This window comes from Plectropomus leopardus, chromosome 16 (assembly GCF_026936395.1).
Source record: "Plectropomus leopardus strain MGB_pleo_1.0 chromosome 16, ASM2693639v1, whole genome shotgun sequence".
Lineage (NCBI taxonomy): Eukaryota > Metazoa > Chordata > Actinopteri > Perciformes > Serranidae > Plectropomus > Plectropomus leopardus.
Genome location: NC_142191.1, coordinates 25,509,508 through 25,797,865, shown reverse-complemented (window position 1 = coordinate 25,797,865; position 288,358 = coordinate 25,509,508). Strand labels below are relative to the sequence as shown.

Sequence of the window (288,358 nt, the reverse complement as noted above, 5' to 3'; positions counted from 1 at the left end):
CATTATTTGTCGATTTTAAGGCTTCTATGTTTGTATTTATTATTACCCTGATAAAAAGGGTGCAATTAACAATAAAACATGCAGCATTATTGCTCATGTTTTTGCATTTTCCCCTTCAGCCCCATCACTCTCAGGCCATCCTTTTATTACAAATCCATCCATCCATCCATCCATCGAGCCAGCCAGCCAGTCATCCAACCTTCGATTTGGTAATTCATGCATCCAACAAGTAACCAACAAACTAACCATCCATCAGTCCATCCAACAAGCTGTCAATCTATTAATGCATGCATCCAACCAAATTACCATCTATCCATCCATCCATCCATCCATCCATCCAATCTTAGTCAGTGTCCTGGTAAGTTTTTGGGAAGACTGGACTGAGTCTCTGTAAAAGACTATATAAGTTGCCTATGTGAGTAAGTCTTTCTTTGTTTTCTCTTGGTTAGTCTATTATATAGATTTTTTTTGTGTTAGGGTTTTAGTTTTTTGTCTTCTTCCCCTCCTGTGTCCCTGCAGCCTTTCCCTCATTTGGCCATCTACACAGCTGTCCTGCATCAGCCTCGTTAGTCCTTCTCTGCGCCGTTCCTCTGCCTAATCACCTTTTTCCCTTCACCTGAGCCTCTCTGCCCTTTTTCTCCACCTGAACGCCATCCCCTCGTCAGACTGGTTCGTATATTAGTCCTGTTTTTCAGGTCAGTCTTCGTTGGCTCTTTGATTTGGTTGATTTGTCAAGTTGCTGTTTCCCTGCTCAACCCGAGTTTTTGAGTTCCTGTTGAATGCTTACTCCTGAATCTGGGTCCACCTGCTCCACACATCTACACATTCATCCTTTTCACTGTCCCATCATCCATGAATGTATTCATCCATCATCACAATTAGTCACTCGGTTGACCCATGAGTCCGTCGATCCATCACCAATTTATTCATCGTCAATCAGTCCACAAATCTGTGAGTCCATTCATCTATCAAGCTAACTGACAATCCAATTATCCACAACTCCAAACAAATAACCAACATACTAACCATCCATCCATCATCCATCCATTTCCTCTGCAAATCCAACAGGTGCACCGTTAAAAATGTGCGAATACCTAAAAAGAGACAAATGGTTTCAAATTGAAATTAGACATGGAGATAAGACCACTTTCCGAATTGAGCATTTTCCTTTTAAGACATGTGGGTTTTGCCCGTATTATTCTGGTTTTAGGAGCAAAGAAGCAAAATTACAAGCAGCTCCAGCTGTTTTACTTTTCCATACTACGACATTTAAGGGCAGATTAATTGCAGTATGCACGGCTGCATGTAAACACGAGTGTTAGTGGAGTATTCCTTTTCATTAGACATGTAAACAGCTTATTAGAAAAATAGGTCTTTTTGGAATAAGGACAAATATCGTGCATGTAAACATACTCAATGTAAACTTTGTCATTTTGGGATGATAAAATTGTCTTAAAGTCAGAATATTTAAACATTCAAACATCCTTTAAATACTTTAATTGTTTTCTACATCAGGAAAAAAAAAGATTTTATGCAACATCAAAAATGTCAAAATTCTTTTTTTTTGTGTCAGTTTTTGTTGAGAGAATATAAAATCCTGATGAGTAGGTGGTGAATTGCATCACAGCAGCTCCCTTCTCACATCACCTAGTATCTTTTCACCTCCTCCTCTGCTCTGCCCTCCATCATGGCCGCCCTCTCTCTCTCTCAGCTGCTGCTGCCCTGCACGCGTCTGCTCTTATCTCCAACACACTCCAACAAAAGAGACAAAAAAAAAAGAAAGAAAGAAACAGGCATGAGCAGACAGAGTAAACACCAGCTTCACTGCCTTGCCGCCTCTCTGCGTAGGCCGAGGCAAGTCAAACAAACCTCGGGGGCATTTTCCAGGCCGGCAGGTGTTGGTGTCAGAGGCAGGCGAGCATGCCGTCGAGAGTCAACAAGTGGAACAAGCAAACACAAACACGGGAACAGTGTGTTTTAAGTGCAGATTAAGCTTTGGCTGGTACTTCTTGTAGAGTGTTTGTGACTTTTGTTCTCTCAACATGTGGGTGCTGATGTTAAAGTGGTAAATCCTCATGTTTGTTAAATACGCTGGAGTGTTTCTGCACTGCGTGTCCAACAAGCCCCCTGTCAATCACAGCAGAGCGGGCCAGACCTTTTCCTTTCATTTTTGCTATGTGGTCGCCTCGGTAATGAAAGTCTTTGTTCTCGGGTTCTTTCCAACAAGGCCACTAAAAAAAAACATACAAGTACGGAGTGGAGAATTACATGCACATCAGAATAAAAGGGACTAATTGTCAGTGTGCAAAAGACAAGAGGAGTGTGAGGAGCAGCTGCCAGTTTAGTTAAATTTGTGCCGTTTAACAGCTATTCTCTACGTTAAGATTCAGTCGATTCCCTCAGTTTGTGTCTGTCCAAGACACAAGAGATTAATATAGGTGTTTTTTAAACATTCGCAGAGTAATGTTTTTTTGCTGGAGGGTGTTGCACAGTATGAATGTGTGTACATAACTTTGCTCATGCACAAGCTTACACAGGAGCTACAGGAAAAATGCTCAGATGCACTTACATCAGTGGCTCCATCAGCCGTTAGTACAAAGACACTCCATTGCCTCACATTCAATTTCTCTCTGGCAAAAAGTAATTCTTCATATTGAGTGGTGTCAGACATCCAGTGGTCTCCTCACCAAAGCCACTCATGCCCCCCTGGGTAAATCGTGTGATCCATCATTAGCTGCAGTAAAACTCTATTCCAATGGCTTTGCCCCCACAGTGAAAGTCCCTTGTGTCTGGGATAATTTATGGACCTAAAAAGCAGCTCCAAACCTGTCCTGGCAACTTTCTGGTCTTTGTCTGTTTAACTTGTCTACGCCATTGATAAGCTCCCACAAATTTCTCCCAAAATGTAGCTTTTCCCGGCCCGTGCACTTTGACGTAATATAATGACAGTGTCCCATCAGACATGGGGAATTAGATAGATAAGATAATCCTTTATTAGTCCCACAGTGGGGAAATTCACAATGTTACGGCAGCTATTAGGTACAAAGAAATATAAGCAGCAAAAGAACAATACAATAGTAAAAAAATAATTACAAATAAAAATATTAAAATGTTGGATAATATATATGTGTGTGTGTGTGTGTGTGTGTAAGAAAATATGTACACCAATTGCACATGGAGATAATTGTAGATAATTAATTTAATTTGCACATTTTAAACTTTTTTCATGTATTTTCTGACAGGCACCTTATCAAAATGTAAAACAAATGTTCAGATAGTTATGGTAAAATAGCTGACTATTTACGGACTGTGTTTTTCCAACTCATGTCAAAAGGGCATGCTGCAGCACCCTTAGCAACTACCTTAATTAGCCCATAATTGTTAGTTACTGTTTGCAATTAATACAGTAATGTTTAAGTCAGCCAGCTGTTTACACAGCATTTCACCAGTTTGACATTGTTTAGTCCTGCTATAGTATAGAGATAGTTGACCTAAGTTGCTTAACATTGTTATTGTTTGCTTCCCCTTCATTAGAAAAACAGCTACTCACAATTTTATATGAGGACTTATTTATACTTCCTTTACATATAGCAATATATATATCAAACATTGTAACTGTCACTGCCCAAATGTTTCAATGCATCCTTTATGCTAGCAAAGACACATCCATAAATGGCGCTAAAGGCCAGTCATAAGATTCTGATAACAGCAAATACGGCATTGGTGGAGATCGTTACTATTTAATGAAGGAAGCATTGTAGATGGTGGTGGTCTGTAAGGCTATTTAATACATCACAGCATGTGTATAGAGAATTATTTTAATATATTACCGTTTTGTTTTATTCTGCTGTTGCCTTTGTCGTCTCCGATGGTCGTGTCTGGCTTTAGATTTAAAGCAAGAAGTTCTCAGTTTGAGTAACTGTACTACTTTTCTCACACTGTTTACAGACGATGCATTGTTGTGCGCTTGTAAAGATATATAAAAAAAATATATATACAATGCATTTTTAAAACAGTCCTTCTACATGTTCTACTTTTCTTCGTCTTTTTCCATTAGCTTTTGAGTGCATCAATCACAGATTCACAAGTTATTTTATATATATGGTCTATAATATGTTCTCCCATTCCAATGAAATAATACATCTATGAGTTTCAACATCCTCAGCCAAGTGCAGATGTCCTTCTTGTGACACTGATCATAAAGGTTAAACTAAGTGCTGCTTATTTTCCAAAAATAATGGACCAGTGACATTTCTGTAGAGTGATTTCATAATAGGTAAGGACAAAGTTAGAGGCAGAGGTCATTGGCATATAGAGTAAAAATACACTATAGTCTGTTTTTCTGTGATGGAAACATTGCACTTAAAGCACTTTCCCCGCCTAATAGCTCCTGTTCTTCCCATAAAAAGCTCAAGAATTCATCCCTAGAGTTGAATAAAACGTGTCATGTAAATCCAGCCTGTTTGGACCTGTGGCATCATGTCGAAGGTCAGTGTCTGCAGCTGATCAGCTTTACAGAGCAGGATACAGCTGGCTGTGATACCCATCTCCCCTCTGATTAGCAGAGCTCAAGTAAAACCTTAATCGCCTTGTTGACTTGAAAGGATCTCAGAGTGAGAACGTTAATTAACTCTACCAGCAGCACAGAGACAGAGGAGGTCCAGTAATGGAGTTGTTGTCGTTAAAATGTAATCTACTTGGTTTCATCTTCAAAATCTCTGCAAGAAATATACTTTGCTGTGCTTTTTGTTGTTTGGGTGCACAAAACATGGACATTTTGATTTATTCTAATGCCTTTCTTCGAATAGATCGGGCACATGTCCATGCTGCATATACCTGGTATATCTGTCTTTGTGATCTGCGGACAGGACACACACAGGTGCAACTGTTTATCTGATTGACATTGCCACAGCACGGTTTAGTTTGGTTCTAACATGCAATGAACCAAAGAGAAGCTACCATCTTGAACTTTTTGTACTAAAATGACATGTTTACAAAGACTTCAGCACTCCTGCAGCACTGTGATTTTTGTGTAAAACCAGCAGCTGTTTAAAGCATGCACGCTGCCAGAAGCTAAACGTGTTCTGTAGATGTAGGCTAGTAACTGTATTGGAAGCCAATGGCGACTCCTTAAATAATAAATAAGGCTTTTCAGGTTTTCATCTTTCATCTTACATGAAAGATGAAAACCAGTGGACAGTAACAGGAACAAATGCAATCATAATCCAATATAATAAATCACTGCCTTTAAATGAAATATATTTATAAAGGGTGTCATGTCCAGCTTTGAACCAAATCTCTGTGCATGTTTAAATTAACCAATATGAGTTTTTAGGGGTGCCTATGCACCTCGCCAGTCAGAAACTGTAGCTCTCTCTGCCATTGTTCTGCCTATTCTGTTCTTGATGCAAAGTCAGCATTTATACTTTAACAATGAGTATAGTGAGTTGCAGAAAAAAGGCCCAAGACATTTCCAGTTGCCTCTCTGTCAGCTCCACTAAATTTTGCTTAATTTAGGCTAAATATAGACTCCTGACTCTATTTACCTTGGTGCTTTTTGTTGTTGGACGGTGGTGGCGTGTGGCTGCGAGTCAATCAGCGGGACGAGGGAATCAACTCACAAGTCTGTAAACTCTCCTTCTGCTGACTTCTGGCTCGCTAGCTCAAATGAAAACATCAGTAAATATCAAGGAAAGACAGAGAAGAACAGGCACCAGCTCCATCAGCAGCCGCAGTCCATTCTTTGTCAATTTGCCCCTCATTTCATTACACTCTGCACTCTCATCATCAAATTCTCTGAAACATTTTGGGCATCTTGTGGTCACCATTGCCTGTGCAAACCTCAAATATTTTACTCCATACTAGAGTTAATGTGTATAGTCACTAATCACTGGGTGTATGCTGGGTCTGTACTGAAAGGTATCAGATACTGGGGATGTCGTGCCAGCTTTTTGCATCTGCTGCAGTTGAAAGCACACGTCTGTTCTGTAATTCCTAAAATCCTGCAAAACATCAGTGTGTTCTGTAAGCTTTTGTTCAGTGTGTTGAGGTAATGGGTGGGGCATGCGGTGGGGGTGTACGTGTGTGTGTGTATGTGTGTTTGGAGGGGGGTATGCAGCTGATTTGAGGGCCCTGGCAAACACAAAGGGGCCAGGACCTCCTCCACACATGCCCCACACAATGCCCCGGCCCTAATGCTTGTAAATCTATTCACACATCCAGAGGCCAAAGATAATAACAAGCTGTTCAGAATGAATTTCTAATGAGCAAACTGAGGCCTGTCTCTCTCTGTCTGTCTGCAGAAATCCTGCTTCACAGTCGGCCATGAAACAAGCGCCTGTTTAGCATCGATGCAGAGATGTGTACGCACGAACCGATAGTGCTGGATTAACAACAGACAGACGAACAACCTGCCTATGAAGGAATCTTATAAAATAAAACACAGATTTAATTTAATTTTAAAAATTGTCTTGATTGTCTACACAAAGGCTAATTTTGTGAATGCAAAATATTCATAAGACTTTTTTAAAAATATATATTTTGGATTTTTAATTCCTAAATTGTTGTAAATGTAGACTGCACGCAAAACTCATACGACACTTGGGTTCGAACAACAATTTCAAATCTTGACATTGCAGATTTAGATCCTGGTTTCTGTGACAACAGCAAGTGTTGGTTAAATACTGCAGCAAACACTTGTTGGGCTGCTACTTTGTGAGAAATACAACAGAAAAAGAACAGTTGTGTGAGTTTACAGTGCAGCCAAACATTGTTCTGATAAAGAAGGCAGTCAGTGACACATTCTGTACTGTGCGTTTCCTGTGGCTTCTTCAGAATAAAAGCCACTCTCTGTTTTGTCAGCTTTTAATGTGAAGCAGCAGCAGCAAAATTATGTGTTAGCATTAGCAGTAGCTAAACACAGCTCTGATACAGCTGTAAACATTTGGTTGATATTAATGAGATTACAAATGATACAAAACATGAATAATACAAAACATAATTATTCACAAAGATTGTAACTGTAAGCGTTGGTGTTTTAATCCTCAAAACTGTAATGGAATCACATTCATTTTTGATACAATAGGCATTCAGTGTAGTCCGTTATAACTTCATCATATATAGTAGCTTTCACTGTTAGTGGCGGGGCCCTCAATCCCCTCTAGGGATTCAAATTGCCACCTACGCACGAGAGATTCACAGGAAACGAAGCAGCATGTTATTCTGTCTTGCTGCGTTGGAGACCATGATGGGGGTTCTGGTTCAGGTTTTGGCTGTGAAGGTGTTTGAGTCCTGCAGCAGCTGAAGAAAGGTCATCAGAGGTCGAGCAGCTTGTCTCCTCACTGCTGCAGGGAGCGGGAGCATAATTATGTAAATGAATTATTATAATATAATGTCGTTATGGCTTTTATTGCAGATTTTATCTGATCGGCACAAGTGCTTCATGTTCCAGCCTTAATGTAATATTACTTTAGTTAGCAGTTTAGCTGTAAAAGGTTGACCCATTGTGTGTGTGTGTGTGTGTGCGTGTGTGTGTGTGTGTGTGTGTGTGTGCGTGTGTGTGTTCAAACCCCTCCACTTGTGTCATTCAGTCTTAACCTCCTGATGACTGCAGCTAATGAAAAGCCTGCAGAGAGGAAGGAGGTGTGTAGGGGGGTTGCTGCCTATTCTTGTCCCTGGATGAGGCGGGGCAGGGGACTGGTTGCCAGGGCCGACAGTGACTCTCGGGCCCCTGGCTGACAGCGGCAGGCTGTTGGGTTGAGCAGGCCGTCTGGCGAGCAGGCGCGGCCCTCCTGAGTGAGCTGGCACGCGCCGGCGCAGCAGCAGCAGCCCAACCGAGGGCATGACGAATCACTGAAAGAAACCTTCGCAAGGCCGCGCAGAGCAACACCTGAGCCACCGGGCTGAGGGAGCGGTCGGGGTTGGAGGGAGGAGTGGTCTTGTCGCACAAAACAGATAATGGCCCAAATATTCTCCTTCAGTCATCACTGTTAATTTTGATTTATCACCATTAGGGGCTTATTTTCCTTGTTTTTCAACATTTTTTTTCAGATGATGGGAGATCAAACTGAAAGTGAGCACGGCTGATAGATCTGTAATCATGCCTTATTGCCCAAGAAACACAAATACATTAAATATAGTAGGTCAAAGTTCAACCAAAAGTAAACCATGATGTTCACATGGATGTTTAAAACAGACAGCTTGGGTCAGAATTTTACTGTTTGCCTCTATTTTGCTCTTCCAAAGTAAGCTGGACATTGGTGTCTGTCTCCCCAGATCTCAGCTACCTGTAAGTCTGCCCGTCTAACCTTGTCCTAGATGTTATGAATCTTCTGGTGACTGCATCCATGGCTCGTGGTGACAGCAGGTTAAGCAAGGTAACCCAGAAGTCTTTCTCCCCAGCCACATCTTCCAGCTTTTCTTGGGGAGTCCTGAGGCGTTCTCAGGCCAGATGGGATTTGTAATCCCTCCCATGTGTTCTGGTGGCTCCTACCAGTTAAATGTGGCTGGAATACCTCCACAAAGAGGTGTCCAGGACGCTAGCTTCATTAATTCCTGCACTTTTTTAGAGTCATATTATCATAGTGAATGCACTTATTTTGAGTCAGTTTGGATGAAAGTGCCAGCAAAATACATGTGATGTAAATGTCCTGTTGACATGAGTGTTGGCAGCTTTATGGGTGCATCGGGGTGAACTGGGGGTCATGCTAGTTCAGTTGCTATAGCAACAAAAGCCTCATCACAAAACCACACTTCTAACAATTCACAGTATCACAACATTTTATGACAATTACATAAAAGGCCTAACTGATTACTTTACACTTCACACTTACTGCCATTTTCAGAAAATTGACTCCCACTCAGAACAAAATGATTGCTGGCATTAAACGGAAACACATCATGGGTTTGCTTTTTATGTCATGAATCATCCCAAAAGCTATTTGACCAAAAAAAAAAGGCTAAATTTTCAGTATTTAACCATCTGTACTTTAAATGTAATGACAGATAAACTTCAGTTAGCTAAATGTTGTTCTCTATCTGCCTGCATATTACTGCAGTAATTGATTTAAAATAAATCCGTGTCTTTGATCTCTATAGGAACGAAGCTTTTCACAGAGAGGAGCCACTGATGGATGAGTACCCGTTGAGTAACGTGGACTCAGGAGGCGCAAAGAGACCTGAGTATTGATCTGAGACAGACCACATGTGTTTGGGGTTCTCAATTTTCAATGAGCAGTTGAAGAAACAACCTTGCGAGAATTTGTTTATACTTAACAGACGAATCTGAGGCTATATTAAACATTCCACTCTGTCCCTGCTGTAGTGTCCTTGAGCAAGACACTGGACCTCCATCTACTTGGAAGGCTGTCAATGACCCCTGACCCCTCTGAGTGAAGTGCAGAAATGAGTGAATGAGTGTTTGTCTCACGGCTTCCATTGCAGTCAGTCACGTGTGTTTTTACAGAAGCACAGAACAGACAAACTAAATAGTGGCTCTAGATATCCATTCATATTTTTCCATCAGCCACTGAGACACAGGGGTTTTAAAAACTCTTTTTTTTAATGAAACTATTTTATTAAGTGTTTTGAACAATTTAAATTAGTTAGTTCATTTGTTTTGGGGAGGAAAAGACCTCTGCAGATGATGCGGCTCCTGATAAAAACCTCCTGAACAATGAAAACTGAAAGGAATTTGAACCAGGAGAAGTTTCAGCTGATTGCAATTTGCAATCGAGTCATTTTCACCACATTCTCTGATTTTCTCTGTTTTATAGTGACCCAAAAAAGCAACAAATTAGTAAAATGTTACAGAGAAAATTACCTTAAAATTAGCAGAAGAAAGGAAAGAAAAAAAAACAAAAACAAACACAGAAATGACCTGAAAAAAAAGCTAAAAAAAAAAAAAAAAAAGAAAAGAAAGAAATTCTACATATTCTGTAACATATTTGAATATATAATTCTAATAACCATTAATATAGTTTCTGGACATTTTTCCCTTTTTTGAATTTTCTGAAATATTGTCTATCTCTCTCTCTCTCTGTCTCCTTTTTTATAAACAATAATTTTCAGGTTGTTTTCATGTCAGCTTTCACCATTTTTTTTTAAATTTGCTTATTGCCATTTTCCCATGTTTTTAAAGAGAGTTAAACCTTAAAACCTGATCATTTCAAATGTTTATAATAAAGCATCTGAATGCAGCACAATATGATTCAGTATTAATAGCAAAAATATCGATGACAAAAGTATAATGAGAGCTCAGGTAATATTTCTAAAATGTCTAATTGTGAAGCCAGACTGTTCAAATGTCGTCTCCTGTCACGGCCAAACAAAGACAGGCATCAGTAATTGAAACATTACGGCACCCCAGTGTTGTAGCTGGAGGGCCTGAGCTCTTTTGAGACAGTTTGTGTGTGTGTGTGTGTGTGTGTGTGTGTGTGTGTGTGTGTGTGTGTGCGGGTGGGGAGTTGAAGGGGACGCGGTACAGACCTGAATCAATAAGGGTCAGGGAGAAAAGGGTCGTCTGAAGTCCCCATAAACTGACAGAGGTTTCAAAAGGTTCGGACGGTGGCAGCTGAGGCTAGATTAACCCCCTCCAGCCCCACAGTTGGACAACTTGTTTCATTGCCTAATGGAGCTGCAGGCGAGGGGATTATTGCGATGGCAGACCATGACGAGAAGTCTCTCATCTCAAAGATCATGTAAAGACACCAAATCTTCTGGCCTTTGACAGGTCCTTATCTTCCACCAGTGTGTTTGCTGGAGGGAGCTTCTATTCTCTCTAACCTTGAATCATGCAACACTCTTTCAACTGTAAACATGAATAAAAAAGAAGCGATCCCAAACATGGAGAAGATTCCACCAGGGGGCATTTTTGAAGTGTTTGCGAAGCAGGTCAAGCACGCTCGAGGAAACCATCTCGGCTTCGAGAAGCAGATATGTCCTTGAATTCAAGAAACAAGACATTCCTCTGATGGGTAAAGTACCGGGTGAGTCACTCGACTGCCTCTCGAGCGACGGTTGCTTAATTAGCCCCCGTCAATGACACTGACCTTCCTGTAACATGCTCAAGAGGCCCGCGGTCACGCCGACCTTCCCTCAGAGAGATAATTGGCCGGTAAATATGAAGTCGTTTGCGGGGGGCTCAGTGTGGTGCAGCTATAGAGACACACACAGTTTCCTGCCTGAGTCAATACAGCTGAATGTCAATGATCACTTGCATGGAGAAATAAAGAGTCACTGAGCTTTAGTTTGGGAAATATTTTCTGAGAGTTAGATGCGATCAATATCAATCTCATACCAGGACTGAAGTCAGAATCTGCAGTGCCGCTGCTGAAACAAAAAACCATCGGGGCACAAGGCTTGTAGCAGGGGGGAGCCAAACGACTGCCCAGTGGCAATGTGCATCAGTAGAGTGGCACCATTTGGTGGTACATTCACGAAGGAAATGTGAGGACAAACATTTTACATTGTCCAAAATGTTTGACTCATGGCAAGGTAGCATAAGGTCACTGCAAGTTAGCAACACAAAGTATCCAAATAACCTCACTGTGTTCATATTTGTTGACTGAATATTAAAAAGAACACTCTCCCAAGGGCACAGATTTTCCAGCAGTATTTCTCTCCACAGATTTTGAGTTAAGATCTAATGACGAGGAAAACATTGGCATGTCAGCCTGTTCGCATTCCAAACTCGTATATTAGCACCACTTTGTCAGTGCTTTTAGCGTAAGAGTGGAACGCCAAAAAGCATAATTCGCGTGTGCAGGAAGTGCTGCTGGTAGTTGTCTGGTGAGAGCGCGGCCGGACAGAAGCGGTCGTGGTGTTATGATATGCCGGCAGATGGCCAGACGACACCTGCCACGTCCACTTGATATACACATGTGCGGCATCGTTCATCATCATTCATTAAAAACGCAGCTAAATAAAACCTGTTGTGTGCACATTGAACACAGTAGGATGTCGTCAGGTTGAAACCCAGACTTTGCTGCTGGAGTCTGGTGTTTAACTTCCTGTTTGAATGTGATGTTTTATTCTACAACCACCTATTTTCCTCCTTTCCCTCAATCTAACCATCCGTGACTGTTGTCTAAACCTAACCATCCAGTGCCAGCTTTGTTGACATGCTGGTGTTGGTTGCCATGTGCTATTGTTGCCTAGACATAACCACGTGCATCCCACCATGTGCTTGTGTTGACTTGTGTGGTATGTTGTGTAGTAAAATGTAGTATTTAGACGCTGAAATCTGTTGCAAAGCTGCAACATGTGACGACTTGGGATGAGAACGTGCTGGACATTTTGTTAGACAAGTAATTGCCCCCTAGTGCCCTGCTATGGAACTGACTCGTGGGACGAAGTAAAATATGAAAAGCAGTCATTGTGCAGTAAAATGTTCCCTGACAGTGTTTTACCACTATATAGTATGTTTTTGGATTAATGTAACTGCTGCATTAATGTATATGTTGCATTTTACTGCTGTAGAACGTATCCTCATACAATGGTCATTGTGATTTCTGACAAACAAGATCTGGGTCTCTGATAGAAAATCGAAGGTACAAACCCTTTGACACCCATTGGTAAGGTAAGGCAAAAGCTACAAATTATAATGTGTAATCATAAATTAAAGTGAATTGAATCAAAATGACCGTTTTGTGTGACTATCAGGCAATAAAGAGTTACAGTAGGTTTCCTTCCAGTTCATATATCAGGTGATTTAAACCTGCTTCCAACCAACTTCCTTGTACTTTCTGCGTCTCCTGGGTTCAGAAGAGAAAAATCGAGGTGCTGAAAGTTCTGAGCATCCGTCACGTCCCAGATGGCTCAGCGCTGAGATACGCCATAATCTAATTTCCATTCCCATTAAACCAAATAAGTGAGCAGATTAAATTTTCATCTGCATCTAGGGTTTAGGAAATTAAGATGGTGCTGTAACAGAGATGAGGCTTGATTGCTGCTAAATGTGATTGTTTCTCATTTATAATATTGAGTCCTGGAGAAAATTGGCTTCTTTTTTTGTGTTTGTATTCTTTGTATTTGTATAAACATATAAGATGAGGCGATCTTTTAAAGATGTAAATAAGAAAATAAGATACATTTTTTAGGTTTTTAGCAACTTTTAACTCTTCAGACAAAATGTTTTTTTTTTATGCATGATTAAATAAGCATGATATAGTTGGAGGTCATTTTTAGCTACTTTATTAATTATATAGTAGTTTCCCTTGTAACAATGTAATAATGTACAAACAAGACTATAAAGTCCAACATTTACCTCTAAAATATGAGTATAAAGTTTCATAAAATAGAAATACTGAAGTAAAGTACAAGTGCCTCAAAATGGCACCATGAAGTACTCGAGTAATGTACTTTTTTGCGTATTTTCCATCACTGGTGTGAAGGGATGTTTTTGTATTCTTGGTCCCAATATAAATATGTGCAGTTCTTTATGCATAAATATAATTGAAGTCCTTGTTAAACTTAGTTCTAGTTCAATAAGTCTTCAGGTGTTTTCCCGCATGTCAGCAAAACGTTAACAACCTCATGTCATTTTTGATGCATTATTCCATAATGGTGACAATGTAAATTGGCAATTAGTGACATCTTGGGATGAGAATGTGTTGAATAATTACTGATGATAAGCTGGATTTGTCATGTTGCATACATATTGCAGCACATTCAAAAATACAGCATATTTTTTAAATAATTGGATGAATCAGCTGAATTAGAGTTAGTATGGGATTTTATGTACTCTTGTAATGGTATGTTTGCAGCCATTTTTGTCACTTGTTTGTTGATACACCCACTATAGTTGGGATATACCATATCAGACATTTTCAAAATGACAGCCTTGTTTTGCATTACTCTAAAACGTTTACCATCAACAATTGTATATATAGCAAAAAACTATATCTAGTAAACTGTACAACAAATGCAAGAGGAAGACTTCTTTGTGACAGTTTGAGCACTCATGAGTTGTATATGTCAGTCAACATTACAATTTACTTTTTTTTTTTTTAATCCGGTTATTCTTATTTTTTCCCTAAAGTTTGTAATTTTTTGTCTTGTCCCTCTTGTTGTCGGATTTAAAAACAAACAAACAAACAAAAAAACCAATACGGACGTCCAATTAAGTTCACTGAGACAACACAAATGTTCCTCACTTTACTTGCAGCAGAATCAAATGTGAGTATAGGTATGACTGGACTGAACGCTGGTGTATCCAGTTATAGATCTGACACTCAGAAGCTGGAGTCTGTGTGACCCTCTCCCCCCTGCTGAGCTCTGATCAGCCTCCACCCTGTCTGGGCATGCCTACACCCTGGCGTCTAGTTAACCGTTCTGGTGGGAACTGCAGGCACAGTGCGTTCCAAGGCGGCATGAAGACTCAAGAGGTAGCTGACGAACACCCTCCCAGCCGTATTAACAAACCACATAACAGCACACAGCAGCGCCTCCGAGTTCTGAGAAAGCTCTTCTTGTGATCATTAGAGAGCAGAGAGGAGAGAGAGGCATCTCCCCGAGGTTCGACACAATACAACAACCTCCACCACCGGGTCTGTGGAAGGAGTGTCTGCCCCAGCAGGCAGCTAATGAAGGCTGAGAGGACCTGTGGCGGCTCGGTAATTGAACCTCGGGGACATTCTCTCACTCTTCATCAGCATTCTCTCCTGAAGTTACAGGCAGCATCACACTGCTGCTGCTGCAGTTTAATGTGCAGGGACAAAGGCAGTGTGGTGTGTTTGGGACAGGATTGTCTCGATTGTTGACCGAAAAATGAGAAAATTTCAGCTGGGTCATGAGCATAATGACACAAATGGTGGTCAACTTTGATGTCTTTGATGAAAATGAAGGAACAGGAAATGTTGTTACTTATCTTGTAATGCAATATCCGCTTATAGTGACAACAGAATAATTATACGTTTTATAAATAAGTTCAAAAGTAGTTTGGTTAAGGGTTTGTGGTCCAGTTTAAAACAGGAAAAATCTTGAGTGACTTGAAGCACAAGACAAACTGAAGTCAGGTCTTTAGTCTCTGGGGTCAAAGTCTGGTGCTTTACACACTGATTAAACACCCTGTGACTCAGGTGCACTTTGCCCCAAAAACCGTTACCTAACAAAATAATCCAGGTAGATAATTACGTTTGTCACCACAACGTAAACAGGGAAACAATTTGCTTAATGTAGTTTTATCAAAGAGCAACAACTACCAAAAAAAAAAAAAAAAAAGACAACACGATATACAACAGCTTGGTCAGTGCCCCCAAACTATGATCATCAAGGTAACCCTCTAGTGCCAGTTTTGGACCTTCAGGGACAACATGTCAATTATCACACATTACCTGCATTGTATCTTTTGAAATTAAACTCCTATAAATAAACCTACTTTAGGTTTAGGTGACAAAACTACTTGGTTAGGTTAAAAAAAAGATTACGGTTCGTGTAAAAACATATACATTTCTTTCATATCTCCTGGTCTCCTGGGTGAAAGTCCTGTGTTTTTTTGACTGATCCACCCTCCCTACCTCCTTCCCTCATTTCCTACTCTGACTTTCTCTTTATACTACATCATTGCCGCAGATGGTTTTACATTGGAGTTAGTTGAAAGCCTGGTGTTTCTCATAAAGACACAATAAGACACTCATAAAGGGTGCCCTGTGCATCAGAATCAGATGCCAATTGTTGCTTACAAGCTGCTGTATATGACACCATGGGAAGGAGAACCTAAGAGAGATTCACTTCCTTGACTAGTTTTAAAATGCTCACAATTTTTCCTAATTCTAACCCAAACCTAAAAAAATTATTTTATTTCAATCTCACTTCAAGGATACTAAACCTCTCTGTGTGCACAGGTGAAAAATACACAAAAAAGGGATTAGAAACAAACCTGAAAGACAACAGGTTTACCTGATGAGGATCCCTCTGAGGAGCTGATGAAGATCTTCACCAGGTATCATGTAAAAAAAAAAAAAAAGTTAGAAATGATGTTGAGAGATAAATGAAAAGGTGTAAGCAAACTTGTGTTATGTGAGCTTTAAAATCTTGTATTGAGGTCCTTTTTTTACGTGACTTTAGGTATTACTCCGTAATGAAACTTTAAATATACTAAAGTGCAAGTAAAATTCCTGATTTTTAAAAATGCATTTAAAAACTTACACAAAAAAGGTGATATTGTTAAAGCACAGGAGTAAATGTACTTTGTCACTTTCACCCTAGCTTGTAAGAACAGTGTGACTAAACATGAATCTGCTGGAGATGAAAATCAACCTCAGTGTCATCACTAGTTGGCACCATTTGAGAGAAACAAGCTGGGAGACGTCTACCATGTCTGTCCCACAGATGGCCCGGCCCCGCTCTCCCTCTGTCCGTTGGTTGGACTGGTGCTCTGCTGGACGCCACACTGGTGCCAAATCACCCCCACACCCCCACCCCACAAAAAAAAACAGCTCCCTGGCACTGAGGCAAAGCTCGCTTATCTCATGTGACTGCTTCTGTAAATAAATAACAACAACAAAACAGAAACAAGAGGGAAACACCCGGCAGAACCCGGCCGGCCACATGGGGCCTCCTGGTTGTCAGTGTTTGGCTAGGTGCAGGGGTCACATCCCCCTGCACTTCCCGGCTGCTGCGCTTTTAGGTCGATCACTAAAATCGGCCTTTATTCCAACAAATTTTTTGATTGTTGATACCGGCTCAGATGGGTAAAACACAATCGCAAATAATTAACCAAAGGGGGCTGAATTAAAGGAGGACTTAATATGAGACGGGCGGTGGATGACTCACTTTGCATTAGGCTTTGAAGACGATTCCCTCGTGGCCGACGTCGGCATTAAAAGCCTGTGCGTCTTGGCACCTTCCTCAATAGAAAAGCAGGCGGCTGATTTGTGCTGCATTAGCGCTGAGCCTTTGTTCTCCCAAAGGGCTGTCAAATGGAGAGACGGCTCCCTGAGACATTTTATAGATACATTCCCCTCAAAGGCAGCTGAGCACCGGCAGGATAAAGCCGGCTCAGAGTAACGACTCCATTCATCCATTTGTAAACATGGACGAGTATGACTGACGGACAACTCAGAGGTTGTATGAGAGGATTTAAAGTTCAATTTCTTTCTTGTTATTCTCCTTTGTTTGTTATTACCTCTCCTCTCTTGGGTCTCTCCTGCACTCTGATTAAATGCTTTCATGTGTGTCGCACAAGCATACAGCAGGCGAGGAAATGAATTCCTTATTACACTTTGCACAACATGACAGAAGTGCTTCGGAAAGCACTTAAAATTTCTGCAGATTGGAGATTTAGCTCTGCAAACGTTTCATAGAGAAGAAGAGAGACGCTCTGAAAGGAGCTACAGTAAAATGTCAAAGTATATTTCAAACAGAGTGAACTTCGCTTTTTACTATTCTGCTCTTACAAAGTTCACCAGACACGTGTTATTCACCAGTCTTTCACTTCAAATTTGGATTTACAGGTGTGCAGAGTGTAATAAGGCAATGGGGAAATCTTGATTAACCAAAGTATTCCTCAGGTAAAACTACTTCATGTGCTGTGCACATTTGGGGAGTATTTTGGGGATTGAGTGTCAGGAGCTTGGCTGCAATCAAAAAAAGCTGCAATCTTTTTACATGTAGGCACTGCAACAACAACTGGGGAGGAAAGAAAACAGAAAAAAAAAATCAGCTTTACTGTCAATACAGCATGCACTTGATTGCATTTACCATCAACACTGATTGGATATCCACTTAAAACAAGGCAGATTTCTCCTGTGATTTTTTCTTTGATTATTGTTTGATTTATCCATTTTGAAAAATTTATTCAGGAGCCTTGTTACTTATTTTTGAACAATTTATTTAGTATTGAACACTATTGAGTGCTGAAGTGTTTAGCTGATTAAGCAGGAGAAGTTTTTTTTTTAAGTATGCAGACAGTGTATGTGACAGTGTATCTACTCTTTTCTTTCACAACAAAAATGTTATCATGCATCTGAAACATTCACCATGTTGCTCTGTTGTCTGTAAGTAGAATAATCCTGCTGCTGCTGCATCGGTCCCTACCCGGGCCCCTCCCCGGCTCCCAAGGTCCCGCAGGAGATCAGGTCAGTCAGGCCCTGTGGATGGTTACCTGGCAGCCGGTGCAGCAGGGGGACTGAAGGTCCCTGAACGGAGCAGCACTCAGCACTCCTCCCACTGATCCTCCTCGTTGCATCAGCTCCATCTGTGGCCACAATCTCAGGAAGATTATGTCACACCAACAGTCTGTCTGAGCACTCACACTATAAAGAAGATACACACACATCACTTCTGTTTATATCATAAAATAACATGCATAAAAGTAGTTTTTCATTCAAATCACCACCCTCACCGCTCTCATAGTGTCGTTCTCAGAGAGGAAGCTGTAAAAAGCCATTTTACACCACCTGCTCAGCAGCAGACAGGAACACTTAGAGACTAGCAGGTGAACATAGTGGAGCATTTAGGAGCAAAATAAACACATTTCTCTCAGAAGTTGGTGGAGACCAAAAACGGAGCTAAAGAGAGAGAATACTGGACTTGCGTTCATCAGGTGATTATACACACCACTCCAGATACAAATGTTTTGTCTTAAACTATTGTCTAACAGTCATTTGACCACTTTGTTCTCATAAAAATATGGATTAGTGAAGCTTTAAAGGGAAATTTTAAAGCTGCGGGTAGTGATGTATCTGCTCACACATGATCTCTGTGAAGAATGGGAGATGGCCCAAAATCCCTTGGTTATGCTGCCTTTGCATTTTTACACAGAACCAAACATGACGCTCCAGTGTGTGATTTTAGACAGCATGCTGGCATCACAGAAACAAAGTGGTGTGACAACAGCATCTGCCTGTAGTGTGACATTTAACAAATGTGTCAGGAGCGCTTTCTAAGCAACAAAAAGGAATAACACGGCGATAACAATCATTTACCCTGTCAGTTATATGGCAGCTGATCTCATTCTGTGCTGAGGGCAGGGAGCTCCTGAATATCACTGTTATTCCAATTTAAAGATATTTTTGACCCCTTTTCTTATTTGACTTAGCCATGATCTGCTACTAGCTGCTTTTCCAATCTCCTGTTGTGGGTTGCACACACAACTCTGTGAAAACAACACATCCATCTCGCCCATGATCCCATCTCGTCGGCTATCTCTTTTACACAGACACGGTTTCGACGCTGTTACTACTTCAACTGCCAGCTCAAAGTCAAGACAACTTTGCCCCCCCCCCTTTCACCATCATAACTTTATTACAGAATGAGGCAAAGCAGCATAACGGTACAATATTTCCATCATGAACAGGCAGTGTAAAAGGGGCTTTTGGGAAGCCACATCGCGGTTTATCCAGGGACCACATCCAGTCCCAGCTCAGTTGCCAGAAGAAAATGGCAGCATTGTACGTTTTTGCAAACCACAAATTTATTACATTTGCACGATTCATGCGTATTGTGTCAGCATTTCTAAACAGATGTAGTATATGAGCTGAGATTGTCACAGGGTGGTGTAGGGGATGATGGATGTGTCAGTGTCTCCTAGACTAATTTTTGAGATCTCTTTCTAGCTGAATACTTCTTTATGCACTTTCTTTACTGGCTGAGATTTGGCCCTCAGTGGCTCCCAGAGTTCAGGAGTCAAATTTGCCAAAGGCAGATACTCGGCTCCATCCAGCCGCTTTCATAAGTCTTCGGTCACCCAGCAGCAGATAGAGACGCATCCAAACCTCAGATTCAGTGACTGTTCGCCTCAGATATCCTCCTTAAGCCACGTAAGCAAATAAAAACAGCACCCCTGGCCTCCCTTCATCCCCTCCTTCCCGAGTCCCTTCCCTTTTTCTTTCATTATGACTGAAGGAGTGTCTATCTGTGTGTGTTGCAGTGAGGGGGTTAAAAGGGAGGGTGGGGGGGCTGTAGTGAAAGAAAATGGACTTCTGTGTGCTAGCTAGCAGCAACAGCTTTTTTTAATCCTAGCCCCAAGCCATACTGTGCACTGAAGCAAGCTATTACATGGCAACAATTAAGAGGCTGGAGCGCAGCACCTGGTCCTCCCCATTCGCCGGCCTTCAGTGGCAGCTGACTATACAGTTCCCCCCGCCAGGTGGTTCCACTTCAATCACATTAGCTAGTCACTGTAGGGTTAATAAAGACCCCTCCCTCCGCCGTCTCTGCTCCTTTTCTGCAGTGAATCTGAAGACGGAGCTTTTTAAAACTCGTTAAAATAAAGATCCCTCCGCCGGCGCTGGATAATTAAAGCAGAAGCAGCCCGAGCTCCTTGGAATCTAATGTTTCAGGGAGGGAGGGGTGTCAATGAGGAGGGGGGCAGTGGTGGTGGTGGTGGGGGTCCCTATCCGCTTAGTAGTCCATTTGTACAAAGAGCAGAGGATCATAATAGACCTTTTCATGGATAGACAAAACAGATGGAGGCCAATTGAAATGAGACAGGCAGGGAGACTGTACATATCTGCCCGGATACTGGCGATGTGGAGGGATTCACAAAAACAAGTGGCGAGCCAGAAGCAGCAGCAGCGAGCAACGGCGGCGGGGACAAACAAAAGCGTTATCACACTAAAAACAGCTTGAAAACCCAAACCTGTAAATAAAAGGAGTTTGGGCCGAATGTGTCAGGCTCACAATCGATAGTCATTTGTAAGAAAGCAGATGTATGCAGTGACATTTAATGCAGCTCGGCCTCCTTTCAGCAGGATGTTAATGGTGCGTCTCTCAACTTACCTCCTGTTGCTTTGTTGCTGTTGTCGATTTTCTTATTTTTTGGGGAAAAAAAGTTTTATCCTTTTAACCTTTATTCTTTTCAAGTAAGATGCCTTTTGTTTGCTTACAAAAAATAGATTTTTGAGGGTCTAGAAAACATTTTTAAAATGTTGTTTGAGCTACTAATATCTGCTTAATTTGAAAACCACACAAATATGATTCATGTAGAACTTTGTCAAAGGAAAATTTATTATGAGGGATCCAAAAAATGTCTTTAGGGTTTGTTTTTTTACCCTTTTACACATGGTTTTCCCTTTTAACTGCCCTTTAAGTAGCTACATAGTTGTTTATTCATCTTATTCCATGCTGTCTGAAAGTATCAAAAATGATCTGTCTGTAAGATGTAATAATATTATATTATATTATCAACATCTTCCGCATCATTTTATACACACTTCCCCTAAAATTCAGTCTAACATATTTGTTATCTTCTGGATCCCAAATACATCTTGAAATGCTTTAAACAGTCTCCTTTGTTTAATAAACTGAAACATAAATTAATTCCACTAACAATTAGATTTACCTTTTGTTTGAGTGTTTTGTAATGCAAGATGTCAAAACAAGCGTAAGAAATAAGTCGGTAATAATTTCTGTCTTTTCTGTTATTTCCATTTGGTGGTATTATATGTTTTGTAATAGGTGACTGCAGGGAGTCTCCAGGTTAAAGGAAGACTTCACTCACAAAATGATAATTTGTATATCAATAATTCAATCTGTGTCAGCTTGAATTAAGGAGGAAAATTTTGTTTTTCTTGCACTCCTACATGGTGAACGCAGAATCCAAAAACAGACAGAATTCGTAATAAATAGGAGTAATAGGGGTCCACGTTTAACAACAGCAAAACTTATCAGAACACTTGTTTAAAAACTCTAACACAACTTGTGCAAAAAATCCCAGTCTCACTCATCCAGTGGTACGCTCAGTACTTCATAAACACATGCATTATCATTTTCCCATTTTTGGATTCTTTGTTCACCATGGAGGCATAAAGTCAATGCAACACGGGATGAGTAACTGATATACAAAGGATTATTTTGTGGTTGAAGTATTCCGTTAAAATTAATATTCAAGAGGTTAAATTCAAATATAAGAAATTATTTGTAAAATAATGATGTAGTTCTACATGAGATTTTTGTTTGTTGCTTTTTCATCAACAAAACAAACCCTGATTCTACACATCGAGTTCTTTTTCTCTGGATGCAACTGTATTTCATGTCTGCCCTCCTCAGATGCATCATGAGCAACATCAAAGCCCCAAGGCCGAGCTGGAGATGGAGGGAGGAGGAGGAGAGGAGGAGGAGAGGGGAGGGAGTGAACGCAGGATGCCCGCACTTTAATCTTCTTTATCCGCTGATGTGAGGACAGACCGTCCCAAATTCCATTTATAAGAGAAATACTGATGCAAAAAGGCTGAGCGTGTCTTTATACCAGAGTGAACAAATTGGGATGCAAATGCGTCGCCTTTGAACTGTGTAAAGTGGCATAATGGGATGATCCATAAATTATTAATCAGTGTTGGTTTAGAGCTGAACCCAGAGGATGGCTGACATCACCGCTGCACAAGAAACACAACGAAGAGATAAGGTTGTTTTTTTTTGGCTCTTCTGGTGTAGAGCTGAGCAACACAATATTTTTTAAAACTGACTGTAAAAATGGGCAGATTTATTTATATCTTTTTCAGGATCCTCGTAAAACAGTCCATATAATATCTTACAAAAATGCACACACAACAGTTTGTATGTATGATGTATGATATGCTATCAATAAGCCCAGCTCTTTCATCCTTAACATTAATTTACAGTTTAGGCAGTAAAGTTAACTGTGGTTAGGTTTAGGGCGTATCTTAAAATGAGTCACAGTTCGCACAGCTCCGAACAAGCGTCTTTGTCAGAAAGTCCCAGGGGAAAGTTTGCAGCTCTGTAAAACCATCCGCTGCCCCACCCTGCCTCCTATAGGACCGCTCCTTTGTTACCTCCCATCAGCGCATTGTTCATGTGATCACATCCTTCCAAAATATGTGGGTTATGCAAAAATTACTGGCTCATTATTAGGTGGGACATGCACAAATTTGTGTGTATTACTTTTCATAGAAAAAACATACAAACAGTTTATGGGAAGTTTATTGTTTTTGTTATTTAGTTTTAACAAAAAACTCCAGAAGTGGAAAAGTCATATTTTTCAGGTGTCTGACAGCTCCAACAAGGTCCACCAATCAGATAGTGTGGAACTATGAACTAGATGAGTGCATGAATTTTTATTTTTTAATCAACTCCTTTCTCTCCACCGAACATCTGTACTGTTGGAGGACAATGTTTAAATACAGCTTTGTGAGATAATTAAACTAAAACTATTCAAGTTTGAGGCCAAAACATGGATTGTGAAAAGTGGAAAACACTTTGTGATTTATCTTTTTTTCAGACTTTGTCAACTGTCTCTTACATGACGAAAAAAAACCAAAACATTGTAAATAAATTTTGGGCAAAAAACAATGCTACAGTATGATGGAAAGTACATTTCGAAAGTGTAAGTTGTATAAATGTGTGTATAGAAATAAACAAGAGCCCATAAAAAGACCAAAAAGAAAGATAAAACCACAGTCACCTCATCAGACTGTCAGTTCCTCTCACTAGTCTAGTGAAATTAAAATGAGATGTTAAAATTGACTTTTCAGGCCGTTTGGCACGCTGAGCACAAAGAAACATCTCCAGGTTGCACTAATCTCCTTCTACCTGCCTTTGGACCCCGCGGGGGCCTCTCACATTGTTTGGGAAGCTGGATTAGCGACGGTCTGAGTGACTCGGCATTATTGTGTTGCGTTGTGGAACTTCCCAACGCTGCCATTTCCACGGGGATCCACGCCACATGCTGTCCAGGCTAGCGTGCTAGCTAGCAGGCAGGAGAAGCCAGTGTTGTGGCTGATAGGCTGGCAGGCTGCAGGGCCTCCAGGCCAAAGCACACTGCAAGAAATGACCCTCTGAAAAGTCTCAGGATCTGGCTTTTATTACAAGCCGTGAACAAATAAAAAGCTGGAGACTACTTACTTTGAAATGTGAATGGATTTTCAACACAGATACATTACATTCAATGGTATGAAAAAGGAATTGTCTCTATTTTCAATAATTTATTGCCATCTTTTATTTTTAACCCATATTTGGATGCAACCCTGTCCCCCTGCAGAACATTTGGATCATGCACACTGGCATTGTTTGGGTGGGTTGCATCTTGCAGAGTTACCGCAGATATTTAAGGGGTCTTAAAAGGCACTGAATTTATTAATCTACAAATAAGGACATAATTGGTCTTAAATTATCAAATTCAGCTTTCATAAGTCTTAAAAATGACCAGACATGGGGAAATTTTATACATTTTTTGCTGTAAATGTTTCTAGTTCTTATTAATGGTTACCTGCACCTGTATGATGCATAAGCTAACAAACAATTAACGACAGGGAACCAAACTCAAAAAACCAAAAACATGATCATTTTGTGAAAATCACAAACTTGTTTTGATTACATGAAAAGGATATGGGACAACATGCATTTCTATCTCTCTCTGTTAAATCATCTGCTGTTATTTGAACTTTAAGTCAACATTATTTTTTGCTCACTTGCTCAGACTGACATTTTTTGCAGTGTGCGTGTGGTGGCCAGACTCGGAGCAGCTGGTCAGTTAGCAGGCCACATCAGCGTCAGGCCGCCTCACTGATAATGGGATTAGCTTAAGCCAGGCAGCAGGGAAAGCAGAGAGGGGAGGAGGAGGTGTAGGGTGGAGTGGGCAGAGGGAGGGAGAGGGGCAATCGCCACCATACACACAACACTAAACCCCAAAACACTAAAACCCATAACTGTACACTGCAGAGCCCTGATACTGCAGGTATGTAAGTCAGGTTTCTTCATATTTGTGTTCAGGAGATGAATAAAAGAAAACTGGTCACGCTGAGATAAACGCTTCTTCCATCAGAGCCAAGATTAGTTTCTCTTCTATTTCAAACAGCCTGTTTGTGCTGCTTAAAAATCCGTGTTCAAACGTTTATATGTCACAGAATCAAATGGTCCAAAACTGGAAAAAAAATATGTATTTTGGCAATGTAAAAAATATTCCACTTTCTCCAAAAACAGGCCAAAAAATGTGGCAATGTGGGTGTGTTGGGTTTTTTTTTAAAGAAAGCTACCAATGTGTCCATTAATAAAGCATATTTTGACTCCTTAAGTGTTGGACAAAATAACAAAAGTTTTAATTTAAACTGCCTTGGCATATCAGTATCAGAGTAATGGTGCAGTCAGACCGGATTTGGCTCCTCGATACATTTCGATTCATTCTTTAACTCTTAACTCTCATATTATTGACATTGTAAAGGCGAGACCTGTATCATCCAGTTTTACACTGACTTGCCTTCACACTAACTGACACTTGGGAGTGGTTTTGTATGTGTGTTTGTGTGTGTGTGTGTGTGTGTGTGTGTGTGTGTGTGTGTGTGTGTGTAGGGTTTTCACGATTGTTGTGAGCCATGGCTGTGATTGCAGGCAGGTGTGTCTGGGTGTCCCTCCTCACTCTGTTGGTTATTTAAGCATGTGCTGCAGTCGTGGAGGGTTAATGTGTTGCCAGCCTTGTCCAGTGGTGTTGTCTCAAAGAGGACTGTAATCAAGTTTGTGAGGTTGTGGACTCAAGAAGCAAGAGACCTGCGGCACTACTGACCCTTGGCCTGCCCCCCCTGATAAGTATTATCGACTTTTTATAAGAGAGAACCTAATGAAATACTTGAGCATAGATGAACCTTTCACTTTTTGGTTTAACACATTTTATACAGAAAAGAAAGCTTGGAACTTCGTATGTGTTGTGGTCTTTTGGCCATTAGTGAGACTTGTGTGTCAGACTGACAACCTGTAAGCGTACCGACACTCCTGAATTACTTGGGAATCTCCCTATTTTTAACTTTTGTCCTGCTCTGCTCCCGATTGGTTATTTCTCCCACTGTTCTCCCAATTTCATAGTAATATGACTCAAATGGGCGTTTCACAGTTTCTGTGACATGTCCAGACTGTTGGATATGTCATGATACCTAGCAGCCCAACCCAAACCTCTGTAGCCTCTCCACTCACAGTGGTAAAAAAGGAATTCATTGTACTAAAAATACCTTAAAAACAACAACATTACATTATCTCTGGAGCATATGTAAACTGTCAGGGTGGATATTTTTTGCAGTGCACGCTCTCCGCCCCTCAGCTCACCTGCAGTGGAGGCGGTTGAACCACACTGGGCTCTAATAGGCTCACAGCAGCTCTATTATCATAGCCAATCTCACTTGCTAGCAGCCTCATCTTATGCTGCGCCGACCGCAGGCTTTAATGGCTGAAGTCTTTGCCGAGGGGAGCGCTAATAGTGGCATCAATACGAACAGCAATTTTGGTGTGATGAGAAAGCCCTAAAGTCGACATATTACTTCCTCTAAACCACCAGCAGCAGCAGAAGCACTACCACATAATTTCACCCTAAAAGCCCCCGGCACTCCTGCTGAGGGCTGGAGAGGATTGTAGGGGGATTGATCTGTGAGAGTAGATGGATGTGTGAAAGCCTACAGAGCCGCCTATTGATTTCAGACGGCGTGGAGGATGAATCCATGATAACAAAAGGTCACCGCTCCTTAATCCTGGTCTTTAATCAGAAGAGAGATCCATCCAGCAGCCTCTGGCACCTCTTCAATTTTGAAGCCACCTGAAATTTCAAAATAAGGGAAGTTTCAGAGCTGTGAGAGCAATAAATTCTCCAAGATCTGTCCCAGGGGTGTTGGAGAAATAGCTGCACTCTCAGAAAGACAAAAAAGGGTGTTGATGTGAATTGGCAGAAAGGAAAGAAAACTGCTCCCAAACATGCAAAGTTACATTTTCAAGCTTTTAGACCAACAGTGATGTCTCAGTGTGGATAAAGCTTGGAGGGGGGAAATTGTCTAAGAACTGCTTTTTTAAGATAAAGATGTCCTCCCCAAAATGCCTTCACTTTCCAAAAAAAGTCCTCACTAAATATCCTCTCTCTCCAATAAAGCCTCCATTTTCATCACTTTTTTAAAAATGCCCCCAATTTCCAAAGGTGAAGGACATGCACAGGTACTTACTGAAGTTGCAGCCCATTTGTCCTCTTTAGCAGAGCTGCACCTCTGGATTAAAATCATAATAACTGCTTTGTTTTTTGCTGCTGTAGTTGCATATGAGTATGAGTAGCGCATTATTGTTAAAGTTAAACCAAATTGTAAACAAAACAAAACAAAAAACAGGATTGACACAAAGCAATGCCAACCCTGTCATTAACACTGTTGTTGCACTGCTGAGGTCTCCGGTGGGGTGAGTTTTTTACATTTTGGATAATGATTAATGGCAAATGATAAAACCAATTGGATGCCCCTGTGAATAAAGATCTTGGCATATTTTTTCCAAGCAATGTGCAGCTATATTGTCTTATGTTATCACATGAACCAGCTAGCTAATGTATAGGCAGCAGGCTACATGCAAGAGGTAACAGAGAGCTGAGGGGGGCAATTTTCACAGTATATAAATTGTTTTATGTATTTATTTGGAAAAAGACCACATTTAAATATGCTTCTACAATGTTTTCAAGGAGTACTTTTGAATGTGCAGTTACTCAAGTGTGCCACAAGGGGGGAGATCCCCCCTAGTAGAGCGCCAATTGTAGTCTGACTGCAAGAGGCTTCTGTTCCTCAGACAGACAGAGCCAAACTATTATCTCCTGTCTCTGCCTCTCCTGTGTAAAACAGGCTAGTAATGTGTTTTTTTTTGATAGTTCATAGAGGTCATGCATTGTTGTTTACGTGCTATATGTTGCAATGATATTTTCGAAATTTAGAGTAACCAACCTCAAATGTGTAACGTGAAAGCAGAGAAAGCTGAAGTAGGCTCAATAACAGTGTTGAAGCTGCTGGTTAGATATTTTACGGCTATGTAACTGTATGTGAGTCATAATGCACTTTCAAATGAGATAGTGAGAGAGAAGAGAAGATCATCTTTTTATAACTCCTTAATGGGGAAATTTGCATTGTTACAGCTCAGGTTAAATACAGTTGAACAAGGGAGGTAAAGTCTGAAAATGTGTTCATGAAATCCTGGACACATGCATGCAGAAATGTATACACACACTGCCGCACACTAGTCTGAATGACTTCACACACACACACACACACACACACACACACACACATATGCACACACACGCATACAGGCACACACACACACACACACACACACACATTTCCCATGAGGCACCTGACACATGCAGCTGCCTGTGGCTCTGACATGTTCATACATGTCATTCCAACATGCTGCTGAGTGGCATCTCGGACAAAACGCCCAAACAACACACACACACACACACACACACACACACACACACACACACACACACACTGCATGTGGAAACATCTCAGCTCACTTACCTTCAACAGGACAGACTAAATCCTCGGGTATGTTGTCTGTTGTTGTTTTTTACTACTTATAGTGCCTCTACTTTCATATATCAGATGGTGACCTTTCATTTGATCATGTGACCTTGAAATGAATGAATTGTTTCTTTTATTTAGATGATTTAGATTTAACACCACACCACCATCGTCATAAAAAGTTAACGAGTGAGGACGAACTGTGCCAGTACGAGTTGAATTAACAAGAAGCAGCAGGGGGACGAATTCTGGCCGAAAGCACTAATGAGCTTGTTGAATAAACTCCAACCTAATTAAGGACTTTGTGTGTGTGTGTGTGTGTGTGTGTGTGTGTGTGTGTGTGTGTGTGTGTGATCGGCATGCAGCGTATTTGTTTGTTTTGGAGAGGAAACAATGACCTTTCAGGCTTGACACATGTTCAGATTCCTTACTTTAAATCATTTCCATATGACATGAATCATAGTAATCTTTAGTGTTACATAAGGAGTAGTAGTATAGTAGAAGTATATTAGCTAGAGTTAGTATATTGTAGTATGGCACTAAATGGGTAAAATCTGATAACATTGTAGAGCTGTGTGCAGTATATTGATACACTCAGCACTTTCTTGCGTCTCTCTCTCTCTCTCTCTTTTTCTCTCTCTGTGTTTATCATGACACCACTGCTGCAGGAGTGTGAGCTCTGTGCCTGGTTACATTCCACCACTGAGTAGCAGTAGGCCTATCAGTATTTTTAATATTATTCGTAGTATTGACAGAAGTACAGTAGTTGAGGTTGAGTTAATTCTTGAGATTGAAATTTGTAGTTTGAAAGAAAAGATATGCTGCAGAATCAAAGTTATCATCTTTTTATTGCAGACATTCTTCCTCCTGGTCAAAACCTGACGCCTACATCACCCACAATGCAACCCAACCGCCCACAGTTAAGACAGGCAAACTGCAGTAACTGTTTCTTGTAGCCTCTAACCTGCAGCCGAGATGAGCAGCAAGTTACAGAGGTCCAGTGAACTCATTTCTTTCTAACTTCAAACCTTAAGATGTTTTTCACTTTTCTTTAGGCCCAACAAATGTTGACTCTAGTGACATCACTTGAAGACATTGTAGGCTATCAGATTTCACACGGCTCCCTGTGAGGACACTAAGGCTTTATACTAATTTTAACAATGTGCATTAATTCTCACCAGCCCCTGGAGCCACACTGAGGAGTAAATTAGCAGAGAATCAGGTGATATCTGGTGGGATGTATGAAGGTGTAATATATCACAGGCTTGTTATGTAGATGAAGTTATAATGAACAGAGTCGTCCCTCCATTAGCAGGCTGGACTGAAGGAGCTGCAGCAGGGGCTGCTGGGAGTTTGACAGCTCTGGAGTGGCTGTGGTCATGGCTGAGGCAGCAGGGGCTGCTGGGAGCTGCTGGTGCCGTGGAACGATGCCTGAGCCGCCAGCAGCGCTCCTCCACTTCTTCTTCTTCCCCTGAATCGGACACAAGCTGACCCCCCCCCCCCGCAACACACCAACACATACACACACACGCTCGGCCAGCCGTGCCTTTGTCTGGCGTGTCCACATGCATCTGTCATGCATGGCAGCGTTGGCACTGACAGTCTGCTATTGTTGCCCTTCACACAAACCCTGTTTACCCCCCCTTCAGCAGGAGACGCAGCCACAGTTTGGGGTAATTTCTGGTCCTAATTAGTTCATACACACACACACACACACACACACACACACACACACACACACACATACACACACAAATGCCAAAAACACTGATTAAATGTCCAAATCCTATTAAAGGGAAGCTTCCCTAAAACAATGTAATGTGTACTTTCTAAAGCTTCATTGTGTATATCTGAATTGATGCAGGGGGAAGGATTGTCTCTTAATTCTGTATTTAACAGTACACTTATGTTGATGAGTGGTTGGACACACTTAACCTCCTGTTTTGTTTTGGGTTTTTTTTTATTTTTTTTATTTTTTTTTATTCTTGATAGGAAATTTACGCAGGAATTATTCTGGAAAAAAATATGAAAATGTAAACCCTGGTTATTGCAGGAGGAGGAGGAATTTACATCGATTAGAAAATCAGAAAATCTGAGGTGAAATGACCAGTTTGATTTTGTAGCGTTAACCCTTTATAATCTGGGCAAATTGGCTTGATTTCTTTAAAAAAAAAATGCAGCTTTAGTTTTTTGTTTTTTAAATGTTAAAATCCTGTCCTTGAGTCCAGTTAATTTCATACCAGTAAAGTCTCCTCCTGACACAAACACCCAGCCTGCCATACATCACAGCCTCCCCCACAACCCAGTTTTGGCCATCAAGATAAATGATGCCCATACATAAACATACTTTCTGATCTTTTTAATCTTCAGTTTGATATTTTTCTGAACTGGTGGGGAACTGAATGCCATTAAAATCAAAGTTTTAAAGAATCACTGAACTCAAAAGGCTTAAAAGAAACATTTCACATCCTCTCTGTGCTCTGTGACCACACCCACCAGCTGAGGTGGGGGACTCCAGTCACATGACTTGACTCGAGTCATATTCAGTTCTCAAATTTTAAGACTTGATACTTGCTTGACTGCCACTGATAAAAACCTCGACTTGACTTTGACTTGGTATTCATGACTTGAGACTTGACTAAGACTTGAGACAGATGGCTTGAGAAAACTTGACTTTCTTAATAAATATTTGCATTTTTCTAGAAATTAAGAAGTTATGTATTGTCTTAGAAACATGGTTTGGTGATTTATAATGCAACGCACGCAAACCTGACAACCGACTGGGACACGGCAGACAAGACATCCATCAAGGAGGGGACTAGTCCAAAAATATTAAATTTGGATTCAAGGATTATGTTTTAGATAAAGGTTTTAAGAAGAGAACAGCGGTATGAAAGGTTTGTATGCAAACTGCATCTAAAGATGGACTCGTCTTCATAACCTTTCAGGTGATGTAGCATAATGGCTCATTTGTTTTCTGAAAGCCAAATGTTGAAAAACGTGCAACGCAACAATTTAATTGCTGCTTGATACAAATGGGAAGCTCGCACGGTTTTCATTTTTCATTGACTAATACTGGCCAAGTCTTCCCCTTTAAGACAGGTTATATGTGACGTAGTGTGGCGGCGTGTATTTATGGGAAGCAAGACTCTCCTATCTGTGTGTATAAAACTACTGTAACTGTGCCGAAGATGATGTGCCCGCTGTTTCAAAATTGAAATTTTATCATGACTTCTTGACAAGTAATGGAAACGTTTTGAAATTTTGTCTTTAAAAATGTGTGGGATCCTGTAAAGGTCAAAAGGCCAGCAAAGAAAAACATAAATACTGGAATTGCTATGGAATAATGTTTTTCTCCTGCATGCACTGAGGGTTCCCACTTATTCTACAAGAAGACTGCAAGCAAGTAAACATGGATGTAAATAATGCAATTTACTGAGCTGAGCTTAGCTGGTGTTTCTGCTCAGTAAAGTCCTGTTGCTTTAAGCTGCAGGCTGTTGTCATGGACGCTGTAACCGGATAGTAATCAGGGCTTCACAGGGGGAATTCATGCGAGCTTCTCTACTCGAAATAATCGCCGGAGTGTGGCCTCGTTGGCTCCCAGGAGCCCCGACACACCGCCACAGCCCTGATTTAATCTGCTCATTATTACACGGAAAAATACAGAGTAAATACATCAGCAGGTCTGGGATTCATCTGTGTGGCGGTGTGATCTGCATTCTTCCCTCTGGAAAATACACGGTCCAACTGGTTCATTTAAAAAATCACGACAATTTTGGTGTTTGAATGGAAGCGAGAGACGTATTTTTTTGGCAAAGGCGTTTGCATCGCTGTTTTACAAAATCTGCATTGTTTCTGTCTTCTTACTTCAAAATCTGTCTTTGTTCATCTTCAGTTCTTTTTGTGGCATTTCTCAGATACAACTCTGCAAACATTTGGGATTACAAATTGACCTCTGACCTCCTGTAGTGTGTCCTTGATTATTTGCAAAGTGAAGCTTTTTCTTGTTGTTTCTCACATTTAAAGTTGAGCTTTAGAAACGACTAAAATCCAACAGCTTTTTTTGACCAATTGTTTTTATTTATTTTCGACACAACTTGCAGGTTTACATCAAACAATAACTGATGTCAATATCCTAAGCCATAAATATCAGGGCAATCAAAAACAGGTTACATAAAAAAAACTAAAAAAAAAAACATGGAACATAATAACAAATGAAATACATATTTAACATTCTCTTAACAAATCAAATAAATAATAAATGTATGCATCATATGATACAACCCTACTATTATGACAGCGACAATAACAGATACAGAGAAGTAACAAAACAGTAAATACACCTGCATTTTTTTAATATGTCTTAAACCTAACCTGCCCCTTCCCCATCTGTCTTTCTCCAACTTCCATTAAACATGTAAAAAGTTTATCATATGTACTTATAGAATAAATAAATAAATGAATAAAAATCAAACAGCTTGGACCATTTTCTCTATTACATTTTTTTCTTTTGGTCCAAGGCTGTTTTTTATTGTTTTGTTTTTGTTTTTTTGTTTTTTTTTTCAGGCTTTGGGCTGAAGATAAATCTTAATGCTACAACTTTTGTTCAGTGCTGCTAATACCCCTTTTTTATCAGCATGAGTTCCCACACCTAATTTTTAAGCATTCAGGAGCATTTCAACCAAAAATATATTGGTTCTGAACCTCGAAAGTTTGTTCTCAGGTGGAACCAAAAACTAGCAGGTTGTTCTTGACATGTAGCGTGAGCTGAGCCAACTTAAGTACATGTGTCATATTCTACATGTTGGAAAAAGAAGATTGTCAAGAAGTCAAGTGAGAAATCGTCGTAAAATAGCGTGCAGTGGTCTCATTAATAGTTAATCCATGCTGGGGTGTTTTGGATAAAAAACTGTAAAAGCAGAACAAAAACTTGCAGGTAATCAGTGTGATCTGCCATGTTTCTACTACTGTTTACTTCCATTGTTCATTGTGCAATCCCACATCCTTGATCATAATGGTTCCACTCCAAACTGGGAAAAATGTGGGCTGGTTGGTGAAAAAAGGACATGAGTGAAGTGTCTCAATGAGTATGTTAGTGATAATGAGCGATTTCAGCTAAATAGTTTATTTTATTCAATTAGTTGTAATGTATTTCAAGTTCAGGGTCTAAAAAGTTTCTTTAATGGCTCCATTAAAAAAGTATAATTTACAGCATGTAAAACTTTAAGACATAAAACATTTAGTTTACAAATCAGGCCGTCCTACCAAACTTCAGTTTCACTAGTTTTTGAATTTGTGGTCTCTTGTAACAAAGTAACGGATCCATTTCAGATCTTTAACTGTATTTAGGTTAAGGTGACTTGATAACTGTGTGCAGCAATGTTGGAAGTGTTAAGGTTTTCAGTCCATTTGCAAGTGGATCCGTTTTCCAACCCACAGCGCCATCTAGGGTTAAAAACAGAGAAGTCTGTGGAACCTCTAAAGTTGTATGCAATGAGACAGAGAGGAGAAACAGAGAGAGATCATATTTCTGAACCACACTTACTTTGCCAAACATTTAAATGAACAGTTAGACAATAAAACAGTTAAATACAATAATAATAACAATAGTAATAATAATAATAATAATAATAATAACCCAGTCTCTCGCCCAATCACAGCTGGGATGTCATTATTCAAATGACTAGAAATACATTTTAATCATTAAAATTAATACCACTACTGCTACTATAACTACCACTACTACTACTGCTACCACTAATTATAATAATAACAGTAATAATAATAATAAACAATTGATAGTTTTATTATTATTATCATTAGTATTATTATTATTAGTATTAGTATTAGTATTATCATTATTATTATTTTTATTAAATAGAATCATTAGTATTAGTATTATTATAATTTATCTTTTCTTGTGGTCCATGGTAAAAAAAAAAAAAAAAAAAGATTAAAACCTTATCCTATTACAGACAATGATTAAGAATCTCTGACTCCAACTATAAAAAATGTTTAAAAAAAAGATTAGATGAAATACCCCTCTATGCAATATACCACATCTAACATATACCGTAGTCATAATACAACAATTAATTAAAATGTGTGTTGTCAAATATTTCAATATTTAACACGGGATAAACTTTGTGTCCAGACTTGTATTCCACTTGCTTGTCTCATAAAGTACCAGCAAGGGGCAGTAAAAGACCAGAAATACATTTTAAAAAAAACTACAGCACAAACTGCAGGAAGTCTTTGCGGTTTACGGAGCATGCTCAGTTTCTCCCAAACTGTGAGGCTCCTGCGTGAGTGACAGTAAATGAATAACTCGAGTGTTTGTGCTCAGAGTTTAGTCTTTCAGGAGCCTCAGACTCGTGCAGAATGGTGAGTTTACACTTCATTACTTTGACACTTCTCTAACATTTGAACCTTGCTGAATCCAAAGCAGAGTAACAGAGAAAACGTGTCAGATTTCCACCTATTTGTATGCACTCATACAGGTTTGTTACCTGTGACATCCAGACTTAAGGAAGCTTAACACTGCAAGTGTTTACTTCACAGAAAGCTCTCATCTTTACACCACAATTATGAGAACTCACACTTTTAGCGATGAAGACAAATCCAGAGTTTGCATTTAAGCAAATTGCAGAAGAGGAATTAAGAATTAAACATAATCTATCACTGTATTTTTGACTAGTTTAAATCTCCTTTCAGACTCAGCTGTAGATGATCCTCAACACTGGAAAAAAAAGGAAACTTGAACCAAATTACTCCAGTGTCTCATTAGCCATCATATCCAGCTGCACTGCTGGATAGAGCCATGAATTAATAAATTAAACCTTATTCAGTTATTATTTCCCGCAGGCCATTAATATCATGAGAGTGTAATTGAGGTCATCTTCATCTTGAGTTTCAGAGGTTTTTACTCAAAGTGCAGCCTCCTGAAAGTTCTTACGTCACTTAAAACTGAATATCTTATTATGTTGTGATAATTTATTTTCTAGCAGATTTCAGTGGAAAATGTATTTTTAATTAACATAAAAACAGAATTGAAATAGGACCTTTTTAAATGATTATACATACTTGTAATTAAAGCTGAAGAGGACCATTGGTTCACAAACTGATGCGTCAACATGTTGGAGTAAATAAATGTAAAGTAAAGTGATGTAAGCTTCACCTCTGCGCCTCTTCTCTATGAGCACTTTGTAAACCTGCAGATCAATGAGCTCCATTAATGTCTGGTCACATGACTCCCTCCTCCTGAGAGGTCAGAGGTGACGCTGGTGTTTGGTTAAACACTGATCCTGTTAGAGATCTGAATGGACCTCACACACACACAGACACAGACACACACACACACACAAACAAGGGATTTTGGTCTTATTTCAGATTACACACATTTTTGTTACTTTTCAACTGTAGTGGAAGAAGTATTCAGATTCTTTTCTTAAGTAAAAGTACTAATACCACACTGTGAAAATACTTCACTGCAAGTAAAAGTTACTTAAGTAAAAGTCTGTAAGCACTATCAGAGAAATGTACTTAAAATACAAAAAGTGAAAGTGTTTCTTGTGGAATAAAATGTTCCTCGTCAGTCTTATACTATCATGTATGATGTTTTTGGATTACTTTTACTGCTGTAGGTGTTTTAACTTCTATAACTACTTTTTAATGTTTAATGTGCCGTAATGCATGTTACAAAATCTTATCTTTGTGTCCTGTGAGAACCATGTTTCTAAAAGACAAGTTTTCCTGAGCTCAGAGAAGAAAACAAATGGTTCATTTGAGGGACAGACATACACATACAGACAGAGACTCCCTCCATTTTAGTAAGATAGTACCACACAGTCATGATTCGGACATTGTATGCAAGATTCACTTATTGTAAAAGAAAAAAAATATTCAGAATCGCGTAAATCTTCAAAGCACCCACCTTACTATCTGAAAGTTACTTTATACAGCCATTAAAAAGGAACAAATAAGGCATTTTTCAGTTAGGAAATGTCATCTTTGTCAAAAAGATAAAATTTCCCAGGAAGTTCCTCTAGAATCAACATCAGAGTATATATTTTTTTTAATGAACTGAAAATAGCCTGATAATTATGAGTATGTCTATATAGCTGTGAACTTCAAGTTTAAGGGATTTTTTCTTAATGTTCAGCTGAAGTTTTTTTTTTGTATTATTTTTATGTATGTGTGTCCTAACCCTAACCTTTCCAAAATGAGCCTAGTAATGATGTAATTTTACACTTGGAACAGAAAACCAAAACATGTTTTTATTATTATTATTATTATTATTATTATTATTATTATTATTATTATTATTATTATTATTATTATTATTATTATTATTATCATTATTATCATCATCATCATCATTATTATTATTATTATTATTATTATTATTATTATTATTATGGAAAATTTGAAATAAAAATGGTAAATAGTTACAAAAAAAAAGAAAGTAAGAGAAAAGAAACCTGCACACATTTTAACAAATGAAATCTTTTTTTTTCTCCCAGAATTCATCAGGAGGAGGATCGTCCCTGCAGGTCCATGTGGTCCGGTTCGGTCCAGGTCAGGAGCTGTTGGGATCTCTGCAGGCGTTTGTGGAGGAGAGGCGACTCAGAGCGCCGTTCATCATCACCTGTGTGGGCAGTGTCACCAAGGCAACGCTCCGGCTGGCCAATGCCACGGCAACAAATACGAATGAGGTACCTGACAGCAGCAAGAGGGCCTGAGGATCATCCTGTGAACTCCAGATTCATTTTGGTTAATTTTTTAATACACTTACTACACTTTCATTTTTGTCTATATCAACAAACCATTTCCATATTTTATGACTGCACAAAAAAAGGGGCAAAGGCTGTTATCCTGAACAAGAGTAGCAAAGAAAACGTCTACAAATCTGATTAAAATACCAGAAAAAAAGACACAAAATGTTCAATTTTTGTGTGAAAATCCCTAAAAATATTACTATAGAACAGTTAAAGGTTAAGACAGTATTGTTTCACTAATTATACACACAAAAACAGTAGAAAAAAATATCAGCCATAAAATCATAACATATTGTTTCCTCATTCTCGCACCTTGTTCATTTAAAGTCAATGTATGTCTTTCTAAATAACTGAAAATAAGAATAATTCAAAGTTTGTTCACTTCTTTTAAGTTTAAAATAAAAAAAGTATGATCTAGAAACAGCAGTGATTTTTTAAAAAAGTTTATTTCATTTGCATAGGTCTGAGTTTTCCTAATATCTCTTGTCCTTTGAATTATTCATTATTAAATTAGGAAATAACACTGAGTTAGGTTTATAAATAATATCAACATCTGTACACAGTGGTGGAAAAAGTATTTACATCTTTTATTTAAATAAAATCAAATTGTAAAATTTTCACAAGTCATTATTTTAGTTATTTGTGTATAAAGTAGTAAGTAAAGTATAAATATTTCAGCAATAAAAAGTATCAAAAGTAAAAGTATTCATTCTGCAGCAGAATGGCCCTTTTGATTGTTGTGCTACCGCATGAAATACTTTATCATCTGATGATAAATAATACTTTAATATTACTATTGCTGTTGCCTCTGGTGAAAGTGGAAATAATTTGATCTACCATACCTTTTATGCATTACTCAACTGTAGTTCAACCCTTAAGAATATATAATTTTTGAAAATCCTATAATGAGTTTTCTGTGTAATTTTTTAATTTAAAAAAGTAACTGAGGCTGTCAGATAAATATATTGGAGCATACATAAAAAGTAGATTAAAACAGAAATACTCAAGTGACGTAAAAGAACATCAAAATTTTACTTATGTACTGCACTTGAGTGGCGTAAATGTCCTCAAACTACTTTCCACTTCTCTTTACAAACAGTTCTAACTGTAAATAAAACAGAGTTTAAAGTGTCATCCTTTGTGTTTTATGATGTTCATTTTTTGGTCTTTCCCGTCAGGTGATCCACCTCAGCGGACGCTTCGAGATCGTCTCCCTGGTCGGCACACTGAACCAAGACGCCCACGTTCACATCTGCCTGTCAGATGGGGAGGGCAAAACGGTCGGGGGTCACGTGCTGGGAGACCTGGAGGTGTTCACAACAGCCGAAGTGGTCGTCGGCGAGGCGGTCGACCTGCAGTTCACCAGGGAGATGGACGAGCAGACGGGGTTCCCTGAGCTCATGGTTCAACCCCGAAAATCTTACAGTTGAAGGAGCAAAAGAAGGCATCTTTTTTAAGAAAAAGGTGAAATTTTCATCATTTATATCCACCATAATTTCATGATACCTGTATTTTAGGTTTAAAAACGAATAGACATTTTCTGCCTTATTTAGCTATTGGTAATGTGAGGTTTGTACGATAAATGTGAACACTCAGTTATCCAAGAGCAGTATTTACATGCATGTGGGCTTATTGAAAGACAGATTTTGGTGATTCCTGCTAGATATAAACATCATTCTGATGTTTCTCTGTTTAAAATATTTCAGAATTTAGTCAGTGGTTTACAGACTGAGCAGCACTTTGACATGATTTCCCCACACAGTGATTTTCAAAAGATCTTATAATCTACAGAGAGCTTGTTTTAATATTATGTCATATTTTACTTCATAGTAGGACAGCATAAAGTAATGCTGCCTATCTCTTGTCAGTACTGTTGAACATTGCATCAAATTGCCAATCGATGAAACCGATACATGTAGATGTTGCATGTTTAGTTGTACAGAAATACAGATTAAAATATGTAATGAGAACTGACACAAGCTCAGGGGATGCAGTTTACACACACTCACTAACACACACACACACACTTATACAGCAGCATGTAGGAGCGGCTCAGCAGGGGTGGCAGCTTTCTGCTAATAGATGTTAAACTGAGCTGCGGCCTCTCAGAGCCTCTGACCCCCCTGGTTGTGACAACACAAAGCGAGAACCCCCCTCTAAGGATTAGTCATGACCTTAGCTCGGTCATGGCCGCCGCCGCGAAGAAAGGAAGGGCTCCGTTTGCCGTGGGGCGGGCGGGCCGGAAGGAGGGGAGAGGGGAGTGGTAACAGCCTTTTGATGGAATTTAATTGGACCTCAGGCTGACTGATTCCAGCCTGGGTGACCTGTTCCTTCATTACCATGAACACCGACACTAGTTTGTTTTGGCTCAATCCCACAAACAATGTCCTGCTGCCACAAATATTCACAGGGCAAATGTGGATTAAAATAGTCCCCAACAAATTTCCTCCTGTTTGTTTGATCAAATTTATAACTGATTTACAGAGACTTTAACAAATGCAACCTGAAATTTGTGAGCTGTTTTTAAAGGTTTGCATTTTTGTCAGGAGTACCAACAATGACCAACATTTTTTGCTTCCTGCACAGCTGTTGTTGAGATTGATAGTCTTCCTTGAAAAAGAGATTTTTGATCTCAAGGCATTCACTCTTGGTAAATAAAGCCTGCACAATGAATGTTTGCAAGAACTTGTAAGTCTTTTTCTAAAGCGAAAGTCTCACGTTTTTCTTTCAGTATAGCGCATAGTGTTTCTCAGAGTGGTGCAGAACTTACCACACCATACTTCACTGCCAGTATAAATGAAGTATCAAAAGATACTCAATATTAAATGACTCAGATCTGATGTAAAAAAAAAAACTTGATATCAGTAGTCAATACCCCACTCATGAAGTATGAAATTTTTGTGTCCAAAGAATGGTGATTGCTAACAGGTGGCTAAATGAGACTACCAGATTTGTCATGCTGAACAAGGCTTTACAGCCTCATTGTGGTAGGGATGTTGTCACTTGACTGTTGTGCAGTTTGTTTATAGTTGTTAGCTTTTTACTTCTACATTGCATTTTCCTTTCATCCTAAAAGTGATGCTCATTTGTGAATATTATCTTGCAGAACAAAACGTATAACTATGATAAACAGTTGTTTGTCACTAAGTTTATTTTCTGCAATAATCCAAAATCCAATGAAAAAATCCCTTCTGATTTTTAAAGAGGGAAACAGTGAAGCTAACTTCTGCATTGGCCTACAGAAAAACTTCGCTGGGGCACTGTCCCTGGTGAAGCAGAGGGTAAGGCTCTGCCCCTGGGTGAAACACCACAATTTCAGAGAGTCCCTAAGGGCTGCATCCTGTTTCTTATGAATGACTCAACAAACAGGGCTAACAATGGCAACAGTGCTGACAGAGCTAACAGTGTGAACTGTGAGAGAAACGAGGGTGAGCGCTACGCTTCCACAATGACATCGTCCCTATATTAGCAGTAACGGCTGTGTGAGTGCAGAGTGGCAGAGATTAATGAGCCAGTGGGATACACACCCAGGCACCCACATGCACTAACTGTTCACTTTTTTGTTTTTTAGCCCTTGGTCACCTGGGTCACCACTTATGGTTTTGTTTTTGTTTCCTGGTTTTTTGCTCAAATTTATACCGCCTGGTAGGAAATAAATCAATTTCAAACTAAAAGGATGGTTTGTGAAATACCCAGTAGGAGTTGACATAATGTTTGATTTGTTATAAAAAGTTGTAAAAATAAACAAAAAAAACCCACCAGGATGGTCCCAGTCAGGATGGAAAAATCTGACAGTTTCTCCCCAAGCACAGCAATACTTTGCAGATCTTTGCAACATTTGTGTTGCCTTCAGGAGGATGAGGCTGCAGGTCAGCGGGGCAGCCGGCGTGCCGCCACATTAAAGCCGAGCTACAAAGCGTCCCCGCTGCAGCTTTGTGCTTTTGTTTTGCTTGTGTCGAAGCAGCATGCTGGCTGAAAAGCGTTGGTGGTCTGCCCCATTGCCCCCTGGGAGGCAGAATCATGCCTCCATTTAAAGCGGCTCAGTTCTCGTTTCTGACAAATTGGAAGGCAAAGAAGCGGCGCAAAGCGGATGTTCTGGATTTGAAATATAGCTTTTCATCTATTGATCATTCTCACTTATTTTTCTTCTTCTTTAAATGGCATCTTCATGTTGCATGATTAAACATTCACAGTGTTGTTTTCCCTGTGCTTACATACACTTGTTACATTTCCATGGAAGAGAATATGAGTCATCTTTGTTTGAAATGTCTGGGAATAACAAGTTCGAGGTAATGTTTGTTGTTTATTAATGCTTCACAGCAACGCTTGCAGTTGGCGTCCTGCTGTGAGGCACCAATTACATTTTACTGTGAGGCTCTTGCTTAACAGAGACTTGATTCCAGTCTCTGCACTGTACAGCTCGATGTGTCCCTGTATGTTTATTTCTGTCATTAACGTTATATAATTGTCTCAAAAAATCTCAAAAAGCTGAATGCTATCAATTTAGGTAATTAATATTCAAACATAAATCTACGGGTTGTTACACAATTTTATCTCCTTTACATTTATATTATTGTAGAGATCTTTTGTCAAGATTTATATCTTGATCAGTTCATACTGTAACTCAAATATTCTTTTGCCTAATACACAATGTGATGGGAGGGTCCCAGTTATATTTCTTAATTAAATTTTAATTATTGATTGAATACACGCTGCAATATGATCTCATCTCTACTTGTCATATTTTGTGCTAAGGCAGAATCGCCTGGCATCATTGTAATTACATCAGAGGCAGCCTTCTGTGTTGCATCTTCTCGCGGGAGACATAGGCAGTCAGTCATTTGGGTTGATTGTTCAAAGACGCAGGTTGAGAGGCTCACAAATGCGTTTCAGACGCTCCCCAGATGTCTAGAACGTAAAATATTTGGGTCTGTCAAGGACTTTGTCATGAGCTATAACCAGTGAGAGCAAGAGACATAGGACAAGAAACGACAGAGACAAGCAGTGATGCAACACTTTTCAAGGTCTGTGAGTGTTTGAGTGATGAGAGAGAATGACAGAGAGAGAAGGTGGAAGTTGGACTATTGCATGTAATGTTTCTATGAGTTATGAGCCTGATAACTGAATCACAATGCTGTAAACGCCTGCCTAACCCAGGGTTGTGTGTCACACATGGCATGCTTATCTGGAATTCCTTTTTTGTGTGTGTGACCCCCCATCACTGGTCAGTCATGTTGTTTGAAAACCATGACAGCTTCAAAACTCTCCAATAAAAGACAGACGACTTTGAATAATGTATAGTGTGAACGTGGTTGACAATTCACCACTTAAGACTTTTATCTGCGTCATGTGCAGTTTTAAGATATTGAGCTTCAAAGTTTTGCATTCCAAATAGGAAAATAGTATTAACCTTTTGGTTTTCTAAATAAAAAGTCCAAAAATGCATATAACTCAAAAAAAACCTTTTGTTTTTATAGAATAAGAATATATGAATAGCTCATTCTTGACAGAAATGTCAGAACTTTTTAATTTTAAGACTTACATGACAAAGTATCCTAATAATGTTTACTTTTAGTTCCACATAGGACATGAAGACATGGTCTGTGGGGTCAGAGTCCTGCTTGTTGGACCTATCCATAACTAGTACCACCATAAGCAGGCTTTTGTGCTCTTATTAATTATAAAGTGTTTTATTAGAAGTGCTGGTCAAATAGCTTTGGAAACCTCCCCGAGAGACTGTGTGCAACCACATCTGTATATTTTTAGTGTTGGACAGTTTGACAATCACACTCACTTCACGCTTTCATTGGTTGGCTGTGTGAGAAACAAAGCAGGGATCGAAGTTGTCTCTCAGCGCTCTCCTCTCAATCTTTATACAACTATTTCTGTCAATATTTCAGTTAACAAGCGAGTGCAACACTATGAATGTCTTTAAAAGTACATGAACTAAATCAGATACCTCATTAGCCAGCTTTTCATTGCACCCTCAAGTGTGGCAAAGCTGTACATTTTGGAGGTGCAATTTATTCTCAGTATTACGCAGCATTTACAGGTCCGGCAGGTGTCTTCCTGCTCCCAGGTGAATCTCCTCTCAGTGTCCCTCAGTGACAGACGAGGAGCAGAAAAGCTGGTGAGGAGGCTCGTAATTTCCTCGTTTAGTATCTGCTCTTTTCCTCATTAGTGACTTCTCCTCCCTGCCGCCTTTTGTCCGTATGATCTGTGTGAGTAATGAGCCATGTGAGAGGCGCGGGGACTCTGCTGTTGGTAAGCCGCCCCCTCTCTGCCTCACTTCAAACGAGGCCAACCCAGGTCATTTGAAAGTCGGCTGTTAAACAGCCTCCTGTTTGGAGGAAACAAGAGAAGCCGTAGCGGCGGTCGCAGGCCTATGCACGTCCTCTGGCGCAGGGATGTAAGCAGCCGCCCCCCCGGGGAGCTGCCGCTGCTGGTCAGCCGGCTTTTATGTGGCAGCCAAAGATCTCCCAGGCTAATGACACGCAGCAATGTTTGAATGTCGCAGCATGAGGCGGAGGGCTGGACGAATAACACAGATCAAAACATCCAAGCTGCCGCTGTCACTGCAGATGGAAGATGTCACAAGTTTAGTGAGTTTTTACACCAGCGTTTTGCTGGTTTTAACATTTTTAGACCCACATAGAGATGCAGAGCCAAAGACTGAGTTGTAATGGCTGGAAGCACAAATAGTCTTCACACAGTTCTGTTTCCAACAACAACAGTCATGCATCCAATAGAGAAAGTTTCTCTTCAGAGGTGAAGGAATATGAACCTTAACCAAAGTAAAAGCCGCAATAAAAAAAATACTAATTTACAAGTCCTACTGTCAGAAATACTCAAAGAGAACGGTTCTCACTCCACTGTTGGATAAGATTTTCATGTTTTCAGACCAGAAGTCGAAAAAAAAAGATGAAATGTCAGAAAGGAGAAAGGAAAAAAACAGAAAACTTAAAGAGAGATAAATTTAGATAAGAAGGAGGAAAAGGGAAGAAAGAAAACAAGGTAGAAATTAAATGGACTTGTAAGTTGAGGAAATATTCTTACAGTCTCAAGAAAATGTGTAAAAGCCATCATGTCTTCGAACTGAAACAAGGCTGCTTCTGAAAAACTCCATTGAATGGCAATGTTGAAGGATAAAGGCACACATATGACAAATGCCATCTGTATATCTATTTGTCTGTCTGTCTGTCTGTCTGTCAAACTTATCTATCTATCTATCTATCTATCTATCTATCTATCTATCTATCTATCTATCTTTTCCATTTCGTCCAACGGGTCAACAGTTTCATATCTTTCTGCCATTTAATGGTCTCTTTTCTAATTAAAAAAGAAAAAGGTTAATTAATTTATGTATTTATAGATTTATTTATTAGAAAATGTACCTACAACATATCAGTGGTTTACCAGTTTGTCCACATTGGGAAATAAGTTATCCCTGGTCTTTTGTGGATCGAAGGCAAATCATAAAGTTGACTGTGAACATAAAATCAGTTTCTACCTGTTTTACTACTGCTTTAGGTACATTTTTAGCCTGCACTGAACATTTTCAAATTTCAATAAAAAGCTCTCAGTTTCTCTGCTGATGGGAAATTTGGCATGCTAGAAAATAAAATAAAACGTGCACCAGATTTTAAAAGGGAGCTAAACTGCAGACACAGAATTATGGTATTTTTTGTTGTTGTTTTTTTTTTTTTTTTTACATTTCTCTTGCTTTTAAATCAGATTTTTTACTGCCTTTTTTTACTCTAAAGTATGAAAGAATGTAGTGTTTAAAGACAGTGAGAAAAAAGGCGAACTGCAGTTTGACTTAAAAGTGTGGCAGGTACAGCTTCTGCAAGTCTCATTTAAGCTTCTCCTCAAATGGACTCACTTCCAGTCCACTGATGAATGAAACAAACCAACTCAACATCACCGAATCCTTCTTATTGAGATGTAGGTTTTCACTTGGTGAAGCAAGAGTCCTCAGATGCCCTGATGGCTGCAGGTGCTGCTGCGACTGTTCACCATCAGGTGGCAGCATGAGGCAAGAAGTCCTTGAGAGAAACATGCGGGCTGGAGGAGGATTTAACATGTAGTTTGTGTGTTCTGTAGATGTTAATATGTGTTTTTGATAACTGTAATGTCAATTTTAAGAGCTACTTTTAAAAAGAACAGAGAAGTTGGAGAAAATAAACTCAATAACACTCTAATCACTTTACATCAAGGAGGACAGACCTTGTATGTGCAGGTGTCATCTTTGCAGGAGAGGTATGAACTAGAAAGTTCTTACTGTAGGAGACATCTTTGCAACTTTTAACTACCAGACCACAGGAAAGGTCATGCAGGCAACTGAATTCAAAGGGCTTATCCTGTGTACGGTGGAAACTATGTAATTTTATAGAACGGTGGAAAATTATTTTTGTGTCTCCAAATGTCTTTAAGTCTATCAGATTTTCAAATGAATCACTGTTTACATTCAGATAAGGTCTATAGCAAACTATTCATTCTTGCATGTTTGGCCTGAAACAGCCATAAACTGTACTTTGTTACCTTTAGTGGTGCTTTAGCTTAACTGCTAACTGCATCATCATAATGTTATGCTAAAAACAATGATTTGACAGTGACAGTTATTCCACTCTATGGTGACCCCGCAAGGATGTTTATCTCTTATAAAACTATAAAGCTACAGACCAAAAGATAAACATCAGTTGGCTAATACCCAAATTTCAACACTGAAAAAAAGTGAATTCGTCGAAACAACACATTTTATAGCTTCATTAGATGGCTCTATAAGGATTATATAACCACATTCTTTTTAATGCTTCTGTATGTGACATTCAGAGTATTAATATAGCAGCAAACCACTCAGGGTTCTTAGGGATCCATATAATGTCTTAAAAGGCATTGAATTAATTAATCTAAAAATATAGCCTTAATTGGCATTTCATGTCTTAAATTGATCTTTCAAAAGTCTTAAAAATGCTTAGACATAAGAGGTTGGATTTTTAGGATTTTTTTTCTGACGTTACATTGCAAGAGCTCAAAATTCTGGTTAAACTTTCTTTAAAAAAATTACAGAATCCCTCTTGAATTAACAAGAGGCATCCAACACATTTTTCAACTTATCAAATACTAATGCTTGGTTACACGTCAGGGACCACATTTCAATTTCCACATTTTACATGCATTGTATTTTCAAAATAAACTTCGATTTTCACTGAAAATGTGTTGTTTCCACTCGTTAAATGCATACAGTTGCTCTTCAAAATGAATGTAGAACGCAAGTTTAGGTGCAACTTGATTGATTGATGCCTTTATTTATTGTGAAATCTCAGAAATCGAGAAATTCACCTCGGCTCGAAAAAACATTAGATCGCTTTTTGCCGTGTCATTTTTGTGTTTGTAACAGTTTGAAAAAAATATATTGATGTAGAATTAATTGCATGAAATTGGTGTGTAATGGCATTCAATGCAAGGTTTCAGATGTGCAAAGACCTTAAGTCATCAGGATTCATCCTCTGGGTACCATGAATATCAGCAAGAAATGCCGGTGATGCCAATGTAAATGCTGAAATGATCAACTGTATACCAAAGTGATGGACCGACTCATCTCAGCCACATTATCTTTTATGGAAGCTTGCACCTAAACATTATCGCATGATAGCTTAAATTCAGACATGCGAACAGAAAATAAATAAGGAATACGAGTCAATAAACATGTATGTATCTCCCTTTCATATCTAACTTCACTCAGTTTCAAACGCATTCTGGTCTGTTTTAAGACTATATATATTTGCTTTTTAAGATCTGTTTCCAAACATCTGGAGAAGACAAACCGCGGTGTTAGATAAACAGGCACAAAAGTAGAGTCCAAACAAACGCAGGTAAACAAAAAAAAAAACAAACCATCTGATGCATTTCATGAGAGCTCTTACCGCAAGTGTCCTTTTCTGTCCCCAGTTTAATTGTATTATGTATTCCAAGGCCAGAGCTGCTCTGTTGTTTGGGTAAAATATGATGATCAGTGATGTCGGTTGAATCGATGCCAGCTTTAAATCACTGATAATTTTCAACCCATATTCAGTTTCTTGTGAGTAATACCAACTGGGGGGGGGGGCATCAAAGATTTCTGACTTGTCTCAAGAGCAAAGAAGTCAGATTTGCTTTAATCATATGAGCCCTCTAGAACCCTCAGGTCTTCTGGCGGTGGCCTTTAAAAAGTCCCAAAACTGAGGACAAGGCCGCAGATGAGGGTGATATTTTTTAAAAGCAAGCTCAAGACCTACCTGTTTAGTTTGGCTTTTAGTTGAAATGTATTTATCTATTGACTATTTTTTTTTTTTTTTCAGTTTTAGTACTTCCTATAACTTTATTATGGGTAACATTTTCATCACATTTTAACTTTGTGTTGTTATCCTTTCTTTTACCTCGCATATGCAGTAGAGTATTTTACTTAAATATCTTTTATTATAACTTTTTTATTTTTTGTTTGTTTGTTCACTTATTTATATAAGTTTATCTTTCTATTGATAGATTTTGTGGTGTTTCTGAATCTGTAAAGCAACTAAAGCAACAAATATGGAATATTCCTTATGAACTGTAGTGGAATTGAAATATAAAGAAGTAAAAAAAAAAAGGAAATTACCAGTTACGGTCCACCACAGGTAATCGCTGGTTGTTGAAGTTGTTTGTGTACTTGAGTGTGAGAAAATAAGTAGTCTGAGAGGACATACAGGTGACAACAGTGGAACATGTTTGTTTGGGTTTATTGAGGTTTAACTTAACAGTAAGACTGTATCTGCATTTGTGTAACACCTCAGTGTACAGATCGGCCCATCTGCAGCAGACGAGAGCTCCCATTTGAAAATGTGTGGTGAACTTCCATTAACAATAATTGAGTCCCACTCCAGTGAGATGCTAACAGGGAGGAGGAGGAGGAGGGAGGGTGTGTGTTGTTATTAAAATGCCTTCTGCTCTAATGTGCAGGTAAGCACCCCTCGTCGCTGCATCTAACCCCTCGTCGCTGCCAGGACTGACTCTCTCTTTTAAGTGAGCGCCTTCATTGAGACAAATTTAGCTCAATTAAAGCGCTTTACCTCTGCCAAGAGTGTTTCACATCATCAGAGCTGCAGAGCGGTGCTGCCATTTCAATTAGCATGTTCACCACTGATCCTATTACTGTTTAGGTTTTTGATTGAGGCGGGGAAAACCTGCTGCTACTGCTCTGTCAACATGACCTCCATCATCCATAATGGAGATCAAGGATGTTTTTACCCATGTGTACCCAAGTAAACAAACAGACAATCAATAAATGAGCAACAAAGGAAATGAACCTGAAAATTAAAAAATAGTGAAGTTGGTGTTTGATTGACAGGTGTTTAGGACTGACTGAAAAATAACTACTGGAGGGATTGTCATTAAATTGTGTGTGGATATTCAAGGTCCCCAGAGGATGAAATGCTCTGTTGATCCCTTGAGCTTCTGTAGCTACACCCTGAGGCTGATGTTTTTGTTTAAGTAGTAAAATATCTAGTGAAATATGTGTACTGAACAGATTGCCATGATGTTTGGTATACACTCATTCTCCCCTGAGGATGAATTACATTGAAAAATCACTTTTTCATTTTCTTGTAAAATTTCAACTTTATGCGTTTAATATCAGATCTTTTTCTTGTGAAATTACAACTTAATTCTTGTGATATCATGACTTTTTCTTCAGTTTAACTCCTTTCTCATTAAATTCTTTTTTAAATTCTAGCAATTTTATGTTGTTTTTTATCCTCAAAATTGCAGCTTTATTCACATAATATTTTGGTTTTATTCTCTGAGTCTTATTTTTTTCATAGTGTTGTGCTAATATATAATATTTGACAGTTCTCCCTGTAAAATTGATAATATTCCCCTCAGCCTCAGCTGTACTTTGCATGCAAGCATAACTTAGATGGCAATTATGGTGAGTCTACTTAAAACATATACAGATCTGTGACATTGGATGTAAATTGTGAGGTGCTGAATCAGCGCTGTAATTGCTGTAATTCCAACAATATTGGGGCCTTCCACGTGCAGTCTATCAGCCTGACCTTCACCATGCTTTGTAAAGAAGGTACTACCTCTGCACTGACATACAATGAATCATCAGAGTTGCCATGGTGATATCTATGATCTATATTCACCAGTAAAGCTGATGAAAAAATGAGAAAAAAGTCAGAACTTAACAAGAAGTATGTTGTAATTTTATGTGAAAGGGGATATTATATTACAGAAATAAAAATATTGCCAGCAGCCTACAAAACAGGCAAGAGCACAGGCCGCCTGTTTTGTAGGCAACCTTGGCAACCAGTCCCTGGTTGTCAAGGAGGCTGCCTGTGCGCTAGTGTAGTTGGTGATAATTCACTGTGGGTTTTTCACTACGAGCGACACATTTCACATCACACAGTGATACCCCCTTTCTACCAAAATAAGTGCGTGGACAAGGGTTTTTGAAACACAGGTAGACCTGCTCAAATAGGCTATAGAGTCCTTTCCCATTGCCATTAGAGCAGATCTTTGTACACGGCTCTGCAGCAGACGAGAATGTGTGGGTTGTTTTGGTGTGTCGATTTGATGTCACAGACAGGCTGGTAAATAATTAAACAGTCGACAGCAGCACAGATAGAGAGCTGTGAAAACTTTACGGTGGTTACTTCTTATGATATATCTCTGATTCAGTCTCTCTTTTAAACTTAGTGCAGACTAATTTGGGTCTATGCTTTACTACTGTTGATGAGGAGACGGGCAGTAATTAAAAGTGGTGCGTCATTGCATCACGAAGGTTAAGGAGCTGAAATTAGCTTATTTACCCAAGTGTTGTGTTTTTGTCAATTTTGATCAGAGTTGGAGGCATTTAATACCTGTGGCTACTGAAGAGTCATTTCCACCCAGGTGGGACTGACGGTGTACACATCGGGAAAGAGGCTAAGTTTGATCCGTTGGTAATATTGAAAAGATAGATTATAGCAGCTTTAAGCTTGTTTTAGAGCAGTGTTTTTTTCACTGCAGAACTCAGCTCATTCAGTCATTCGGATTCAAAGTTTTTCCACTCAAACAAACAAACAACTTTATCACACTGTCACTTACGCGACACCTGGAAGCATTCCCACAAAGACACATCGCAGTGTTTTATAGAGCTCAGCTGAAAGGAGGGAGAAATGAGAAGTAAAATGCATGTGTGTGTGCATTTCATAGGAGGGATAAATAAACTGAACCCTGGCAGGTCTTTATTCCCGCAGCACAATGGGCAGAAACCGATTCAAAGAGGCTCAGATGTGAAGACATTCAGCAAACCACCGAGGACACATCACAACCTTGGAGACACAAATTGCTGTATTATACCATGTGAATTCCTGCTGAGCTTTTCATGTGCAGGCTAAAGGGATCAGCTAATCAAAAGGCGTGGGGAGGAAGACGTGCTAATGCGTTTAGCCAGCAGCTTTGTTTGCATGAAACTGCAGTACAGTTTGAATTGGACTGATATGGAAAAAGAGATCCTTTTCCCTCAACGGGCTCTTTTATTAAGCTTCTTATTAATCAAACCGATTCATATCTGGTGTGTAAATTGCTGAGGATCCTGGTGGCTGAGAAGTAAAACAAATTAAAAACTTAAATTATTGTTGTTTGAATACTTAACACACGTCTTTGTGTTAGAATTCATCCTCAGAAACTTTTTCTCTTTTGCGTGTGCGTGTGTTTAATTCCTCACTGTGTGTTTGTGTGTGTGAGAGAGAGAAAAAGAAGAAGGATTATCTCCACTATCTGCTTCATGTGCTGCAAATCAATGTTCTGCTCTGTTAGATTTGTACAGATGTCATCATCATCACTCCTCACTAGAGTAATTATAATAAAATCACTGTACATTTTATTGACATAACTCTAGAGATTATACTTTAATCCTAAACTATGACCTGTTCAATCCAAGAAATTGCAGTTATATCTATTTAATGATTATCTATATCCCATCCAACCAGCATTTCTAGAGCGATATGAACATGAGGTGAGAGCTAACTCCTGAAATTTGGGGAGTTTTTGACATTAAAACAAAGCTGAATTGGTCCTAATGCATTCATTTCTTATGGGATAATGGCAGCTAAAATAACATAATCTCAGTCCAAATTTGTGCCAACAGAGAGAAAGTGACTTGCAGATGTGAACACCTGGAAAGAATCTATGTGAACCTATGTTTTGTCAGAAAAACTTTAAGTTTTTGATGAATACATGATGTGTGTGTGTGTGTGTGTGTGTGTGTGTGTGTGTGTGTGTGTGTGTGTGTGTGTGTGTGCGCGCACATGCATGCATGTCTGACATGTCTAAGTTATAATGTTGACAGTATATCTATGAGAAAAAAATGATGAAAATAACGTATCATTCAATTCTTTCAACATAAAATAAGCAGCAATAATAAATAATCATTAAGGCTAAGGCTCTTCAACATTTTTCAAGCCAGTGACCCCTTAGCTGAAAGAGAGACAGAGCAGGGACCCGCACTGTAAATACTGAATAAAAGTGCACTGCATATTAAACAGGGTGGATGGAGGTTGTCAGACAGAACGCTATCAGCCTCAGTCTGCAGTCTTGACCTGTATTTGCATTTCAGGAAATTCTACTCTCACAAAGATAACTTGATGCAAGAGGCAAAGTATGTTGAATTAATTTTAATGTGTGTATTCAGAACTATCAAACAACTAACCAAACAATAATTTGGTTGCACCGACAGTAACTCCGAGGGCTGTTGCCAGTTATTCTCTGGTTTCTGCTGTTGCTTTTCTTCATCATATGTCATAATAAAAATAATATCTTTAGTCTTGAAGTGCAAAACTAGCAATCACATTCCTCCATCTTGGGTGTTAAAAATATTTAAAGTATTTGTGACAGACTTTTTAAAAATAATTGAGACCAAGTGGAGGTGATTTTTATTACTTTACTCTTAGATAGTTTTATAAATAATACTACACTGTCATTTATTAATTGATTTATATTTTTAATTAATACTATAAATTTGCTAAGTAAACAAAGTTATCAAATAAATGTAGGGGAGTCACAGTACTAGCCTCTGCGATGTGGTGTAGAAGTATAAAGTGGCATAAAATGGAAATAGAACAAGCACTACATTTGTACTGTTGTGTAGTGAAAAGTTACTGAAACTGATTGCAGAAGACACAGATTTTGACATTTTATTCATCCTTTCCTCAAGACATTTTTATTGTTTTATATCTGTTTTCATGTCCTAAACTGATGAAAAACACATTCAAATATGTGTATAGTTTATGTTAGTAGCTTTGCTTATCAAACAGCTGAAACAAGGCAGATTAAAAATGACAAATTTAAAAAAAAAATTGTGCGTGTGCACACAAATACACACACACACGCTCTCACACATTCACACACACAGAGAAAGGCTGAGGCTGAGAGCTGCTGAGCAGCTTCACGGTGGTTATAATGGTGATGGCCCACCAGATGATGGCGCTCTCCATCTTTAGTCATCTGCATGTTGGAGAAAATTAATTCAGCAAATAGTGCTGAAAAATCAGCTCACATACAACAACAAAAAAACTCAGAGAAAATGACTCAATCTGCATACTTTTTGTGGATTTCATCCTGTTTGAAAAAGACAGCTGTTTACCGCATCCAGTTCTGACCCCTGGAATCCTAAAACTGAGGGTGAATTTATTTTGGAAAATTCAGTTTCCACCTGTTAATAACAATCCCTTAATAGAAACTAGTCTACAGCAAGCCAGAGCCCAGGATCAGCTTGTACTTTTACATGAGTTTAGTGAATGCATCAAAATGTGTTTCCATGTCACATTCCTGAGCTGCAACACCTCTGTCTGAGAGAGGTTTCTGTCCCATCTGGGATTTGCATCAGATTTCCCCTCATCTCCTCTGTTTCCCTCCACAAACACTGAAATGATGGCTTCATCCTATTACCTGCAACTCTAGCGTAAATGTTTATGGAAATGGCCCGTCGGAACAGGCCAAGTGTTTTCCATCAGCAGCTCTTTGCAGTAATAATACTGCAGTGTTGATGTCAGACCCGCCCTGCCTGAAGAGGGGAGGCTAATGGCCCTCCCCCCTCCCACCCTGCCCCCCCTGCATGAGCCAGAGAGATGAGGAGAAGAAAAAAAATCTAATTCACCTTAAATGTGGTGCTGCTGGGTTGGGAAGCGAGAGGGCATCTGTTCAGAAAGTCCCCATTAAAGGAACATTATGTAACATCAGTCTGTGGATGATGGAGATTCAACCACAATACAATTACAGGGAATGTGAACACGAGTCTGCAAGGCTCACACACTTGGTGACATTTGGTGGGTTGGTGCATTTAAATATACTGAAATGGAGAGATGGCTACTTGTATTTCAAATGTGATAATATTATCTACACTACGCTGAATCGCTTTGTTATTTTGTGTTTTCCTTCATTTCATTTGCATTTGTTTGAGTTTTCTATGTAAAATTCTTATTTTTTTTTTTTTTAACTTTTGAAGGAAGGTCTACTCTATAACCTGTGGTTACTTGACCACTCCTGATGCACCTGCTTAGCTTCTTTTATATGTTTTGCTGCTTTTAAGTACAAGATGCATCGCTATAATTTCTCTTTAATTTATGAATATATTGTGCCTTACTCCTGAAATTGCACTTAGGTCTTACACTGCTCTGTTTGGATTTTGATTTCAAGCACTTTCAAATTTTTTCTCCGTGTTATATTTTTTTATTTTGATTGTTTTCTTGTCTGTTGTTCTTTTATTTTTCTTTTGAGTTGTGTTTCCTGTGTGCGTCTTTTGTGATTTCAAGTGTAAAGAACATTACGCTTGTTTTAGTAAGTGCTATATAAAAAACTTTATTCTTATTAAAATATATTTAAAAAATAATATTACGCTATGCTAATTGTGTGCTTTATTAAGTTGCTTATAATGAAGATATAGTATGTTTATTTACTGTATGGCTATACTGTTTATGTGTTCATAATTTTAACAATGTCAGTGTGTAGTTATTAATGTTTTGGTTTAGACTGTTCACTGGAAAAAATAATGTTCCAAAGGTGTCATTTTGGGGTAATTGTGACGACATTTTCCCCACTATTTTCAGAGTGTTTACAAAGCAAAAACAATCTGTCAATTAATGAAGAAAAAACTGCAGATCAATTCATAATGATATAATCAGTTAATAGTTCAAAATGAGCTCCACGTCAACCAAATACAACAGAAAAATCCATTACATTAATACAGCAATAATAATCTAATGATATAATATGTAATTGGATAACAGTTACAGGGAAATATTTTCTTATACTTATATTGGTTATTTTTTACACAAGTAACAACATCAGTGAATGTCTTTTATTTGTATTAGAGTATATACACTGTGAGGTATAAGAAGGGGAGTTAGAGGCTACACTACCATATTTCTGAGGCACAATTTATGTTTGAATATTCCAATCAGAACAAGTAAATGAAAGGTAAAGGTCTCAGCTGTGACATTTTTATGTACACACGTTTCCCAAAATTAGGTGACTTTTGATTAAAGTCACGCTGTGCATTTGTGCACCAGCCCAGTCAGGAGCTCAAATGGCACACATTGGCACAATGTTACAATGCTGTGGTAACAAAAAATGAAGCAACCTATAGAAACTACTTGAACATTTAATTCAAACAATAACCAAAAAAACATTTGGTTGAATCTCTGCCCATGTAAAAAAAAAACCAAAAAAACATTTTTAAAGTAATTTATCAATAGGAATGTTGAACTACTTTTGCTATATAGCACTGAAAATCATATTGAATTATTATTATTATTTTTAAATTTTTTAAAATACAGTGAGTTACAACTGATCATTTTCCAATTTCCAAATTGGTGTGTCAACCAACCCTGCTCACATTTGACTCGACTTTGTGATGAAAGTATTCTAGCCAGAAACTATCACTCATCTAGTTACCAGAAGTGTCACATTTCCAACACCTCTATCAGTTTCATAATGTCTTTAGTCCAAAGATATCTTATTTTATTTTATTTCAATTCCAGGCTATAAAACTGAAACGTCATCTTCATCAAAAAGTAAGTGACTTTCAGATATTGGTTTGAACATAGCAGATGAGTTCAGGTGAAGAAAGCAAACATTCTTACATTGCATTTGTGGTGTATTATGCTCCGTTTCTTAAGGTTCTTATTTCGGTTAGGCAAGGAGGCCGCGAGGTCAAAGGTCTAGGGATGGTTAGGCCTGGAAGCCACGTGTACAGAATACTGGCACCAAGCTAAAGGTAACATGGAATGAGGCTCCTTTCATAAAAGGACATATTTGTGGGGTCTTGTGATTGATCACAGCAGGTGAGAAGTTGCTTTACTGACAAATGTATTGATGCCTGTACCTAAAGAGAGATTCACATTGGTCCTGAATCCTCTCCCAGGCAGACCATGGTGCCTGGTGGATGCTGAACTTTGTTGTAATAAACTGATTATTATGCAACCAAGTCAGTGTCCGCGGAGGTTTCTTCATCTTCCACACATCATTGCTACTTAAGAAACAACGACACATTTTTTTTTTTACTGTTACCTTCATAAGACTAGAAAATAGCTGTGTGCCAACCCTTGTAGCCAGCACATTCCCGCTTCCCTCTTGTGATCTGAGAACTTACTCCAGCCGTCAAAAACACCTTCAAAAACTGATGAAGCAGACTGCTGCCTCCTGCAGTACTGTTTACGGTCACTGGGGTCGCTGTGGGCCCACGTGGCTGTCGGGAATGCTCCGGAAGTAGCCGACATGAACAGGAAACAGTACATAACAGCCATGGCTAACAGCATGTAGCAGAAGTGTTGGAATAGTTTGCAACAAGTCTCGTGTTTTAATTCAGCTATTTTAACTGTTTCCCTACGAGTTCACATTTTTTACAAGCTGACAGATAATCGATTGATTTCCGGAGATGGGAGTCCCGGCGTTTTTCCGTTGGCTTAGCCGAAAATATGCGTCAATCATTGTGCATTGTGTTGAGGAGAAGGTAAGTGGCTAATAGCATGTTAGCTAGCAACCGGGGCCGTTTACATGTCACGTTAACGTTAGCGGGAAGATTTAACGTGTGTTGTGTTTCCAAATGTAACTTATTTTAAACGTTTTCAGTCGGTTTTTAGCGTTCTCGTACATTTATGCCGTGTCGTAGGTGCATGTTTTTCTTGTTTTGAAGGTTTAGGTTCGTCACCAACAAGACGGAAAATAACCGAACGTTGTGTACTACTCACTGAGAATGTAAACAAAACGGCTCTGTTGCGATAATAATATTTTTGACTTCAATCCAATAGTTAAAAGACGTTAAAATAAGACAGTTTTAAATGTGGCGCCATATGAAAGCATATTTACTCCAAGGACGACGTCAGTGTAGTGTACCGGTAAAGAAGTTATTTAACCGATAACGTCACTCACGACTGTAACTTTAAGTATACATACTAAGTAACGGTACTGTTACTTTACTTACAGCTTTATACTCTAGGGGAATATTGTACTTTATACTAAACTGCTTTGTCTGACAGCTTTAGCTACTTTACAAATTACAGTTTTTCATCCCCTTACCTTCCAGGGAAAACCACGTATCTCCAAAATGTGTCGATTTTGAGTGCTTGTGAAAAAGTGAAGGATTTGCGTGTTGACAAAATCCTCCTTCTTCTTCAGCTAAATAAACCCTTTAAAATCCCTCTCCGATCAGCAGGCAAATGCGTCGCCTCAAAGCTGTAAACAGGACTATTTTTCTGATATGTGGTTCTCTCACAAATTCTCGCGAGTCAAAATGAGCAACACCTGAAAGATCTACAGCCCTTCAATGAAACATTAGTACTTCAGTTTTTCATACAAACTCATACAATGTTCATTTTGTTGAAAATACCCACAGAAGTAAGATTATGAAAGCAGAACTTTAACTTTTGGTGGAGGATTTTCACAGTGTAGTATTCATACTTAAATAAAAGTCATGAATTCTTCTTCCACTACTGAAAGATGTTAAAACATCCACATTGTTAGAAAATATTGACCAAAATATTGCCTGTAATGACCTGAAATGAAATATGATATATTTGTAGGCTTTCCCACACCTAAAACCACTACATCCAACACCGAAAAAAATAACATAATATTGCAAAATTGAAACTCTGAGGGAATTCAATGTTTTGGTCTATAATGAGTGTGTCAGTCATTTAGGTCTTTGCCAAATTGTTTTCTAGGGAAACCTGTGATGCCTATAAACAAGGTAACTCGATTTGTCTTTTTTTTTTTTTTTTTAAATCTTCACAGGGAAAAGAATGTAATGGAGTCCGTGTTCCTGTTGATACAACCAAGCCAAATCCCAACGAGGTGGAATTTGACAATTTGTACCTGGACATGAACGGGATCATTCACCCATGCACACATCCAGAAGACAAGTAGGAACCCTTCTCTCTGCAGTTTGGACATTTAACACTTATTTAACCCATTACATTTTCTGTTTGCAATTTATTTTATGGATTACATTTATGTTTATGAAATTAAGGTTTGGTTGCCTTTGGATATAAAATGTGCTATATCAATAATTTTGCCTACCCTTGCCTTGGTTTGACCTGTAGTTCTCTCTGGTATGACAAAAAAAGCCAGTTTTTTTTTCGTAAATTAAGCACATCATTAAACAGCCAAGCGGGGTGTTGTTTAAAAAAATGACCTTGAAAGGTCACGATGATGTGCTCTTTTGTTAGATTCATGTTAGCTTTTCTCATGTTGCAATTTACTGCTTTTGTCTCCTTTTGATATTTTTGTAAATATTTAAGTGGTAAAATTTGTTAAGTATTTTCTGACCCTTAATCCAAAAATAATAGACTAATTCATTGATTTTGAAAAAAATCAGTAGTTGCAGCCCTAGTTTGCATTGATATTGACGCGGGGACTTTGGTGAACATAAATCGAGCATTTTGTTTCTATAATCAAAGTTGGGTGTTTTTCATGTAGCATCAAAAGGTTGAAAAGTTGCAAATTTGAGTGTTGGTTTGTGGGATTGTGTCCCATTTTTTAAATGTTTTAAGTGTACTCTACAAAAAAAGCGAGTTTCTCTATTCGACAGGGGAACTTTTTAAAATTAAGTTTGGTATGACGCATCCCCACTTAAATTACTAAAATAAGGGCTGAAACATGAAACCATAGTAAACCCACACACCCTCTGCATACTTCATGTTCTGACCTCTGCTGTCCATAGACCCGCTCCCAAAAATGAAGATGAGATGATGGTCGCCATTTTCGAGTACATCGACCGCCTGTTCAACATCGTGCGGCCCAGGAGAGTTCTCTACATGGCCATCGATGGAGTGGTAAGTAACTTTCAACAATGAAAACCTGCAGCCAGAGCAAAGTTTGGATGAGAGCATAGTTGTCACACCAAAAACTGAAACCTAGCTATTTAAACATCTGCAAGAGAATCAAATATTTATTAGACTTTATCTGCTACGTCAGATATTTTTTGTAAAATCAAATGTTGGTTTTCATATAGTTAAACATGATGTGAAGGTAGTAGATAAGTGGCATTAAACTAGTTGTTCACCCCCTTCTCTGAGTATTTATCTATCCAAAATAAAGATAACAATAACCTGAAATCAGCTGCTGTATAGTAGAAATAACGTCTTGTTTTACTCCATCAGGCTCCACGGGCCAAGATGAACCAGCAGCGATCTCGGCGGTTTCGTGCCTCCAAAGAAGGAGCAGAGTTGGTGGAAGAGAAGCACCGCATCAGGGAGGAGATCATCCAGAGAGGTGTGTGGCCTTTTTTTCAAAAAACCTTCACATATAGAGAATATACTTAAACCTTAGATGGTACAGAACATTACATGACAGTATTTCCTTTATTATTGTATACGCATTTCTGGCCGCTTGGCCAACAGGACCATCCGGCAGGCCCCCCAATTTTTTTTAAATGCCATAAATAATGTTGCCAAATACCCATTCCAGTGTTTCCCTTACATCCATTCTGCAGCAGCACAACACTGTGAGTCCATGAATGTGGCAAGAGTCTGTGGTTCTGTTATAACAGGAGGACAGTTGACTGTTTAAACTGCTAAAGCCAGTTGAACAGGGGAAGTAAGGTTAAGTTTGTTTTTTAAAATGGGCTACACCAGAGAATATTTGGTTAAACAGATCGGTGATGCTGTTTTGTCCTTATTGCTCTCTGTGAAGTTTGCTGAAAGTGAAGTTTAAGTGAAAGTTTAAAAATAGCCTTTTAAATTCTACAGTGCTTGTCAGCAACTGCGCATATGGTAACTTAGGAGGCAGTTCGGTCTAGTGTGCTCTAATTATATTGGCATGCAGTTGACACATTAGTCCTAAGTTATTTGAATGAAAAGTCAATTCCTGGCATCGGCTCCTGTTCTTCGTTAATTTTTTGGGAAGATAGGAAGCACAGGAGTAACAGACAAACCAGCTTTGAAACTGACATTTTTTCTTTCTTAAATAAGTGCTGTGTAGTAATCTAATTTATACTGATGTGACAACTGGTTCACGGGCCTGCCAGGCCAAAGCATTTAACCCAAGGGAATCACTGCATGACATTTTTCTCCTGACAGGACAATATTGTCTCTGAACTCCAGGACAGAAAATCATGACTGTGAGAACGGCAAATGAGAACAAAAGAGCTGATGTTTGGTTATATTTTGGTTCTTCAAAAGCAGATCCAGGATTCAAAAACACACCTGGTGCACTACTTTTATCTTTGGACGTTACCATCTCAAAAAGGAGCCCCATTGCACGTTCCTTTATCTCTGTGCAGAGATATTAGTGCGCAGTTTTGTATCATGTAAAGTATTGTTTACACTTGTCTGAGGGAGAAAATGTGCCCTTAACTCAAGCTAGCAACAGTTGTACAAAATTTAACGTCCTGAACTACTGTCAGTCTCAAGAGGTGATGATGATCTATTAATTTACAGTTGAAGTGGTGTAGTCCTGATACATAATCACACACATCCAGAGTTTAATGTCTGTCTTTTGATGTGAACCCTTCATGCTCCATGTAACCTCACTCTGCATCTTTCTCTGCAGGAGGTTATCTTCCACCTGAGGAGATTAAAGAGAGGTTTGACAGCAACTGCATCACTCCAGTAAGTTGGATAAGAACTGAGTCCTTTTCCAGTATTTTATGCTTAATACCAGATAGTCTGGTGTCTTTAGTGCTGTGTTTATAATGTTTATTGCTGCTTTTTGGTTTGTCTGTTTAATTTGTATTTTGCTTTTTGTTTTTTTATGATGTAAGCTTGGCACACTTGTGAAAGAGATCACATGTTCCTCGATGTGTGTGTGTCTTTTTGTTGTTATTTTTTTTCAAGTGTAAATTAAGTGACATATATTTGACTTATATCAGAGAGTAACAAGATTTAACTATTTTGTCTTCAGGGAACAGAGTTTATGGACAACCTGGCACAGTGTCTTCGATACTATGTTGCAGACAGACTCAGCAATGATCCAGGATGGAAGAACGTCACGGTGCGTGTAACTTTGGTGCTCAGGCTTTTAATTTTTGACGGAAGTTTCTTACAGATTATGACTTTTTAAAAAAATAAAACAGTAGATACATTAATCAAGAAATATCAATGGTAAAATTGCCAAAAACTGCCATTTATTGCTTTATGTTTTAGTTTTCCACTTTTTGGCAGCTGACATGTTGCACCTTGGTCGTATGTTGATATGGACAGTGTTGATAGTTGGTAACCTTTTGGTCCTTTTTTTTGTTCCAGGTCTTCCTGTCTGATGCCAGTGTTCCCGGTGAAGGTGAACACAAAATAATGGACTTCATCAGGAGACAAAGAGGTACAGCTAACTAACTTTAATAAATGACACAAATTACTACATTAATATACATATTGTTGCAGGTAACATCATAAACAACCAAAAAGTAAAAAAAATGAACAAATACAAAACCACCGGTAATAACTTAACAACAGGACTAAACAATCAAAAGACCACAAAATGCAACCTTACTAGCAAATACAAAATGCATCTAACATGTGCAAAAACACAAAGCACACAAGATGAGACAAGTCAATATCACACATTCACAGCAGACTGATAAACACAGAAAGATGAATATTTTGTTGAATATCAAAGTCAGTATCAAACACTGGTGACTGTAGACACGTCTGTTCTTCACTTTGACAGCTCAACCCAACCACGACCCCAACACACACCACTGCCTGTGTGGAGCTGATGGTGAGACTTAAAATCCAAGTTAAATAATAAATTAATGTTTTCAGCCAGTAGTGCGCTTGTTTATTTGTTTGCGACTACTTAGGAAGTTAAATAACACCTTTTTCTTCTGTGTGGTGACTGATGATCAGCTGACCTGATCATGCTGGGCCTGGCCACCCACGAGCCAAACTTCACCATCATCAGAGAGGAGTTCAAACCCAACAAGCCTCGTCCCTGCGCTCTCTGTGGACAGCTGGGTCATGAAATCAAAGATTGTGAGGGGACGGCCAGGGAGAAACAAGGACAGGTGAGCTCCGCTTGGACTTCTGGAGTTTTCTGTCAAAATTTAGAATATATATAGAAAATGTGTTGAAAATATGTCTGATGAGTTTTGGAATTACTGTTAAAGGAAATGTTTTATGATGATAGAATTTTTTGTTAAATACCAGAACTAAGGATAGAAATTTGCCTTAGCTAAAGAGACAAACTACAAAGCAAATGTGGAGAAAAAGAAACACCACAAAGATGCTTTATGATATATTTTCATTTTCTGTAAATTTGACAGATTATGTAGTCCATTTTCCATACGAGTGTGAAACAGCAGAAGTCAGCATGTTCTGTGCGGTAATATGGAAATTTTAGTGATCACAGCAACATTAATGGAAAATTAAGAAATTTGTGTCAGTTTATCTTTTTAATCTTAATCTGAAGTGAATTTTGCTCTTGTTAATGTGATGATGATGATATTCTTGTCACGTATGATTTGTTAATGCTTTAACATATTTCTGTGTGTGTGTATCCAGAAATGTTCCTTAAAAAAGACTTGGGTTCTCTGTGTTCTTCCTCTCTTTCAGCACGATGAGTTTGCAGACACGATGCCAGCAGCTGAACAGGAGTTCATATTTATCAGACTCTGTGTGCTGCGGGAGGTAAGATTTTCCCTATAGCGTCTGATCTCCATTAAACCCTAATGAATGACGCATGTCATTGCCTTATAAGGACATTATTTATTTCACACATGTGTTAGCAGATTTGTTTAAATGTCTCAGTGTCATGCACAATGTTTTCTATACATGTTGCTCATTGTATTCATTGTCACTTAGGGGAACATGATCTTCAACAGTGTTAAATTTGTACCTTAAGCAGTACAAAAATATTTGTTTAACTGTTAATTATTATTGTTGCTCTTCAGTTTGCTTGACTTCAGTGCAGAACGTTTTTTGTTTTTTTTTTTTCTTATAACTCGTCAGTGACTGGGACCATATAAAACACTGATTCTGCTCTGGCTAAGAACCTGATTATGTCCCATTTGAGAGGGGTTTTTTTTTTTATGTCATTGATTTTGACAGCTGTAGAATATATGCCAATCATTCAAATACATCATTGTACTAATTTTGCAGTTTCTCTATATCATGCCCCTCAAAAATAAAAACATTTAGACAGATATTATGATTAATAACACCTAGTTTTCTCTGATATAATTATGGATTTGTTTGAACTACGATGGTTAAAAGAATTTTGGACATAAAAAATTAAAGCACCTACCAGATAACCTTAATTAATTCTGCTTTCCCTTCATATTTTCAGTACTTGGCCCGAGAGCTGACCATGGCCAGCCTGCCATTTACCTTTGACTTTGAGAGAAGTGTTGACGACTGGGTCTTCATGTGCTTCTTTGTTGGTAACGACTTTCTGCCGCACCTGCCGTCCCTAGAGATCAGGTAAGCTTCAGGACAACTTTCTAATGATGAAAGAATTAGACACTGGTGGTAGCGGTTGTATCTGTTTATCCTTTAAAAACTCAGAAACAGTTGTCTAAATTCAAGTCCTTAAGTGGAACAAAGTTGTAGTTAATATACATATGCAGGTGTATGATTTTTTCTTTTTTTTTTTTTACTCTGCCTGCCAACTCATTTATTCCAGGTTTCTTTCAGACTTCTGCTTTCTTTAAGCTTAACCAAATCTGGGGTAATTGTTGGACAGTTGTGCTGCTTTAGACGGTGCAGGTGTTTTCTTTACTGTCAGCAGCCTCATTACTCACTTTCACAGTAATTGTAATGTGCCATCACTTCACTTTAACCTCCAACACTGATGAGACTGAAAACTGGTGGCGAAGCTTAGGCTCCTATTGTTCTGTTTCACTACTTTTCTGTAGTCTTATTTAAATGTTTGTTGGTTTCCTGCCAGAGTGGCTGAGAGGGCAGCCAAATATCCTGCTTCGGTTTGACATAAATCAGCATTTGGTGTCAGTTTAGTGTCCAATCCCGGCTCTCATTTAAATTTACATCAATGACTCCTCTTTAAGTATTTGCCGGTGTTGCTTTTGTTTCTTACAGAGAGGGAGCAATAGATCGGCTGGTCAACATCTACAAAGACGTTGTGCACAAAACTGGAGTGAGTATCATCACGAGTTTGTATCATTCAGTGTTTCCAGTTGTGTATTATTTTTTTCTTTAAAGCAGCCCTGGTACTACGACAATAACCAGGCCTGTGTTTGTCTGTAGGGCTACCTGACACAGAACGGCTATGTCAACCTGGAGCGAGTCGAGATGATCATGCAGGCGGTGGGCGTGGCTGAAGACAACATCTTCAAGAAGCGCAAAGAGGACGATGTAAGAATTTTTAAAACTTCACTCAGTGATTGTTCAGCAAATGGAGAGTATTAATTTGGATCAAAAAGATCATTTCTACAGCATAGGGTGATGGGAACCAAATATTTGTGTTCAATTATTTGGTATTTATTCTCTAATAGTTCCTGAAATACTTAAGATTATTTAAAGATTTTGTAGTGTGTATTGCATTCAGACAACAGTTAACATTCAAGAACTTAATTAATATTTTACAAAATAAGGTTATGGAAAACAGTAATGAGGTTTAAATGTCCTAAGAGACAAAAACTACAGTCAGAATACTTTACCACAGTAATACATATTTCTATTCTAACATTAATTACTTTCTGTGATTGACATCTTCACATATTCTTTCTTTTAGGAAAGCTTTAAGAGAAGAATGAAAGAGAAACGAAAGAGGATGAAGGTGAGTAAAACAGATGGCTGATGTTAATGATGATACCGATATCTATGTTTTTTTAAATTTTTGTTTTCATTTGTTTTGTTTTTTACTAGCTGGCAAACTACCTTATGAAACTTGACAGGACTAGATAGTTGTGCATGTAGAAGACAAACTGCAATACTGATGCAAACTAGAGCTTATTCGAGTTTTTACATTCTCAATTTCTGCTCAATCAGCTGATGTTAGCATATGTTTCTGATCATTAGTAGTAGGTGATGATTTCTCAGTATGAATGCAGGCCTGAACCCCACCCTTCTACTGCCACAGGGTTAAGTTTCCGGTCCATCATCTCAGTAATAGTCCAAACACTAACACTGATCTTGATGTTTACTAAAAAAGCAAAAGCTTAAGTCTGAGTTTTATATGTTTTAGCAAAGACGGTGTGTATGGACTGTCATTGTTCGTATACTGAATTTTTCATGTAATGACATTTTGAGTTTTCCTCTGGTATCGCAGGCAGAGCAGCGGGGCCCCGCTTACCTGACCACGGGCCAGTTTGCCCCTCAGGCTCTGGGGAGAAGAGATCGACCTGAGGCCGTCCAGAACGCCCGGCACCAGGCCTTTGACATGAGGATGCAGCACAACAGGGTACGACAGGGTGTTTGTTTAAGACACCTTAAAACCTGGGAAACTATTCTGACAAATTCCAGGTCTTAAAATTAGTTTGACAATTCAAACAAAACTTTATAGGATTTTATATTGTTATAGTAATTTACTATTTAACTTATGTGATTATAGAGTTTAGTCACAGTTTGTAGTGTTGACAAAACTGATATCTCGTATCCTTACACTGAGGAGAATAATCTATAAGAAATATGATTAAACAATCCTAAAGTATATTGACTAGAATTTTGATAATAAAACATAACCAAGATGATACACTGGTATTTTGTATATGTGTGCATCCTTTCAGGAAAAGGGGATGTTTTGTAATACAACATGGTGCTGAAATTTTATCTTAGGAGTGCAGCCATGATGATGACGTGCTGTTTGGTTTTTTTCCTCCAGGATGCTGCTCAATCCCTGAAGGCGTCGATAAGGAACGGTAGCAATGTAAGTGTTAAATAAAATTGTAAAATGGAAAGTGGACATGTGCACATAACAACATAAACAGCATTGCTTTGGTTTTATTGTAATATATTTATAAAATACAACAAAACAAACTTTGTCAGGGAGAGAAGAGTCTGGACGAATGTATGATGATTAAAACCTTAAAACACTTGAATAGGCAGGTAGACTCAAATAGTGTAAGTAATTCAGTCCTCGTTGTAACTGTTATTTCAAAGGTATTGATAGTGAGTTGGTTCACAAGATCCTCAAATATTTCTCTAATTTCTCTGGACAGAGATTTACAATCAATCAAAGCATGACGTAGTGCTGAGCAACAGACAAATGTGAACGGACTACAGCATGCAGAGATGAGCTGTCACCATGTTGCATCAATGTATCTGTAAACGAGTGTTTATCAACATTTGAAAAAATATTTAAACAGAAAGCTCCATATCAGCTGCAGCCATCTTGGTTGTCTCAGAAATTTCCTCACCAGCGCTCATCCTCACTAAGTGAGGTTCATGCCATTCACTGTGTTCTCTTGGTTTGTGCAAAGGTGCACGCGCCAATAATGACGTCATTACAGTTGTCTGTCACTGTATCCAGTCCACCCCAATCATGGTTGTGATTGCCCCAAAGAAAACAAGGTCGGCTGGAAATCTGTCTAAACAGGAGAGAGAACAGACAGATCTGCTAGAGCAAATAAAACATTAGCTCACAGATTCGTCAGGTTCCCAGGCTACCTCACGTTTATTCCTCCTTTCAATGGGAGATCCTTAAAAAGAAATATTGATAATAATTATTGCAAGACTAGAATTATTGTCTGGCTCTGTTCCTCTGAGGATACCAGTGGGGATCATTTTGACAACATTATCCATCAGGTAAAGTTAGTGATATATTAAGTCTTGTCTTCAATCTTCTTGGTCTTTGCGATATTTTTAAGCTTATTTGACATTTTAATATTTTTTTACTTCTCAGTCACTACATAAGCCATTATCATCAATACTTAACACTCTTCTGACCTTCTCTTCTAAAAGTCTTTGATGAACACCATATGTCCAAAATCAGAGGATCATACTTCCTGTAGCAAACTATGAAAATTTAGTCGTTTAAAAAAAAAAAACACATCTATGCATCTATGCAGGTTAAACTCGCACTCAAGTCATTTTTAAACCGTATCACCTTTTCTTTGTGGACAGTTGAAGTTGTATTGTGGCTGTTGGCACTGAGCAGCAGTCTGTTTGAATGTGGATGCTGTCTTGTTCTTCAGTTCATGGTCACGTCTCTATTTAACACATCTGTCAAGCTGTTAAATTTCCTGCCCGTGTGCAGCTTTAAATATATCGACCAACAATAGGCGGCCATACATTAGCACATGAATGAAATGAGCACAAAAGCTTCAGAAAAAAAGGAAGGCTACGTAGCTGTTGTAATGATTTTTTTTCTTTCTATCGGTTTCCTTCAAACATAAAAACACACACACACACACACAGACAGCAGTGCTGAGAGGTCATGTTTGTCTTGTTAGCAGTAAAAAGATCTTTCAAACATTTGGTAGTTTTTATGATGTTGCAACAAACAAACATCTCTCTCTAATACAAGTCATAATCTTGAAAAGTAATTTCTAATTGATGCTATAATATCTTTTTTTATTTATAATGTATAAATATGGATTTAAATTTAAGATATTATCAATGAGCATGTTCATCTTTCCAGCATGGAATATTTTTGTTAGGATTTTAGTTTGGAAAATCACAATAGAAAATGTTTAGAGTTGTAATGAGTAGTTGATAAATCAATTTAGCAATCAACAATTAATTGTTGGAGTCACTTTTGGAGCAAAAATACCAAACATTTAGGTATTCACAATAATATCAGCACCTCATTAGCATCGGCAGATATTGGCTTTAAAATTAAATGTTGGAATCATCCAACATGCTGATTTCTGCTGATATGACAAACTGATTTTTTTTTCAATTAAAAAGTGAACATGTACAAAACATCAGCCATAAGTGGAGCAGAGCTGTGTGACATGCTGGCAAAAAAAGTAAAACAAAAGCAGAACGGACAGAGGTCTGTGAAAACTTCTCTTTATATATATTGCTTACTTTTTCAGCCTCTCTTTCAAACTTGGTGCCGACTCAATTGGATCAACGTTTTAGCGCTGCTCCGGTGGAGACGGACATTGTTTTGTAGTGGCACATCATTGCATGTCGTTTATAGGGCTAAAATATTTACTGTTTTAATCAGACATGGATGTAAAGAAAAGACCAGTGAATTCAAAGAATCAACAACCAAAATTACAACTGAATCATTTTAACCTCAAACAAAAGAGACTTTCATTAACAAAAAAAAAAGAAATTATACTGCTTGAACAGTAGTTGGTAATTGGTTTTTAGCTTTTGAGTGAGAACGGGACATAAATAATAACAAAATCAACATATAAACCACAAAATAGGATGGAAAATCAGACTCTTATTCAGCACATCAGAATCCTATAAATTGTATTCTCGGGTTTCTCCTAAACAAATCTCTCCTTCAGTTCAGTTTACAGTCTTTTTTCTATCATTTGGTATTCTGTAATATCCTCCTAATACTTAATTCACCAGTATAATGTTCATTACGTTATTCAGTTGTCAGTGTTATGTTTACGATACATTGAAAAGTAAATGTTAAAAATGTTGTTTTTTTTGTTGAGTGATTCTGATGATGTTTGATTTCACAGACTCAAGGCCTCTCCAGGCTTTTGTCAGTTAAAACACTTAAACACTGCTGCTGAATGAGAAGCAAGTCATGTGCGTTCAAGATTCAAGCATTCAAGATATCTTCAACTTGTAAATTGTAGATGGTAGATTTAGATTTATTAGTCATTACCCACTCTAAATCCAATGAGCTGCCTCGCATACTGGAGGAAAATGAACTTTGATGGAGATATGACGTTTGCTATCATGTTTGTTGAGACTGTTGTACTGATTAAAAAATGATATATGAGTTGTTTCTTTTTAATTTTCTGCTTTGGTTTCTGATTTGTGTATTTTCTGTTTTGGTTTTTGCCTAGTCTGCAGGGCCCAGCGGCAGCGCAGACAACAGGGGGATGAAGAGAAAGGCTGAGGACAGTGACAGCGAGCCGGAGCCTGAAGACAACGTCAGGTAAACCTGCACAAGCTGGGCGGAGATCACAGTCGGCTGTTTATTCTTCCGTCCATTCATCCCATTCTTGTAAACATGATATCTAAAGAGTGCCTTGAGGAAATTTAATCAAATTTGGCACTATTGTCCACTTTGACTCAACAATGGCCTGATTGTCAAAGGTCACTGTGACTTCATCCCTCTCATCCTCATAAACACGATATCCCAAGTTTTGGCAAGAACACCTTGAGGGAACCTTTTCTCAAATTTAGCACAAAAGTCTACTTGGAACGAAGAGTTGACTTAATGGAATTTGTAGGTTGAAGGTCAAAGGTCAAGGTCAATGTGAACTCAAAATATGTTTTGTTTTTCACGGAGGTTTCTTACTGTATTTAAGAACTTGCACATTGTTTTTTCAAAATTTCACACAAGTGTCTAGTAGGATAAAATTACCAAATGAGGGTATGTTCAAAAGGTTAACTTCACTGTGACTTCATCATGTTATCCGTTTCTCAGATATGATGTTGGCAATATTTCAACATCATATCTGAGAAACGGAAAGGGAGACATTTGGTCAGATACTGAACTGGTGACACTTATCTTGGGTGTCCATCTTGAAACGGCTGGTTGTATAGAACTCCTGTGCTGCCGGGGGGAAGTTGTGTGTGAAGCATCCATGTTTTCACAGACATGGAAGTAAAATGTAACTATAAAATGACCAATTTGTGAAGGCATACAACTGTGAGGCAGTAATCCTAGTTATACTTTTCAAACTTGCAGTCTTCAGACCTGACCAGCGCTGACTCAAGTGTCTTCATTTAAGGACATTTAACAGACTTCACACAGCTCCCTCTGGGGACGCTGAAGGCTTTGTACTACTTTTAAAACGTGTAGGATGACTCCTCAACACCTGTATCACACTCTGATGTTTATCACTGGAGGAGGTCCCCTGTAAAATGAACAACTGCAGTCTTACATTTCTGTACCGCCTCATACGCAGCTTCAGTGAATCAAACCCAGCTTTGAAGGCTTCAGTTGCACAACAGCTTTATCTGCTCTAAAACTTTCTTTTCTGACCACCATGTTCTATCTCTGGACATAAACCAATCAAATGGGCTCTACATATGCTAACTATTCAACCGTCATGATGTGGTGAGCAGCTTTCTGAAGCATTTTGATCCCGAGATTCTGCTATGGAGTGAGGCTCTTGACTTTCATGCTACTCTTTGTGCCGTTGCCTGCATGTCCGCAGCTGCTTGTACCAGAGGAAAAGAGACACTGCTCTTCCTTTGGTAGCACTGTTCACTTGTTTACTACATTACATGAGTGCTGCAGTCACGCTGAATGTCCCGCTAAGCCCCATATAAACTTTACACTTTTTATGTAAAAAAAAACAACTCAAAGATACTAAAAATCTTTTGTTGCTTTAATGTTTTAATGTTTCACATTTGTAGATTATAGAGACAGAATGTTGCACTGTGTAATTAGTATTTGAAATTGGTTGACTGATAAAATTAATTTGTTTCAAATTGTAACTTTTTAAATTTACCAGCCTCACTACTTTAGCCAAAAATAAACTCTTTTGATGCTGACAGAGTCCCTGCTGGTAAAGCAGTATGCATTAACTAGAAGTGTCCACCAAATAGTGTGCATGTAGTCAGTAAATCCCTTTTAAAATAAATCTTAACAGACTAGCTCTGTCAGCGAAGATTGTGTTAACAAACACAACCAGAGAGATTCACTCATTAATGCCTCAGTGCTGCAGCACAAGCTGTTTGACTCTCCCTACACACACACACACACACACACACACACACCCTCAGCCCTCTGCTGAACAGCTCCCACTTCCCTCTGCACGTGATTAATATGGAAAGCAGGAATATTCCAGTAAATTCCTCTGTGACGCACTCATCAAAGCTGCTAAATCCATCGGGCTAAATTGGTATTCATGGAGGCTTTCCTCTCAGGAGTCGGCGCTCCCCGCGGGCCGCTCCAAGGATCCACCACACAGATGCTGGACGGCCTTGATTATGTGTGCAGAGCAGCATCGCCACCTCAATTCTACCAAGAAGTCAAAGCCATTAAACTATTCCAGCAGCAGGGAGGAAGTTAAAACAGTTTTTTTCAGCCTATAGATGAACAGAGCAGCACTTTAATAAGCAAATGTATCGTTTAGGTACATTTACTCTACAAACATCTGATCGTCTCATTCAAGAGTCACTTCCACTCATGTTCAGCAGTGGAATACATTTCCATTTCAAGGTCACAAACAATAGAAAATGTGATGTAAAACAGTAATGATAAAACCAATGCATTAAAATAGTTGATTGCCGCGAGAAATCAAATTTATGATAGATGAGACATAAAAATGCACTATATGAGGAAACTGTGATAATGTTGAATATTGTGAAAACAATTTTATTCACAATAAACACATATAAAAGTGCACACAGCTCTGCCTTTCTGCTGCTTTCAGTGCTTTCAGTCACTGCTAAAATACAACACATTGCTTTTTGAATTAAAAGTGAAAAGTAATTTTAACTAACTCAAAATCTATGACTGTAATATCTCAGTCTTTTGTGATGCGTTTATCATGCAAATTACCAGTGCAAATACGAGAAATCAACAAACTCTTCATCCCCTATTAGAAACTGAGGTATACTATGTGTCTGGGAACAAACAATGCTGTGGGCATTAAGCTGAGCAGACACTATACAGAAGCTTAAAGCACTAATGGTGGATCGCAAATGCATAACCACATTTTTTGCCGACACTAAATATCAAGAGACTGTATCCTCCTACCTTACTGTGAGCTGTAAATTCACCACTTCTTCCCCCCACGGTGCGGTCTCTCTCTCCGTCTGTGCTGCAGCGTGGAAGTCAAGAGCACTCACTCCTCAGCAAAATCTGGGGACCAAAACGTCCCCAGAAGCACACTGCTTCAAGTCGGGCAGTTGTTCTTTTTCTGTGCAATCTCAGTCAACTGAGGCTCAGACTTCCTCTCAGACTTAAAAAAAGACTTCCTCTCAGTCCTAAAATTGTAGAGGTCATGACCGGTGATGGAATGTAAGTTCATTTACACAAGTACATTTCTTTAGGGATACTTTGCCTTTTTTCAACTAGCTTTGTACCATGACAATGTGGGTAGTATGTGTAAATGAACTGTGGTAAACTTCTCTCCATTTTAGCACCATCAAGTTCACCCTGCCCTTCTCTGCAGATCGTTTCACCTCATTCAGGGGATTTTAGCTGGCTGTAGGGCTGTTGCTGGAGCTGCAGTTAGTAATTCCTCCTTTATGAATGCATGTCAACTGCACGCAACTCTGTGTCCACACTCTACATTTTGACATTTTTGCAAGTCTGTGAATGCAGCACAGGTGGAACATGTCATGAGCTCTTTTTTTCAAAGCAGCAATTTGAGGCGTTTGAGTCACAGGGTGGATAATTGATCAGTCGATCTGGTCCGAGCTAATCAGATCAGATCGATTAAGTTAATGATTAGCTTCCTCTTTCACTGGGCCTGGTGTTCTGCTGCTCAGTCTGTGTCCAGAGTTCACTGTGCGCTCCAAGAGTGTGGTGAAATTCACAACAGATATACTGTATATATTCCAATAGTGCTCCTAATGAACGGTTCAGCTCCAAAAATGTAAAAGCAGTTTGTGGCTGCAGATGTTTTGATTGTGGTGAGCCGTCACAAATAAATGAATGTGTGCGAAACCTGAAGTACATAAATTATTCTGACACTTTTTTCCTTTTTTTACTCATTTTATATAATGAGTACTTTTACTTTTTTGATGTTAATACTTGCATACTTTTACTTAAGCAAGATTTTGAATGCCATACATTTGCTTGTGATAGAGTACTTCTTCACTGTGGTAGTACTACTTTTAGAGTAAAAGATGATGTCTGATCCAGCCATGTCAGAATTTTGGATCAGCTGTTTTGCAGTAGAGCAGATTTCCCTCATGGCTTTTGTCACAAATCTGTTGAAAAATTTAGTTGGGTTGGGGTTTTTTTAAAATTTTTTTTTGGCATTTTTGCCTTTATTAGATAGGACAGATTGGTAGTGTGAAAGGGGGATAGAGAGGATGACTTGCAGCATAGGGCCGTGAGCTGGACTTGAACCCACGACTGCTGCGGCACAGACAGTGCATTTATTCATGGGGCACCTGCTTAATCCACTAAGCCACCATCGCCCCTAGTTGGGTTGTTTTTAATATTGGTTCTGTTTTGGGAGTAGTACATGACATGATGTGGCTCGCGTAAATTATAGTGGGTGCATTGAACTGCACTTTGTGAGCGTACGTCGTGATTTTGTCAAAAGGTTGATTGATAGCTGAACGCTGTATAATTTGGCTCAGTAAAGTGTTGTATTTAATGCAAACTGAATTATGTGCATGTGTACTGCAGGTTGTGGGAGGACGGCTGGAAGCAGAGATATTACAAGACCAAGTTTGACGTGGACGTGACAGATGAGGATTTCAGAAAGAAGGTGGTTCGGTCGTACGTGGAGGGTCTCTGCTGGGTGCTGCGCTACTACTACCAGGTAACACTGAAATCACTGTATGTGATGTGTGCATACACTAAAATAGTGCCACATCCTGAACTGTCTTTATGGCAGTGTTTAATTTGGAATGTTTCTAATCTGTTAAGAAACTACATATTTCTTTACTAAGCGTGGCCTAAAACAGTGTCCTTTGAACTATTCTTGTGATTCAGTTGACCCCTCACTTTCATTTCGCTTCACAAGACCAACATTTCTACCTCCACTTCAAACTAATTCAACTGCATGTGGCCCTACTTGATAAAAAAAAGTACCACGTGTTTGATGAACTTTTCCAATCCTGTTTCTCAGTAACAGTTTCAAACTCTGTCAAGATCCCAAATAATTCTGGTAAAATTGATCCAAATGAACTTTAAAAACTATTTTATAGGGAAGGAAGGTCTAAATGCAAACTCATTTTTTTTTCTGACTGATGAATGATGCAGCTGCCTTCAAATTTTCAACACTCTGCATGTCTGTTAAACTGTCGAAAGATCTGTGTTCTTTCTTCTCATAAAATTGTTAATTGGACAGTTGTTTGATTATTTTGATGAGGTACTCTAACATAAAATAACTCTGTAGTCAGATCCAAAATCATGTTGCAAAGGGTTTAGAGTCATTCCGTTTAACAAGTGATCATTTGACAGGAAGCAAAGACACCTATTAGGCATCCAGCGATTTCAACAGAGCGACAGGTTTTTCATTGAAAGTCAAGAAGTGCTTACTGTCGAGTGTCTCAACAAATAAACCTGCACACAGCAGAGATATCAGTGTCTCCACTTTATTGTTTGCTGTGTGATTATACACTAAATCATTTTATTGTTGTGAAATATTGATCTTTATCTTGAAATGAAATGATCAGCTGTGGGCCCTCTCCAGGAGAGCCGGGGCATCTTTGGGCTGAGCCGCGGGGATTTGTCCGGGCTGATTGTGAGCTGTCTATATGCACGCTCTGTGTTGACTCCACATGTTCGCCAATCCAAAGCCCCTCTCAGGGGGCCGTTCTGGATGAATTCATTAGCGGGCCCTCGGCGGATGGGGACGTGTCTGCTCTCTGCTGCCACACATTCACGGTTCTGTCCGCCGTCGGCGCAGAGTTCCAGTCACGCACACCTCGCCAAATGATAAGGGAAGGCAGAGCTGGTTTTACCCAAAAGATTTTAAAGATTTGTTCTGTATCTCAGACTTTAGGTCTGAAACCCTGATGGAGGCAGTGTTTTGTATGTTTTTATATTGCTTTCATTTTTTTTGTCATTTATTAATTTCTTTTCAAAAAATTTAAAGAGTTTTTTAACTAACTGAATAAATCCATTTTTCAGAATAATGGACATTTTCAGTGAAATTATGCAATATTTATTTGTACAATCCTAATATCAGCCTTAATGCTTGTACCTTTTACCTGTGACTATTCATGTGTTGGCTGTGGTTCGTCATTTGAAAGAGTGCAGTTTTAATTTCCTTGACTGCCTTTTTGATCCAAAACTTTCATTATGTGTTAACAGTTGGCAGTTTATTATTAGGCCCAAATGTTGTCCAATAGGTTAAAATGTTTGTTTTTCATTTTCATTTCATATTTGTTGTTAATGCAACTTAATGGTCATTTTGGAGGCTGTTTCCACTGATGTTGAATTCTATTAGATTACACTAAAAAGTGTTTCTGATTTTTTTCAGTCTGGACAAAATATTGTAATATATTACATGCATATATTATAAATAATAATATAGGCATGTTTTTAGATTCAGTGAAAACAGTGTTGCTTACTTGTGGAGCAAAAATAAATGTAGGTTTCATCACACAAAGTGAAAGGCACTTTTATAAGATATTGATATTAGTTTGATCTAAATAGATCTTGATGAATTTAACTGATACAAATCAAATAATGACTTTTTCCATCATGCCAAGTCTTGAATGTTATGTTGTCTTTAATCGCCAGCCCAAATCTGCTTAATAATTATAAAATATCTAATGTGTGTACATACATACATAAAGATAAGTAAAATCAGACAGAAAAAAATAGGCAAAGCGTAATAACTTGTGTTATATTTTTTTGGCATTATATCAGACAAAACTTGATGTGTAAAACTTTCAGTAACTCATTTCATTCGTTTTTTTTCCAAATCAGTCGGTCTAAGCGCACTTTGCTTGATTTTCTTTTTAACTACAGGGTGATTTGCTTCATCAATTGTAACTAGTGCTGAAACGGTTAGTTAATTAGTCGATAGATTGAGAATTAATTGCCAACTATTTAATAATTAGTCGTTCTTCATAAATTTCTTGTAGAACATTTGTGATGATTTGCTGTTTTTCCTGGTTTATATATCATGGAAATTGACATAAAAAAATAACTTTTGGGTTTTGGACATTTGAGCTGACCATCACCCTCTAATTTTATAGACTAACCATTAATCAGAAAAAAAATTAATAGATTAGTTAATAATAAAAGTATTGGTTATTGGTTGGTAAAACTGGGCAACAAAGTGTTTTTAATATGATTGAATCAAGATGAAGAGACGAGAGTGTGGTGAAGCTTCTCATTATGCTACTTTAATTACTTGGATAATACAGTGAGCTTTTTCCTTGTGTCCCTTGTTACGAAACAGTAAATGTAATTTTTTTTTTTTTTTATTATTGTGGTGGTTTGTGGTCTTTGACCCAACCGGCCAAGGTCACAAATGAATTTCTCCTCGAGACAAAACATTTGTTCACATTAACATAAATGATCTGTGCGATTATTTGAATGCTGAGGTTCGAGCCTCCTCAAGCTTTTATTATGGTAAACTCCCATATTATCATTTGAATGACCATCTTTAATAATAGAGCGGTGAGATTGGCTGAGATGTGAGGATTGGTGGATTTATCAGAGGGCCTTGTTTTCTCAGAGGTGGATTGTGGGAAGTGAAGGTCGTTCTTTGGTGCGAGATGGTAAGTGGTCCAAATGCTGGATCTGCAGGGTTACTTCTTTCTATTGCTCTTCTTCCTCGTCTTTGCTCCCACGTAAACATTTGAAAACACAGAGGTGTGTATGAGGTGTGAGAGTATTTCAGCAAGTGTTGAAGAATAGTTTGTGCCTAGATGCTGCAGTGTTCACAGGAAGGCTAGATGATTTATTTATTTATTTTTTAATGTGATTCAGTATGCATTTTTTTTAAAGTTCCTTCTCTGCTGTATTACTCTTTACACAAGCAATGAATCATTCTATAGTATGACAAGCACAACATTGGATATAATCAACATGCAAACAGCTTTTTCATGAGGGCCAGGCCTGTGTGTTATGATGAAAAGGGATGAATTGATATGAATAATATTTTTATTTAGCTATTGTATTGTAAAAACCTTCAATCACAGTACAATATTATGAGTTCAAGACTTGTTCTGCCTCATTGTGAACATGTTATTAACATTTCCTGCTGTTGGTTCCAGACCATGGTCGAGAAGCACACACACTCTGCTCCAATCGCCAACGGCTGTCTGCTTGTAGCACATTGTGTAACTCTCTCTCTTGCTTGAACACACACTTGCCACAGCAAAGCATGTTATATGTAAACATGTGGATTGCACATAGATCTGGCCTTGGCCATTTTCATACGATAGTAGTGCACGATCAAAGCTTGTGTGGCATTTTACACGTTGTCTTCACCTACTTTCATTTCCATGTGTGCACATGGAGCCCACAGGTCCAGGTGTGTCCAACCTGCTTTTTGTTGTTGCTTCTGTTTTTTTTATTTATTTATTTATTTATTTTTTTATCGCAGCTTTTGCGTTTTGAAAATTGTGTTCCAATTCATCAGGATGTCAGCTTGAATGCGGTTGATTGCTTAGCCCTAATTCACAGCACAGAGGATCTATTCCTAAGAGCAACAACAGTCAGCCCTCACACACCACTGACTTCCAAGTCTGAAGGCAGTTTCATACATATAGTTTAAAACATTCTCTGTCTGATCAGGATTCAGGCATGTGAAGGCTTCTAAATGTCAGCATAGCCACGTTGGTGTGATCAGATTGGATTTTAAGCTTTGTGCTGCAGTGGATCTTTTGTTGGAAAAAGGGCAAAGAAAAGCTTTTTTCTTTTGATTTTCTCATCATCTTTATGTGCTTTTTTTTCTCATTTTGTCCTCATCAGTTCAGAAAGTCCTGCAAGTCTAATAATTAAAATGTTCTGTAGCACAAAGGGAAGAGCATCAAATCAAAACCAGCCATCAAAGTTAACTGTTGGTTCTAAGAGATAATAAATTGAACAGATAATTTGCTGACAAGTAATTAATCATCACTTATTAAACAAAAAGTCTTAAACAAAAACGCCAAGCAGCTTCTCAAATGTAAGAATGTAGTTTTTAGTTTTTAGTTTATATCATAATAAATTTAATATCTTCGGACTGTTGGAAAAAAAAAGTTTGAAGACATCATTTTTTCTATTTTCTGAAATTTATGCAATAGACTAAAGAGTAAATCACTTTTAAATAACCTACAAATCATTAATTTATAAAGACAATTGTAGGTTTTGGCCTCAATTAAAGCTAAATACACAGGTTCTGTGGTTGGTTTATATAGCCTATTTGGGAGTTCATCTGACATGTAAACTCATACTAAAGTATCTGATTGATTCTGTTTCAATCTGCAGGGCTGTGCCTCCTGGAAGTGGTACTTCCCGTTCCACTATGCTCCATTTGCCTCCGACTTCAAAGATATCAAAGGGATGTTCACTGAGTTTGAGAAGGACACTAAACCGGTAAGAATGGATTAAAAACTTCTTTCTCTTCTTCTTGTTGTCTCTGTTTTGTCCGTTATCGCACTCCAACAAAAAGATGTTGACTGTTGCTTTAATCAAATGCCAGTAAAGTCACTGCGACTGTAGGTCACTTTTTTATGTCATCTACACCATGTGGAGGTGTTATTATAGAAATTCACTAAAACACCACAGCAGATTTCGATTTCTAAAGGCCTTTACACACCGGGGGCGTGTTCTTTTATACGATTAATTCGTATGTCATTATATCACTCAAACATTTGTTATTGTCATGAGTACTTTTACTTCAGTTTATTTTCAAATCTTGAGCATTACATATGGAAAACGTTTTTTTATTTCCTTACTTACCTTATTTACTTTTTGGAACAAGGCCAGTTTTTCTGAGCTTTCACACCATGAATGATGTACTCAACCAATCACTTTGTGCCTATACCATCAAAACTACAATATGATGGCTCTGTAGTCTGAACCAAGACAGCAAACTTTATTACTTCTTTCAACTTTGACAGGCAATACACACCAGATCCACTCCTTCTGTTCTTACCTTTCACAATAAAAGCCCTTGACATGTACGCTGCTTGCTTCGTAACAACTTGGGCGACTATCTCGCATTTCCATATCATTCATTTGTCATGCTCTTTCTGTGTAAAGGCCATTACAATAAAAGTTATGAATAAAGTTTTTAAATATTGATACTGACCATTAGGATTAAGATTTTAATTAAAAAAGCATAACTCCTGAAACACATCTTTGAATATTATCCAATAAATCTAGGCACCCCTCTCCCATCACTGGACATGAATGACCCTCAATGGAGTTCAGTTAAAGAAAATGAAAGACAAGACTTGCTGGATTTAAATAAGAGTGTACATAACTTCTGTGTATTTGTCATGTGCAGTTTAAGCCACTGGAGCAGCTGATGGGAGTGTTTCCTGCCGCCAGCGGCAACTTCCTGCCTTCAACATGGCGGAACCTCATGAGCAGTCCGGTAAGAGCTGAGTCCAGAGGGAGGTGCAAAGAGAGTTTAGGAGGTTTTGTGTCAATTCAGAAGGCTATAAAAATGTCAAAGTCAAGATAGGTTTGCTTAAAATAATTCTGCAAAAACACAACAGCTCTATAGGAAATAAAGACACAGAATGAAATTTTTGAAATGCAGACTGTTTCAGAGCACAATAGTTTTCACTTGACCCTTGACTGAATAAGCTGCCGCATCTTTATACAAGTTGCAGTCTTTCAAGTCTCTTTGCTTTATTTTAAACACTTCTTTTGACACAGGATTCCTCCATCATCGACTTCTACCCGGACGACTTTGCCATTGATCTCAACGGCAAGAAATACGCCTGGCAGGGTGAGTCACTTTCAGCTTTTAAAGGTGTGGTGGAGATAGTTTCATCAGTCTTGGTCCTGCAGATTTATATCATTATTGGGAATAAACACCTGTTCCCTCTCTTCGAGGGACACAGTTAAGGTAATCAGTGCCCTCACAGAATGTGGTTTTTTGTAAGTTCTGGCAAGGCACACTTTGCTCTTTTTAACTTGTAATTTTGTTACTTTTATTTAGTACTTTTTTTTTTTTTTTTTTACTCTTTTTTGTGTACTGGCATGTTTACACTGGGGGTCTGAGAGAAATGGCATTTAAATCTTGTCTATGTCCTGTATATATGGCAGAATTGACTACTGAGTTGACTTTGAATTTAAAAATTACATTTTTGCACACCTTAATGCAGCCTGTATGCATACATGTGCTTAAGGGGCTTACTTTTTACTTTTACATTCCAACTTTTGACATTTGTTTGTACAGTCCTTCTTACTGCATGGTTCCGTCATGTACTGCTGCTATGACTTGAAATTTCTCCCTGGGGATAAATCAATTATCTTACATATTTTTCTCAAGGCTTATGTTTACTTTACAAATTTAGGGATACAATTTCCTGAAGTCAAGAAGAATGCCTTTTTTTTTTACTACTCTCTTTTTTTGTTTCTCACTAAACTTGTCAGTTTCACTGATGTAAAAAGCCAAAAAAAATTGTTTAAAATCCAATGAAAAATATTAGATTACCAGCGCCTGTTTTCTTCTTGCCCTTATGCATATTTATTTCAGTCTGTGGGTGGCACACTGTTGTTACTAGACGATAAATTCCCTTTGTATGTGCTTTGTTTTGAAGGGGTGGCCTTGTTGCCTTTTGTGGATGAACGACGGCTGAGGGCGGCTCTGGCTGATGTCTACCCTGACCTCACAACCGAGGAAGGTGAGTCAAACCACCCAGAGTGTGAACACTTTGCATTTCTTGTTGTGAAACTAATCTTCTGTTTCTCGATTTTGTGAGTCATAAGGCTTGACATATAAAACACACAGTACGTTCACAAATGTGTTAGTCTGACTGAAACTGGACTTTTAAAGTATATTTTAAAAAAAGCACAGAGGACAGGAGAATAACTGATGTCTGTGTTCTTGATTCTGTCTAAATCTTCACTCAGTATTGTGATGTCAGGAACATTATTTATTTCATAGACATTTTTGATTTGTTTCCAGTAGGATCATGATTTTATACAGTGACATTGCTGTTTTAATGTTACCGTTGCTGCTCTAGAAGCAACATTTAGTTACAAAATATTTAATTCTCATCCTGTTCTGTATTTATTCTTTATTTAAGTAATTCCCTGTGCAATTTACAGTATTAGTTTTCTGAGAATCTCTTTTTCCAAGCCAAATTAGTATTATAACCGAAATATCCCAAATCAAATCGATATTGAGTTGAATCGAATGAAAGCAAATTGGGAATTAAATCACAACTTTGAAAATTCAAATTGAATTGATTCAGGAAATCAGAGCCAATACCCAGTGGTAGTACCAGCTGTTGTGACAACAGTTAAGAGAACAATTTTATTTCATTTCATTGTAAAGTTCTTCTTTTATTCAACAAAAGACAGTTTAATCTCTGTTTTTTAATTAACTCATAGTCCTTTATCCAGTATCTTCTTTCATTCTGTCATCAAAGCCTGTTGTATTGTTTTGTCATTACTGTCTCCATCCCATTATCTCTCTATTCATCTCCTCCACCATCCAGTCCTGTGCACTTTTAGAGCTCCAGTCTGCCCAGTACTCACTGGTTTTCCCTCCCTGATCACAGCTTCAATCTGTTCTCTGTTGCAGTGAAAAGAAACAGTCTGGGAAGCGACTTGTTGTTTCTCGGGAAATCTCACCCACTCTTTGACTTCATCCATGAACTCTACCGGACAGAATCTCACGAGGTAACAAAACCCACAGCTGGATAAGTCACAAGAAGTTCAGACTAAATTAAATCAAACTGAAAACTTGACATCTGTATGTCTTTAAAAATAATTTAAGTTTTGCTCAAAGCTTCAAGTGGTTGATGCCACTTTCACTTTAGTAAAAGATCTGCATACTTCTTCCACCACTGATGGGGAGCACAACAACAACATGCAGCATCTGAAGTGCTTCACAGTAAAATGATGATATAGAAACTTGGTTCTTGTAGTTATGTTGTTAAATTGCTTCTTTAGATGAATATTGATTATCTTTGCTGTGGTGTAGTTCATCATGCAGCTGACAGTCAGCTGCTCTGTAATAATAATAATAGTCTTCTTCTGTGGTTTTGTGGATCAAACTTTCTGCACTACTTGCTGTGTCATTGTGCTGCAGATGTGTTTGTGTGGCTCTGCAGGTGTTGTCTGGGTTGGATTTAGTCTTGTTGATTATGCATTTGTAAACCAAAGCAATTGTTGTTCAGACGCATATTTAACTCACTGGGAGAAATATTCTTCATGAGCACTCCTAAACAGTGAAGCAAAAGAATACATAAGCACGCAAAACTGCAAACATTGTCTATGACATACATATAAAGCCAACTAATCAAATGTTAAAAGAATTAATGACGATAATAATAAACTTTATTTATATAACATTCTTCAAAACAGCAGTTACAAAGTGCCTCACAGTCAATAATAGTGCATAGACATGCACAGCATAAAACCGAAAGTAAAAATACAATGATCCAAAAACATATTGATGATCCATCTGTTTGATAGACTTACTAATAGAGCAAAATATCTCAAGTTTGTCCTGATGATGGCATTAGAGAACATGTCATAGATTTGCTAAAATGATCAAGGTTTTACCTTTTCAATCCATGCATAAAAACACATAAAATCAAAAATATCACAGACAAGTTTTCTGAGGTGGAAAAGATTGTGTAGTGATGAAAGCAAAATGTGAGAATGCAGTGGAAACAGACTTTGGGAATTGAGTGCAGGCGAAAACATCATATCTGCGTGTGGTGATAAAAGAGACTGTAACCTTGACAGTAAGAAGGTTAAGCATCTCCGTCAACTGAAGGGTCTCAGACTGATAATTTGAATCTAGAAAATAGACGTAGGTCATAAAAATAAAATTCAGGTCACTGTTACACACCTATAGGGCCAGTGAAGAGGACTGAAACACCTCCTCTGTAGGCATGTTGCGAGATTATAGATATCTTATATGCCGTGCTGACAGATTATCAAAAATCCAAAATGGGAGGAGTTCATCCTCTGGGGAACATAAATGTAATCAAGGAGTTTCATGGCAAAAGTGTAAGAATTCTGTTGTTGGTGGCAGGACAAAAATGCCTTTAGGTTTACTTCCAGAATCTCATAATACAGAGTTTAGTAACTTATATGCCTGGGTCAGTAAATGCTGTTTCTTTATCACCATTTATCACTTGATACAAACTCCACCTTTACCTCCTTTAGGGCACTGAGATCCCCGCAGAGCTGTGCCACGGAATCCAAGGTACATTAAATCTTGATGACGACCCAATTCTACCAGATAAGTAAGAAAACACCGCTTTATTATCACTTTAATGTAAATGTTGTCTGAACGTTTTAATGTTTGAAAACAGTGTTCTGAAGGAAGAGCTGTCCAAGAATGACAACTCTGACCTGCTTATTTATTTACTTGTCTTTATGATATTTATGCTTCAGGTCAGTGATGTCACCCATCCCAATGCTGCGTGATATTTCACAGAACACTGCGATCGGGTAAGGAACCGTCCGTCATCAACATTAACTGTCTGCTAACAAAAGGAATAAACACAGAGAGCATAAAAATGGGTCATATTTGGAGTATTTTTGTTCCAGGTTGAGGTATTTGACATTAGAATGCACTTCATAAACATTGTAAATTGATATGAATGTAAAAAAAAAAAAAGAGGGGTGGGCTGTGTTGGATTTTGGTACGTGCTCAGATACTAGAGCAGCTTCACAGGCCCGCTCCTCTGTATTTATACATAAATTATATTGAAAGTCATGCTGCTATTTTTCCAAATGCTTGTACTTGAACTCTGGCTCTGCATATATTTGTATGACTGGAATAAAGAGCGATTGGAGTGTAAATGTTCAGATGATGGATAATGCAACAAAGACAGAGCTGAAGTCAAATATGAGAGGATGTGAACACAATAAGAGGAACACCTGTAAATGTAATCGTCAGATGCAGTAGCCAAACAGCAAAATTCTAACTGAAACTTCTATCTGTTCATCATTATTTTTCAATTAATTATATAACCCTTTGGGGTCAAGATGATTTCTTCAAATATCTTGTTATGTTAGACCAGCAGTCTGAATCTCAAATATTTTCAGATTAACATGTTAATAAAAGGGAGAAAAATCACAGAACTGGAGAAGGTGGAACCAGAGAGTTAGGCATTTTTGCTTGAGAAATGCCTGAAATCATCATCAAAGTTTCCCCTTGATCAACTCATTGATGAATTGACTGATTGTTTAAGTACTGCTTGAAACACTCGGTTTTGCTTTAACTGCATTATTGTTGGTTGAATTCTGTAGTGATTTCTTAGCTGTAGTTTGCAGTGGAGGTGTTGTATTAAAGGACCAGTGTGCAGGATTTAGTGGGATTAACTGGCAGAAATGGAATTTAGTATCATAAGTATACGTATATCTTTAGTGTATAACTCCTGAAAATAAGAATGGACTTCATTTCATCACATTTTAGTGAGCTTTTTTTAAAAAAATCTACATTCGGAGTGGGTCCTCTCCCACAGAGCCCGCCATGCCACCATAGTTAACAACCCCTCTTCGATAAGGGCGTCATAAGAACACGTCATGGGGTTTTTATCTTTATTCACCTGTTCTGTTTGTTGTGGAGAGGAAGCCCCCTCTGTGCATAATTTGGCTCTCAGTTAAACTCAGTTAAAACCCCATGAATGTCTGGCTTTTCCTTTTGGCTTTCTTCCTTCATTAGGTAGGATAGTTTTAATGTGAAAAGGGGAGAGAGAAGGGATGACATGGACCAAACGGCCGCAGGTTGGAATCAAACCCACAGCCAATGTGGCAAAGGCACAGCCTCAGTATATGGGGTGCCCGCTCTACCAGATGAGCTAATAGGCACAGAACATCTGGATCTTAAGTTATCAGAGGAAAAAAAAAGTGGGCATACATTACCAGTTGATGGACTAGCGCCCCGTCTGCGACCAACCAAACAGCATGAGAGAAACACTGATTGTTTCATTAAAACTGCTTTATTTAGTGTTTTTACTAGTTTAAATCACCTGGTCCATTTGTTTTGGAGAGGACTGACCTCAGCAGATAATTCAGCTCCTGGTAAAAACCTCCTGAACAGTGAACAGTAAAGAATCTCTAATCGGGAGTTCACACTTGGCACATGGGAAAAGTTTCAACCACCTGCACTCTGCAGTCTCACCGCTAGATGCTAATAAATCCTAAACACTGCTCCTTTAAACTGTAATACATGTTAAGGTGTTCCCATTATTTTGTCCACCCCTTCTGTGTGAAGAAAAGCTGCAATCTGAAACAAAGTGAAAAGTTAGAAATAAACACACCAAACCTTTGTATGTAGTTTAAAATCACAGTGCAGGAGTCACAACTGACAGTTAGCAGTACTTAGTATTCTGTGTACATATACACATACATATACTTTATGTAAACAAACCATCTCAGGCAGATATCTTCATGTTTTCCCCCTGTCTTGTATATTTTGTCACTGTGATTCGCTTCCATCCAGATATTTGCAGCGCAGCTCCAAAGCAGATTATTTTTAGAGCCATCACAGTGTTGAGCTGTGTACCTAAACACCCACCTTCATTAGAATAATACAAGTGTGCAGCCTTTTTCTGAGAGAGAAAAGACGTCCAGGAACATGTAGAAAATGACAGGGTGAAGTAGCCGTGGCAGGTTGGAAATGACAATACTCCATCACAAGTATAAGCTTTGAACATCAAACATCACAACCTCAGGATCTCAGTGTTGAAGGGGAGGTTTCTGCTCTTAAAAATGTCCCTTTTTAGTAAAAATGTGAGCTAATGGAACTCTGTTTGTCCTCAATTGAAAGTGATTTTTCTTCTCCTTTCCAGAGTGAAGTTCAAGGATCCCCAATATGCAGATGGCTTTGTGTTTAAGGCGATCCTCCTTTCCGGAGCCAAGTGAGGCTTTTTGCTTTACTAAACTTTAACTCAGGAATACCTTACAAAATATTAAAGCTTATGTCTTTTCTGGATAGAGTTTTTAATTTTGCACTTCTCATTTTTAAAGGCTAGTTATATTTTATGGTTTTCCTATTGTTAAAACCAAGTTCAACAAAAAATAACAACAAATATATAGTTAGATTTTTAAAAGACCCGAAACAGTTAGTCACTGTAGATTTTATCAAAGAAACAAGACAAAATAGTACATTTGATTGGGAGTATTTTCAGCGGCAGAATAATCCACATTTGTTGCTCTTGTGAGTATTGGAGGCCACAGGGTGGAGTTTGTAGGACTGAGTCAAAATAAACTACAGTGTGTGTTCATGGTAATGAAGGAACATGTTTCCCAGTGTAACAGCGAGGCTCATTGACTGTTTTTATAGTTTTTGGACAACAATGGAGCTCTATGGCAAAATACATCAGGCCTAGATACACAAGCAATACTTGTCATTAAATACATTCACTGTTGTTTTTTTCATGGGATTTGTCGACCATGAATATAAAATATCACCAGACAATCACAAAAATTCACTGTTGTCAGTGGTGAGTCCAGTTTTGCTCAGTGGCTTTTGCTTTGAAATGCAGTTCAGACTCTTACTGTAAAGGACTTTTTTTACATCACTTCCTTTGGACAATGTCAGCAGAGGATTTTTTTCCCTATGTCATACAAGAGGGACTGCTGCTATACCGAAATTCAGGCCAAATCCAAGGTTTGTTATGACGACTGTTAATGTAAGCTAATAAACCATTAAATATAATTGACGTTAAGTGGTTTAGAACATCTGTAAAGGCCCTGACACACCAAGCCAGCGGTCGGCTGTTGGTAAATGTTGGGCTGTCGGTGAGCATCTGTCGCCCTAGTTGCTGCTGTGTGTCCTGCATTACTGGCCCTCATCAGAATTACTGGGCTTTCTTTCTGCCAATTTAACATAATGAATCAGCGACAGTGAAATCACTCTGACACTTCAGCCCAGCACACAAAAAGAGAAACAGAAGTAAGGAAAGTATACAAAGTCAGGAGAGAGTGAGGTGGAAACAACCGTGTTATATAAGGTAAGACTGTTTTTCTTTAGTCACTGAGCTTTTCAGCTGAAAGCGTCAAGACACTAGTTGGCCAGTTACAAACTGCCACTGTCTGCTGGTATTCAGGGGTATTTACTTTGACGCAATTGCAGGACGTATGTGCTTGCTGGCTCTTGACTGTAATTTAAGCGGTGTGTTCATATGCAACTTTTTAGAAAAGACAGGTGATGTTAGTTGATGCCGTCGGGGTTTTCATGCTGCTAGTTCTCTGATGTCTGTTATATAATGTGCATAGTTGAGGGTCCCAGTGATGTTACACTCTGTAGCAGCACTTGTGGAATGTCACATGTCCAGTCAAATTACTTGGTTGAAACTAACTGGTCTTTAAAATGCTCATTTGGGTTAAGGTTTCTCCAAAATACACTAAGTCTTCTGTTAAAAATGATTGAATTAACAATAGTGCAAAAACACTTCGTAAGTAAGAACAGAAGGAGTGGATCTGGTACGTGTGGGGCAATGATCTGAATATTTTCATTATCTTTTATAATCAGAGTACTTATTATGTATCTGTTCATTTATGGCTATTTTCTCTCTGTATTTTCTCACTAAAACCTTTTTTTTGTCAGGATCCCCAATAAGGTCCTGAAGCCAGGGGACTGGGAGAAAGGCAACAGGGAACCATGGAGACCCCAGCTGGGCTTCAACCCAAACAGACAGCAGGCTCACCTGGACCAGTCCGGCTTCCGGGCTCTGAGGTAAGATTCTCTGTTACTATTCATTAAATTGGTTAAATTATAGAATAAGTCACGTCTCCCTCAACAGGGTCTGATGAAATTCTGAAATCATTATTGATAGAAAGATTCCTGTTTTTATATTTGCTTTCTGACCAGTGAAAGAGAAATTTGGATTAAAGTTTCTCTTTTTTAAAGGTGAAGAACATGAAAATAACACAAAAACAATACATTTGCTCTCAGTAAATTTTCATATAATTCATATGCAGACAGGCAGTTAGATTTTAAGGCCTGTGCAATTTCTATATGTCAAAAGGAAATATCCACCAAAAGCAGATTTAAAAGTTATTCGTTTGTCCATTTACATTTCAGTGTAAAACATCATATTACTCTTATGAAATACTCACAGACAAACAATAGTAGATTCTAAATCCCTTGTTATTTTTCCATTTTCCACAGCTTAATAAATGGCCAGAAACACACACCTGCTTGTAAACCATCCCTGCAGGGTGTGATGATATAATTTTATAGTAACGACTGATAAAAAATGAATGCTGATTCTGCCGTGACTCAGTATTCAGATTTGGGAGAAGAGTACAGTATTTTAAAATGGAAAATGTGTTTAAATGTTTGTATCCCCCCCTAACACTCCCCATTAACCAGCCATCCTTGATTATGATCTAAGCTCTCTCCTCCACACATTGATATTATCATTAAGGAAATGTGAATAATTGAACATCTGGCTGGGTCCGACTGTGGCGTGTTTGGGAATTAATTATGCACGGATTTGAAGAAACAGAATGTATTCCAATTTTTTTCTTCTTTTTGCTGCTAAACCAAGTCGTTAATTCAGTAATTCAGGCTGTTATGTGCCTTGATGGGGCCACACAGGCAGGTGCTCGGAGGATGGTTAGCAGAAAAACCTGGAGACAATTGTAGAAAAGGATCTTCATTAGCTTTGATTTTAGAGTCATTGACTGAGGGGTTTGTGTTCAGTCCAGTCTGAGGCATGAAGCCAGTAGTGGACTGTTGTACATCTTTGATACAATGGAGGTTCATGTTTGAAAACAGCTACAGTAGAAAAAATTGATACATATTTTTGAAGGTATTATAATCTACATGGGCTGCAGTTATATCCATTCACACATACACACCATTGACTGGGGATCAAACTGCCAACCTATCAGTTAATGGATGACCCACTCTACCTGCAGACCCACAGCCTTCCTTCAAGTCATATAAATCTGCAGGACTGTGTCCTTAAATCAATAAAAAATATCAGTAACCTAAAACACGTTTTATAGTTGTTTTAAGTTCCAGAAGAAGGTTTACAATTGTGTATTACTTGAAAGATCTTCTCTAACGTATTTATTCCAGGTTGTCAGCGTCCATGAAAAATCTAAAAATATCTTTAATATCATTTTTTCAACAGTATCTTAAATAGCAGTATCCCTAGATAAAAATCATTCTCACTATTTAGGCCATAAAATAATTGTATTTATAGATTAGTAGTAGTAGTAGTAGTAGTAGTAGTAGTAGTAGTAGTAGTAGTAGTAGTAGTAGTAATAATAAACTATTTGTACATTTTTCAAAACGAAGTTGCGAAGTGCTTTACATGGTTTAACCGAAACAAAACCATTTAAGGACTGCAATGAAATCAAAATCTGACAATTCCAGCAATACAAAAATAAAATGGAAACTGAATATGCAAAAAAATAATAGCAAAACTAAAAAGCAATCACATCAAATAAGCACCTGTTTAATAAGTTTGTTAAAACGCTGCTACATTTTCAAGATGTGACTTAAAACATATTAAGAGGCTTTTGCACTCTGACGAGAATTCTGGTGTAGATAAGGATAAAAACAAGATCAAGGTAATAAGATAAAAATGTGACAAATCTTTAGCTGTTAATGAGATTCTTACAGCATGTCGTCTTCTCTTTCTTCCCTCAGTCATAGTCTGAACAGAAACCAACATGGCGGAGGACAGTACAGCAACACCCCACCGCCGGGCAGCTACCAACAAGGAAACTACCGTCCTCCACACCACCAGCCTTTCCAACGTAAGAACTCGTTTCATCTCTATTTCCGTCACGAACACTAACTTACACTGCTTTTCACACTCACGTGCACGTGCTGCGTTAGAATACCTGGCTGAGGCCAGGCAGTCCTGCACCTGTCGTGCTGCTGTTGGTTGCTGCAACGAAGCTACCAAATGTTACAGAAGAAAGCAACTCAAATCATGGGCTGTGACCAAAGCCACCCCCAGCAGAAAACAAAGCTGCTTCTGTGGTTGAATAACGTAAAATAGACTGTCTTGGTGTTGTTGAGGTAAATAAGTCAATTCTCCTATTCTGTAAGACATACAGGTCTTACCCACCCAGACAGCCTCGGACAGCACAAGCTCATCACAACTTTGGTAAAGAAAACTAACAGATGAAATAAGCTAATCGTCGCCTAACAAGCAAGAGTAAGTGTTAGCAAGCAAACCATAATCTTACAGCTGACCTGTGGGTCTAGTCAACTTGTGGCTGGATGGAATGATCAGTGTGGTGATCAGCGTCTTTACTGAAATTAATGTACCAGGTGAGGTAAGCTTTAAGTCCCAAATTTAGATCATATTTTCCCAGTCTGCTAACTAATGATGCGGTGATGATGAATTGTCGAGTCTATAATTTCATTTTACCCATTCTCAAAATGTCCGCAGAGCTCAATTTGGAAATAGATAAAGCATGTTATTTCCAGAACTGCATCAATAAAGAAGGAATATAAGACTAATTTTGGCTCTTTTGACAGTATTTGTAGTGACTAGTCTAATAATAAGTCTAATAGTGAGAGAAAAAGTTTCCCCCTGAATGTTTTTATGCATTTGTGTCAGTGACAGCTGTGGCTGGAGGCATGTTTTCAGCTTGTCAGTCCGTCCATCTGTCCTATTAGGAAAACCTTGAGGGAATTTCTTCAGAAGTGGTGTAAATGTTAACTTGCACACATGGTTGAACTCATTTCCCAGCACGAGGCAACTAGTGGCTGCCACAAAATACTCTCCATCTCCATTCAAGCAGCACTCAAATATTGTTAGAATTAATCGACGTTGAGTTTGAAAGAGAAACTGAATAAATAAGAGATATGAAATAGATATAACCACTTAAACATTTTCACTGGCCTCCATGCTGCATTCTACTGTTTACTAACCTGTTGTCCAGCCCATCTGTGACATTGAACATGACACACCAGAAAAAGAAAAAACACAGAAGGCATACTCCTCTGCTCTAATGGCAATGGGTTAGGACTCTGTTGCCTATTTGTTAGAGGATTTTCCCATGTTTTTTTCCTAAATTTGATTAATGGTTTTCCACATAACCACAAAGCTCCATTTACAGTCATTCATTCAATCAACAATTATTATTGTTTATGAACTCCCCACCGGCAGTACATATCCCACAAAAGAAGCACAGAGTTGAAATTGAAAAGTGTAAAGTCGTTAAACGAATCTTAATAGTAATAAAGATGAGTAAAAAATAAAACAAAAAAATAATAATAAATAGAAAAAAGAAAATAAATAGGGAAGAGGGAAAAAAGCTAGAAAGCAAGACCATTATGTTCAGTCCAAAATATTTTGGCAGGCTAGGATTTCCCCATGTTGATTTTAGATGCCTGCCTTTAAACTGGCGATTGAGTCGATCTTCTGTGCTGCTCATCTTAAGATGTATGTGAAGCAAAAATACACTTAATAGCTTTTATTCAATTCCTTCAAACCTCACTACATATATATCATAAGTGTGGACAGACATGGATGTAAACTCCAACTCCATGGTTGGAGGAGGCAGTTTTAACCTTTACTTTTTTGAGATCATAATGCCTCATTCTTGTATAAATCGCCTGTTGAGTTTTACTGGAGACAGAGGGAAGACAGATACAGTGAGGGACGGACAATGACTGTTGCTGTCTGTAGAGGATATTTTACACAAGAAGAATTTGATAAATTGAGAAAATTTATTAGTGGATGTGTTGTCAGATAAAGATGTCCACTTAACTCAGGACAGTTGGATCAGTTCCCTGCACTGCAGCATTTAAGACCAGGAAAACACACTTATTCTCGATCATAATTAAAAGACCCGAAATCTTTAAAATGTTCAGCTACAGTGGAGTGAAAAATGTAAACAATGTCAGTACTTACAAATAATCACTCAGCACTCTGCCATTTCATTAAAAAAAACTTTTTTTCTGGTACCAAAGAGAACTTAACTAAAAAGATATTTAAAATTTTGTTTAAAAATCAAGTGGACCTTGTCAAACTGCTCCTTCCAAGGTCATGGGTGATCTTTGAAACTGTATAAATTGCTGGATTTGCAGCTTCAGCCTTGTACTGAACAGTGCAGTTTTATTTTCTTCATTGTTATTATTACAACCCTCTTTATTATGTCAGTCCTACTAAATTCAGCTAAAACATCTCTTTGAAGAATATCTTCCTTTTGAAAATGTTCTTCCACCTGTCCTTCAAGGGACTTCACCGTGAAGCTTGTGAAAGTATTTTTTTCCTTTTTGAATCACACATTGAGAAATGTTACAATGTTATACATTTTGCATGTTTGTGGTTTCTGTGCATTCCCTTTGTTCCTTTTCAATATTTCACAATCTTTTTTCCTGAACTTTACCATGTTTTGTCATGTCAGCCTGCTGGCATTACAGCGCGACACTCTGGACTCGAGGCGTCGATGTAATCGAAGTAGTCTTCATGCAACGTGCGTCAACGCGTTGCACCATTTCACACAGCGCCCATCATGACAGCGTGAGCAGCGCTGATCATGTTGTTTTTGTTTTCACCGCTTGTGTATCAAGTCAGAGCCTGCACACTGCTCGCCTGAGCAGCGCTTGTCAGGCGCATCTGAGCTGCGTGTCAGCTGAAGCACAACTAGAGAAATGGTGGTTTTCCGTTTTTTTTACGCATGACGCTCACGTTAGTTGACTCTGTTCCACTTTATACTGTGGTTTAAAGTCTCTCTCTGTCACAGAGATTCTCACAAAGATGTTTGTTTTACCTCCACTTCCTTGCTTCCCTTTCAAAACAAAAGCTATCTGACTGTGTCTCTGTGGACAGAATGCCATCAGTTTCTGATACAATGCATTTTATTTTGAAACATTTCAGGACGAGTTTGTCAGCTGTGCAGGAGCTTGCATAATTTCATAAATGAGAGGAATATGTGCTTATAAATATGAAAATACAGCACTCATATCAGCAGTCAGCCGTATGCCTTAAGGCCCAGTTAAGGCTGGACTATTCTGATGCAGAGAGAATCTACTAGTTGTAATTATTTCTGTTAGAGAAAAGTTATAGTGTTATTCAAATTGCATTAATTTTACTGTAAGATGTTTTGTTGTTTTGTTTTGTTGGACTGCTAGATTTGAGGTTTGTTACTTTAACAAAGAATAACTGTTTTCTTACTTCTCCTAAAAGTGAATTTTATATTGATTTATTCATTTTGCTGTTTGATTGCTAAATGTAGATTGCACTACATTCATTTTACTTGAGTAGAACAAGCTCTTGCATTAATTTTATTTTGGAGAGACTTTATATCAGACTGTAAAACACAGATTACCAGTTAAGACTGGGCTATTTTTTCAGGGGGGAATAATGCCCTGCGGCGTTTTAAAATGTTATTTTCAGTAAATTAATCGATTAATAAAAAAATAATAGTTAGATCAATAAAAAAATAATCGATAGATTAATCGATAAGAAAATAATCATTAGGTGCAGCCCTAGTATATATATATATATATATATATGTGTGTGTGTGTATATGTATGTATGTGTATATGTATATGTATGTATATGTTTGGACCCAATATTAACCATCAAAATCAACTGATTGGGCTGTTAAGATAGGACAAAGTGTGTCCCTAATGCTATGTTTTTGACCACAAAGCTCATGCGCAATGCACCCTGGTACATGAAGCCACAGCCAGTATGGCTTTGTGATCAGGAGAACTCAGCTTTCTCTGTCGTTGTAGCATGTGTTGAGGAAGTTACTGCTACAATTGACTGCATTTATAGACCTCTCGGGCTAAAAAATGAAGCCAACATGGAAGTGCCCAAAATTGCAGATCCTTGAATGGCCACTTAATGCATCTCCATATAAGTGTTGGTCATACGCTTGTTACCATAGTTACGTCGTCACGGGCTTGTGTGTGCCTGCTGCTTGCCACAAAGCATCTTGACTGAACGTCAGCTAAATTTGTATTTTGTCGGAAAAATATGCTTATGATCAGTGTCGGAGCCCCATTTCAACACCAAATGTATCGCTCCGTGTCACCGCTGTGTACGCCGAGAGCCACAGACAGCCAGCATCGTGTCAGCTAACTAAGCGAGATAACACAGTGCCACAGCTAAAAACAAAGCATATCATTGTTGAAGCCAGCTCAACTTTTATTTGTACGCAGTGCGTCACGCCCGTCCGCAGCGACAAGTGTCAGGCGTCAGTTTTACACTATATGTTACTGACTTCCAATGAAAATGTTTTGTAGCCTGCTGGTGTGTCGCTCATACTGTGAACGAAACAAGGCTGGCTCCGAGTCAATAAAGGGTGAATTTTTCATCCTTTTATATGTTTTCAAGACTTAAAGTTACATATACCTTAGAGCGTTGCCAGACTGAGTGACGGGGGGGTGCTGTCTGTTGACAAATCGCTACTACGGCAACAACCTTCGTCAGGTAATGTAAATATCTAACTAACTAAGGAGTTGGGTGTTCTGTTTTTTGGTGTTTTTTTGGTAAATACATTTTGTTTTGATATTTTTAAGCCTGTTTTTTGCATTTCATTATTACAGTTAACTTAAGCACTGTGGTAGCCAAGCTAGCAACTGGTGTTATGGTTAGCTCCACCCTCTCGTCTAAATATGGTCACTTCCGGCTCCAAAAATGCAAGATGGTGACAGCCACGATGCCGAACTAGAGGCTTCAAAATTGGAGTCCACAAAGTCACGGTGGCTACGTCCGTTATTTTTATACAGTCTATGATTTATACTCAACTCTGCTCCTACAACCACATAAAAGATGGTTAATTTTGGCTTTAAGATGCAAATAAACTTGGTGTATATGATTAAATTCCTGCTCTCCGTTTATCATGTGAGGGACAGTTGAACGTCATTACATGTGGAAGCAAAATCTCTTTCTCCTAATCACGGCATGTGCTCGGCCTCGGCCCCGTGGTCCTCTGCCAGCTCTTCTCCAGTTTGACTTTGATGTGCCAATTTGCAAGTAGATGAATAATCTCATCTGCCCACTGATGGCGTGCGGGGGAGTCACAGCTATTCTGGTGGCACTTGATGCAAATGGGGGGTTTTGGCTCCTCCGGATTGCGGTAGCACCTCCCCTGGCCTCTGCCGCTCGTTCTTAATGTTAAACTTGCTAATTAGCGGTCCAGGATATTCGTCTTTTTTTTTTTTTTTTAATCTCTATATTTTTTCCATCATCGTTGGGAAAATTATTACTTTAATAAATAGGAATCTTTGTAAATGTTCAGAGTGGCTCGTCTGTGATTCACAGCCTGATTCAGGTGATTTTTATCATATCAGGTTTATGATAACTACTAGGTGCCTCAATGACATTGCCAACTGATATTAGATTTGGTATCTGCATCATTTCAGATGTTTAAAGTTGTAAATCTTTTCCCTCGAACAATGACCATCATATGCTCAACTTTGATCTAAAAATAAGACTTTAACTATCAGAAGCTGGAATTATTCAACTTGTTTTAATATTTTTATTATTAGTTTCTGTTTAACATTAATGGGAAAATCTGGATTTAACCTTCCATAATACTGGCATCCCTAAGAATGTTATTATCCAGGCAAGTGGTCTAATTCTGCAGCAGGAGGCCGGAGACTTGCTTTTGTCCAGATTACACTTTCTCAGAGCCAATCCTCTGCTGGGCCAGTAATCACTGCAGGCTTTGCTGCTCCGGGCTTTTGTGATTTTTTCTTTTTTTTTTTGTGGGAGAAGGGGGAGGTTGCTGATTAGCGTTGTGGGGCCCTGGGCTGGTAATGAGACTGTCGAGTGTCTCGGCTGGACACAGTGGCCCCTCTGATAAAAGCATCCGGGAGGATCCCGTTTGATTTGGTGTGTGATGCGCTCTGAAGAGGGTTGAAACCAAAGTTAACTTCCCCCTTTGACGGCGCTGCTACCTCCTGCAGTGATGTGTCAACACGCTGCCTCTGCAACATGCTGCAGGGCTTTGTGCGCCGCGGCCGGACCAGCTGGTGTTTAATAACCAGCCAGGGAGTCTCTGCTGGTGGCCATTATTGTCTTTGACACACAGTGACACCAAATTTTAACCAGGGCAGCAAAGTAACGGATTGATCCAGCGGCCGCAGTGGCTGATAAGCCTCCAGACTCCCCAACCACTTGAGAATAACAATCGCACATAAATGGCTTCTCACTCTGGCTGATGGACCAACTTCAGTAACTAGAACTCGCATACACGTGACCTTGGTGATGACAGGAGTCTTGTTCTCTGCATTTTCACAAAACTTTGCTCTGTTGTCAGGAAGAAAGTCTCAGATATGTTTTATAAAGCATTATCTTAACATTTTTAAACTTTGAAACAGTCCATGTTATGTTCGTCATTTCTTTTCTTATTCTTTTACTGAAGCCTCAGAAACAAGCTCTGCAGTAGGGTTGTAGCAATATACTGGTACCTTTATTAAAATTATTTTCAGACTTCTTATGCATACTTTAATTTAAAAAAAAATAGTTTTAAGTCTTGATTATAGTGATAAAACATTTGTTCAGCCAAAACTAACCCTTCTGTTTTCATTCCTTTAAGGGTCATTTTGACAGATAATAATAATAATTCTGTATTATTGTGAAACCACAATATTTTGTAAGACACTTATCATACAATGAAAATCTCATACCATTTCAGCCCTACTCTGCAACCTCAGAGATTCAGCTTAAAAATGGCGCATCAGGACTTAAACTCAAACATTAACTGAAGGAGGTTAGGACTTATTACAGGAATTGACAACAAATCAAGTTTTATTGACTCCAAGGATGTGATCAGAAATGAAAAAAATAGGTGATAGAAGTTTGAAGCTTACAAACTTAACATGTATGAATAGTTTCGTTGTATATAAATTGTGAGTCAAACAATGTTAAATGCCTTGTACATCATCTTTTGTTGTTGTTTATTGTGATGTATAAGGCTTTATACATCAAGGTTTTTTGAGTTCTGAACAAAATGAGTCCATAGTGTTGAATTCTAGGTCTTTGGGGTTTATTATTTGACTTAGCAGTTCCTGATTTAAATCAGCATTTTGCTTATTTCAGACAGAACTCATGTACAGCTTCAACACAGTTAAGAAGTGTAGCTTGTTAGAATTTTGACCGATTTTTTAATTTAAACAGGAGGTTGGGTATCATATGGTCCAAATGATTATTGGTATATGTTGATACAAGAGAATTCCTCTGATTTTGCCATAGCTCCCTCAGCTGTCTTTCATTCAGAGGTTTTAATCTTTTCTAAAACGTATATTGGGTTTGTGAAGCAACAGTGGCAGACGAAGTTTTGTGAATCCGTCTGTCTGCAGAAAAGTTACTGTTCTGCTTCTGTTGTTGGACCTGAACCAGCTGTGTGGGAGCTGAGTCAAATAGTCGTTCAACTAATTGAAAAGAGGTGGAGAGAGACGTTTAGTTGTTTAGCGCGGTTGTAATCCCCACGTTAATACAGTGGACACAGCGTGTTTTAAGGATTTAAAGCGTAATCCTTTGTTGGCTTTTGTCCGGCACAGACTGGAGGTCTATACACTTTCAGATCATTGTTAATTAAGAAGATTGACAGGTGTCCACTTGTAATTCTCTCTTTTGAGTCATCGCTGGCGATGACGAAAAGAAGACCAGAGTGTTGTGGAGTTATAATTGGAGTCCAACTGGGTGGTCCACTTAAAGTTTGTTGGTGGAAGAGATCATCAAACATGAAAACTGAATGACAAAAACAAAATGATAATGTGCTGACAGCAGTCTGCCTGCTGGTTGGTAATTGTGTGTTTGCTACTTTTTTGTTATAGAGGACGGCTGGAATATTTCCTGCTTCACTTTCCTTTTATCAGTTATCAGGTCATAAAACAGATTAATTGAATATTTTCTTCCATTTTAATTACTTTCATTAATTGCTTCCACAATACTTAAGTCTCCCTTGAGTGACTAAGACTCTTCTGATATTTTACATTTTATAAGAATCAAATATTCAATGTGATCCAGGTTCCTTTCACATAGGACATTTTACTTTACGTTTATCTTTTTAATTCAATTTCTGAGTTATTTGTAATGGTTTTAGATAATAGGATAATAATGTAGCCCAGAGTTTTTTTCTTTTGGGTTCAGATATTGAAATGGAAATAAAACCTAGTCTTAAAACAAGTTTCAGTGGCACATTTTTGTGTCCCATGATGGTCTACAGTAGATGTTCAAACTTTCATTTATTGAAAACAAATTAGGTTGGAAACGTGTTGCTTTGGGTTCAGCATTTGCAGTTTTTGAATGTCAGTACGCATGTCAAAATGAGCTGTTTTAGCTTTATAAGATTGACTTCAAACAGGAAAAGTGTTGACCAAAGCTGGACAATACGAAAAAAACAAGTCTAAGGGTTTTTAGCCATGCTAGCAACTCTTAGAGGTTACACTTTGAGACGACAGTGCTTTGTGCTAATAAGTTTTGCATTATAATCTTTGCCATATTCACCATCTTAGTGTAGCAAACCAACATTAGCTAATTAGCACCTCACACAAAGTACAGCTAAGGCTGATAGGGGTGTCATTCAGTGTTCCCACGGTCATGGAAAACCTGAAAAAGTCATGGAATTTTACAATCACAATATCCAGGCCTGGAAAAGTCATGGAGCAATAAAAAATCATTAAAAGTTTTGGAAAAATCCTAGAAATGTGTCACATGTAATAAATGAAATTATATTAATGTAAAAAAAAATGACCTTCAGTTCAATCACATCACAAAGAATCAATCAAGCAGATTCAGTTTTGGTTCCCAGCTGGATGAAAAACCTGAAAATAGTCAGGACAGTCATGATTTTCTCTCCTGTAAGCATGTTCAGAGGAATTTTTCTCCGGTGCGTTGGTCCAGTTTTTTCAAATGATCAGCTCTGTTGTGCATGACAACAAATTGAGTCTCTTTGAGTTATTTACTGTTGGTTGAACAAAAGATGTTTTATGCACAGAACAAATGAATTGAAAAAGAACAACAGATTTAGGTTTTCAACTGATCAATTTTATTATCGGTTAATATGCCAGTTATCTTCTAGATTAATCAGTTAATTGTTTGGTCTATCAAATGTTCCCAGAGTCCAGTGTGACATTTTCACATCTTCTTTACCCAAAAGTCCAAAACCATAAGATGTTTAGCTGACTGTTGTTAAATGTGTTTCCATCCACCTGTTTGAGAAACCAAGTGAAAAAGACAGAAATTCAAAGAAAACACTCAAACACTTAGCTGAGGTGGGAAAGTTTGTGTATTTCTGTTGAAAACAAAATGGAAACAGACCTGGTGAATAAACGATGATGCATTGGAAGCATGCCCTTCAACCGTCACAGAATAGCTCAGATCTGTGTGGAGCGATGAGGAGACTGACCTTCTTCACAGTAATACATGAAAGCGATGAAAAAGTCCTATTTTCTTCATGTTTCCATTGTTGTTTTTCATAGTTAGAGCTTTGGCGTTTGGAGTTCATAATTGACCTCATCTTGCTGGGTCCTCTTCTCCTGCAGTGATTCAATGGCCCCGATAGAGGAATTAGCTCCCCCAACTATTTATGTCAATACACTCAACTCCTAATATTCTCATAAGTGAATGGAAATGAGCATTAATTAGCATTTTAGTTTGCAGATTTTCTTTAAAATTAGTGCTGCTTTTATATTGAAACCTGACTGCAGAAGAACCAGAAGCAAGCTGAGAACAGAATATTTACTCTAAGGGGAACGATTATGCTCCTTTTCAGGGTCATACTTGTATTTTGGCTTTCTAGTAGAACATGTTTACATGCTTCAAAATTCAGAAAACACATTATTTTCTACATACTGTGTTTGCTCGAACACCTGTCGTTGCCATCAGTCTGAGACACTCCATTTAAGCGCCTGTCTCTGTAAGTCCCCCTCCCGAAAAAGCCCAGTCAGCTCTCATTGGTCAGTGTTTCCCGGTCTATTTGGATTAATAATTCAAGATCCCTGGAGGACAACATACATCTGATTTTTGCGATATTTCGTAACTGAAGGAAACAGGAATACACAAGCTTAGTGACATGATGGTCAAAACTCGTTTACTGATCAAAGATGATACCAAGATGCCGAACCACAGGTTTGATTTTAGAGTGTAGTGGACCAATGAACCGATCAGCTGCTGAGGTAAACATATCAGGACCAATAGAAAGTATTTCGTTTTTCTCAGGGTTTAAGTGGAGGAAATTATAAAACATCCAGTCTTTGGTTTTCGGGTTTGGCGGAGAAATAGATCTGAGTTTTATCGGCAAAACAGTGATGTGACACGTCTCAGAAGTGGCTGAACAAATGACCCAGAGGAAGCAGGTACACTGAAAAGAGGGTTGGTCCAAGGAGCGACCCCTGAGGAACTCCACACAGCAGGGCAGCTGAGGAGGATACAAGACTGTTAATAAAAACATAAAAAATGCTTATTAGAGAAAAAACTTATGAAACCGAGTATTCAGAATGGTTTACATTATTATTTGAAACTTTGGCCACATTTAATACGAACATCCATCACTGTAATATTATGTGTATATGTCAGGAACTAAGGGAAAGCAAACCATTTACTTTCTGTCTACGACTTATCGACTAATCTAATTTTTTCAGCTCTAAACAAATAATTCAATCAAGAAAACAATAAGTCACATCCCTAGTTGTACATACGTGAAATTATTGTTAAATTAATTTTTGGTCATACCACCCAGCCTGATAATATCTACACTCAGTATCGGCTTCTGTTAACTCCGATCGGCTAAATCCTAATTTTTACACCGGCTTCTTCCTAGGTTTGTAACTCTGAGCCTCGGGTTCCTTTTCATGGCACCCTTCACCCACCCTGAGCTGAGCCACTCAGCAGGCCTGCCCCTATAAACAAACAAGTCCGCGGCTCGCAGCTGGTCATCGCCTTGGCAACAGTGAATCTGGAAGAAGCTGTTAGCTCCTTTTTTTTTTTCTTTTTTTCTTTTTTTTTTTTTCTTTTTTTTAAGTGTGTCTTTGTGAAGGGCTTGCAGCGATGGAACCAGGGTACTTGAGGTGTCCACAATGCTGCCGGCTGAATGCTTATTTCATTTTCTGAACAAAAAATGCAAATGTGGCGCTCCCGCTTTCCCTCGTCTCCCACCCTCCACCTCCACCCTCCAGAGCCGCCGCAATTCGATGTTTGAAAGAGCTTAATTTTATCATGACAACTGATTCGTTCTGAATCCATGACAGAAATGAAATAGTTTGTATTTTTCTTTTTCTTTTCTTTTTTTAATCTCCAAGGTTAAAGCTGGCCTGAATTGGGTTAATTAGTATCCATGTTTAATGTCAAATCCTTCAAGTTCTGGCTTCTAAACAGTGAAACTGTAGGATTTTCTCAGGTTTCATCACAGTTTAACTCTAAAAAGTTGACTCTGATGATGTGAATGTGAAGTGTTTCTCCTTTTCTTATGATCCTGTTGAGTGTTTAAAGTGAATCTCATGTTAAAGTTTGAGGAGAAATACAAAAGAAGAACAACCTTCTGGTACTGCTGGTTTAATAGTGTATTAAAAGGTCAAATTGTGGAAAAATTTTCATCCATGGTCAGTCTTTTTCCTCACTGCTGCTTCCTAAACTTCAAACTTCGCTCAGCAGAACCACTTCTGAACATGTCGTCTTTTGTTCTCCGCAGATTCCAGACAAAACAGTTTGCTGGGAGGGCCTCCCTCCTTCCACCAGCCACAGTACCCAAGGTGAGTAGGCTGCCTTATCTGCTTAATTTTCTGATTATTGCTGGAAGTTCATGGTTAGCATTCTGGCATTTCTACATTGGATATAAACACAGTTTTTAATAAAGGGGGAAATATACTATTTTTTATCTTTTAACTCTGAAATATGAGTAAGTCTTTATAATGTTGTCAACCAAGGACTTTATCAACCCCTCCATTGAATGTTGGTTTGATATTGTGCCTTTTTTAAATGTAACTTTGCAGGACATTTCCACATCCTTTCCCTCAAACTTCACTCTGTGTCTTTCCTTTTTCCAGTCACAGTGTATTTAAGATGTCAAGGTTTGTGGTTATTGTAGATTTCACTCTGCTTTCCTCCATTGAGTGGCTACGCTGCCGCCACTGCTGCTGCTGCTGCTGAATTAAGATTTCTCCCTGTCGCTCTAAAACAAATTTCTCTCGAGGAGGTTTGTGCAACTTAATGAGGCATCACTAATGCTGTTGGAGGCTGCGTCGTTCCCTGCGCCGCAACAGTCCGGCTATTGATTCTGGCTCCAGACCCCTCTCGAAAGTCCTAATCAGGTTCTCTAGTTCAACTTTTTCAGGCCCATTGTGGCTCGGTGTCACCTCAGGTCAGTAGTTATTAGCGGGGACTGAAAACAGTTTCTTTAACTACTCAGGACCGGACCGAATGAAACGCAGGAGGAACTTGGAGGAGAGGGGATTATCGGTTAAGTCTGGCGCTGGCCAGAGTGTGACATGGTTCAGTAATGAGGGATGGGAGCTGCTGCTCTTAGTTGTTTCTCTCTTCATTGTTACTAAGAGGAGACTTTTAATATCACTGTTGCATTGACACATTGTCCGGCGGTGGGTTTGGAGGGCCGTGGCGTGCCGAGTCTGCGCTCGGTCCCACGGACGCAATGCGGCCAGCCTCATTTTCAGGGATGAGGGCGATCCGAGCCATATGTGAATATGGTTCATTTCATACTCTGTTCTTTCATGTGCATCTTTGCAAAGTCATCTGAGAAGAGAGGCTGTTTTATCTCTTCGAGAGCTCGATCCCTCAGTAAACGCCTGTCGATGGGGATTTTAGGGAGGTCACTTCAAAGCTGAGTTTAACACCACCTCGCTGTTTGGATCACAAGGTCCAGCGTTTTATCAGTTGGTGGGAAATTCCCCCTAAAATGACCATCTAAACTTCACAAGTGTTGAAATCAGACTTGTTTTTGTTTTGTGTGTCTGTGTGTGTGTGTGTGTGTGTGTGTGTGTGTGTGTATATGTGTGAGAGTGTGTGATTAAGAGCGTTAAGGATGGGAAATGTTAAAGACGATTCAAGTAGGGAAAGTTGATACCGCTTTACTTTGTGCTTTCCTGATTTAAATGATAACTTTGCTCAGTTTGAGCGATATTTTGTTTAGTTTTTTTAAATCCAATCGTTGTTTGTTATTTAGGAGTGAGGAGGGGTTGGAGCACAATGGGAGAGGCATGTCAAAAAATGTAAGCACTGGGGAGGTTTTTATTTTGGTATAAGCCAAAAAAATGTCCTTTCTGATTCGTCCACTCTTGGTTCTATTAATCCATGTTGGTTAGAAGTGTCCAGCCAATAGCGTGTGTCACTTCTCGAGTAAAAGCTCATATTTATCACAAATAAATTGCAAGTGAATTATGTCAGCATGCTGTAACACTTTCTAATGGCCCCATTCTCTCTGAAATAACCATCTGTGGGAAAGTATTTCTGTGGTTACCTGAAAATCTCACATTATATAGTTTTATTTTGTACTTTCAAGTCAGTGTTGAACTGATTTAACATATTCAGGGGTGTTTAAATTTCCGCTGCAGGTACTTCTTCTTTTTCCAAGGTCTTTGTTTCCACTTCAGACAAAAACGCAGCTCTTGAAATACGCGTTTCGATTTGCGACCTTGTCAGGAGTGTACTAAAACAGGTTTGATGTGTTCGTGTCTCCAGGCAGCAGCAGCAACCGGCGTACGGGGGCAGCAGGGGTCACGGTTGGGATCGGGCCACGCAAGCACAGCAGTCGGCGTACCAGCAGAACATGAGCCGCGCACAGGGAGGGGCGGCGGCAGGCAGCTACCAGCAGCGCTTCGATAATCGTAGAGACGACTGGCGCGATCGCAGGGACGATCGCAGAGATGATCGCAGGGACAACCGGGGACAACTGCATCAGGTAAACACTTCAGATCTGTTGGTGATATTTCACTACGAGTCGCTTCAAAAGCATCACGTCTGTGCTGACGAGCTGTGGGCGGAGTTACGGTTTCATCTTCAACATGACATTGTTGGGAGCAGGCCGTAATTAAAAACTAAAATAAAGTTAATCACAAAAATTCCGATCTTTGAACTTTCATTTCCTGTCGTCTTATTGATAAAAGTTGTAAAGAGCTGAAGTTTGGTATCTGCGCAGCTTTTGTTTCAGAGCTGAAATCTGATTGGCTGTTGCTGACTGATGATGCTGAACCAGTCCTCCCAGTTCCCTTAACTTGTTAAGAAACAAATGAAAGCCCTTTGAGATTATGTGTCTTTGTTGCTAGTGTGGATTTTTAAAGTAATTTTTTCAGTCTTAACTTTTAATCCATTTCTTGTCGTTTTGATTTTCGTTCTTTAAAAGAGCATCATGTAAAGTTGGTTTTAAACTTCGTAAGAAGTTTGATTCTTTTTGCTATATTTACGCTGCATGTTATTTTTGTCATTATTTCATCCGTTGATTGCTGTTATGATTCATCGCTTCAGTCAGTTAAATGTCAGCAGAATATAAAAAAAATGCTTGTTTTTGCCAAATGACGGTTTAAAACCTAAAAGATGCTCAATACAAAACAATCACGTAAAACGGTATCAAAGCATGAACTGTTCTGCATTTTTGCTTCATAAATGACTCAAACAATTATCAAAACATTACTTCTGATTAACTTTCTGTCATTTTACAAATTATCAACTAATAATTTCTGCTCCATTGCCATTAAAAGTTTTCTTGATGCAGTTTTCTTAAATCTAAACAAAATTTTCACTTTTCAGTGTGTTTCAAACAGCATCTGACCTTAATGAGACGCTAAAACTCAACAGTTAGAATCAACACACATCCTGCTGTCCTCTGATTGGTCAACTGCTACTTTTCGTTTTGTAGAACTAGTTTTAACATTTGTACTTAGAAGTTGTGTCAGCGGTTTCATCAAAGTTTTCTGCTTCGTATAAAACTTTCAAATGAACTGGCGAGAGGAGATTCAGGATCACATTAAAACATTTCTCTTTGGTTTGGTTTATGTGGATAAAGCTGAAGCCTGTTTGTGGTGGAACAGTGGTCTTAAACTGTGGTACGGCAGCTTTAAAGGGTCAGTTCACATATGTAACTTGGTCATTGATCATGCAGAGATTTATTACTCCAGATTTAGATTTTTGTCTCTGAGGTTTCACCTCACACTGATGGATGTGAATGGAATTCAGTTTGTGATACTTACAAAAAAAAACCAATCTCATAATTCAACAACAAATAATCTGAATTTCCTACAGACTTGACTGTAGGAAATGAAATGTATCAGTGGAGAATTGCTCATCACAATGAAGAAAAACATTCACAAAAGTAGTTTGTTGCTTTGTTTGACAAAAGGTTTGTTTTTGTTGTTATTGTTTTGAATTCCTATTGATCCTTGAAACTAACTCAACACACGACATGAAAAGCTTTGATGGAAGCATAAAAATAACACACTTAATGTGGTCATTTGTTTTCTTGAAAGTCTATTAGTCAGTAAATTCAAGTTTTGTTTTTGTTTATGTGGTTTGTTTTTTTTAAATCCAACATAAAAACCTTCTTTTAAAGTTCAAACATATTCTATTTGAATCATTTGAAGGAAATAAGATTAAATAGAAATAAAGAACATTAATTCAGTTACATTTGTTTCCAAATGCGAGTGTGCCGGTTATTATATTAATTATTTATTGTTAGCTGTTCTGTTATTCAAACCGTGTCTCTTTAATGCTGGACTTGTTGTAACTGTGTTACTTGTGTGTGTTTCAGGGCTACAGCTCTGGCAGAGGTTACCCTCCTCCTCCTCCATCCAGACGATACAACTGGAATTAGACTCAAAGTAATGTTGGACTTTGGGACTTTTAGGGCGGATGACTATTTTTGGGGCAGACATGTCAATTTTTTTTTTCATTTTATTGTCTTCTTGTACAATTTTTTTCCTTTTTATTCTGCTTACACAAAAAAAAACGTTATTATGTAACTTGTGATTTTTAAGACAAGCAGCCTGTAAAACTTGTAAAATACAAGTGAGTCAAGGACAAAGTGTCCTGCTGTGCTTATTTTTGGGACAAATCTCTCCAAATGGGTTAATGTGTTGAAAAAAAAAGCAACAAAAACGTGGAATAAAAGAATAGCAGTGACGTTGGGATTATATTTGTCAAACGGGAATTATCTCCTAATACTTTTTTTCAAATTGACTCTTATATTTGACTCTGATTAATCAGCAAAAACACTTTCAAAAATCACTTATTTTTAAAGTGATATTTTGGATTTAACTGCAATTTAACTGCAATTGCAATTGAAGCGTCAAAGTGGCGCAGTAAACCACCGTTTATACCCACAAAAATTGCCGTTGCTCAAAATACATTTTAAAACATTAACAACTAAAGGATTTTGCGTCTCCACAAACAAAAAAAAACATCGAAATGTCCAAACTGAAAATATGATTTATTCAATTCCTGAAACAAATTGTGACAAAGAATATTTGCTGATTTTATTCCAATGAAAATATTTCTGAGTTCGTTTAATTCCGAAACGAGTAAACGGCCACATATCTCCGCTCGAGGGTTATTCCTCTATTGCTTCATTTTGTATTCACTTTATATATAAACCTGCAATAATTTAATTTGTCGTTGGAAGCACAGTGCGCGTGCCTCATCCTGAATCTCCACAAATTGGATTTTATGGTTTAAATGCAGCAGCAGTCACACCTGTCAGTTACCAAAAAAAAGACTTAACAAACATTTGTTTTGAATAGGGTGAAAATACATAATTAACATTCAGACCAAGGCTCTAATATACAGTTTATTTTTGCACCTTATTGCTCAAAACCACCGAGTGTCTTTTGAGTCCCTGCGTGCGTAAAGGAAGCAAAACATTAACGCACGGAAAGAAAGGAAAAAAACAGTCTGGTGCTTTTTGTGTCCTCCAGCGGGTTCTTCCAAAAATCCAACACGGGAATGATGCTCAACAGGCCCGCTCCCGTCTGCCTCTGCCCGGTAACCCTACCAAGTTCTCCCGTACAGTAAATTGGAGCCGATCATGCTGTTTGTGTACTCGATTAGCGCCGCGTCCGTCTGCGTCATATTGATCTGACCGTGCAGTCCCATCGGCGGACTTGGAGACAAATCCTCCAGCTCCTCCGTGGACGACAGCTGGTTCACCTGCTGCTGCTGCGGGGTCGCTGTCATCGTCTCCCCCGAGCTGTTCTGTCGGTTTCCGGTCTGGTTGGAGCCGCTGGAGTCGTTCCGGCAGCTTTTACCGTTCTTGGAGAGAACCGGGGACACTGAGGTGGAGCGATGCGTCGTTGCGCACAGACCTCCACCGCTCCCTCCGCCGCCGCTTCCGTCCTGCAGCGGCTGAGCTGCCTTGTCCTTGGCCTGTCGCTTCAGCTTGTACCGGTGGTTCTGGAACCAGATCTTGACCTGGTTCGGGGTGAGGTGGATCAGTCCAGCCAGATGCTCCCTCTCCGGGGCGGAGAGATACTTCTGTTGCTTGAAGCGCCGCTCCAACTCGTACACCTGCGCCTGCGAGAAGAGCACCCGCCGCTTCCTCCGCGGCGCCGCGTGCAGCGTTACCATGGACTTGGCGGTGGAGTCCATCCCGGCCAAACTGCCCACCATCCCGGACATGTTCATCCCGGCGGAGGGGCCCATAAATCTGGAAACTTAGCGAAGAAAAAATCAACATTTTAATTTTTAAAAAGGACAGACAAAAGAGCTCACTGCTTAATTTAACTCAAGAAAAAATCATTAATCACATCCTGAAATAATAATAATAATAAAATAATAATAATAATAAAATAATAATAATAATAATAATAATAACAAAATAAATTAATTTTAAAAAGAGCCCACTGCTTAATTTAACTCAATACCTTATAAATCAAATTGCTCAAACATTTCTGGTCTTGCAACTAAAGATTTAAAAATAAATCAGTAAATCTAAAAAAAAAAAAAAAAAAAAAAAAAATCAGCCAAAAAGGTCAGTGGAAAACAAGTAAACCTCTTGCGCTGTGCTAAATCATCTCATACTTAATTTTAGGTTTATATTCTGTTATCAAAGCAAAAATATGAGCTTCTTATTATTTTAACAGGCCTACATTAATGCTTATATTAAGAGATGGAAGACTTACAACAGTTTTTTTTTTTTTGTTTCTTTTTTTTTTTTTTACAACAGTTACACATTATGGAGCACTACAAAGAGTAAATGGAATTTAAAAATGCTGTTGTTTTTACTAAATCTTGTTTGAGCGCCACAAAAACATAAAATAACCATAATCTTTTAAAGAATTAAGTGTTTTAAAGTTACAAAACTGGATTCTGAGAAGGCCTATAGAAAGTCCTAATAGAGATCAATAATAGAATAAATTTAGGGACCATAAAAGAAACACTAACAGGCCATTGCATTTTTATTTATTGTTAGAAAAGACACTCAAAAGCAGCAGGCCGGAGCACTACATTTAAAACTTTTCCGACTTGAAAAAAAAAGCAAACTTTTAATTAAAGTTTCTCTTACTTGTCGGGTATCTGGGCTCCGGGTTGCTGTACCACGCCGCTGCCGCACCTCCGCTCCTCACCGTCTCCTGGTAGGACGGCAGGTCTCCCACGTTCCCGATGCCGCCATTGCAGAACCCTCCGACGGCCCCGGAGAACTGCGGCACCCCGTGGGGCACATGATAGGGCCCGCCGGGTCCCAGAGCGGCGGCGGCTGCTGCTGCGGTGGCCGAAGCTGAGGAAGAGGAGGAGGATGAGGATGAAGAGGAGGACAGGTGGTGATGGTGATGGTGGTGGTGATGGTGATGGAGATGAGGCGGCTGATGCTGCTGCTGCGCCTGGTGGTGGTGGTGGTGCTGATGGTGCTGCATACCGGGCTGGGAGACCTGCGGCTGCCGGTAGGCGCCCAGCTGGGACCCGAGACTCCCCGCGGCGGGATCCACACCTCCAAACCTCCTGTAGCTGTCCTCCATCGGGCTCAAAATGTCGGTGACTGAGAAGGGGGTTGAGTGCTTTGGGCTGAAGGACATGGTGCGGACACCCCGTGCTCTGGCTGGATGTGGAGGTCGGGTCTGTCCGGCGGCTCTCTGCCTGCGTCCCCCTCCCTCCCTCCGGCGTCTTGCTTCTTGCGTCTCCCTGGGAAGAAGTCCAGCTGATCGGCTGCAGGAGGAGACGAGTTGCCCTTATCCCGCCGGACTCAGACTCCAACACATGGAGGGGCGGAGCGCCGCGGACACAGCAGCCAACAATGGCAATTGACATTACAGAGGTAAGTGGAGAAAATGGTTTGGACCTACTTTCTGCTGCTGCTGCTGTTTGGTTTATGAGGTTTGACCCAAACAGGAACGCGGAGGCACAAATTCCTTTAAAGTAACAGACGAGCTTCAATTTCTGGTGAATTTACTTTGTTCAAATACTGGAATACATTCATTATCTCGTTTAATATTTCCACAACATATCAATGATGAAAACTGGTCGAGTAAGAATCACTTTTATTGATCAGCTGATGTGATGTGATATAAACTTGTGTTTTACGCTGTAAAATACAAGTTTATCTTACTTAAGAAAAAATAAATTAAAAAAGGAAACTGGTTGCCTTGGAAAAGATTGCTAAATATAACTATTAATCGTAAGTTATGTGTAATTCAGATCTAAATGTTAAGTTTTCTTATATTTTTGCTTGTTTAGGCAATTTTGCGAAGTTGAAACTTAGAATGTGGAGTCGCTTTGTTCTTTCTACGTGAAAACAACTTCAGTAAATCAAGTTAGTCAAACTTGATCATGATGAAGAGGATTTTGCTAATGATGAAGTTAGATCTGCAAGTTCTGTTTCGCTGACATGTTTATACAAAAAAAAGACTGTTTTGCAACCATCACAGTGCAGATAGAAGTCAGTAAACCAGATTTACTGAAGTTGCTAAAACTTAGAAAGATCATGGCAATTAAACTTGTCATTTTTAAGTTGCAACAACCTTACATAATTCAGTAGCCCAAATGTAACTACATTTGAAGTTAATTTAACAATAAGTTATACATAACAAAACAACTTAAGACTAATAGTTATATTTTCTTACCTTTTTCAATGCAGTCCGTTTTCTAGATTTTTTTTTTATTTAAAAGGTAAAATCAAAGTTGTCAAAATTACAGTCAAGGCTATTTACATTTAAAAACTTTACAGGGAGAATTAGGTTGTTTAAGGTTAAACTGGCTGTCCGGGACAAAAGATTTTGGATTTTTTCCCCTTTGACCTAACTTATACCATCACCTGTCTGTTTAACGTGTGTGCGTGCATACATACGTACGTGCGTGCGTGCCTGCGTGTGGTCTCCTGTCTCAGTTTCATTTTCAGTGACACACAAATCTGAATGAACGCTGCAATTACATTCTGTAACTCGATGCTGACTTTAGATAAAGTTTCATTCATGAATGTTTTGCTGTTAAATTCCTGCTGTTAACCCTCGTGAGTTATTTTAAGTGTTAAACTCTATGAAATAGTCAGAGCTGTTTTCTTTACATTAAGTCTTTTTTTAACACCTCTTCCACCCTTCAGCTTTAACCTCAGGACAAATCCTTTTGTTTCTTGTTTTACAAATAGAAAGCTTAATTTGTTTACTTTACTAAATGTGAATATCTTTTTTTTATTTAAAGATCCAATTTAATTGTTTCTGCTAGTTTAGTTTTTACAGTGATTTCGTTGTTGTTGTTTTTGTTTGGTGTTTGCTTCTCTTTTTTGTTTTTTGTGTGACGCAAATTATAATAATTTATGACTCAAAAACAAACAGTAGCTTATGTTTATTGCTTGTAGAGCATATAGTTAAAACAAAACATTTCATGGTGTTGAATGTAACTCAACAACACACAATACAACAGTAACAATAATTATACAATACAACACAATTTTAGGCTCTTTCTGTTTTGTTTATTCTTAACCAAACCTACTTTGCTATTTTTATGAAAATATATTACAAAATGTATACAGTTGTACAGTTGTTTAATTTCTATATATGTCTCTTTAATTCTAACGAAAGTTTAGATTAACTAAACATTTCGATTTTTTTTTCTAAAGTCAAACTATTGACTTTCGAAAGATTTTATTTGCTTGAAATTATTTCCCCCCTTTTTATTTCAACCTGCAAATTCAGATAAATTACTGGAATGAGACTACAAGTCACAAGCCACAGAGGAAAGAAACGAGTGATCTTAGTGAGGAAGGGAAAACAGGAAAAAAAAAGCAGATTATTCAATAATTTCCAATTTTTTTTTAAACTTTAATCATTCGTCTAAATACTTCATTTTTTTTCTCAACAGAATTTTAATAACATGAAACGTTTTTTCCACTTCTGACTGTATTTTCTGAGCAAACAGCTGCATATATTCTCCTGCTTAAAGGATTGATAATGATGCACCTTTAAACGGCGCCGCTGAGTTCAGCGTGAACAGTCCGAGCAGCCAATCACCTGCTGACCTGCAGCGTCGCGTCACCTCACGTGCTCTTTGTAGTTTTCCGGCGGCGGATTAAAAACGACTCATCGCTTTTTGCTCTCCGGTGAACCGTTCAGCAGCGGGAGGGACCGGGACCACACCGGAGCTTCACCCCCGGGCTCAGAGCTGCCGCTGCGGCCGGTGACAGAGGTAACCTGCCGGGACCGGAAACACCGGAGACAACAGCTTTAGCTTTGTGCGGTTAATGTGGCGCTGATGATGTTCGCTTTTCCGGCTGTTTAATAGGTAATAAGTTAGGTGTGAACTAGTTACAGCTGAAAGGCCTTTAAATTATCATCATTATTATTTATTATATTTTGCAAAATAGTGTCTCTGGAATACTACATTTTTGGATTTTTTCATACAGAGTTATGTATCTCTACTGTTAAATGGAAACTTAATACTTTTTAAACTGTTATCCACAGTGACTCACTGTCTAATGAGTTTAAGGTGAATTAATTCTACGAAAATTTTTTTATCTGTCATAATACATTCCTGAAGGGACATCCTGTTGCCTCTGCTGTTTTCAGATGTTAACACTACATTGTTGTACACTTACGCGTCTCAGCTTCTGTTTAATGACTTTATCATGACATTTTAAACAGTTTTTAAAAATAATATTCTGACTTAAATATCTCTGTGGTAATTTATAATAAGTGTTAGGTGAAGTAACCCTTTGAAAGCTGGATCGACATCAGTTTTCTTGTGCTGCAGATGCCTTTCGCCAACAGACCTTTGAAAACTATGAGCAGATCGGCTTGATTTCTTTCAAAACCATGAAAAAAAGGAGATGAGCAAGAAGCTGGTAAAAAGCGGAAAGGACAAACGATCTGAAAATTGTTTTAAAAAAGAAAGAGGGAGAGAGAAGCTTAGTTTTAGAAAAATCCCAAAAATTGGAAAATTGCTCAGAAAGATATATTTATGATTATTCAAATTATAAAATGTAAAATTATGTTACAGATTGTTTGTGTATAGCTACACGCTACAATTTTAGTAATTGCTTCAAACCCCCTTTTTTTGTTTTTTTCTTTGTTGCAGAGTTTTGGGTAATTTTTTTGTTAATGCTCATTGCCTTCTTCCCATGTTTTTGAAAGAAATCAAGCCAAATTGCCCAGGTTTCAAAGGGTTAATTCTGCTAAAATACGTTTTAACTCTTAAAATATCTCACTAAAGGAACATCCTGCTGCCTCTATATTATGTTGTACAGATTTATAATGTTTTACTGTTCAGTAACTTTATGGTGATTTAAAGAGGCTTTTTTAAACTCTTACAGTATCATAATATTCCTGAATGGGACTCTAATGGTTGTGGGGAAGTTTCTGGTGAGTTTTAGGTGAATATATTACGCGTAATTATGGTTATAATATCTATAAATAAGTCACTTTATGGTCTTTCTAATGTTGTCTCCGTAGTAGATTTAGAATATCTCTTACATCCCGTCCAGTGAGTTACTGATAAATTTGAAAGCTGTTTTAATTCTCATAACATGCTTTATGATAACAAAGCCAGTGATACTGTATTCCTGCAGGGACTACATGTTGCCTCCAGTGCTTTCAGGTTTCTTGCTTTATCTCAGTATTAAATCAACTTTAATGCTACTGTTAAATGATTTTAATCATGGTAGTATATCATTATGTCCCTATAAGGACTAAGAATGTGTTTGTGGTAGTTTATAATCAGATGAAGGTGAATTATACTGCCAGGCAGTCAGAATACCCTGGGATAATATTACAGAGACTGTGTGGTACCTCTACAGTGTTAGATTGATTATATATCTTTGCTACTTTTTATTGACTTCATGAAACGTTAAATGATCTCATGAGACAGTTCTGACACCAACTTCTAATGTGTCTGAGGTTGTTTATGAATTTAAGATGAATTTTTGACACTGATGGAGTTTTAAACTTTTATAATGTATCATTTGATATCATTGTATTAGTAAATGGTGCCTCTGATTATTCACAAATGTATTTACTTACCCTGCAGTTTTTTTTTATACAGACCACCCTTTAATGTCTTAAATGATCATAATATCCCCATAGTGACTTAATGAAGCATTTTTAATTCTCATAATATACTTGACATTATGTGTCTATAGTTATGGCGTGTTAATGGTGTTCTATAATGATTAACTCTCTGTTTGATTAATGCTAAATACTGTTTCTAACTCTTATAAGATGGATGGATAAATGGATAATTTGTTTTAATATTATTTAATAATAGGTGTGGAGGTTAATGGTTTTTTGTAGAGAGTTGTAAAATATTCCTTGGTATCCAGTTAAAATGGTCAGAAGATAAACATTGTTATGGTCATATTCTCTATTAGGAATTTGGTAGTTTATAGTCATTTAAAGAAGGCTACAGTTAATTTTTATAAATACTGACATTGTATTTAACATTACTCTTTACATGAGGTGAATGGTAAAAACATTAAAAGGTGGCCATGTTTTCATTTAGTTTAACTTAAAAGTGTTTCAGCTTTTTATGTTATGAGGTATTTCCTCATCTGATTGTTTAACGCTATAGTAATGTAAGTGTCACAAGTTATAGAAACTTAAAACTTAAAGTGTTTTTTCTAAGTGATTTCTGATATTGACATGAAATATTCATATTCTCCTAAACTCCTCGAATATTTTTGACTTGTACATCTTCTCAGGGCTGTAGCTTCCACTGACATCATGTCCTAGTATTATTCATTTATTTTTTTGGAGGTTTTTCCACTCTAATATTTAAATTGATCAATTAAAAATATATGTATATATTATTTCTATTTTATAAGCTGATTTCAGCAAGCGTAGACACACTTTAAGTTGAGTATTTTAAAGCCAACAAGTCAACAAATAAATGAATAAATTCTTTAGCATTTCTTCTTCAGTCATGTATTTATATGGAGAGGGCTTTTTACATCGTCATGATCAGAAACAAAATTACAACTGAACAGTTCACGGGATAAACAGAATATGAAACTCCAAATAATTCAAATAAATTGGAGATCTCTTTGTTTTATGCATCCCCTGTAATATTTGTGACCAGTGTTATTTAGACAGAGTCGGTGGTCATTAGATGTTGTTTGGACCTTATTCCTGTTTTATTAAAATCTATATTTCATTTCAAGGTTTCCCTTCAGACCAAAACACCAAGAATATGGACCTCTGTGGTTTTATAGAAAATACTCAGCACTTAAAGAAAATATCTGTAAATAAGAATGAGCAGAGAGAAACATTCACGTCTTTCAGGTCTGAAGCCACTTGACTCGACTGTAAAGCTGAATGCTGTCTGTCTCTGAAGGTGTGAGAACTTTCTTCTCCTACATTTTATAATCAATAAGGACAATCTTTCTGCAGATCAAAGAAGAAAAGCTTCCTCAGATCTGTGAGACCTCGGCAGCGTCCTCGACTTCCAGCTGCTTTATGAATAAGATTCTTTAATAATAATAATAATAATTATATATATATATATATATATATATATATATATATATATAAGGAGAATTCATCAAATCCCTTGTTGTGTTTAAGTGAGTTTATTCGCAGCTAAATCCAGAAGAAGGAAATACTTTTACATCGTGAGCATCGTACACCAGACTGCTGGGATGTTTACCTGTTGGATCTTTGGGTTTAAAAAAAGGGGGATTTTATGATTTGAATGAAATATTTCAGCTTTCAAAATGTTCAAAATCAAACAAAGAAACTGTCTTGATTCATTTTGATTGAAACACACTGCTATGTTAACAAAAAAGAATCCACCTGTAGACTGGATTTCAAGGGTTTGGTCATTGTTTTCTTAAAAATAAAATTATAAAATTAAACCTTTTATAAAAAAAAAAACATTAAAAAAAAATCTAGTATTAGACTGAAACCCTTGTTTTCAGGATGATCTTGTGCAGACTTTCATTTAATGACTTGATCATAATTTCTTGATTTTTTGTTTTGTTTTGTTCTTGTAAACCACAAAAAGAGGAACAATGATGAGTTCATGATACGTAATTTTGAATATTGTAAATATGAAAATAAGGTTGTGAAAGACATTAAGATATTGATTATGTATCAGTGTGAGAATTTAACAACTTAGAGAGTGACCAGTAGTTCATCTTTGGTAGTTTAAATCTAACTTTATGAGTATTTCTACAAACTTAAGTGACAATTTTAAGGAGCAGTTTTCCTCCTTTTGTTTGAAAATGTTCTTTTACAATAAAAACGATTTTAAAAGATTAATAACATGTTGATCTTGTTAACAGCTGAGTTTGTTGCATGTGTATGTTGCCTAAAACATTCTCTGATAAAGAAAAAAAAAATCAAATATTGCTGTGGTCATGTTTATTGTAACTTTTTGTCTGTCTAATTGACCCTGTGATTATTATGTATGGGGCAATATGAAAACTCCATGTCATGATTATCCTGCTCAAAATAATTGCAGTATGCGATATTATCCTGATAATCATCAAAATATGCTTCAAGTTCTTAAAATGGCACTTAAACATACTGGGTCACTTTACCTTACATTTTGTTAAAGGTCCAGTTTGTAGGATTTAGGGGGATTTAATGCCATCTAGCAGTGAGGATGCAGATTGCAACAAGCTGAAACTTCTTAGTTAGAATTAGAAATGAAACGTTCAGGGTTTTTTTTTTTGTTTGTTTTTTTTTAAAGTTATTTGCAGAGATCTCTTACTTTCCAAAACAAATGAACCCTGTGATTTAAACAGCTAAAACCACCGAATAAAGCAGTTTCACATTTTAAAAAATCGTTTTTTTAAATGCTCTGGTTATAAAGGGGCTGCTAACTGTCAGCTGATGCCAAAATGTGAATGGCCCTTTCTGGAGCCAGTGTTTGCTTTGTCTGTTGTGAGCTACTGTAGAAACATGGCGACGCAACATGATGATCTCTGCAGACAAGCACCCGCTCCCTATGTGGAGACAAACAGCTTATTCTAAGGCAACAAAAACACAGCAGCTCTTATTTTCAGGTGATTAAATATTAATTTTTATTCAATTTCTGCCAATATATCCCCCCTAAATCCTGCACACAGGACCTTTAAGAAACAAATAGTTTGTATTGCATCACCGATAGGACACACAGCATTTTTTAGGGAGTATCTTCCTGGTCTCTTTTGTTTTTGGTTGCCCAGCAGTTTCTTTATTCATGAATATCCTGATCAGCTTATTATGAGTGTTTTTTTTTTTTTTTTTGTGATCCATGATAAAATCGTATATGGTCCCAGCCCTGGTGGACACCAGAGTAGATAGATGGTAAGGTAAAACGTCTGCAGTGATGGAATGTAACTAAATACATTTACTCAAGTACTGAACGATTTTGAGGTTACTTACACAGGATTCTTTACTGTCATGTGTACATTGTACAGCCTGTCCTTTACTTAAGTATTTCTATTTTCTTCTTCTACCTCTACTCCAATACACCTAAAACACAAATAATGTCATTTTTACTCCACTGTATTATAGTTGTACCATATAGTACCTTACTATTACTACTTTGTAGTAGAAGTATAGCATAATAGTAGCATAGTTGTATGTATAGTGTAGTGCTGCATGACATCATATGTCGTATTGTATCTTAGTATAAAAGAAGATTAAAATGAGCTCCACATTAACCTGCTACAACATTAAAATGCTCTTACATGCACAGTATTTGTTGGTGAAAAACAACAGAAAATTACAATATTTTGTTAAAATGTCACTTTAATTCTAACTTTCTGCATAATGAGTACTTTTACTTTTGATACTTTGGACACATTTTACTGATAATATTTGTGCACTTTTACCTAATTAACATTTTAAACCCAGGACTTTTATTTGAAACAGAATATTTTCACACTTTGGTTTTTCTACTGTTACTTGAGTAAAGGATCCAAGTGGACCACTTCCTTCGCCAGCGGTGATGAGTTTTCCACTCTCTTGGTCCCCAGGTTGAACCACTTGTTGGCATCGACTCCTGTCTCAGACTGAGGCTGGAGGTGGAGGATGGAGGAGGTGGGGGGGTGGGAGCACTACAGCCTCTAACCCCTCCTTTTACGTTTGCTGCCTCTTGGCTTCCTTTCATTTCCCCTCTGCAGACTCTGCTTCTCTGCCCGTCTCCCCTCAGTTTAATCCCTGGCTCTCTGGAGGAGCATTAGGCCAAGCAGCTGGGGCCCCTGAGCGCCTCTTGAAAAGGCAGCCCACTCCATCCAGGAGGGAGTGAGGGGGGAGAGGGGGGAGGAGGAGGCATCTAGACCACCTGGCCCCTGAAACGTAGAAAATCCACCGACCTACAACTCAACACCGAGAGGGAGGAGGAAGGACTCTCACTGAGGGGATGTGATGAAGCCTCTAGCGGCCGCAGCTCCTGCGAAGTGAAATGACTCAATTTGCTAACTGTGTGTGTGTGTGTGTGTGTGTGTGTGTGTGTGTGTGTGTGTGTGTGTGTGTGTGTGTGTGTGTGTGTAAAACAATACAATGGAAGAATACAATGAAAAAAACAAAACCATGATTTCTTTCAAAAAACAAAACAAAACATGGAGCAACTTGACAAGAAATGGCCCAAAAATTAACAAGAAATTAGTAAAAAGTTACAAGGGCAAAAAACTAAAAATAAAATAAAGTTAAAAACAAAGAAAAAAAAGAAAAATGATGCTAAAAAATAATGCCTCTATTTTCTGTAACAATTTTAAAGATATAATTAACATACACAAAGTTGGCAGTTTTTACGTTCTGTTCTCACAATTAAGTAAAGTATATTTAACAGTTTATGTGTAAAACCTTCTTAAATTACAAAACACTTGAACAACTAAAGATGAATGAATTAATTCCCAGAATTACCACAAAAACATGTGTTTTATAGCTTTTTTATTGAATAAATATTAAATAGAAACCTAGACATAATAGGCCACACTTTTCTACGTACTCACCAAGTAAACAAAAATATAAGCACATAGAGTCAATTCATTTAACTTATTTTAGTACTTATAGTTTTATCCTGTTATGTATGTTGTGACATTTATTTATCTTGTATACCAAGAAAAAATTTATATGATTTCAACATGGTTACGACGTCTTCCAGCTTAATCTGAAGGCAAATTTCAAATTTCAAATGCTCCTAATGATTTGTGTTAAATTTGCTTCCTGTGATGTTTTTCTTTGCTTTGATTTTCTTTCAGCTGGCTGTGACAGGCTGTTTTTTTTAAATGTATTTTAAAAGCAAGGTTACATCACATTGCAGGCTGTACCAGGAGGGAGAAAAGGCTCCATGTTGACCTGGTTACAGTGTGTAGGGAAGGGTCAGAGGTCACGCGTGAAGAAGTGGTCTTCAGAAATCATTCAGTGAGTCTGTTTGAGGGTCAACGCAGGTGAAGGCGACGTCTCTGCACCACTTGGCAGTTAAAGACGCATTAAGAAACATGAGAAACATGTCTTCAGCTGTGTGTGTGTGTGTGTTTTTTTAAGGGCTCTCTGCTGGCTGTGGAGGCGATGTAAGAACACTAGAGCCCCAGAGCGCCATCATATGGTTAGTATATGTTACTCTGTTTAAAGATTTTTTCAAATTCATCTGTTTTTAAGGTAATTAAAATTGTAGAATATATATATTTTGTGTATGATTTTACGTTGTTTTTATGTTTGTGAAACAGGGTGAAACCACAAAACTATACAGATTCTCCATACTGGGGATTTCTCATCCTCACCCACTCCAGCCGACCACCGCCCCCATCCTCAGCTTTTAATCCAACATGTGCAATTTTAAAAGATCTCACGACAACAAAACGGCTCATATGGGGAATAACATCATCACACATTAAACTGGTCTCACTGAATCCACAGTCTCAGTTTTTCAGTCATGTCCATGTTTTGCAATTCCAAGACTGTTAAGGGACCCTGGTATGCAGAGTTATGCAAGTATGCCGTTTTGAAAAATGTCAGTGGCACTTCTTCTTCTCTCCAAAATGTAGCCTAAATTTGGAACATCAAACAGCCCCTTTGAGACACGATATCATGACATGGTTACTACCAACGGATGCCATCCGCTCTCATATGACTCCAGTATCTCTACTAGTTTTAAATCTGAGCTGGGTTTTATTTGCTACTGCTTCACCCCTCACCCATTTTTTTCCTGCTCATTTCATTTTCTTGTCCTCTCTCTAGACTTTTCTTTTCTGATCCTCTGGGTTTTGGTGATGCATTTTTAGACTTAGACAGTCAGGCACCTTAAGTCTTTACATTAGCAGTGCATGCATGTTTTGCAAATCTGCTTTTATTGTGAAAATATTGTGCTCAAAGTAAGATATGTAGATGGCAGGCCTGGATGCACTACATGTCCAAATTTAATAATATTGCATTGACTACAATTTTTTTATTGTAAAATCAGATATAGGATATGCTTGAAATATGTTGTCAGGAAACGTTTAGCTAATACTTGGAGCATTTTTGCAGTTTGTCAAATACATTAACAACATTTCCCCACTAGAGAACATAATCGGGTCGACATTATTGTAACAGTTATACTTTTGAAATCAATATTGCCATCTGAATATATTGGTGTATATTTTTTTTCAATAAAAGAGAAAAGGAACTGAACCTTTTATGTTGATTAACCATCTTGGACACAATATATTATTTAAGGGTGAATATGTATATATATATGTATATATATATATATATATATATGTGTATATATATATATATATATATATATATATATATATATATATATATATATATATATATATATATATATATATATATATATATATATATATGCTCAAAAAAACATGAATCTAAAGGGGAGTTTAAATCTCATTCATCAGCAGCTCCGCGTTGACTGCTGGAGTGATGTGATGACTCACAGAATTTATTTTTGAGTGATCAGGACCCTGAAAGTGATGCAGCTTAATGGAATTCGGCCATCATTGCTTTACTTATAAACAGCTGTGTTTTTCCTGCCGTGACGCGTCAAAATATCTTCTGTGGAGAAAGGCCAATGTGTGTTTTTTTGTTTTATTTTTTTGGTGAAGGTAACATTTCCACTCCAGACCAGTAGGGGGTGATACGTGGTTCTTGTGCCGCCCCTGACTGTGACGTTATATCACGCACCTGTGCACTGAGTCTGCGTGTTTTCGAATGGAGGGAAGTTCTTACAACTCAAACAAGAAGTCAAGTCAGAGATCATCCATGAAAAGCAACAAGTCAACCTTCAGATACCTGCTGCTGCAAGTCATCTGCATTACACACCGTCAGGTTAGTGTTTGTCTGCTTAAGCCATCAACAGCAGTGAATGTAAGCAGTAATGTGTGTGTATCACAGTCTATATGTCGTCTTCTGTGCCACAGAGCTCCGTTGTTCCAAAAACTATTAAAAACACACAATGAGCCACACTGTTGCACTACTAAGTGATATGTTCCTACATTACACACACCCTGTAGTTTATTTGGACTCCATTCCTGCTGCCCCAAATACTCACTAGAGCATCAAATGTGGATTAATCCGCCTCTGAAAATAATCCCCAATAAATGTTTTATTTCCCTCTCTTTGTTTTAGAAAACTACAGTGACCAGCTGTTTTAAGAAATCACTGAGACTTAAAAAAAGAAACTATATAAATACAGTCATGCGTGCAGTAATACACGGGCTATGATGTGAAATCATGACTTCGGGTTCAAATTTCAGTTCATCTACAGACATATTTTAAACATGCGGAACAAAGAACAGCCTAATTGTTACTAAAACAACGAATGATGAGAACGTGATAGAAATAATAATGGACTTTCTCCCATTTATTGTGTCTGTTTTTGTGACGATCACTTTGAATTTTAGACCCAGGTAGTTTTTAACTTGTTTTTAGGTTAAAAGTTAAGATAAAGTTCACTTGTGTTGCATCTAGTTGTGATGGTTTAGAGTTTTGGGGAGGAGAAATGCTGATCAGGGTCGTCACAAGTACAAGTATGTGTTGATTGAGCTTTGGCTGCCACCTGCTGACTGCATGATGATCAACAACTTTAATGTCAGCTGTATTAAAATCTTTGAATTATTTGAGTTCATATAAAAAAAAATCATATATAAACTATACTAACCTTAAACGAAAAATAAATGAATAATTAAAAAGAGAGGGACAAAACATATAAAAATAATACACAAAGTATGCATAAAAGGAGGAAGGGATAGAGATAACAAGTGGAAAAACCAAACAGATCTTTGATGAAGTTTCTGTATTTTAAGTATGACACATGAGAAAGCTAAGCGTAGAAAAAAATCACTAAAACAATCACTAATAAATTATGTTATTTTATTGAATATATAGTTATAAAGTAGCTTAATTTAATTTAAATTTAAAACAAAACATTAAAAACAGTATACTTATTATTATTAACATGGAATCTAAGCAATATAAGACAAAAATATAAAATAAAACAGAGGAGAAAAATTGCAGAGATTTATTTTAAATAGAATTTTATTCAGTAAAGAAGCTAATTAAAGGACCATACTGAAGGTCTTATTTTATTTTATTTATTTTTTGTAGGTTTTAGTGAATTTACTGCTATGCATATAAAATAAAATATAGTTCTGTCTGTACTTTTCTTTTTACTGAAGTGTGACAGCATTTGGCTGATGTTTTTATCTGTTATTGCAATGCTCTTTATATGGAGTTACCTATTGTGTAGCTCAGGCCCTTTATAGCACAGATGAAGAAGATCAGCCTTCACGCGCACAATACTTGCTAGTCGATACTTTCACTGTTGGTTTTTGGTCCTTTCACTGGATTTGTTGACAATAACATGTCGGCCTGTGTGTTGAGTGTGAAACAGACAAACAGAAGATAAGTCCTTCAAACTCCTGAATCTGTTTTTTCCTATTCTCCTCATCCTGGCATCTTTCCGCTTTTCTTCTCCTCCTGCTCCTTTATAGCAGCAGGTGACACATTATAACTGTCTCAAAGCTCTGACACCCCCTCCTCATGTGACATCATCCCTCTGAGATGAGCTGACCTATGACACCTCTGAATACAGAGACCCCCCCAACACACACACACACACGCACACGCACACGCACACACACACACACACACACACACACACACACACACACACACACTCAGGGGGGTCTTTCTTTCCTTTGTCACAACACAGTAAATAGCTGGTTTTCTTTCTGTGAATGAAGTCGTCTGCTGCTGAAAAGATGTTTTAATCCTGTCAGATGTTTAAAAAGAAAATATTTATTGTACAGATGATAAAACCACCAGCAAACAAAATAACAAAACTATGACACATCTGATACTATAAATGTTAATCTAACTGAATGATGAAAAATATTTTGCACTACAAGAAGCGAGTTTCCGGTTGCATTTTGTTGTGTTTCAGTATTTGCTTATTTATGTTTTTAAAAAACCCTGATATATTCTAATGTCTGTATTGATTAAACCACAGGGATCCAAAAGCTGCTTAAATAAATGTAACGAGTAAATAAAGGATTAAAGCCATTCTTAATGAACAAGATTTAGGATGATAAATAAATGTAGACGTATCTAGTTTTGCAAATGAACTCTTCAAATATTTTTCAAGCACTCTAAAGTCTAAAAAACCGTTATAAAGCCATCGTAATGATGCCAAATCTCCTGAATCTCTATGCTCAAATATATAAATATTGTGAGATTTTCACTGAAGCTCACCATCACCAGGGAGCAGAATCCCGTTTAACTTTTGAAATGTTTTCCTAATTTCATAAAAATAAAGTAGGAAAAAATCATGTGAAAAATAACTTTAAAGGATATATGAGAAGGTTTATTTCAGTCTTATGTCTATACAATAAAAATTAAAAGTAAAAATAAAAGTTATTTAATGTTGCATAGCATAAATACAGGGAAGCAGCTTCCCTTTTTAACCAAAGGCAATAAAATAAGACCTTGAAAGCTCAGGTGTGTTTTCCACTGTGGTAATTTTTCCAAGTGAACTAGGAACTTTTTTGTTGAGTTGAGGAACAAAACCTGCACTTTGACTAAATGTGGCCCGCACAGTTCAAGGGAGCAAAAAGTCTCTGTTCCAGGTCAATATCAGGACGAGAGTCGAACATTTCTGGTTTATTGACGTTAAAACCAAAGTTAGTTTTTGTTGTTGGCTTCTTGACTCAAAACTTAACTTGGTGATGGATTCATGGTTGTAATGTGTTAAAATATCCATTTGATCTCTACAGATCTCCACTGTGGATTTGCTTTTCCTCGCCTGCATTTCTTTATTCATCACATCTGACTCAAACTCCAGAACCAGGCACCAGTAAGTACAAAGAACAAGATTATGTTTATGATGAAACTGTATCTCCAAAGCCACAATGTCTTTATTTATTTTTTCATTTTTAAAATCCACCAAGAGTCTAATTATCTTCACAGGTCTTCAGATGTGGTGGAAACAAAAACAAGTATGTTCAGAAGAGACTTCTTTAGTTCCATACATCTTTTAGTTAGCTGCATTAGTTTCTCTAGTTTCTGAACTTTTTGTCCAAAAGTCATTTCATTAACAGCTTATATGTCCTTTTTTCATCTATTGTTCAAAGTATAAAAACAGTTTTGTTTGAGGCATCAGATGAATTAATCACCACCAACCAGTTGCCACAAAGTGAACTTGAGGCTTTTGTCGCCTAATTTTCCCTCTTAGCAACCCACCTTTGACTTCAAAGTAAAAGCTAACAGCTAATTTGCTCCTAAACAAACTGAAGACGTGATAGCTGCAGTGACTTGTCGCCCCTTAAAATGAGTCTATTTTGGGAACTCCTGCCTTAAATGCTCACTTTGCTGTTATTTTAATGATTTAGAGGAAGACAAAAAGCCTGTTAAAAAAATAATTCAGCACTAATAAAGACTTGTTTATTTCCTGTCAATACATTAGGCTTCGTTTAAAATACATTTTTCTGAGAAAAACAAATCTACAAAAGTTCCACATTCCATTAACTTTTTGAATAGTTAATGAAATTTTTCTGTAACATAAACGTAACCCAAAAATATTTTCTTTCAAAGTAAAATTAGAATAATGTTGAAATATTATAGGAATGTGACAGGAGATTTAATCTCAGTTTGGGATCTCAAGTGTCCAAAACTACAGTCTGTTTATTAAGAATTTTAGCTCAAAAGTTTGTAGTGATTTTGACTACAGCATCAAAGAATCTCATCCAAGTCCTTTTACAAACACAAAATAAACTACTTTTTTAACTTAACAAAAAAAGTTAGTTTCTGGGCTGCATAAAAATTTTATATTGACTAAATTTTACAAGTTGAATCACTACAAAATTACTTAAATGTGTCTTCATAAATTTAGTCAGCTTCAAATTTTAAGGCAACCTGGACACTTACTAACTTTTTCAAGTGCAAACAACACAGTGCAGGGTTGATTAATGAGGCATTGGTTTGTATCTTGAATCATAATATGCATTATAAAATTTTGTGTATATTATTTATTTGAAAAAAGAGATATAATACTGGTATCTCTGTAAAGAACAATAGTTTTAATATTCCAGTCAGAGCAACCAGATCAGAATCACTACAGGCTGAAATCAAACCCCTCACACCTGCTTCAACTTTTATTCACCATCATAAATATCCAGTTTATTACAAAACAACTCACCGGTCAACATTATAAATAGATTTATAAAACACAGGGAAACATTTCAAAGTGACACTTTTGCAGAAAAAAAACACAACAAAAACATCAATAAAACATATTCACCAAGTACCAAAAAATAAGAAAACCTTCGGTTTGACCTGTTTTATGATCAGATCGTGTTTCGTTCATATTTAAAAAGAGGGAGTTTAGTTTTAGACGTTTTGCGCGTCTGAGTGGGAAAATGAAAATGAATATTAATGAATTTTCCAAGCTTAACAAGACAGAAAAGTTTCACCTTTTTATTAGGAATTCATCATTACAGTAATAAATGCCCTAAAAAGTGATCATTTGAACATGGGGACAGTAAGTTTTAAAATTAACCCTTTGAAACCTGGGGAAAATGGCTTATTTTGTTTTAAAAATATGGGAAGAAGGCAATGAGCTATGCCCAAAAAGAAATTAATTTGAAAAAAAGTACAAGAACATTACCTGAAAAGTAGCCAGAAAAGAGATGACCTAGAAAAGTGCTAAAAATTTTAAAATTGTCTGTAAAATCATTTAAGATATGTAGTTGGTGTAATCATTATAATAATTTCCTCTAGATTTTTTCTCATTTTTCCTTCACATTTTTTTCCAAGCTTTTTTTTTTTTTTTAAAAAAAAAAAAAACAACAACAAAACAACAAAAAACAAAAAACAACAACAACCAAAAATTCCAACTCTACCAATTTCTCAATTCTCAATTTGGGAAACATTTATTACCAAGTTGGTCATTGCCTTTTTTTCCACGTATTTGAAAGAAATCAAACCTATTTGCTCAGGATTCAAAGCTTTAAGTACTCATGAAAGGCGAAAAACAGCCCAAGAAAAGTGATGTCAACCCAGCTTTCAAAGGGTTAAAAAGCAACTTGTGCTTAAGCTTTAACATTATAATTTTCCGATGTCACCTTTTCTGGAAAATGCCATTTTTTGTGAGAAATCAAATCTTGATGTAAACCACACTCCAGTCAAAAAGAAGCAATTTTCTCATTTTCCGAATATTTGTCTTTAAGGGTTTTCTTTTTTTTTTTGCGGCCGAACACGAGCTTATAGGTGGACTGTGTTTCAGAAATGATGTCCCTCACTCAGTAAAAGTTTTGGCCCCGGGCCTCACCAGCTCCAGTGGTACATGTGCGCCAGCTGCTGCACCCCTGGGTGCTGCTGCGGCAGGCCGGGGTGCTCCGGGCCGTACGCGGGGTGCAGCAGCGGGGAGTAGGCACACAGAGGCAGGCTCAGGCCAGACCTGAGGGTCGCCTCCAGGTCTTGCGCCGTGATCCGGTCGCACGGCTTCCCGTCCCGCACCAGGAGCGGGATGGCGACCCGGCGCGCGGGCAGCAGCGGCAGCGCGTGCAGGCTGTGCTCGGAGCGCTTCATCTTGTATCGGTGGTTCTGGAACCAGATCTTGACCTGGTTCGGGGTGAGGCGGATCAGCCCGGCCAGGTGCTCTCGCTCCGGCGCGGACAGGTAGCGCTGCTGCCGGAAGCGACGCTCCAGCTCGAAGGTCTGCGCTTTGGAGAAGAGAACCCGCCGCTTCCGGCCGCGGCTCCTCTGCGCCACGCCGCCCGCAGGATCCCGCTCCGCGTCCGGGGACTCATCCGTGGAGAGCTCGGGAGATTTGGGCTCGATTCGAGACTCTAAGGAAATACCGTGTACTGCAGGGAGACAGGGTAATCAGATTACTCTGAGAAGTCTGATGACAGACTGGAACTCAAAAACTTTAAGCACAAGGAATTTCTTAGAAACAACAACATAAAACAAAACATATTCCTCGCTTTCCAACAGAAGCCAGTGAACATTTACATTAAAGGTATAGGACATTTTCCAGCTCTGATTTTTGTTTTCCTTTACTCTGAATATGATCCCCAAGAAATATCCTGGATATGCTCATACTGTAAAATCCAAGAAGTTGATTTTGCTTAAAAAAATCTAAGAAAATGTAAGTAGCCTAAAAAGACTAGCCTTGATTTATGTTTACTTTATTGTTGTTTTCGTAATACATAGTATTTACTTGATTTTGTGAAGTTGTTGCAACTTAAAAATGATCATTGAAATCACCTTGTTGTTCCTAAGTTTTAACGTCAGTAAATCAAGTTAGTCTGACTTAACTTGATCGTGACAGGAGAATTTTGCCAATGCCAACATGTTGATCCTAAAAATGGTATTTTTGTAAAGGAAGTTCAACACAGGGCTTATTACTTAAAATAATCGTAGAAACCACTTGCCTTGGAAATTATCAAGTCTTAATATAACTTTTAAAATTAATTTATGTTTACTGTATATCTAATTGATAAATTTACTTAAAATTTAGTGGATTGTTTTGAAAAAATGACAACTTTACATCAATCTTTCTAAGTTTTAGCAACTTAAGAAACCCAAGTTAACTGCACTATATACCTGCTTATCTGCTGGTGGCAGACTAGTCAGTCATATTTGTATTTTCTTAAACATGTTGAGAAAACAGAACTCGCAGATCTCCATCATTGGCGAAATTCTTTTTGTCACGATCAACTTAAGTCAGACTCAGTTTACTGAAGTTTCTAAAACTTAAGTTGCAACAACTTCACAAAATAACGTAAGTACAGCAAATTTTTGAGTAAACTTAATTAGATAAAACGCAAACATAAATTAAGACTCATAGTAATATTTACTTTTTTTTTTTTGAGGCAATCTGTTTCCAAGATTATTTTAAATAAGATCAACTTGTCAGATTTTGCAGTGTAGAAAACAAGCCCCGTGCTGAACTCCCTTTACAAAAGTACAATTTTTAAGATCAACATGCGTCTGGATGTTTGGACAGCTCCTCACTTGTTCTACTTATTAAAAAGGACAAAAACTTAAAATCGGCAACAATTTTTAATTATTTGGCTGAGCCTAACAGTTAAAATTTATAATGGGGGATTGGTAATTGGTAATTGGTGATAAACTGTAATGAATATGGAGACAAAGAGCCAGTCTCCATTTACGCGCAGGTGCCTGTGACTGTCTGGACAAAAATTATAATCAAATGATAATCTAATGTCATATTTGTAATTTAGGTATTAAAACTAAATATGGATAAACTGATTATTGGAAGTGGATATCGATTTTTAAGATGGTTATGGATTTTATGTTTTATTTGGCAATTACGCACAGGCAGATTATCACATTTGGATTTATTTGTGCTATAAATCATATTATGAATACACACACACACACACACACACACACACACACACACACACACATATACATATATATATATATATATATATATATATAAAAAATTTTGGGGGGGTCCTCACATGAGAAGTGCAGGTTACCGGATCCGCGGCTCCACCTGCTATAGCTCCCACCGCCGCGCCCGCACAAACTCCGGCCGCTAAATTCCAATTTCTGCACGTTTTCCGTCCCTGAAACTTCCGCCGAGGCCTCCTCGGTGTCGTCCTCCTCGGTCTCCTCTGTCCCGGAGCCGCATCTTCCGGTGGCGTCTGGGAGATCTAGGATGTCCCGCACGGAGAAGCCCGTTTTTGTGTTGTTGCCAAAAGACATGACGCGTGTGGGGGAAACGGAGAAGAAAACGAAAGGAGGAAAAGAAAAAGGGTAAAAAAAAAAAAAAAAAGTTCCAGATCTGTGTCCCGCGTTGATTCAGCTTCTGCAGCCCGTTAAAGAGGAGCAGACAGCGCAGAGTTTGGGTCCATGAATGCCCCGAGCTGCACGGGCCGACCGGAGAGGATTTAACAGCATGAAAAATACATGAGGGAAGACATTAAGAGAGAGTATCCGTCCTATTTAACGATGTGTGTGTGTGTGTGTGTCAGTGAGAGAGACAGAGAGAGACAGAGAGAGAGAGAGAGAGAGAGAGAGAGAGTTAAAAAGGACGGAGGCGGGTCAAGTGGTTGAGGGTGTGAAAAAAAACCCGGGAGCAGCGCTTATACCCCTTTTCCACCGAAATGAGCGCGTATACAAGAGACGCTGGAGCCGCGGGAAGAGGTGAATGTTTAATGATGGAGGATTAGAGAGAAAGAAGCGACTCATTTACATCTATAAGTGCCGCTGATCCGCTTCCTGTTTACATGTTTAGTCTCAGATGTGCAAACTCGCGTAAAAGCATAAAAACTGCATTCATTTGTGAAGTGGAAGAAATATTTGTTTTGTTTTGTTACTATTTACGTGAGATGAGATCCATGTCTGAAATCTTAGAAAAACAACAACAACAACAAAAAAACAAAACAAAACAAAACAAAACATTGAAATAGAAATAGATCAAGTAATACGATTTATAACATACTTACAAAACTGGAAAAAATATTTATATTTGCACAATTTTGAATTAAAATACAATAAAAAAGTTCTATCGCATAAAAATGAATGAATATATATAGAGAATAAAAACTAACATGAGATTAAGGTCAACAAACAATTTCTCTAATTTAGTAATCATCTAAATTTACAGGAGCTCCTGATTTTGGAAATACTGCAGTGTTGCGTTCCTGTAACTCCCATAACATGAAATCAGAGCTTCCAATTGTAAATTCTTCTCACAGGAATAAAATACTGGTGAGAAAAAAAGGAAGGCTCTGAAGTTTTTCACATTTAAACAAACTGAAATGAAAAAAGGTCTGGCCCAGGGGCCAATTGTGGCAATTGTGAGACATTTAAACGGCACTTGGCTCGACTTCCATTTGGCCCACCTCTCAAAATCAAGCAAGATCACTTTGAATTGTTTTCCTTCACCTCACAGGACTTGGATTAAGCTTGTGGACATGCATCATGTGTTTTCATAAACAGACAGTAAACCAGGAAACTAAACAGTTACATAACAGCACACATTTCCTTCTGTAGCAGACACACCATGGCAAAAAGTCAACAGGGACAGCCTCACGCTGCCTTCAGGAGCAGTGGAAAGTTGAATGCAGTTTCACTAAAATATGAAACATTTGCGTTTGTCTTGTTTGTTTTGTGTGTGTGTGTGGTTTTTTATTTTTATTTTTAAAATTACCTATTTGATACCAGGAGCAGTTGACCCGCAGATGTTTTCACGTAATATAATCTGGCCCCCATTCAAAAATGTTTGGACACCCATGGCCCCATGACCACCATGTGCAGTGGTGTAGCACCAGATCCTGGGCCCCTGCCTACACAGTCTCTGTGGGTTCATCACTTCCTCTCTTGATGCATTTTTTTAAGGCAGTTTCTTTTCTTTTTCTTTTCTTTCTTGAAACCCAAGCATAAGTCACTCATTTGACTCTACATTCGTTAAGAGTCAAATTCTAGTCCAGGGGCGGACTTTTGTGCCTTTCACAGGGTGAGAGGGGCCTCAGAAAACTTCACGAATTTATTTATTTTATTACAAAGGTCAATCTTTCAGCCGATTTATTCAGCCAATTTTAATTAAGCTCTGGCATTAAAAACCTATGAGTCAAAAATTGCAAACAATACCAAACTTCACTAAGAAGTCACCACATGTAAGATGATTATCGCAGCGTGTTTGCCTCTTCCTCTGCTGTTTGAGTTAATCCTCACAACAAACACTGAAACCTCCTCAGAGTGTTTACACGCCGGCTGATGAACTCACTGATTCACAAAAACAGTTCAGATCTTTATCCCACCAGAGAAATTATTTCTGCGCCCGTTAACAGTTTTCCAGTGTGTTATGATGATCACACCGGTTTGTAGGCGATAATGTGTGTAAAATAGTTTTTATTTTCTCAGAAAACATTTTGACACGTCACAGTAAAACACAGATAATGCAATAAATTGGCTAAATTCTATTTAGCTGCTTCAGTTTCAGGGTCCTGGTATTGTTCATGTGGCCACACTGTCAGGACTTCCTGTTTAACAGAACAGTCACTGTTAATGTTTTAACACCTGTGATGTCCCTGCTACATCAAGATGTCCGCTTTGAAAAAGACTCATCCGTGTAATCCTTTTTGTAATTATTTAACAGTAGACTCATGTTCAGTTATATTACTTCCATATTTTTGCCAGTTTGTGCAGCAATCTGCAAATTAGTTCAAACAAAATGAGCTTCAATTCAGAAACGCAGGTATGTCCAATAAGAGGCTAATCAGTTTCCAGCTTTTTTTCAGTAGTACAAAGAAAAGCATGATGGAGAATGATGTGGAAAAATATAGCTTTCAACACATTAAAGGCTGTATAATTTACATCCTCTTCCTAAGTGAACTTTTGATTAAACAGCCAATTGAAATAGATTAATCAATAATAAAAGTGTTAGTAACCTTCATAAATGGTAGCATCTGCTCTTAAGATTTTAAGCCATGCTATATAACGGTCCAGTTTGTCCACCTACTTTGGTTTAATACTAAATATAATATATGATACTCGCATCAGCCACAGTTGTACTTTGTGTTTAGTGTTAGCTCGCTGTCAGCGTGCAGTACGACCTCACAGAGCCTGTTTGCATTTAGACTCTCAAGTTTGTATTTCACCAGTGTTTTGCATGTTTCACAACTTTGCATGTTTTTTTTACACCACATCAGACATGCAGAAGTCAGCTTTGACCTTACGCAGCAAAAAAATCTTCAATTTTTACACAGTCAATGAGTCCTTTTTTTCCTGAAACATAGCAAAAACTGCACTGTTTTCAGTAAAAGTCGAGTTGTGTCGAGAAATGTAAGAAAGGCTCCTACCTCTAGTGGACTGATCAGCCTTCTTCAAATAAAATTTTTAAATTTTAAATCACTTGATAAGTGTAGGAAATATCAAAAAACATTTACTAAATTAACTTCTGTGAGATTTTTCTTGTTTTTTTGTGACATTTCGAAATGGTTTTTTTTTTAATCTTTGGTTAAATTTCGGTTTCCACTTTGTGTGTGTGATGTGTGTGACAATGAGTTGAGCTCCCTCTCTCTCTCTCTCTCTCTCTCTCTCTGTGTGTGTGTGTGTGTGTTGGGTCCTGCTGGGTGGTCGAACTCTGCAAACAAACACACGACGAGCCGACAGCCACAAAGACCGCACAGCCTCCACATTTATCCCATTTATTCCCCCTGAACACTTTATAATGGTCTGACTGCCACACACACACGCGTGTGCACACACACACACACACACACACACACACACACACACACACACACACACACACACACACAAACTGCTGGGAATACATGTGAGGCTGCTGGGAGTTGTCATGGTATTCAGACTGCTGCCTTCAATAGACTGTCTTCTATATTCATGACCACACACACACACACACAGACCAGTTCCCATTTCCAGCAGTCAGCAGCTACCCTGAGTTGGTTTGTCCTAAAATAATATAATAAAACTTAAAAAAAAAAGACTTAATTTGTAAAACACATAGTCAATGTGCAGTTAAGATAGAAATGTAACGAAGTACATTAAAATGTAGACATATAGACAAATCAAAAGAAAAGAATACAAAATATATTATATAATATATAATATAAAAATATGTTATGTATATAACCTCATACAAAGTGAAAATAAAATAAAAAGTGGTGAAATGTGTGCAATAAGTATAATAAAAATATAAATAAGAGAAATGCAGATGTTACATAAAAAGTAAGAATTTCAATAACCAATAGAAATTGGCAAATTAATAAAATAAAATGAATAGAAAAAAATCCTTTACTTATGGGATCCAGGCTCAGTTGTAACCTCAAACGTAACTTAGTTTTCTTTTCTTAAATCAGATCCAAATTTCAAACATTCACAAGTGCATTTTTCTTAGGTAACGTGGAATAATTACAGCCTCCAACATAACTAAACACTTGTGTTTTTTTATTTCCCTCTTCAGCGTCTGTGGAGGAATCATCTTCCTCTCCACAGAGCAGCTAAAACTGCATATGAAGAAGAATGGGTGGATGAAGATGAGGCTATAGCATCTTCTGAGCGTGCTCAGTAGATTAAAAAGTGATGTTGAGTTGTGGCTTCCAAACTTTGTCTGTCAGGGCACAGAGGGGATGGTATGTGATCCTGAAAACATGTAAAGGAAATGATAGACATTTCACAGGAAAAACAAAAAAAATAATCCCTGCTTTAAATAGACATTAATGAGTCCAACTTTTAACCTCCAGGAGCCCCTGATCATCCCTGAGCTCAGACTGACCCCTGCTGTCACACTGAGCAACTGCAGCTCAATACACTAGTTCAGTGGTGCTACATAAGTGATACATTAATATAGTTTTTACTGAAAACCTTTAAAATGATTTTGTAAAGAAATTAGGACTCAAAATAAAGGCATACATAGGCATACAGAATATAACCAGAAGTTATTAGATGAGTTTTATCAAATCCCAAAAGGAGATGAAATCATTGAAGTTTCATAATTATTTTAATTATTATTTATCATAATTGCAGTAGAGTGTCTCGATCTTTTTTGTTTTTTTTAAGTTTGTATGTTGTTTTTCTGTGCAGTTGCCTAAAAAAAAAAATTTCACATTCTATCCTTTCTTCTTCTTCTTTGTAAAATTTTACTTAGCGTGTTTTCTTATTTTCGAATAACTTTCTAAATAGTTCTCGAAAGTTTCACAATAAGGCCTTAATTTGTAACTAATTATAAAAAAAAAATACAGGAAAAAGTTTTTAGTTGAGCTTTAAGAATTTAATTAAAGATGGTTCTCACTTTATTATTATATAAATCATCCATCATTCATTTAGTATTGGAAACTTAATTCTTCATAAATGTGTGATGTGTAGCGACTGAACACGTGATTGCCTGTAATTACTACAAAATTATTTGGAATTTACCAACCTGAAAATAAAGTTTCAGCCAATGTTATTATTGATAAGTAAAAATATTTCCACCACATTTTTATAAAACAGCTAAATTTTCACTGACCCTCTGAGAAAAAAACTAATGTGATACAGGATATTATCCAAAAGGAGGCGCCATTGCATTAAAAATGATGCCTTGAAATCAGAAGTCTGTTTTTAAAGTATATGATTATAGCCTGTCGTATTGCATTTGCCTTCTTGTTCTTAAAGTTGCCTCCTACATTTCTACTCTTACATTTATTTCTAAGACCTGAAGTAGTATTGGGTGAAATGTATTTATGTAATGATTCAAACAAGCTACTTAGCTGCATTAATGACACAAAAAAACAGGCCCGTCACTTCTCACAGACTATAGCAGCATGCTTCCACTCTGACCTGCGGTACGGCTCACTGCTGTTATTAGTTACTATTCTTTTGTTACATATCAGTTGTGTTCAGATAATCTGGATTAACTGATAGTCTTGGCTGTTTTTCACCCACGTGGTCATATTTTTCTAGATCACAATCAGTCCCAGATTTTAATTAACTAGAATAATCCATTTAACCAGCTGTGTCCACCACGTAATTATCCATAACTATTTCAACTGTTTATTCATTACTTTCTGTAATTTCAATTTGTAACCTATTAATATTCGCTTTTTATATGTTTAGGCCTATTCATTACTTTTAGCATATTTGAGCAGTTTATAGATTACTTTTAGCTAACTTTTTTTAACAGTTTATCCATTGGTCCACCGTTAGCTATATTTCAGTTTTTAATCCATTAATTTTAGCTAACTTTGTAAACTGTTTATCCATTACTGTTTATGGGTTACTTTGAGCTATTTCAACTTTTGATCTATTAATATTAGCTTGCTATTTCAAGGTTTTATCTATTACTTGTAGCTAGCTAGAGCAGGACTCAAATTACTAATCTGTCTGCAGCTTCAGCACCACGGACAGTGCCATGGATTTATAATAAAATACAGGCTTTTTTTGGCTCATGGGAAGAAAGAACAGAGTCTGTACAGTCTTTATTAAAAGCTGTTTTCTCTTACTCACTTCGCTGAGGTCTTCGACTTTTGTCTCTCCCCGTCTCTCCCTTGTGTGTGTGCAGGCCCATCTCCCAAACTCCAGTCACAAAGAATGCACAGATGTAATTGGTGAAGTAGCATCACGTGAGATGATTTGCAACTAGTCTGCGAGCTTCCTAGGCTGTTAAACTGGTGCTGTAAAGGCTAGAAACATGCTGATTAAAATAGAAATGCTCTGTCAAAATGTAATAATTGATTTGACTGATTTATGGGACAGAATCTGGATAAAAAGCAACTGGGTGTTGGTATGGACCTCGGTAACAAATGCAATTGCATCCCCCATCTCCCCATCTTCCCCCCTCACTCAATCTCCTGCTGCTTTCAGCTAATTATGTCAACTATGCTATCTGTCTGGTACTTAGCTGACTTTTTCAATGGTTTGTCTGCTATATTTGACTTATTATTTCAACATGTTTTGACTCGTGATGACAGATGTGACAAAATACCAGTGTTGACTTACAGTTTCACATCGGACACAAACACCAGTCTCCTGGATAAAAGTCCTGTGCTTGCTGGACCCATCCACCCTATGTGGACTTTGTCAGTCTGTTGCTACTGCTACTGCTGTTACTATGTCTGTTGCTCTGATCGTCTAATAATGACGTGGATGTGTTGAATTAGGTGTTGGTCGAAGGCCCTGTGCACTAATAGCTTCCAGATGCTGAAAGGCTCATTGTGTGTCCGTATCTGATGCTGAGGGCCACTGCCCAAGCTGCTTTTTTTGACACCCTGATAGTGAGAGCAAGCTGAGCTAGCCATTTTAAATGTGTATTTATTACTTAAGCAAACAATTTCAACTGTTTATCCAATACATTTTACCGTTAGGTAATTATTTCAGCTGTGTATTCTTTACTTTTTATTCTAAATGTTACTTTTTGCCAACTATTTCAATTGTTACTTTTACCTGTGTACCCCACCACACTCCTGCCAAGTTTGCTACGTTCCAAAAGCTTTTTAAAATCCTGTTATAAAGGTGTCAAGTAAGGAAATTTTTGTACACCACTTTCCCTTATGAAACAGAAAAATAGAAGGGCGTCTTTTTGGATTTCAACTCCTTTTCACCCCACTGAGCAGTGGCTGTGGCTCAGGAAGTAGAGCAGTCATCTGCCGTTCTCAAGGGTTGAGGTTCAAGGACGCTTTGATGAATGAAATTTTAACAAGGGATTTTGAATGTGAACCTGTACTTACTGGATGATTAGCCTGTCTGTTCAGCAGTTTGGCCAGCAGTGTATGAATGTATAGTCATAACGTATATTCAAGTTAGGTGTGAAAATATGTTCCACTGTTTGTTTCTGTGCTGTCTCCTTTAGCGGTTGTTGGCCCGTCCTGTAACATTATCCCCACCACTTGCCGTCGCCATCTTACTCAGCTCAGCTGCCTGTGAGACTGACCTCTGGTGGTAAGTACTGTGCACTACATTACCTCAATACAGCATCTCTGTATCCATTTAATAGGAGTGTTTATGTGTATTTTTGACAGTATTTATAATCATACCACTACTATTTTTATAGTAAATACCCAAGTATACAGGAATACTGTGAGCCTTATAACCATTAATATTATTTCAACTGTTTGTTTATTATTTTTAGTCAGCTATATCAACTGTTTATTTAGCCTTTTGCTTTTAGCTAGCCATGTCAACTGTTTGTCATTACTTTTAGTTCATTATTTCAATTGTAATTTTTTTTTAAGCTAGCCATTTAAACTGTTTGTCCATTACTTTTTAGCTAGCTATTTCAACAGTTTATCTTTTACTTTTAGCAGTGTTTGTATTTTACTCTTAGATAAATATTTTGACTATTTGTTCATTACTTTTAGGTATGCTATTGTAACAATTTATACATTACTTTTTCAGAAGTTTATCTTTTACTTTTAGCTAGCTATTTCAAGTGTTTATTGTCATGAGTTTATCGAGGATGTGAGGGTACGCCATTCTGTGCGATATGGGGTGCCATCCTGTGAGGTACATGCTCTGTCACCATTGTGTAGGCTATGCGCTCGGTCCAAAAACAAGATAGTTTACAAGGTTGGTGTATGTTAGTGGGGCCTGCAATCTAGTCTTGGGCTACCACGTCACAGGGATCTATGTTGTTTATCAAGATTAGATTGTCCAAACACCAATGATTGATCGCTGTAGCAGGCAAAGGTAATGCAGCATGAGCCTCACAAGATGGCGTCCTAGTACAAACAGTTTAAAATGTGTGCCGTCAACTAAACATTCTCTGTAGCCTACCTGTCTCAGCTTCTTTGCTTGCCTGCTAAATAGGTTGTATAAACTCGTAACAGGTAACACTCGTGTTTAGTCTTAGAGCTGACTCAATATAATTTCAAATTAGTTAAGCTGCAAGTCTTTGCTCAAGCCTACAATACCCCTGTTTGGAAGCCACAGATTTAAAAAAAAAATGGTTTAGTGTTCTCAAAATTAAGCCAAAGAACTACAGAAATGCTGAGTCGAATGGGACAGGGTTTCATCATGTCATGACGGGCTCAGTGTAAACGTGGACCTCAGAGGACTCAGGGAGCAGCTTTAAACTCCATAAAGAGCCCCTCAGGAGCCCTTGTTCTTCTGGGTGCTGACGCCAAATGATCATCTTGCTTTGCAAACAGGAAACGCTGACATGACTTCCACCCAGAGGACGAGGAGGAGGAGGAGGAGGAGGAGGAGGAGGAAGAGATGGTTCAGATCACTGCAGGCTGTAGTCGGAGCATTGGATGGTGGAGCAGTGAGACGTTAAGGACAGCAGCTGATGGGTAAGACAAACAATTAGGTGTACTAAATTTTTACACAAGACAGCTGAAGGTGACCTAGAGAGAGAGAGAATTTATGTTAGGCTAAAAGGAAATGTATTCTCCATTTTGCATGTTTTTTGTGGAAAAGTTGCTTTATTAGAGCTTTCTTGTTTGGAAAAAGATGTGTTTTATTTTTCATGCAGGGTCCTTTAAGTCTAGACATCGGCAATAGAAATAATTATTATTTCAAAAAGTAAAAATCAAGATAGATGCCTTTCATGCAACATTTAACCACTATCTAATTTAATTTAATTTATAATAAATGTCTGAAAGTGCTCTTAAAATGTCAGCTGCCTGCAGGAGAGATTATAGTTATATGGCATTTCTCCTTCTATGAGAATCAAATGTAGTCAAATATAATTTAATAAAATATTGTGTCCCTTTAGATTGGAAATTAAGTATAATCTCCTTAATCTGGGAAATATTGTTCACTTGTGGTTGATTTAGATTGAATGAATTTGAATGATGAATTTAGATTTATTCCACATAGGCCTAAACTAAAAAAAAAACAAAAAACAGTCAGATAAGCAGTGCTGGTGAAACGTTTAAAAAATTACACATGCAGTTGCACTGACTAAGATATTATTTGAATACGTCAGTTCAAATTGAAGTTAATTAAAACAAAGAGGAAATAATGCTTCCTGCATTTCTGTAAATGTAATATTAAATAAAATAGAAAAAAAAAGTAGTGACACACGAGCACAGAGTGCAGCTTGAATTCATCATGAACAAACAAAATTTCTCCTGATGTTGCAGTGCGAGTCTCTTAAATGTCTTGATTTTAAAGATAAAGCTCCACCACCAAATATGAATAAATTATCATAATCTGTAGTAACAGACAGGATTTACAATAAGATTTTATTTGATATGATTTATTTATTATTCTGAGGCTGTTAATGATTTGTAAAATGCTTTTAAACAAAGCAGGATTTTTTACAATTATGATCAGATGAGAAAATGCTAATTATCTTTAAATGGACTCATGCAATGTGAGAAGAACTGAAAATGATACGATCAAAAGAAAGACTTATTAGCACTGTGATGATAATGATCCGCCTCCTTTAAATAGCAAATAAATCAACACAGCGAATGTTTATTTAGCATTAAGAGTTCAGGTACACAAATCCTTGACCTCGTCTGTCTTTAGGCCTGTTAAATATGCAGGCTTTTGTAAAAAAAAAAAAAATGCTTTTGTAAATAAATTATATTAGAAAAGAACTAGTCTACTCAGTTTTTCTCGAATGGGAACTAGAAATGCAGCTAATTTAGCAAATTCGCTAGATTTCTTTGAAAAACGTGAAGAAGAATAAATGACCCCAAAATTAGCAAGAAATCAGTTAAAAGTTCAAGAAAATTACCTGAAAACGAAAAGGAAAGTAAAAAAATGTACTTAATGAGATAACAATTCTGTTTAATATTTTTTAAATGTGTAATTATGATAATTATCAATAGTTTTCCTCGTGTTTTTCTTTTTCTCCTTTTAAAAATACTTTTCTAAATCTACTAATCCCTTTTATTTCTTACATTTCTTACAAGTTGATCATTGTCTTTTTTCCCTGTATTTTTGATAGACGTAGGATCAGTTTCCTCAGCGTTCAAAGGTTAAAAAACCTGTGAAAGGCATCCGAGAGCAGCACGACAAAAGTTATATCGAGCCAGATGTTTAAGGTCTGATTACATTGTGCGATAAAATTTCGATTGTTTATGAAATAAAAATCGAGAAAATGTGGTCTGTTTTTCAGAAGCTGCAACATCAGTTTGTTTTGAATTTTTTTGCACCACTAATGAGGCTGAAATCACATGGAATTTCTAATAATTAAGATCGATAAAAATCGATACTTTAGCCTGAGTCCCGTGTTTGTGTCCTGCATGCAGAGCAGAGCTACGGGGAGGTGAACCAGCTCGGCGGGATGTTCGTTAACGGCCGGCCGCTGCCTAACCCGGTGCGGCTGCGCATCGTGGAGCTCGCGCAGCTCGGCATGCGGCCCTGCGACATCAGCCGCCAGCTGCGCGTGTCCCACGGCTGCGTGTCCAAGATCCTGGCCCGCTACAACGACACCGGCTCCATCCTGCCCGGAGCCATCGGCGGCAGCAAACCCCGGGTTACCACCCCCGCCGTGGTCAAGAGAATCCGGGACTACAAGCAGGGAGACCCGGGCATCTTCGCCTGGGAGATCCGGGACCGGCTGCTGTCGGACGGCGTTTGTGACAAGTACAACGTGCCGTCTGTGAGCTCCATCAGCCGGATACTCAGGAATAAAATCGGGACTCTTTCACAGCCGCATGAGAGCAGCAAACCGGCTCAGACTCAGCTCCAGTACGGACACATGTACCCGTACTCCTCCTACAGCGGGCCCGCGGTGACCCCCACCGGGACCAGGACCGGCAGCGGCCCCGCAGGACACGTCGGTCTGCCGCGGAGCTGGCACAACATTCTGGCCTTCATGGACCCCGCAGGTCGGTGGAAACACTTTAAAATCACATTTTTTGAAAAGCTCTGAAACTTTTCCCGTGATACTGTGACGTGGCCTGTAATAATGTGCAGGCCCATCGTTTTATAAGCCATTTTATTAGAGATCATAATGATAATATTCAAACCCAAAATCCCTCTAGCCTACGTGGTAAATAAACCCCTAAATTAAATACATTAAATATAATATCCGATGTCCCTAAAGGTCTATTGTTATAAATTTCTTTCAAAGTCAGACCTATGCAGTTGATATTTTTAGGGAACTTTTATACACTTTTATTTCAACTGTTTATTCTAAACATTTGTCCAAATAAAATGACTTTGTAAAGATGAAAACGACTGTAATAAAAATAAATCTCAAATAATTTAAAAGTAAGATAATAATAATAAAACAAAAAAAACCCCAAACAAACAAAAAGAAAACAAAAACAAGCACCACCAAAACAACATTAGGGTATTCTGTTTGTAGAAGCAGTGCGTTTTGAGATAAACGTAAAATAAATAATAAAGGCTGATAGGGCCAACTGCTGAGATATAAAAATATATTTTATTGATTTAAAAAATACATTTCAATTCATACTATTTATTTAATCGAGCTCATTGTTGGTTTAAAAGCTGTCAAACTCAAACATATTGAATTAACCTCCAAAATATCTAAGAACTCTTAACTTTTCATTGCAGATGGATCAAAAGAATCATAACTAAAATATTATTGACTTGATTTGACTTATTTTAAATCTTTTATTAATTAACATTTTATTACGGTTGAAGGGGGTGTTTTAATGCATTTCCTTGTATTATAATTTCCTCTGCCTGTGTTTCAAATTAGTTTGCCTCACTTTGAACTTTATAATCCACACATTAAACACGTAGGAGAGAGAACGAGTAAAGAAAAAAGGAAAAAAAAAAACATGGGCTTATGATATGTTGAGCTTATACAGCTATAGATACAGTTTTTATGGCATCGAAATAGAAACCAAAAGTGTCACAGAATACATTTGAAGTTTGATGGTGTGGATTTGCAACCACCGAAAAATCAAAAGCAGGTCAAAATGCACTCAGAGCTCATATGTATCTTTAAAAATCAACAGTTATGTTTTTTTAAACATCATCATTTAGTGCAGTAAAACTTTTTAGAAAAGTGTTCAATTTCAACTTTGATATAATACTACAGCTTATATATTTATTTCTTTTGGTTGCCTGTCAGTTTTTGTACTGATTTTAAAGTCTTTCTTCTTTTTCCAAAGTGCAGGACTGACACTGTAGTTTTTATGCTTCTTTTATCCATCTTACTATTATCATTTATTTAAGCAATTTTATTATTAACTTTCAATAATCTCAAATTGTTTTAATGTTTCCATTTACTGTCTAAAGATTAGCTTGTCTGTCATCTAAAGCTCTTGGGCACTCACCTGTATGAAAGGTGTAAATACATTCTGACTGAATAATAGCAACAATGTGATATATAGCTTCAGTGACATTTTCTAGAAATGTCCTAGAAATGTTTTGTTTGCAGTTTAAGTTTTGGTTTGAGTATCAAAGTCTGATGACTTGCTTATTTCACATGACTATATCTTTTGATGAGATTTTTTCTAGTCAAACCAATAACTCATCACCAAAAACAAAACAAAACAAAACAAAACAAAACAAAACAAAAATGATAACTGAATCTAACTTGTATTTGACTGAATAACTGACAGCATGCAGCAGATACTTTCAGGTAAAAATTGTTCTGTGATTTGTTAAAAACATCTCCCAACCAACAGCTGCAGATATGAGCTAAAAATGTTCAATTATTAGCTGTTAATTCAGTGTGTTCATGTTTTCCGTTTAGCACTACGTGGATCTGATGGACATGCAGCCAAAATGGAGGATTGGACCAGTATGACCAGTATGACCAGCAGCAGACCGTTTCCCTCTGGAGTCAGTGGAGCGGAGAAAACCAACAATGAGCCGGACCTCAAATTCCAACAGCAGGTAAATCAAATAAACAGAAACTCTCATTTGTGTTTCCAGTTTTAGAAAAAAAAAGACTCAATGCTGCATAAACTTTTAATTAATTTTAACAAATAATTACAGGGGCTACTAACAAAGAAATGCAAATAGATAAATTGGTCAATCGGTGAGTATTGAATTTAAAAGGGGTTTATTTCTTTAAAAAAACCAAAAAATTTTTAAGCAGAGCACATAAATAGGATTGTGTTTTCGGCTATGAAGTTTGATTCAACAGCTGGTATTTTTCCATTTGGTGGCACACAAAATACAATGTAACTCAAGCTGTGATTGGCTGATCATCGAGGCCCATTTCCTGTTTTCCAGCTGGTTTAAGAGTAAACTACAAACAGACTGTGGATCAGTGTTTAACAGAGAGCCAACTTTACTGACACAAAAAGTCATTTCTTCAGTCAGAAATCCTTCTGTTTACTAAGCAGTGAATAAAGTTTGTATAGTCTGATTATGTGGTTGCCATGGTCACATGCAGTGTAATCATCTTGAGCTCTTATGAGGTTTACAATAAACTAATTAAGGCCAAGCATTTCAGTAACACTGGTATAATGTGTGTCCTAACTACGTGTTTTAGTGCTCATGCACATGTCTGTTTGTGAGGACAAAGTTAAGTTTGGGATGACGATGTCTAGAACCTGAGGACATTTTTGGAGAGTCTGGACAGTTTTGGAAAATGTATTTTTTAAGGACAGTTTTGGAAAGTAAGGACATTGGTGAAAGTGAGGACATTTTTGGACTGTGAACAAATCTGTGGGGAATTGGGAAATGCTGATACGCGTGGAGATGTTTTGGAAACTGTGGACATTTGGTGAAAATAGGGGTTATTTTGGAAAGAGAGGAAGACTGTGTAAAATGACAACATTTATGAAGGGGGGGGGTAGTTTTTTTGAAACATTGAATTTTGAATTCTAATTAATTTGTGAAGATCTGTTAAGTGAATGGTTTAAACAGCTACATGCTGTCTGATTTTGTAATGTATTTATGTTTCCTCAGTCTTCTGGTTATGTCTCAGCTTGTGCGTATTCCCCACCAAACCAGTATGGCATGTATGGAGGTCCAGCAGCCAACTACATGAGCGCTGGTCACCACTGGCCGCCCCAGACTCCCAGTCTCACTCCCAGTCTGACTCACAGTCAGGCTCATCTCAGCCCTTCAGCTCCACTGGAGGCTGCAGATTTCCACACATCCTTCAAACTTCCACAAAGAGATGGTGAGACTGATTTCAGCACTCTTTTAAAACAGATTTTCTTAATATGTTTAATGTGATCCAGATGTTTTGTTTCCTTAACAATAATCTGATAGGCCCTTATTATTTAGGTAAAAGTTAATACCATCTTTTAGAAACTGTACATAGTGACTCTAACTGGTAATTACCTCACCGCCCCAAATTCTCAGTTTTTCTGCAGCTCACTGTTAATATTCACAGTTGTGTTTCAGTCTTCAGATGCTGAAGAAAAAGTTGACTTTATGGCCGGGCTGAAAATAACAAATCTAAGAAACAGTTGTATAAAAAGCCACAGGGCTTCCATCCTGTGTTTGAAGCTATAAAAACACGTTTATTTTCTGCTAAATGCTGCGTTTCTCTGCTCGACGACCACTAATGTTTGTGTTTTTAAGAAACAGGGTTTAAAAAGGTCCAAAATTACACAGAGGATAAACTGGTCCTGTCGTTATACACTGCTCAAGCAGAAAATACAGATAAAATACACATGATATAATGGCTCGTGCAGGCTGAATACTGTTTAATTTGGCTGTCGTTAACGAGACTGGTAGTAAAATTCACCTGCATAACACGCATAAAACATGATTCAGCTTTCATGGTTTATGGTTTTCAAACAACGATTTGCGTACTTGGTAATTTAGATTATTATATTTCAGTTTTTACTGACTCTGAACAGCATTCACAATTAAAACTGGAAAAGTTCAACAATAATGATCACAAATCTGATTTCCAACCAGCAGCTTTAAGCCTCATTACAGCTGCTTGTAAACACACAGCGGGCAGAACTGGTGCTTCATAAAGCTCAGCAGACAGATAATGATCACCTGAGTTCAACAAGTTCACATTTAAATGGTGAATAAATGACCCTTTTCCTTTTTTTTTTTTTAATCTCTTATATCACTATAATACAAATATTTTATATTATATGTCACTGTTTAAATGGACTAATGATAATGATAAAGCATTACAGTAATAAAGCAGATATAGAACAATCCTGATAAATGATTTCATTTCTGCTGTTTTTTTTCTGCAGAGGACAGGAAACCTCCAAGTCCTCTGTACAAACATCACAGATTGTCTTCAGCCTCGTGACGACTGAGGCAACACAGGAAGATCTGATGTGATGCTGAAAGACTAAATGTCATTTTTTTTTTTTTATTATTATTATTATTTTTTTATTTCTGATGATTACTGCTCCAGACTCCAGCCAAAGACCTGAAGAAAAACTCTTTTCTGACAGTTAAACTCGTCCATGATCAACTCATCTCTGGACTTAATTTAGTGATTCGTTACATTCCCCAGATATGAGCAGCATACAGACATGCAGTGAAGGAAAAACACGCCTAATGCACACAGAAAAGTAATTACATCGCCTGTCTTTTTTTTTCTCATTTTAGAGCTGGGGTGGGGAACCATCGGCTTCCGGGCCGTGTACGGCCCACGACACCATTTGATCCGGCCCGCCACGCAGTTAAAAAAATAAACATAAACTCCGGGGAAAAACTTTCGACAGAAATTACTTTTCTGAGATAACACTGATGCATGTCCGAGTCAGGTTCAGGGTCAGTGAACACAACGCGTGAGGTTGCGTGCCGTCGCGCGATAATATTGGGAATTGACAAGCGATATGTGTCATGGCGAGTGCCAAGAAAAGGAAGGTGGATGTCAAGCATAATACATCAAATATGCCATAATACATCCATGGCGTTTTCCAGGAAAAATGGATAAACGAGTATTTCTTTGTCGAAATAAAAGACAAACCACTTTGCCTAATTTGTGGCGCTGGCAAGTGATGAAAAAGCCAACCTCGAGCGCACTTACAGCTCGACACATGCTAAACGGGACGAGCTGAACGGACAAATGCGTTTTGGTAAAATTGACGCTCGTCGTCAGAGTTGGGGTGTCCAACAATCAGTTTTGAAAACCACAGACTGACAGAGACAATGTGAGGGGGACAAGTTTTGTGGTGAGTGAATTAATAGCTGAGGAGCTGAAAGCTCATGCTGAAGGACTTTGTGGCGGAGTGTCATGTAGGGGAGACCGGGGGCAATTGTAACATTTTTTGGTTTTGATATCATTACTCGAAAACTTCTTGAGCTTTTTGCTTACAGTTTTATGTAGGTAACTTGCATCTGTGCTCTACTTGCTGACCGCCATCATTTGTTTTTCACAAGCAGCATTAGAGTCACGATACTGATTGAAACACAAGAGGACAAATATTACATCTGTCCCCACATGCGCAGGTGATTTTAACAACACTTGTAATACCTTCATATAAAAACCAAAGACAAAACTAAACTCCAAAGGATATAGATATAGTTATTATATTATAATACCTATTGAAAAGTTGATTGCAGTTTAATTTAAACTGTATAATTAATAATATCATGCATGAGAGGTCACTTTGTCTGTTTGCAGGCAGAGAAGGATGACCACAGTGATGTTTGAAAAGTGTGTCTCAAGAAGTATGCTTCATCTTTTACTGCAAACAGATTGACCTGTGAGTACAGATGAAGTACCGTTCCACAGAGCACATAAAGTTCATGGTACTGTCTCATTTCCGTTTGGTGTAACTTGAGATGTTACAATTGTTCCCTGTATAAAATGTGTGAAATTAAATGGGGCAAACCAGGTTTTGAAATTGAGTTTCAAAGCTAAGTGAATACTACAAACCAAAAGTAATAGCTGAAAAATCTGTTGATTTTCAGCAGTATTAAGACAGTAAGTTAAGAAAACTTACAATTAAAAAAAACACTGAATATATTGAAAGCGTAAAAAATTTGCTCATGGCAAATTCGGACTAGGGTCCAGATTGAAAGGCTAAAGATTTACTAACTGGACTATACCACAAATTATATAGAGTAGTTACCTACTAGAGTATACATAGACCTTTAAATTGAACACAAACATTTTTCTTAAATTATTAGGTATAAAAAAATCTATATTGATGTCTGTGCTTAACAAGGCACCTTTTTACTGGTGTTTGGGGCAATTGTAACAGAGTGTTACAATTGCCCCAGTACCACCCATGACACAAGCTACCCTACATGCTAGAAGCAATGAAGCTAATTTTGAAAAATAAATCAAATACAGATTTAAATACAAGACCATTAAAGGTAAAGACAGTATTGAAAAAATACTGTCGATGAAAAAACCTCAAAAAAAGAAAAACTGCAACAAGTATGAGATATCAGTTTGTCCTTTGCAGGCAGAGAGGGATCATCATAGACTGTGCATGACGAGTTTCATAGTTCTGTCTCATTTCTGCCTGCTGCACTTTGAGATGTTAAAATTGCCCTGTGTAACAATTGCCCCGGTCTCCCCTTCTTGTAATAATTGTGAAACTGTGATAACTGCGGTTTTTCATACTATCAAAATCCATAATCGTTTCATCATATGTGTTCATAAATTTAGCATGGCCCTCGGAGGACTTCATAAAAATTGAAATGGCCCTTGATAGGAAAAAGGTTCCCCACCCCTGTTTTAAAGGTACAGCGGACCAGAAATTAAACATGATACTGCTCACAACAAGATCTGTGGATTATCTTGAGTAACCAGGTCATGATTTATGGCAAGAGACATTGCTGTTGAGTTTTTCAAATACATGTTTTTGACGCTTGTAACCATCTAGTTTCATTATACCGGAGAGAATGCAGACATCTCTACAGCCGATATCTCCAACGCTCACACCACAACAACTCACAATACAATCTTGATAAAAAATACAAGAATAAAAAGATTTATTTTTATTTTGGGGTGCTATCTGTCCCTTTAACATCAAAACAGAGTGTTTTTTTCTCTTTCACCCTGAATAACAAAGGCAGTTTTAAAGCAATAGTTCACTTTGTTGCTGAGTTCTCACCTGACCGTTGCTTGAACCTCCATCTCTTTCCATATTTCTCTCATAAAAGGGAAAGTTTACTGTAAATTGCATTGGAATTGTATCGTCTTGTTAAAGTATTTTGGTAAAGCTGTAAATATATTTTTCTATGAATGTGCTAAATAAAGACATGCAATAGAAAATGTATGTCGTGGCCAGTTTTCCAGATGTTGCAGCAGAGCAGAGAAGAATAACAGATGGTCAAATGTAACAATAAAGATATATTTTTAACCTAACAAAATATCCAGAATTATTACAGTGTGTCCATGACATACACAGACGGCGCAGATCAAATATTTATACACACTGAAAGTAATCCAGGGTTTTGTAGTATCGTCCAATTTCAACATTGTTTCTGGCTACTGAGGAGACACACAATAAATCTGTTTTTTGTGAAACTTTGTCCCACATGTGATAAACATGTGAAATGTGTTTGACATATGATTTATTTTTTTTTGTAGTATCTTTCATAACAATGTGGCTGAATATATGAAGGGGTTATTAGTTTTGGACTCATGAGCTGTTGCGGGTAAGCAGAAGACTTTTGCAGGTAAACAAAAAAAGGTGTAAGATGATCCATCAGCAAACAGCTCAGAGTAAACAAAGGCTGTCCATTAATGCGTGGACAATTGGAGTGGTGCTAAGACGCAGACTGACAGAGCAAACATCAGGTCTTTGTTTAAAACTGTCTCTTTAGGAAGCGTTTGAGTCATTTAGGAAGCCTGTTAAGTCCTGATTTTCCTCTCTGTGATCTGCTTTGTGTGACTCTCTGAGTCCTCCTGTCTTAAACTGTCTTCTGAGACATTACAGCATAGGTTTAGAGTTTAGAGGAAACGTTGTTTAGATAAACTAGGTAACTTATCGATTGTTGGAGTACTGAGAAGTACTGAGAAGTACTGAGAATTAAACAACAAACACTTCATCCTGCAGTTTAACAGAAAAACAATTCATTCAAAATCGCCAAGTTTGGACAAACATGGTTTTCACTGGAGAGGAAGAGTATAAAAACAAAAAATAACATACTGTATAATGGAGTAAAAATATACAGTTGCATAAAGTGGAAACATTAAAGTTAAGTACAGCTCAAGTACCTCAAATTTATACTTAAATACAGTGGCAGTACATTTTCTAACATCCTGTCTGATAGTTTGACCATCAACAATCCATTTGTGAGAAAAAAAAAGTTTGCACGAAACATTTCTGCGAAACCATGGATACGTTACATTTTTACATTATTTTGTTGCAGATTCAATGAACAAAAACTCGCACACACGTCACACGCTGCACGCCTCACTTCATCAGGTTAACAGGTTTATCAGGTTAACTGATGAAGATCTTTCTACCGAAACGTTGTTATTAAAGTTCACTCTTGATCGCAAGTGAGGAGAACAGTGTGCAGGAGTTTTTTGTTCAGCTTTCCTTGGCCCTTGGTCTTCTGCTACGCACTTTTTGACCTACAGGCGTGCAAAAGTTTTCACCTTGTGTAGCAGGTGCAATGGTAGGCACAAAATTCACTTAGTTATTGTACTGAAAAGATCATGTTTTGGCTAAAACACCAATAATAAGTAGCACAAAAGCCAGCAGAAAAGCAGGGACGGGTCTGTTAAATACGCCAGTAAGTCTATTGGCTCAAATGCCACTTTGAAACACCGCAAAGGGTCGCCAAAGGACAACCGGTTTGGTTGTTTCTTGGTGCCTAAGAATAGTCTGTGGCTTGGCAGGCGTCTCGTGTTGGTGATACGCAATCCGCTACATCACTGTAGAAATATTGATATGAAATGTACAAGTGAAATGTCTCCATGGTTTGGGAAGGCGTACAATGCCAACATTTGAATCAGGTGACTGGGCTGCCATTTGGCCACTTCATTGTACTGATGTCACCATGTCCCCTCAACTATAACATACACAGCTGGATTAGGTCATGTGTTTTGTACTTGTACTGCACCTTTAACCACACAGTACCTTTCCTTTGTTTACGGGTACTGGCAGCTACTAAATGATGTTTTGTAACACTATGACATACTCTCACCCTTCTGCTTGCTCTTCAGCATTAGTCTTCAGCGGACGTGTGTTTGATGTGTGTGCTGCTGTTTGACATGTTGCTCACGATCACTGACATCTCTATTAATTTCCGTTGAATTTTGTTAACACCTCACGCAAGTGCGTGACTCAACGGCGTGTGTTTTCATCTGAACGCTCGGCTGCAGTCTTTGTCAATGTACCATGTCGTGTACAGTGTTGACAAAGCCCGTCCCTGGCTAATTACTGAGAAACAGGTTGTAACACTGAAAATCAGGAATCAATTATGACGTCAATTTTCTCCTCTTGTAAAAACTATTAGCTGAAGTGTGAGGTCTTTATATATATTCTTTTTGGCCAGTTTTATTCCATTTGCAGCCCTGTCTCCAAAATATTCCCTTTACGGCACTACTGAATAGTTTTACCAGATATGTTTTTCTATTTAGATTATGTTCAACATATAATACCTTTCAGGAAAGTAAATATTGATTGCCTGAGTCTTAAGCTAAGGTTTTAATGAACATACTTTAAGGAAGTTTTCTCTTTTTTCTTTTTTTTTGGGCATCAGCTCAGGAGCTAAATACTGTGACTCATTTTGTCCACTGTCTCATCCATTTATGTAGATCAATCAAAATTCTTTCATGTTTTTTTCAAATATGTGGTAGTTTTGTTTCCTGTATCATCAGGGTGAAATTGATTACTGTTTGCCAATTTGGTCCTCCTTTTTTTTTTTTTTTTTACATTGTGGTTTCTAAAATATGACACTGTTTCCTAGTAGACACATACTGTCTGCCCCACACTGCGGCCCTGACACACCAAGCCAGGTTGTTGGTGTTGCCCTCATTTTTGTGGTTTGTCGTGCACTGTCAGCTTTATTTTGGCCTTTATTTTATTTAGGTGATGGATTTCATTCACCATCAAGCGCACAGTATATATCCTTTGTTCTTTCAGTGTTGTGTTGTTGATGTGCTTACAGGCTAACTAGTACCTTGCATCCATCCTCTTATTCTTCTTTCTATTCTGAATGATGATTACAGACTGCCACCTCCTGCTGCTACGGACATAAGCAGAATTTATGCGCTTGTTGGCTGTCAGTTGTAGCTTTTGCAGTTGTGTTCAAGTGCAACTCGTTTACCTGTGACACACATGACATGAAGTGATGTAATACTCTGTGCCTTTAAGAAACACGTGAACGTGTCCGAGTGTCACCCATGTGCCATCGCTTATGTGTATAGTTCCGGCTTTTTGCTTCTTAAACACTTTGGTTTAGATTAGGGAAATCTCCTGGTTTTGGTTAAATATTTTAACTGTCAAAAAGTGTTTTTTCAGACTTTTTCAACATTTAAGACTACAGTCTTTCCCCAACTAAGTGCTTTCAGTTTTCTTAACACAATTATAAAATCATTATCATGCTGTAGTCGTCACACATTGTAGGAAAAACAGAAGAAACAGGTTTTGCAGGTTGGCACAGTATGAACATTTTTTGCAGTTGCAGTTTGACATTAAAAATGTCTCTCTGTCATGTTGATTGAACACACAATCGCAGATGAACCTGACATAGGTCTTCTTATCTGACTCTGGGGAAGATGGCAAACAAAACAGCTAAAAATGTCAGGCTGTTTTTTTGATGTGTTTGTGAACAGCATGTCTTTTGTGTTACACTGACCAGTAAAACCAGTTCAAAAACCATCAGATATCATCTTTGAGATATTCGTTGTATTTCTGGACCATCCCAGTGAAGAGCCGCAGATTTTAGATAATGTTACAAAGTGAAAGGGCCCAGAAATCAAAAACACACGCGAAGCCCATTTATGGCATATTTATTCTGCACATCAAAGACAATGAGTTTTCTCCAACACAAATGGTTCAGAGTGAGATTAGAGATGGTTCCCACAGATCTCACCTTGATACCCTCCTGCTGTCTTTGCCGTCCGATAGCATCTCCAGTGAATAGCTGGCACTGCAGAGCGCTGACAGACAGATGAACAAAGCTGTGAGGAAGCAGGGTCATGTTGTGTGAGCGATCACAAATGCCATCTTAACTACTCCACTGTCTCCCACGTTGCCACACACCCTGCTCTCATGCCGTCTTTAACCTCAAACACTCCCATGAGATATTTCTCTGCTGCCGTCCAGGCTCTGCAGGCCGACGCTCTCCCATCAGCTCGTCTTTGTGTCGTTGTGTGTTTCGTGTTGTTGCTGATGGCGGTCGCTGATAGTCAGTAGCCTGGTGCAGAAGTCTGACATGTGGCATGATTTTTTTGTGGGAAAAGTGAGCATGATAGTGTTCAAGTGCAAATAATAAGAGCACTATGGTTGTATTAAGTGAGTTGGATATGGCATAGTGGGACAGCTGTTTATCCCAATGCTCAGATTGGAATAAGAGAAAAGGGAGGGTTGTGTATTTTTAAATGTTTTCTCTAAGGGAGTGTGGTTTATACTTTGGAGATCAGAGATTTGAGTTTCAAATTTTTACTCACCCAGATTTTTCTTTTAGTTCAGTGTGGGAAGAAAAACACATTTGGCGCCTGGTTCACTCAGTCAGTGGCTGTCTTTTGTAAGGCCATCTCTTTATTCCAAAACAAGAGAGTGGCTTTACTTTTTTGTTGTTGTATGCTATAAATATATAATTCTGATATATTGGGGGTTATTGCAGGTAAAGAATCCAAAGACAATACATAAAAGGCTACAAATATGTTTATTTTATTTTATTTATTCTTTTTTTTATTACAATGAAATATAAGATCCCCCTCCCCGCCTCCGCCCCAGTTATTTTTAAATAGTCCCTAATCCTAAAGGTCAGACAGCAAGTGGTTGCTACAACCGCCTCTATTATTTTCAGTGTAAACATGGTGGCAGATTTGCCATGTGGATCGCTTCTGATTTTCCAGTCTGGGATAATGTTTAGCAAAATTTGCTGTATTATAATCATGGAAACAAAGGATAAAAATGCGCACATCCACAAACGTTAAGAAAGGTGCTAGGCCCACAAAGAGTGCAAACAAAAACAGGGACAGGTCCACACACTTTTTGCTCCTATTGCAGCTTTTATTGAGCTACTCACATGTGACGTTCGCGCAAAACAGCTCTTCAGACTGTCTGAAGAAGAGCTGTTTTGCTTGAAACGTCACTTGAGCAAAAAGTTTGCGGACCTTTTGTCTATATTATAATCATGCCATATTGTTGACTATTTCCGTATTTGAGGCTTCATCCTGCTCTATTTATCTGCACGATGGGGTCACACTGGTGGACAGCAGCAGCTGGCAGTGTGTGTCTAGCTGCTGAACTTTTAGTAACCTTTAGGAGAAATAGGTTGAGTTAAAGACATGCAAATAAAAGTAGCTTTTTCGGTGTATGTGTTAGGTTAGTAATGAATGGACACTGGTTATAGTGCAGGCATATCTGCATCAATACGTCAGCCTATAAAACATAAATGTTGTTTGCAACAGACAGATTAAATAATAATTTATTAAATAATAATTTTAAAAGACACAATCAGTGGTAAATGGACTTGCATTTGCATAGCGCCCTTCTAGTTTTCTGACCACTCAGACCTTTATGCTACATGTCAAACTAATTGTTACATTCATTAGTTAAACACTGACACACTTACACAATTTGGGGTTCAGTATCTTGCCCAAGGACGCTTGGACGCAGACTGGAGGACCCGTGGACTTGACCACTGATTTCCCCATTAGCGGACAATCTGCTCTACCTCCTGACAGCTTGCAGCGCATGAAGTCACATGGTCACAGCTTTTAAAATCCTTAGACTACAGTCTTGTCTCATTGACATACGCCCTGCTTCCATGAGAAATTATTTACCATTTAAGAATTAGATATGCCAAGATTCCTGTGTCTGCAAATCCTTTTCCATATACAGTAACTTTGGTTAAACTGATCGTTTTTTTCTCAACCTGTCTGATAGTTGGACAGCTCTCACACGATGTCTCTTTGTTGTCCAACAGGAAACATTAACTAAAGACCCTGAGCTGTAGATTTCTGCTGATCACCTGTCCCTCTACCTGTTGATCTGTTAATCCTTCAGCTCTAAAGTCTTAAGGGAGGCTCTGATCTTACACACATCAACAGAAACTCTCACAATATTTGACCTTTAGTTTAACACAGAGAGGCTTTTAAAATACTTCAGCTTAGGTGGAGGTGGTTCTTCCGGCTGAGTCAAACTCTCAGGTTTCACAGTAAAGTCGATGTTGTGGACCTTTCCCCTGGTACCTGAAGGCACCATGCTGCTGATTTAAACTGTGTTTCTTCAAGTCTTCATCAAACAGTATCTCACCTGTTTACACTGTAGTTTATGTATTACTATCTAGATCGTTTGCAGTGCGTTGTTTTTTTTATTTTATTTTATTTTAATCCCAGTCGTTCATTTCTTTCTAACATGAAACTTTCTTCCTCTGCACAGGTTTCTCTTTAAAGGATCAGTGAAGCGTGCTGAGCCGCCGCTGTGCTCTGCTTCTCACCAGGCATGTTGCAGCTGGTCCAGACACCACGAAGAAGAGTGGAAGTAACAAATTACATTCACTGTTTGTAAGTGTGCAGCTTCGTGGTGACTATACTTTGTCGTTTTTTTGGTGCATAAGTTAAAGTCATAACTTTTACTTTTATTTCAGTATTTGTTAATTTAATACTAATTTCTTTTATTGGTGCATCTCATAAAATGAATAAAAATACTTGAAATAGTTTAGTTACAGAGTTAAAGACATCTAGTTTAAGGCTGAATCAAAGTAAACATCACAAAATAAGTTTCCTGGCAAAGTTTTGCTGACAGAAACTCCAAAGAGCACAAACTGAGATTTAGAATAACTCCAGGTGAAGCTTGTGACAAAAAGTCCAAAATGTAAATTTGATGATTTGAGATAACCAAATACTTGTGCTTTGCCAATCATTTCGGTTTGTGACCCTCTAACAGAGGCCATCCTGAGGGAGGGCCCAAGCAAAGAAGCCCCCTGCCTTTCGCTTTGACGCCAAATCCTCCGCTGACATCTTTTTGGTCAGCTGTCCTGACTCTTGTCATGTGGTAAGTGAAATCTGACTTCTGGTAGTCTGTGCTGCAGCGGAGACTTTCAGTTTAAACACTTGCCTGGTTTGCTTCTCCTAACCAGCTTATGACAGTGAAGCTTTAATGTGAACATGACTTAACCAAAACGTCTTTTTTTACAGGCCTGAGGTTGCAAAAGTATCTAGTACTTCATAAGGAAAAAGTAAAGACAGCAGAAAAGTAAGAAACAACATCTTTTCATTTTATGTAATTAATCATCTTGTCACCCTGCACCTGAGGTGTCCCCTACAGCATGTTGGGAGCCACTGAGCTAACCCCTCCTATCACCTACAAATCACTCAAGACTTCAGTTTGCTCATGGATTGTAGTCGGAGCACCAAAGTCAATGTACTTCACATGCAAATAACAGCAAAAAGAGTAATACGAGTATCCTGCTTTCACATGTGCAACAAATGATGTAATAAGCCGATTACACCCACTAAATCATGACAGGTGAGAACACCTGTGTGTGTTTAAATGAAGAGATAACAGCGGCACAAACAGCAGTGATGTTTGGCAGGTAGCTCCAATAATAGGAAATAAACACAACAATACGGTCATTTGAAACACCAGGAAAAGCCTGCGTTACACAGAGATTAAAAGTGTAATTAGATATGACTTTTTTCTAATGGACATGTGCATGCTGTGGTTAGAAAATTATGGTGAGAGCTACATAAGTACATTGTTACCACTGTTTATGTCTGGAAGATAACCACTAATACGTCTCAGAGGGGAATGTAGTTACTATTACATATTAATAATAGTGTTACATAAAAGTGACCAACATTTATAAACATTCATAAACATTTAGAATTCAGTCATATAATAAAAAGGATGAATACTCCACATAACCTCAGTTTTTTAAATCACATACTTACTTATTATGACGTCAGTGTTGATTGTTACTGTCGCATTTTACCAGGATTCACCCTAATGCTGAAATGGGCCATTCTGCTTAATGAGTACTTTTACTTATGGTACTTCAAGTGTATTTTGATGCTAACATTTTGAATGCAGGACTTTTATCTCGCAGCAGCGTGTTTTTACACTGAAGCATTGCTACTTTAACTACTTTGACTTTTTTAGTAATTGATCTAAGTAGTCCTTCCATCACTGGTTTATATGTACTATTTCCAATCAGTTTACTACTGACACAGCCACCTATACAGAGCAGCAGTCTGTGCCCTGTGGTGGGTTGTAGGTGGTCTGTTGGTGGTGTCTTCCCTCTGTGTGACCTCTGCTGGTGCCCATGACCCAGCCGTGACTTCCCAGGGGTCACCAGTGGAAGGAAACATATGTCACAGAGCTTCTTTATGAGGATCTTCATGTTCAGAAAGTCCCTCAGCTCCCGTTTAACATTGGCTGTTTGTTTTCGGAAGCTTTTCTGTTTCCGAGCTATTAAAACGTCAGCTGAGGAAAACTGGTGCTAGCAGGAGAAAAGTCTGGGTTCCTCGAAAATTGATGATTTTTTTTTCTCCATTTTTATGGAGGATAAAAATGTTTGTGACTACAATAGGGATCAAAATGCCTTACATATCTGAGGATTTTCTTTCACTTACAAGAGACGTACACACAATTATTCTGCTTTTGAATAAATGTCTGTCACAGTGCAATACTTGCTGTATAAATGTGGCTTTATATTGAATAGGTTATTCTGTCAGGTATAATATCTATCAGAATGGACTATTAGCTGTATAAATGTGGAGTAGGTCATTTGCCTTTGTACTTTGCCGGTAAAGGTGAAGCCAATTTAATTTACATTTACATACTGCTGAGTAACTTGTAATTTCCTTGGCAGCAAGCTCAGCATCAAAGTCTACGTAAGTCACTTTGGATTCAGCATTTTTTTCCAGTAGATGAAATACGAGACCACACAGTCCTGAGACATTTATTTATCCAAATACTTTTTGATTTCTCTCAACTCTCTCAGTGCCGTCCCACTGTTGGGGAATGTTTTTCTAATGCTTTTAAGGAAACTGAGGGTTTGAATGTTGTAGTTGTTCCCTTTGAATCTAAAAGTGTATGATGCTCCAGTAAATCTCAGGTAATCTGGATTGTGTTTTAACCACTTAAATCCTGTTCTGCTCTCCTTGGACCATTAATGTATTGTCACCTTGATCTAAAGTCTGGAAAAACAATAAAAATTCCTCCTCTGCACTAAAGCGGCTCAGTAGCTCTCATTAGCAGAAATAAAACAGATTAAATGTGAGAGCGAATGTACTGTATGCTGCCTTGACTCCCTGCACTGTATTAACACCATGTCTGCTGATAGAAAACTGCCTTAAATCAACTTTTAAATCCTAGAAAAAGTGCATGTTTAAAGAGTATCCCTATGGTAAAGTGCGTTTACGGCTTTATAGGGTTTGATTCCCTGCTAATGGACAGCATAGGTTTTAATGTTATTAAAATGTAATATTTTCATCAATAAACTTGAAAATCTGCTGCTTGTACAATAATAATAATAATAATAATAATAATAATAATAATAATAATAACAACAACAACAACAACAACAACAACAAAAACAAAAACAATATGAAATTAATAATTAATAATTTATATAATAAATGATATAATATAGTCAATAAAATGTACCGATTTATTTCAAACAACTACAATAAATGATCAAATCCCCATGCCAAAGTAAACAGCATAAACAATATTTGTTTATTAAAAGCTTCCAAAGCAGACCCTTAATGCCACTAAGTGTCTGTACACTCATGCACCAACAACACCTTTAAGTAATCTCTGATTTCATGGAGTTGTTACCTTTTTCTTTTCCTTTTTCTTCTTGATCAGGTAATTCACATTATTCTGTCTTTTAAAATTTGTGTAGCTGATCATGCAACCTACATTATGTCTTTGCAATCACATTTAGAACCTGTTTTTATGGCCAGCGTCCGGGTGAACTTGACTCCTGGGGGCTCTACGGGGTGCAGAGAGCAGCAGTAAAAAGCTCCAGTCCGACATTAAAAGAGACGAGTGATCAGCAGCAGATGAGGACGGTGAGGCTCTGATCCAACGTTGCATGTCACCGGTTTTATAAAGGTGAGTGAAGCCAAAAAATATGGCGCCGTCGATCTCATAAATCAGCAGGACAGTAACAAAACACTGAACGTATGAGCTTTAACTAGGAATCAAACTTACAGCAAAAGTCATGCTTATTCTAACCACTGTTGATCTTGAGAATTACTCCTCAACAGAAAAAAGTGCTTCAAAGTTTGCTGAAGTAGACAAACTTCAGATCCCTCCCAGCTCATATCTGTCTGTCTACTGACAAACAATGAGGTTAAAAAATAACTTAAAAATAGCTTTGCATTCAGATGATGTCAGACTGCCATCACCATGATGCTGTAACTTGTAAAGAAATATTTGCATGTTACAAATATCAAAGTTCTGTTGTAGCTCAGATTTGTAGCTCAGTTTGCAAGAATTGTACAAATATGTCAACAAGGGCTGGAAAATCAAATAATTCATGAGTGTCACAAAATACAGCAAAGGGCTTTGGTTGCAAAATGTGTAAACAAGATAATCTTACCTTATCAACTATTTGGTACATTATAGCAATGTTTGGGCTTTGATCAATTTTCCAACCTGATGTGCACTTTCCTGGCAGCGTCTGAGATAATTTTATATTATAGTATATATTGATTATTAAACAATGCTTTATTAATACATTTAATTAATTCATTCTTTTTTATTAAATGGGTGGCACTTGCACAAAGTTGGGGCCCACCCATCGCTGTGTATGATGCAAAGTCTGCTCACAAAACATTTGAAGTTTATTGTTTTTGGTCTTTTAATCTAAGTAGCCCTTTCATGGTACGATATTCTTAAAAAGTGAATAAAAACTGCTGCAGTTTTCCAATTTATGTAGGTATTGTAGGAAGAAACTTGAGCAGCTACATGTCACTTTTCTCCACATGATGCAGCTCTGGTCTGATGGCTCATCACTGAAGACTGACTCAGTAAAGGCTTATTATCTTAAATTATTGCAGTGAAAACAGATCATTCACCAGTAATGTTAAATGCATAAAAACCATTACGCTGACGACACCCTGCTGTGTTTCTGTGATGACTGACAAAGGAGTCTGCACAGCACACAGAAAAACCACTTCCCTTTAAACCTAAGCCACGACTGGTTCATCTTCAGATATGTTTCCTCATTTGTCAAACATATTACCGTCATTGTAAAGCGATGAGTCATGGGGAAATGTGGATGGACCACCCACCCGGCTGCTGCTGAAACAGGGTCCACAGAGGGCAGTTACGCTGTTTCCACAGGTCACTCATGTCCGACTTGTTAAAGTTGTGAACCAGGAGGAGGACGGTGTGTTAATGAGCTTGTGTGCCCAAACTGTAGCAAATTGAGAAAAAACATTTTCTGCAAAAGAGAGAAAAAATAGTCCAAATTGAAAGCTTGAGTCAAATGAGCATCTTCTTGTATGTTCTATAAACAGTTGAAGTTACAGCACGTTGTTTGAGCTGTTCGACAGCAGAGGGTCATAAATCTGTCCAGAGATGAGTAACTGCAGCTCAGGGACACTCTGGAGCTTTGGTCCAGGGGGCTGGCATGCTGAAAACAGCCAAGACAATCACGCCATCGCTCATGGAAACAGTCCAACCACGCAAAGAAACAGCTCCACAGAGGACTTTCAAAACCATGTGACATGACAGCCAGAACAAGACAGAGTGTGCTGCAACCAAATTCAGATTTTGAGTGATTCTGATCTGATTGTAAGAGGCTTTTCCTGAAACTCTATAGCACCTTCAGCAATATACAACAAAACTATGTCACTGTAGTGAGCCTTTCTCACTCTTGTCTGACATTTTTACAGCCTCAACAATTTATTAATAAATTTAAAATACTCAGCACATCAATCAATAAGAGCCATACCCTTAGCTATGTAAGATTTCATTTAAAATCTCGATGCAATCTTTGCAGTTAATTTCATTGTTTGCATTTACCTCAGATATATAATTTTCATATAGTCTGCAACAAATTTCAGTTTTATACACTTTCCATGACTTTTTTCTGCCTTCTTTTGTACATCTTGAGGTTGTAAACCGGCTCTGCATTGTGTTGAACAATGGTCATGTGTCGACAGCCTAAACTAGACTGTGTCTGTAGCAGCTAGACCAGATGGAAAAGGCTGTAAAAACAAAGATGGCTGCCAAACTGTCCTTGTTGCATCAGAAGTTGTGGTCCTCCGGGTGTGCTGCGTCCAGCCCCAGGGGTTAGGAGGGGTCAGAGGCAGACAGTGACAGATCTGAAAGAGTGGGACCTCTCAGCCTTGTGTTTTGTCTGCGGTCCTCTTCGTGTACAGTCACGGTGGACCGGCAGGTCGTAGCTTGACGTCGGAGGGCGGGAGTGCAGTTACAGGCTTCTGAGACGTTGTGAGATCAAAGACAGCCAATCGTTGGCTGAGTTGCTTCACTGAAATACAACAGACTGAAGTAATGACACACACGGGTGGAGCTCGCTTCATGACATCATGGCGGAATAATGGAGATCTATTTTCTTTTTCTTTGCCCCAAAAACAACAGAGAGGTTTATGAAGTTTGAGCTTCTCAGAGGCAGAAGCGATCTCACATCTCACTACTGTTGAAAAGTTTGTAACCTCCTGCCACAAGGACTTAATTTGGTCAGATGTCTGAGAGGACGACTCCATAATGTTTGGTGGTCTTTGATGCTTTTAGGTTAAAGTCCTCTTTATAAATCTGTTTAATGTGTAGAGAACAAAACACTGTACCATGGTTCACCCAGACTGACATTTGAGAGGGCAGAAAAAGACAAAGAAGAAGAGAAGAACAGAATAGAATTAGATAGGAACAGGCCGTTTCTGTCAGCATATCTGATAAATAATAATCTGTTAATGGCCACCTCCACACTATCCAAAGCAAACATCACAGTAGGCTCTGATACAATATGGCCAACTCTGCAGAGTGATGTACTATAGTCAGTATTTTATCTGTGCAAATCAGACCCAGATGGGTCAAACAGCAAAACAACCTCAATATGAGCATTAAATCCATAACATAAATAACTATTAGGCTAAAGTTAACCGTCATGTACTGTGCAGATGACACAATAGTTTCATAGTGCATATCAACAAAACTACATAGTCTTATTTTTACTCATAACCTATAATGGTGACAAAAAGTATGTAACCACACACACACAATATAAACATTAAAGTAGCAGAGGGGGGTAACAGATTTGCTCGCCAAGTCACCAAAACGGTTCATCCCCTGGGCCGAAATGATTTATATTACCACTACTAAGTTGTTTTGCCAAGTATGTTTCGAAGGAAATATAATGTTTACTTTCTGTTTTTTTCTTCCTCCTGGGATTAATTATTAAAAGATCATTTTCATATGGTCTCTCTGTAAGGTTCTTCTGTAAATTAACTAAATAGGTAGACTGCCCTCGCATTATTTCATCAGATATTATAATTTGACTCGATTTCTTTAATTCAGCACTCTTGTCTTTTTTACACTGAAACAAAATTACAGTTAAATCAAAAGCGTGGCTGCTCAGCGAAGAAATGAAAGACAAGGGACAAAGTATATGTATACACAGATTATCATACAGTTTTTAAAGTGCCTGACATGAAGAATATTGAGGTCTGTATAAACACACCACAGGTGTGAAACTGTGAGGCTGCAGTTTGAGTAAACACTATGATGGATATCTGGCTTTCTTTATTTTCACAGTCATGAATAGTGTTGGTAGAGTCATATAGTGTGAAAATTACCTGCAGAATGCTGCCACCTAGTGAGGAAAACCACATAATTACATGTTGAGGAATCTGTTTCTGTAGAGCAGTGATATTTAACTCACGCCCCACAGGCACAATCTGGCCCCTTTAATGGGTGCTACGCCCCCCCAACCCCAAAAAACATTTTGTAACTCACAATGAAAATAAATTGATTCACACTGGGAATTTTGTTTTTACTTTTAATGTAATGACGGTGTCAAAGTGTATTAAAAAGGCACCTAATGACAGATTTTTTTTTTTTATCCAAGAAGCATCAGGAGAAAAACCAGAACGTCCTCAAACCCTAAAAATGCCCCATATTTACCCCGTACCTACTTGTGGCTGTTTGACCTGGCCCCCTGGCCTCTTGTCATTTTGCAAAAGAGGCCCCTATGCAGAGGAAGTTGAGTGTCCCTGCTGTGAAGCAACAAAGATTTGAGGTACTTTAATTGATTCTTTTCTTTTAGAATCAGTTTATAATTAAAGTCCACTACAACTTCCTGGGATACTTTTTAACTTTTTACTCCACTACATGTAACTGACAGCTTTAGTTGTTTTTTGTCTAAAATCGTTAATGCTTTAGTAATAATGTTACGGTTCGGACTGTTGGACAAAACCAACAAACATTGTGTAGATGTCTCTTTGGGAGAGAACTTTTCAGATTTCAGAATTTCTAAAAAAAAAAAAAAAAAAATTGATTAATGGAGAAAATAATCGTCACATTAACCCTTTTAAAAGTTAATTATTAGTAAATAGTTAAATTAAAAAAAAAAAAAAAATTTACAGTATGGCATTAGTATTTAAAGGATCTGAATACTTCTTCCACCACTGGTTATATACTAAATATTTACACTATAATGTAAGACTATAATCTAAAGCATTTCTGAATTTCTTTTTGAAATCAAACATTCAAAAATGAATACAAAGTAATTATTTAGGCTGCCTTTATTTCTTCACAGTGTAAATTTCTCTCACAAAAACAGTAACTTACTGTAATGTAATAAAAGCGAGATTGATATGAAACATTTAACTCTATGGCCTCCACAGGGGCAAATTCTGCAAAAGCACCTGCAGGAGCAGCTAGCAAACATCTTGTGAGGGCCGAGCGGCATCTTTCTTCACATTTTACTCAAACGATCCAACTGGGAGTTAAATGGACGCAGTAAAAATAGTCGAACAGAAGAAAGTTCCCTCTGCAGCGGACTGAGCTCCTCCTCGTCCACAGCTGAAAACACTGACTGTGTTTATGTTTCAGAGGGAAGGTTTCACATCCATCATCTGTTTGAGACACTTTGAGTGGGATCCAGGAGTGAACCAAAGATAGACGCGGAGAGTCACTTTGGAAGCTTCTCATTTTACAATTCATGCATATTCTGCACACAGAACAATAATACTTATAATACACAGAACAGTAACACTGTGAAATATGACAAGTTGATCTTACCTAAAATAATCAAGGGAACCAATGAAAAAGGAAAGTAAATATAATTATTAAAATTTGTTTACTTCATATTTAAATGTTAATTTTACTCAAAATATAGCTGTATTTACTTAATTTTGTAAAGTTGTGGCAACTTTAAATAAAAACAAATGGGTATATTTACTTTCATTTTTCAGGTTGCAGTTGGTTTCCTAGATTTTATTTTATTTTTTATTTTTTTTGTCGTAAAATCAACTTGACGTATTGGACAATGTATGAATATGAATATATATGAATAAAGAGAGCCGCATTTTAGAGTTGAAAGCCTTTCCAGCTACCAGTTGTGCCCCCAAAACTTCTTTATAGGGGTGCCCAGATGGGGCCCGAAAAACTTCTGGTGGCAAACCAAAAGCCGTAGTTGAGTTTGTGCTTGTTTTATGTGCTTTGTTGCTTTGCTGTCATCTTTGATAAACCAAATCTACTTGCATGCAGGCATGGCACATTAGAGCATTGATCCTTTGGAGAGTCAGTGTGGCTGAACAGGGTGTAGTCATTTCACAATTTTCAGCTAATGCTTTAGTTTCTCTGTTGACGGTGAATTTGCGATGGCGGCTTGTTAGGAAAATTTTAGGTTCATATCGGCCAGAACCAGTCATCCACACAAATATCCTTCCCTCAGACCCACATGGCGTCACCTCCCACTGTATGTTTTCTTTGGCCAAAGAGCGTACCGAGAGTGTAATACATTGCTCATTCCCTCTGGTGCTATTTAATGTATTGACTCCAAAGCTCACAAATGCAGTAACTGAGTGAAATGTTCCGAACCCAAAACTGGACGTGCGAAAAGACTCATATGTCCTCTCTGTGCAGACGCTGACACCAACAGACCTGAGAAAGTTCACTTTTTCTGTCCAGTTTGCTGGTTGGGCTCAGTTTACTGTAACCTTTGAAAAATAAATCCGTAATAATGATGATATTTTAGGTATCATAAGTGATGATCAGAATGAAAATGTGCCAAGAAGAGTAGTTAGATCCATACTTATATTATAAAGGGCTCCGCAAGATCTTATTATTTACTTTAATATTACGTTTTGATAATACAAAGAGTTAGAGACTGTTTGTGACTTTGGCCACTACATCAAACTCACTGTCAAGCCCTGTAAGAAGTCCTTTTTTCTCTGGACAGTAGCCACTTCAGGATATCTCAGACTCAGCTAGTCAGGCTCAGATATACTCAGTCAAAGTTTAGCTGAGGCTGTCTTCAGTCTACATTATATTTTGTCAATGTCAGTGTCAGAATAAAAGTTTCGAAAGTATCAGACCAAGCTGCTGTGATTGTCGCTCTTGGGATGAGAACAGGCTGGAGAGAACGGAGGACACTTTAGTGTTTTTTGGTTGTTGATTTTTTACCAGCCATGCCCTTGTAAATCTGTTTGTGTGTATGTCTTCATAGCAAAATGAGGCACCACTTATTGTTGGAACTACCACTGAAGCAGTTTTGAGTATTCTGCCAGATGTTTACATATCTGTCTGTCTGTAGACAGATTTTGTAACAGTGATAGCATCTCAACTGTGCATAATTCAGTCACAAAAGTTAAAAAGTATGTTGCTGAGTTCAAAATAAGGTCTGTAGTTAACACAAGTTGAGGTGACTGTCATGTTTTGATTTACAACATGAAATGTGAACTTTGAAGCTTTATGTGTGTTAAAAAAGGCGGTTACTAACAAGTGGCAAAATGACTATAGAATGTCATTAAGCCGAACATGGCCTCACAGCCTCATTGTGGTGGTGACGTTAAATCATCGAAGTGTAGTTTGTTTATAGCCTAACATTAGCTTTTTACTTCTGGCAATTACATTTAGGCTTCAAAAATCCTGAAAGTGGTGTTTGATTGTGAAGATTATTTTACTGAACAAATGTGCAAGTGTCATATCCCTCTCTTCGTCACAGAGCTTATTTTCTGCAGTAATCCAAAATCCAATGGAAAAATCCTGTAGGCTTTTTGAAGCAGAATCCAGGGCGACTAAAACTTCAGCACCTGCCTACACAAAAACATCATCCCTAGAGGACTCTATCGTCCCTCCACTTGATGCCCACGGCCCACATCAGTTTTAGGTCACAGATCGCTGTATCACAGCTGGAGTTATCCCGTCAAAAGATGGTCTGTAGTTTGATGTCGTCCCTGTAAGGAACTAAAGACTCTGGAACTTTTCCAGTAAACATTTTAATTTCGTCCAAATGATTCATCACAGGTGACTCAGCTGCTGCTGATGTGAACCTGCATTATATTTAGTTTTCTCTTGTACTGCACATATGGATGTGGCGGCTTAGCATGGCGAGCAGAGCTTTGAAGAAGCTTTACTCTCTCTGGCAGAGAATGAATTGCAGGCTTTCGAACATTAAGACTCCATTTTGGAAGTCTGACACAGCAGCTGGTCGTCGTAACGAGCCGTCTCACCCTGCGATCACTTCTCAGGGGTTTCAGACTTAAAGGGATTTCTCTCCCAGATTCCCATTTGGAAGGCAGACAGAGGCTTCGTGCTGCTGAATGCAGAATGAGAGAGAAAGAGGGAGGGATCTGTTTATTTTTAAATGATTCCTCATTTCCTTCCCGACCTTCTCTTTTTCCTGAGTGCCATTTTTAAACCAGCCTTAAGATCTCCAGTGAGAGAAAATATGCAGGTACCATATCACCCATTAAAGGCACCTTGTGGAGTTCATTTTGTGCAGTAATGGAGGAAGTATTCAGATCCTTTACTTATGTACTTGAGTACTAAAACCACACTGTAAAAAATATTCTGTTACAAGTAAAATTCCTCCTATTGAAACAATTACGTAAGTAAAAATAATCTGGAAAAACTATAATAATAATGATGAAATAAATAATTAAATGATATAATAAAATAAAATAAATTAAAAAATATAATATTTTTCTGTTATACTGTTAATTATTATATCATTAGATTATTATTATTCATGCATTAATGTAAAAGCAGGATTTTACTGCTGTAGTTGTTTCTGGTGGAGCACATTTTGAATTTTGTATTAACTACCAATTATCAATTTAATTATGGATTAATCTGCTGATTATATTCTATATTAATTGATTGATTGATTGATTGATTGATTGATTGGTTTGTAAAAATTTTGAAAACAGTACAAGGTCAAGGTCAAATACATGAGTTTTCCACATATGGTTCTCAACATGGAGATGCCTAATGTAGCGGCTAGCAGTTGACGGTGCTGCCTCCACAAACAGCACTAAGTACCTGGCAACAGTGCTGACAGAGCTAACAGTGTTAATCGGCGGATGGGCGCCGCATCGTGCACGTAACAGCAGTAACCACTGTCTGAGCTTAGTGCCAAGTGGCAGCTATTAGCAAACAGGGTACACACATGCACTATGCATGCACGGCCCAATCGATTTAACAACAAACCACAGAGAAGTTCAGACTACTGTATTAATCCTGCATATTCCAGGTTATGCAGACTTCCTGTTAATATATTTCATTTTTTGTTAATGAATCCTAATTCCTAAAAATGCAGATACAGTGATACAGAAAAAGAGAAAAATTAATTTGTGGTTGGTTCTTGAAGTGAAGTTTGTAACAGTGTAATAGAGACTAGTAGATTTAAACTTTTATGATGATAAAATAAAACAGCTGTCCCAGCACTGTTCACTCCTTATCTTCTTTCCTACTCTTTACTTTTCCTGCCAAATACCTTTTTGAAATAAAGATTTCAAAAGGCAAGAGGTCTTAAAATTTTACTTAATCTCCACTAATTTGAGATATAAGTGTCTCCAGTCTCCTTTAAATACTGAGGTCAAATAATCAGAACATGTATTTGTAAAAGTCTTCTGTAATGCAGTGAAGACTGTGTGTTATTGTGCTCCGGCCTGAAGATGGCACCAGTAGCCTTCTCCTCAGCCTGGTGCTCCTCTGAGAGGAAGCTCTTTGTTACTGTTTATGCAATAATGACACGAATGTTGAATTTTTATGTGAACACATAAATTATTATCTCAGCACCTTTGTCTCTCTCAGAAAAGATGTTTGGAACAGTTAGAGGAGGATGGAAATAAACATACAGGTACATAAGAGACAACAAACATAACAAAGAGAGGTAAAAAAAAAAAAAACAACAATAAATATTTACATATAAGTAGAAAAAAAAGTGTTTAAATATATATAAAAAAAGCCACACTAAAATGTTTGAGCAGTAAACCATCTGGGCCATACCAAATTAAGAGGGACAAAAGTGTTAAGTCCTACATTTAACATCAGTAATAATAATAATTATTAAATAACTTCATTTAATCAGGACTTTTCAAAACAATTACAAAGATAAATTCGATGAAAGCATTTCAGGAGGCTATGTAGCAGATCACACAACAAAAATGATTCAACAATTAAAGGAAAAAAATACCCCTAAATGACACAAGAGTAGGAAAAATAACAATAATAATAAAACAGATAAGACATGTTGGAAATAAAGCTGTTGGTATTATTGAAAATCTTTTTTTAAGGCCTAAAATACTGGTTTAAAACACACTACAGACATAGTTGTAACAGGTCATGGATGCTTTAAATGACGACGTGTAAAAATATATGACTAAGAAAATGTTTCCCACCTATAACCAAAATTTGACTAAATCAAGATTATTAATGTTTTATGATGGTAAAGGTTTTCTTACAAAACAGTTCAATATTTCCATCACTGATCCGAAGATAAACACAAAATTATTTTGATATTTATTTTTGTCTGTAAATTAAACTCATTATTATGTGAGTACACCATTGGGGCAGAAAATAGCCGATTGGCTGTGTGTGTGTGTGTGTGTGTGTGTGTGTGTGTGTGTGTGTGTGTGTGTGTGTGTGTGTGTGTGTGTGTGTGTGTGTGTGTGTGTGTGTGTGTGTGTGTGTGTGTGTGTGTGTGTCAGCGGCAGATAAACAGACTGTTTGCTGTGGCTCAGTGAGCCGCCGCTCATCTGGAAATCCACATTACTTCTCCTCTCACATTTTGTGTGTCTGCAGCAAACAGCAGGAAGGCTTCAGTCCAAACCGCTGATGCTAACACAGCATCAGCACCAACACCAGTTCAAACCCGTGCTTAGCTTAAGCAAAGGTGCGTAAGTGTTATCAGATAAAAATACTTAAAATATCAAAGGTAAAAGTAGTCCGTTAGTGAGTTTTGGATCAATATTACCGCTGCATTAATGTGTATGTTGCATTTTACGGCTGTAGACATTTTTAGGTTGTGCTCATTGTAAATCCTTTATATAGTGTTGAGTAGTTTAATCTGCAGCATTATATTCTACAAAATCTTCATATATTTATAGCGAGGCTGTGCTGTGAGATCTACATATTTATATGAAGGCGACTTTTCGTGGTGTCAGCCCCCCCCCAGTCCTGTTTTCAGCTGTGTGATAATGCATTTTTCAGCTATTTAAAGAGGTATTTTAAAGAGTTTATTAAGCTTCAGAAGAAGGGGAATTTTCTCAACACATGAAAGAACACAATCAATAGGCTAGTTTGACTCTACAAAAGCAGAGTACTGGAGTTAATATACATACACCATTGATAAACTTCAACAGACTAAACTGTGATGTTAGCATGCTAGATTCATGCAAAATTTGCATTCATCTCAGCACAGCTAAGCTTCATACACTTCGTCGTCTGACAAAGTTCCTCCTCCGCCTTTAAAGTTAAACATCATCTGGAGTCTCAGTCACATGTCACCTGCTAGATTCCTAAAAAAATCTTTTGGGATGTTTTGCACAAAGCATCTGGTTTCTTGTAATTTAAAGAACAGCTGGATAGATTTTTCTCAAGATTTGAAGATTTTCAAGGTTAAACCCGAGAAGATGCTCGTTACCATCAGGTGCTTTCCCAGTCAACCTTGATCTGCCCGTGTGAGTTTCAGTGACTGATGTGAGCTCAACTGTTTGGAAAATTCCCACAAGAACTCCAGACATAGTTTGCTTATTTTATGTTTGCTTATGCGGAATAAATCTAGTATTGTTTTTTTTTTTTAATTTAGAAGGCTGTAAAACTGTAGAAATCAGGTGATTTTTTTTGTTTGTTGACTTCCTTCATTTTACCAATTTTGCCCCAAAATTAACCCCTTTATACTGTTGATATGGTTTTTCCCAGCAGATTCTTGTCAGTGTTTAAGGCACTGGTTTAGAGCACTGGCGGCATCATTGGGCCTGGGCGTCTGAGGCTTCAGCCCTGCACGTTTTATAAATAGCCTGATCTAAAAAGAGGTTTTATGTTTCAAAAATGAGAAAATGCTTAATCATGAAAAATGCCCCATATCTAATAATCTGCCATCCCATTCATAGTCATTGTTACAGTTAAGTTACATCCCACCAACGTTAACATAAATACATACTGTTTTTCTAAGTGTAGTCAATACAGTGTTTTGTTTCCACTTAATAATTACTAACAGCCACTAATATCTTTTCATCACACTTCATAATTCATCTGAAAAGTATAAAAGAAAAAACTTTAAAGGGTAAATAATGTGCATTTGAAATTTCATGAAAAAGGATCAAAAGAGAATTTCTTTATCAGAATCATTTCCCAGGGACAGATTCCCCCAAACCCCCCTACAGAGGTCTGGGCTAAGCCCCCAATATCCTGATATCCTATAAATACCCCTGTTGAGTACTAAGGGAACTTTGCAGTTAGGTTTCTTGGTAAAGGCATCACATTGGGCTGAGAACAGTTAGATTTGGTCTTGAATAATTCTATTTTAAGAACCATGATGCAAAATGCCCACCAGACTCCAGTCATATTTTGCTATTTTTAGTTTACATATGTGTAATAAATCTACTAATATTTCTTTACATCTTTATAAGGCTGTGGAACTGTGGAAATTATGTGAATTTAAAGATTTTCTGGGCACCATCATTTGAACCAATTGTCCAACAATTAAACCCTTTCTATTGTTAATATAATTATTTCCCAGCAGATTCTGTCCATGTTAACTGGCTGGTTATGAGCACTGAGGTAACTCAGCTACTATTTGGTTTCATCACATTCCCATGTTTTAAGAACCACTATGCAAAGTTACCACCACACTCCATTCATATTTTGCTTATATTTGTTAACATGTGGAATAAATTCACTAATATTTCTTTAGACCTTTAGAAGGCTCTAAAGCTGTGAAAATTAGGTGAATTTAAAAATTTGTTCAGCAGTATCATTTTGACAGTTTCTTCCCCTCATAATTAACCCTTTATTTTCAAAACATGTCAGTGTTTACCGGCTGGTTTTGAGCACTGAGGGAACTCAGTAATCACCCATTATTTGGCATTTTGCTAAAGTCATCACATTTGGCTCATTTTGAGAACAGTTAGATTTGGTTTTGAATAATGCTGTTATAAGAACCATGACACAAAGTTATCACCAGACTCCTTTGTTATTCTGCTTAATTTCTTTTTTCTCTAACTATGGTTGGTTAGTCTGCCATTATTTCTTTAGATCCTGTTGGCTGTAGAACTGCGGCAATTGGGTGAATTTTAAGATTTATTCAGCACAGTTGGCTGGTGGACAGTGGACAGTTGTTGGACACTTTATTGGTTTTTGTTTGTTTGTTTTTCCAAACAGATTGGTTGGTTGGTTTTGAGGACTGAGGGAATCTCTGCCATTATTTGATTCTTTTTTGCTGAAGTCTTCACATTCAGCTCACTGGGAAAGCAATTTGATTTGGTCATGAAGAATTGCGTTTTAACGACAAAGGTGAAAATTACCACCAGACTCCATTTATAAATTGGTAATTTCTTTGTTTCATTCAGTGAAAGCATTTCATTTATAGGTAACAGGGTTAACATTTTAGTTATATTCTTAAACAAAAAAAAATGTGTAGTCCCTTTTAAATTTGGGATTTGGTAGAAAGAATAGTGTAACCTTCTATTTCAGAAAACAAACTAATAAATGTCTTTAATATTTAACCCCAGAGGATGCAGGTTTATGCCCAGTGTTCTCAGATGCTTTGTTCAGGAGTTTTGATAGCTCACTCTGTGTTTGCAGCCTCATTAACAAAGAGCCACTAATCTGCTGATAACACACAGCACAGATGTGTTTATCAGTGTGCTTTACATTGAATGACCCCGCTTGTGGATGTTAAATTGAGATCAGAAGGGATTTTTAGCATGAGATAGTTTTAATGAGAAGGTCTTTGTATGTAGAATGAGCTCTTTGTTGGTTGTTTTTGTGAACTTTTTTTTTTTAATGCAACATATTTGTTTTTGCTCCCATTTTTCACAGGTTTAAATTTAAGATCTAAAAATCTTTCTGTGAACATTTTGCCTGACAGAAATACATTTTTTGGTGACAGATATCCCAAAGAATCAGGCAGTGTCTGGTGTGACACCATTTGCCTCCTGCACTCTGTGGTGATCATATAGAGTTGATCAGGGTGTTGAGTGTCGGCCAGCTCCTCATCAAAGACTGTGAAATTACTGGATATTCACAGGAATTTGAACGCACTGTCGTACACGCCGATCCATGCCAAACATGCTCAGTTGTGGTGTGTAGGCAGGCCTGCAAGAACGGGGGTGTTTTCAGCCTCCAGAAATTGTGTCCTTTAAAACATGGGGCCATGCATTATAATGCTGCAATATGAGGTCACTGCAGCGGATGAATGCTTGACAGTGGGTCTCAGTATCCTGTTACAGTTTCTCTGTGTATTAAAACTGCCATTAATAAAATGTGATTGTTGGCTGTAGCTTATGCCAGCACATACCATAATCCCACCACTATAAGGGGCACTCTGTTCACAGTGTTGGCATTAGCAAACCACTCGCCCAGTACAGTGTGAGTCTGGTACTTTGGAGAAATGTTCTCTTCACAGTGAATCCAAACACCACTGAAGGTGAGCAGCTGCCCACTCAAGTCTTTTAAGACTACAGACTGCTGTGAGGTGAAGACCCTTATGAGGATGATGAGCATGCAGATGAGCTTCACTGAAACTGTTTCTGATGATTTGTGCAGAAATTCTTCAGTTGTTGCATTTGGTGTTTGGGTGGCTGGTCTGAGACAATCATGCAGGTGAAGACGCTGGATGTGAAGGTCCTGAGCAAGTGTTTTCCACCAAAATTAACAAGTATATGCTGTTTTTTTTTTGGTGTGTCACGTCCGACGTAGCTGACAAATTGGCAAACAGATTATTAAACAGTAGAAACCAGTATGGGTGGAGAACTTTATGCTAGTTACTTTTCTTTATATATCTCTTAATTAATCAATATGTCTTTCAAACTCACTGCAGACTAATTTGTATCAATGTTTAGGTGGAGATGGATGCTTAGGTGGAGATGGATGGTAATTAGTGGTGGTATTAGTGGTGGTACACCATTGTGTCTCTCCAGGTAAGGGACGAAAATGAACGCTTTCACCCGTGTGTTTTGTTTCCATCACTGCTAATCAAAGACAGAGGCAATACATTTATTTGACTACTTCATCATTTGATGTAGGTGTGAATGCTGATTGTGATCTTTCCCATTACATTAAAAAGCCAGCCAACTTGACTTGTGTGCGGAGGCATGCATCCATGTGGCGGTATTTCTCGTTTATTTTAACTGACAAATTGCTGGTTCTTGTCACATTGCCTCAAACTCAGTGGGCACATTCAAAGGTCTGGACCCAGAGAAAGTTTGACCCATACTCCTGAACCTGAACTTTATGGAAGTATAATAAGTTGCCTTTAAGGGTAATTGTAAAGAAATGTTACAAATGAAGCCAGTTATTTTGAGCTTCAAATGGCATGACAGGACAAGAAGAAGAAGACTTGGATCCTAACTGAAGGCAGATTTTTCAGATCACTTTAAAATGCAGAATCACACAAAGGTTATATGACTTTGACAAAAGTATAAGCAAAATATTAGTCTCTGCAATTGATTTTCATGCTGAAAAGGACGGAAACCAATGGCTGCCTGAAGTTAAAAGGTGTTTTGTAAATGGGCTCGTCCATTCTAGGGTCATTCTCAGTCATGTTCAGTTTCTTGTGCACCTGGTTTTCTCTGAAAGAAAGACACAACTAAAATAATCTTTAGGCTGAAAAAACTGTTGACTAAAAGCAAGAAAAACATCCAGTTTTCCTTTAAAATGATTGAAAGCTATAAATAAAAGGCTGGACTCTCTCTGCTGCCCAATATTTGTACACCTTGTGTAGCGGGAAAGCTTTAATAATCTCCATAAAACATTTCAGGGAGCGTTTGGTGATGGGTGGCCCGCCCCTTTGGCTTAAAGCAATTAATTCAGCTTTCTGACATCAAACTCTCGGCTCAGCTCGACAGCTTGGAGCTCAAATAAAAAAATAAAAAAAGGCAAGTTCTCCTGGGAACAGAGTAAAGATGGCAGGCTCCTTTTCTCCACTGTTTGCACAGTGGCTCTGAGAGCAATCTTCCCCCCCAGCCTCAATGAAATGCGAGGGCACAAACAATGTGCCGGAGGAGAGAAAGGGCCGGCGGGGAATGAACAGTTTGGAGTATTTGCTCAGTGGAGGAGCAGCCACAAAGGCAGACCCAAGGCGTTCCCATGAATCAAGGCGCCGTCTCAGGCGCCTTTTTGTTGTGGCGGGTCTGCGTTTGCCAGCTATCAGACAACACTGCATATAACTGGTTTCATGTCATTTAAAGCCTTTTCTCTGTAAACTGTACCGTCAGGTGACCTGCTCTGACTTGTTTTATTTGGCTGGTTTGACGTCGAGGCGATTGGCTGAGTTTAGCACCGCACGTGGCGCTGCAGCTTTAAAACTGCTAAATGTTCAGCCCGATATCCATCGAGTGTCTCCGCACTTCAAACGTGGGAGAATGAAGATGACATTTAGGCCAATAACTCTGACGTTTAGCCGTAGTTGACCGTTGCCCCGCCAAATTTTTATCCCCACCCTAAAGCCCCAGATGAGGATCTCTCTGGGTGGCCGGCCTGGAGGTCTGAAAGGCATCCAGATTGACGCTTAAGCTCTTTTCACCTTAAGAAAGCGTCATTGTACATCTCGGTGAATGGCAAACTGCTGTTTATCTAAGATGGACCCGATTTTTTCTTCTTTTCTTGAAGTATCTGCAGTTCAAAGATGTCCCACTGTCGTGAGACCAAAATTTAACTTTTCTCAGCACATTGACTTTAAAGTAGGAAATTGTTTTTAAACTGAAATCAAAGTTGGAAATCTTTAAATTAACACAAGTCTGGTGATCTTAGCAGTATGAAAGCCTGGCTCCAGGAGAGATGAGGTCATACACATATATTCTTGGAGATTGTTTGTTTGTGTATTTATTATATAAATCTCTAATCCTTCACGACCAAAGTTCATCTTTATCTCGGCCTCTCAGATCAACCCAATCAGCCAAATAAATGTTGATGTTTTTGCAAACCATGACTACATTCGTATATATTATATAGCATATACAATGAAACTTAACAATTATTTGTGTTTCAACAATTCTGTGGTTAATATAAAAAAAATTTATGGTTAAAAAAAAAATAATGTTTTGGCTTAAAATAACCTGTTGGGTAGCACAATCCTGGCAAGAACAGCAGTGATTTCTCGATAAAAAAACAACTATTTTTGTGCCACTATCCCAGCAGGAAACATAGCGATGTCTCTGTAAAAAAAACAAAAAAAAAACCCTTTTGCTTTTCATGGCATTATTACAGCTGGAAACACAGTGATGAGTCACTAAAATATGCCCACATTAGGTGTCTGAAAAGCAACTGTAAAAGCAGTGATGACTTGCTAAAAACAACAGGTTTTGTTGTTTTTTGTCTCAAACAGTGGACTGCAGCTCGTCAGGCGTCTCGCCTAGGTGTCACAGTATCCACCTCCTTCACCTCCCCATCTCAAAGTCAACTTGTATGCTACATCATTTTAGAAACCTTAATACTATACGTACGAAATGTACATATGTAAAGAATCTGGGCTTTGCAGAAATCAACATTATCTTCTGGTGACTGGGCTCCTTCGATCATTATGATAATATTTGATTGTGACAACCTTTAAAGCTGCATTAACCAATATTTTCATACTAATAATAGATCGATTGAATATTTGTGCATAAAAGATGTCACTCATAGTGATGAGCCAGACTGTTGCTCCCATTCAGCTCTGAGCATTTTAGCGCCTGTCAGCTCTCTGTTTTGGTTTGAGGGCTGGCAATTGTACTGTTTTGGTTGAGTCTCACAGCTCTTGTTAACCCTGTGTGAAGGCGTTGCTGCCTGATAAAGCTACTGAACACTGGCTGCTAAGCAACAAACACCAGACAGACTCAGAGATTAGCTGGTGAACAAAGTGAACAAACATTTAGCAGCTAAAGAGACAGATATTTTCCTCAGGACTTGGTGGAGACCAAAAATGGAGCTGAAGAAAGTGAATATTGTAGTAGTCATAGTCATCAGGAGGAAACAAACACCACTGCAAATGAAGTGACGTTTTGCTTCGTAAGTGCTACAATGGTGGGATGTAACAACGTACAAATTCCAGGTACTTGTACTGAAGCACTTTCTGCTAGTGTGGCAAATATTGTACTTTTACTTTTGATAATTCTAATATATTTTTGATATTTTTTTATGTTCAGACAGATTCATAGAAAACAAAAAATTACATTGTCAATCCACAATGAAAATTATCTTAAGTTAATAGTTCAAATTGAGCTCCACCTCAGCAGAAACAAACAAACAGGAAAAACAGTTAACTCCTGCTTTTACGTACATACAACAAATTTCAATACATTATTGAGAGCACAGTCTCTCTCTTTCCTTTTGAAGTGGATTATTTTATTTTTTATCACAACATCATTTTTTCATGGTGGCTCAGCAGTGTTTTATAGGTTGTGTGTCAGCGGATAGTTAGAGTCAAATCCCACAATGCATGGAACCACAGTAAAACAGGAAAGCTTCTGGTTTTTGACTCGTGTCACTCCTGAAGCCAACACAAAACATGGCAGATCCTCATCGTCCGCGTTGAGCCGTCGAACAAAGCAGAGCACAGATGATGATTAACTGTATTAAAAACCCGCTGCCTTTTGCAGACGGATGCAGCCACTGGTGTTATCTGGCTGCTGCCGCTCACTCTGCCCGGTCTGAGGGAAAGCTGCTGAGCAAACACAGGTGGCTGAAGTCAGGGACAACGCACACACAACACTTTCTGGAGACTTGCGGGCGATTGATGTTGGACTTTGAAGGCTGACATCAAACTTCAGTTTGATGGGAAACTTAATTGGCCTGGACGTTCACAGAGAATGTTTTATAAGCGAGGGAATCGCCTCAGTTTTATACACAAAGCTCATGACTTTGACATCAGAGACCTGGTTTTGCATCTTTTCAGACCACCTTTTCAAACTGCATCCTGCTTTCTGATTGCTGTCTGACTCAAATGACCTCTCACCTCGACCTCAGACAGACATCCTTAAATAAACCAAATAAAAGCCCCTAACTAAAAATCCCCTTCCTTTAAGGTGAGGCCCATCAGCAGCGTTTTCCCCTTTTCTGGTGAGTTTGTTCTAGAAACCAAATCAAGACCCTCATAAAGCCAGGCGCAAATATGAGGAAGATGGCCATCGGCATGTGGGGGTTTACTCAGTGTACACACGCTCTGACAGCAGCAGGAGAGGCTCTGCAGAGGAACCATGCGTCTAAGGAGGAGGAGAGGCAAAGAGACAAAGAAGAACAGAATGTGTTATAGACCAGGTGCAAACTCGCCCCCAAAATCTTATGTAAAGTTGCACTTCTCGATTTTGTTATGGGTCTTGCAACAATACCACAAATCCTTAAAATTCAGTCCAGCTCACTGCTGATGTTTGGCCCTCATTTTTCAAAGGTATTTTGTAGAGTTTCATTGTGATAATTATAATTTTAGTTTATATGCCACATATGTTATAAAGTGGTTTGCAAAGGGGATTAAAACAAGATAAATACAATTAAAGACAGAAGTACTTTTTTTAAAAAAAACAAAAAAAAAAACAAGGTTCAATAAACCAGTGGGACCCAACCTGTGGTTTGTGGTCCAAAAGGGGGTCATGTATCCATTCTGAATGGACTGCAAGTGACTCAGGAACATGTCAAAATTGTAAAAAACATACTTTATTTTTAAATACCGTGAATATCCGGCACGGAGCTTTTATTTTGAAATTCTGTCGCTTTTAACTTTTGCAGTATGTTTTATTTCTTTGTTTTCCACGTCAACATGTTGTTAACATTTTGTGAAATAAAATTGAATATGTGGTAAGTTATTTGTTTGTGGACCATTTGGAAACCACTGATATAAACATAGTATAGAAACAACAATATAAATACAAAAACAACAGTTTAAACTTTGTAATCTCCTGCCACAAAAGCTTGACTGCGGTCAGTTGGCAGGACTTACGTATATGATGATAGTTGATGCTTTTAAGTGGTAGAAAGTCCTTTTTACAGATAGATGTAATTTAGTTTGAAGCGTTTGATTTATACATGGAGAACAAAACGCTGTACAATGATTCAAGCAGACTGAAAACTGAAAGTATAGAAAAAAGAAAACGATATCTCTGAGCAAATGTTGAATAAGACCAGAGGAAATCACCAGGCCTTGTCTAAATCCAAGCCCAGCTGGCACCAGACGTCAATACGCAACAAATTCTCATAGAATGGGTCATTCAAAAAATGCACACACGACACTTAGTATCATACGAATTAGCACCCCACAAATGATGGTAGGTCTGAAACATACAGTTATGTAATTAACGTACAGTTACGGAGGTTAGGTTTAGGTGAAGAAACAGGGTTATGTATCGTGTTACTGTAGTTAACTTTAGGGAAAAAAAATCTCCATGAGAAAGTTGCAGGGGAAAGTCTGAATTTTTGTCATTCACCACCCCAACTTATCTCCTGGTTTACTCGCATCAGCGCATTGGTTACGCAGAACTTCAAAATACACAGGAAATTCATGAATTTGGTTGCATTACTTTTCACAGGGAACAATTTGTGAAAAACAGTTTTCAATACGACATCAGAAGGCGTTGGGACGCTTACGTTGAACAGACATTACATTTTGGTTTGATTGAAAATCGGGTTAATGGTATTTTAGATGTCATATGAGGTTGGAATTTCACATTGTGTAGTTGTTGACCTGGTGAAGTTTGCATACATTGGGTTTTGGTCTCCGTACGAGAAGACTAATTGTCGTTATTCTAAGCAGAGATGAAGTGCAGGAGATGTTCCAGAGACTTTCAATTTTGGTTACTTAGCACAACTTAAAATCTGCAAAACTATTGACGTTGTCTTTCGTCAGTATTCCACAGCAAATTGATATTGGCATTAGACGTTGTACTGTAGATGTGAGAATGACAACACATACTTACTGAGAGCATGTTAACATGTTAGCATGGCATGCAGTATTCAAGTGTTTGGCATGTTAACATTTATCTCGGAGTCCAAGACATGAATTTGGTCTTAAGTTATACATGTACTTTTTCATTCCCACAAGACCTAAAAAGTCAGAGCATCACCAAGTTATAATGGGTTATCCACTGAGGACTGAAAATCTGCACAAAAGAGCGTGTGTGTCACTGTGTTTCTCTCTTAATCTTTAATATCTTTTAGAGTATTAACCCTTTGAAACCTGAAACAACATCACTCTTCTTGTCTGCTTTTAGACACCTTTCACAAGCATTTAATCCTTTGAACTCTGAGCAAATCGGTTGTATTTCTTTGACAAACATGGGGAAAAGGGCAAAAAGCAACTTGGCAAGAAATGTTCCAAAAATTGCAAAAAAAATAGTGGATTTAGACAAAAGAAAACAGCCATGGAAAAACTATATTATAATTGACAGATTTACATATTTAAAATTATGTTACAGAATTATTATAACATTTTAAGAAAGTCTTGTTTGCCTTGGGGTTTTTTGTTTGTTTGATTTGCTCTTTTTTTTCATCTAATTTTCAGGTAATTTTCTTTTACCTTTTAATGTCTTGGTGTTTTTTGGGCCATTTCTTCTTCCATTGCTTATTGCCTTCTTCCCATGTTTTTGTAAGAAAAAGATCAACTCAGTTTGCGCAGGTTTCAAAGGGTTAATGTAACGCTTACTAATGATGACACAAACCAATTTTTGGAAATGAGCTTAATATTTGTTAATATTGTGATGCCGATATAAACATAATTGTCAGATTACTGTATGAGTTCAGGACTAAAAGGTTTCCTTATATCTTGCAGGGTTTGAACATGACTATAGGAATAATAGTGCATGCAAAGCTTATGTTTGGACATCCCTCATATGTATGCATGTGTGTGTGTATGTGTGGTAAACGCTTCTTGTCCAAACACGGCATCGCTGGCTAAGCTCTGACCTCGAGTCGCTCGGCATGCAGCCCTCCCTCAGAAAAAGGTCATTATTATTCATAACGGGCTGATTGCTTTCGTGAGCAAACAGAGACGCTCAGCGAGGCAGCAAGCAACTGAGGAACACCTCAACGCTGCTCTGCCTTTTGTTCATGAGAATCAGACTTCATTTTGCCTTTTAAATCTCTCCATACCTTCTGTTTCTCTATTGAAATACAAGTATATATTCTGCATCATTCTTTTTCCAGTTCTTTACTGTAGCTAAGTGATGTTTACACTCAGTGAAATATGTTAATAACCTTCTGGTGTCACCATGACTCTGTAGAGGGTAATGTCAGTCTGTCCACCACTTTGGTTCAAACTGAAATATCTCCACAACTATTGGATGGATTGCTATGAAATTTTACATTAACGATCCACAGAGGATAAATCTCTCTGACTTTGGCACTCCTCTGACCTTTTTACAAGCGCCACCATGAGGTTGACATTTACAGTTAAAGTGAAATATCTTCAGAATTTTCAGATTTGAGCAAATTTCGCTCAAGACATTGATGTTCCCCTCAGGATGGATCGTAATATCGGTGGTGACTTTTCAGTGCAAATTTTACTTCATAGAGTATTGGATTTATGATCAAATACCTGCTAATTAGTCTCAGCCTTGCTTTGTCTGTGCTTTAGTTTAGTGATAATGAACATCAGCGCAGCATTAGAGCTAACCCAGTATTTTGACTGATATTGGCTTCTCGCAGATATTTTGGCATTGGTTTTATGTCGCCTGAAAATTAACAATAATTTTTTTTAAAAAATTGAATTGATACATATAGGTTTTAGGTGATTTAAAAATAATGTTTCCATTACAGAACCTACATACTGGATCCCGAGATGGCACCTATTAGTCCCAGTGGGGCTGCTTACGTGGTGCATACACCAAGATACTTTTTAGCCCCTGGGTTTGCTTCTGTGGTGTGCGGCCCACTGAATATCACTTTACTTTGTGATAGCTTTTCTTGGCTCGAGGAAAGTTTTACAAATGTATAACCGCCATGAAACAAAACATCCCCATGGTAAGACTTATAATTGACCTTATTTGAAGTTCAAGATGTCCTACTAGTTCTACACAAGCCTTTTTTATACTATATGGTGAAAATGTAAAATGAATGAAAATGTCACTGCAATACCACGATTGGCCACTTGGAAAATTTAGAAGCAAGGCTGAGATACTTTCCTGGGGGCCTGATGTTTCTCAACAGATTCCCCATGACATCTTCAGTGACGTAGAGGCATAGAGTACTCTGAAACTGTAAATATGGCGATGCAAAAGAGCCGCGATGTTGTTGGTACTGTGAGCTAGAACTGTGAAAAACAGAAAACCTCTCTTTTGTTTATTTTACTTTCAATGCAGTGTCATACATCCAACTTTGGACGCCAATGTTTGTTTACATTCTTGATCCCAGAAGTTGATCCCGAGCACCTCCTTTCCAATGACATCACACAGGTCCCGGATGACAAGTGTAGTCAGTACCTGGCATAAGTGATACACATTAAGAACATTTCTTTATGTTGTGTGTAAAATACCATCAGCTGATATATTTTTATTTATTTATTTTTTTAAATTTGCATCTCTCACTGTCCAAGTCTCAAAAATCCAGGCTATAGTTAGCATGCTAACCTGCTAAACTAAGATGGTGAACATAGATATAGAAACGTAGATACCTCATTGCCCGCTGCGCTAAGCTTGCAGCAATGTGTTTGTGCGGGCGTCATATTGGGGAGGGCAAGATCTCCTAATACACAAATACAAGTGTACTGAGAGATGGAGACTTCACTACAAAATCGACTGAAACTCACTTAATTCTGAACCACTTTTCATCAGTTTTTTTTTGTCATAAACATCAGAAAGTGAACATGATAGTGGCTACTTGTTTGAAGTAATATCAGTTATTGAATGCAATCTAATCAGCTCTACAACAAAACAGTAATCTTCTGAATAGCCACAACACATACAGGCTCTGACTTATGAAGCAACATCCAGTGATGGAGTGTAACAAAGTACATTTATTCAAGTACAGTACTTTCTTGAGGTACTGGCACTTTACTTGAGTATTTGCATTTCCTGCTACTTTAAATTTCCTGCAACTTCATTTAAGTCAGCTTTATACTTCCACTGCCTTTCAGAAATATCAGACATCTTGACCTTCCCAGTATGGCACCCCCAACGTGGTATCTACATTTATATATCTCTGATGGGTGAACACAGTAAACATGGGTTAGCTGCTAAACATCAGCCTGATCAGTGGTGTAGTGGAAGGTATATGCATGTACACAGGGTATACCCACCTCTTTTTCTGGCTGTTTACAGTATACCCATCAGCCCCCCCCCAAAAAAGCATAGGAATATTTTGGACGGTATACCCACTTCCTCCCCTGTAACCTACTCATCGACCTAGTACACCCACCTCATCAGCTACCACTGAGCATGTTGTCAGTGTGAGCAGGTTGCCATGCATTTGGTTAGAGTTTAGTACTCTTAAAGTATCTTTGTCTTATTTGAAAAGGGAACAAAGAAGCAAATATTTTTGTCATAACTCACTTTAATACAAAAACGCATGTCAGACATAAAAACTCACATGCTTGAGGTGTTTTCCTCCTCCAGAAAAGAACATTCAGTGTGAATGCAGCATAGATCACAAAAAAACATAATACGAGAATCTTTACGTTTAATTCTTATTTTACTGAGCTGCATGTAGGTAGACCTAAATATATTCTCAAATAACTCGAATGTGTTTGCTTTGAATTCCTGGCTGTCCTGAATGACTGGGTTTTTTTCTCTGGCTAAAATTTCTGGCACCAGAAATGTTTAATATTCAACATGAGCTGCTGCAGTGTGTGAGTGACCGCAATGCATTGATCCTGTGTGTAAAGTTAATGAACAGCCTGCCGTGTCTGCAGACGTTACCTCTCTGAAAGCCTCCCAGACGGCTCATGAAAACCTGCTCAGTGTCACTTCAGCTTCCTTCTAATGTCGTCTGTGCAGCCATCAAATGCTCAGCTTGTTAATTCGGTTTCATAACAGACAAAGTGTCCCTCCCCAGTAAAGGGTTGGTGTTTTATGATCAGAGTCAGACTGAGCGGCTGGGAGGTGCGGTGTGCAGGTTAGCTTCAATTCCTGCAGCAACCTTTTTTTTCTAGGTGTTGTGTTGTGGTGTTAGCTAGTGATGATCAAGAGAATCAATTATGCACAAAACTTGGAATTTTTTGGGTCAAGCTGTCACAATATAATCTCTTATATGATTTAATATTAGTCCAGTGTAGGCCTACATGTTTACACACTATAGACTTCTATTCTTTCAACCCTTCTAATCCTAATTTTTGTGCTCTTATTTTAGTTTGATACCTTCTGTCTTTTACTTTCTCGTTTTATCCATATTTTTGTCTTCGTGCTGCAGTGACAGCCTCATTTCCCCCCAGGGGGTCAAAAAAGACTCTTACACACGCAGCTATACACTTATATTATAAATAGGCCAGTTTGAAAACAGAAGACATGAGCTGTTTATGTTTTTGAAGATAGGGTTTCCCGCTGGCTATTTGCAGTACAAGGCTGCAAAATTTTAGGCCTACAGCTGAAAATGACATCAACTGGTAAATTGTGTGGCTGCAAGAAACATTCATTAAAAAACATTGCACTTAAACAGTAATTAAGGCCATTTTTGTTATATGCTTATGTTTAAAAAAAAACCCCAAAACAACTGTATGTAATGTATTACAATCATATAATTGCTAATTGATTTTTTAAAAAATTTTTTTTTTAGTTTTATTGAAATTAGGCCATGGGATTGTTAATGCTATACTTTTGTGTCCATTCTATATTAATTTTGTCATCTTTTGTTATCATCAGGCTCTATAGGCTATTAGAAAAAAAAACAATAAAAATATACCCTGATATATAGGACATAATGATACAGTAATTAGCTCCAGTGTGTCCTTAATTTGTCATGTCAAGGACTTAAGTCATTTAAAATTTCTCTGCCACCAGATCCTCTCTATAAAAACAATGTTTGATGTGAGAGGCCTGAGCACCACAGTGTTAAGGATGTTGATAAATGTGCCTCCTGACCTGTGAAGTCTGTTATCTGCTGTTAAACATCACGTGTCAGATGTTAATGTGATTTAAGAGCACAACATTTGTGATTGCTCTTCCTGTTATCTGCTGCTGCTTTCATCTGCCTATAACCCCTACAGCTGATAAATAAACCATTTAGTGCTAATGTAGAGAGACTTCATCTCATATTAACATTCATATAAAGATTTGGGGTGGACGCAGGGGATATGCCCCCCAATATTTAGAACACGTGCATTTGCCCCTGCTAATAAAAATAGTAAAGTACCAATTTTATTTACTTTATTTACTTTACATACTTTATTTATTAATAGCAATGCCTCTGGTGAAGTAGATGGTGGCAAAATGCAACCTCAGAAGCAGTGGTTGCAATCAACTGTGCATGCTTGAAGCAATGGTTTCCACCATAGAGTGATGCAGAAAAGGCAAATAATGTGCACAAAAAAATTCAGCAGAATGCAGGAAATTAGGAGTTTGACGCTCAAAATTCAGGGACGACCCTTGCTTAATATTTTTCTTCCCCAATTTTGCAACAAACTCTGCACCAGAGATAGGCTACTGAACTCGCTTCAGCTGCGGACCACTTACGCAAAATGACAGGGAGTAGGATTTTTCAAGGATTTTACAGACATTTCACGGATTTTAGGTTGTTTCTTGGATTTTTGGATATTAGGATTTCAAGAAATGTCCAGGTTGGTAGGTCATTTCGATGATTTAAGCACATTTCTAGGATATTAAGACATTTCTAGAATAGGGTTTGGGGACATTTCTAAGATTTTTTCACATTTCACATTTACATTTCAGATTTCAGGACATTTCCGGGATTTTAGTAGGATGCTTCAATGATTTTGGGACATTTGTAGGATTTTAGGACATTAGGGGCTACCTCTGCCAAGGGGTGTGGGGGATCCTCCACTGGCACTTTTTCAATGAAAAAGCTGTTCTTCTGCACTCTGGCACCTTATACTAAATGTAGGTATACAAAAACAATTCTCAGTGTGAATCACTTTATTTTTATTGTGTATTAGAAAATGGTTTAGGGGCCACCTGGCACCCTATTGGGGCTCAGATTTGGCCCACAGGCTGTATGTTGAGTATCGCTGCCCTACACCCTTCAATATTGGCCTACTTGCTAAGGATGCATTTAGCTGCATTGTTGCATCCAAGCTCTATATTTGCCCAAAAAATATCTAGGCTATAACTATAGCATTTTTTTTAAAGATACCACATCACGTTTAGGCTAAATAAAGCATAAAAGACAGAGTTTTCATATAAAGATTTTTATCTGTAGCACAAACAAACACACAAATGACTGATGAAAAAGGGCTTTTTCTTACATTCACAAATGTACAAATCGTAGCTTTTTCCCTCTAAAAAGTATTCAGGAGTTCATTATAGGTCTGCTGTACACGCTGCGGTAGTAGTTGGTGTCGGTGTGGGCGGGTTCCAGGCCGGTTTTGGCTGCAACCAGCGCCCCGGACACCGGGCAGCCGTAGCCTCCGTACACCTGCTCCAGCTTGTGGTGCTGCGGCTCGGACATGAGGTTGTTGATGGAGAACGGGTGGTTGAAGGGGTAGTGGTGGTGGTGGTGGTGGTGGTGGTGAGGGTGGTGGTAGTGATCTGGCTTCAGGTGTGCAGTCTCGTGCAGCAGCAGAGGGTGGTGATGGGAGAACAGGTGCTGGGTGTGCCCGAGCGGGGAGGGCACGCGCACGGGGCTGGAGGGCAACAGTTCACCCCGGTGAGCTTTTAGGTCCACACCGGCTGCCTTTACATCTGAGGAGGGAGGGGAGGAGGAGGAGGAGTGCGGGGAGTCGGAGCCGGTGCTGCTGGTGGTTACCGAGCCGCCCTCCGACTTGCCCGCCGCCTCCGTGTCGCCTGCACCGGCCTGTCTCCCGCACTTGAAGCGCTTCTGCCGCCGGAGGTAGCACCCGTTCTCAAACATGTTCCCAGAGTCCGGGTGGAGGGCCCAGAAGGAACCTTTCCCCGGTTTGTCCGGTAAGCGGGGCACCTTGATGAAGCAGTCGTTAAAGGAGAGCGAGTGTCGGATGGAGTTCTGCCACCGCTGCTGGTTCTGCCGGTAAAACGGGAACAGATCGGTGATCCACTGGTAGATCTCGTTTAGGGTGAGCATCTTATTACTGGACTGCTGGATGGCCATGGTGATCAGGGAGATGTACGAGTACGGCGGCTTTGCATGCGTGTAGCTCCGCCGGTACGGTTTGGGCTCCCTGGATCTGATACCGCAGGCCTGACCGTACACCGGGCTCATCACCGGCATGTTGCCGTACGGCGGCGGGCTGATGGAGCTCATGCTCGGCGGCAGCGCGCTGCTCAGGCCCGTTATCCCGCCTCCTGCCGGCACCATTGAACCGGTGCTCTGTGGCACCCCGACGGGCATCGAGGAGTGAGTGACCCCTACCGGGTTCACGTAATGCGCGTTCATGTGGCCGCTGCCGGTCATGCCAGGCGCGCTCATGTAGCTGCTCATTGAGTTCATTGACAGACCAGAGTTCATGTTTCCCGCTGCATAACACTGAAACACAGAACCAGCAGGCTACAAGTTATTAAAACCGTTTATCAGTCAAATAACAGTATGCTATGATAACACTAATCTGTTAATTAACGTGATCGTTTTATGAGCCCTAATGATTAGGCCTAATATGTTCCTTATTTTATTCAGCCTCAATTTAAAAAAAGAAAAAGGTTACAAATCACACTTTGATCATATCGAAGACCTAGGCCTAAAGTTAAACAAATAAGGGTAAACAAGAAATCTGACTCAAACATTTGTATTTACTCTTAAAAATGACATTTTTCATTGTTATGGCTGCAAGTAGGCCTATAGGCAAACGACTTTTTTCAGTGTAGATCAGTTGTCAATTATTTTCTTCATTAGCCAGTGTTTGGTCTAAAAACGTCTGAAATCTGTTGGAATTGCCCGTCAGAGTTTTCCAAAAACCCACAGGTTTAGAAGTGTTTGGTATTTTTATCATAAGGCTAAATTATGAATTCATTATCAAAACAGTTGCAGATTATTCAGAATAGTTTTGTGCTGATCGACTAATTGATTAAACAATTAATTGTTGCATCTTGACATTATGCCATTGTGGACATGCAACTTATTAGTGCACAACTAATTTCATACACAAACATAAGGGAGTTTAGGCTACAGAGATGAATTTAATCAAATGTATTCCCTTTAGATGTAACACAATTCTGTTCCCTTTAATCTCATTCTCTCTCTCTCTCTTTTTTTTTTGGTTAACTTTGTTGTAGTTTTTAATAAAACCATTTTTCTTCCTTTCTCTAAGGACCAATCTGATCATAAGGCCTTTTCATTTTAATTTGATTACACAATACACTTGGTAAACATCAGGATATACATGGATACATCTCCAACACCTCAGTTAACCCCATTAATTTGAAAAAAATGAAAAAGGTAAAATCTATAGAGGACCTTAACAGCCAGTATACATTCCCCACTTGCCTCTCTGATATATATATATATATTAATAAATACATATATTAAATAATACATTGATGAGACCACAGTTGGCCTAAAAATATGGAGTTTAGGCCTACAGATAGCTGAAACTGGGCCATGGTTATAACCCCTTTCCTGTAGGTTTTACTTACACTGAGCATTTTCTTCATGGAGATTCCCTTGAAAATGAAAGTAACTATACTCTAATTAAAATGATCTATAGATTTTCCCTATTAATACTTTATAATAAAATACACATTTCTCTCCATGAAACTCTCCATGGATTTTTTTTGAGGGAACTGCATTTTTTTTCTCAATAGGATGGTCTAAATGTTTAGTATGGGAGGGGAATTCAGGCGCAATCTAATATCAGCCTGAGAATGGTAACTGTATAAAAAACATCTTGCTAAAACCTAGAAATAAATACAGAGAGGTTACCTCATGCGTCCTGCCCTGAACTGAATTTATTTATTGATTAATGTTAATTTTATTAGGGTATTAATTATAATAGGCTAAATAAATGTTTTTATGCAGCCAATATGGAGCAGTCCTCAACACTGAATATTTGCTCAGTCTTTTCTCTTCAGTAATGATAATAAATTGTAACCACAGGCTATGGGCGCAGTCATTTAACACCCATTTTCTTACACATTACAGTTTCAAGTTTTAATATAGGCTACATTGGTCCTATAGCCTAACAAAAGACAATTCTTAATTCAAGCCTCAAAAATTTAACAAGGTGAAATTTCCTTTTCATTTCCAGATTTCCAGAACTATTTTGTATTTCCAGAATAACCAAGTCTCATTTATTGTTTCAACGTCATTCCCTGTCAAGCTGGGCTTGGAATTAGAATGATGAATATCTATGCAAATACTCTTTAGAAAGGTCATTTTTAAATTCTGAATTAATTTTAGGTAGGAAACGAATACTAAATGCAAACTTCAAAAAATGTTACGGGTTTCATTCATGTTCGGAGTTCATCCTGCACGTTTTGAACCGTATGATTACTGTTTTTGCTGCAAAATTCACATCGAAAATGCACCTAACGAAACTCTAATTTGTAATTGTAATGCAGTGCAATAGGCCAAAAGTTGTTAAAAAGTATCCTAGAAAGGGAAAAAATGTGGTTAAAAATATATATTTTTTAAAGAAATAAGTTATTTTAGACACGAATAGGCTATGTGTATTTTAGTCTATAGATTCATGTCGAAAAAATGTGAGGTAGACTATTATATGAGGAAATAGGCCTATATTATTATTATTATTATTATTATTATTATTATTATTATTATTATTATTATTATTATTATTATTATTATTATTATTATTCAGGTTCTTACATTGTTAGTTTTGATATGTTGCCTTTAGGCTGCGTATTGTGCCCGATGTAATTACAGTTTTCAGCTCAGATGAAAGCCGGTGTAAGGTGCACGCACCTCGGTCTCTCCGTAGTAGCTGCTGCCGCTCCAGTCCGGGTGCTCGTGTCCCTCCATTTTAACGGCGCTCAGCATCGTGCACTCTCCAACACTATTTCATCCAAACGGCTTCACGCGAGGCGGGAAAACAACAAACACAGAAACCGAAAAGTGTCCCCAGCTGGCAGCCGGTAACGCTCCGGTGTATCCTGGCTGTTCAGACCCGGGCACTGGCTCAGCCTACCTGAGCAGCGACTGTGACCGGGGACGGTTTTCTGCTCAATGAGGCACTCTGGCACCTGCGCTCGCGCTGGAGCCGGAGCCAGCATCCAATCAGCTGTCTCCCCTCCTCGAGCTCGCAATCTGATTTGAATATTCTCTCGGCACGAGACTCCCTCCCCGTGGCCTCTCAGGACGGTGACAGTAAATAATGTCATCATACCTGTTAAACGTGACGTTACAGAGGTGGAAAGTAACCAACTCAAGATATGTAGGCCTACTTAGGTTGGCTCAAACTGGCATGTACTTAAAATTTACCTAAACAATCCCATTTTATGGTATAGGCCACTTGTACTCACGTGTTAGACTTAGAAATGTACTTTTTAGTCCAACAATTGTCTGACAGCTTTAGTTACGTTACTTTACAGATTAGGGTTTTACATAAAAAGATGAAATAAACAAACGGAAACAAAACCCAATTGATAAACCTTTGCACTACAACACAATGTTAAAGGAAATATTAAGAGTTGTTTCTATCCTTTATTGCCTTGGGACCCCATGCAAGCTTTTTTTTGTGTTTCTTCTCATGTTTCCATTTGTATACTCAGAGGTGGAGCAAATATTGAAATAATGTATCTTTTTAAAAGTAGCCCTTCAGAACCATATTATAAAAACATTCATTCCAAAAATCTCTGCATTCAAAATTTCACCTAAGTATTATTTATAAAATGTAGCTGACTAAAAATAGTCAGTCAAAAGTAAAAGCACTAATGATGCACTGGTACTTTTATATTATGTATCAGTATTATTGATGTATTACTAAGTAAGCTGTACTTTCATGTTGGTTGAGGTGGAGCTTACTTTAATGTCTTCATACGTTTGGTGGTTTGCTCTGTAACAATTGATCATTTATTATAAAGGGATTTTTTTTGGTAAAATCTTAATTTGAAAAGTATATCAAATTTGACTCAAGTAGGGTACTTGAGTAAAATTCAGGCCACTTAGTGACTTTCCTCCACTGCTTGTGAGTTATTGGTAGTTCCACCAAGAAGAAATGTTCCCATGCATTAATTGAAATAACTTTCAGCCCCAGAAAGGTCAAATAATCCAATCTTTCCAAAACACCAAATGTTAGAGAAAGGTCCAAAAATTTAGAACAGAATAGTGTATCAGAGCTTAGCGTCCTCTTCTACCTTCTCCAATTACTCATCTCATGACCCCTCAGATCTATCTGGTGACCCTTTGAAGGAGCTCGACCCCCAGGTTGGGAACCATTGGACTAAACTAGCAAGCTGTATAAAGTAAGTTAAAACTAGCTCTACTTCGACCTGCTGCAACAATAACATGCTCTAACACTGATGCTTCAGTAAGCTAATAAATAGTGAAATAATTCATCGATCAAAGTGACAATCCTTCTGCAGAATCTCCCATTTTACTTTTGATACTTGAAGTACATTTTGCTGTTAATACTTGTGCATTTTCACTCAGCCTATCAGTTTTGGAGTATTTCTACACTGTGCAGATGGTAAATACAATGAATGGAGTTTGATTTCATGAAAATCTTATGGGTTATAATGTTAATGTTTATTTTTGACTTTTGAAATTGAAAACAGTCTCATCCTTAAGGTCCATTTAGTAGCAGTTATGGGGCTTTCGATCACATGATTATGTATTTTGAATGTTAATTTCTCTGTGAACCTACTTTCCTTTAACCTCCTTTGTCTATCTTAAACACAGCTTTTCCCAGAAATGACTCCCACTCCCCCAAATATCTCGATGGTCTGTTTATGCTCTGTACATCTGGACATTGATCTGTGTTTCTGAATAAACCTAAACTTATGCAAAACTAACAGAATTCTTCCCCAAACTTATTTTTGCTTTATTCAACAGGAGTTAACGTGCAGAGTGGAGGCTATCTGTGGGATCTCCCTCCTGCTCCTCCTCTTTTCTGCTGCAGGGTTTACTGTTTGTGGTCTGACTGGTGTATTTACCTGGTGATGAATCTGAAAAGAAGACGGGACAGACGGTACACACAGCCGAGGTAAAGGAACAAGAGAACTCGGACCACCATGCTCTCCGCACACACACAGCCGGTTCTCCCTGTGTGGATGTCAAACAATTCCGAAATATTTTTACCTTTTGTGTGCCAGTGTAGCTCAGCAGGTCACCAAGACTGTCATGGCAGGAGAATGAGCGATGAAAAATGAAGGCGCAACAATCTAGGCTAGCTTTTTAAAGATATAATGAAATCAAAATACAAGGCACTGATAAAATACAAAAAAAATGTACTATTACAAGAACTCCTGCACACAAAATACTACACTAAAATCTGGAACTTGCTCAAAAAAGTAGAAGTTTGAATTTTTTCATGAAAAATATACAAAATTTAAAGCACCTTTTCATGATCTCTGAAAAAAAAAAACAGAAAAGGAAATAAAAAAGGAAACAGAAAAAAAGTCTGTGTTTAGCTTAAGGAGTAGGAGAATTTTCTCCCCACATAAAGGAAGACTTCATCCTTCAGTTAATCACAAACACTCAAAATTAACGTACCTGGATATACAATTTGTAGTTTCAATACTTTTGTAGCCTACTCTTACCTAAGTGAAATCTTCAGTGCAGTACTTTTACTTTTGACAGGGTATTTTTTTACAGAGCAGTTTTGCTGTTTTCACTTTTTTAAGGAACCGGGAGCGTGCCTGTGGAAATAATAATAGTTTATCACAAACGCTCAAAATGAGCCCATCTGGATATACAGCATATGATTTTCATTGGACAGGAAAATGATGAAAAAATGTAATTTAAACAGGAACTCTTCAAGCTGTTTAATTTATCAGCAAGATACGTGTTGTGATGTGTGAACCAAAACTGAGCAATTTAAAAATAATTTTGGGCTGCAGCTACTGATTATTTTAAATATTAATTAATCCGTCAGTGACTTTCTCGATTACTAGAGCATTAGGTGTGAATGTTTGTAAATAGCCAAAAAAAGTTCCCAAAGACAAAGGTGATGGCATTAAGTGAATTTGCTTTGTCTGACCAAAAGTTAATTTACAGAAGCACAAGTCCAAGAAAACCAGCAATCCTCATGGTTGGAAAACTGGAACCATCAAACTTTTGCTTCTTTTTGCTTGAAAATTGACTGTCAATTTAATAATTGACTAATTGTTCATATTCTAAAATTGTCATAGCCAGTTGTGTTTGCTTACATTGCTTTCTCATAGCTGCTGCTGAGGCGCTGCTGTTGCTTTTTAACGCCTCAAACAAACAACATTCAAACATCTCATTCATTTGCATATGAAAAAATTGTTGGTTTCTTCCAGAAAACCCAAATCAGAGTCTGCTCATTCATTTGTACCTGCACATTTTATGAATTAATTTGATTAATATGAAAACATTTCACCTAAAACACATTTTATATCCCATACTATATTACACCATATTATGTTTATTACATTGCATACTATATTACATTTCTATATTAATACAGACAAACACTACATCATTATTCAGTTCATATTCTCACTCACTATACTTTGCTGACTTTACTGCTATAAGTCACTCTGAACACGTCACTGTCACTCTTGCCTTGTCATTTTGATTTAACTGCTCTTATATAGTTTATATATTTTAATATATAACTTATATTGTTATTTTTATTAACATACCCCTCTAATCATTTTAACTTTTCTTTATGCTTATCATGTGATGCTGTAACATCTGAACAATCTTATTTTATCATAATTTGATGATTTGATTTGGCCTCTTTCACATGATTTTTAAGATCTGTAATGGACTTAAAATCTATTATTCTTCCTGACCGATGATTCTCCTCATTGTGTCTTTTTCCTACAGACTTTTCTCAGGTAAATCTGTATCTCTTCTTTCAGTTTTTAGGAACTTTTCTTTCACCTGGAACCTCAGAGCTGTAGTGTAAGTTTTTTCACATTGTGACAACACTAACACCTACTGGCTAGCTCCTGCAATTACAGCAGTATCAAATCACAGCTATGAAGCTGTTTTTATTTTTAGTGATATCGAATAAAGAACAGAGAGATGAAAACTGCATATGCAGTGTGGGCATGAGAGAAGTAAGCATAGGATGTCATTTCTGTTGAATTTTTTAAAAATAGAGGTAACAATTATTACAGGCCAGCATGCATTTTTGGTCTTTTGGTCTAGGCCCAAATATCTATGTAAAGAAACCTGGAGTGACCTCTACAGGACATTTACTTTTAAGTATTTTTTACAGAGCAGTATTGCTATTTTCTCATTTTTAAAAGGTGAAGAATATGCCCTCAGAAATGATGATAAAAAAATATTCCAAACATAGTGAGATCCCTCACTCTCATTGCTGTTATTAAAATGAAATGGGAAAATAAATAAATAGATAAACAAAATGGAAAATTAAATGGGAAATAAATAGATATTTAGTTATTGACACATTTAGTTACGTATTTAGTTATTTTTGATTTTGTCGGTTTCCTTAGATTTGTACTAACTGAGCTTCCGTAGCCAGGAAGTAGAAGCGAGTTAGTCCGGCAGCGTCGCATGCACAACACAAGGACGTCCGTCAACATTTCGTGTTACTTTAACACATTTTAACCATTTAATTTATTCCTAAAGACTCGTTCAGTTGTTATTCTCTGCCACAAATCTGAAGGTAAGTTTAAGATTAAAACGACGTCATTCGGAGGTTAAAGAGACCATTTAAGTTTATAATTAAGGCAAAAATTGTTTGCTAATTAGTTACAGTGTAATGCACCAAAAGTCACGATTGAAAGTTATGTTATTCCACAGTTTTCTGCCATCTTTCAAGAGCCGTTTATTAAATATTATCTTCAGATTTTATACATAATTAACTTAAAACTCCGATCCTCCAGGACAAGTAACAATATATTTAACGTGTATATATGTAGAAAGACGTCGGCGTGCATATAAAATCACAGAAGAATTTGCATCAAAATGTACTTAACTCACTCTGGGATAAAATGCCCTCTGTGACTGATGTATTGTTATATAAAACATAAATACATTTTTATGCTAATTCTAAAAGTCATTACATTGGGTAGTCGGAAATGATTAAAATAATGCTAAAATACAGAAATAAAACACAATGTAAAATAATACTGTGGCGGACTGATCTAAATGAATGAACTGTAGTATAGATAGGTTATTACAGGTCTCTTGAGTTCAAATTACTAGCATGCTGAACATGAGTAAAGGAGAACTTTATATTTTGTCCTGTGTAACAATGAACAGATTTCATACTTGAAGTAAATACAGTTGTGTTTTAATGTTTTATGTCTTAGATGCCACCCAAACCTTTAGAGCCTCTGGCCAAGAAACTCATGAAGGGAGTGATCGTTCTGGAGCTGATGGGTGTCTTGGGAGCCTACGGTCTGTTTCACATGATGAACAACAGTCAAGGTATTAGTAAAATACTGTAATAAAACAATCAGTGTTAGACAGAAGTTTAAGAACACTTCAATCTCTGTTGAGTGACATTTATATTGTCTTAAAAGCTTGTTTTATTTCCTCAACCTGCAGATTTCAGGAAAACCATGAACAGGAGATTTCCATCGCTTCTCGAAGGTATGCAGATGAAGATATTCATCCTCTATTTTATTTATACAAACTGTATTATAACTGCTTTTACAAGCTGATCTTAAAGCACTGATCTCATCATGACTTTTTGACACATTTTACCGTGACAGTTTTCTGACTTTTTTCATTTCCAAATTGTACTTTTTAACTTGTGTTAAATGTTTGTGTTTTTAATGAAATTTGTCTGCCATTCTATGACTTTTTGTTATTAGAATTCTTTTGGACAAACTGAGCACAACTTTTTTTTTTTTTTATCTTGCTATATTAGAACTTTTTTGTTTTTTTACATCCAACAAGGTAAACTTTTTTGTTAGTTTTTATGGCTCTCTTAGTTGTGGCTTTTTTGACATACTAAAATAGGAATATATATATATACATAATGGCATTTTTGACATACTATGACTTTGTGATGACACTTTTAACATACTTTGACTTTTTTGATTTGATTTGACATACTATAGTTACACTTTTTGAATGTTTTTTTGACATACTATACTATGACCTTTTTTAAAAGATTTTTTTACATACTTTACACTTACATTTTACAAAAATTTGTGACATGCATTATGATGACTGTTTTATGACATACTATACAATTACCTTTTAACCTGAACTGAGAATTTTTTTTTACACACTATAAAATGACTTTTTGAATGACATATTAGTATGTAAGAGCATGCTGTCCAGAATAGCTTGAAAAAGTTATAGTATATCATGTCTTCCAAAATAGCATAAAAGAAATACTATGACATTTCATCACAAAAAAACGGCACAGTATAAAATGTTGTCCGAAATACTGAAAAAACTTTATAGTATAGTATGTGGTCAGAAATCATGAAAAACGTCATAGTATCGCATGTCGTCCGAAATCATGAAAAAATATAATAGTACAGTATGTGCTCCAAAACTGTGAAAAAAATTCATAGTAATGTATGTTGTCCCAAATCATGAAAAACGTCATAGTAATGTGAAAATGAAATAAATACATCCTGCCGAAGTTACGTGGGTCGTGGAGCTCCTAATAGTTGCAACACAGATGGTTCGAGCCCTGAGCCCCGTTCATTTTGAGCGTTTTTGAGACATGCCCGCTGGTAAGTAGATGAAATTACACAATATTTTTTAGTAGCCCGCTTTAGTTATTTTTATTCGTAAGATAATTGGTAGCGGTAGTTAGGTTTTAATTGCAGTTAGCCCTTAGCTAATGCAAGCAACACTTAGTAGCTACGTTATCAGATGAGCGCTCGCCTACGTTTGACTTGACCTTTAGGGTTCCCACAATATCACAGTTACATTTCCCAGGCCTGGAAGAGTCGTGGAATTAGTAAAAATCACTGAAACATGGCATTTTGGGAAAGTATTTTCTGTGGCTGTCAACGTAATGTAGCTGTAATGTGCGATGACGCGTAACAATATTTCGTATACCATCCTTTATGTCTCTCCCTTCATATATGTCAGCTCGCTGAAAATTATGTGTGAATAGAGTTTCATATGTCCAAAAAACGCAAGTGGGGCAAAATAAAACAGTGTTATGGGTTTTGAAAAGTCATGGAAAAGTTTTGAAATTTCATCCATGAAAATGTTTAGGAACCTTTAGTTAATATATGTAAATGTGTTTTGGCATGCATAGTTTGTCTTCTTTAAATACGTGTGTTGATAAAGTTAGCAAAACTTGCGACTGTAGTACTACATGTGAGTAACGTTTCAACTAATAGTATCTTGCTCATACTAGATATCAAGGCTAGCTTTTTCTAGCACGGTTGTACCTTGTTTTATTCAGTTAGTACACATATATTTTATTAGGCAGTGCATCAGTGACAGGTGATAAGATAAGCGGCATAAATGTGGATGATTACAATAATTTATATTATACTATTTATTAATTAGATGATGGTGGTGAGTATTATTAAAGTTAAAAATTAAGCTGCTAATTATACACATTTTTATGTTTCAGAGCTGACATTTGAATGTGTGGGAGACCAACTTTCTATCTACAAAGGATCAAAAAATCTACAAGGTATGTGATTGTTAGTTTTGTCCATAGCGATGAAAACCTCACAAAATGTTAATGGCACTGAAATAGTTGAAGATGTTATACAGTTAGGTCCATATTTATTAAAACACTGACCACTTTTCTGGTCATATTATCTGTATAAGGTATGTGATATAGCAAATTACCATTTGTGAAGGAGAGAAAAACAGATAGGTAGAGATGACCATGCAGATGGAGTTTACCAATCCACTAAGTGTTGGAGTGATGAAGCTGGTGTCCTGATAATGTTACATCCCCAAACAGCTTCCCAGTTGCAAGGTGCAGCTCCACACTTGTTGTTATTGCCATCTCATCCACAGTCAGCACTCCCTCTCCATGTCTGCCAAGCCATCTACCTTCAGTTTAAGCATATCAAATACCTCCACTAATACGCTTGGTTCCATCTTTATATGCTGCAGTCTGCTTTGCAGGGTACTGATGTCAGGGAGTGGAGTCTTCATCTCCTGAAGCAGCCTGTAATATCCCTAAGGAAGCCAAACATTTGGATCCCTCTCTCTCTGAGCGATTGGTGCACCCAAATGCCGCACTGCCAACCATGGTAAGATATCAGTCTGTTAAAGTTTAAATGAATGACATGGCTATAATCACTGCACTGTTCACATGTGAAAATGCCCACAAATGAGAGAGCTATCACATGAATATCTCCTACAGAGCATCAAGTAAACACTGATGTTTAAAACACTATAATCAAAATACTGAAGTTAATTTAAAAAAAAAACAAAACTGAAAATGTGGCTTAATTTGGACACTGACAGAAAAGGGGAGAGAGGGGGAAGGTCCTACAACAAAACACCTAGGGCCAGAGTTAACCCCTTGCCACTGTTGTGAGGGCTCAGCTTTAAAGGTATGCACTGTTAGTATTATATTAATTATTGCATTGACAAAATAATTGCATCAGTATAGGATACAACACACATTTTTCTATCCAGTGAGCTCTAGTTGGGCCAAAAGCAGAACCCAGTTACTTAATGAAAAACTTTAAAAATTATAAAATAAATTTTCGGAATGTTTTCAGAACATTTTCAAAATGTTCAATGCACTTGGTGGTAAAAGCTCAAAACCAACAAATAAAAACTCTGAACACCACAACATGGTGTTGAATGTTAATAATTGAGCAGAGATAAAAAAAAAAAAGAAGTGCTATTGTAGTATAATCAACTCTGTAACTTCCTATCTCCCTGTTTTGTTTTCTAGGTTAAAATATTGAAGTGCATTATCTGCAGTTCTGCAAAGACAGTGTCAGGTTTGAAAGAACAACAGGAGTGGAACAATCCAGTGGCTTTAAAAAAAACAAAAACAAAACACATATATGCCCTTCCTGCCAGCTTTTTGCCATCTCTCTTTATCCCTGTAGGAGGTAAAATGTGTTTCTTTACAGGCCTCCCATTCAAGTAAATATGTATCTACGTTCTCCCTGCACATATTGTTTAATAAAATGTTTTGCTGAATGCAGTTGGTTGCCTTATACAAATCTTATGTAAATATTACACTATTCACCAAAGTGATTCTGTCTTAAATTGAGGAATTGTTGGCAGTCACTGTCATGTTAATGTGAATGTAATTTTATTATTATTATTTAAATAAAGTTGTATGATGTGTTTATCCAGAGTCAGTGCATTACCTACAGTAGATGGCGCCCCCAAGTTGGAGAAGCAGGCTAGGTTACCAAAAGCAAATCTCCTTTTTTCTTTTTTTTTTTTTTTTTACTTAGAACTAGTTTAACTTTTCTTTTAATTTTCTTTTTTCTACTTTCTTATTTTTCTTTATTTTTCTCCAGTACGTTTTTTTTTTTTTTTACAGAAACTGAGGGGAGGTTTTTGAGTGGCACACGTTAAAAAATACTCTGAAATAAGTTGTGTTTTTAAATCTTAGCCTAAATATTTCCTTGGAAAAAGATGCCACAGATGACTACATCTGGGAGGTATTGACTGTAAATCACAATGGGGATGTTGCATGAAGCCTCACATAGTCCACATTTAAATTACACAAGAATATCACAGAAAATGAACATAGGTTGCTAAAATCACTGCTGCCCCTGTCTTAGCTTTGGTGGCGATACTTTCAGCTTCTCCAAAATCATAATCATACATTAAAAACCCCACTTTCTGAACTATCCCATTAACATTATAATTGTGTCTGGAGAAGCACAGGGAAAACATCAATGCATACATACTGTAAATGTATTTCACATTATGGTAACACTGCCGCTTCCCTCCAAAATTAATCACAGAAGAATGGATTAAGGCTTTTTCTCTGCCAAAGTTCAGAAAAAAATAACATTATCTTCACTGAATGTGTAGTGTAGTCCATGTAGTGATCAATGCGCATTATGCATTAATATTTACTGAAAACTGATGCAAATACAATCACAGGTGTCTTTCCCGCATTCAGACACGATAACAGCGCGCACTTGATTGCAACTATTGGGACATACACGTACCACATGACCGCATTGTGGTGACATCAAAGAGTGTCGTAACTCTCAATCTAGGTGGGACTGCATAATACAATATGTAGTCTGAAATTATGTAAAATGCGTCATAATATAGTATCGTGCGAAATTATAAAAAACTTCATAGTGTAGTATGTCTTCCAAAATCATAAACAAATGTCATAGTATAGTATGTCGTGCGATATCATGAAAAAATACATAAATATGTCATCCAAAATAATGAAAAAAAAAACAATGCATTGTAAAATATGTCACCCGTTATAATGAAAAAAATGCCATACTATGGTTCGTGGTCCAAAATCATGAAAAAAGGTCATGGTATAGAATGTTGTGCGAAATTATGAAAACATTTTATAGTGTAGTATGTGGATGTGTATCAATAAAAAGCATCATAGTATACTATGTGGTCTGAAATCATGAAAAAAATGTCATAGTATAGTATGTTTTCCAAAATCCTGAAAAAAATCAAATTTTGACGTTTTCGCCATACTATAGCCTCACTTTTTAGGTCATTTTTGCAACATGCTATTTTATGGGTTTTGGGGCCATTTCTGGATGTTTTTTTTTTCAACACTGTATACTATAAAATGCCTCTACGTGCTATTCTAAGTGGTTTCAGCTGTTTTTTTGGAAATATCAAATTTTGACATTTTCGCCGTACTATAGCATTTCTTTTTTGGTCATTTTTATGCTGTTTTGGTGCTTTTTGCAACTTTCTTTGCTATGGCATGACTTGAAAGGCAATTCTAAGCTGTTTCCAGCTGTTTTCAAAAGTTTTTGGGACGTGTCAAATTTTGACATTTTTGCCTTACTATAGTCTTGGATTTTTTGTCAAATTTTCGACATGCCAAATTATGGTTTTCTTGTTTCTTTTTACAACTTTCTTTGCTGTGGCGTATTTGGGCAGGCTATTCTAAGCTGTTTCCAGCTGATTTCAGCAGTTTTTGGGACGTGTCAAATTTTGACATTTTTGCCTTATTATAGTCTTGGATTTTTGGTCACATTTTGAAAATGCAAAATAATGCTGTTTTTGGCTCTTTTTGCAACTTTCTTTGCTATGGCGTGTTTTGGCAGGCTATTCTAAGCTGTTTCCAGCTGTTTTCAACAGTTTTTGTGATGTGTCAAATTTGGACTTTTTTGCCTTACTATAGTCTTGGATTTTTTGTCATATTTTCGACATGCCAAATTATGGTTTTCTTGCTTCTTTTTGCAACTTTCTTTTCTATGGTGTGTTTTGGCAGGTTATTCTAAGCTGTTTCCAGCTGTTTTCAACAGTGTTTGGGACGTGTCAAATTTTGACATTTTTGCCTTACTATAGTCTTGGATTTTTGGTCACATTTTTAAAATGCAAAATAATGCTGTTTTTGACTCTTTTTGCAACTTTCTTTGCTATGGCATGTTTTGGCAGGCTATTCTAAGCTGTTTCCAGATGTTTTAAACAGTGTTTGGCACATGTCAAATTTTGACATTTTTGCCTTATTATAGTCTTGGATTTTTTGTCATATTTTTGACATGCCAAATTATGTTTTTTTGGTTCTTTTTGCAACTTTCTTTGCTATGACATGTTTTGGCAGGCTATTCTAAGCTGTTTCCAGCTGTTTTCAGCAATTTTTGGGACGTGTCAAATTTTGACATTTTTGCCTTACTATAGTCTTGGATTTTTTGTCATATTTTCGACATGCCAAATTATGGTTTTCTTGGTTCTTTTTGCAACTTTCTTTGCTATGACATGTTTTGGCAGGGTAATCTAAGCTGTTTCCAGCTGTTTTCAGCAGTTTTTGGGACGTGTCAAATTTTGACATTTTTGCCTTACTATAGTCTTGGATTTTTGGTCACATTTTGAAAATGCAAAATAATGCTGTTTTTGACTCTTTTTGCAACTTTCTTTGCTATGGCGTGTTTTGGCAGGCTATTCTAAGCTGTTTCCAGCTGTTTTCAACAGTTTTTGTGATGTGTCAAATTTGGACTTTTTTGCCTTACTATAGTCTTGGATTTTTGGTCACATTTTCAAAATGCAAAATAATGCTGTTTTTGACTCTCTTTGCAACTTTCTTTCCTATGGCGTATTTTGGCACTCTATTCTAAGCTGTTTCCAGCTGTTTTCAACAGTTTTTGTGATGTGTCAAATTTTGACTTTTTTGCCTTATTATAGTCTTGGATTTTTGGTCACATTTTTAAAATGCAAAATAATGCTGTTTTTGACTCTTTTTGCAACTTTCTTTGCTATGGCGTATTTTGGCAGGCTATTCTAAGCTGTTTCCAGCTGTTTTCAACAGTTTTTGTGATGTGTCAAATTTTGACATTTTTGCCTTACTATAGTCTTGGATTTTTTGTCATATTTTCGACATGCCAAATTATGGTTTTCTTGGTTCTTTTTGCAACTTTCTTTGCTATGGTGTGTTTTGACACGCTCTTCTAAGCTGTTTCCAGCTGTTTTCAACAGTTTTTGGGATGTGTCAAATTTTGACATTTTTGCCTTACTATAGTCTTGGATTTTTGGTCACATTTTCAACATGCATAATCATGCTGTTTTTGGCTCTTTTTGCAACTTTCTTTGCTATGGCGTGTAATGGCACGCTATTCTAAGCTGTTTCCAGCTGTTTTCAACAGTTTTTGGGAAGTGTCCGATTTTGACATTTTTGCCTTACTATAGTCTTGGTTTTTTGGTTACATTTTCAAAATGCAAAATCGTGCTTTTTTTGGTTGTTTTTGAAACTTCCTTTGCTATGGCGTGTAATGGAACAGTATTCTAAGCTGTTTCGTGCTATTTTCAACAGTTTTTAGGACGTGTCAAATTTTGACATTTTTGCCTTACTATAGTCTTGGATTTTTTGTCAATTTTTTCGATACGCCGAATTGTCCTGTGTAATGTTTCCTACGATGGATGGGTCGATAGGAGACATCAACATGACAATCAAAAGAGAAGATGGAGTCGGAGTATGTGTGGCAAATACAAAATGATTTATTGGAAACTACTATTGACAGAAATTCACAGTTGTAGAGGAAGATGATGGGATGAGAGGTTGTGCCAAATAAAGTCAAAAAATTACATTAAAACAGGGCCTAAACTGAATCTGGTCTTGAACACAAACTCAAACAAAACCTCACTCTCTTATCTAAATACAAGCTTAACCAAAAATAAATACAGAGTTGGCACCAAACCTAAAACCTAGTGTTTTTAGCAGCATTTAACACCACCCCCAGCAGCTCCAGCAGGCAGAGACCCGATCACTGCAGGTAAGGTCCTTTTATAAGCCAGTCCTGGGTGTTATTGGCCAGTCTGGGAGTCCCCACACTACATAGGTGCAGGCCAATCAGGTTGAAAGCACCTGAGAGCAGAGGAGGAGGGAGACAAAACCAGGGGGGAAAAGACACACACAAACACAACTGCACTGTGCCCCAGCTGTTTTCAGCAGTTTTGGGAACGTCAAATTTTGGCATTTTTGCCTTACTATAGTCTTGGATTGTTGGTCGCATTTTCAAAATGCAAAGTAATGCTGTTTTTGGCTCTTTTTGCAACTTTCTTTGCTATGGCGTGTTTTGGCAGGCTAATGTTTTTAAAATTGTCCGGAAGTCTATTCCATTCCTTCGTGGCTTTGTTGGAGAAGGCCGATTGGGAGAAGGTAGACCTTCTTCTTGGGACATTGCAGTCACCTCTGGATGCAGACCTTAATGCTCTACTTAGTAGGTCAGAGCGTGGCTGGACAAAAGTCTTCAGTGGTAGTGTTTGTGATGTGTCAAATTTTGACATTTTTGCCTTACTATAGTCTTGGATTTTTGGTCACATTTTCAAAATTCGAAATAATGCTGTTTTGGCTCTTTTTGACACTTTCTTTGCAATGGCGTGTAATGGCAGGCTATTCTAAGCTGTTTCCAGCTGTTTTCAGCAGTTTTTGGGAAGTGTCCAATTTTAACATTTTTGCCTTACTATAGTCCTGGATTTTTGGTCACATTTTCAAAATGCAAAATTATGCTGTTTTTGGCTCTTTTTGCAACTTTCTTTGCCATGACGTGTTTTGGCAGGCTATTCTAAGCTGTTTCCAGCTGTTTTCAGCAGTTTTTGGGAAGTGTCCAATTTTGACATTTTTGCCTTACTATAGTCTTGGATTTTTTGTCATATTTTCGACATGCCAAATTATGTTGTTTTTGGCTCTTTTTGCAACTTTCTTTGCTATGGCGTGTTTTGGCAGGCTATTCTAAGCTGTTTCCAGCTGTTTTCAACAGTTTTTGAGATGTGTCCAATTTTGACATGTTTGCCTTACTATAGTCATGGATCTTTTGTCACATTTTCTAAATGCGAAATAATGCTGTTTTTGGCTCTTTTTGCAACTTTCTTTGCTATGGCATGTAATGGCACGCTATTCTAAGCTGTTTCCAGCTGTTTTCAGCAGTTTTTGGGAAGTGTCCAATTTTGACATTTTTGCCTTACTATAGTCTTGGATTTTTGGTGACATTTTCAAAATGCAAAATTATGCTGTTTTTGGTTCTTTTTGCAACTTTCTTTGCTATGGCGTGTTTTGGCAGGCTATTCTAAGCTGTTTCCAGCTGTTTTCAGCAGTTTTTGGGACATGTCAAATTTTGACATTTTTGCCTTACTATAGTCTTGGATTTTTGGTCACATTTTCAAAATGCAAAATAATGCTGTTTTTGGCTCTTTTTGCAACTTTCTTTGCTATGGCGTGTTTTGGCAGGCTATTCTAAGCTGTTTCCAGCTGTTTTCAACAGTTTTTGTGATGTGTCAAATTTGGACTTTTTTGCCTTACTATAGTCTTGGATTTTTGGTGACATTTTCAAAATGCAAAATTATGCTGTTTTTGGTTCTTTTTGCAACTTTCTTTGCTATGGCGTGTTTTGGCAGGCTATTCTAAGCTGTTTCCAGCTGTTTTAAACAGTGTTTGTGATGTGTCAAATTTTGACATTTTTGCCTTACTATAGCCTTGGATTTTTTGTCGTATTTTTCGACATGCCAAATTATGGTTTTCTTGATTCTTTTTGCAACTTTCTTTGCTATGGCGTGTTTTGGCAGGCTATTCTAAGCTGTTTCCAGCTGTTTTCAGCAGTTTTTGGGACGTGTCAAATTTTGACATTTTTGCCTTACTATAGTCTTGGATTTTTTGTCATATTTTCGACATGCAAAATAATGCTGTTTTTGGCTCTTTTTGCAACTTTCTTTGCTATGGCGTGTTTTGGCAGGCTATTCTAAGCTGTTTCCAGCTGTTTTCAACAGTTTTTGGGACGTGTCAAATTTTGACATTTTTGCCTTACTATAGTCTTGGATTTTTGGTCATATTTTCGACATGCCAAATTATGTTTTCTTTGGTTCTTTTTGCAACTTTCTTTGCTATGGCGTGTTTTGGCAGGCTATTCTAAGCTGTTTCCAGCTGTTTTCAGCAGTTTTTGGGACATGTCAAATTTTGACATTTTTGCCTTACTATAGTCTTGGATTTTTGGTCACATTTTCAAAATGCAAAATAATGCTGTTTTTGGCTCTTTTTGCAACTTTCTTTGCTATGGCGTGTTTTGGCAGGCTATTCTAAGCTGTTTCCAGCTGTTTTCAACAGTTTTTGTGATGTGTCAAATTTGGACTTTTTTGCCTTACTATAGTCTTGGATTTTTTGTCGTATTTTTCGACATGCCAAATTATGGTTTTCTTGCTTCTTCTTGCAACTTTCTTTGCTATGGGGTGTTTTGGCAGGCTATTCTAAGCTGTTTCCAGATGTTTTAAACAGTGTTTGGCACATGTCAAATTTTGACATTTTTGCCTTATTATAGTCTTGGATTTTTTGTCATATTTTTGACATGCCAAATTATGTTTTTTTGGTTCTTTTTGCAACTTTCTTTGCTATGACATGTTTTGGCAGGCTATTCTAAGCTGTTTCCAGCTGTTTTCAGCAGTTTTTGGGACGTGTCAAATTTTGACATTTTTGCCTTACTATAGTCTTGGATTTTTTGTCATATTTTCGACATGCCAAATTATGGTTTTCTTGGTTCTTTTTGCAACTTTCTTTGCTATGACATGTTTTGGCAGGGTAATCTAAGCTGTTTCCAGCTGTTTTCAGCAGTTTTTGGGACGTGTCAAATTTTGACATTTTTGCCTTACTATAGTCTTGGATTTTTGGTCACATTTTGAAAATGCAAAATAATGCTGTTTTTGACTCTTTTTGCAACTTTCTTTGCTATGGTGTGTAATGGCACACTATTCTAAGGTGTTTCGTGCTGTTTTCAACATTTTTTGGGACGTGTCCAATTTTGACATTTTTGCCTTATTATAGTCTTGGATTTTTGGTCACATTTTTAAAATGCAAAATAATGCTGTTTTTGACTCTTTTTGCAACTTTCTTTGCTATGGCGTGTTTTGGCAGGCTATTCTAAGCTGTTTCCAGCTGTTTTCAACAGTTTTTGTGATGTGTCAAATTTTGACATTTTTGCCTTACTATAGTCTTGGATTTTTGGTCACATTTTCAAAATGCAAAATAATGCTGTTTTTGACTCTCTTTGCAACTTTCTTTCCTATGGCGTATTTTGGCACTCTATTCTAAGCTGTTTCCAGCTGTTTTCAGCAGTTTTTGGGACATGTCAAATTTTGACATTTTTGCCTTACTATAGTCTTGGATTTTTGGTCACATTTTCAAAATGCAAAATAATGCTGTTTTTGGCTCTTTTTGCAATTTTCTTTGCTATGGTGTGTTTTGGCAGGCTATTCTAAGCTGTTTCCAGCTGTTTTCAGCAGTTTTTGGGACATGTCAAATTTTGACATTTTTGCCTTACTATAGTCTTGGATTTTTGGTGAAATTTTCAAAATGCAAAATAATGCTGTTTTTGGCTCTTTTTGCAACTTTCTTTGCTATGGCGTGTTTTGGCAGGCTATTCTAAGCTGTTTCCAGCTGTTTTAAACAGTGTTTGTGATGTGTCAAATTTTGACATTTTTGCCTTACTATAGTCTTGGATTTTTTGTCATATTTTCGACATGCAAAATAATGCTGTTTTTGGCTCTTTTTGCAACTTTCTTTGCTATGGCGTGTTTTGGCAGGCTATTCTAAGCTGTTTCCAGCTGTTTTCAACAGTTTTTGGGACGTGTCAAATGTTGACATTTTTGCCTTACTATAGTCTTGGATTTTTTGTCATATTTTCGACATGCCAAATTATGTTTTCTTTGGTTCTTTTTGCAACTTTCTTTGCTATGGCGTGTTTTGGCAGGCTATTCTAAGCTGTTTCCAGCTGTTTTCAGCAGTTTTTGGGACATGTCAAATTTTGACATTTTTGCCTTACTATAGTCTTGGATTTTTGGTCACATTTTCAAAATGCAAAATAATGCTGTTTTTGGCTCTTTTTGCAACTTTCTTTGCTATGGCGTGTTTTGGCAGGCTATTCTAAGCTGTTTCCAGCTGTTTTCAACAGTTTTTAGGACGTGTCAAATTTTGACATTTTTGCCTTACTATAGTCTTGGATTTTTGGTGACATTTTCAAAATGCAAAATTATGCTGTTTTTGGTTCTTTTTGCAACTTTCTTTGCTATGGCGTGTTTTGGCAGGCTATTCTAAGCTGTTTCCAGCTGTTTTCAACAGTTTTTGGGACGTGTCAAATTTTGACATTTTTGCCTTACTATTGTCTTGAATTTTTTGTCGTATTTTTCGACATGCCAAATTATGGTTTTTTTGGTTCTTTTTGCAACTTTCTTTGCTATGGTGTGTTTTGGCAGGCTATTCTAAGCTGTTTCCAGCTGTTTTCAGAAGTTTTTGGGACGTGTCAAATTTTGACATTTTTGCCTTACTATAGTCTTGGATTTTTGGTCACATTTTCAAAATGCAAAATAATGCTGTTTTTGGCTCTTTTTGCAACTTTCTTTGCTATGGTGTGGTTTGGCAGGCTATTCTAAGCTGTTTCCAGCTGTTTTCAGCAGTTTTTGGGAAGTGTCCAATTTTGACATTTTTGCCTTACTATAGTCTTGGATTTTTTGTCATATTTTCGACATGCCAAATTATGTTTTCTTTGGTTCTTTTTGCAACTTTCTTTGCTATGGCGTGTTTTGGCAGGCTCTTCTAAGCTGTTTCCAGCTGTTTCCAGCAGTTTTTGGGACGTGTCAAATTTTGACATTTTTGCCTTACTATAGTCTTGGATTTTTTGGTCACATTTTCAAAATGCAAAATAATGCGGTTTTTGGCTCTTTTTGCAACTTTCTTTGCTATGGTGTGGTTTGGCAGGCTATTCTAAGCTGTTTCCAGCTGTTTTCAACAGTTTTTGGGACGTGTCAAATTTTGACATTTTTGCCTTACTATAGTCTTGGATTTTTTGTCATATTTTCGACATGCCAAATTATGTTTTCTTTGGTTCTTTTTGCAACTTTCTTTGCTATGGCGTGTTTTGGCAGGCTATTCTAAGCTGTTTCCAGCTGTTTTTAGCAGTTTTTGGGACATGTCAAATTTTGACATTTTTGCCTTACTATAGTCTTGGATTTTTGGTCACATTTTCAAAATGCAAAATAATGCTGTTTTTGGCTCTTTTTGCAACTTTCTTTGCGATGGCATGTTTTGGCAGGCTATTCTAAGCTGTTCCTAGCTGTTTTCAGCAGTTTTTGGGACATGTCAAATTTTGACATTTTTGCCTTACTATAATCTTGGATTTTTGGTCACATTTTCAAAATGCGAAATAATGCTGTTTTTTGCTCTTTTTGCAGCTTTCTTTGCTATGGCATGTAATGGCAGGCTATTCTAAGCTGTTTCCAGCTGTTTTCAACAGTTTTTAGGACATGTCAAATTTTGACATTTTTGCCTTACTATAGTCTTGGATTTTTGGTCACATTTTCAAAATGCAAAATAATGCTGTTTTTGGCTCTTTTTGCAACTTTCTTTGCTATGGCGTGTTTTGGCAGGCTATTCTAAGCTGTTTCCAGCTGTTTTCAACAGTTTTTAGGACGTGTCAAATTTTGACATTTTTGCCTTACTATAGTCTTGGATTTTTGGTGACATTTTCAAAATGCAAAATTATGCTGTTTTTGGTTCTTTTTGCAACTTTCTTTGCTATGGCGTGTTTTGGCAGGCTATTCTAAGCTGTTTCCAGCTGTTTTCAGCAGTTTTTGGGACGTGTCAAATTTTGACATTTTTGCCTTACTATTGTCTTGAATTTTTTGTCGTATTTTTCGACATGCCAAATTATGGTTTTTTTGGTTCTTTTTGCAACTTTCTTTGCTATGGCGTGTTTTGGCAGGCTATTCTAAGCTGTTTCCAGCTGTTTTCAGCAGTTTTTGGGACGTGTCAAATTTTGACATTTTTGCCTTACTATAGTCTTGGATTTTTGGTCACATTTTCAAAATGCAAAATAATGCTGTTTTTGGCTCTTTTTGCAACTTTCTTTGCTATGGTGTGGTTTGGCAGGCTATTCTAAGCTGTTTCCAGCTGTTTTCAGCAGTTTTTGGGAAGTGTCCAATTTTGACATTTTTGCCTTACTATAGTCTTGGATTTTTTGTCATATTTTCGACATGCCAAATTATGTTTTCTTTGGTTCTTTTTGCAACTTTCTTTGCTATGGCGTGTTTTGGCAGGCTATTCTAAGCTGTTTCCAGGTGTTTTCAACAGTTTTTGGGACGTGTCAAATTTTGACATTTTTGCCTTACTATAGTCTTGGATTTTTTGGTCACATTTTCAAAATTCAAAACAATGCTGTTTTTGGTTCTTTTTGCAACTTTCTTTGCTATGGCGTGTTTTGGCAGGTTATTCTAAGCTGTTTCCAGGTGTTTTCAACAGTTTTTGGGACGTGTCAAATTTTGACATTTTTGCCTTACTATTGTCTTGAATTTTTTGTTGTATTTTTCGACATGCCAAATTATGTTTTTTTTGGTTCTTTTTGCAACTTTCTTTGCTATGGCGTGTTTTGGCAGGCTATTCTAAGCTGTTTCCAGCTGTTTCCAGCAGTTTTTGGGACGTGTCCAATTTTGACATTTTTGCCTTACTATAGTCTTGGATTTTTTGGTCACATTTTCAAAATGCAAAATAATGCTGTTTTTGGCTCTTTTTGCAACTTTCTTTGCTATGGTGTGGTTTGGCAGGCTATTCTAAGCTGTTTCCAGCTGTTTTCAGCAGTTTTTGGGAAGTGTCCAATTTTGACATTTTTGCCTTACTATAGTCTTGGATTTTTGGTCACATTTTCAAAATGCAAAATAATGCTGTTTTTGGCTCTTTTTGCAACTTTCTTTGCTATGGCGTGTTTTGGCAGGCTATTCTAAGCTGTTTCCAGCTGTTTGAAACAGTATTTGTATTTGTATTTATATTTCTTTATTTAGCAGGACAGTGTGCAGAGACATTGAATATTCTCGTAGAATATAAAGATGGCTGCACCAGATTTAGCGTAGCGCTAATTTCCATCTGTAGTCCTCACATAAAAGACAGACAACATAGTACAAATCTAAAAATTATTACAATAGATAAATATACAGAGTAAAAAATAAATAACATGTACAAGTATAAAATAATACGTCAGACCTCCAAAATGCATACAACCCTGATATCAGAGACATCAGTGCAGACATGTCTGATTGCTCAGTATCCAGTCCTTGACTGCGCATGAGAAGCTGTGATGTTTTGTAATGTTTTTAAAATTGTCCGGAAGTCTATTCCATTCCTTCGTGGCTTTGTTGGAGAAGGCCGATTGGGAGAAGGTAGACCTTCTTCTTGGGACATTGCAGTCACCTCTGGATGCAGACCTTAATGCTCTACTTAGTAGGTCAGAGCGGGGCTGGACAAAAGTCTTCAGTGGTAGTGTTTGTGATGTGTCAAATTTTGACATTTTTGCCTTACTATAGCCTTGGATTTTTTGTCGTATTTTTCGACATGCCAAATTATGGTTTTCTTGGTTCTTTTTGCAACTTTCTTTGCTATGGCGTGTTTTGGCAGGCTATTCTAAGCTGTTTCCAGCTGTTTTCAGCAGTTTTTGGGACGTGTCCAATTTTGACATTTTTGCCTTACTATAGTCTTGGATTTTTTGTCATATTTTCGACATGCCAAATTATGTTTTCTTTGGTTCTTTTTGCAACTTTCTTTGCTATGGCGTGTTTTGGCAGGCTATTCTAAGCTGTTTCCAGCTGTTTTCAGCAGTTTTTGGGACGTGTCCAATTTTGACATTTTGGCCTTACTATAGTCTTGGATTTTTTGTCATATTTTCGACATACAAAATAATGCTGTTTTTGGCTCCTTTTGCAACTTTCTTTGCCATGGCGTGTTTTGGAAGGCTATTCTAAGCAGTTTCCAGCTGTTTTCAACAGTTTTTAGGATGTGTCAAATTTTGACATTTTTGCCTTACTATAGTCTTGGATTGTTGGTGAAATTTTCAAAATGCAAAATAATGCTGTTTTTGGCTCTTTTTGCAACTTTCTTTGCTATGGCGTGTTTTGGCAGGCTATTCTAAGCTGTTTCCAGCTGTTTTCAACAGTTTTTAGGACGTGTCAAATGTTGACATTTTTGCCTTACTATAGCCTTGGATTTTTTGGTGACATTTTCAAAATGCAAAATAATGCTGTTTTTGGCTCTTTTTGCAACTTTCTTTGCTATGGCGTGTAATGGCAGGCTATTCTAAGCTGTTCCAGCTGTTTTCAACAGTTTTTGGGACGTGTCCAATTTTGACATTTTTGCCTTACTATAGTCTTGGATTTTTTGTCGTATTTTTCGACATGCCAAATTATGGTTTTCTTGGTTCTTTTTGCAACTTTCTTTGCTATGGCGTGTTTTGGCAGGCTATTCTAAGCTGTTTCCAGCTGTTTTCAGCAGTTTTTGGGACGTGTCCAATTTTGACATTTTTGCCTTACTATAGTCTTGGATTTTTTGTCATATTTTCGACATGCAAAATAATGCTGTTTTTGGCTCCTTTTGCAACTTTCTTTGCTATGGCGTGTTTTGGCAGGCTATTCTAAGCTGTTTCCAGCTGTTTTAAACAGTGTTTGTGATGTGTCAAATTTTGACATTTTTGCCTTACTATAGCCTTGGATTTTTTGTCGTATTTTCAAAATGCCAAATTATGGTTTTCTTGGTTCTTTTGCAACTTTCTTTGCTATGGCGTGTTTTGGCAGGCTATTCTAAGCTGTTTCCAGCTGTTTTCAGCAGTTTTTGGGAAGTGTCAAATTTTGACATTTTTGCCTTACTATAGTCTTGGATTTTTGGTCACATTTTCAAAATGCAAAATAATGCTGTTTTTGGCTCTTTTGCAACTTTCTTTGCTATGGCGTATTTTGGCAGGCTATTCTAAGCTGTTTCCAGCTGTTCTCAACAGTTTTGGGGACATGTCAAATTTTGACATTTTTGCCTTACTATAGTCTTGGATTTTTGGTCAAATTTTCAAAATGCAAAATAATGCTGTTTTGGCTCTTTTGCAACTTTCTTTGCTATGGCGTGTTTTGGCAGGCTATTCTAAGCAGTTTCCAGCTGTTTTCAGCAGTTTTCGGGACATGTCAAATTTTGACATTTTTGCCTTACTATAGTCTTGGATTTTTTGTCACATTTTCAAAATGCAAAATAATGCTGTTTTTGGCTCTTTTTGCAACTTTCTTTGCTATGGCGTGTTTTGGCAGGCTATTCTAAGCTGTTTCCAGCTGTTTTTAGCAGTTTTTGGGACATGTCAAATTTTGACATTTTTGCCTTACTATAGTCTTGGATTTTTGGTCACATTTTCAAAATGCAAAATTATGCTGTTTTTGGCTCTTTTTGCAACTTTCTTTGCTATGGCGTGTTTTGGCAGGCTATTCTAAGCAGTTTCCAGCTGTTTTTAGCAGTTTTTGGGACATGTCAAATTTTGACATTTTTGCCTTACTATAGTCTTGGATTTTTGGTCATGTTTTCGACATGCCAAATTATGCTGTTTTTGGCTCTTTTTGCAACTTTCTTTGCTATGGCGTGTTTTGGCAGGCTATTCTAAGCTGTTTCCAGCTGTTTTCAGCAGTTTTTGGGACGTGTCAAATTTTGACATTTTTGCCTTACTATAGTCTTGGATTTTTTGTCATATTTTCGACATGCCAAATTATGTTTTCTTTGGTTCTTTTTGCAACTTTCTTTGCTATGGCGTGTTTTGGCAGGCTATTCTAAGCAGTTTCCAGCTGTTTTCAGCAGTTTTTGGGACATGTCAAATTTTGACATTTTTGCCTTACTATAGTCTTGGATTTTTGGTCACATTTTCAAAATGCAAAATAATGCTGTTTTTGGCTCTTTTTGCAACTTTCTTTGCTATGGCGTGTTTTGGCAGGCTATTCTAAGCTGTTTCTAAGCTGTTTTCAACAGTCTGGGACGTGTCCAATTTTGACATTTTTGCCTTACTATAGTCTTGGATTTTTGGTCATATTTTCGACATGCCAAATCATGTTTTCTTTGGTTCTTTTTGCAACTTTCTTTGCTATGGCGTGTTTTGGCAGGCTATTCTAAGCAGTTTCCAGCTGTTTTCAGCAGTTTTTGGGACATGTCAAATTTTGACATTTTTGCCTTACTATAGTCTTGGATTTTTGGTCACATTTTCAAAATGCGAAATAATGCTGTTTTTGGCTCTTTTTGCAACTTTCTTTGCTATGGCATGTAATGGCACGCTATTCTAAGCTGTTTCCAGCTGTTTTCAGCAGTTTTTGGGAAGTGTCCAATTTTGACATTTTTGCCTTACTATAGTCTTGGATTTTTGGTGACATTTTCAAAATGCAAAATTATGCTGTTTTGGTTCTTTTGCAACTTTCTTTGCTATGGCATGTTTTGGCACGCTATTCTAAGCTGTTTCCAGCTGTTTTAAACAGTTTTTGGGACGTGTCAAATTTTGACATTTTTGCCTTACTATAGTCTTGGATTTTTTGTCATATTTTTGACATGCCAAATTATGGTTTTCTTGCTTCTTTTTGCAACTTTCTTTGCTATGGCGTGTTTTGGCAGGCTATTCTAACCTGTATCCAGCTGTTTTCAACAGTTTTTGGGACGTGTCCAATTTTGACATTTTTGCCTTACTATAGTCTTGGATTTTTTGTCATATTTTCGACATGCAAAATAATGCTGTTTTTGGCTCTTTTTGCAACTTTCTTTGCTATGGCGTGTTTTGGCAGGCTATTCTAAGCTGTTTCCAGCTGTTTTCAACAGTTTTTGGGACGTGTCAAATTTTGACATTTTTGCCTTACTATAGTCTTGGATTTTTGGTCATATTTTCGACATGCCAAATTATGTTTTCTTTGGTTCTTTTTGCAACTTTCTTTGCTATGGCGTGTTTTGGCAGGCTATTCTAAGCTGTTTCCAGCTGTTTTCAGCAGTTTTTGGGACGTGTCAAATTTTGACATTTTGCCTTACTATAGTCTTGGATTTTTGGTCACATTTTCAAAATGCAAAATAATGCTGTTTTGGCTCTTTTGCAACTTTCTTTGCTATGGCATGTTTTTGGCAGGCTATTCTAAGCTGTTTCCAGCTGTTTTCAGCAGTTTTTGGGACGTGTCAAATTTTGACATTTTGCCTTACTATAGTCTTGGATTTTTGGTCACATTTTCAAAATGCAAAATAATGCTGTTTTTGGCTCTTTTTGCAACTTTCTTTGCTATGGCGTGTTTTGGCAGGCTATTCTAAGCTGTTTCCAGCTGTTTTCAGCAGTTTTTGGGACATGTCAAATTTTGACATTTTTGCCTTACTATAGTCTTGGATTTTTGGTCACATTTTCAAAATGCAAAATAATGCTGTTTTTGGCTCTTTTTGCAACTTTCTTTGCTATGGCGTGTTTTGGCAGGCTATTCTAAGCTGTTTCCAGCTGTTTTCAACAGTTTTTGGGACGTGTCAAATTTTGACATTTTTGCCTTACTATAGTCTTGGATTTTTTGTCACATTTTCAAAATGAAAAATAATGCTGTTTTTGGCTCTTTTTGCAACTTTCTTTGCTATGGCGTGTTTTGGCAGGCTATTCTAAGCTGTTTCCAGCTGTTTTCAACAGTTTTTGGGACGTGTCAAATTTTGACATTTTTGCCTTACTATAGTCTTGGATTTTTTGTCATATTTTCGACATGCAAAATTATGGTTTTCCTGGTTCTTTTTGCAACTTTCTTTGCTATGGCGTGTTTTGGCAGGCTATTCTACACTGTTTCCAGATGTTTTCAGCAGTTTTTGGGACGTGTCAAATTTTGACATTTTTGCCTTACTATAGTCTTGGATTTTTTGTCATATTTTCGACATGCCAAATTATGGTTTTCTTGGTTCTTTTTGCAACTTTCTTTGCTATGGCGTGTTTTGGCAGGCTATTCTAAGCTGTTTCCAGCTGTTTTCAGCAGTTTTTGGGACGTGTCAAATTTTGACATTTTTGCCTTACTATAGTCTTGGATTTTTGGTCACATTTTCAAAATGCAAAATAATGCTGTTTTTGGCTCTTTTTGCAACTTTCTTTGCTATGGCATGTAATGGCAGGCTATTCTAAGCTGTTTCCAGCTGTTTTCAGCAGTTTTTGGGAAGTGTCCAATTTTGACATTTTTGCCTTACTATAGTCTTGGATTTTTGGTGACATTTTCAAAATGCAAAATTATGCTGTTTTTGGTTCTTTTTGCAACTTTCTTTGCTATGGCGTGTTTTGGCAGGCTATTCTAAGCTGTTTCCAGCTGTTTTCAGCAGTTTTTGGGACGTGTCAAATTTTGACATTTTTGCCTTACTATAGTCTTGGATTTTTTGTCATATTTTCGACATGCCAAATTATGGTTTTCTTGCTTCTTTTTGCAACTTTCTTTGCAATGGCGTGTTTTGGCAAACTAGTCTAGGCTGTTTCCAGCTGTTTTCAACAGTTTTCGGGATGTGTCAAATTTTGACATTTTTGCCTTACTATAGTCTTGGATTTTTTGTCGTATTTTTCGACATGCCAAATTATGGTTTTCTTGGTTCTTTTTGCAACTTTCTTTGCTATGGCGTGTTTTGGCAGGCTATTCTAAGCTGTTTCCAGCTGTTTTCAGCAGTTTTTGGGACGTGTCAAATTTTGACATTTTTGCCTTACTATAGTCTTGGATTTTTGGTCATATTTTCAACATGCAAAATCATGCTGTTTTGGCTCTTTTGCAACTTTCTTTGCTATGGCGTGTTTTGGCAGGCTATTCTAAGCTGTTTCCAGCTGTTTTCAACAGTTTTGGGACGTGTCAAATTTTGACATTTTTGCCTTACTATAGCCTTGGATTTTTTGGTGACATTTTCAAAATGCAAAATAATGCTGTTTTTGGCTCTTTTTGCAACTTTCTTTGCTATGGCGTGTAATGGCACGCTATTCTAAGCTGTTTCCAGCTGTTTTCAGCAGTTTTTGGGAAGTGTCCAATTTTGACATTTTTGCCTTACTATAGTCTTGGATTTTTTGTCGTATTTTTCGACATGCCAAATTATGGTTTTCTTGGTTCTTTTTGCAACTTTCTTTGCTATGGCGTGTTTTGGCAGGCTATTCTAAGCTGTTTCCAGCTGTTTTCAGCAGTTTTTGGGACGTGTCAAATTTTGACATTTTGCCTTACTATAGTCTTGGATTTTTGTCATATTTTCGACATGCCAAATTATGCTGTTTTTGGTTCTTTTGCAACTTTCTTTGCTATGGCGTGTTTTGGCACGCTATTCTAAGCTGTTTCCAGCTGTTTTCAGCAGTTTTTGGGAAGTGTCCAATTTTGACATTTTTGCCTTACTATAGTCTTGGATTTTTGGTCACATTTTCGACATGCAAAATAATGCTGTTTTTGGCTCCTTTTGCAACTTTCTTTGCCATGGCGTGTTTTGGCAGGCTATTCTAAGCTGTTTCCAGCTGTTTTCAGCAGTTTTTGGGACATGTCAAATTTTGACATTTTTGCCTTACTATAGTCTTGGATTTTTTGTCATATTTTCAAAATGCAAAATAATGCTGTTTTTGGCTCTTTTTGCAACTTTCTTTGCTATGGCGTGTTTTGGCAGGCTATTCTAAGCTGTTTCCAGCTGTTTTAAACTGTTTGTGATGTGTCCAATTTTGACATTTTTGCCTTACTATAGTCTTGGATTTTTTGGTCACATTTTCGACATGCCAAATTATGTTTTCTTTGGTTCTTTTTGCAACTTTCTTTGCTATGGTGTGTTTTGGCAGGCTATTCTAAGCAGTTTCCAGCTGTTTTCAGCAGTTTTTGGGACGTGTCAAATTTTGACATTTTGCCTTACTATAGTCTTGGATTGTTGGTGAAATTTTCAAAATGCAAAATAATGCTGTTTTTTGGCTCTTTTTGCAACTTTCTTTGCTATGGCGTGTTTTGGCAGGCTATTCTAAGCTGTTTCCAGCTGTTTTCAACAGTTTTTGGGACGTGTCAAATTTTGACATTTTTGCCTTACTATAGTCTTGGATTTTTGGTCACATTTTCAAAATGCAAAATAATGCTGTTTTTGGCTCTTTTTGCAACTTTCTTTGCTATGGCATGTAATGGCACGCTATTCTAAGCTGTTTCCAGCTGTTTTCAGCAGTTTTTGGGAAGTGTCCAATTTTGACATTTTTGCCTTACTATAGTCTTGGATTTTTTGTCATATTTTCGACATGCCAAATTATGGTTTTCTTGGTTCTTTTTGCAACTTTCTTTGCTATGGCGTGTTTTGGCAGGTTATTCTAAGCTGTTTCTAAGCTGTTTTCAACAGTTTTTGGGACGTGTCAAATTTTGACATTTTTGCCTTACTATAGTCTTGGATTTTTTGTCATATTTTCGACATGCCAAATTATGGTTTTCTTGGTTCTTTTTGCAACTTTCTTTGTTATGGCGTGTTTTGGCAGGCTATTCTAAGCTGTTCCCAGCTGTTTTCAGCAGTTTTTGGGACGTGTCAAATTTTGACATTTTTGCCTTACTATAGTCTTGGATTTTTTGTCATATTTTCGACATGCCAAATAATGCTGTTTTTGGCTCTTTTTGCAACTTTCTTTGCTATGGCGTGTTTTGGCAGGCTATTCTAAGCTGTTTCCAGCTGTTTTCAACAGTTTTTGGGACGTGTCAAATTTTGACATTTTTGCCTTACTATGGTCTTGGATTTTTTGTCGTATTTTTCGACATGCCAAATTATGGTTTTCTTGGTTCTTTTTGCAACTTTCTTTGCTATGGCGTGTTTTGGCAGGCTATTCTAAGCTGTTTCCAGCTGTTTTCAGCAGTTTTTGGGACGTGTCAAATTTTGACATTTTTGCCTTACTATAGTCTTGGATTTTTGGTCATATTTTCAACATGCAAAATCATGTTTTTTTTTGTTCTTTTTGCAACTTTCTTTGCTATGGCGTGTAATGGCACGCTATTCTAAGCTGTTTCCAGCTGTTTTAAACAGTGTTTGTGATGTGTCAAATTTTGACATTTTTGCCTTACTATAGTCTTGGATTTTTGGTCACATTTTCAAAATGCGAAATAATGCTGTTTTTGGCTCTTTTTGCAACTTTCTTTGCTATGGCATGTAATGGCACGCTATTCTAAGCTGTTTCCAGCTGTTTTCAGCAGTTTTTGGGAAGTGTCCAATTTTGACATTTTTGCCTTACTATAGTCTTGGATTTTTGTCATTTTTTGACATGCCAAATTATGGTTTTCTTGGTTCTTTTTGCAACTTTCTTTGCTATGGCGTGTTTTGGCAGGCTATTCTAAGCTGTTTCCAGCTGTTTTCAGTAGTTTTTGGGACGTGTCAAATGTTGACATTTTGGCCTTACTATAGTCTTGGATTTTTTGTCACATTTTCAAAATGCAAAATTATGCTGTTTTTGTCAGTTTTTGCAACTTTCTTTGCTGTGGCGTGTTTTGGCAGGCTATTCTAAGCTGTTTCCAGCTGTTTTCAGCAGTTTTTGGGACGTGTCCAATTTTGACATTTTTGCCTTACTATAGTCTTGGATTTTTTGTCACATTTTTCGACATGCAAAATTATGGTTTTCTTGGTTCTTTTTGCAACTTTCTTTGCTATGGCGTGTTTTGGCAGGCTATTCTAAGCTGTTTCCAGCTGTTTTCAGCAGTTTTTGGGACGTGTCCAATTTTGACATTTTTGCCTTACTATAGTCTTGGATTTTTTGTCGTATTTTTCGACATGCCAAATTATGGTTTTCTTGGTTCTTTTTGCAACTTTCTTTGCTATGGCGTGTTTTGGCAGGCTATTCTAAGCTGTTTCCAGCTGTTTTCAGCAGTTTTTGGGACGTGTCCAATTTTGACATTTTTGCCTTACTATAGTCTTGGATTTTTTGTCATATTTTCGACATGCAAAATAATGCTGTTTTTGGCTCCTTTTGCAACTTTCTTTGCCATGGTGTGTTTTGGCAGGCTATTCTAAGCAGTTTCCAGCTGTTTTCAACAGTTTTTAGGACGTGTCAAATTTTGACATTTTTGCCTTACTATAGCCTTGGATTTTTTGGTGACATTTTCAAAATGCAAAATAATGCTGTTTTTGGCTCTTTTTGCAACTTTCTTTGCTATGGCGTGTAATGGCACGCTATTCTAAGCTGTTTCCAGCTGTTTTCAACAGTTTTTGGGACGTGTCAAATTTTGACATTTTTGCCTTACTATAGTCTTGGATTTTTTGTCATATTTTCGACATGCCAAATTATGGTTTTCTTGGTTCTTTTTGCAACTTTCTTTGCTATGGCGTGTTTTGGCAGGCTATTCTAAGCTGTTTCCAGCTGTTTTCAGCAGTTTTTGGGACGTGTCAAATTTTGACATTTTTGCCTTACTATAGTCTTGGATTTTTTGTCATATTTTCGACATGCCAAATTATGTTTTCTTTGGTTCTTTTTGCAACTTTCTTTGCTATGGCGTGTTTTGGCACGCTATTCTAAGCTGTTCCTAGCTGTTTTCAGCAGTTTTTGGGACGTGTCCAATTTTGACATTTTTGCCTTACTATAGTCTTGGATTTTTTGTCGTATTTTTCGACATGCCAAATTATGGTTTTCTTGGTTCTTTTTGCAACTTTCTTTGCGATGGCGTGTTTTGGCAGGCTATTCTAAGCTGTTTCCAGCTGTTTTCAGCAGTTTTTGGGACGTGTCCAATTTTGACATTTTTGCCTTACTATAGTCTTGGATTTTTTGTCATATTTTCGACATGCCAAATAATGCTGTTTTTGGCTCTTTTTGCAACTTTCTTTGCTATGGCGTGTTTTGGCAGGCTATTCTAAGCTGTTTCCAGCTGTTTTAAACAGTGTTTGTGATGTGTCAAATTTTGACATTTTTGCCTTACTATAGCCTTGGATTTTTTGTCGTATTTTTCGACATGCCAAATTATGGTTTTCTTGATTCTTTTTGCAACTTTCTTTGCTATGGCGTGTTTTGGCAGGCTATTCTAAGCTGTTTCCAGCTGTTTTCAACAGTTTTTGGGACGTGTCAAATTTTGACATTTTTGCCTTACTATAGCCTTGGATTTTTTGGTGACATTTTCAAAATGCAAAATAATGCTGTTTTTGGCTCTTTTTGCAACTTTCTTTGCTATGGCGTGTAATGGCACGCTATTCTAAGCTGTTCCTAGCTGTTTTCAGCAGTTTTTGGGACGTGTCCAATTTTGACATTTTTGCCTTACTATAGTCTTGGATTTTTGTCACATTTTCAACATGCAAAATTATGCTGTTTTTGGCTCTTTTTGCAACTTTCTTTGCTATGGCGTGTTTTGGCAGGCTATTCTAAGCTGTTTCCAGCTGTTTTCAGCAGTTTTTGGGACGTGTCAAATTTTGACATTTTTGCCTTACTATAGTCTTGGATTTTTTGTCATATTTTCGACATGCCAAATTATGTTTTCTTTGGTTCTTTTTGCAACTTTCTTTGCTATGGCGTGTTTTGGCACGCTATTCTAAGCTGTTCCTAGCTGTTTTCAGCAGTTTTTGGGACGTGTCCAATTTTGACATTTTTGCCTTACTATAGCCTTGGATTTTTTGTCGTATTTTTCGACATGCCAAATTATGGTTTTCTTGGTTCTTTTTGAAACTTTCTTTGCAATGGCGTGTTATGGCAGGCTATTCTAAGCTGTTTCCAGCTGTTTTCAGCAGTTTTTGGGACGTGTCCAATTTTGACATTTTTGCCTTACTATAGTCTTGGATTTTTTGTCATATTTTCGACATGCAAAATAATGCTGTTTTTGGCTCCTTTTGCAACTTTCTTTGCTATGGCGTGTTTTGGCAGGCTATTCTAAGCTGTTTCCAGCTGTTTTAAACAGTGTTTGTGATGTGTCAAATTTTGACATTTTTGCCTTACTATAGCCTTGGATTTTTGTCACATTTTCGACATGCCAAATTATGGTTTTCTTGGTTCTTTTTGCAACTTTCTTTGCTATGGCGTGTTTTGGCAGGCTATTCTAAGCAGTTTCCAGCTGTTTTCAGCAGTTTTTGGGACGTGTCAAATTTTGACATTTTTGCCTTACTATAGTCTTGGATTGTTGGTGAAATTTTCAAAATGCAAAATAATGCTGTTTTTGGCTCTTTTTGCAACTTTCTTTGCTATGGCGTGTTTTGGCAGGCTATTCTAAGCTGTTTCCAGCTGTTTTCAACAGTTTTTAGGACGTGTCAAATGTTGACATTTTTGCCTTACTATAGCCTTGGATGTTTTGGTGACATTTTCAAAATGCAAAATAATGCTGTTTTTGGCTCTTTTTGCAACTTTCTTTGCTATGGCGTGTAATGGCACGCTATTCTAAGCTGTTCCTAGCTGTTTTCAGCAGTTTTTGGGACGTGTCCAATTTTGACATTTTTGCCTTACTATAGTCTTGGATTTTTTGTCGTATTTTTCGACATGCCAAATTATGGTTTTCTTGGTTCTTTTTGCAACTTTCTTTGCTATGGCGTGTTTTGGCAGGCTATTCTAAGCTGTTTCCAGCTGTTTTCAGCAGTTTTGGGAACGTCAAATTTTGACATTTTTGCCTTACTATAGTCTTGGATTTTTGGTCACATTTTCAAAATGCAAAATAATGCTGTTTTTGGCTCTTTTTGCAACTTTCTTTGCTATGGCATGTTTTGGCAGGCTATTCTAAGCTGTTTCCAGCTGTTTTCAACAGTTTTTAGGACGTGTCAAATTTTGACATTTTTGCCTTACTATAGCCTTGGATTTTTTGGTGACATTTTCAAAATGCAAAATAATGCTGTTTTTGGCTCTTTTTGCAACTTTCTTTGCTATGGCGTGTTTTGGCAGGCTATTCTAAGCTGTTTCCAGCTGTTTTCAGCAGTTTTTGGGACGTGTCCAATTTTGACATTTTTGCCTTACTATAGTCTTGGATTTTTTGTCATATTTTCGACATGCAAAATAATGCTGTTTTTGGCTCCTTTTGCAACTTTCTTTGCCATGGCGTGTTTTGGCAGGCTATTCTAAGCAGTTTCCAGCTGTTTTCAGTAGTTTTTGGGACGTGTCAAATGTTGACATTTTTGCCTTGCTATAGTTCTGGATTTTTGGTCACATTTTCCAAATGCAAAATTATGCTGTTTTTGGCTCTTTTTGCAGCTTTCTTTGCTATGGCATGTAATGGCACGCTATTCTAAGCTGTTTCCAGCTGTTTTCAGCAGTTTTTGGGACGTGTCAAATTTTGACATTTTTGCCTTACTATAGTCTTGGATTTTTTGTCATATTTTCGACATGCAAAATAATCCTTTTTTTGGCTCTTTTTGCAACTTTCTTTGCTATGGCGTGTTTTGGAAGGCTATTCTAAGCTGTTTCCAGCTGTTTTCAACAGTTTTTGAGACGTGTCAAATTTTGACATTTTTGCCTTACTATAGTCTTGGATTTTTTGTCATATTTTCGACATGCCAAATTATGTTTTCTTTGGTTCTTTTTGCAACTTTCTTTGCTATGGCGTGTTTTGGCAGGCTATTCTAAGCTGTTTCCAGCTGTTTTCAGCAGTTTTTGGGACGTGTCCAATTTTGACATTTTTGCCTTACTATAGTCTTGGATTTTTTGTCATATTTTCGACATGCAAAATAATGCTGTTTTTGGCTCCTTTTGCAACTTTCTTTGCCATGGCGTGTTTTGGCAGGCTATTCTAAGCTGTTTCCAGCTGTTTTCAGTAGTTTTTGGGACGTGTCAAATGTTGACATTTTTGCCTTACTATAGTCTTGGATTTTTGGTCACATTTTCAAAATGCAAAATTATGCTGTTTTTGGCAGTTTTTGCAACTTTCTTTGCTATGGCGTGTTTTGGCAGGCTATTCTAAGCTGTTCCCAGCTGTTTTCAGCAGTTTTTGGGACGTGTCCAATTTTGACATTTTTGCCTTACTATAGTCTTGGATTTTTGGTGAAATTTTCAAAATGCAAAATAATGCTGTTTTTGGCTCTTTTTGACACTTTCTTTGCTATGGCGTGTTTTGGCTGGTTATTCTAAGCTGTTTCTAAGCTGTTTTCAACAGTCTGGGACGTGTCCAATTTTGACATTTTTGCCTTACTATAGTCTTGGATTTTTTGTCATATTTTCGACATGCAAAATAATGCTGTTTTTGGCTCCTTTTGCAACTTTCTTTGCTATGGCGTGTTTTGGCAGGCTATTCTAAGCTGTTTCCAGCTGTTTTCAGTAGTTTTTGGGACGTGTCAAATGTTGACATTTTTGCCTTACTATAGTCTTGGATTTTTGGTCACATTTTCAAAATGCAAAATTATGCTGTTTTTGGCTCTTTTTGCAACTTTCTTTGCTATGGCGTGTTTTGGCAGGCTATTCTAAGCTGTTCCCAGCTGTTTTCAGCAGTTTTTGGGACGTGTCCAATTTTGACATTTTTGCCTTACTATAGTCTTGGATTTTGGTGAAATTTTCAAAATGCAAAATAATGCTGTTTTGGCTCTTTTGACACTTTCTTTGCTATGGCGTGTTTTGGCTGGTTATTCTAAGCTGTTTCTAAGCTGTTTTCAACAGTCTGGGACGTGTCCAATTTTGACATTTTTGCCTTACTATAGTCTTGGATTTTTGGTCACATTTTCAAAATGCAAAATTATGCTGTTTTTGGCTGTTTTTGCAACTTTCTTTGCCATGGTGTGTTTTGGCAGGCTATTCTAAGCAGTTTCCAGCTGTTTTCAGTAGTTTTTGGGACGTGTCCAATTTTGACATTTTTGCCTTACTATAGTCTTGGATTTTTTGTCGTATTTTTCGACATGCAAAATTATGTTTTTTTGGTTCTTTTTGCAACTTTCTTTGCTATGGCGTGTTTTGGCACGCTATTCTAAGCTGTTTCCAGCTGTTTTCAACAGTTTTTGGGACGTGTCAAATTTTGACATTTTTGCCTTACTATAGTCTTGGATTTTTTGTCATATTTTCGACATGCAAAATAATGCTGTTTTTGGCTCTTTTTGCAACTTTCTTTGCTATGGCGTGTTTTGGCAGGCTATTCTAAGCTGTTTCCAGCTGTTTTCAGCAGTTTTTGGGACGTCAAATTTTGACATTTTTGCCTTACTATAGTCTTGGATTTTTGGTCACATTTTCAAAATGGAAAATAATGCTGTTTTTGGCTCTTTTTGCAACTTTCTTTGCTATGGCGTGTTTTGGCAGGCTATTCTAAGCTGTTTCCAGCTGTTTTCAACAGTTTTTAGGACGTGTCAAATTTTGACATTTTTGCCTTACTATAGCCTTGGATTTTTTGGTGACATTTTCAAAATGCAAAATAATGCTGTTTTTGGCTCTTTTTGCAACTTTCTTTGCTATGGCGTGTAATGGCACGCTATTCTAAGCTGTTCCTAGCTGTTTTCAGCAGTTTTTGGGACGTGTCAAATTTTGACATTTTTGCCTTACTATAGTCTTGGATTTTTTGTCATATTTTCAACATGCCAAATTATGTTTTCTTTGGTTCTTTTTGCAACTTTCTTTGCTATGGCGTGTAATGGCACGCTCTTCTAAGCTGTTTCCAGCTGTTTTCAGCAGTTTTTGGGAAGTGTCCAATTTTGACATTTTTGCCTTACTATAGTCTTGGATTTTTTGTCATATTTTCGACATGCAAAATAATGCTGTTTTTGGCTCCTTTTGCAACTTTCTTTGCCATGGCGTGTTTTGGCAGGCTATTCTAAGCTGTTTCCAGCTGTTTTCAGTAGTTTTTGGGACGTGTCAAATGTTGACATTTTTGCCTTACTATAGTCTTGGATTTTTGGTCACATTTTCAAAATGCAAAATTATGCTGTTTTTGGCTCTTTTTGCAACTTTCTTTGCTATGGCGTGTAATGGCACGCTATTCTAAGCTGTTTCCAGCTGTTTTCAGCAGTTTTTGGGACATGTCAAATTTTGACCATTTTGCCTTACTATAGTCTTGGATTTTTTGTCATATTTTCGACATGCAAAATAATGCTTTTTTGGCTCTTTTGCAACTTTCTTTGCTATGGCGTGTTTTGGCAGGCTATTCTAACCTGTATCCAGCTGTTTTCAACAGTTTTTGGGACGTGTCCAATTTTGACATTTTTGCCTTACTATAGTCTTGGATTTTTTGTCATATTTTCGACATGCCAAATTATGTTTTCTTTGGTTCTTTTTGCAACTTTCTTTGCTATGGCGTGTTTTGGCAGGCTATTCTAAGCTGTTTCCAGCTGTTTTCAGCAGTTTTTGGGACGTGTCCAATTTTGACATTTTTGCCTTACTATAGTCTTGGATTTTTTGTCATATTTTCGACATGCAAAATAATGCTGTTTTTGGCTCCTTTTGCAACTTTCTTTGCCATGGCGTGTTTTGGCAGGCTATTCTAAGCTGTTTCCAGCTGTTTTCAGTAGTTTTTGGGACGTGTCAAATGTTGACATTTTTGCCTTACTATAGTCTTGGATTTTTGGTCACATTTTCAAAATGCAAAATTATGCTGTTTTTGGCTGTTTTTGCAACTTTCTTTGCTATGGCGTGTTTTGGCAGGCTATTCTAAGCTGTTCCCAGCTGTTTTCAGCAGTTTTTGGGACGTGTCAAATTTTGACATTTTTGCCTTACTATAGTCTTGGATTTTTGGTGAAATTTTCAAAATGCAAAATTATGCTGTTTTTGGCTCTTTTTGACACTTTCTTTGCTATGGCGTGTTTTGGCTGGTTATTCTAAGCTGTTTCTAAGCTGTTTTCAACAGTCTGGGACGTGTCCAATTTTGACATTTTTGCCTTACTATAGTCTTGGATTTTTTGTCATATTTTCGACATGCAAAATAATGCTGTTTTTGGCTCCTTTTGCAACTTTCTTTGCCATGGCGTGTTTTGGCAGGCTATTCTAAGCTGTTTCCAGCTGTTTTCAGTAGTTTTTGGGACGTGTCAAATGTTGACATTTTTGCCTTACTATAGTCTTGGATTTTTGGTCACATTTTCAAAATGCAAAATTATGCTGTTTTTGGCTGTTTTTGCAACTTTCTTTGTCATGGCGTGTTTTGGCAGGCTATTCTAAGCAGTTTCCAGCTGTTTTCAGTAGTTTTTGGGACGTGTCCAATTTTGACATTTTTGCCTTACTATAGTCTTGGATTTTTTGTCGTATTTTTCGACATGCCAAATTATGTTTTCTTGGTTCTTTTTGCAACTTTCTTTGCTATGGCGTGTTTTGGCAGGCTATTCTAAGCAGTTTCCAGCTGTTTTCAGTAGTTTTTGGGACGTGTCAAATGTTGACATTTTTGCCTTACTATAGTCTTGGATTTTTGGTCACATTTTCAAAATGCAAAATTATGCTGTTTTTGGCTCTTTTTGCAACTTTCTTTGCTATGGCGTGTTTTGGCAGGCTATTCTAAGCTGTTTCCAGCTGTTTTAAACAGTGTTTGTGATGTGTCAAATTTTGACATTTTTGCCTTACTATAGCCTTGGATTTTTTGTCGTATTTTTCGACATGCCAAATTATGGTTTTCTTGGTTCTTTTTGCAACTTTCTTTGCTATGGCGTGTTTTGGCAGGCTATTCTAAGCTGTTTCCAGCTGTTTTCAGCAGTTTTTGGGACGTGTCCAATTTTGACATTTTTGCCTTACTATAGTCTTGGATTTTTGGTCACATTTTCAAAATGCAAAATCGTGCTTTTTTTGGTTATTTTTGCAACTTCCTTTGCTATGGCGTGTAATGGAACAGTATTCTAAGCTGTTTCCAGCTGTTTTCAGCAGTTTTTGGGACGTGTCAAATTTTGACATTTTTGCCTTACTATAGTCTTGGATTTTTTGTCATATTTTCGACATGCCAAATTATGTTTTCTTTGGTTCTTTTTGCAACTTTCTTTGCTATGGCGTGTTTTGGCAGGCTATTCTAAGCTGTTTCCAGCTGTTTTCAACAGTTTTTGGGACGTGTCCAATTTTGACATTTTTGCCTTACTATAGTCTTGGATCTTTGGTCACATTTTCAAAATGCAAAATTATGTTTTTTTTGGTTCTTTTTGCAACTTTCTTTGCTATGGCGTGTTTTGGCAGGTTATTCTAAGGTGTTTCTAAGCTGTTTTCAACAGTTTTTGGGACGTGTCCAATTTTGACATTTTTGCCTTACTATAGTCTTGAAATTTTTGGTGACATTTTCAAAATGCAAAATAATGCTGTTTTTGGCTCTTTTTGCAACTTTCTTTCCTATGGCGTGTTTTGGCAGGCTATTCTAAGCTGTTTCCAGCTGTTTTCAGCAGCAACATTCTATGCTTTGATATGTGTCAGCATGCTATTTTATGCTGTTTTCTGCTGTTTTTTGGAAATGTCATTTTTTGACATTTTTTGCCATACTATGACACTACTACATTATGGCAGTGTTTCCCATTAATAACAAAGACTAAAAGTGATCCGAATTCGCAGAAAAACGTATAGCATGTCCTCAAAAATCATGAAAAAACATCACCATATTGTATGTTGTCACTAATCATGAGAAAACGCCACAGTATAGTATGTCGTCTGATATAATGTAAAATGTCGTCATTAAGTATGTGGTCCAGAACCATAAAAAACATCATAGTATAGTATATCGTCTGACATTATGTAAAGAAGTCATAGTATAGTACGTTGTACAAAATCATGAAAAAAACATTATGTATGTGGTCCGAGATCATGAGAGTACTATACTTACTATACTATGACTTTTTTTCATGATTTCAGACCACATACTTTATTTTGACATTTTTGTGTGATTTAGGATGACATTATACTATGATGTTTTTTTCATAATTCAGAAGACATACTATACTATGACATTTTTATAATGATTCAGACAGCATACTCTACTATGATGTTTTTTCATGTTTTCAGACGACATATTACGACATACCATAGTATAGTATGTTGTCCAAAATCCTGAAAAGAGTCACAGTGTAGCTTGTTTGTCCAAAATGACATAAAAAAGTCATATTACAGTATGTAATTGTACATTTAATTTTTTTTTACATGAACAGAGAAACATTTTGCATCAGCCTGCAGTCTTAAAGATAACTTGCAAATATAAATTGCATTAGAAGATTTTAATGTCTTTTGAACTTTGTATATGATTTTGAACTCTCTGCAGAGTGTTGTATATGTGATCATCTACAGAAAGAAATATGTAACCATGACTATGAAATTTCCTATCTTAAGTCTATCATTTTTACAAAACAAATTAACAAGTCTCTTCAGATCACATTTCATCCCATAAATGGGACAAAAGTCAGCCGTAGTTTGTAACTTTCATCAGCTGACTGGATCTGAAAATCACTGTCTGTTCCTCTGTTTCCTCCCAGTTTACTACCAGTCCAACGAGTGGGCAGGAGTCTACAGCATCCGAGAGAGAGACCAAGAAGCCTGGTCATCCAAACAGGACTAAAGGTGTCCATCAGATTAAAACTCCACCAACAATTAGAAGCTGCTACTTTTTCATCTTCTTTTTACCGGACGTTTTGCCACCTGTCCTGGCTCGACTAAACATCCTCTTCTTGTTGAACACAGTCTTCTTCCTGCGCAGCGTTTTGACGTCACGGCCTTGGATCCAGTCATCACGCTGAGCCTCCCACTTCAACTGCTTCAGGCCTGCAGGGACAAACAGGAAATATTAGAAACTGTACTGTTCAGATTTATTAAGCACTTCATGAATATTTAACAGATGGTTAACAAGCAGGACATTTTAAGTGTTTATACACCAGCTTTAATTTTCAAGGTGCCAACAGGTTGAGTTACAGTTTATTCATTGAAACTTTATTTTCTTGAAACTAGATTTTAGTATTTCATAAACCATTTACTAAATGTTTATTGATGCTTCTAAATGTTTAAAAGGAGGACGACTGTGTCTTAACATTATTTTCAACCTTATGTAACTGAATGAGATGATTTGGCTATAACTGAAGTATTTTGGAAAGCTGTTGGATCCTGTAAAAATGTCCAAAAGAAAGAAAGAGGAGAATAAGGCCATGGTTAAAACTGGCTTTCAAATGAGCACCAGAATTTAACTGAAGATGAGGTCATTTATGTAAATGAGCTTGTTTAAAGTTCACTGTTGTTTTCCAACTGATCTATCTCTCTCTGTAAAGAAATTACTCAAACTGGCTGGTATCCAGCAAACTGAATAAAAACCTTTATCTCCTCTTTTTCTAATTAACATAAAGTGCACAGCTTCAATATGTATGGTTGAGAATTATTTTAATGTTTTATATCAGACAGTCCTGCACAGTTTCCTTCTCCACTTTGGTTTACAGAGAATGAAAGGTAGTAGCCAAACATAATTTCTTTCAAGCTAGGAACAGATAAGGTGAAATGACAATTTTACTTAAGACGTGTCTTAGAATTTTTTCTCCAAAGACAACTGAAGACAAACCTGAAAATAATACGTTATTAGATTCTTTTGATCTAAAACAATACTAGCGATCTTGGGTATTTTCTGATTTAGATGTTATAGGTTGTGATCACTCAGGTGTCCTACCTGCTTTATCTGTGTTAGCCATTGCATTCAGTCCAATGTTGTCAAACTTGGAGCCAGCATTTTCGTCTAAAAGGGAGCCAAACTGGGAAAAACAACACATCATGTTTTAACCAAACGTATATGCCATAGCAAATAATTCCAGCCAAAATCTCATAACAAAATCAAAATACAGCATGTCATCAGAAAACATGAAAAAACATCATAGTGAAGTATGTCGTCCGAAATCATGAAAAAAAAGACATAGTATACTACGTTGTCTGAAATGGAAAGAAAAAAAAAACAATAGTATAGTATGTCGTCCAAAATCTTGAAAAAATGTCATATGTGGTCAAAAATCATGAAAAAGCGTTATAATATATGTATGTGGTCTAAAATCATAAATAAAACATCGAAGTAAACTAGTCATGAGAAATCATGAAGAAACATCATAGTATACAATGTGGTTTGAAATCATGAAAAAATGATGAAAAAAAATAGTATAGTATGTCATCCAAAATCATGAAAAAACATCATACTACTGTATGTCGTCCCAAATCATAAAATAATGTCTGAGTGGAGTACCAAACATGATAAAGACCGTGTGGTACAGAGTCTGTGACAGAAAGAGACTTTTAAACTGCAGTAAAATGTGGTGTAGAGTCAATATTACCATCAAAACACCATCTTCACTGTCTATTTCTGCCAAAATACAGTATATATTATCACGTTACAACGTGAAAACTTTTTTTACGTTTTAACGTGATACTGATGCCTATTTTTTTCTGCGAGTGGCAGAAATACGCTTCCGTAGAATTCAATATAAATGTCATAAAGAAACAAATATCCTGGTGTAGTATTTAATAAATGTCAAGTATGCCAAAAAGGTCGCAAAAACTTTTACACTAGTGTTTCATATAACAGCATTAAAAAGCCAAAATACACTACGTTAAAAAAAGTCACAGAAAAAATATTAATGTGATAATATAGCATGTAATAATAAAAAAAAAGTATCCTAGTATAGTTTGTTATTAAAATGTAAAAAACAAAAGTCATAGCACAGTGTGTCATAAAAAAATATCTCTATGTCAAATCTTATGTCATAATTGTGATATTTTCAGAATTACTCAGAGGACTAAAACATGCTGTAGGAGATAAACCTTTTACATGAACTATTTCATTTTCTTCAACCACAAAAACATCTCACCTCTTCAGCAGAAGCAAACATGGCTGTGTCTTTCTTTCCTTTCTTCTTCTTCCCCTGTTTCAGACCTGCGAGAAGTAGCAACAATTACTAAACAACTTAAAAACATATCAGTTAAGTTAGCAGGGAAATCTACAGTCAGACTAAATCTTAACTTAAATGACTTCAGATTTCTTAATTCTAATGAAGGTAAAGACATTAAAATCAAAACATCACATTAAGAATAAGTTACATGAACCTAAAGATCCAGAGAAGTCGAGCTCTTCTGAGGATTTCCTTTTTCCCTTCTTGGTACGCGGAGTGATGTCTGGCACTTCCATTTCATCGTCTGAATCTGCAGAGAAAAACATTTATTACATTATTGAAAATATAGACGTTAATGCATTAGCGTCTGTGAGTGTTGACCGAGATATTTCTATTGCTATGTTGCTTTTAAAAAGAAGCTCATGATTATTTTCAACTCAATAAGAATTTTGTCTTAAAAAAAGTACCGCCATTCTTTAGTTGAGTTTTTAAATGTTAACATTTTTACATGTTATAAACGGAAATGTATGTTTGGTGCTCTGCTGTGGTGGAAAAAGTATTCTGATTTCTTCTTTAGTAAAATAAAAAGTAAAATTCTCTGTTACAAGTACAAGGGTAAAAAAAACCCCCAAAAAAACATTAGCATCAAAATGTGCTCAAAATTAAAAGTACTAATATGCACTACAGCCCATGTGAGAGTAATATATTATTGGATTTTAATTATTGATGAATTAATGTGGTTATCACTTCAATGGTGCAGCTAAATATATACAAAATATATACTGTTGGGTAGGTTGGGTTTTTGGTCTATCTATAAATATCACACATCACCATATTTTAGATAAATATATTTTCATTAACAATAGAAAAGTAATATTTGCCTCTAAGATAAAGTGGAGTAAAAAAACTGAAATATTCAAGTAAAGTACAAGTACTTCAAAACTGTACTGACTGTTAGGTGTTGTACTTTGAGTAAAGGTAGTTCACCACTGCTGCAATGATGATGATGTGGTCTGTAACAACATATTGTCTTGTTTTATTGTTTTCTACTTTATCTTTTTTTCCCTTAAGTTTTTCAAATGAGGTTTTTATTGTCTATTGCGTGAACGTTACACCTTTTGTTTGTTTTTTATGTCGTATTTATATGACCTGCTCTGAGACAATATTTGATTCAATTCAAGTACTTGATATATACATACTTCATGAGTCTGTGTGAAATTGCAGTGAGGATTTGTATGTAAACTTGTACTCACCACCAAATGCAGCACTGTCGTCCTCCAGCTCTGGAACTAAAAGAGACAGAGAAAAAATCATCAAAAAAAGTTTAAAAAATGTAATTTAGAGTCCAGTTCAGAGAAGCGTCCTTTGACTGTAAGATCACAGGTTTGAGCCCTGAAACAGGTTAAATCAATCTACAGTAAACTGGACAAAATCATGTTTGACTACATGGACAAATATTATCCTAAACATAATCTCAACGTAAATGTTTATCGTATGAATTTTCTAAATTTTTCAAATTAAATTTTTTTTCAACTGAAAGACATACAAGAAGAAGTAGCAAATTACTCAACTAGAAACAGCTTCCCACCTTCATCATCGTCATCATCTCCATCGCCTCCATCAAGATCCATGAACGTCCCTCCTTCCTCCTCCAGCTCGTCCCCGAAGTCTTCCTCGTCCATACTGCCCAGAGACAGCTCCTCATCATCCAGGTCATCCATGTCCGAATCATCCACATCGGAGTCATCAGAGTCCGCTGCAGCTTTCTTCCCTTTTTTACTCTTCACATTTCTGACGAACACCGAGGGGGCGTGGAGGAGAGGGAGAGAGGGAGAGAGGGAGAGAGGGAGAGAGGGAGAGAGGATGTTGCTAAAATAAATCAGTGCCTATCATTGAAAAAATAAACCGACCATAATAAAACCAAATGATCTGTAAACTCAGTCTGAGGCCTCAAAGGAAGATGTACTTTGTTCTTAAGCGTGTTATTACTGCACGATTCAGTTTGTTCTTCACATGTTCATATTGGAACAGAACACAAACCGATCGGTCGGGTGGTTGATTTTTTATAACTGATAAATAATAAGAGCTGGTTTGCTCACCCTGCAAAGTCCAGATCATCGTCCGCCATCTCAGTGAAGTACGAGTCTCCCTCGCAGGAATCTGCTCGAAAAACAGTCAGATCATGTTAGAAAGTCACAGAAATACCAAAAGATTTGTAATTAAAAGTCATTTACATAAGGTGCTAAAAGACAACAAAACTATGAAAATAATAATCATTTAAATGTAAGATAATTTACAGCTTACAAACCAAAGTACTCGCTGTTGACATGAAACAATTTCCAAATAAACAAATAAAAAATCATTACTGTAAAATAAATTATTTTTTCGGAAACTTTCCCATTTCAGAATACAAAAACAGTTTATTGCCAAGTTTATATATTTTATGTATAATAATTAACACAGTAAGTATAAGAAACATAAAAGGCGAGTACTGGAATTTAAGAATCTTAATTTTAAAATAGAAATTTACAATAAAACAAGAAAAATATGTTTTGAAATGCAAATATTCAGAGTACCAATTTTATCCCTAAATTTGAGAGAAATAAAAGGCACAACTGCAGTAATTCCTCTGTATTAACCTTTTAAAAAAACATTAGTTTAATGTTTGCTTATTGATTATCGGTTGTTTTTGTTTTATTCCTAAAAAAAATGATTGTTTGCAGCACACAGTCCAACTTTGCAGGTTACAGTCAGCATGAACCGAAAAACATTTACAGCAATGTCAGCCGTTTCCGGCACTTCTGCAGTCCTTCACTTCAAGTTTTTTTCCAACTGCGCTCAACTTACCGAGGATTTCTTCAAACTCATCATCGTCCACGTCCTCCACACTCTCGTTATCGTCATCTTTTCGTGGCCGACGATTCTGACGCTGCTTCTCCTGCTGGCGTTTCTTGAAGAAGCTGTCGAATAATAGATATTACATACAGAAAAGCTACGTTTTGTCAAAAGTTTCTCAATTAAATTGTTTTAAACTCACCGATGGAAAAAGATTTCGTCCACAGGGATCTGACTCTCTTCTTTAGACAGAAACTCCTCACAGTTCACTAACAGAGAAAAAGCAAAATATGTTCACATCGCTGATGCAAAATTTAAATGACAGAAGATAAGGAAGATGAAATATGTGATCAGTCAAAAATCAGTTTAACATAAATCCTCAAAAACACGAGAAACTCACCTGGTAAAGAGTTGAGGTTTAATCTCTGTTTGGGTGCTAGCACTGCAGCGTCTACGTTTTCTAATGAAAAATGAAATATTAAAGCACAAATTCAGATTTTTCCATGCATTTTTCCCAAATATTCCATTATTGAAGACTGATACACAATGTAAATACTGCCAGAATATCAGTGTTTTTTTCTGCCTTTTATGTTGTTTTCCATCACAGATTCACCATAAAGACACTCTGAACTAAAAAAAAAGAAATGGAAATAAAGTCTGTATTTATTACGTTTTCCTTTTAGCTGTTTGGGGTTCCTGAAGACGAATCGATCCAAGAATCTGATAAGGGTGAAGTCCTGCAGCGGGTCACCTGAGTACAGGATGGATCCTCCCTGTGGAAACAACACACAGATGTTTCATAGAGGAAACATTTCGCCCAAAACCTGCCTGAGGTGCAGCATGTTAAAATGATGTCACATACGCCCGCAGCTACAGACGCTCCTCGTTTCTATGTCCTCAAACTATTTGACTTCAGGTATTTAACGTTTACCTGCAGGATGGTTTTGGCAAACAGCGACACAGAGGGGTGGAAGTGCACGGCGAGCTGCGCAGACACAAACAGAGGAAACATTAAAGACAAACAAAAACACGCTATATGTGCTCAGGAAGGTTTAACCCCAAAACATTGATTTCTTTTTTCTTTTTTTAGTAAACATCAGCAATTAATCAACCTTCAGTGAGGTCACGCTGTCATATTACAGTTTTTAACTATATGCTGTCAGCATGTCTTAAGTTCATCTAAATGTGTATCGTATATGTACATAGTATGTATATAGGTATTTATTTCATGCACACTAGCATTACGTCTCTACACAGCAGCAACCAGACAACAGCTCTGATTCAAAAACAAACAAAAAAACCTTAATAGTCGAGCTGACAGCTTTACGTTTATCGTGATTTGCTTGTTTGTTGTTTCTCACCCTCTGCAGCTCCCATAAAGTTGTGTGGTCGGCGCCGCAGAATAACGGGTTTCTGTGCAGCGGGTCGTAGCTCTGCATGCTTTTACCTCCTGAAGGGTTAACGAAAAGGAAAAAACTCAAATCAAAACTCCAGGATGACAACAACATGGAACGTGGTTATGTTGCGTGTCTGCTGCTACTGTATCTCCGGTTTACTTTAATGTACAGATCCTAATAGAAACTACGCCCAATCTGAGCGCACCAAAAAAGACACAATCTGAGTTTAATCTATTTCAAAATTAGCCACAGAAACCACAGCAGAGATAAGAATTTGAAGACTGTTTTTGATAAATCATGATTTCATATTTAATAACTTGACTGTGACTAAACAAACAATAACAAACCAAAAATAGTTTAATATTGACCAGAAATGTCACAAACCTTCCAGGTTCTGATGATGCACCCATGATGCAGTGGGCTTTGCCTCTGTGGCTGCACTACTCGCTCCTTCCTCCAGTTTGTCGGCATCCACAAAGTGCTCCTCTTCATCATCGTCGTCGTCATCATCATCATCATCATCATCATCATCATCATCATCATCATCATCATCATCCCTCTCCTCCTTCTCCTCCATCTCACCATCATCATCCTCTTCCGCGAGGTCTTTGAACTCCTCCTCCTCTCCGTCCTGAGTGATCACAACAGGAAGTGATGCTTAAAATCAAACTTTAAGAAAAACAGAATTCATCAAAAATGTTGACGGAAGAAAACACAGGAGAACTATTCATTTATTTTTGTAACATTTGTACATTTTTTGTAACATAACAATACTATTTACAAAACAAATATTTCAAAGTTGTCAGACACTATTATTGTGTATCATCTATGAGTCCATTTATGCCGACTAAAACGTTCAAATATTGGAAATAAAAAACTAAACATACTGAATAAACACCAGATCTAAACTCAAAGATAAGTTATGAATTCTGAAATCATTCCTGATCTCTCCTTTTTAAAGTCTTGATTTTTCAATTTAAGAAAAAGTCTGCTGTACTGCTACACTTCAAACCAACAGTTTCACATTTCAACCAATAATGAAAATAACTTTTTTTTTTTTTCAATTTAAAAAATTAGTTGTTTTTTTAACCCTCTTTAAGATATTTTTTGACATTTTACTCTTATTGGACAGCTTACAGTGTAAATATAGACAGGAAATATGGGGGAGAAATGATAACCATCTTAAAACTTCTGGTCCTTCGAGCAAATTTTTAAAATAAAAAAATAATTAATCAACTTAAAAGGAAGCCTAGCTCTCACAGTGACAACACTAATGTCCAAAGTTACTGTCCTGATAAACTTTAGACCTCCATATGTGCAGCCGTCTTACCCCGTCCTCCTGAAGCAGGAGCTTGAGGCTCGGTTTGGCCTTCATGACCTCCGACACCAGGAAGAGCGCCCCGCAGGCGAAGCTGGCGTTCTGCTCGGCGCTGACCTGCAGCAGCCGCTTCACGAAGGCTTTGACCCGCCGCAGCACGATGTCGGCCTTCAGGGACTTGTACAGCAGGTTGAGGAACATGCTCTGTCTGGAGGACGACGACAGCCCGGGGTCCAGCAACTTCCTGCAGAGAAGAAGAAAAGTCAACATTTTGAATTCAATCGTTCATCTCTGCAGTTTTTATTGACACTCTTCAAACTTCTCGTGTTTTTTTTTTCAATTTTACTTAGTTTGCAGCCTAATTTCTGTGCTTCTCATTCTTACACTGTTTTACATTTAAACAATCTTTTTGTGCAATTATAAAGATCATTGATTAATAGGAAATACCTTAATGCAATTTTTTTCTTTCTCTTGAGAATGTTGCAGTATTTAAAATAAGTAAGTAAGCGGAGAAAACATGCCAAAGATGGTTGGCCCTTCTCTCTCTTTTTTATTTATTTATTTATTTTTTTTTACATATTTTGTCCTCCCAAAAGAGCACTGACAATTTATTTCCACTGTAAAATTTCTTTCAGTACAAATGTTGATCAGATTTCTTTAATCATTAAATTCAAGTAAATCTTTTTCAAAAAGGTTTGTTAGAACATAACTGATTTTTAAAACTTCAAAAATTAAAACACATCTAATTTATTTTATCTTTGTAACTATACAGAGGCGCACACACACACACACACTATTATGTACTAAAGTAGTATAATTACTTGTATTTACATGTATATATTTAACTTGATGCATCATTATTATGTCTTTAAGTACATTTGTTGTGTTTTTATACATGTTTATTTTTCTTTTTTCTGTCTTTCAACTCTATTTCTTTATGCACAAATGGAAATGTTTATTTTTCGGTGGATTAAAGATGGATCGGTTTCTGTAACTTTAGGAAACTTGCTGACATTCTTCGGGGAAAAGCACTGCCTGAGAGGACAGCCTCTGAAAATAACGTCCTCCAAGCTGTAATTAAGAGGACATTTGTTTGCTACAACTGAAGAGTCCTTTTAGTTGGACCGTGGCCCATACTGGACTGGATTGTCATTATTTGGAAAACTGCACACATTTGTAAAATTGATGAGCATTCTTGCAATTTCCCTGTTTCATGGAAAAAAATCCATAAAAACCTAAAAATGACTTTTCCTATGGTAAAATTTGACATTTCAATGCAGAAATGAGAAAACAGTAATCCTAAACACAAACACAGATGGTGATGAGATGAACCTGACCGGTGAGGACGGTTTTACCTGTACAGAGCCACGTAGTATCGGTCTGAGATGCTCTGCTGGGAGTCCATCACTTGAAAGAGCAGCATGAGCGCCTGCACGGCCGTGTTGAACTTCACCAGATGAACCACTTTGAACAGCGTGTCCAGCTGCTCCTTCACCTTCTCGTCTCCAGTTCCTGCGTACGGATACGCCCGGTTCACACCCGACAGCAGCGCACTCAGCATCTTCGACTCGATGTCTTTCTTCTTGACGCAGGCGCGGAAGAACGAGAAGTAGACTGTGATGAGTTTGGCGGCGAGCTCGGCCTCGTCGTGGCTCAGCATCACCTGGCTGAGGAAGCAGACGGCGTAGTACTGCGCCTTGGCGCTGATGTTGGGCCGGAACATGAGCCGCTCCACCTCGCAGCACACCACCGCCTTCATGTTGGGGTGTTTGTGCAGCAGCGTCTCCAGCAGGTACGACGCTTTGGCCGCCGTCTTGTATTCGGGGTCTCCCAGCTTGTTGACGACCTGGATGAGTAGCGCCCGCTCCTGCTCTGGGCGGCTGCACAGCATCTCGTGTGCGGTGGCCAGTGCTTTCGCCTTGGTGGCCGCCACTGTATCGTGAGCAACAGTGTCCAGGGCCGCCACAAACTCAGCCACGTGGTGCTTCAGGTGGTGCTCAAAGTACCAGAGGATGAGGCGGCGGTCACGGGAATCGCGGTTGCCGCTGGCCTTCTCCTCCAACTGGTCAAACGGGTGCTGAGCAAAGTGCCGCAGCTTCCTGTTCTCTGGCAGCAGGTCAGACAGCAGCAGCTCCCGCATCGTATCCAGCGCCATCAGACCCATCCGCCGGCTGCCCTTCTTCTTCACCATGGAAACCAGGTTCTCAACGTGCTCCAGCGTGTGCACCGGAGCATCCTGGATAAGCACCGTCATGGCCGCCATCCTGTCCGCCAGCACGCCGGATGAGACGACCGTCTTCATCCAGTTGGAGTTGGCTCCTTTCTGCAGGTTCTTCTTGCTCTTGTAGAGCGCCACCTCAGCTTCAAACAGCTGCTGGGCAAGCGCCTTGTACTGGGACACCAGCGAGGGATCCTGCGGCGTCGACGAGCCCTCTGCCGTGTACTCCAGGTCGAACCATTTCCCTCCGGGTTTGACGAGCAGAACCTGCCTCTGCTGAAACTCAAACACATTCACATTCTGTTTTGCCTTTTTCCCAGTGATTGTCTTCTTCGGCTTCTGTTTGTCCTCCACTTCCTGCTTGTCGTTGACTTCCTGCGGAGCGGTGGACGCTTGTTCCTCTGATGAAGCTTTCTTGGCTTTTGTACTTTCCTTCTGACCGGCGTCTGAGGTGTCTCCCTCTGGCTCGTCTGTGATGATCTGCAGCCCCGCATACGCCCGGATGCCCAGTTTGGTGATGAACTTCTCCAGCTCTCCTTCCTCCAGGTCGTCTATCGCGCCCTTCTTTCCTCCATCAATGAGCTCGTTGGAGTCATTCAGGCCAGCAAGTAGGACGTAGTCGGCCTACGGATGGACAGAAGAAGACAAAAATATATATATATATATATATATGTCATGAAATATAACACATATCAGGAATGACTTAGTAACGGTTGCACCAGACTAACAGTAAAATAAGTGTCATTGACTGATCAATGAAACTTGATCAGCTGCACCTGGCTAAGACTCATTTCAGTCACATTTTACCAACAACTCCAAAAAATACGTCACAGTCAAAAACGTATACATTGTGATGTTTCAAAACAATGTTTCCAGTGTAACTATTGGTACGTTTTGAAGGCAAAAATCTTACATGCATTTAAAGTTAGTAAAGCTATACTAAGTAGCTTAGTACTGACACAGTGGAGTAAAAGCAGAAAGAGTCATGAAATGTAAATACTCATGCCAAGTACTTCAAACTTGTACTAACCTGCAGTAACTTTACGCGAGTAAACGTATTTTAGGATTAAATGAAACCTGCTGCAGTTTTGTCAGTCGTGAGATTTTAGCTAGTAAACTCACCCGTGTTCCTCCCAGCTTTAAAACCTCCTCAAGATTTAACTCTTCCTCGTCTTTCTTCCTTCTGTCTTCACCGTCATCAGCTTCAGAATCGTCTTTCTCCTCCTCGCCGCTGTTTTCAGCCTCCATGTCGTTTTCTGCGGGCTGAAATGTCACTTTATTGGTCGCTTTAGACTTTCTTCGGTGCTTGTTTTTCGCCGCCATGCTCGCTGCTACAGCATGAGGAGAGCGTGACCCGGATGTGGAAGGTGACGTCACGTCCGTTTTCTGGTACTTTCAAAGATTAAAATTTAATTATTTTTGTTAGTTACTTTTTTGTATTGATTACAATTGAATGTTAAAAGTCACGCGAAATTCATTTACATTCATTAAAATTTATTTTTTCAAAATTGTTAAGACTGTGAAGAACCACTTCCTCTTTTTTTGACTTTGTTCTTATTCTGTCTCTCCTGTGCATCTATTTAACTTTGTATTTTATTTTATTTTTCAATTTATTCTTTTTTTCTGCCCCGATCGTGTTTAATTCTATTATTGGTATAATTATTTCTGTGTGTACTGCTAATATTCATTGAACAGCATTTACTTTTATTGGTATTAGTTATTGTTTTTATTTTTGTTTCTTGTTCGGCTCTTATTGTTATGTTACCTCTGCAAGAACTCCCTCTTGCTTCTGCCTTCTGGTGTTGTATCACTTTTTAAAACTCTGTAGTATCTGAATTAACTTTACTACCTCTGGATCCTGCTGTTACTGGTTAGACTTCTTTCTCCTTTAAAAAGAACAATAATAACTGTGCGTTTTGTGTTGTTTTTTGTTTTAAAATGTTCCAAATGTTTCCCTTTGGAAAAACCTCACCTCAGACCTGGACTGGAAGAAATTCTGGTGCTTACCCTCTAAATATCGTTTTATAAGTTTTAGATCCCACAAAGGTATTTCTTCAGAGATATAAAAGGGACAATGATGTGGACTGCTCAATTTGCCAACAGATTCCATAATATTTATGCCACCTATTTTGGCATGTCTCCACTCCCGTATTTTTTATTTTATTTTTTTTTAGTAATTTGTCTTTTCTTTTATTTTCCAGTATATTGATTTTGAATTCCCCTGTATTGTTTGGCTTTCTTAGTAACCCTTTTACAAAGCAAATCAATCCTTCTTTGTCATCAATTTGATTCTATTACTTGCAAAATTTCATATAAATAAATCAAAATTTTCCAGTCACAAACTCTCCTCAAACAATATATCAAATCAATTGTATACTCTGAAAATAAGGATGCTAATAAGTCACTGAACCTGTCTACCCTGTATAACATTTCATGAGCTGATGCAGGATTTCTGTGATTATTCTGATCCCCTGGCATGATCTGGTAACATCTGTATGGTATTCCTGCTTTTTAATAATTAAATAAAATTCAACAAAAATACAGGAAATATAGGAAAAATGTCTTTCAAAATTACAGTCAATGCACAGCAGGGGAGCAAGCTTCTAAAAGCTGAGAGATGGAAAAAAGAAATTCAAAACTATATTAATTAATGTTTATATAGTATTTTATTATAACATATTAAAAAAAATATTTGTGAATTACTTTTTCTAAGGAATATTTTCATGGTCCATATATTTGTTCCTATGTGTTACTGAGTTTTATTATGAAAGGTCAACCGGATGTTATATATATTATTGATGTTAGCTCAACAGTCGTCACTCAGTAAGGATTAGCATATCGCTCCTGCGCAAGGACTTTGTAGCTTTTAATTATTAAAGATGACGGACAGACACAATTGAACTATTGCATATCTGGATTATTTGTACGCGAATCTAAAATCGTTTTTTTCGGCAGCGGTCACGTTTGTAATTGATCGTTAATCTGCTTTTAGTTGAGGCTAAAGCTAAGCGGCTAGCTGTTATCCTGTCAGAGAGAAGAGCAGAAAGTAGCACCATGTGGTTCACGTTACATTTCACTTACACTTTTCTTCACAAATAATGCTACCAACTCAAACGTTATTTAACACAGGTTATAAAACACTGTCCTGTCTGTACTCAGATTAGCATAACAGCAGAATGAGGGCTTGTTTTGGTGTGAAAACACAGATGTTGATCAGCAGAGTCTTCAGTCAGACTGTCAGTCCATCAGCTGCAGGTCAGTGCAGAGACACACTTTCATTCAGATTATCCGCAAAATATGTCTTTGTGTGATTATTATGTGACATCGTTCATGCTGTGAAATCATGATGTACTGTGATATTTGCATGTCGTTATTATTGTGTGATTGATGTATTATTGTAATGCAGAATATCTAAGATTTGTTTACTAGATTTTAACTTTAGGTTCTGACCTATAAATTGATGTACTGCACTGTACAGCTTTGCAAATTCATTCTTAAATTTTTTATGTGTGTGAATTACTGAACATGTCATTTAGGATAAATTCTGTTTTTAAATATGTATTTTTAATGTTTGATCTTGACAGTGCGGTGGCGAGCAGCTCAGACCAGACTCTTCTGCAGCCCTCCTACAAGTGAGGAAAAGCCTCAGCCCTCCATGCTGCGACACCTGACCTCCAAAATTAAAGCCACAGGTCCAATTACAGTGGCGGAGTACATGAGAGAGGTGCTCACCAACCCAGTGACGGTGAGGGATAGTCATGGATATAAGTCACCTTTGAGTCTGTCACAAAGTGTCTACAGGTCCCAGATCAGTTTAAGAACACGGCCTGTTTGATATTTACTGGTTTCTGTTAAAAAGTGCTTTGTAGCTTTTGCTTTGAAAGCAAAACGTACATTGACACTTTTTAGTAACAGGGGATAGCTGTCTGGGAAAACAAAAGTGCTGTGTATTATCAATTTTTTAACTAACACAACAGAGTTTGGTTGGTTAATATTTGAGCCACATAATCCAGCTGTTTTGCATCAGAATCATTGAACTGTGAGTCCACAGATGCCTGGTTTGCCCCACTATGCCCTTTGTTCATAGAAATGACACTTTGACTTTCTGTTTGAAGTTGGACTGATCTTTTATATTTACCTTTCTAAAACCTGAAAAGGTTTCTCACCCTCTGCTGCTTCCCAGCATCCTTTGTTCAGACTGATTCGTTTTCTCTTTCAGGGTTATTATGTGAGGAACAACATGCTGGGACCAGACGGGGATTTCATCACATCACCTGAAATCAGTCAGATTTTTGGAGAGGTGAGGATGTAAAAAATCTACCTTCAAAGAAAAAAAAACAAAAACAAAAACACACACACACACACACACAGATACACTGTTAGGTTCAGATCTGTCAGTTTAGTTTGGGGTTTACTTTATGTTTCCACTAGACTAGACTTCTTCTCAACCAACAGCTTTTTAAACATTACTTTGAGCTGTACATAATATCTGATGGGAATATCATATCAGCTGTTTCGACTTCAACTTTAGGATTACAGCAACATAAATTCCTTAAATGCGTGGATATCTTAGAAACTTTTAAACTTTTTTAAATCTTGAAAATATATTAAAACTTTTAGAAAAGTTATGAATGTTAGGATCAGTGATCTACAGTTCATAAAACTTTCTCTCAACATAAATTCCACAAGTCACAATACTGCATTTATTTCATCAGACACATTTAATATTTATAGAAAATAAAGAAAAGCAAAAAAATTAGCATTTTAAGGACTTGCTTTTGTTTAAAATTAATTAAACTTGACACTTTTAATTGTTTACCTGCAGACTAAGTAATTAATCATGTGTAATTTTGTCTATTTTAGCCAAATGCATCTTGAAAAATCTCCATAAATAAAATTAATGTTTTTACTCTATTAGCTGGAAAACTAATAAGAAACTAGACATTTTTCCTCAGTTAGATAAGAAAACCTGTGACAGCATCACCTCATGCCGTTTTAAATGTTTCAAACGTGTTGTGGTGTCTTGCAGCTGCTCGGCGTGTGGATCATCAGTGAGTGGATGGGAGCAGGTCAACCCAAACATCTACAGCTTGTCGAGCTCGGACCTGGAAAAGGATCGCTGGCGAGCGACATCCTCAGAGTAGGAACTTTGTTTAGTACGGCCGCAAGATCTGAAAAGTCAGGGAAGTTTACAAATACATTAGCAGTTTTATTTCCCCCCGTTAAAACAATTCATGTACAGATTAAACAAAAAAGATGTAACATGTTAGTACGTGAGCTTTAGAGATGCTACCATGTGGATTTTCTGGCCTTTGGACTCTCTGTTTCCACTCTTTATGCTAAGCTAACTGACTGCAGGCTATAGCTTCATATTTACTTTACAAACATGAATGCAGTGCTGATCCACTCATTTAACTCTGCAACAAGTAGTGAATAAGTGTATTTCTTATCCTTTAATTACCAGTCTGATAACAGCTTGTGCTGCTGTAAAAAAAAGTTTATTCTGTCCCCAGCAGAGGGAGCACGTAATCTGTGTATATGTGTGTATTTGTATATCTGCCTTTGTGAGGACTTTAAGACTTGATGAGGACATTTTATCATGTCTTTACTTCTTCAAATGGCTGTTTAACCCTCAAGTTGAGACCTGGTTTTAGAGTGAAATTAAGATTTAGATTTAGCTTTAGGTTTAGATGAGGGGCTTGAGAATGTATTAAGACAGTGAGGGTCCTCATAAGTTCAAATGTGTGTATTAGTGTGTGTGTGAAATAGAGAGCACAGTTACATTTAAAATATCCACTACAGATACCTAGTAAATTAAAAAGCAAAATAAAAACAAACTCGTTAGAGATGCAAATCAAATTAATTCACCTCATATGTACTTCATTCTCTTTGATAAAGTTATTGTACATGTGTACATTTTGTAATTAATTTGTTCTTTTAAAAAAAAAGTGGTCCATGTTAATGTTTAACACAGACCTTTACTCTTCGTGACTGATACTAAAGGGTTATGTTTCAGTATAATACATTATCATCATGCGTTTACCTGTTTAATTGAGTAGTGATATTACTCTGTGTTTTTTCTGCAGGTGTTCAGTCAGTTGCGCTCTGTGTTTAGCGGAGCCTCGGTGTCCCTCCACCTGGTCGAGGTGAGTCCGGCTCTAAGTTGTATTCAGGCGCAGAATTTGACCGGGAACCGCAGCCAGGAGTTAAATGGAGAGGGAGAGCCGATTTACCGCCGCGGGGAAACTGCTGCAGGGCTGCCAGTGTCCTGGTACCGCTGCTTAGAGGACGTCCCCACAGGTACAGCAAAACAGACACATGATACATGTTGATGATTATTGACACATTGACATATACATATTGACTTGCTCTCCACAGTGTGTCCTGACATGTTTGTGCTGTTAATATTATTTTTTACTCTATATCATATAAGGATATATACTCTATTTTTACTCTATATCATATAAGGAAAAGTTTTTGGTTAATTATCTGACGCTCAGTCTCACTCTTCTGCTTTCAGGATTCAGCATCTTTCTCGCTCATGAGTTCTTTGACGCTCTGCCAATCCACAAATTTCAGGTATGTTTTCAAGCCGCCGTGTTTACGGTGGAACTCTTAATGTGATTGCATTATGTTTTTGGGTCTTCCGTCTGTCCGTTCAATCATGACAAGGCAGACAACCGTAAATATGTCAAAATTTAACACAAATGTCTAATAGAATAAAATTACGAAGTGCTGGCATTTTATATCCCAAAGTTTAAAGGTCAAGTTCTGCATAAACACTTCACACACACATAGCTCAATGTCAAAACTAAAGAACAAAAGGGAAGATATTTGGTCAGATGCTGCATTGATGACACTAATCTTGGGTGAAACTGTGCTGATTGTATAAATCTTCTGTGCTACCAAGTTGAAGATGTGTGTGAAGCATGCATGTTTTTATTGACACGGATGTGAAGTTTATGAGAAATGTGAATGGTTCATGGAGGCATACAACCGCAGGGCGGTAACTCCAGTTTATCATTTTATTGATATTTCTTTGTAAAAGAAAATAGGTTGTAGCACCCACAGTGTCATTATACTATACCACCACCAGATGGAACCAAAGTGACACCAAAAATAAAAAAGTCTAAACACTCACATGTTGATGCCTCATGCAGCGCCCTCATTATACAAAGCAACCTTTATTGTTATAATGTGTGTCTGTTTTGAGTAGAGGACACAGAAGGGCTGGAGGGAGGTGATGGTGGACATCGACCCAGAGAAGCCGGGCCAGCTGAGGTTCGTCGTGGCGCCGTCTCCCACTCTAGCCTCGTCTACGCTCGTAAAGGTATCGCTTGAAAAAACGAAACAAGATTTTAAAAGTCAACGTGGAAGACAAGTCCTTAAAGCACACAAAAAAATGTGAATGTGGACATCTACATTCAAGTATGAAAACAAAACTAGAAAACCAAATGTCAAGACTTCTGAAAGCACAAGAGGTTTAACTCAACATGAAAACACGTATTAAGAGCTGGATAATTCTAACTTTGAAGTAAAGAGCGAAGAACATCTTTAATCTTTTAAAGACTGTGGAAATCAACTCCCCAGATAAACTCGCAGAGGTTTGCTTTACAGCCTCCATCTGGTTTTTACTGCCCACATTTAAACCATCTATACGTTCGCAGCCCGTTTGATTTGGCCTCTCTGGCTGTCTTCAGACACTTTGAACTTCCTGCCAGAGGCCTGACATCATCATCATCATCATCATCATCATCATCATCATCATCATCATCAGTCAGTTTGGACGAGGAACCTGCTCTGAAATCCAGTTTGAGAGTTCAGCATTCATATCATCAAACCAGATGCAACAAATGAAAATTTAGAAGATGATGATTAATTTCTCATTGAGGTCGTCTGTGTTTTAAAATTTAAACAAAAATTCGTTTAATAGTCCCAAACCTGAAGATATTCAATAAACAATGAGATGAAACTGAGAAAATCATCATAAATCCTCTTGACCCAGAAAAGATTTGACATTTTTATTGATAAATGATTAATTAAATGTATAAAAAAAATCCAGTCTGCCTTAAAAAGTTGAAAACCTGACTATATACTGTTCACCCTTCAACAACCGTCCGACTCTCATCGAAGTCTCAACCAGAGATGAACTGAGAGTGAAGTGATTTATTATTGATTAAGTTGTAGTGTGTGTGTGTGTGTGTGTGTGTGTGTGTGTGTGTGTGTCAGGCAGATGAAAAGCGGAGTCACGTGGAGGTGTGCGCGGAGGGCGGTGTCATCGTCCAGCAGCTGGCACGGCGTATCGAAGAGGACGGCGGTGCAGCGCTGATCGCAGACTACGGCCACGACGGAACCAAGACGGACACGTTCAGAGTGAGAAGATCACTTTTACACCCCGTGGCCACTTTATTAGGAACAACTGTACAAAATAATGCAGTCCAATACAGCTGCTCTGCCATAACTATGATCTTAAAGAAGCTTTAATGTTTAGTTTTGGTGGCGACATTGTTGTAAATGTGTAAATTCAGTTTATTATTGTGGTCACGGTTAAAGATGATGTACTAAAATACATTATAGTGGAGATTATATAAAATACTTACTATACAGAAAGGTTCTAATGTAATGTTTTGTCCTCATTTACACACATGAAAGAAACATCTTGAAACATAACGTAGTCCCGAACTAAACCATCACCAACTATGACCTCAATAATAAACAGAATCAGCGTCGACAAAGACTGAACATTATAGACCTCATGAAGCTGAACTTTCTGCTAGAACAGCTGGATTGCATTAAATTAGACAGTAATCGTGTACTGAATAGAGTGGCCTCTAGATCTTATAAATCTTTAAGGAGTCTGCCTCACAGTTTACTGGAATTATGAGAAGGTTGCAGCAATGCCATTAAGTACTTCTGTCTTTAAAGGAATAGTTTGACATTTTCCATTTTGGCAGCGTTTGATGACAAGAATGGTACCACTGTCATATTCTCTCTGCAGAGATATAAACTGATTACCTAAAAATCATGGAACCAGTACAACTCCGTCTCTCTTAAAGTCTCTTAAAGCATCATATGTAAATCAAAATGATAGTTAAGTTGCGAAATGAGTGGGCAAACTGACAGTTCCAATGCAAAAGTAATCATTGAGTATTGATGAAATCACATATTTTTATCTCTTTAAAAGTTATTGTTAGCTGTCATATCTAAAATCCACGTTGTGTATCTTATAGCCTTCGCGCTCTTGTAATCATTTTGTCTTTGTGAGGACCGGTTTGAGATTTAAAGCTTAAAGTAATGAGGACATTTTTGGACAGCTGGGACATTTTGTCCGGTCCTCTCTTCAGTTATAGTTAAAGGAAACAGATGTAGGAAGCAGTGAAGTCCATCTGCTGCAGGCAGAGAGGAAACCAGGGCCGCCGCTCCTCTTCCTCCTCTGCCTCTGACACTTACTGTACGTTTTCTCTAAATTTCATCATTCTAAATGTAACTAATAAATACCAAATATAAGTGATTCTTGATGCTAAATGTGAATATGTGATGGCCGTAAAGCATGTTGCAGATATGGGACTTGTTACTCACTGTTTGTGAGGGTTTCTTGGCTCCGACAGCTGAAGCGAGCAGCAGACTGACGGGAAACTGTTGAAACTTCTTCTTCTGTATACGTCAGGGTTTTAAAGGCCACCAGCTCCACGACGTCCTGTCCTCCCCCGGCTCGGCCGACCTCACCGCTGATGTGGACTTTAGCTACCTGCGGAGGATGGCGGGAAGGGGCGTGGCCTGCCTGGGTCCCGTCACTCAGAGGACGTTCCTGAAAAACATGGGCATCGACTCCCGAATGCAGGTGAGTCTTAGCTCAGCTGGTTTTTCTCACTGTTTACAAGAGGGATGATGGTGATGATGATCAGAATAATACATTTATGTAGGATACTGATCACAATTATTAATCATTCATTTACTATATTGAGAATCTTTGGCGATAAATACCAGGATAGAAAATTAACAGTGCTTCAGTTTTTTTAGGCTCATTGTGATATTTATACTTTAGAGTTTTAAAGAATCCAATAATGATATTCTGGTACAATAAAAAAAAGCATTTTTGATAGAAATTCCAATTTTAGCTATTGAGGAATTAGAAGCAGCCAGACATTTTACAATGTCGAATAGACTTTGTAATGGAAACACTTTTTTGAGAATGACCTCAAACAGAAAGGCAAAGCAGTGAAAATAATCTCAGTACAGCACACACTTAAACTGATGCTGATGTTTTTAGGTTGCTAACACACGTACAGCAGTACATTGCTCAGCTTCTGTGTGGGATGTTATCATTTTAAATATTCTAAAGTTTAATAGAAAGTAGCACAGACTGTAATTCAGAAACATGTACTTCAGATTAACAGACAAACAAACTGGTCCAAGAGACCAGGAACAGAAACCTGAAGAGGTTTTAACTCTTTGGTTTCCTGCAGGTTCTGCTGAAGAACTGCAGCGACGTGTCCACCAGGAAACAGCTGATCGGCACCTACGACATGCTGACCAACCCCGCCAAGATGGGCGAGCGCTTCCACTTCTTCAGCCTGCTGCACCACAGCCGGCTGGCCAAACCCCAAAAAACAGTGGGGCTGAAGCTGGAGAAGAAGAGCCCGGCGCCGCTGCCTGTGGCCGGATTCACAGAGCTCAGCTTCTCCTGAAGGTCTTTAACGCTCCGGAGACTTTCATCAGCGGGTCAGAGGAGACTGGAAATGATGTGAACTTTTCCAGAGAGGTTTTGGAGCTCAGACAGACATTACGGAATATTTCAGAAGATCATGTTCACAGGAGAATTTACAGCCAGCATTAGAAAGACTGAAGGATGACAGAGTCCACGTCTAATATGGAGGAATAAAAGAAACTTGCTGCACTGTACCACATTTTTGTGTCCAACGTGAAGTGAACAAAAAGGACACTTTTTCTTTAAGTTAACTGTAAAGACATGCTGACTGAAAAATGTTAGGATAATAAAGAATTTGTGTATTTTTTTGCATTTATTGATAAAATGATGATGTGCATGGCTTCCTAGTAAAGTTAAAAAAAAGCATTTTTTTGTTTCCAAATTCTGCCAATTTGAAGGCACGGTTCCTACATGGCTAACTGACACCTAAAACTGAGACACCACTAAAGGTCAGAGGTCATTCTGGCAGCAGGAGGATCTTTTTCCCTCCGTGCCTCGCCGTCGCACGGCCGCCTGCCTCCGTCCACATCTTGAAGCGGTTAGCTGAGCTCACAGTTGTGCGGCAGCCATTCACAACCGGCTCCTCCGGTAGCAATTAAAAGATTCAGTTACACATGTGGGGGGTCGCCGCTGCCAAAACAAGCAGCCGTCCCTCCAGAGGAGCGGCAGAGCGAGGCGATCGTGTTCAGGATTGGTAATTAAATGATCGTTTCCAAACATCCTGCTGCGGATTGTTATCAGCATTTCCTCTCATTCAGGAGAGGCTGTTTTTTTCTTCTTTTGTTCGGACCAGGTTTGATGAGTCTGACTCGAACATTTGGAAGAAAGGAATGGAAGAGGAATTTTATTATTAAAACTCCTCAAACTGAAGATGTGTAAAAGGTTTCTCGCCCTGAAACTATCACCATGGTTTGAGTACTGCCTGTAAATCTGATATAAATTTAGAATAAGATACAATTTAGGGAACTTTTATCAGACGTAATGGCTCCGTTTTAACTTAAAGAAAAAGCACAGTAACTATCAGATCCCCGTATCACATCATGATCTCTATATCTTCTCCGTCTACTGAACAAAATTATTAACCAGAATATTCAACAGGACAAAAAAAGTAGATGAAACAAAAGAAAGTAAAAAAGATTTAAACATACTGCTCCATGGTGCAAAATCCTCATTTTTCCTTTGACCTTTGAATTCTTCCAACATCTCAACATAAAACCCTCTAAATTCCACATTTCCCCTATAAAAAGATAATTATATTAATGTTTTAAAAATAAATCAGTAATGTTGCTCTGAATATAAGATCATCAGTTTAATAACTAGGATATAAAATAAGATTTTTGCAAAGTAAACCATCCAGTTTTAATGTTTTCCCCACCGTTATAATCCATATGACACAAACATTTCTTGCAAAAATATAAAATGAGTGAAATAAATTCTCAGGCTGGAGTCAGATCGGGATCACTAACGGGATCACTACAGTTCAGTTGCTCAGGCAGGTTTTCACAGAAAGACAAAGACGATAGCAGCTCGATTCTTAGCTCGTCTTCATCCAAAAAGTTTCAGAGAAAATCACGCTGAAATATCTCGGGAATTTGTTTATCTGCAAAGCTATAATGTTTTCTGGAATAATCTCAACAAAGTTTTATGTGTCCTGAGTCCTAAAATAATCCAGTAAAAATGAAACTGTTTGAAACTGAGATGAAGTAAGTAATAAATACCATTAAAACAGCTAATACCAACATACTAAAAGTTTAGTTGTTTTCCCCAGATTGTTTGGTTTTCCAAATCTATAAGGTGGCTGTGACAAGTGCAAAGTTAGTATGACAAAAAATACCTAAACTGCTTTTTAACTTTGAATTTAGCACGTTAGCATGCTAGGGTTAGCTTGTGACAATGCTGTTTCCTAAATCTCGAGTTAGCATGATCCGTAGTCTGAATTACCTGAAATTAAAAGAATTTCCAGGTAGACAAATACTGCAGTTTTTCCTTAATAGTTAGCAGTTGTGATGTATGCTAACATGCTAACTTCTAGTTAACCCTATAAAACCCCGGTTCGACATCAGTTTTCTTGTGCTGCGTTCAGACGCCTCTCACAAGTTATTTTACCCTTTGAAATCTGAGCGAATTGGTTTGATTTCTTTCAAAAACATGGAAAAAAGGCAATGAGCAGCTTGGTAGGAAATGTACCACAATTTGCAAAAAATAGTAGAAGGGTACAAAAAAAAACCAAGACCTGACAATTAGTTTTTAATAAGGGGGAGAATTATTGGAAAAATGTATTTTTTTTAATTATAATAATTATAATTATATATTTAAACCTATGTTACAGAAAAAAAACATGTTTTTTATTTAATTTAGCTTTTGTTTTCTTTTTTTTACTCATTTTCAGGTAAATTTCTTGGAAAAATTTACTAATTTCTTGCTATTTTTACGCGCCATGTGTTGTTAAGTTGCTCACTGCATTCTCCCCATGTTTTGAAAAAAATCAAGCCAACTTGCTCAGGTTACAAAGGGTTAATATTCTCTTAAGCAAAATTATCACTCATAGTACAAAGAGCTGACCCTGACAAGTTGAATCTAAGGTGTCGTACAAATCCGTCGTACGGCTGACAAACCACCTTCAGGACAAACTTTACAATTATTGTCCCGCTCAGAATCCACTTTTCATCTGTCTTATAATTTTGTCTGTTGTTATGAGCGCTATAGATTGGGAAGAAGATAAACTTCTGCAGATAAACAAACCAAAAGTTATTATCAGGGTAGTTCTCCTTATAAGTTTCCCAATAGTGCAAAGAGACATCCCAACAAGAAACAACGAAAACATTATAATCAATCCATGATCAAGACGCGCTTATTTCTTCTGAGTTTACAAACGCTCTACACAGCTGTATGAGATCTACAATGTAACGTCATAAAAGTATCCGATTTAAGCTGAAAAAGTATATAAAGGCTCTGGATTTGTTTTTTTTTTAACTAGCCCTTCTGCAGTTTGACTGGCAGTGCAGCCGTTTTACTGAATATTGAAATCTGGGGGAAAATCTCCCTCCAGTTTTTGGCTCACCGACTGTTATGGCTCATAGCAAAACTCAGTGAAACAGAAAAAAAAATGTGTTAGAATAAAAATTCTCTGGACCTGAATTATCGTCACAGTGTCGTCACACAGCTGCCTGACCGCCACCTCCTGGCTGTCCGCGAACACACCGTGCCGTCTTGGGGACGGGATCCTCATGGTGACAGTTTCCATGGACTCTGTCCACAGCTGAGGGACTCCTCGGATCTGCTGCTTCCTCGTAGGAGATGTTTAACTCTCTGGGGGCCACTAGGGGTCCTCGTCCATGTCGTCCAGGTTGGGTGACATGATGAAGTGTTTGGGGTAGTGCAGGCCTCTCTCGTCGGCATGCTCCTCCCAGCGGGCGTCGTCGCTCTCGTGGGTGATGTAGCGCTCGCCTCGCCGCGTCTCGAACTCCCTGAGGTCCAGCCAGGTCTGGTAGTCCTGTAAAAGGACAAAAGCAACAAAGTGTAAACCCAGGAACCAGTATTTAAGGTATACCTCACCCCTCAAATGATCAATTATATATCAGTTAGTCACAGCGTGTTACGTTGACTGAAGAAATAAGACTGTTTTTCTCGCATGCTTAAGGATCCATGTTTAAGAACAGCAAAACTAAATCAAGACATCTGTTTCGTAACTCTCAAACAACTCGTGCAGTAAAATCCAGGTCTTGTTTATTCAGTTGTTTGCCCAGTAACTCCTAAATAGACGGCCCTTCGTTACGGGAAACTGAATTAAAAGTAAAACGTGTATCTGTGCTCTTCTCAAAGACGGTCTCCATTGACAAATACAGTAATTTTTCCTCGCTGAACATGGGAGCTGCTGTACTACAGCTGCCGCAATCACTTAGTTAGTATCACTGTGTGACTTTGGTGTTTGAAAAGGTTAGTTTGGATTTTCTCTATTTTTGGATTCTTTGTTCAATGAAGGTATGTGAGAAAAACAAACTTTCAGAGGGTGAGTGATAAATAAATGTAAATTTTGGGGATGACGTATTCCTTTAAAGTCCCTAAAAACATCTTAATCATTTTTTTCTGAGAGCAAGTTCTGGCATGAATCCAACATTTTCTGTCAAAGTTGAATTAGTTCGGCTTATTTCAGATGAAAAATTTCAGTATTTGTCTATGCTCTTCTCATATTTGAATCAAAATGTGATAACAAATATGTGACAGACAAATATGATCCAGTCGTAACCACACAGTTCTGAGGCAGATCAGCTGACTGTTCTACTCTTACGAAAACTACTTCAGTTTTTTCACCAAACTTTAAAGGAGTACTTGGACTCACAATTAATAGTTTTTTAAGAAGTATACTTTTCTGAAAGCCATTAAGACGGCATTCCTTTGCTTTGACTTCTCTCCCGTCCTGTTGTTGTGTTCCCCGAGGTTTGCAAAAGTAAAAATCGGTCTGCTCACCTGCAGCCAGGGGTGGCTCAGAGACTTGTCCACACTGTAGCGCTTCCTCATCTTCACCTGCAGCAGGTTATTTATCAGGTCTGTTGCTGTGAGTAAAAATAAACACTCAGTAAATCTACTTTGGATCTGATATTTGATCCATGGTCACATCTCAGTGCCATGTTCAAAGAAAAATGCACAATTGCTCAGATTTTAAAGATGAAAATAACACAAAAATGATAAATATGTAGCAATAAGCTCTGAAATGTGTGAGCACATTTTACATGTACAGTACATATTAAGCTTCTTTTTCACACTGACAGACAGCTGATTCATTTTAAAAACTACTAAGACCCTGAATTTCCACAAATTTTTTAAAATTTAAGGCCATAAACCAGGCCGGCATCCTATGAAGGCAGGACAAGTCATTTGCATATGCTTCTGTTCAACTTTTAATTACAAAAACACAGTTACCATACTCTGAAATAATTGGGTATGGTAAGAAAAAATGCTTAAAACATCACACTTAAAAGTTGTAAGCTGAGTTTAACTGTAAATCTGGTTCCCACTTTTTTTTTTTGACATCTGCAACTTGTTCTAGTCTTCATTTTCTTTCCAGCACTACAAAATGTTTAAAGGACACGTCTACATATAGTGGTACACTGGTCCTGATTAATCTGCAGACTATCTTCTGACTTGATCGTTTGTTCTAGAAAATGGTCTAGTTAAAAAAAAAAAAGTCCTTATTAACAACATTACTTAATTTTAGGGCTATCACGATTCCTCATGTCCTATAGTTTCATATGATACCAGTATCATCACTGTAGCTTTAAAACTCAGCTCCGTAAAGTCTCTTAAAGTTGGGAAAGTTGGTCAGTGATTAACACAATTTAAAAAAAAAAAATTAATAAATAAAACTACAAACCTTAAAAGTTTCATACTATGTAAACCTCCAAAATCTGAGATTTGGTCCCTGATCAATGAAACTGTCCCTCACCCTGCTCTGAGATCTCCTTCCAGGGGTTGGATGGATACATGAAGGCAGCATTCTGGATCTGGTCGTTGATGTCCTCGTCCTCATTGAAGGGAAATGTCCCGCTCAGGCTGACGTAGATGATGACGCCGACAGACCACATGTCCAGAGATCGGTTGTAGCCTTTGCTGCGAAGCACCTCCGGCGCCAGATAGGCGGGGGTGCCGACCACCGAGCGACGGAACGACTTCTCCCCGATGATACGAGCGAAGCCGAAGTCACAGAGCTTCACCTGGAGGAAAAGAAAGGTGAATATTGTTGATTCACTGAAGAAGTGCCAGGGAGGATTTCCTGCAGCCCTCGACAGAGGTCCTAGCTAAGACCCTAATGTCTTAAAATCCTAGAAACATCCTAAAATCCTACAAATATCATGAAATCCTGGAAACATCCTCCAACTTGTGAAATGTCCTAAAATCCGAATAATGTCCTGAAATCCTAGAAACGTCCTGAAATCGTATCAACATCTCAAAAACACTGGCCCTTGGCCTCCTGTCATTCTGCAAATATGGCTCCCAAGCAAAGCAAGTTGAGTATCACTGATTCAAAGTAACGGAGAGAGAAGAGACAATGAGTCAGGCTGTTCTTACCTGAGGGAACGGTTCTGCTGAGGCCAGGAGAACGTTCTCAGGCTTCAGGTCACAGTGGACGATGTTCTTGAAGTGAAGATGCCTGAGGGCCACGAGGATCTATGGACGTGACATGCACAAGCTGATTTAACACTTTTGGTCAGTCAGGGTGAGCTGTAATACATTTCTCAACATTAGAGGTCTGAGGATAAGTCAAGTGCTTAGTCAAGAAACAAAAAATGAATCAGCAATTATTTTTCATTTTTTAAAGAAAAAAAATGCCAAAAATGATCTGTTTGCTGATTCTTTAGTGTAAGGATTCGCCTCTTTTCTTCATTTTGATTTTGCACTTTGATTCACCCTTTAACACCTCAGTCGACATCAGCTTTCCTGTGGTGTGTTCACCTATTACAAGTATTTACACCTCTGAGCCCTTGCTTTAATTTGGTTTAATATTTTTGAAAAGATGAAAGGCAATGAACAACTTCGAAAGAAATCTCCCACAAATTGCCAAAAATGCTTGTTTTGGGTTTTTTTTTTTTTAAATGAAAACATACTTTTCTTTCTTTTTCTTTTAGTTTACTAAAAGAACTTTTCTTTCTTTTTTCTTCTTTTTTTCTTTTTCTTTCGTCGTCTTTTTTTCTGATTTTCAGGTAATTTTCTTGTGACTTTTTACAAATCTCTTGCTAATTTTTGGGCCATTTCTTGTAAAGTAACTGACTTCTGTCTTCCCATGTTTTTGAAAGAAATACAGCAAATTTGCTAACGTTTCAAAGGGTTAATAAAAAAATTAAATCAGAGATTTTGCGGTTATTACTGACCTGTGTGACCAGAAACTTGGTGAGACGTTCAGGCAGTCGACTCTTTTCGCTGGACAAAATCATCTCCAGCATGTCCCCGTGAAGCTTCTCCATGACGACAAACACCTGCTCAGGCGTCTCGAACATGCACTCCAGGTTGACGATCCCCGGGTGGTGCAGATTCTGCCAGAAACAAAAAGGGAAAATTGAAAACAAGAACAACGAATTACAGCTACAGTGTTTAAAATTAGCTTTAGTACACTTTCCTTTCTTTTATAATATCCATATTTTATTTTCAGCTGCTCAAGTTAACAAATCAATAATAAAGACGAAAAAATAACCAAAAAAAGGACCAATCTGAAGATGAGCTTAAGCTTCCAGCTTTGAAAAGTCCTAATTAAGGAAGTCTAAGAGCTTTTTTCTGCTTTATTGTTTCAGATTTTAAATCTTTACTCATTACTGTGTTAAACTGCTGACAGATGGCGTGTGGTACCTGGAGGATGGCCACCTCGTTCCTCAGCTGGCTCTCCTGCTTGGTGGGAAACCTCATTTTGTCGATGATTTTTATCGCTACGTCTCTTCCAGTCTTTCTGTGTTTACCTGCAGTGGATACAATTTTAGCTCTCCATTGATATTTGTATTAATCTGTAATTCAGATGACTTTAGAGAGAGTGATGTGGTATCAGCAGGAATAAAGGAAAACAAAATGATGATCCACAAATGCAAAAAAAATTATATTTTTCTATATTTTATATGCAAAGTGCTTCCAGTGCATCCGTGTTTAATTTGACCAAGCTTCCTGTCTCTCACCTCCGTAGACGATCCCAAACTGTCCAGAGCCGAGGACTTCGTCAGCAAAGATCTGATACACTGAACTGATGTCCTGAAGAACACAGAAGACAGACGGAGAGCGCGACTTTTTGGCAGATATTCATTCTTGTTTTATTGATATTCTAGTTTTAATGCAATGCAGAAATAATCAGAAGTGTGACACATTTTTATTTGATGTGACTAGAAATGTTAAAGTTCAATTATAACACCACTTCGAAGTGGAACTGTGATTATATCGCCCATTTAAAGTGTGAAAATAGTGAATTAGAGAGCAATTTCTAAAGAGATTTTAGTTAATTTAGTTATTTTGTAAAAATAAAATCAAAAACCCTCAACCCTAACCCCTCTGTGTGTGGACACAGACTTTTTTTCTTATATTGGATAGCAAAGCTACGAAACTGCTAGGCATATATGCTGAATTAATTTTAATAACTTTAGATCTGTAGTTCTTGAGGTGTACACTGTGCAGCTGTATTATCCAGGTTAATGCAAAAAAAAAATCCTAAAAAACATTTATACTGTGAGCAACTTTGTCTCATAACCATGAGACATTTGTAATAACCTCACTGAGCAATAACACATACTGGGACACAGAAAAACATATGACTTACCACATTTTCTTGTATCTGGGAGTTGGACACTGATATGCTGATGGACAGTTCTTCTAAGGAGACACAGCACAAGAGATACAGTGTGTCAGTGACCCATAAACCACACACACGTGTAAATTCCATCACCTACAGCTCAGACGTGTGAGGTTTTATTTTTCTAACCCTCAAATCATTAAAATCTCATTTCCTATGTTTCCTTGTTTGTTAAACGATGACGGAGGAGGATTTGTTTGTTTAACACATGATGAAAGAACACCGAGGGTGTTTCCAGCTGTGATAACAATACCAAAATCATTTGCCAGATTTTGCAAAAATGACACTGTCTGCGTTTAAATATGTGTTAATTGGAAGCTCTGGCTGTTGCATGCTGTGTTAATTCAGGCTGACATTAAAAAGCAGAGGGCGTGTTCTGCTCAGGGGAACCTGCTGCTGCTGCTGTGAGTGAATTTCCACTGACGAGCCGACATTGGTTTCATTGATTTTTCAGGGTTTGATCAGGTCATCCCTCCCTGCGATCGATACAAACAGTCTGCTGTAGGAACGCTGCCCGCTGATGTTCAGATCATCGGTTAGGTCATCATCCAGAGAGGTAATGTAACTTTATTGACAGAAATGTTAACTGAGGGAAGTTCAGATGTGCAGTCAAACTCCTCATTCTCAAAATGCCTTTATTGGACAAACTGGAAAAGGCTTTTATTTTGAAACAAGCTAGTATTTCCCATATGACAGATGATCATATATCAGTAAAAAAACAATCTATATATTTCCATTTTACCCTGTTGTTGGTATCGGGGTTCCCACATATTTTCAGTGGTAAAATTCCAAAATGTTTCCTTGACTTTTCAAGGACTCATAATATATATATTTTTCTTTTGTCATTGTGTTTTTAAAATATATCTGCTACAAACTCTATTCACACATAATTTCAGCTAGGCATACATGGAGGGAGAGATGATAAAAAATGAGGGAACATATGTGGTGGTAAACAACAATGTTACATCAACACATATTAGCTCATTGTTATGTGGGCAGCTATAGAAATTTCATTTGCCTTTATGTTACATTTCATGGAAACGTGTCCACGGAAGGTTACTGTAAATATTTCATTACACACAACTAAATTCCATGACTTTTCCAAAACTTTCAATAATTTTTACTAATTCGATGACTTTCCCAGGCCTGGAAAATGTGACTGTGAGATTACTTTTCCAGGTTTTCCATGACCGCAGGATCCCTGTGGGAACAGATTCAAACTGAAGGAGTAAACAGAGTTCAGACAAACACGTCAAAACACGCTGACTGTGAACGCAGCAGCAACAGTGTTTGCGTGTCTGCTGTTAGATCACTACTACTGGAGTTTATGTAACTTTATTGATACTATATCCTGTATTAGAGTTTCAGTGTGTTTTCATAATGTACTTTAATATTCATCTGCTTTGTTATACTACGTTTTTCAATTTTTGCTATATTTGCTATTTTTTCTTTTTTTACATTACTGTTTTTATGTACTATTACAGCTAGAAGCCCACTTTTGGACAGTTTCTCATTGAGATGCTGTTAAAAAAAAGCCATGTTACATCATTTGTCCATTAACTTATTGATGTGTGTTGCTGTAATTTCATTGCAAAACACAACATCTATTTTGGGAAAGACTCTGAAGCTTGACATTAATTACTCAACAGGTTGAAAACACTGCTGACTGCTTACATTTAAGTAAGACTGTTTTATAACAACGAAGGTCTTCCATAATAGTTAACGGAGATTTTTTTATTTACATCCATTTAGTGCAGGAGATCTCATTTTGCGATAAAACTTAACTCTTATTTTCTGACATAAAGACACTTTAACCTGAGATTATTTAGAGCGGAAAATCCTCAGAAATCCCTTCAATCATGTTAAAATGTCAGCAGGCGGTAAGGTTGCGTGTGTGTGTGTGTGTGTGTGTGTGTGTGTGTGTAGATGGTGGGGTTGTATAACAGTTGTCTCCTAAAACAATATTTGGATGCTCATCACAGACAAAGCCATTAAAACATGAAAACATATCAGACTCTAATCTGATCTAAAAGAAATTGCTCATTACTGGGTCAAAGGGGAAAGGCATGCTGTAAAATTGCACAATTTCTCGTAAGCTCACTGTGGAGGGCATTCTAGTAAATAAACAAAATATTTTTTTTATTTTTTTATCTCAACAGTGTCTCCTTTGTAGCACTGACAACTCATGAAGTGCTTCAGGGATAATTTTTTGGGATCATCTTAGATCTTATCAACGTAAAACTTCCCTAAGGACACATCGTAGTGCCAGAATGGCATGTAAAGAAGATACTTTCTGTTTTTCTTTTTGTCAACAAATCCCAGCAAATATCAAGACCAAATATGCAGCTGAAACAGTCCTCAACAAATGGGCTATTTCCTTCCATTTGAGGAATGTTTGCTAATAACTACAATGATCAGCTGTTTTTTAAGAAATTACTAGTCCTACAAGATTTTAATTATTTGCGCCCACAGTGGGAACCAATGGGCTCGGGGCTGAGAGCCGCAGACAGAATAGGAAAGTCTAAATGCATTTTTCTTTAAAAATATTTCTTTGAAAACAGATAAATGAAAAAAAACTACGCAGGAAGACACTGTGATAAACAGCTATACCAGTTTGTAATCATGTTAATAGTTAAAGCTCCCTTCATTCAAACTGTTTTTTTTCTGTTATGTCCCCTAAACTGTCTGACCTTGACTATATTGACTGTATCTGTGCAAATGCAAACTTGGGAGAAATAATTTCACTCTCCTCTACTGAAGGCAGCGATGTCTGTGCACGTCACTAAAATCTCAGATTCAAACATCTGCCGGGGGCAGGCCAGGTTCAGTATGTCACTCATTCACTCATCACTGCCTCATACAAGAGACAGATATCGATGGGAGAGTTAAACACAACACCAGCAAAGATGCCTGACACCTCCACTTACAGCAGACTTGTCGGTACAGACAGCACAGTTAGCATTAGCATAGTGAAAGTTTTGACATCAAACATGGTAACATGTTCCATTTTTGGATGTAAACCAGAAACCGGAGCTTCCTTTTACCAGCTACCAAAAACCCCATCATGGCAGACATTACAACCATTAAGACTGTGTCAGCCACTGCCAGTTAGCCTACAAGCTAACAAGCCAACAAACAACATAAATGAAAAAAAAAAGCCAACTACATTTACCATTGTAATGCATCTGCTAGTCACTGATCTTGGTGCAAAACAGACTCCTTATCTTAGTCTGACTGAGGCTCAAACATCTATGACTAAATCTCTGTGATTTTTAATGATAACGCCATCTTGATGCGCACTGCGCTTTCACCAGACAACCTAGAGCGAACAGCGGTGGTGGAAGTGGAAAGCGAAAGTGAAAACTATCACAAGCTGCATTAGTGGGCAGCATTATTTTTTTCTTTGCCCATGTTACAAGGTTAGAGCAGCCACACTGACAGCGTGAGCGGTGATGCTCAGCTGCAGCACGTGGAGACAAAACCGAGGCTTGCTGATTTTTTTTTTTTCGTGTGACTCTTGCTGTTTTCCGCAAAAACACAAAGTAAAAATGTGATTATATTGAACATATGCCACCATATACCATGAGGAAATACAACTGTATCTGTCTTACTTAATCTTTCCCGTTTCAAAGCAAAAGTCCTCGAACAACGTTTCTGTTGACAGAATCTCCTCTGTTGTTGCCACAAGGCATTTTACTGCGAAACATTTGCAGGACTGTGTTGTTGACAATGCAGGAGCTTGCACGGCTTCATAACTGAGTGGAGTATGTGCGCCGCAGCAACAAATGCTGCCAGTGTGAACACACACTGCTCACACACAATGCGGCCTGGGCGTAACCTCCGTGGCACCTGATGCTCACATGTGCAAAACAGACTCCCCAGAATGAAGTCAATAGAAAGATGGGGGTCCATATTTTTGATGGTATTTAAAGTCACACCTTCGGGATTTCTAAGTAACCTGGTTTAACGTATAACAGCCCGTGTGCAGTCACCACAAAAGAAACCTTCTATTGTTGATTTCTATATTTTAAAAAAAAAGAAGAAAGATAAAAGATATAAAAATTGAGCCTTAGTTATATTGTTATCTTAACGTATTTTTATACCAAGAAGAACATTACGTTGGACTTCTCTCTGACTGTTACTCACTGTGGTCCTTCCCCTGGCCGGGCCCGGTGCCGACGCTGGCCTTGGGTGTGACGGGCATCATCGCCTGTCGGATGGCCTTCTCCCAGCTCTGACCAACCTCCCGCCCCACGCCGGACGCTGCCAGGACTGGGTTGTGGTGCAGGCCGCCAATGTCTTCCCCGACATAGTACACCATGCTGGCAGTGATCACCTCAAAGCAGTGAGGGTTGCTGCCCGGGGGCAGGCTCCCGAAGTCCTGGGCCAGCTCAACCTGAAGGATCTCTGACAGCGGGATCTCCTGTAGTTTGTTAGGGAAAAAAAAAAAGAAAATTTGGATTTCTGTCCTCGTCATAGGTCTCATTTGAGCCCCGTAAAAGATCAAAGCAATCCACTGTTGGACGCACCTCCTCTCAGCTCTGAAACTCAAACCTCTGCACTTGTAAAACATCTTTACTCTTCACATTCCGGTAAATTCTACTCATCAGAACCATCTGAAGAATCATTTCAGCAAATCAGAAGCATCCGCAGGGTCTTAAAATGATCCAAAGGACAGAGTTTCAGCTAGTTGCTCCCTCCATCCTGACACCTCTCCTTCCACTGCTGAACTGTGAGACACCCTTTGAGTTTCAGTGTTTGAAACTTCCCTTCCTTCCTTTTCTGGCAGAGTGCAGAAAAAAAGACCCTCCACCCCTCCAAAAAGTCTAAACCCTGCCAGATCAAACATATAAAAGAGAATGATCGGCCCAGTGGTGTCTTCGTGCCCCTCAGTGTCATCTCAACGTTTTGTGTTTTGCCAAGTTAACCTCCCCCTCCTCCTCACCCCTAACCACAAACTCTGATCAACATCTATTCATCCTGCCGCTTTGATTAAAAGGCAGGACGTGCCTCGGTGGCTTTGGGCACGAGACAGCATGGCGATGAGCCAGAGAATCGGCAGGGGACCGACTGCAGGGCCCAAAAATCACCACAAGTCCCCCGCCCCTCTGCCTCACCACGCTCTCGCTTTCTCTTCAAAGGACGCTCTCTGCTGTGCTTTGTGGTGAAGGTCAACAGGTCGCTGGCAGACAGGAGATGAAAGGAGGTGGAGCAGGAGAGAGGGATGTGATGGAGAGTAAAAAGAGCTGCAGCTGAAGTGACTTGAAGTCACACATAATCATTCTATATTTTAAGGAAACAAATTTTCCTTCTAGGAACTCCGAAAACTCCAAGTTTCTGGGTTCAACCTGTATTCTCATGTTAACTTCCTGAGCTCACATCAAATCATGGCAACAGAAAATTGGGGTTTCTAAACGGTTGGCAGGTCATTGGCCATTAAAACTGTATTGCAGGCCTCAAACATTATATTTCTGCTCAAAAAAATAAAAATAAATAAATAAGCGCTCAAGGTGTAAAAAAAGTTGATTAATAGATTAGTCAATAGACAGAAAATAGTTTCAGTTGTTTTCTGGTTACAATTTCTCAAATGTTTGTTTTAAACAGAGTCACGAGAAATCTAGCTTTGCATCCTATTGCAAAATTTTTTTGCACTCCCCCTGATCCACAGGAACAGTTAGTGTGCTGGTCCAGTCCAGTTATAATACACTGCCAGTTTAGGAAAACACTCTGCAGATGCTACAAAGAGGAGGGATGATGTGACACTTTACATGCTACATCCATTTCTTATTAAAGGTCCCTTTATGGAGGATTTAGGGGAACATATCGGCAGAAATTCAATACAATGAAATAAGTATTTTTTCTTTAGTGTTTAATCACCTGAAATTAAGAATCACTGTGCTTTTGTTACATTAGAAAGAGCCATTTATTTCTACATAGGGAGCGGGTCTTTATCCATCTAGATTACCATGTTGCACTGCCATATTTCTACAGTAGTCCAAAACGGACAAACCAAACACTGGCTCTAGATAATGTAAGTCAAGTCAAGTCTTTGCGTCAAACACCGTAGTTGATGCTTTTATGTGAAACCGTTTCATTCAGTGTTTTAACTAGTATAAATCACCTGGTGTGTTTGTTTTGGCGAGGAAGAGACCTCTGCGGATAATTTGACTCCTGGGAAAAACAAACCCTGAAGAAATTCTAACAGGGAGAAGTCTCAGCTGGTTGCAATCTACAATCCTCAGAGCTAAATTCCACAAAATCCACCAAAATCTCACACACAGGGCCTTGAATTTCAGGAGGCCGAGCAAGCACCGATAGCATATAGCCACTGGCTGTGAGCACAGCTATGAAGCTGTGGATGTGGTTAATGGGACTATGGCTGCATTTGTGATTGCATCTATGATGCTTTGGATATGGCAAATAACGACCTAAATTTTTAGCTTAAAAGTTCATGCTTGACCTTTGAAACAAACTCGCCACAAGACCGATTCAGTTGCTTCAAATGCTGCTCTGTCCTTCTGATAAATTAAATAACTAAATAAATAAAATGTCAGCTGTGGAAACAAGAGAAGTCATATCTTCTTCTTTCAATGCTGCAGATCAAAACTTAGAAGTATCAAACAATAAACTGAGGCAGCTTAAAGTATTTTTCTTCTGTTGGTATCACTGTGTTCAACCCTTATGTTTTTTTTTTAAAAATATGTTGAGATGGAAATGCCAAGAAAAAAAAGGTTTACCTGTCACCACATGAATCAACTATATCATATGTGGTATGTGGTTAAGACGTTAGAGTAACTTTAAACTTTTACATTTTTTCTACGTTTTTCTTACTTTAAGGTTACAAGGTGCCGTGATGTGAATAATCACCACGAATAATCTGGTGAATAATTAGACTGTGATGTGTGTTAATGTCTCATGACTCTTATGAACTCGACTCCCTCCAGTATTCTCTACACGTCGCTGCTTTGTTTGGCAGAGCGGCTGAAACCAGATCTCAGCTGACTGGGTCTCCTACCTTGTAATACTTGGCTCCACTTTCATTCTGAAACAGAGTCAGACTCTTGCAGTCCAGCCTCCAGTAATGTCTCTTCCTCTGGAAAATGAAAAAAGGGCATAAGTATAAAAACTCATACATTTAAGAGTGTTTTATTACAATATACACATGTATAATGGATTTCAGCCATGGAAATAGGAAGCTCTTTTTTCACATCACTTAAATTTTTAAGGTACTTGAGTATTTAATTTTATGCCACTTCTATGCAACAACATTTTAGAAAAAAATATTGTACTGTTCCTTGCACTACATTTATTTGATGGTTTTACTTACTAATGAACATTTTACAAATAAAACATATGATTTGTTTATGAAACATGCATTATTTCAGATTAAAGTTAAAAGTAGCTCCACCTCAACCAACAGCAACATGATGAGACCACTCACAAATCAATGCATCAATAATTATTATTAACTAATAAACCTAATAAATAATAATTACTTTTACTTTAGAAACGTTAAGGTCATAATCCTTAAGATTTCTGAGAAAACTTCTTAGGGGATGTCTTCTGTTTTTTCTTTTTCTTTTTTTTCCCTGCAATTCAGTATATTTACATTCACTGAACGGCTCTGTATAGTAGTTTGATGGTTAGTGGCGGAGTCCGCCATTCTCGTCCTGTTCTGTGTGTCCTCTCACCAGGTTGTCGTGGCTGGTGTAGTGGACCATCCAGCCCTCTTTCACCACCGTGGAGCTTTTCCTCTTGGTGTGTTTGATGGACTGAACCACTCGCATCAGAGGGATGTTACTGCTGGTGCACGGGCTACATGTGAAACAAATAAACACAAAGATACGAAACAAATGATTACAGATGCGAGCAACGTTCTGACTTAAATGGAAAAGAAGTCAATTTCATTCAGCTTCTTTACACAAACTATCATCATGAAAACTGCCTACAACTAAGAGTTAACTGTGAGTCAAAGAAGTCTAAGTAAAAACTGCCTTATTATGTTCATGATAAACAAATTCTGTTTAGTAAAGTCACCTCAATGAGGTTTTAAAATGAGATGGGCGTTTGACATTTTACAGTGAATTTAACGGAAAACAAACAAACAATTTAAATGCCCAGTAATCTGCCTTGTTGTGTTGAAAAAAAGTTTTAAAAGGTCTATGAGTAATGATACAAACAATATCTAATGAAGTAACTGGGTTTAAAGCCAGATTGTAACTTTTACTTATTAGCAAACTGTATCAACTGTTTAGCATGTAGCTAAAATGATGAGAAAAGAGGAGTCATAAAGTTACCGAAAAATGGCCAAGGTCAGCCGCCAAAAGCTTCTGGTCATAAAAGCAGTAAAAACCCTCATTGTATAAAGTTCAGTTAAAGTGGATTTCAGTGAATTAAACTTTTATTTGTAGTAAAAGGAGTGTGCTATTTTTTATTTTTTTAAATCTCAAATTGTAAATAGCAATGTTAGGTTAAATAGTTTCAATTTAATGATTTAAGACTTTAAACAATATTTTTTCGACTTGAGAAAATATCTCTAACTCTGAGAAAACATTTTTTTTTTTCTTGATAAATCCTTCTTCAAACCTTGACTTGTACAAATACTGGATTAAAAGGCTGAAGGAATTTATATAAGTATATTAAAATATATACACTTCAGGCTGAAGCTGGCATTGCCATCTAAAAACTCGCAGTTTCCACTTTTCAGCCTGTATCTATACGCGTAATGCAGAACTGACATGCAGATAATGTGCACAAGTCTGGCCTGGCGGCCTGAGGATCACGTGAAATCCAGAGTTTCAGTTCTGCAGCAGCATCACCTGATGGCTCTGAGAGTCTCGTCATCCTTCTCGCTGTCCGTGCAGGGACCCTCGCTGAAGAAGAGCTTGTCGTCCTGCTCGTCCATGCTGTGACCTCCGTCGCTGTTGGTGTCACAGTTATCCACCTCCATTGTTGCCTCAGAGTCCAGACTGGGACTGGCTGGTTCTGCAGAGACACAAAGTCAAGAGTCTGTGTACAAGACTTTAAAGATTTTATAAAAACTTTTCTCAAGATTTCATTTAGCTGCAGTTGAATAGCCGCTGGGCAAAATGCATTGAAGTGAACAGAAAAATTCTTTTAAATGCTCCAGAAATAATACATACTCACCTCCATTAAAGTCCACCTCACCGAGGCAGTCTCGAGGTACTTTGGCCGCACATCTTTTGTGGCAGTTAAATTTACAATCTAAGATGGACAAAGTAAGTAAAATTATGAAGAAAAAAAAAATCAAACATTCATCTAGTTTAGAGAAAGACACAGCCAACTTATTTTGTCAGTGTTAATCATCTTGTGACAACTGTATCAAACCAGTGGATACAAAAATGTTTATACAGGTTCCCGCATATTTTTATGGACAAAATATCAAAACTTTTCCATGACTTGTTATGGACCCAAAATATTTTTTTTCTTGCACCACTTGCCCAACATTTATACATATAAGATCCGAACTATATTCAAACATAATTTCAGCATCCCAAATGATGTGCTTAAGGACCATCGGAAATTCAAAATCCAACAATAATTTCTGTTTTCACAGTTTCTGTCAGCAGTACATGGTGTCATCTTTTTTTCCGTTTTCTACAAATGTTGCCAACATTTTGGTAGAAAACATGCCTTCCAGACCCATGGACCTTTTTAAATAATTTACTGAACAAATGATTAGGTTATTTCTCTTGTGTCATCACCTTTGCACTGCATGCCCTGGCGGAAGAGGCCCTTCAGCAGACGTTTGCAGAACTGGCAGATGGTGGGACGAGTGTATGTGTGGACGGAGAAGGTGTGAGGGACTTTGACCCGACCCAGGACCATCTTCTCCATCCAGATGGGACGTCCGCTCAGCAGGGAGTTACGCTTCCCAGCACCCAGGAGGGGGCGCTACTCCGACCAGGAGGGTAGGAGAGGAGAAAAAGAAGGAGGGCGAGTTAATTTGATTTGTCTTCAGAAGTTCAAACAGAGGACAAACTCATTTTAAATATGTGATTACAGTTATAGCCCAACCAATACTGTCCTGTCAGGCATGATACTAATACCAATATTCACACAAATGTATCTCTACAGTACCTCAAGTATATTTACTGCAATTTATTACCCCTTATTAGACAATATATCTGCTCACACTGATAGCAAAGCAATACGCGAATACTGACTCGATTTACCTGACACGTATTAATTATCCTAAGATGCAAGTTAGTTTCCAAATATGATTAAAAAGTAAAGGCAACAATTCTAATAAAATGAATCAATAAATATTGAACATCCATTATCCAAAACTCTAAAAAAAAAGAGAGTCTTGAGTTAACTTTGGTCCACAAAGGATGTGAATTACCAACTATTAAGATTCAGTCAATTGAGGGCATTAAAAAACCCCCACTATTGGTACGTTTGGATTAACGATTAACAAAACTTAAAATATGCATGGTTTCTGAAGGGTTTACCAAATCCAATTTAAGACATTTTTTAAATCACTTAAAGTGGAATTTAATATATGTTTTCACAATAAAGCCTAAAATGACTTATTAAATACATTAATTTATTCATATTTATGTCACATTTTTGTTTACACCTCCCATCTGTATGTAAAAAATAATTCCCAGTTATATAATAACTCAGTTCATGTGACCTGTGAATTCAGTATTTTTTAAGACTTTACAAGATCTGCAGATTCATCAATAGTTTTTTTTTTTTTTTTTTTTAAACCACGCAAAAATCTCTCCAAAGTTTCTCTTCCCACTTAAGCTGTAAAGCTCTTGAATAGAAATGGCGGGAACAATCAGGGTTCAGGAGGTTCAAGCTGAGACATCACATTTGGAGAACTGTTCCGCCGTTGTGAAAAGTAGAGCACAGATGAAATCTTTTCTATCCATTAGAACAATGGCCGTCCTTGTGCGACGTGCAGCTTATGGGCCTACAGCTTGGTAAGAGCAGGAAGCACGTCACACAATGGGCCTGAATTAGTACAGAACAGTTAATCCACCTTCTGATTTATCACGTTTTTGCAAACTTTGTGACGTCTAATCAAAGTCAGAATTTTCTATCAAGAGCTTTCAGCATGAGATGCATAATAGTATGTTTTATTATAGAGGACAAATATTGATCACAGTATCAACTAAACCTGAAGAGGCTTTCCAGAGCACTTATGTTGTTTTTGTTTACATACTTGAAATGCCCGAAAAGAACAATGTAATGACTTTGACCTTCTAAACTGCTGCCTGAACACGTGTACATGCTGATTTTCTTAAAACAAACCTACGCTTGCCTTGTGCCAGGAATACAACATTTATTTAAATTCAGATCCAGACATATACTCTTTAACATGAAAAGGACATTACGCCCTGTGTGTGTGTGTGTGTGTGTGTGTGTGTGTGTGTGTGTGTGTGTGTGTGTGTGTGTGTGTGTGTGTGTGTGTGTGTGTGTGTGTGTATACCGTGTCTGTAATATTTAAAAAACAATAAGAGAGTGAAAAAAAAGTTTTTCCTTTGGGGACCAATTAAGTACTGAATTTCTTCTTCTGATCAGCTTTTTGGTCAATTTGGGTTTTTTGTTTGTTTGTTTGTTTGTTTTACAAATCTGCATATGCATGAAAAAAAAATGCAGACAAAAAAAGGAACTGAAAAGGTGCTGGATGAAAGACAAGATAATTACATGGTGCAAAGTGTCCTTGTTTTTAAAGCAATTCCATACAAAATATGACCAGAACTATCAGAAATGGCTTTTAGGAATCAAAATAAATTGGTTTACACAGCGTGTTCACGTTGCAAACATGTGAATGGCTCGACTGTATTCTTGAGATATGGGTGAACTGACCCTATAAAACATACCTAACATATAAAGTTAACAACCCTAAGAGCAGATATTCAAAAACTACAATACATGAGATGTATTGGTGTGTCAGCAAGAGAGTCTTTTCTCTCTGGGTTCAGAGGGAGTGTGTGTGCGTGTGTGTGGATAACAGTATGATGGAGTTTGGAGTTTGTTTGGTTCAGTTCGTGTGAAGCTCTCACTGCGACTCTATTTGTTCACTGGTTTGAACTTGATGGAAAATCCAGTGGTTTGCCTCCAGCCATCAGTGTGTGTGTGTGTGTCAGGGCTAACTACTAGAAATGCCTCATTGGTTGCACAATGTAGAGCTGTTAGAGTGTAAAGTGTGTGTGTGTATGTGTGTTTTCATTCATGTTTTTCATTATTTTTCAGTCCCTAAACTGACTTTTACTTCAGTAACTGCTCATCAGCATGCACCTGTCTTTGCATTAAACTACCAAACGTGTTTAGGTTTGCCTATCCAGCCTATCCCAGCATGCAACTGGGCGATAGGCAGGGTACATTCTGACACACATATATACACAAGGCAACCATTCACGCTCGCACAATCACACCTAAGGGCAAATGTAGAGTTTCCAGTTCAGCCGCCCTGCACATGTTTGGGCTGTGGGAGGAAACCGGAGCACCCAGAGGAAACCCAGACAACAGGAAAACATGCAGAGTGCATACGGAAAAGCAGCGCTGCAAAGTCACCAGGTACACTTTCTCAACTACGGTACTTAAGTACAAGTCAAAGCCCCTTGAACTTTTAATTTTTGCAACTTTGTACTTGTACACCACGACATCTCAGATGTAGATATTGTACTTTTTACTCCACAACATTTATCTGACAGCTTTAGTTACTTCGCAAATTAGGATATTAAAATGCATAGTTTTCCTATAGCATACGATACATTGTTACACAGAAAATTAAGCCACCTGGCAATTAGAGGTGGAATGTAACTAAGTACATGTATTCAAGTATTATAAGTATCTGACATACTTGTATTGTGCTTGACAATTTCCTTTTTCTGTAACTTTATACATTTCAGAGGGAAATGTTTTACTTCACTATGTTAATTTGACACTTAGAGTTATTAATCCCATGAAAAAAAAACATATGAGATGTTTATATTATACGATGCAGTACTATTGTACTAATCTGTTTAGTACTATGCAAAATATCGAAAATTTGCTCCAAATTGACAGACCATAACCTTATAATACTCTTGCGTATATTTGTTAGTGATGTAAACATAATAATAATATAATCTATATAATACTTTGAAAGGAGCAATTCTGCCTACTGAGTATTTATACTTTTAATACTTTAAGAACATTTTGCTTATAACACTTCTGTACTTTTATTTAGAAAATATTTTGAATTCAGTACTTTTACTATTAAAAGAGTATTTTTTTAGACCATGGTATTTCCACTTTTACTTAAGTATCTAAATGCTTCTTCCACCACTGAAAGCAGTATATGAAATTAGCACAATTAGCTCTACCTCTGCTACAAGATTAAATGCATCAATAATAACCTAACGGCACAACATTAAAAAATGTAACACTGACAATAGTGTTACAGACTGTAACATCTAAAAGACAAAAATAAAATACTGTCTTAAATACATGAATTTATCTGTCATGTATTTCTGATGTTAAAAGCAGTTTTAATAATCATGTAATAACTCATTTAATGCCCTCCCAGAAAGCAGTACACGCTCCTCTGTAGGTCTAGAATATGTCTTTCAGGCTAACTACATACAATTTGGACAAACTGTAAATCTGATGTGTGTGCTGGCTGCATCACACTGACGGATGTGAAAGACTTGAGGTGATAGAGGAAGTAAACCCACCTCCTCCTGTGGTGTAGGGGTGAACTCAGTGGACGGTGGACGAGCAACGGACATGACGGCACCCGGCAGCGAGACGTTGGACAGCCGTCTCTTCCTGACCCCGCTGCAGTTGTTTGGAATCTTGAACGCACACCGTTTGTGGTAGTTCAGTCCACATCCTGAGGAGGAGAGAAACATGTTTACTGTTATGTTGTTGTTATTTAATCCTTCTGTTGTTCGGCTTTAGTTTGTGGTTTACTTTTACTTGCGCAGAACCCAAGCTTTGGGTAAATATTAACAAATCAAAAATCTACAGCCATATTTGCAGCTCTGCAAGACTGCGTTGCTATTTATCAATCTAGATTGTTTTGGTGTGAGTTGCAGAGTGTTGGAGATATTGGGCGTATAGACGTCTGTCTTCTCTCTAATATAATGGAACCAGATGGCACTGGGCATATGGTGCTCAAATCTCTTAAAAAAAAAGAAAACTGCAGCAATGTCTCCTTCTACAAATCATGACCCAGTTACTCAAGATAATACACAGACCTTGTAAGAAGTTTCGATGTAGGAACCATTTTCTTTCTACCCAACTACACCTGCCAACTGTTTCACTGTGCAGAGGGAAGCATGTTTCTACTGCTCAGCAGAGGAGGACACCATTGATGATTATATCTCCTGCTGTCACGAGCATGAGCCTCTCGTCCATGAGTAGATGCTGATGCTTCCTATCAATCTAGATTAATAAATAGCACTACAGCTTCAAGTAAAAACATGTATTTTTGATTTTCAGGTGAACGGTTCCTTAAAAACTGCAGGACGCTGCACTTTGGCTGCTCGCAGCCACAAACCGCAACTTCTCATTTTTTTACATTTTGATTTGTGTACTGATTATACAAAGCTGACACTAGTGTGAATCAGAGAGCTCAAGAGGAGTTTTTGGATGTATTTTTGAAGCTTTGGACAGAGTCAGGTTAGCTGTTTTCCCTACTTCAAGCCTTTCAGCTAAGATGAGATCATCCGCTCACAGCTCTGGTTCCACCCATTCAAATGAGATGGTATCATTGTTGTCGGCGACATCCTGGCAGGAAAGTTAATGATTTCCCAAAATGTCAAACTATTCCCCTAATGTTTGTTATTGATCCACTTCTTCTAGCAATTTGGAAATGCCATTCCCATGCACTCTAGTGATGTCTGCCACCCCCCACTGTTGTGGTATAAACTAAAGGCCATGTCCTTCCTCCAACCGACCCGCTAGTGAGGAGCTTCAATAAGAAGACATTTCACATGCTGCAACCCCTTAGATCTGCCTTCCAAATCTGCAGGTGAATTGTGTTTTAAAAATGCAGGTACATTAATATTTAAAGAGCTCAGGGTGTGGTTAGTGAGGTTGTTTACCAAATATGGTACTATAAAAATGTGATTTACACCAATGGCAAAAGACTCCTTCTTTCATCAAGGATTTCTTGTCCTTCACTCGCATCAGTCAGAGTGAGTGGGCAGATACTCCTCTTAGTTTGAAGGTTTTTAACAGTTTCAACCTTCAAAAATGTTATATAAGCGGAAGCCGTATTTTCTGTGCTGGCATCAACATCAAATGTCTCTTTTCTCTGCTTGGCATCACTACAGTTAAGACTTGCTTGGAGGTTTATGAGCGCTGAGATCAGGACTTGAAAGCTGTGAAAAATAGTCGCAGGAAGTCACCAACTCATTGAAGACATCCTGCTGTACAGTTTCTGCAGCTTTTAAGCTGGAAACCACTGAAAATGTGTGTGTGTGTGTGTGTGTGTGTGTGTGTGTGTGTGTGTGTGTGTGCGTGCGTGTGCGTGTTGAATTAGTGCCTGTGCCTTGATTCGTAGGTGATGACTCGGTCAGTTTGGACGTGGCAGGAATCAAACGGTGAGAAGTCGCTGCACACAGCCTTAGTGACATTAAAACTTGATTAAATGTAATAAAACAATCATGACATCATGCTGAATTAGTCCAAGAAGCTATTTCTCAGCGGAAGGAGGTTAGAACAGTCAAGTTTTATATGTTTAAAGATCATTTTTCAGCTCATACACCCAGCAGCAGTGATATCACCACCACAGTAACACTAGCAGCACAAACCGCTTCTTCCCATTAAGTTTAACTGACAGGAAGGTTGTCTGAATTGTTTAAATCATTTGTAACAATGCTAAAATTTACATTGTAATAATTTAGTTTTATCATAAAGCTGTGTCGATGTTTGGCACCACGAAGATGTAAGGTTCATCTTTGCTACTCTGGCCTTAAATCAACACTTACCAAAATATTGGCGCAGAAAATGACATTTTCACTTACTATGGCCAATCAGTGAAAAGCAATAACGTTATACTTGATGCACTGGTTTTTTTAGCAAAGCCATAAAATGTTAATTTACAAATCACATTCAAACCAGGCTTTGTTTGAACTTACAAGACATATAACAGCAGTCTTGTAACACAGCCTTTCTCATATGGCTCACTGCATGTGTGTAGTTAACAACTGTAACGACCTTATATCATTGTTTATTCAGTATGTTGTGTTTTTTCTGCAGCCTTTAATGAACACCATGAGTACTAGACTTTTGCAGGCTGAACATCATGACTCGTCAGAAGAGATGAGTCCATGAGCAGGTCGGGGGGCTGCAGTTAGTTCAGCGTTGATGGGTTTTATGGATTTGGATGAGACAGAATCACTCTGACGCAAGCACCCATGTTTCTGTAGCTTTTTCTGTGATGATGCTTCTGGTCAGTCCATCATTCTGCATTCATGTGACAGCAGGTGCAGCACAGAACCATCTCAACATGAAACGACCTCTAAAAACAGTAACAGTAAAACCCCAGCACCAGTACCTTGTGACCACATTCTTACCTTCACACTTGAGGCCCTGTCTGACGAGCCCCCACAGCATCTCCCCGCAGTCATCGCAGAAGGCCGGCGCCTTGTAGGAGTGAACGTACAGCGTGTGAGGTCGGATCTGAAAGTCCTCGGCTGTGGCCAGAGCTAAAATAAACAAATACAGAGCAGTCAATCTCCAAGAGACAACTTTGAACATTTCCCATCCTGCAACTGGTTGAGATCTTCTGTCCGTAGCCTGACTTACGCAGCAGTGAAGCTACTGTTCTTGGGAAATCATTTCAACCATTCAAACATTGGGGAAATTCTTTACTGAGAACATCAGGGATATCCTAATCAAGTTTTGTTGCAGCTAAACCATTTAAATGACTTGATCAGCTTAGGTTGTAATTCCAATCCTACAAATTGGCCTGAACTTAATTCAGGTTCCTTAATGCTGTTGAGGCACACTTAGTCTAAAGAAGGCTGATTATAAAATTATGCCTGAAAGGCAACTTTCCTTTCACTCTAAAAATACATTTTATTGTGTCCTGTTATGTTTTGTATCTACTTTTTTAAAACAGTATCCAAGAAATAATGTTAGGGATTTTGACTGCCTCTCTTTTGTCCTCAGCATGAATACAAATATGTATATGTAAAAATGTATACAAGCTCATTTACATCTCAAAGATCGTGTAAGACTGTCGAAAGCTGCTTTCATTTGCTGATTAGCACTCAACACCATTTATTATAGGTTTGTATATTTCATTAGTTTATATTTTTTTTGTTTTAATTTTTTAATTAATTCAGTTTAGTTTAAATAAGTTTCCAAAGTGTTTTTCTTTTTTCTTTTAAGTTTTTATTGTTTAAAGTTGTTTTGTTTTCCGTCAGTTTTTTTATTAGCTTCATATGAGTTTTACTTTTTTTTATTACATTATGGAGGTATTTATCTGGGGCAAGTTTTAAGAAGTTGAGAATAGGTATTACAATGGAAATAAAACAGTTTGTGAAGTCTCAAAAAACAGATGCACCAATGTCTCCTTGTACTTGTACATATATTTGACCACACTGACATTAAAAACTAAAGGCATTGACAAGTACACATATCGTGTACTTACAGGTTTTGTAAATACATAATATTTCTTGTTTTGTTTTTTCTGAAGTATAGTTTTTATCTTTATTTCAGTTAACAAAAATGGGTTTTTTTCACACCTAGTTTTAGCATTTAGTTTTAGTTCTAGATCTATTTTAACCTTGCTAAACACAAAGTACATCTAAGGCTGATGGGAATGTCATTTGTGTTGCAGGTATTCAGTCATAAACCTAAGTATTGGACAAATTAAAAAGTTGACCCGAATGATGGTGCTAGATAAAAAGTCAGAGGATCACCAAAGTTATTACCATTTGTACTGAGGGAACATAAATCTCTGAACCACATTTCCCATCAGTCCATCCAAAAGTCATTGAGATATTTCAGCCTGAACCAAAGTGGTGTCCGACACAGCCATGATAAACTATGTAAGCTTGTTATGTAGCCTGTTGATCCCTCTGTGAAAAAGAGTTGACCTAATGATGTTCGTGTCCTGGTCGATCCTGTTAGCTAGAGACTGATCTGTGCCCTTCCTCTCACAATCTGAGAGCCTGCAAAATTTAAATTTTGCAGGTGTTCAACTTCTTCTGTATCAATGTTTCTAATGTTGCACACTCTAAAATCAGATCGACTGATTAAAACTTTTATTTAGTTTAGTATTTCATAAATAGTTTTGTCATTAAAAAATTTCCATACATTTAGCCCCTGAGAACCATTATGATTTAATATATTATACGATACCTGTTATTATATACTATTATACACTTTATTACACTTACTGTGTAAGGGATGATGTACATCAAAAAGGTTATTATTGCAAAATGAACCCTAAGGCAAGGAACTTATTACACAGCTATTTACTAAAGATCAATCAATAATCAATAATTTAACACAAAACAGTAATTTAAAAATGATTTTGTTTTAAAAAATTATATTAGTGTTTCCATTAAGTGTCTAAGACCTGAACTGCGTCAATAGCAGTGGTCTGTTATTAATAGCAACGGTTTGGTCTTCAGAAAAAACAAACCATAGAATGCCAATTTGAGCATTTACCTAAACCACATAATAAACCATATTATATATGATATTCCAGCCTATTTCATTCTAATGTATTGCTGAGCTATACTATGTATTGTTACACTATGTTACTACCTTTCACCTTCTACCCCACACTATATCACAATTTACCATATTAAAAATAACATTTTGAGATTTTTACATTATCAACCTCACCTCTTTTACTATACCTTGCAATTTTGGTCTCTCAATGCTCTTGTATTGTTGTTGTTATAACACCTTTTATTTATATAATTTTTCTGCTTTCTCAGTTAATTGTTATTTCTGTCCTTGTGCTGCTGCAACAACTGAATTTCCTCATGGGGGATAAATAAAGGTTTATCTTATCTTGTAGAAATTCTGTAAAACTGCCTTTAAAAGTTTCACTGCAGCACTAGTATTTGCAGCATTCGATGCTTTAGGTTGAAGCAGTGGGGCCTGAAGAAAAAGCATGTGATTCAATGACAAAAGATCCTACCTAAAATGTGTTTTTGTTTTATTTTACGAGATGCCTTTAAAAACAGAGGCAGATACACTAATGGAGGAATAAGCTGACTGAGCTGTGCAGGGTTTTGCAGCAGCAGTCGCAGCAGGAGAAGAAGGAGGAGGAGGAGGAAGTGGTTGCGGGTTTAAACCTGGTGCGGTTCGGGCTCCGACATCAGTCTTCTTCCTCCCGTGTAATTTAAACCTGCCGCTGCTCTGTTTCTGGGTGTTCAGCTGTTAAGGTGTCAGTTTGAGTTTTTACAACCCAACCTGTCAACACAACTCAGGAAATGACAATCCTATACACAATATTATGGTTAGAGCGTGCAGGGTGACCCGGGGCGACGCCGCTGTGGAGGAAACAAGATCTGAGGCAACCTCAGCGCTCACGCTCAGAGGAGGACTAACAAAAGAGCTGGAGGAGGAGAGGAAGCTGAGACTAAACACACAATAAAAAAATAATTATATGAGGTGAGGAGAAGTTGCAGCCTGGAGAAACTCACAGGCTCCATCCTGCAAGCCAGTGTGCACAAACACAAAGCTGATGTCAGCACTGCTAATAGTAGTGATAAAATGTCATTTGTGTTGTGAATTGTTATTCTGAATCTATAAATAGCACATGAAACCAAATAAAATTATGTATACATCAGTTCAGTTATGTATTCATTGTAATCAATGCTAGCCCCATGGCTCTAGAAATGCCAAAGGTCAGTCAGCTTTGGTTCAGACTGAAGACTGAATTTTCTGAACGATGGATCACCATGAAATTTTGTATAAACATTCATGTTCCCCAGCATGTATATATGTATATTATAACACGCTTACATAATCTTTTTGCATTGCTTTACAGAACCACAAGCAGTAGGCTCTTAGTCTTCTTTACTTTGTCTCAGTTTGTTATCTTCATTCTCATTCTTACTTTTGTGCCACAAAATAGTCTGGATCCATGAAACAGTAAGGACCCTAAATCTGGCAGGCGAATTCAAAGTCTCAGCAGCTACCAGGCCACATAAAGATTTAAAGAGGTGGTGATCAAACACGGAGACACATTGCTGATTAATTGCAGATTTTTTGGGTTCGAAACAACATAACCACCCTGACCTCCATCATTACTCTTTATACACCCTCGTTCATCGACAGGTGGCCTGTGAGCAAATTACAGTTTGATCTTTTATTTGTTATTTTCAAAAATAAACATATGTCTGAAAATACACATGGCTATTGTCTGACGTCAAGTTAGCTTTATGTTAACGTTTTAAAAATGTATCTTTATTCATATGTAGATATCAGTTGTTAGAAATTAGGCAAATTGACTTGTGTACAGAAGAGGAAGTCTTGGCTCAGACATCAGCCCGAAATATTGTCTCCAAGATGAACGCAGATGAGGTTCTGACAGTACGTAGGCTGCTGTATTCCTGATAACAGTATCACTTAATTGACTTTAAAAATGAGAGTTTCTTACCAGAGAGCACCACCTCCACCAGGTCGCCTTCATGGATCTCCTCCGCTGAGGTCAGGCGCTGCAAGATATTGTCCGAGTTCAGGTCATGGCGGAAGAGCAGGATCTTGTCGTACATCCCGAAAAATCCACACTCAGGGAACTGAGGAGGAGAAGGAGTCGAGGAGGAGGAGATTAGCGATTCACGTTGACTCACGATGAAGTTGCTGCTTCTGTTAAAATCTGCTGTTGTTAAAAGTGTTTAACTTAAAAACAAAATGTGTGGCTACCAACAAGATGTGTTTGTACTCCGTGATCATAAGGAGAGACAAAATAGAAGAAAAAACAATAGTGAACATGTCATGTATATATTGCAGGTTATTAACTCCATTCATATTGTGATAAAGTCAATTTTCAGATAAATCAGCTGAAGACTGTTCATAGATAAAATAACCAGATTTATTTTTGGTTAATAAACTAAATTAATTACCTGATAAGTCAAAGTACTTTAATGTGAAATTATTTAAAAATCCAATATTCCCATAAAACATTCCTCATCATTGCTTTGCAACATTTCCTACAATGGTCTAATTTACCCATAACAATTAACCCCTTAACACCATTTTTTTTTTAACCCAAAGCAACGTGCTGAAAAGGTGGTCAAAAGGTTCCTCTGTTAGGAGAAAAAATGAAAATGTTTCAAAAAATGTATTTGTTCCTAAAAAAAGAGACACTGTTTTGTAAGCAGTTAGTGACCATAAAAACCTGACATAACAAATGATACAAAATGATTTCCATATATGCAAAACATATATACTATATATATATGCATATATATATATATATATATATATATATATATATATATATATATATATATATATATATATTATTATTATTATTATTATTATTTTACAAGGACCATAAACACATGATTTTTTTTATTAAAATTTTCTAACTATTATTTCATGTTTCATGCTTTAGGGGGTTAAAAGTAAGTGATACTCAGGTAAAATTGAAAAAGAAGCTGTAAAACATCTAGAGGAACATGCAAAATTCTCCAAACTATTCAGATTGCACATGTGAAAAAAAAATACTTTCTACATAAGTAGAAAGGTTCAAGAGTTCAATAAAATCAAAAGCATTCGTTTTCTGAGAATAGATGATGAAGATATCACCAAATATCATCAACCATTACCTAACATTTTCTTATGAGGAACACATGATGTGAGATGAAACACATTAAGAGAAATACCAAGCTGGGAAACTAGCAGCAGTAAAACTGTGGTGATCTTTTTTTACTGTGGCAGCTGAATCTGTTTCCACTGCAGGCAACTAACCACCATTTACAGCTTCTGATTTTCTGGTTAAAACGCCCAAGGCTGCTCAGGTTTTTCTTCCCAAATCATGAAGGTTTCCCGGCAGCTGGATCCTCTTTATGAAGAACTTTAAAACCATGTGACGGTAGGTTCAAGCTCGGGTCACTGTCCCTGTCAGGAGTAATGCTCTCTCTCTCTTTCTGTTGCAACTTTTCGGCTATTCACACTGACGAAGAGTCACATCTCTGTGTCTACTCTAAATATTTAGAAAACTTAAAATATAATGTTAGTTATGGAAGAAGAGACTGTCAAGTGTGAAAGAGTTATTTCGTCTTATTTCCGTTGTTTTGTCTTGTTGACACTGACCGTATGTATTGTTATCACCCTTTCTAAGAATGACCTGTTCACTAATAAAGGATATGCTGTACTATGGATGTTAATAAAAGGACAAAAAGTGATCACAAAAAAGTGTGCAAGAGTTAACTCATTTCCCTTTGCTACCCAGGTAAAAGGGGCAATATTAGTGATCACTGAGCACTACGGAACAAATCTATAGTGGCCTCAGACTTTTGCATAGTACTGTTAAGTCTCAGTTAAATCTGTGTGGTGCTTATGGAAAGGTCACGGTAAGATTTCATTCATATAATCTGATTTAACTCCCAGTATGTTTGAGAAAATATTAAATCTCATACTGTTTTGTTTAAATTGACCATCAATAAATGAGAACAAAAATACTTTGTAACTATATTTGTAGACTAAAAAGTCTAAATAAATGTGCGTGTGTACTCGGTGCGTGGTGCATGGCGTATGTTGCTATGGTAAAATGTGCATACTGGATTTGGGGTTCAGCGGTCTCTGCAGCCTGCAGACAGACAGGCAGGTGAAGCTGCTTCCTGCCCTGAGCGGCTGTGTGTGTTAGCAGGATGTTAGCAGGGTGTGGGTAGCATGCTGCATGGATCCTGCAGCGCAACACTGACAGCAGGAAACCCGACCGACAGGTGATGATGCAGAAGCTGCACAGGCATCAGACCTACCACACAGACGCAGACACACACACACACACACACACACACACAAAGAATGTCCGTCATGAATTATGGCTGAGGTCATGTTACTGACACCCTGCAGTCATTAGCCACGTGGCTACACACCACCGCTCAAACAAATAGGGACTGACAGGCGGAAACAGTGGGAACACTCTGATCCGAAAGGAAAGAGCGGGAGCAGCGACTCTGTTGTTTCTGTTCTGGAGGCGTTCTCTCCGCAGTCCTGCCGACCTGTGATGACATCATCCTTCAAACTTAAGCTCATTAATGGATTATGAGACAATGGACCCCCCAGCACAAACATTAAAAGCTCCCCTCCTGTCCTAGTTCAAGCAAGACGCCCAAACAGAAAGAGATACCGATCGACAACAAACCACATGGCTGTGTTTACGAGTGATGTGATGTGGTAACAACGATGCCGCCGTGTCTCTCTGTGGATATTTAAAATCTCTTTGTGGTCATTTTGCGTATCTTTGACGTAATTTAGTGTCTCTTTGTTCCCATTTTATTTCTCTTTTTATTTGTTTTGGGTCTCTCCATGGTCGTTTTGTGACTCTTTGTGACTCTTGTCTGTCATTGGTCGTTTTGTCTCTGTGTTTTTTTTATGCTTCATTATGGTGGTTTTGTGTCTCTGTGGTCATTTTGTGACTTGTTGTGGTAATATAGCGTCTCTTTGTGTATGTTTTTTTTCTCTTTTTATTAGTTTTGTGTCTCTTTGAGTTTGTTTTCTGTCTCTTTATGGTCGTTTTTTGTGTCACTTTGTGTTTCCTTTGGTCGTTTTGTGTTTCTCTGTGATTGCGTAACATCTCTCTGTGGTCGTTATTCATTTGTATGTGTCTGTTTAGCATGTCTTTGTGGTCCCTCTGCTTCTCTTTGTGGATGATTTGTTTCTCTTTGTGGTCATGTAAAATCTCTTTCTGGTTATTTTGAGTCTCTCCGTGGTTATTTTGTTTCTTTGTGATTGTTTTGTACCGGTTTTGCATCTTGTTGTCGTCATTCTGCCTTTCTCTGTGGTTGTTGTCCGTCTCTTTGTGGTTGTATAGTATCTCTTTCTAATTGTCTTGCCTGTGGCATAATTTTGCCATCTTATCCTTAATCCCTTATGTATTAAATATTTGAAAGATGTTGTCCTGTTTCTTAAATACAAAACCATCTCTTTTTGTCTTTTTTTAATGATTAAAAAACAAATGAATAAATAAAGAACATGCATGGGGACAAACTGTTCTACGTCTCTCCTCTCATTCTACAGCAGCTATAAAACCAGGACTTAGCGGAAAGCTGAAAAAAACATCTTTCGCAAGGACTGGGTGAGGCCTGAGCCAAAAGTGAAAACACTTCTGTTCAGCTGCCATGTCGATGCATTCGGGCTTCGAGTTAGAGTCAGTTGTCAGCTGCTGCATTCCCTGAGGTGAGCAGAGGAACACAGCAAGAGTCCAGTTAATGGACAAGAGTATGTGTTTAATACACACTGATCCTCTCTTTATGGTTAATCCTCCATTAACCAGGCTTAACCTCCACACACACACACACACACACACACACACACACACACACACACACACACACACACACACACACACACACACACACACACACACACACACACACACACACACACACACACACACACACACACACACACAATCCCTTTCACATTCTCTACCTCTTCTGACTCATTCATTGAACTAATGCCACATTTCTGACGACCCCACAGTTTACTTCTAGTTGTCAGGGTCACAGAGGCCGAAGCCTTCAGGCCTTGCCGTCACCTTTGACCCTGCTGCAGACGTTAAAGTCTGCAGCAGGGTCTCTAACTTGTCTGTACCTTTAGGCCATGTTTTTGTCAAGCCGTGGTGGGGGGATATCCATCACCTCTTAATCTGTGCAGCACTCATGTCATCAGAGAGACTAAGTGTTCATGGAGACCAGTAATCCGGGTTCTAAAAGGGACAACAGCACCCTCAACATCCATCCACAAACACACACTTAAAACACAAGTGCTTCACAAAGTTCATGTTAAACATGATTCATGCTTTTTACTTTGAGCACATTTCTTGAATCACTTTCAAACACTTCAGGTATGCGATGAAATTAAGCGGAACAAAAGAAAATATTCTTGTGGTCAGATCAGAGTGATATGAAGATTAAAGGGCTACCAACACCAAGAATGATAACTGTAACTGTAACCATGGGAGCATCCACACCGCTAAACAATAACATTATGTAAATGGTGGCGCCAGTGTCCAACATGAACTTTTTGACTCACCAGCCCAGGTGGCAGGAAGATGAAAAAATCCACAAGCCAAGCATATTTTTTCCCAGACAAAATAGTAAATTGCCGTTTTTGTTTCATGTATGTATTTGTTTCATTATATTTCACTGAGATAATGGTGTATTATGTTGAATACAGACCTTACAGAAGAGGACAGAGCAAAATCTTATTTAAATTATTCAAATTTATATTAAACAGCTCATCACCACGGCCTCTGAATGTGAATAAGTTTAGTGATGCCTTGTATATATCTGAGGCTTTTATGTGATGGGGTAAGAATGGCAGAAGTGGAGCCAATGCGCCGACGTTGTTACTATGAGAGAAGTTTGCCGTCTTGGTCCAATTCATAAACAGAGCCTCTGTGTTAATGTTTTCTAAACTGCATAAGTATGTGTGCAACTCTTGCTAACAGCAGATCAGCAGCAAGTGCTAGTTTAGCGGATCAGCTGATGCCTCATATGGTCACAAAACTAGAAGCGCTCGAGACGGTCAGGTTTCGTTGCATTGTTAGTGCGCGTGTGACACATACAGAGCGTACGAGCAGCTCAGGAGCAGCAGAGCTGTGCACCCCTAAATGTCACCAAAGTGTGGCAGGGACTCGCAGCATGGTTTAATATGTGACTATTTTGGTACAAACATTCAACTGCCACACCCAACGTCTGTGAATCACCTGCCAAACAGATAATCTTGTATATCCTATATATCCGTTTACATGTCTGGAGGGGATCAAACAGCAGCGTTCAGCTCCGTTTAATAAACAAATGCACAATGTGATAAGGCCTGCAACTAATGATTCATTTGCAGATTATTTTTTCAATTAATGGATTGCTGTTTTTGGCTCTAAAATATCAGAAAATAGTGAAAAATGTCAAAATTTCTAAAAGTTTACTAGAAGCAGCAAATCTTAAAAAATGGGAGGCTGGATCATTTGGGACATCTTTGGCATAGTTTTCTTTTTTTTTTATGACTTAAATGAGTAATTGATTATCAAAACAGTCCCAGAATCATTTTCTATTAAACATGGAATCAAACAATCAACTAATCGTTTAAACTCCAGAGGTGATCGATCGGTCACTGTCACGTTCTTTTGCTGTCAGTTTAGCTATCAGTTGACAGGCTGTGGCTCAGAGAAGAGCTGGTTGTCCACTAATAGGAAGGCTGGTGGCTCTTCCAGTCAACATGTTGAAGATGCTGAACCCAAAATTGCTCCTGGTGACTGATCCATCGGTGTGTGAGTGCATGTGACTGGTTACTGAGTAGCAAGTGGCACCTTGAACAGGAGCCTCGGTCACCAGTGTATGAATGTGTGTATGACTATGTGACAGTGTGAATGTGACTCAGCGTGTGATGGGACTCTGAGTGGTCAAAAATGAATAGGAAAGGGCTGTACAAGTGCAGGTCCATTTACCATTCAATGTTCTCAACGGTAGCCTCTTAAGTATACAGAATTTACTCTGTGATTTAGCACGTCTGCTCTTTTTTTTTTTAGACTTAATGCTATGCCTCTGTTGCACATGTAGGAAACCTTGAATTAATTAGTTACTATTTATATATATATATATATATGAGATGACACAACAGTTTAATACTATTTAAAACAGTCCTAAGAAAACATGCTTTAATATAAAGTTGATTTGATATAATTTCTATTATTACATCTCTCATACCTGCAGCAGTTTAATCTGTTGTTTTACTACTGCCATTACTGTACTTATTTACTTATACCTGCACTATATATTTTTGCTATAACTGCAACACATGTTCATACTCTATGTGTCTTAGCATATTTATATGTACCCTTTACTATTTTTCTTCACATTCTATTTTTCCATCACATTATTCTGTACTTCACTGCTCTTTGCACTTCAGGTTATTTGCATTTTGTTGTTTCAGTACGCGTCTTGTGCTCTGTAGTGACAACTGAGTTGAATCTGATCGATTAAAAGTTTCAAATTCCGGACATTTATTTATACAAACAGCAGCTCATGCTTTTATATATCCTCTCACATCTCGCTGCAGGTTATAAAGCCATCCGAACCAGCAGCCATGAGAATAGCACAAACAGATAAACCAGCTGCTGTCTTCCGCTGCAGAACGCTAACAGCCTTTTAGCTCCAATAAAACTCTTCAACTCTTTCGACATACGCGTGCAATCAGCCTGCTAAAAGGGACTGATGGGAAATATGAGGGTAAACAGCCGTGTGCGTCTGATTTCCCTGTTTCCACTCGCTCCGTCACCTCGCTCAGGAAACAACAGGAAGCAGCGCTGACTGGGTCAAGGTTACCAGTGTTGAGAGTGCGTGGGAGTTTCATACATACACTTGTTAAAAGGACTGAATTAGTGCTGAAAGCCATAAATGAGAAAAAGGTTCATTTAAGTGTGTATTCTGCAGACAGTGACTCACTTCGTATTAAAAAAGCGTCTGTTCTGTTTTATTTGCTGTTTCTTGGTACCCCTTTCACTGTCCTCACAAGCCATCAGCGTGACCTTTGACCTCTTTATTCTGTGTTTAATTATAACTGGCAATCTAGTTAATCTGCTGTTAGATCAGCTGTGAATCTTAGGACAGAGCGAGATGTCACATTTCTCTCTCAGTAAAGTCATTATTGCACTCAAGACTGATTTGATTTATACCCTGCAAATACTTAACTTCTTCCCTTCTATAAGTAATTTCTGTCCCAAAAAGCACTGATTTATTTGAAACTTAAATTGAACCACACCACCAAAAAAAGTCTCTCTAAAACTCTCTCTAAAAACCTTATTTCATTATAATTAGTAAAAAATCAGCCAGCGCCTTAAGAATATTTCAACACGTTTTCAATAAAAATGAAATTGTTTAAAGAATTTTGTGGAAATTAGGTTCTATCTTCTCAAAAACGACAAAATGAGACAAGTGACTGCACTGTAGAATGGAAAATGCTAACTAGGGATGGGCATAAGTACTTGAGTACTCGTTTCAACGTCAGTATTCGAGTAACATGACTTTTATATTTATTTTTTACTATTTCAAATGGGTAAAATCTTGTTTTATTGTAGAGTTTCATTTAGGATATTGCTTAACTCAGCGCCTCCTCGCCTCTGTCTATCATGAGACTTGCTGCATGAGCACCAGGGAAACCGTTAATGGAAGTCAGCCTACACACACACACACACACACACACACACACACACACACACACACACACACACACACACACACACACACACACACACACACACAGTAACAGGGCATCACATGGCCAACGTAAAAGTTCAGATATCGTGCATCCTTATTTCTTTTTTAAAGATATGGTTTAACAAGCTAATTGAGGCCTGGTTGTTCAATAAGTGACTTTCAAACAGCACTCGTTTTCCATTGGTGGCCAATTTACCTTCCTATTATATGAGGGGTTTTTTTTCTACAAGTACTGGAGCATTCTAAAATAAATAAATGTTAGTTTAGCGTGTTAGCATGCCAATAACTGCTACACAAGGTACATTTTAGGCTGATGGCTATGTTATTAGTTCTGCAGGTATCTGATCAGAAACCAAAGCACTGAACTAAATAAAACTTCGACCTGATGATGGCATTATATATAAAGTCACAGGATCACCAAAGTCAGTTGGATTCATCCTCTGGGGAACCTGAACGTGTGCACAAAATTGAATGGAAATCCTTCAATAGTTGTTGGGATATTTTAGTGTGGCTCAAAGGACCAAGATGCCTTTACATTAAGAAAATATCAGGTATGTGAGGAGAGCCATGTTAGTGCCTCGTTTACCTGTTGTTCATACACAAGAGGACGTGAGTTTATCTCCTCAGTGTTACAGAAGCACAATAAATCACTGCCCTCAAAACACACACACACACGCACACACACACACACACACACACACACACACACACACACACACACACACACGTGCGCACACGCACAAAGTGTTTTATGTTCTACATCTGTCACTGTGAACACAACAACATCCTCCCTCCACAGATACCTCACTATGTGTGTGCATGTGTGTGTGTGTGTGCACATGAGCGATAAAGTGACCTCAGTTTTTCCTCTGGATTCATTCAGCAGCGACACACAGACAAAAAAAACTCCAGCAGCTCAGATTTTAGAAATGTGACCGCACTGGTTTGAGCTTTGATGTGTGATTGATAAAGTTTAGTGACAGAGATCTGATTTAGTGGCTCTACAGTGACATGAAGGCGGAGATAATGTCAACTAAAATAAAATAAGAACAAACATTTTCCTTTAGATCGCTGCAATGACAAAGTCATGCAACCAGCAATTGAACCAGAGCACCAGAACAGGGAACCAAAACAAAAAACACATCTTCTGCATGAAAAACCACAGAGGAAGAGCGTAAAAAAAAATGCTCTGCAAACTCCAGCTGAAGGACTGAAAGACTCATCCAACCTTTAACTGAGAAATAAAACATATTCCCAAGAAGTGTGACACTAACTCAGGAAACACACATGTAAAGTTATAGCAAAACTAACTACATAAATGTGTTTTTATTACTGTAGAGGAGTAATTAGTCAAACAAATACCAACGTTATATACATTTTAGTAATTTGTGAACAAGATGTTTCTCTACAAACGATGAAGATGTGTTATTCTCTGCACTCTAACAAACATTGTGAATATATTTCCTTCCTGATATAACATTTAACTTTTTTTATATTTTTGAAAACACCAACAGAGACTCACAGAAAACAAAGTCCTATAGTCAAAAATAATTTTGTTCAAAAAGTCACACTATTTTTTCTCAGCCTCCAAATCAGATTTACTCAAATGTGACTGTAAATGTAACTGTTAAAACTTCAAAATGATTTCACAAGTTTTTAATTTCAAACACACATATATTCAAGAAATTTAATTGAAGTTAATGATTAAGGAAATTATTTAACTATAGTGAAAACCGATAAAGGAGTATTTTTTAATTAGAAAATTAAGCTTTTGTTAGGTAATTTTTTAAAAAAAAAAACAGACAACAATAACAATAATTAGGTTCAAAGGAAAAAAAAATGTAAGAATTGAAGCCTGCGAGGTCAGACTGAGCTGTTTATGTAGGAAATGACGAGCTCGCCTGCTCATTGTGACCTCAGAGGTCACATGGTCACATGGTCAACCACAGGAAGACAGCCACCTAAAACACCAGTCCTGACGCACGCACACACACACACACACACACACACACACACACACACACACACACACACACACACACACACACACACACACACACACACACACACAGTGCTGCACTTGGGTAAAGAGTTGAGCTACTTGTACTTTACTCAAGTATTTACCTTTTATGTTATTGCTATTTCTCCTCCGCTACATCTCAGAGGGAAATATTGCACTTTTTACTTCACTACATTTATGTAACAGCTTTAGTTACTTTTCAGGTTAAAGTTTGTCATTCGCTTCCTGTTCTGTTAGAAGCGTGTTTTTTTCTTTGAGAAAGTTTAACAATTGAACCAAGTTTCAGTTTAACTAAATGTCTTAATGCAACAGCTGATTTTTGGTGATAAGAAGCAGATTTGTTGGGAAAACTCCGGAAATGTTTCCACACACACAAAAAAAATACTTTTCTCAATGCTCATTACGGTCATGAGACATTCAAATTCTGGCTTAATGCTCCTTTAAAGTCACACAGCAGACACACCTGGTGACCCGTTAATGTGATGTCACCCCATTTGACAATGTGGATGCAAATAAGTGTCAGATGTCCGGGTTAGATTCAACTCCTCTCATGGAGCAAAGTAAATATTAAGACCCAGACCTATTTCCTGTTTCTGATCAGATAACATCAGTGAGACGGAAACAAACCCACTTCCTGCTTCTTATCAGAGCCACAGGTACAGTAAGAGCAGGTGAAGGAGGTCATTTACATTTTGACATTCAAGGGCTGCATGCCAAAATGTTAGCTGGACAAAAAACACTTGGCGATGGTTTGAAAAAGACCATGTTTTGGCTTAAAATACTTAATACTTTTGGTGGCAAAATTGCCACAGGAAACAGCAAAGTCTCTGTAAAAATCAACCGCTTTTTCATGGCAAAATGCCTGATGGAAGGACAGTCACAGGTCACTAAAACACACCTGCATTTTGTGTCTAAAAAGCTGCTGGAAACACAGCAAAACACACACTCATTTGGTAGCTTAAAACCGACTGGAAACAAAGGCACGGGTTGCTAAAATACCCACGTGTAGTGGCTTAAAAGTTGCCGGAAACAGTAACAAGTCGCTAACACAGGCTAACACTCCCGTTTGGTGGCTGAAAAGACACCGGAAACACAGCGACAGGTCACTTAAATACCTACATTTGCTGGCTTAAAAGTAACAAAACAACAAGTCGCTAAAAAAACACCCAAGCTTGGTGACTGAAGCGTCACTGGAAAAAGCAGCGGCTCACTTAAAATCACCCAGAATCGGAGGCTGAAAAGGCTACAAAAACCGAGCAACGCATCACTAAAAAGAAAAAGAGCCTCTGAAAACATAGCAATGGCTTTCTGTTTTATCTAATGTTATTTACTTATTTTGGGGGACAAGGGCTGATTATCAAAAGTCAAGAGTATTTTGATCAAACTGAAATGTGTCCGTAGCACGCAGTACCAAAAACATTCCAATACAGAGAGCTAGAACTGAATTTCTAGTCCCGTTTACTTATTCTTAGACAAGATAGTGACTGATTCTCATCAAAATTTTGCCACTTTCCGACTTTATGTTTGTTTCGGCAAATTTCATATTCAGCTGCTTGTGTTTAAAGATTATTTGATATTTAAGAACTTTGGCGTCTTTTGTTAAATGACAAAAAAAAGAGTTTTGTAGAAAACCATATTTAGAATTCCTGATGTATAAAAGAAACTATAGTTTTCCTTTTGGTAACCAACTGTCAACATACAAACAATACCCTGTTGATGACACTGAAAGCAGCAACTGAAGAATTTTATATTTCAATCAATTATTATGTGAACTGTTATAGTTAAGAGTTAAAGTCAAAGGTCTCATTCACCCATAATGTGATCCTGGACAGTGCCGAGGAGTGAGGGCGGGACTCAGAACATGAAGAGTTAAAAAGTGATAATATAACATGATTTGGTTTCAGACTGCAGCCGTGTGTGATGGGCAGGATCAACGGGAAACTTGGTGCTTTTATGAGAATTGTTTGTCATAATGAGGTGACAAATGGAAAAGATAAGCTGGGATTTAAAAAGTTAAAAGACAGAGAGTGAGAGCCGGGCACTGTTAATGGTTGTTAATTCAACTTCTTACATAAAAGAAAATAAATAACCAGATTTATCCTCCTCACTTCACAGCAAATCACTATAAAACCCCACAACACCACCTGCTAGCACGCACCGTCACCCACTGTCTTCCAGTTGGCATCATATTTTTGCTTGATTCATATATAATCCAGTTTCACATATCTTTATTGCTTTCAACTGTGGTTGAAACACTTTTATCACCATTCTTTGTTTTTCACTTTTCTTGACAGATTACTTTATATTTGTTGCACAAAAGACGACTGTTAAAATTTCATCTTTTCTGAACTTTTGAAAAAACAGCCTTGCGAGTATATAGACTTTATACTCATTATACACACTGAGAGAAAATAAAAATGTGGAAGTATGAGGAATTCAATTATTAGTCAAATATAATAATAAATAAATAATATTTAAAAAAGCACACCAAGGCTGTGCTGTGTAAAAAAAACAGCTTATAAATAATTGATTTTATCCATTTCCCAACTCATTTAAAAGACGTTTTAATCTCATAGTGAGCGGGGTTGATATGTATCAGCCTCTCAGACATAAATATCAGCTCTAAGTGCGTCACAAAAAATTACATAATATTGCTTTTATTGTTGGAAATAAGGTCCGATGCTCACACGCTACATGCTAAACTAAGATGGTAAAAATTAAACCCACTAAACTCCTGTCCGTTAGCAAACATGTTACACATAAAGCTGTGATTACTGATATGACGCTGCCATGTCACGCCAGCTGCTATTGGCTGATTCAGCAAAAGTAAGAGGCCATTTCCAGTGGTAAACTTATTTTACAACACGTAGTGTGGAGTCACAGTCAGATCTAAAGATTTGCTTTTAGATGTC

The 288,358-nt window shown here is 37.8% G+C and overlaps 10 protein-coding genes and 1 long non-coding RNA gene across 21 annotated transcripts in view; 6 read left to right on the top strand and 5 right to left on the bottom strand.

The window, feature by feature from the left end:
- Positions 1–34,524: 34,524 nt before the first annotated feature.
- On the top strand, positions 34,525–39,655 carry LOC121955814 (uncharacterized). The gene is given in 4 exon segments (XM_042503899.2): positions 34,525–34,558; positions 34,561–34,589; positions 36,728–36,919; positions 38,161–39,655. Coding segments are annotated over 4 exon segments (507 nt in total). The 3' UTR covers positions 38,413–39,655.
- Positions 39,656–55,763: 16,108 nt separating this feature from the next.
- On the top strand, positions 55,764–105,220 carry xrn2 (5'-3' exoribonuclease 2). The gene is made up of 31 exons (XM_042503818.2): positions 55,764–55,994; positions 57,275–57,402; positions 58,203–58,314; positions 58,642–58,753; positions 60,032–60,090; positions 60,383–60,472; positions 60,724–60,796; positions 61,145–61,195; positions 61,324–61,481; positions 62,029–62,103; positions 62,762–62,895; positions 63,511–63,568; positions 63,679–63,786; positions 64,166–64,210; positions 64,703–64,834; positions 65,255–65,299; positions 68,355–68,446; positions 72,836–72,971; positions 77,588–77,695; positions 78,612–78,701; positions 78,989–79,061; positions 79,879–79,962; positions 80,868–80,965; positions 82,466–82,545; positions 82,697–82,753; positions 85,102–85,170; positions 86,862–86,990; positions 88,920–89,029; positions 100,883–100,943; positions 102,886–103,105; positions 104,948–105,220. The coding sequence occupies exons 1-31, from the start codon at positions 55,920–55,922 to the stop codon at positions 105,008–105,010; spliced, it is 2,925 nt and encodes a 974-aa protein (XP_042359752.2). The 5' UTR covers positions 55,764–55,919; the 3' UTR covers positions 105,011–105,220.
- Positions 105,169–108,321, bottom strand: nkx2.4b (NK2 homeobox 4b). The gene is made up of 2 exons (XM_042503817.2): positions 107,696–108,321; positions 105,169–106,844 (listed from the first exon to the last, which is right to left on the bottom strand). Exons 1-2 carry the CDS (start codon positions 108,201–108,203, stop codon positions 106,183–106,185), a joined length of 1,170 nt encoding a protein of 389 aa, XP_042359751.2. The 5' UTR covers positions 108,204–108,321; the 3' UTR covers positions 105,169–106,182.
- Positions 108,322–119,694: 11,373 nt separating this feature from the next.
- Positions 119,695–135,468, top strand: LOC121955079 (uncharacterized). 2 transcript variants are annotated; one of them, XR_006106592.2, is made up of 3 exons: positions 119,695–119,873; positions 122,819–122,898; positions 135,376–135,468. It is a non-coding gene; the product is annotated as an uncharacterized LOC121955079 (long non-coding RNA). The 2 variants fall into 2 exon arrangements; XR_015779222.1 differs by lacking the exon at positions 135,376–135,468 and adding an exon at positions 123,012–123,463.
- On the bottom strand, positions 124,120–128,436 carry nkx2.2b (NK2 homeobox 2b). Its single transcript, XM_042502865.2, has 2 exons — positions 127,538–128,436; positions 124,120–125,908 (listed from the first exon to the last, which is right to left on the bottom strand). Exons 1-2 carry the CDS (start codon positions 127,782–127,784, stop codon positions 125,367–125,369), a joined length of 789 nt encoding a protein of 262 aa, XP_042358799.2. The 5' UTR covers positions 127,785–128,436; the 3' UTR covers positions 124,120–125,366.
- Positions 135,469–136,672: 1,204 nt separating the features above from the next.
- Positions 136,673–190,604, top strand: pax1b (paired box 1b). 5 transcript variants are annotated; one of them, XR_015779181.1, is made up of 10 exons: positions 136,673–136,816; positions 138,731–139,312; positions 141,160–141,302; positions 142,326–142,542; positions 152,876–153,000; positions 153,383–153,490; positions 153,634–153,691; positions 156,390–156,559; positions 188,469–188,544; positions 189,134–190,604. XR_015779181.1 is itself a non-coding variant. In XM_088089601.1 (6 exons), exons 3-6 carry the CDS (start codon positions 138,766–138,768, stop codon positions 143,644–143,646), a joined length of 966 nt encoding a protein of 321 aa, XP_087945727.1. In that variant the 5' UTR covers positions 136,792–136,816; positions 138,427–138,523; positions 138,731–138,765; the 3' UTR covers positions 143,647–145,711. The 5 variants fall into 5 exon arrangements, 2 of the variants coding, with proteins under 2 accessions (XP_042359690.1, XP_087945727.1); XR_006106643.2 differs by lacking the exon at positions 188,469–188,544 and having other exon boundaries at positions 189,134–190,603; XM_088089601.1 differs by lacking the exons at positions 152,876–153,000; positions 153,383–153,490; positions 153,634–153,691; ... (1 more) ...; positions 188,469–188,544; positions 189,134–190,604 and adding exons at positions 138,427–138,523; positions 143,588–145,711 and having other exon boundaries at positions 136,792–136,816.
- LOC121955699 (hepatocyte nuclear factor 3-beta-like) lies at positions 183,319–187,364 on the bottom strand. The gene is made up of 2 exons (XM_042503754.2): positions 187,046–187,364; positions 183,319–184,657 (listed from the first exon to the last, which is right to left on the bottom strand). The coding sequence occupies exons 1-2, from the start codon at positions 187,118–187,120 to the stop codon at positions 183,506–183,508; spliced, it is 1,227 nt and encodes a 408-aa protein (XP_042359688.2). The 5' UTR covers positions 187,121–187,364; the 3' UTR covers positions 183,319–183,505.
- A 1,139-nt stretch (positions 190,605–191,743) lies between the features above and the next one.
- Positions 191,744–226,738, top strand: LOC121951912 (protein CEBPZOS-like). 3 transcript variants are annotated; one of them, XR_015779224.1, is made up of 6 exons: positions 191,744–191,903; positions 192,553–192,670; positions 192,791–192,835; positions 194,799–194,861; positions 195,308–195,435; positions 196,092–196,499. XR_015779224.1 is itself a non-coding variant. In XM_088089777.1 (4 exons), the coding sequence occupies exons 2-4, from the start codon at positions 192,553–192,555 to the stop codon at positions 225,944–225,946; spliced, it is 246 nt and encodes an 81-aa protein (XP_087945903.1). In that variant the 5' UTR covers positions 191,744–191,903; the 3' UTR covers positions 225,947–226,738. The 3 variants fall into 3 exon arrangements, 1 of the variants encoding a protein (XP_087945903.1); XR_015779223.1 differs by having other exon boundaries at positions 195,296–195,435; XM_088089777.1 differs by lacking the exons at positions 194,799–194,861; positions 195,308–195,435; positions 196,092–196,499 and adding an exon at positions 225,864–226,738.
- On the bottom strand, positions 225,499–237,393 carry cebpz (CCAAT enhancer binding protein zeta). 3 transcript variants are annotated; one of them, XM_088089775.1, is made up of 18 exons: positions 237,130–237,393; positions 235,145–236,631; positions 233,802–234,033; positions 233,001–233,102; positions 232,856–232,967; positions 232,436–232,524; positions 232,006–232,059; positions 231,745–231,847; positions 231,475–231,534; positions 231,277–231,343; positions 231,087–231,199; positions 230,339–230,399; positions 229,828–230,030; positions 229,493–229,528; positions 228,454–228,549; positions 228,219–228,283; positions 227,036–227,117; positions 225,499–226,149 (listed from the first exon to the last, which is right to left on the bottom strand). In XM_088089775.1, exons 1-18 carry the CDS (start codon positions 237,328–237,330, stop codon positions 225,989–225,991), a joined length of 3,324 nt encoding a protein of 1,107 aa, XP_087945901.1. In that variant the 5' UTR covers positions 237,331–237,393; the 3' UTR covers positions 225,499–225,988. The 3 variants fall into 3 exon arrangements, with proteins under 3 accessions (XP_087945901.1, XP_087945900.1, XP_042358900.2); XM_088089774.1 differs by having other exon boundaries at positions 232,856–232,994; positions 233,028–233,102; XM_042502966.2 differs by having other exon boundaries at positions 232,856–233,102.
- Positions 237,394–238,798: 1,405 nt separating this feature from the next.
- ndufaf7 (NADH:ubiquinone oxidoreductase complex assembly factor 7) lies at positions 238,799–247,027 on the top strand. 2 transcript variants are annotated; one of them, XM_088089776.1, is made up of 10 exons: positions 238,799–238,973; positions 239,592–239,752; positions 240,227–240,307; positions 241,037–241,147; positions 242,094–242,307; positions 242,528–242,586; positions 243,224–243,337; positions 244,237–244,380; positions 245,675–245,848; positions 246,474–247,027. In XM_088089776.1, the coding sequence occupies exons 2-10, from the start codon at positions 239,663–239,665 to the stop codon at positions 246,693–246,695; spliced, it is 1,209 nt and encodes a 402-aa protein (XP_087945902.1). In that variant the 5' UTR covers positions 238,799–238,973; positions 239,592–239,662; the 3' UTR covers positions 246,696–247,027. The 2 variants fall into 2 exon arrangements, with proteins under 2 accessions (XP_087945902.1, XP_042358901.2); XM_042502967.2 differs by having other exon boundaries at positions 238,799–239,262.
- Positions 247,028–248,044: 1,017 nt separating this feature from the next.
- LOC121955465 (serine/threonine-protein kinase D3-like) overlaps positions 248,045–288,358 on the bottom strand; it is a 49,406-nt gene continuing 9,092 nt past the window's right edge. The window contains exons 3-19 of the mRNA XM_042503438.2: positions 275,638–275,776; positions 271,583–271,714; positions 268,733–268,890; positions 264,761–264,950; positions 264,183–264,260; positions 263,855–264,020; positions 262,727–262,850; positions 262,051–262,128; positions 259,182–259,458; positions 255,003–255,055; positions 254,371–254,443; positions 254,054–254,160; positions 253,582–253,743; positions 252,782–252,880; positions 252,159–252,426; positions 251,183–251,268; positions 248,045–250,208 (exon numbers count right to left, since the gene is read on the bottom strand). Of these exons, the coding sequence (XP_042359372.2) occupies positions 250,035–250,208; positions 251,183–251,268; positions 252,159–252,426; positions 252,782–252,880; positions 253,582–253,743; positions 254,054–254,160; positions 254,371–254,443; positions 255,003–255,055; positions 259,182–259,458; positions 262,051–262,128; positions 262,727–262,850; positions 263,855–264,020; positions 264,183–264,260; positions 264,761–264,950; positions 268,733–268,890; positions 271,583–271,714; positions 275,638–275,776 (2,364 nt within the window). The 3' untranslated portion in view covers positions 248,045–250,034. The remainder of the gene's footprint in view (positions 250,209–251,182; positions 251,269–252,158; positions 252,427–252,781; positions 252,881–253,581; positions 253,744–254,053; positions 254,161–254,370; positions 254,444–255,002; positions 255,056–259,181; positions 259,459–262,050; positions 262,129–262,726; positions 262,851–263,854; positions 264,021–264,182; positions 264,261–264,760; positions 264,951–268,732; positions 268,891–271,582; positions 271,715–275,637; positions 275,777–288,358) is intronic.

Bases quoted from the DNA above. Each gene is read 5' to 3' on its own strand.
- nkx2.4b (XM_042503817.2), bottom strand. From the start codon at position 108,203: ATGTCCTTCAGCCCAAAGCACTCAACCCCCTTCTCAGTCACCGACATT. The intron at 106,845-107,695 runs GTAAGAGAAACT...TTCTTCGCTAAG, and splicing joins GGAGCCCAGATACCCGACAA to TTTCCAGATTTATGGGCCCC.
- LOC121955699 (XM_042503754.2), bottom strand. From the start codon at position 187,120: ATGCTGAGCGCCGTTAAAATGGAGGGACACGAGCACCCGGACTGGAGC. The intron at 184,658-187,045 runs GTGCGTGCACCT...TCTGTGTTTCAG, and splicing joins GCTACTACGGAGAGACCGAG to TGTTATGCAGCGGGAAACAT.
- nkx2.2b (XM_042502865.2), bottom strand. From the start codon at position 127,784: ATGTCTTTTGGCAACAACACAAAAACGGGCTTCTCCGTGCGGGACATC. The intron at 125,909-127,537 runs GTGAGGACCCCC...GTCTCCCTGCAG, and splicing joins CGGTAACCTGCACTTCTCAT to TACACGGTATTTCCTTAGAG.
- LOC121951912 (XM_088089777.1), top strand. From the start codon at position 192,553: ATGCCACCCAAACCTTTAGAGCCTCTGGCCAAGAAACTCATGAAGGGA. The intron at 192,671-192,790 runs GTATTAGTAAAA...CTCAACCTGCAG, and splicing joins CATGATGAACAACAGTCAAG to ATTTCAGGAAAACCATGAAC. The intron at 192,836-225,863 runs GTATGCAGATGA...GTTTCCTCCCAG, and splicing joins ATTTCCATCGCTTCTCGAAG to TTTACTACCAGTCCAACGAG.
- ndufaf7 (XM_042502967.2), top strand. From the start codon at position 239,184: ATGAGGGCTTGTTTTGGTGTGAAAACACAGATGTTGATCAGCAGAGTC. The intron at 240,308-241,036 runs GTGAGGATGTAA...GGTGTCTTGCAG, and splicing joins TCAGTCAGATTTTTGGAGAG to CTGCTCGGCGTGTGGATCAT. The intron at 241,148-242,093 runs GTAGGAACTTTG...TTTTTTCTGCAG, and splicing joins TGGCGAGCGACATCCTCAGA to GTGTTCAGTCAGTTGCGCTC.
- cebpz (XM_042502966.2), bottom strand. From the start codon at position 237,330: ATGGCGGCGAAAAACAAGCACCGAAGAAAGTCTAAAGCGACCAATAAA. The intron at 228,284-228,453 runs GTTCATGTAACT...TACTTCTCGCAG, and splicing joins CGACTTCTCTGGATCTTTAG to GTCTGAAACAGGGGAAGAAG. The intron at 227,118-228,218 runs GTGAGATGTTTT...TGTTTTTCCCAG, and splicing joins TGTTTGCTTCTGCTGAAGAG to TTTGGCTCCCTTTTAGACGA.
- xrn2 (XM_042503818.2), top strand. From the start codon at position 55,920: ATGGGAGTCCCGGCGTTTTTCCGTTGGCTTAGCCGAAAATATGCGTCA. The intron at 61,482-62,028 runs GTGAGCTCCGCT...CCTCTCTTTCAG, and splicing joins CCAGGGAGAAACAAGGACAG to CACGATGAGTTTGCAGACAC. The intron at 79,963-80,867 runs GTGAGTCAAACC...TCTCTGTTGCAG, and splicing joins TGACCTCACAACCGAGGAAG to TGAAAAGAAACAGTCTGGGA.
- pax1b (XM_042503756.2), top strand. The intron at 139,313-141,159 runs GTCGGTGGAAAC...TTTTCCGTTTAG, and splicing joins GGCCTTCATGGACCCCGCAG to CACTACGTGGATCTGATGGA. The intron at 142,543-143,587 runs GTGAGACTGATT...TTTTTTCTGCAG, and splicing joins CAAACTTCCACAAAGAGATG to AGGACAGGAAACCTCCAAGT.